The 288358-nt window shown below is 37.1% G+C and overlaps 4 protein-coding genes across 9 annotated transcripts in view; 1 reads left to right on the plus strand and 3 right to left on the minus strand.

Moving 5' to 3' along the window:
* The first annotated feature begins 49885 nt into the window (after positions 1 to 49885).
* Positions 49886 to 139442, plus strand: LOC121313400 (extracellular sulfatase Sulf-1-like). Of its 5 annotated transcripts, none has more exons than XM_041245892.1 (20): positions 74152 to 74397; positions 95772 to 96010; positions 98897 to 99136; positions 99937 to 100088; positions 104310 to 104479; positions 106946 to 107096; positions 113014 to 113189; positions 113638 to 113766; positions 114197 to 114253; positions 115121 to 115253; positions 122503 to 122713; positions 123758 to 123977; positions 124920 to 125016; positions 125107 to 125198; positions 128003 to 128077; positions 128450 to 128622; positions 129096 to 129238; positions 129544 to 129667; positions 130907 to 130940; positions 135001 to 135704. In XM_041245892.1, exons 2-20 carry the CDS (start codon positions 95839 to 95841, stop codon positions 135056 to 135058), a joined length of 2607 nt encoding a protein of 868 aa, XP_041101826.1. In that variant the 5' UTR covers positions 74152 to 74397; positions 95772 to 95838; the 3' UTR covers positions 135059 to 135704. The 5 variants fall into 5 exon arrangements, with proteins under 5 accessions (XP_041101824.1, XP_041101826.1, XP_041101827.1 ...); XM_041245893.1 differs by lacking the exon at positions 135001 to 135704 and adding an exon at positions 137765 to 137891 and having other exon boundaries at positions 74153 to 74397; XM_041245890.1 differs by lacking the exons at positions 74152 to 74397; positions 130907 to 130940; positions 135001 to 135704 and adding exons at positions 49886 to 49970; positions 137765 to 139442.
* A 5408-nt stretch (positions 139443 to 144850) lies between these two features.
* On the minus strand, positions 144851 to 191427 carry LOC121313401 (solute carrier organic anion transporter family member 5A1-like). Of its 2 annotated transcripts, none has more exons than XM_041245895.1 (10): positions 191359 to 191427; positions 189332 to 190869; positions 161839 to 161971; positions 160291 to 160502; positions 155473 to 155637; positions 152320 to 152518; positions 150974 to 151133; positions 147203 to 147444; positions 146383 to 146447; positions 144851 to 145435 (listed from the first exon to the last, which is right to left on the minus strand). In XM_041245895.1, exons 2-10 carry the CDS (start codon positions 190269 to 190271, stop codon positions 144990 to 144992), a joined length of 2562 nt encoding a protein of 853 aa, XP_041101829.1. In that variant the 5' UTR covers positions 190272 to 190869; positions 191359 to 191427; the 3' UTR covers positions 144851 to 144989. The 2 variants fall into 2 exon arrangements, with proteins under 2 accessions (XP_041101829.1, XP_041101828.1); XM_041245894.1 differs by having other exon boundaries at positions 150974 to 151181.
* Positions 191428 to 246486: 55059 nt separating this feature from the next.
* prdm14 (PR domain containing 14) lies at positions 246487 to 252696 on the minus strand. The gene is made up of 8 exons (XM_041242237.1): positions 252135 to 252696; positions 251565 to 251618; positions 251061 to 251221; positions 249861 to 250131; positions 249221 to 249423; positions 247613 to 247714; positions 247147 to 247366; positions 246487 to 246695 (listed from the first exon to the last, which is right to left on the minus strand). Exons 1-8 carry the CDS (start codon positions 252634 to 252636, stop codon positions 246487 to 246489), a joined length of 1722 nt encoding a protein of 573 aa, XP_041098171.1. The 5' UTR covers positions 252637 to 252696.
* A 17011-nt stretch (positions 252697 to 269707) lies between these two features.
* Positions 269708 to 288358, minus strand: part of ncoa2 (nuclear receptor coactivator 2) — a 91784-nt gene continuing 73133 nt past the window's right edge. The window contains exons 11-20 of the mRNA XM_041242249.1: positions 288203 to 288358; positions 284097 to 284297; positions 281896 to 282120; positions 281345 to 281468; positions 280026 to 280191; positions 278949 to 279239; positions 278096 to 278173; positions 277067 to 277553; positions 270727 to 270904; positions 269708 to 269945 (exon numbers count right to left, since the gene is read on the minus strand). The exon at positions 288203 to 288358 is cut by the window's right edge and continues 40 nt beyond it. Coding sequence (XP_041098183.1) covers positions 269708 to 269945; positions 270727 to 270904; positions 277067 to 277553; positions 278096 to 278173; positions 278949 to 279239; positions 280026 to 280191; positions 281345 to 281468; positions 281896 to 282120; positions 284097 to 284297; positions 288203 to 288358 — 2144 coding nt within the window. The remainder of the gene's footprint in view (positions 269946 to 270726; positions 270905 to 277066; positions 277554 to 278095; positions 278174 to 278948; positions 279240 to 280025; positions 280192 to 281344; positions 281469 to 281895; positions 282121 to 284096; positions 284298 to 288202) is intronic.

The raw sequence follows: 288358 nt of genomic DNA on the forward strand, positions 1-288358 counted from the left end.
GTGATGTGCTGTGTTGGGTTTGCGGCAGACATAACGCTTTGCATTTAGGCCAAATAGTTCAATTTTTTTTCACCGGATCACAGAATCGTTTGCCACATCTTTTCAGAGTTTCCCCACATGCCTTTTTGCAAATTCCAGGCAGGATTTTATATGGGCTTTTTTCAGAAATGGCTTCCTTCTTGCCACTCTTCCATACTGGCCAGATTACCTCAACTATTGTTGACATATTGGCAGTTTCTCCCATCTCAGCCATGGAATGCTGTAGGTCTTTCAGAGTTGTCATTGGTCTCTTGGTGGGTTGTCTGACAAATGCTCTTCTTACCCGGCTGCTCAGTTTGGGAGGACGGCCTGCTCGAAGCAGATTCTGGGTGGTGCTGTATACCTTTCACTTGATGATGGAATGATGGACTTGATTATGCTCCAAGGAATATTGCCTTTGAAATCTTTTTATACCTCTCCCCTGATCTGTGACTTTCCACAATTTTATCCCAGGGTTGTATTGAAAACTCCTTGGTCTTCATGGTAGTATCTTTGCTTTGAATGCACTACCCAACTGTGGGATCTTCAACAGACAGGTATAGTTAATCTGAAATCATGTGAACCACTTTTATTGCACACAGATGGACTCCATTTAACTTATTGTGTGAATTCTGAAGGCAACTGGTTGCACCTGAGCTTATTTAGTCATAGCAAAGGGGGTGAATACTTATCTAAATTAAGACTTTTCAGGTTTTTATTTTTAATTGATTTGTTTTTTCACCCCTGCATTATTTCACACATTGAAAGTGTTGAGTAGGTTGTGTAAATCAAAGGAAACCAAAATCCCATTTAAATGCATCAAGATTTTAGGTTGTAATCCAACAAACTGAAAACGTCCAAGGGCGTGAATACTTGATATAGGCACTGTATATTATATGCAGTGTGTAATATACAGTATATACAATATCTAAGCTACAATGAGACCTCAATATGTTGCCTGCGACATATGATCCATTTTAAGTATTTATAGTATCAATAATTGTTGAAAGTCAATTCCTTAAATATATGCTCTTTAAACTTTTACCTTCAAAGCCAAACTAATCATTCAGTGATTCTAACTGAAGGAAGAATTTTGAGGATATTATTTTTAAAATGTTAAGAATTGTCTTATGTCACTGTGCACCGCAAGAGCCATCAAAATCATCATAATCTAGAAAACTACACTTAGCCCATAATTTTTTTTTAATCATCTTACTACTAGTTCCTACAGTAGTGCAGTAAAAATGTGGAGCCAACATTTGCCCCAGTTATGTCTTGTTTAACTTATCTACTTTTACATTGCATTTTTTACATGGCTGATCTCTATATAACTTTTTGTAGGTATCACATATTTATATGTATGCCTTGCCCCTTTGTTCTAACTTCATATAAGTTGTGCTTGTTTATGATGTGGTATAAAATATAATGAGAAAAGTGGGCAGTATTGTTCCTAACAAATCCAGGATTTTGGCAGAATGCTAAGTTATAGGCATGTTTTGCTTAATGGTTACCTCTGTCCGATTAGGACATGTTTTATATCCCCCCCCCCCCCCGAGAGACATGGTTTGGAATATTAAAGCATAGGTACTGTATTTATTAACATGTTTATACTGTTTTCTGTTTTGGTTGCTTAACATGTCTTGCATCTGTGTCAAATAAAAACAGAAACCACTAGAAGAATTAACAAATGTTGCCACATGAGGACAGCATGCAATAAAATAACATGAACTGCCCGTGACATATTGTTACACAACAGTGTTTTTATTGATAAAGCCAGTGTTTTCCATTGTGTCATGGTAGAAACTAATCTGACATATATTTAGAGTAAGTATTATTTATTTATTTTTTAAATAAATTTAGTCGTCACCAATTTTTTACCCTGGTTTTCTCCCCCATTTAGTATGCCCAATTATTATATGTATCCTCGGATCGCCGCTTGCAACTCCCCTGCCAACTCAGGAACGACGGCTGGAGCACATGCTCCTGCCAAGCTGTCATTTTTCGCACTGCGGGTCTAAGGTAATGTGGGGTTGCTGATGTGCGGGGAGTCGTGGATTCCCCTGCCGACCTAGGCCCTACCTACCTAGGTAGCACTCAGCCAATTGTCCGTCGCCCCCTAGGAGCTCCCGGTCACGGTCAGCTGTGACATAGCCTGGATTCAAACTTGCGATCTCCAGGCTATGGGGCACATACTGCACTCTGCACAGGGCGCCTTTGCTGGATGCACCACTCGGTAGCCCCCTTCACAGTAAGTATTTAAGTGCCTTTAAGTGGCTGCTTTATTTAAAATCATTGCTGGTTAACATTACTGAATACTAGGCCAATCCTCTCTCATTATTCTCGCAGAAGGAGTGGAGATGATAATCCATTGCGATGAATTGAGTTGGATAGGTATGAACTGGGTCATTCCAACTCCAGTGGACCTCATTTCTGACAGGTGTTTACTCCACTTGTGTTTGATGAAACATACACAGTAGTGTCGTCAAGGGTATACGCAGGTAAACTTTCAATGGGCAAGATAGCATTCACCCACTTTTAATATAGTATAAGGGATACACAGTTTACTCATGTCTACTTTACTGTGATATGCAAATCCTGGGATATGTTTGGCAAATCATATTTTTAAAATATCGACATTGGTTTATTTCTTTTTTTGGAGAGGGCTTCAACTATTTTATTTTAAACAAGCTTTTCCAGAGTTCTGCCATGGAGACTCTTCTTTAGTTTGTGCACTTACAAAAAACATTCTCAAAACAGTGCTGTCACCGTCCTTGTGGTACCGAGTGCCAGAAATGCATTTTAATGGATTTCATTTTTGCCACTGGTGTTCTCAACCCCCCCCACTACCTGGCCTCGAGCACCAAACAGGGAAGTTTATCTACTTTTTTTATTTATTTGAAATAATTACATATAATAAACACTATAAATTATTTTATATTTTTTACATACAATAGTTTGTTTTTTTACAGTGTATAAAATATTTACTATCACAACAGCTGTAGCCTCAAATTATCAGTCGATGCATATCTTTAAAATATTATACTTACAAAGTTTAAGTCTGCCAAAATACAGTAGTCTACAATTATAACCACATATGTCATAATGGTGGTCAAGTTGTCCAACTATAACAAAGAGACAAGTTAATTTTAAATATTTGCTGGCTAAATGTAATGCTGTTTACCCCGTTCAGCACTTTGAAGTGTGGGTGGAGTCCTTTATTTAAAAGAATAGTATTTTATTATCGACAATAACAATATTACTGTTATCTTTGGTGTTTATTTCCCCCTCTTTTTAACTGGTATATAAATTCAAAAAAAAAAAAAACCTTGAAGACATTGAGACATTTGTCATATAACTGTAGATTTTAGTATTGTTAGTATATACCACCATTAGTTATGCATGAATTAGTCTGAACCAGTTTTTAAATATTTGCTGCTCAAATGCAGTGTTATTCATATTGAATACTGAACTATTATATGGCGATATTCCTGAGAAAGTAAATCAGTTCTCTTGCCAAGGTTGCACTAGAATTGTAACTGCATTCTATACTGAAATGTTTCAGGTCCTTGAAAGACTGCGATGTTTGGCTTTTAGGATTTTCAGGTCAGAAAAGGCCTGTTGATGGTACCAACTATGACTAAAAAAAGCCTTCATCTCTTTTATTCATGTGGAGATAAAAGCTGTTGGCCTTCACCACGCTGCCCAGACACTATGTCTGTCTATCTCAGAAGTTGCTAGGCTGTGAACAAGGATTGTTTGCTTGTGTCTCAGTACTGAGAATGGATGAGGATAGAGAAGAGAAATCTCACACAGATTTACTTTTTCTTTGTGTTTGAAGAGACATGGCAACCTCTTCTGAAATGAACAGGAATTTTATTGAGGACAAACCTTAATTCAGATGTGGCACACAAGAAATGAATAGACTAAATGGGTTGTTTTCACGGTAATCTTAGGTATTAGATCATCTGCCCGCCGTATTATTGAATATCCTGTCAAGAAGCAAGATGAGCATTACAGTAAGGCTTTTGTTTCATACAGATGTTGAACTAAACAATGATTGTGTATGAGCTTAGCAGTGAGTACAACATTTTAAGTGTCTGCACTCTTTAGCCATTGAGTTATAGAATAATAAAACAGTTTTTAAATCTTGATTTCTATTTTTTTTAAATGATATGATGTGCAGACATGGTAAGTTAGTTTCTGAAAGCAGGAATGTGCTAAGGATGTACCTCCATCCATCCATCCATCCATCCATCCATCTATATATCTATATATATATATATATATATATATATATATATATAATATACTATGACCGTAAATTATTGTGATGATCTAATTGTTTTACTATTTATATATTTTTTTCAATAAATGTAGTGACAGAATCATAAGCACATGCTGGAAATAAGGTTGAAGATCTAGTTGACTACCTTGGACAGTTAGCATACCAAAATCAGGTGCACATATGGGCAAACAGGCTTTGCCCTCCTATGTGATTTAGCAACTGTGTTTTAGTGCCCACCTGGAAAGTCAGTGTTAGCACTGGACATGGGCTGAACTTTAGAGGAGTGTCCTCATTTATATTCAAATGTACCAATTTAGCAAACCATCCACAGTGTTAGCGTTTGCATTTCAATTGACATGTGAAAACCAGGTCTAAACTGTGCGCAAACGACATGGTCGACTATAGATACTGCAGAAACCACCAGAGAAGCAGTGGATTTTACATGGCCAGACAAAGAGAGAGGAAGAAGGGGAGACATCCCCAAATATTTAGAAGTCATCTGTCTTTTCTGAGCCTGTCTGACACACAATGTATGCAGCAATTTTGCCTCAACAGACAAACAATCACTGACATCTGCTAACTGCTTCAGACTGACCTGGAAGGAGACATGCGGAGAGCACACTGTTTGTTTAGAGCACTAAGGGTACCTGCACTAACAAAATGCCACTGGCTCATTCCAACATGTTGTGGGTTACTGTAAAGCCATAAATATTTGCAACCAAAATACTTGGTGAATAACACCCATAAAACCTATTTTGCTACCTGTTCCAATAAACGAAGTATGTATTCTTAGTGGAATTGAATTTCGTGCCAAAAGATGTTTATGCAGATAAAATTAATAATAAAAGGCTCACATATTTATGACTTTACAGTAAACTGCAGACATAAGCCAGTTGGCTGTATCATGTGCAGTACAATATGTACCTGTAGATTTAAAGCGTGCAGGAAAATTCATCAATTTCCCTGTTTCTCGTGAGCTGCAACAAAATACAAAGCAGGGTTGCTTGGGAGGTATGAGTTTCCTGGTGTCCTGGGAGCCATTGATTACACACACACGTGCAGCTACACTCACCAACACAGAATAAGCACCTATAATCGTAAGGGGACCTACTCTGTCAATTTGCAAGAAGTGTGTGACGCCAACAACTACATCAAAAATCTCTGCTCATGACTCATTTATCCTCGCTAATTCGCAGGTGACAGCTGCGTTTCAGTGGGATGAAAGTCTGGCTGACAGGGGACAACGGGGATCCACTGAAGCGATGGCTAATGACACCGCCACTCAACCCCACGACCCATGCTGAACAGAAGTATAACTGTACCTTTGGGGGGAACACTACAGTACACTTCTCAGAAGGTTATCTATCATCCTGGCCAGTTGTTTATATCAGGGGTTCCCAAACTTTTTCGGCTCAAGGCCTCTTCAGTGCTGTCAATGTAGAACACCCTGCCTCGCACATATTTTGTAGCAAAAAGCAAAATTGTTCTGAGAATTTTTCACTAACAACAGGGTACACATTCATAACTTGGATCCAGAAATGTAGTAATGGGAGAGCAGAGAATTGAGTCTTTAAATTTCCATTGCTTGCCTACTCAATCAATTCATCTTGGGATTTCAAGTCCAGGCCTGTATCAATTTCAGAATCAAAAGGAGTTTCAGATCCAATTCAGATGTTTGTTTTCCAGCTCTGGAAAATATTTACTCATAGTATATGAGTCAAAGGAGACGTGATGCAAGGCAGGATGCTGGTAGCATTCAAGTTAGAAGATTTAAGTTCTTTGTCTAAAAGGGGAAACATTTCTGTCATTTAGTTACTCTTCACAGAGAGCAATTTTTAGTGACTTTGTCTTGCAAGTTAAATTCAGTTGCATCGCAACCTTGAATCTTTTGATTCAGCATATTTAACTGGCCAAATATATCCGCCAATTATGCCAGTTTCAGTATCCCCGTCAGATTTTCAAAAGAAGTTGCCAGTTGGCTATTCTCTGTTGATAAAGCTCATGTCAAACTTCAAACACATGTGCTACAGCCCCCCTTACACCAGTTTGGGAACCCCTATTTTACATATAGCTCTCCGTAATAGATGTGATGTTAGACTTACAGATGAAAGTTTGCAGGATTTGAAGGAAGCAGATGCTGAACTTGAAGCCCCAGTTGGTGGAAGTTGCAGATGCTGCAAGTGCCAGGCAGGTCAGACTAAACCTTATAGATGACTTTTTATTTCATAAGTATTCACTCTCCACCTCCAGGCTGCTAAAAAAATTGTAGCCTTGCTTGAGGGGCCTGGTCATCCTCCTCACTTGAGCTGCTGGACTTTTTTTTTTGTGCTTTTGTCTTCTTTCTTCTGTTTTGGGGGTTTCAAAATGCCCCCCATTCGCTATCATAGACCCACAGCTGCTCTTAAAGGCAATGCTGTGCTTTGAATGGCTGGGCACATGATTTGCTGTTTGATATGCGTTAGCCCAAGCATGAGACCCGATTTCGAAATCATGTTTTAGCACACTATCGTGGTGGTTCGCTAACGCTGGCATTTTTGCCCTAGCAGAAGCGGTTTGCGAACATATTTGCAAATACTGCACTTAGACTTTAGGTTGAGCTCAGGGAGGGATTGGGGATATGTACTGTAAATAGCATGATTGTGTACTGTGTTGTTCAAGAGTCGCTGTCTTTAGTGTTTTTATGTGATAGTGCATCTGTGCTGTGTGTGACTGGGTGCCTGCAAATCTGTGAATGCTTGGGGTTAGCTGCGATTGGTCCCCCTTATTCCCAGCAGTAGGTATTTGCACACTGCGTCCTGAGTGACGTGACCAATGGTGTGCGAGCGTGGTGTATAAATGTGAGCAGCACGAGTATAGTTGCTGGTGTTGTGTGACAGAGAAACTGATTGCAAGAAGAGAACTTCTGTAAGAGCGTGCTAAACCCAAATAAATAGCAGTTCTCACTGCTCCTTGAATTGATTACTGGCTCTTGTCTCTTCATTCCTCCGCCACTGGGAAACCACAACACGCCACTGCCACAATATCTTTACGTAATCGTTTTGCTGTGTTCCTTTCAAAATAAAGCAATAACATTCCTGAAGAATTAAAGAGAGAAGGGTTCAATGTACCCAGAGGTTAGAAGTACATAGATGATAAGCGTGTTAAGTGCTAGTTGTGCAACACATTGGAGTAAAAACATATCACGTAATATCCAAGAATATGCAGAAGACATGCCACTAACCAGAAGCACTACAGTGGAACCACAGCTTGACTGTTGAGGGGGAAAGAATATTGGAATTAATTAAGACCAAATTTTGGAATACCAAGATTAATTTAAAAGGAAATGCTATTATCTGCTTCACTTGTATAGTAGGTGCAGTTGAAGTGGGACTATGATGTGGTGGGTTTGTGTGAAGTAGGGGACATTCCTAAAAGATAGAATTAAAAACATTAGATGGAAATAGAAATTGGAGAATATAAGGCAGTAGCATTGCTGCAATTTAGAAGATTAAAACATGTTCATTAAAAATTAAAGAATGAAAATGATGTCTATTTAGTTGTATTGCACTATAATTACACTATGTAACACATTTTTGTTCCTGGGTAGTAAGTTATTTCCTAATTGCTTATGCCTCAAAAGTATAGAAAATGAGTAGTTTTGAGATTTGATTATACTGTATTTACAGTATAATCGTAAATCTCGAAAAACTACTCGCTTCTAAATCTTTTGTAGTCATTTTTGTATTACTTTAGTATAAATACATGTTAATTTGGATTCATATGTTGTTTTTTTCTGACTATGTGAACGAAAACACACACATTTGCCCGTTTTCCTATTGGAAATAGTGATATTTTGAAATATCACTATCCTGGTCACAAAAGCAAAGTCTGTGGGGGATAATAGCCATTTTCTATACTTTTGAGGCATAAGCAATTAGGAAATAACACTTACTACCCAGGAACAAAAAAAAATAAGTGTTACATGGTGTAATAAGTCACACTCATTCAATTGATAATCATTTATAAGACGAGCTAATCAGATTTAACATTTTGAAAAATATTTTTAAAAAGTTAAAAAAAGGTATACAAATGTTTTAAATTTGTGATTCTTTAATGTGAAAAAATCCAGACTATCTTTTGGTTTTGAACTCCTGTGACCAGGATAATTTAAAGTAATACAATTTTAAATAATATACTTAGTTGCACGGGACTAAATATTCCCACAAGATTACAATACATGTATCTCCCAGATATCATGTGCCACATGTTGGAAGCAGGTTTATATGTAGCTTTTGGGGTAAATTCTTATAACAAGAACACCACTTATTTAGTTTTGTTTATGACGGTTTGAAAAGTATAGTAAAATGCAAAACGTCCTACAAATATTTGTAGTTGAAAAAAATGCCCTTGATATGTTCCCTTCATAACACTGTAAGCACTTGTTTTTCAGTGTAATGGTCTAAACTAAACTAGCCAGACAGATTGTGATGCAGTACCCAAAGCTCTAAGAAAACTCTACATGCATTCACAGTCAAGAAACTAACCAGCATAATCCAGCCTTAATTTTGACTCTCAATTACCCTTGGAAGCAGGGGATCTGAACACACCATTGAACTCATATCAGGTCTGCGATGCTTTAATAAGCAATTGTGTAACCACAACTATTTCCTTTCCCATCTTATGTCCTAGTAAGGCAACAGAAAAACATTTGGCGTAAAAGCAGTACTGCTAAATAAAATGAATTCCAAGCACATGAATGGTTCAAGATTAATATTAAGCAGTGGTTTTATACTCTACCAAGTTTCTGCAATGCAAGCTCAGTCTGACATAAAATTACTTGTCATGTTAAAGTGTTATATTATCTGAAACAAACACATTGAAAATGTGAAAAAACACTAAGTTATCAAGTGTGCCCAGCCATTTAAAAGTAGAGCTATCAAAAACACAAGCCAAGTTTAAAGAAACCATTGGGGCAGCCTTGCCCAGCACAAAGCAAATAGGCACAACTGTAAAATCAATGGGGGGTCAATGTTACCCCAATTGTTTCTACTAACTTGGCTTGTGTTTTTGATGCGAAAAGTAAATCAGCAAAAGTAAATCAGCAAAAAGCACCATTTCACTTTTAATTTGTATTTCCCAACACTCAAGTGAAATGTAGAAGTAAATACATGTCATACAGTAAGAGAAATAAGTCAAAGCAAGGTAAACATGTACTTATCCTTTTTCTCCCAACATATTTTTGAAGACCCCAGGGAGTTTTAATCCATGTGCATATATATATATATATATATATATATATATATATATATATATAGCGCATTTTCCCTAATGTCGCCGAAAGAGCCCAGATGAAGACAGGAGTGATGAAGAAGGGCAACCAAAACAAAAACAAATCTTATACATATGGCAACGTCATAAGATCTGTCAAATTGACTCCAACACTGATTTTGTTTCTTCTGTTCTGAACATCCTTCAAAGCATTGTTTCAGCAGATCCAAAACATGCATATGCATTTATGGATATATTTGACTATGCAAATGAAACTTTTCATCTACCTAGCAAAACTGGCCATCACATTACCGGATACATGTCTGGGAGCAAGTCACCATTTCATTACCTCCGTACACTTGGTTACCATTTTCCTTCCATAAAACAAATTGTTAAAAACAATTTATATTGTGGTCACAGTAAACTAGAAAATAATTAACTTGCATAAAGCCTTGGGACAAGATGAAGACACTGTGACAGCACTGTGCAAACCTTACTTGACCACGCCACATTTGGATCCCAATAACAGAGGACTGAATGAAGCAACACTTCTCACAAAGTATCACTTACAATTTCTGACCACAGCACTCAGCTGACACACCAAATCACCCTTGTGCTTCTTGTGACAAGTTGTGCTGCAGAAGAGATTATATTGCAATACATCGCATGACCAGACACCCAAAAGTGGATGGATCTAATGATGTATTTAACTAGTCCCAACACACCAGTGTAGTATGTTTGCAAATACTGCCTGCAATGACTTTGCAGCAACAGACTGCCACCCAAATGGCTGTTCTGAGAATTCCTAACGAAATTGTGTGCCCCAATGAAAAGATTTTGATTCAGCGTGCAAAAGCTTTTCAGGTTATCTCAAGAACATCTCCAGTTTCCACTAACAAGAAGTTGCCTCACCAACAGAAGATTCAGAAAGTGCACAGCTGAACCTTTCACCTGCCTTGCCTATACAGGAAATACTACATAAACTGCCATCACTGAACCAAGCCCTACCAGATGACCTGGAACTGCACCAAGTCCAAAATTGTTTGGGAGGACATGGGGATGTCAATCTCTGCAATGCTCTACAGAAGCTAAAGGAAATCAAAAGCCAGCCGACTTGCTTGTCAATCACAACTTGGATACGTTCCAATGCAGTTCTGACAATCATGAAAAAGATGAGGCTGAAGATAACGCTGAACTCTATGTGGAAGAAATGAAATAACAAGAACCTCACACCAAAGACGCTTTGCTGCATAAAGTTGAACCAGAGGAAGACCCTGTTATCTTCTACAATTACGCAATTCATCCGCTACACAGCGAAAGTAAGTATGCTACAGCCAGCGCTCTTTACCAAATGCTTCACATACACAATGACAGTCTGGTAGACTGGGAAAAACAATTGGACTTAATGAGTTTCCCAGACTTGTACACTCCTGGAATACATGCAGAAAGGACAACCCCTTTGTATACTACCGATTTTGTCAAATCTCGCCTTCAGTCACGCCACGCTTAATTTAGGCTCAGTAACATTTTTTACCTGCAGCATCAAGCTAACCTTCAATAGATTAATGGCGGCATTGTCCACAAGTTGAAGGCGCACCGTCCCCAGGAATGTATGACAGCAACAGACTGGTTGCAACAGGTGTCCAATGATGCCATTGAGCCTCATCTTACAACCAATTTCTTCCGTTTAAGGAACACTCTGCAGTATTTGCGTAAACCAAGAAGTGACGTGGATGCTATGACTAAAGCATGCAGACTAGCAATGTGGTTTCTCACACTGAGCCCCAGAGAATGGACCTGGACTGACCTAGGAATATACATAAAAAACCTATCCATCAATCAACTTGTTGCATGAAATCATGTTAGTGCAGCCAGGTTCATGCAATCTTACAATTCATCACATCTTCAAATGGCCCTCTGGGGAAAGTTCGAGCAGTTTGTTAGGCAGCATGTCACTTGCACCACTCCAAGTGACCTGATAGCACCCATAGTCAGAGATCATGTCTTGAAATGGCAGCAACAAATGCAAGAAGTACTGTCTGAGGTCAAAGAAAACCAAGAAGAGCACGGTGTCTGTTTGAAAATGTCCTTTTTCACCTACCTTTGGCGACGTATTTCTCTTATTGTATGAAGGCATTGACTTTGTTTTTCTACATTTCACCTAAGAGTGTTGGTAACTACAAATTAAAAGGTGAAAAAGTGAAATTGTGCTTTTTGCTGCACCAATACCCTGAAAAATATCCTTGCTGTATATAGTCTCTGGCAGTTCTCACTGATAACTTGGCACAAGGAACTATCATTCCTCTCAATACATTATGAACATAATGGGGTCTTGTAATAAGGAAAGCTAATATTTGGTACTCCCACTGGCTTGGTTTTGGTTCAGATCACGAGACCCCCCCTGTGCAAAGCTGCAATAGTAGGCTCTTTATGTATGGTAAGAATAGCAAGATGCCTTGCCAATCCAGTTGTGCAGAAGGGTAGGAAAATGTTAACAAGATAATACTGTATATTGAACTACTACCGGCTTAACTGAAGGACCTGGTAGTGTCTTTGCTTTGGAGCCAATGCTTGTTGCTTCATATAAAGGAAACAAAGTGAAAATTACCTAACTTTTACTAAATAATGGAGTGATCAATCCTTATGTACTCTATGAAAGACCGGAGCAACATAATGCGGCTTACCCCTGCAACTTAAACGGTCTTTGACAAATATTTGATGTCTAACTTTGATCCTACAGTGTAGGAAAAGTACAGTATGAATTTTAAATGTCAGTTTCGTATACTACACACTTCATAAATGTTGGTTTTAGTAGTAGTTTTAACAATGTCTTTAATTCAAGGTATATTTTAAAAGTACGTTAATTGAAGTAAATATTTGATTCAATTCTTGCTGGTTGCAGACATGTTTCAAGTAGTTTGTTACAGTGTGAAGTAAAGACAATTAAACTTCCCCCTTCAAGAAAGCAGCAACCAAAAAATCTGTGCAAGCAATCTACCTTTATTTTTATTAATCCCAAATTGATTTTTTGTTATTTATGTGCATGTCAGGAAAGCAAACCACACTCAATCCGTGATGTATTTTACTTTGTACCAGATACAGTAGTCCTTCACTAAACCAGACATGTCGGTAGACAGACAGGTTGTCAGAAATAACGAGTTGCCTGGTTAAATGAACAAAAACAAACATTTAGTGCACAATTTTTTAAATATGCATAAATCATTATGCTGAAATAACTGTTTTCTGTACACATTACATTAGGTAAACATCCAAAACTGTACTGTTCTTTATTTACTTTATCCTGTAGGCTACCAGTAGCGCCAAATAACTCATGCTGCTGCATTCGCTGTGCACATTACAATAACATTCAGAAATAAAAGGTTATTTTAATTAATACCAAGTTATTTTAAATTGATACTAAATTTTAGCAGTTTTTTTTCTTTACGCTAGCCTACTTAATACACTTAACACATTACAATACTACAGATTACCTTACATATATTTAGCGTACCCTGTTTTCAGTTTATTTTTAAAACAATTCCGGGAATTTTTTGGAATTTATTTTATATTAAGATAGTGATAAAATCTGTAAAAAAAAAGTTGAAACACTAGTAAAAATCAGGGGAAAAAAATCTCAGTATACATACTGTACATGTGGAATATAATGCAGATATATTATCTACAGAAATTATGAACATGACATCAGCACAAAACAAGCCAGGTTTAGTCACTTTAATCATAAAAAAAAGAATTGACTGAATTGGACAGTGTAAGTGACGTGTCAAAAGTCATACAGGACAGTTCTATCAATGCGTTTCATAAGTTTACCAACTAAAGCATCACCATTTTCTGTCAAATATTTACGACTAAGACTGTTGGCGTTAAGCAGGGTTTTAACTGATGGACAGACAGTATTGTTGCACAAAGTCACCAAATACATACCTCTCTGCGATACAGTGGCGGACAAGCTAAGCACAGTGCTCTGACAAACCCATTAACACTAGAACCACCACATGGGTCAGTTTGACCCATACATTTTTAAACTGATTCATTATGAAACAACTGAAGTTTTATTCATGAACATCATATCTAACATTTGCATTGCATAAACACCATATTTAATTGGAAAATTAAACATAAAAGGCTGTTTTTAAAATGAGCGCATATACAGCATGACTACAAACAGTGAAACAATATAATAAAATACACATTTCAAAAGAAACAGGTATGTACTGTGATAGATCCTGCAACTCCCCATGGTTTGTTGCCCCTTTAAAAGCAGACCCAGACACACAGAATTGCAGTTTAAGCACTTGCATGCCCTTTTAATAACACAAAATAAACATCTACCCCCCACTGGTGCTCTAACTAACACACCGGACAGCTAAGCTGTTTACCGGTACAAAAAAAAACATAGAAGCCTACCAGTTGTAACTGCTCAGAAACAGGACACACACCTTACTGCTTCTCTCTCCACAGCAGCCCTGAACACACTGGCTGTCTTTCTTAAATACCCTACAGCTGGCTCTAATTTACAATGATAGCCAGGTGCAGGGGATAATTAACAATAAAACAATTAACACAAATATCATTAATTAAATCCTTAAACAAACCCAAATGTGCACCCGCACATGTTTTTTTTTTTTTTTTTTTCTAGCAGGGAGGAAATTAACCCTCTCCCTGGTCACAGTACATATACCTGTGTATAGGTGCAAACTGGTAAATGTACACACCAAACTATAAAACCAAAATCACTGTTTCTAATACTACAGATAACACTATTGTGTAAACATGTGTAAACTGATACATACAAATCTGTGAAACCGAAATTTGTTTTTGTTTTTTTTAATATAAAAAAGAATATATAAAATACATTTCATATTAGGCACACACATTGTTATCCTACCTGTCATTTCATTTTGCTTTATGCATCTGAGTGCAGCTTGCCGTATTCCAATCAAAATGACTACTTTCAAGATTAAATATTTCCTTCCAATATATTCCCAGTTCCATTTGTGGAACAAAATGAAGGATTGTTGTCTCCCAGGTACATTGAAAAATAAGCAATAGGCTTTCACTGAGTTGGCATCTTGACAAATCCACAATCACAGCAATCTTTGTCTTGTAAAAAAATGTTTGCTGCATTTACAAAAATAATAAAATATCTTACGGTATATTAAAAAAAGACATGTATTGTAATGCATGGGTCACATTGACCCACGTGGTAGCTCTAGGTAGAACTGTTTATAACTTTATAATTTTTGCAATTCTGGCTATCAAATGTCATCAGGATATTTAATTCATATATTTAGGAAAAGTAAAAACTGACATACACATACGATTTACAACGGAAGAGTAATTAACATTTTAAATTCCAAATTTTTGCTTTTTGACATTAATTTTCTTTTGAATATTCATTAAATATTTTATGTTTTCTCTCCATTTCTCATCCACTAAAAATATTATATTTTAGTGTAAGTATTTCAATTTAGTTTTTGATCAAGCCAGTAGTTACTATGCCCAGCAATTGCCACAATAATCAGACTTTGATTGGCCAACATAATCAGGTGATAATGTGTTTGTAAAGTGACAGAGAAAAACATTTGAAAGTTATTTAATCCTCTGACGTGTAAACATCTGGTGTATCATAGAGTACAGTGTAGGGCTGCTTATTACAATGCTGGAATCAAAATAAAGCAGTATTATAATCAAACTATTGTGTATTTCCTAGAAAAAGGTACCAGTAAAATATTACATAATAGAAAGAAATCGGGTATAAATCAGTAAAAACCGATGTCCAGTTAAAAAAAAAAAAGTCCTGTAATCTTTCAGTAAAATTCAGAATAAACCGGAAATGTGGAACTATACATATGCTGCTTACACAAATGTACATAGCTAAAGGAGTGGTTTTAGGGGTTAATTATCTTACTAAACGGACAATTAAAAAAATATCAGCTATGTGCAAAAATCTCAATCCATCACCAGCACTGATAGAATCACATACCTGCCAGCTTTTGAAGATACATAATCGGGAGATTTTGAGGGGGTGGGGGGTGGGGGGGAGGGTGGTACTGCTGGTACTGAAGTAAGATATATACATACCTTTGTTTTTTTACTGTTTCCCCTGTGTAGAGCGAGCAAGCGATTGATCAAGCAGGCAGAGGTGGGTGGGTGCTTGTTAGAGAAAATACTTACTTACAGTAGTAATGCATTGAAATTGGCAATCTAAATTATCAGGAGTTTTTTAAGTCACATCGGGAGACGGGAGAGTCACCCTCTATATCGGGAGTCCCCAAACCAAATCGGGAGACTTGGCAGGTATGGAATCACCTATAGGACAGCATTGAAACGAGACATCAAATCCAGTTCAATTCCTATTCCAAATTGTCTGTAGCATATGTTATAGCATAGCCTTTAAAAAATGGATAGTTCTTAATGCGTATTAAATGATGCCAGTCCGTATGAAATCACATTAGTACAGTCTCCTTTTATTTTACCTTCATAATTGAAGGAGGCACTGAAGTTGAATGATGAGTTCAAAGGCCAGGTGGGGTCAAGACATGATAGCGGAAAGACTCAGGAAATTTTCTCTGGAAAACATGAGGGTACCTTTTTATCGCTTGCAAAATTATACATCCTGTAGGGTTATTCACGGGGGTGTTGTGACCTTGCTTGTCACCAGGGGATTAGCTCTCTTGCTGTGTGATTCACACAATGGGTTATAAACAAAGGCCTGTGAAAAAACATCTTTACTCATCTGTGACACTGACATTTGTTTTGATTCTCTATGTCAAACCGACATTTGGATAGGGCGTATGGAGATGTAATATCTGTACATTCCTTTTTGGATACATTTCCATCACATGATTTGAAAATGAAGACCCCCTTATAAAATGGGTATTTGTATTACCAGGTTTTAAGTCCCAAATTGACACACCAGGGAAAGTTTTCATTTTGCCGGTTATGGTTTTGAACTTTCTGCTACCTGTTTCTGCGGTGCTGCCAAAATACCCACACACCCAATCACATGCATCTTTAGAGTGTGTTTTTATTTTACCCTCACTGGGTTGTTCAAATTAGGAATGTTTTCCCTCATCCCCCAGGAGGTTTATTTAAAAAATCGTTTTTGTTTTGGCAAAAAACAGAAGTTATCTTCAGGTGTTCACATTGTCTGTTACAATACCCTTCCCTCTTGGAAACTGAACTAAAAGATTGTGTCCCTCTTAAACACTGTAGCAGTTAAGGGGGTTGTAGATAGCAAAATAATTCCATAAGTCTCACCTGTAGTTCGCACTTCAGTTCGCTAAATACTGTAGGTCAAGAATGTAAAGTATCGAATGAAACACATGTTGGAGCAGACATTTTTAAAATCAAGAATTGCAAACAGACAGTTTAACCCAGTTAGTCCCAGACATCTAATTTAAAAATAAAAATAAATGCATTTTAGTACAGAATATAGTGTGGAAGTGTCAGAAATGATGGTTAAGGAGACCATTTCTAATCTATAGAGGTGCATGAACTTATCTAGTATATGAAGTAGCTGTGTGGGGTGCTACAGTATGGCAAGCTGCAAAAGAAACATTATATTTACTGTATTCCACACTAAATATCTGAAGAGGAAACTTTGTAAAGTAGACATTTCATTTGAGCCAAGCAGTAAAAATGAGCATGAATAACTTATTATCTATTCATAACATATAAATAAACTCTGTAATCGAGTCCCAGTCATTAAAGTCATAAATAAGCAATTAGGCTTTCTTTTTAATAGCTATCTAATAACATTTATAACTAATTTATAGATGCCTTATTGTTTGTTTAGTATGAATCCTTAAACATTACAACCAAATCATAAATTAGATAGTCACAACACATTCTTTTTAAAATTATTATTTATTTTTTTACTATTCTTTTAAAATTTGCCCCCAAATGCCTAAGTGTGTTATTGCCGAAGTCTGAAATGAAAGTGTTAAAAATCCAGGGAAAGGGTTAGGGTTAGGTAGGAGGAGGGGCATCCTGTACTATACTGTATTATCTATACAGATACAGTGTACCACTTTGGCCATCTGGTTTGAGAGGGGTCTCTAGGGAACTTTCTAAAATAAACTGCTGGTGCTGACGGTGGGCCGTGGGGGAAAATTGATATAAATCCAAATGTCAAATTAAAATTAAATCTTTGTGCTATATATGTGTGTGTTTGTTGGGGTGGGGGGGGTTTGAAGGGGGGTTGGGGTGATGTACAGTAATTTGTTTATACTGTAGCTAACCCTCTTTGCTAGCAGAACCAGCGCGTTCTGGGGACAGGTGATTATTCGAGACCAGGCAATTATCTGAAGTTTTTCCATTTATTAGATGGATCCGGACAGTAGGAGCCTTGTTACATATTTAAAATCACTTTGCTTCCTCACAGAATTTAAAAGCTTGCTTTTACAGTTACAGATGTACAGCTGTAACTAAGAAGCTGTGTGACCAGTTACCTGCAAAAAATCCCAAAGTAGTAAGTAGACATGATGATTTGGATGAAGAACAAATAAATGAACTGGGACATAGCAACAAAAAAAAATACAAAAAAATACAAAACAAATAAAAAATCACTGTCTTCATACTCAGTCATCCCGAATTTGTCAGTTAAAATAATATATTTTTAGGGGTTTGTAAACACTACAGAAAAACACAAGAAGACCCTTCTGCACATTATCCACTCCTCTCAGACACATGCCTTGAAAAATTACTTAAATCCGAGACGTCATATTTATTTTTATTCCTCCTGTCTGTTCTACTGAAACAGGTCTGCACTGTCAGTGACAGGGAGAAAAAATAACTGCCGTCTCCCATGGTGTATCCTTTCAATGGCAATGTCCACAATATCATAAATACAGATGTACTTTCATTTGTATGTTCCAATAAAATTTATTTACTCAGCTTAACTTAGTGTGTAGTTCACTGTTCATATGTTTCCCTGAAACCAGATACCAGCAAGAGCAAATAAAGAGAGATTTCTTTAATATTGCTGGTTTTCCCATGCGTAATGGATGCAATAGATTGTCTCATGTCCAAATACGTACACCTTCTGAAAATGCAGTAATTTACATTCATTGTAAAGGATTTCCTTATTTTAATGTCCAGGTACTATATGATGCTAAAAATATAATAACTAATGTGTTTGCAAATTACCCAGGATCCTGTCACGGCTCTTTCATCCTTTCTCAGTCATCGATCGCACGGTACTTTGAAGGACACGACATGTATGATAGCTTACTGATAGGTGATAATCGATACGGTCTGAAAAAATGGCTGATGACGCCAGTTCTTAGTCCACAAACAGCGAGTGAAAATGCATGTAATGAAGCACACTGAAGAACTCGTAGTGCAATTGAAAGGACATTTGGAATGCTTAAAATGCGCTTTAGGTGTTTGGACAGGAGTGGTGGTGCATTGCAATACAGTGCGAAGAAAGCTGCAGAAGTATTTGTAGCATGTTGTGTACTATACAACATAGCAATGCGTGTTAGACATTAGGGAAACCAGGTTAAATGCTATAAATCAACAGGTGGGTGACTTTGATGAACCAGTAGCAGCTCCGGAAAGTGGCAGAAATGTACGCAACATTATCAATGCCTCCCACACCTGCAATAATCTCCCATGGAATATTGACTGCAGCACATTCTTCTTTTGCTGTTAATTGCAACGATTTTGATGGTCCTCCACCTGTAGCCGTTCTCTCTTTGTTTATGAGAGCTAATTTTGACTTAGTATGACGTTTTAGTTCGTAGTATCTTTTTATACATTCTGACCAAGTACGTTTAACAGTTGAAGTGGAATTTATTATTTTTGCAACCTTGTGCCAAACTTTTTTTGCCTTCTTATAATTTGGACCTTTTTTTACCAGAACCAAATAAATCTGAGCTATGATTCTGCACCTCCTCTAACAAAATTTCTCTCTGAATACCTCTACTTCCTTGTTCTCAATGTTATGTTCGCTGTGCTCTCTAAAGCCATTTTCCCTTTTGCACACGGATGCAGTACTGAATCGACCACAACAACTCAAAAGAGCTTCACAAAATTATTTCTCAAAAACAGCTTTATGTGTTATCTAAATTTGTATCCGATGTGTTCAGCCAAATGTGAGGTATAATAAACTTGATAATCGAAAGTAAAATAAATAAATACATTTTTAAAAAGCAGATCAATAAATAAAAAGAAGTTCAATTTGTGCTTTATCCAGATACTGTATGCAAAGGAAAGAAAAAAAAGAAACAAACTGAGGAAAAAACTTGTAAAAGTATAAAATACAGTATTGATAAATATACAGAAGACATTTTTAAAAGTTAAGCTACAGCAGTCTTAACCATTCCTCCATGTCTCACCACAGAAACTAGAACAACAGAGCGCTCTAGTCACACCTCCCAGACTTTTTTTCCCGTGCTTTCTTATCATGCATTTGGAACCAATAAAATGATCAGAAAATGTTTCAGCCTCCACCCCATGGTTCATTTGTTGCAAGAAAGGGTCCTAATCACGGAAAGTTTTTTAAATGGTGAAGAAAAAAAAAAACAGCTCTCAGGGCACCTGGAAGAGTTGGACATACCAGGAACTTTAGGGACATATTTTTTAGGACTTGCCAGGTACGTCCTACGGTCACTGAAGTGGTTAAATTATGAAATGTAGACATTTTTGGCTGTTTGAAAGTTTGCTCCATTTGCCTTACTAATATTAGAAAACAAGCAAGACTGCAGGTGCATTTCAAAATTAAAATATCTCTATTTCTTGCAGATAAGCAAGGGGGACTTATTTTTCATCCATGTGCTTTTCTCATTTTTACACTCTGAATCTGTATATAATCTGAATCTTTTATATTGGTACAAGTATAGAAACCACAGAAGTAATTGTATGGGGCATTTTGTGGAGCTTTTTTTAAATTTATGAGTCATTTCCTAGGGAAAATATAGAGTTACAGGGAAAGTACACATATCAAGATAGACTGCAGAGTTTTTTCTTTACAAGGGCTTAGTTTGGAGCTAATCTTGAGTTTAGGAAAGGTGACTGACAAGTTGTTTTAAGATTAATGCGCCCCTTGTGACATAAAAGCACATCTGGAGGGTGACGATTTTAAATAAACACCTGAAAAGACCAAGCAAAGGAGTTTGCTCAGCAAATACTAACATGAATGAAGTCATAGGCAAAATATGAATATGATTTATATTTTTTATCTGGAAAGTGCTGAATAGTTTAATTTTGTTTCAGTGGCACAGGATTTTGCCACTTGAAAAAAAAGGCTGATGTAATTTATGGTTTGTGGAAAATCTGGAGATGTGCTTAATGAGTATAGCAAGAAACAGATGATGTGTATACAGGTGTGAACTGAAATAGGCAATAGGATTTAAAGTATCTGGCTTTCCACTATTTTGATGTTCAAACAAGGGTTTTTTAAATGTCCCTTATTTTAGTTTTTAATCGCAGAAGGGATTAAGATGGGTTCATGTTGTTAAAGAAAGACAGGTACATTTGTTCAAATCTAAATAAATAGTCTTAGCCACTCTCATTAATGTGTGTACAGCATGTATCTGAGATGTACCACAGATTGTTGAGTAAACATGACTAATCACCAAACACCTTATAAACCAATGATCTTTTTTCTTTAACCAAACTGGCAATAGTATTTATTTTCCCTAACAGGGAAATGGGGAGGTGCTGTTCTATAGTATGTTTGTATGTATTTATGTATGTGCAGTATGTCAGATTTATATTTTTTCATAGAGTTTGGTATGAGTATTCTGTACTTTTTGATAGTACCATCGTGACATACATTTTTATGATTATTGATTATTAAGTTAAAGAAGCTTTAATTTTCAGAATCACTGAAAATTTAAACTGTATGTGTTGCAATAAGTTATTCCATAGAATTGATATTATGATATTATGATATACTATAGTAGGGCCATTTTTACAAGGGACCTTTACTGCTGTATCACATAAGCCTTGGCATAGATCAATAAGTGTAAGCATGGGTGAACAATTCCTTTTTATTGTTTTTATTGGCCTGCACTGTAATGTGTAACACTTTTGGTTTATGTTTGTTTTTACAAGATTAATTATACATATTCAGTCTCTGTAAGAGACTTGGAAAAATAAATGTGCACCAAAAAAAATCTTTATTCACAGGAAAAATTAATGCCATTCACACATACAGCATTTACTTTGGTTTAGATTCAAATATTTTCTGAAAAGTAATTCTTTTCACCTTTAAAAAAAACAAACATGCAAAGGTCTTCAAGTAAGAACAAGACAGTGAAAGCTGTTGATAGTGATTGACTTCTTAATAACAAAAAAATAAAAATGAACAAGCAGTCAATATAAAATGGGGGGTTGGGGCAATACACCAAAAACAAGACATTCAGTTACCCAGAGGTTTCCTCCTACAGGTTTTTTTTGTACTGGAGCTGAGGGAGTAGTTCTTCTCTGCAGTGCCTTCTGTAAGCAAGACAAGCAACCCCCATCTCCACATCACTGTCAAGAACTGGACTCTTCATCGTAGACCTTTCAGTCAGATACAGAGCAACAGTTTTTTTTTTTTTTTATCAATACCACAAAGCTTTCTCAGCCAAAGCAACGTTTCATCTAGCATTGGATAATGTACTCATAGATTTGTCTCAACTCGTTCCAGATCTGTTCAATAGATTTTTTTGTGGGTTTAGAGTGAATTATTTGTTTTAGAGATATTTCTAGAAATTATATATTTCAACTGGGGTATGTAAACTTTTGACTACAACTGTATATAACTCACCTTGAAACAGAAATTTAACAGACCGCGGCTGTGATGCCAACGATACAGAAAGAGAGAGAGAGAGTGTACAAGAGTTAATTTCTTTCAGACTACTTAGATAATTCAGTATTTGTAGTTATGAAAATATTTTTGCTTTCTCTATGGTTATAAATGATATTTATTCACTTGTTTTAACCATTTGTAACCTTACAGAACATTTGTTCCCCGTTTGTGGGCGGGTGTGCACTGTTTTATTTATTCCCACAGAGGGCACTCTTTTACCGTAGCCCAAATACAGTCAATGGTAATTAAGCAGTTCCCAGGGGTTACCAAGAATGGTAGGAATACACACTGTTCATGTTGCACTTACAGATGCTAAAAATAATATTCCAACACCGAAAAGCGAAAGGAAAATAAAACACAATAACAAAACTATAAACAAAAGGTGCAGTCTCCGCTATTCGGTGTGGCTCAGGTCTCGATTAAACTTTGCTGTTCCCTTGCTCATGGTCTTGCCCAGACTTCCCCAACTAAACTGTTAATATCCCACTCTGGTATGTAATAATTATTCAATAATATGTAGTGACTGTCTGCCCTTTTTCTCGTTCCAGACACCGGCGATCTGTTTTTATGTTGTGTACTTAAGTTTTTTTTTTTATTTTATCCGATTTGTACCCACATGCCAGATAATCGTAAATCGGCATTTTGTATATGAAGTGTTCTAATACATTCTGACAAAAATTACAATTTAAGATTAATTTTACAAATTATACACAAAATAGATTATTTATTTATTTTTTATTTCCATTTGGCTGCTGCTTGCTGGTGGGAGAGCCGTCTCACTGTACGCTAGCAGTTTCCAGAACAATGAATTATGCTTCCATTCATTTTTCTTACCTCATTAACGTGCATTTTGAGTAAGGAGTTCCCCATATCTAATCGTTGAGACAGGAAGTGATGTACATGACCTGCGGCAATTAAGCTTTTTAACAATAAATGCATTCATTAACAACCTCGTTGACTCAATTTCAAAGCATTAACAGATTGATTTTATTACACATTTATTTAGAAAATCACTTGCTACTAAAGCCCCCCCCCGTGTATCTAAAACATACTGGGCTAGATTCTCAAAGCTATTTACTCAAGTTCCAAATCTAAATTCACCTCACAGAGAAGTGTTTAGTCTTAAATTATTGACGTTATGAGGAAAAGGTCAGTCATGTCTGATAAACACAGCTGAAGTTTTGTCTTAAATATCTGAATTATCTGCCAAAAAAAAAAAAAAAGTTAAAAGCATTGAAATACAATTCGAAAAAATATATATTACACATTTAAATGTACGTCTGTTTACACTTAATTGAGATATAAGCATAAACATGCAATGTGTTGGATTGACCTGCTGAAGTGCCAATTTTACATTTAACTATCTCTGGACACAGTAAATATGTCAAATGACTGCAAAATATTGCGGCAGGTTCTTCTAATATGAAAACCTGTTATTGAAACCGGCCATGAGATTCCAGGAATACAATGTGGACTTGCACCACACACAGCTAGGAAATAAAATGTCCACTAACCTACAAGCCACAGTGGAGTGTTTTTGCTATTAACAGGCTGTAGGTTGATTTAAGCTAAGTTAAGTTAATAGTAAAGTATGTCACAGCAGCCACTGTGACATACTTTACTATTACACAATAATAAATCAGCAAGCATCCTGCAGTTGTGGTTTGTGATAAAACAAGGATGATATTTGGTGAGGTTGCTTGGTATAATATTGTTTAACAAACCAAAGTTATGTAGGAAGGGAAAGTAAACAAAAAATCTGTCCTTTTCACTTAATTGAATACTCACACAGCATAAAAGAAACTAAGGGGTAATTTCAAAGATGTGGATACTTAGAAGTAACTAGGAAGCTTCACTGGCTTTAATCTTGTACTCTTTGAACATTTTGGGCTAGGGAGTGTAATAACCTATAATTCACTTGTAACATAATATATGGTGTACTTTTGATCTTGAGTTTCAGAAAGAGAAAAATAAAGGGTAGCAGGGTATACATGTGACAGCACAGCTCTAAGTTGCTCAGAGGCTTTTCAGGTTACATGCAAAATAATATGAGAAATGTTTTTTTTATTTGAATGAAGGGAATGTTAATACATTTTCAAGCCAGCCGTTGGCCTAAAACAGGCCTTATTGACACTCCAAATCCACAACATGTAATACAAAAATAAATTAAATTAACCAAACATATGAACAAAACTGTCTTTTATAGGCACAGTACAGCATGTATACAAAGATTAACTTATTGGGGGACATGTATCAGGATCGACTGACGCAGCACTAAATTGGCAGAGTGTAAAGTAGCTCTCTACCGTTGCACAAATTTTACTTCATCTGGAATGTATTAACTGGCCCAAAATTGACAGTTCAAAATGGACTAACCTGTGTTTTAAATAAAATGTACAGGTTTTAACCTACTAAAGCCCAGGTAGCTCACCTGGAGAGGCAGAAATTACTTAATATAAATGACTATACCTCAAAAAAGGATAACTTAATGAACCAAGTTTATATTATGCCAAATAAAAACAAGTGTACATAATTAAATGTACCAGGGTCGTAGCCACAGGTGGGCCTTGGTGGGCCACAGCGCACAGGCCCACACAAATCTGCGCCTATGTGAATGACAAGTTTAAGTAAAACATTCCTTTTTTTTTGTGCACCCTGAAGACAGGAGCTCTTTTTAGGCTATTTTAAAAAATGTCGCAGGTTTTATACAATCAAATCAAAGTAAACATTGTGATGCAGTGTGTGGGTCTTCCTCTCACACAGTGAATCATGTGCAAGCTGAGTTTGATTGACAGCTTGTGAGGCAGGTGGCACATATCAGTTTAAAGCCGCAGACGTTTCCATATTCCAACTTTATTTTAAATGCGCAGCTTTTTAAGCAAAGTTTCAGTCTAATTAGTAGTAGTGCAGCGGTCAACATGGCAAAATATGATCTATTTAATTTTTTAAAAAGACAATGGGCAGATAATGAAGCTTCAAAACCAACTGACATATCATCCACGTCCTCCAAATGTGCAAATACTTCATTTACATCTACTTCCGCAGTGGAATGGCAAGATGTGAAAACAAATGCAAAACCAGTCCAGTTACAACTACCGCTCCTTCTAAGGGAAGGGAACTCCAAGCTGGCCTTCTGGTTTATCTAACATCAGCCGAAACGTCAGTCTGTGCAGTGTTTTCTAAGATTTGTTAGCATTTTGGCAACTCTTACTCTGAAAAGACACTTTATCAGAGTGACTTTAGTGATTAAAAGCATATGCGCTAAGTCAGATTCAAACATGAGTCGTGCAAAGCACATGCAATCATGGCACTCTTTAAATACGACAATCATAAACAGTGTCAGTTATCAGGTTGTGGACATATTCTGAACCAGTTAATCAAGGATGCACTGAACATTCACTTAATAGTTAAAAACCATGAGCATATTAAAGTTGTGCTTAATATTGTGCTTTTTCTGCGCAAAACAACACATTTCTTTACGTGGACACAGAGAAAGCCAGGAAGCTTTAAACAAAGAGAACTTTTTGGAGCTTTTCTAACTAATCAGTAAATATGAAGAATAAATTGACAGTCTTGAAAAGCTTTCTAAAAATGCCACAATGATGAGCCGAGATATACAAAACAACCTTCTAGAATCTGCAGATTCATTACTTCTGTGCAAGATGAAGCAAGAATTATACGAAACCCCCTACATTTGCTATCCAATACTTGGTCATGAATGTAAAGATGTGTCAAAATGGGAGCTTGTTGCAGTCTGTGTTCGGTATGTGCATAAAGGTGTAATTAAAGAGCGAGTGGTGGGATTTGCGGATACAGCGGACATGACCACAAGTGGAATTTCGGTGAAAATTCTTCAAGATTTGAAAGTACTTGAACTGGATCCTGAATTGTGTGTCGGCTTCAGTTTTAATGGGCATCTGTTATGTCCAAAAATGAGTTCAAGTCACTTTAAAGTGCAAATTTAAGCAAGATATTTAGGTCCATTTGACCTAGTTCTTTCCATAGGATCTAAAATATCTGCAGAGGCTGCTACTTTATTCAAGGTCATAAACTTGTTGCATGCTTTTAGGATGGGGATAGTGCCTTGAACAGGCAATTGAAACATGATGGCGCTCCAAGTCTGGTGTGCTGAGCAAAATATTAATTTAAATCATCACTGCAATGTGATCGATTTCCTATGACGTCACACCTTTGATCATTCATTGCCTGTCCATCCGAAGTTTCCAGATTTCCATGCCTAGCTACGCCACTGCAGTGTACACAATTTTTATAATTATAATGTCTGTGATGTAACAAAGAGTAAAAGCTGAACAATAAGATTTGAAAATTTCCAGTGTTTTCAGCCAGGACCTTAGGGAGGTTTATTATCAGTAAACACACAACGAACTACTTAAATGGTTTCAGTGTCTTGTACTGAAAAATGAAAAATGGGCCTAGATTTCTCTGAATTGCCCTGTTTTCTGTTATGTAGATATTTAATTCATGCCCTCCGTTGATTTCTCTTTGCCCACAAGTTGTAATGTATGGCCACATTTTATAGACATATTTTGATTGTAATTTGAATAGCCTGTAATGTAAATGAGGGTGATTTGGGGATAGGGGTATTTACACATTCTCAAAAAGTCATGCCTTTATTGACCAAACATGTTTATCTATTTTCCCAACACACTTTTTTGAAATGCTACCGCTAATAATGTTAAGTGGAATAAACCTCACTCTGCACATTTAACAGCAGAACCAGGTCTTCAGCATCATTATCTAGATATCTCTTAGACTATTAGAATCTGTTCTAATTAATATCTGTATGACAGGCTCCAATTTTCCAATCAGGGAAGGTTAATCCCCGTATCTTATACCCCTCCTTGTTAAAATTTTGACCTTCTTCCTTCTGGAAAAGAAGGACCATAGTCTTTCGTTTTTCTTTACTTCGAAATTCTAAGATTTAAGACGCAAGGACGTCTAGGAACAAATACACTATCGATGACTTTAATTGTGGAGTAGGTCCATGGTAGGTTATATATATATATATATATATATATATATATATATATATATATATATATATATATATATATATATATATTTTTTTTTCCAATGAAAGGAGGCAGCTCCTATTTGGGGAGAATAGTAGTATTCTAATTGCTAAAGCAATATCAGATTTTTATATTAGTAAGATTTTGATTAATTTCTATAGCGTTGGTTTTTCATTTAAAATCTAATTCTAATAATATCTAACCTGTGCGATTGTGCTGTTTATTCAGATTAGTCTAGTAGTTTTATCATACTGGGTCTGAAAGCAACACAACACAACTTGCTGATGTTGCACGTTTATATATCATATACAGATATAAACTCTGTGTTTGCTGAGGAATGTAAAGAACATAGGCTGGTTTCGAATTGCATAACCCAGATGGTATCTTAATCTGGAAGGCATTTTCAGGTCAAACGGATAACAGAGAGCACAGAAATATGAGCGTTGCATAGATTAATCTTGAAGCTGAGAAAGTTTTTCAGTAAAATGTTTTGAAGGTAATATGTATAGAGACTATCAGCCAATGATTATATATACAGATGGAGTTTGAAAATAATAAGATAAAAGTTCTAGCTGCTTAATAAGAGAGACAGGATCTCCAGCCCTTACTGACGAAATAGAAGAAATGTTTATTTGCTTAACTGCAACAATTTAAAGTACACAATGCTCCATCTAAGGTTTTGGTGGTCTGAATACTGTAACTTTCATTTGCCTCAGTCTGCTTGTCCTTTTTTTGGCAACTAAATCTCATAGCTGTTTTAGCAGCAGGAGCTGTATGCGTAATACATCACACATAATTCATTGTGTGATTACAGGTGTGTTCGAATAATTAGATAGTACGGTTGATCAAAGATTGGATAATTGACTCTCTACTGCGCGTGTGTGTTTGTGTGTGTGTGTGTTTGTGTGTGTGTGTGTGTGTGTATATATATATAAAGTAAAAAAATCTATATTATCTCTCTATCTATAGATAGATAGATAGATAGATAGATAGATAATTTTACTTGTCATGGTTTTAGTTTATCTTCACATTGTCAGTAATTTTAAAACAAGTTAACAGTGTGGTCCATGTAGTGTGAAATTTTGCTTTGTAGAGCAATTCTTAACCTATAGTAGACCAGCAACAGGAATTATATGCAGCTAGGAATTATGTGCTGCCCTATGCTGATTTGCACTAGATGAGAGAGTTGAGTTGACACTGGCAGGCTGATGTGGCAACAGAGGATAACTTTCAGTGGTTTACAAAGCTGAAATTTAAAGTGAAAAAAAAGGTACTTGCGTGGATTATTCTGAATCACTGCTGAACATCACAGGGTGCTTCAACACATATTCATGCAGTTATTCAATAACACACTCCTCCGAATTCTGCAGTGACTGTGGAAAGGTATGACAAGTGAGATTGAATGAACCACAGTAACCAGAAAGCTCTATTTATTTATTTATTTTTGTGTGTGTTTTTATTCAAAAATCTTATACGTTTAACACAGGATTTTGCATAAAAGCAACCTCTGAATTTTGCATTCATGTTATTAAGACCAAGAATAAAATTAAACAATTTGCAAAGGAGACAAAAGAGTGGAGCAGTAAAAACAGCTGTATCATACGCAAAACTGACAATCATGGCACCCAACCAAAATCAGTATGGGCAGGTGTGGCAAAGTGGTTTGTAGTGCACAGATGCAGTAGCAATGCGGTGCTCAGGCATGATAGACACAAGACAGTTCACGGTGAAAAAGCAGCTCTTTATTTGCTGACAAATAATAATACCTGGCTCTACACAACGATGTGTATCGCTCAGGAAAACCACGGGGTTCAGTCCCGAAATAATAATACACTAAACAAGACACACACAAACACAACACGGTCGTAAGTCCAGAGTGAGTGCTCTTAGTGAAAGTGGTGATTTACAGGTTTATTCGTGTACAATGATGAAGTGTATTCTGGGTTTATTTGCTGGCAGTTTAGCTACAGCTCCTGGAGTTTAGCCTTCTATAGTGACAAATAACAGTTTAGATAGACAACACACAAAACTCATTTTCTTTATAACACAGATCGTCCTTATAGTTCTTCCTGTAATCATACCCAAGGAACAGATTGCTTGGCCCCATCCCCTGATATACCTTCAGTAACGCCCTATTCAGTAGCGAGTGCAATCACGTGTCCTCCAAGCTGTGACTGACACATTGCCCTTTCTGGATGGCCGACTTCCGACTGACCCTGGAATAAACTGCCAGGCCATCCAGTCCGAGGCACACTGTTCCTGTTACACAGCACCCTCACAGAACAGGAGGGAGATTCTTAGGACGCTTGATGTCATATCATTCAGTGACAAGATTTGTGACAGGTGCTCCTTATCATACTCACCACTGCCATCTTTGTTCTTTGATTAAATTGCCCTCTTTATAAGGTGTCTGACCCATTGGTATTTATTAATTAACAGATCTCTGCTTGGTATAACCCCTATTTATTTGCATAATTTGTTGCAATTTTCATTGTCATCTTATAATTTAAGATCAGCTGATTTATTAATCTCGTCCTACCTAAGGTTGCCTCAGTCTTTGGCCACAGCTCATTTCAATTTGCTGCAGCTAATGATTGGAATGTGTTACAACTTCGACTAAAGTTAAATAGTTTTCTTACTGTGGATGCCTTTAGCCACAGGGTTAAATCCCTGCTGACTGATATCTGTGCCTGCCAAGACTGATTTTTATTATTTTAAACGTTTTTTTATTTTTCTTCTATGTTTGATTGTATGAACTGTATTGTGTCGTGTATTTTTGCTGCTATGGTGTGAGCCTCTTGGCCAGGTTGTTATTGAAAATGAGAATCTGTTCTCAGTTGACATACCTGGTTAAATAAAGGTAATAATAATAATAATAATAATAATAATAATAATAATAATAATAATAATAATAATAATAATTAATTTGCTCTCTGCCACAGCAGGATTTAAAGTGTGCTTCTGCTTTTAAGTAAATAAAATATTAAAATAAACTATAACATTTTTTAGCATGTTAAGATTGATCAGTTGTTGATGATCTCAGCGGTGGTTGACTAATTTGTAGTTCCTGGTGGTGGTGTGGAAGAAGAGCACAAGGAACTAATAGACTTCACAAGATTGAAATGTGAATTTGCTGCTGACCCTGCTTGAAAGGTGCATGAACCCACTGCAATATTTGGTTCTACAATGTAGTGTTGTCTATTTAACTATTTAATTACATTACATTACTTCTTCTTCATGTTGTGACTGTACCTGGATACTTGAAAATTATATTTTTTTCACGTCTTTAATTGTTGTGTATAAAACTTAATGTTACCATTTTACCATCACCTTTTTTTTAATAAAGACTGATACATTCCCAGGATTTTTTTTTTTTTTTTTTTATCTAACACAATAAATGAGAATAAAGGGCCTTGATTATGAAAAAGCATATTTCATTTTTCAGCTTGTCCCTTGCTTAGGTACATTCTTGATTTTCTGTAAAACACAATCACTGTTTGTTAATCTTTTCATACAGATGTGGAGAGTGCCTCGCAATGACAGGTCGTTGTATGTAGTTTTGAAGTCCTTGGTTCATTGGTGTGGGGCTCCACTCTCTCCTAGAGAATAAAACCCTCATCAAAAGAAAACTAACATGCACTGTTGAGGTTAGAAAACCCACTTTTTATTTGACTGAGGTCAGACCTTAATAGCAATAAGAGCTGGAATCCAATTCTCTAGAGCACATGTTGGACATTCACAATGCTTCTGCTCTTCAACACCTTGGTGTGGAGTTTGCATTGTCTAGGTCTTTCATTTTTTCAATTACGTTTAAAAAAAACAGCACTATAAACTTTTTAGTCCACCGAATGGACTAAATATCCCAAAGCACTTCATTAATATCGCAGATATTGTAGAAGTGCATTTGCAGTATATGTTTCAATCTTTTCTTGTGGACAGAACATTGAAATGTCTAGGATTATTTGGTGATTTGCAGAGCGATCCATTGCTCTGGCAGTTTTTCAAGTTTTTCAAAAGCATTCAAAAAAAAAAGTTTGAAGTTTGCTGTGGCTCTCAGATTACAGAAATTGTGAGAAAGGGATGGTAATTAATTCTATGAAGAGATTTACAAAATGTTTCTCCTTAGCACTGTTAACATTTATGTTTCTAATAGCACCAAATTGTTAACTGTTCTCTCCCTATAGCTAAAATATCCTGCTGTGTGTCACTATCGGAACACATGCTAATACTTGGATATGGCAAAGGCAATTAACAGATTAAATCAATTATCAGCAATTCTAAAATTATAGTAGAAAATAGATAATTGGTTAAATAAAGAAAGTAGCCTTGGCAGAAAACCTGGTTACCATTTTTGTTTAAGATAAGTTGTCAAATTATAGGCACCATCTTTTGATCTACTTAAAAGTTGAGGGGTGTCCTTGGAAAACTTGATATCCCTCAATTTCAAATGCAAGTAATTTTGCTTAATAGTGCTGTACCATTGATATATTTTGTATTCTGGAAAATTTTAAAACATGTGGTAGTTTTCAAAAAATGCATTTGGTTGTTTAAATTAAACAAGTATATAGGTTATCTAAAGAAAATTTAAATGTGGGTTATCAAGTTTTACATTCTTCAGATGATTCTGTTTTAAAATGTCAGAATCACACCAAATCTCCAACAGTTAAAACCTGAAAACAAATAAAAAGGTCTAATCAAGCTGTTGAATTGTTCAATTAGGGGTTCAATTAAGTAATTGAGAGCTCAGCTGGAATGAAAACCAGGAGACACAGGAGTCCCCCAGGACTAGGATTGGGAAACCCTGGTCTAACACATCAGAAAGTAAATGAAATTGTACACATTTACAATGTCTATCAATCTCCTCAGATGTCTTTTCTTTAATATCATGGAATTTCGATTTGCTCAGCTGCAGCCAAAAGTACAGGGACTATTCTGGTTCAATAAAACATCATTTCAAGTTTCAAATATTGCTCTTGTTTTTGTAAAATAATCATTTCAAGCCAATTTCAACCACATTCCACACAGGTTTTCTAATCAGCGTGGTCAATGGCCAATTCGCCAATAAATTATTAGATGCTGACCACGCATTCTCACAGGATATATTTTGGCAGAGACCAGAATTGAACCCCGTCCCTGCAAACCACATTTAACAATAATAATAATGATAATAATACACACACTATGTTTAAATAATAATTTTCTACAAATTTCTAAAATGTTTTTTTCACTTGGAAATTGTGGGGTAGGATGTGTAGATAAAGTAATTATTTTTTAATGCATTTTAATTCCAGGCTATAAGGCGACAAAAGGTGAAAATCTTGAAAGGGCGTGTAGACTTCACTTTCTATAGTCACTGTATATATATATAATATTTCGCAATAAAGAACACCAGCAGTGCTCACCATATGGTACCATATTACATTATTTCTACTTTTTCATGCCTATTTTAGAATACTGGAATGATTCTGGGTAAGTTGAAGAAAAAAATAAATATTTTGAAATGGACTTCTAAACTTGAGTACAAGTACATTTCCAAGTACAGAAAATGGAAGTTGTTGATATTATTTAAATGGAATAAAACGTGTTAATAACTCAACACAAAACAATGTGGTTCCTTGGTTTGCCTTGTTTACACAATTATTGGGTCAATCGATAACAATCTGACAGGGTTATTTAATATAGAACCTGTCTTGATAAGACTAACTCAAACTCATTTATATTTTATAGATATGATTTGTGTGAGAAGTGACAAAAGCCAATATACGGTGTAAAATACAATACCATTTAAATTAGGATGATATTCCAAAAGACATGCATACTACAGCTGTGCAGATACTTGGGAAATCAGAGTAATTCCCTTTAACATGTAATTTGTCAGCAGATATTAACTAAAGGCTGTTCTAACTGTATTAATTTCACAACAAGACTAGCTACAGTACCTTTCCCTTGTTTGTCCTTGCTTGTTTAATTGTGTATAAATCAATGGCAATGAACATCTGCAATTAATTATTTAAAAGATAATTTTTACTGCCATTTTTACTGCTGTACGGCAGGTGGTGCCGTAAACTGAAACGACACACAACACATTCAAATCAGATGTATACTGCACTTTGCTGACAACCACAGATTATATTTTATTTCACAATTTTATTAAACTTTTTGATCATGTAGCCATTTAATGTGGTTTTGATTTATTCTTACATGATGTACAGTGTTCTATATATTGTGACATAATTTTTACTTATATCTTTAAATCTATATATATTAACATTATTTTATATATATATATATATATATATATATATATATATATATATATATATATATATATATATATATATATATATATATATATATATATTTATTTACTCGGGTATCATGCCTTTTCCATAAAGAGCCAGCTGCCCAACGTTTCGATATGTTGTACATATCTTTCTCAAGGGAGTCTGTGTTTGAATCAAAACATTGGAGGTATTTATAGGTGTTTGACGGCATGACAACTACTTGTTATTGTTTATATTATAATCCATGATTTATTCTTACATGATGTAATGGTGTTTTATATGTGACATCACTTTTACTTATATCTTTAAATCTATATTAATTCTAATTAACATTATTTTATATAAACTTATATTTACATTATCATGCAATGCTGGCTCTGAGGATCAGCCTATATATATATATAATGTAATGAATACATATGTCAAGGGCAACCCTTAATCAGTCAGAGAGTTCCCTGGTTGCATTTCATGTTATTAATAATTGATCTGCTTTTGATTTGCCTGGGGCTGGTAACAATAAGCCTTGATTTCCTACTTGCTTGATAAAGTATCACTTACTGTCTCCTCTTCTTGGGGGTTATGATAAAGCAATTAAGTGATCTTTCCAATTTAAGCCACAACTTCACCTGTCAATCTGGGACCCACTATCACCTCTTCTAAAGTTACTCGGGTATCATGCCTTTTCCATATTGACTGATGAAACACTTCCTGTGTGTAGCCGGGTCCCAGGTGACATAATCAACAACATCTCCTGCCTTCTATAATTCATCTCATGTCTTGACTGGAGGCCAGGATAGTCACAGTCCTGCACTCTGCTGTTAGTATCATCTTCAAATGCCTTCTATTAAAACATCCTATTTTTTTATTTGATAAATCTGTTCGGCCCATCTTGCTCGTTTGGTTGTTAGTAGCTTATTGATCCCAAAATCTCATCAAGCAGCTTCTTGAAGGATCCCAGGGTGTCAGCTTCAACAACATTACTGGGGAGTTGATTCCAGACCCTCACAATTCTCTATGTAAAAAAGTGCCTCCTATTTTCTGTTCTGAATGCCCCCTTGTCTAATCTCCATTTGTGACCCCTGGTCCTTGTTTCTTTTTTCAGGCTGAACTCTTTCTAGAGCAGCAATATCGTGTTTTTTTTTATAGCGAGGTGACCAGAACTGAACACAATATTCAAGATGAGGTCTTACTAGTGCATTATACAGTTTTAACATTACTTCCCTTGATTTAAATTCAACTCTTTTCACAATGTATCCGAGCATCTTGTTAGCCTTTTTTATAGCTTCCCCACATTGTCTAGATGAAGACATTTCTGAGTCAACAAAAACTCCTAGGTCTTTTTCATAGATTCCTTCTCCAATTTCAGTATCTCCCATATGATATTTATAATGTACATTTTTATTTCCTGCGTGCAGTACCTTACACGTTTCTCTATTAAATGTCATTTGCCATGTGTCTGCCCAGTTCTGAATCTTGTCTAGATCATTTTGAATGGCCTTTGCTGCTGCAACAGTGTTTGCCACTCCTCCTACTTTTGTGTCGTCTGCAAATTTAACAAGTTTGCTTACTATACCAGAATCTAAATCATTAATGTAGATTAGGAATAGCAGAGGACCTAATACTGATCCCTGTGGTACACCGCTGGTTACCACACTCCATTCTGAGGTTTTTCCTCTAATCAGTACTTTCTGTTTTCTACATGTTAACCACTCCCTAATCCATGTACATGCGTTTCCTTGAATCCCAACTGCGTTCAGTTTGAGAATTAATCTTTTGTGCGGGACTTTGTCAAAAGCTAAATAAACCATGTCATATGCTTTGCAATTATCCATTATCGATGTTGCATCCTCAAAAAAAATCAAGCAAGTTAGTTAGACACGATCTCCCTTTCCTAAAACCATGTTGACTGTCTCCCAGGACCCTGTTACCATATAGGTAATTTTCCATTTTGGATCTTATTATAGTTTCCATAAGTTTGCATATAATAGAAGTCAGGCTTACTGGTCTGTAGTTACCTGGTTCAGTTTTGTTTCCCTTTTTGTGGATCGGTATTACGTTTGCAATTTTCCAGTCTGTCGGTACCACCCCTGTGTCAAGAGACTGCTGCATGATCTTGGTTAGCGGTTTGTAAATTACTTCTTTCATTTCTTTGAGTACTACTGGGGGGATCTCATCCGGCCCAGGGGATTTGTTTATTTTACGAGCTCCTAGTCCCTTTAACACTTCTGCCTCAGTTATGCTAAAGTTATTTAAAACTGGATAGGAACTGGATGACATGTGGGGCATGTTGTCCGTATCTTCCTTTGTAAAAACTTGTGAAAAGTAATCATTTAATACATTTGCAATTTTTTTTTCTTCATCTACGATTTTGCCATTTGTATCTCTTAAACATTTAATCTCCTCTTTGAATGTCCGCTTGCTGTTGTAATATTGGAAAAACATTTTGGAATTGGTTTTAGCTCCCTTAGCAATGTTCATTTCTATTTCTCTCTTGGCCTTTCTAACTTCCTTTTTGACTTGCATTTGCAGTTCTGTGTACTCTTTCTGCATACTTTCTTTTTGGTCCTTTTTTAATGCTATGTAAAGTGTCTTTTTTCACTGAATATTTTTTTTAATTGATCTATTAAACCATTTTGGCACTTTAGTTTTACATTTAGTTGGACTCATTTTGCTTTGATTTCACTAATGGACGAATAACAGCTCATTTCTTTAGCTCACGTAAGGTTTTGCAGCATAGCGCTACCCTGAGGTTATCTGATAAACAGACCTCTGTCAACCTGAAATCTGATTACTCCAACTTTGCCTGACAAAGAGTGGCAGGAACGAACTTTCCAATAACGAATAATGTGTGTTGATATTCTGCTTTATTGCAGATTGTCATTGCAAAATATTATTTTGGAGAATTATAGAATCTACATTTAAGACCATAACCATTTTAGAGATGCTTTCGAGTCTTTCAATTCAATATTAAAATGTCAATGCAGTTTTATTGTTCCAGTCTGGTTTTTTTTTTTTTTAACCCACATAATACTTTTTTTTCTTGCTGTAGAAACTGTGACTATGCATCCATACACTAGCGTGACTTAAAGGACAAATAAAACTGATTAAAGTATTTCAAATCCAATCAAATGTGTATCCTGCAATGATTGGAAATGAAATTGTATACTACCAACATTTCCACAATCCCAAAGCTGCTGTTGTAACATTAACCTTACATTTATTGAAAAGGCTCTTTGTCCAGCTTTGTTCTGGCATTCGGCACATAGAGATTCTCTTGAGATATTTGAAACTGTTGTTACTCAAATATTCAAGTTGAAGTTTGTTGTTCAAATACTCAAGAATAAAGTCAAGAGCAACATAAGAAAGGTGTTTTCCTTGTTTTTCCCATTAAATTCCCCAAGTAGGTGCTCCTGCACCATTGCTGCCAATGACCCTTACCAGAAGGGGCCCAGAATCGTGTTGCTGTAAGCTCCCCTACATCTAATGCTTGTTAATGCCCACTCTTAGGTCAGCAGTGCACTGCTCTGCCTAACACTGCCAAGGCTGTTATTTTGCTTTCCCAGTGGTAAACAATGACTAGTGTCATCTAATCCTGACTGTGTGTGTGTAACCAAGGCTTGCATATATTAGAACCAGCAGTCTTCTAAATTTGCCTTATTTTTTAAATGTGTAGCTAGGTGTCATGCAAAATGAACCAGTCAATAAACATACAGGTATTCAAGGCTTGGATATATTAGATCCAGCAGTCTTCTAAATTTGTCTTCTTTTTTAAATAGTTTTCCTTTAAACAACCTAAATCCTTGCCCCTCAGTGAAGCAATGGGAACCCATGCTTTTTGACGAACTGAGGATGATAAAAGTTACATGTAACAATACAAATGAATCTCTTCCACAATTTAAGTTTCTTTATAGGTTAGTTAAAAATCGCAGCTATATAAAAAGGTTATATGTATTGTCGTCCAGTGCTTAATAAGAAAAAAACGCTAAAGTCCTTTCATCAGCATTTAAAAATATGAAATCGCGTTATGGGTCACAGTTTGCTTTATTATAATTGTTGCCACTGAAAATAAATCTGGAACTTGGAAAGAATATATTTTGATCCAAATTTGTATCAAATACCAGTAAATTAGAAATGATAGGACATTAATATTTAAGGTACGCTTTAAATGGAGCTATTACTGCTAATATCTTATAAACCAGCTTTTCTCAAACTGGGGGTCCCGACCCAAAAGGGAGTCGCAAGGCTATTGTAGGGGGTCTCGTGATCACAACAAAATAGTGACATAACCTTATTATCATTAGCATTACATTACATCACATATACAGTACACTTAATCCTTAATCCTGAACAGTAATATGAAGCCAGACCTCCCATCGTGTTTACTAAGTGTCCAGATGCTTGTTTGTATGAGCATATACATATATATACACACACACACACACAGTGTTTACGTTACTGTTTACATTCCTGACAAACACTTCGCCGCAATTGAGTCTTCCTTTTCAGCCACATATGTGAACGAACTTAGGCCCGCTAATAATAAAACCTCAACTGTGAACGGAAATTTGGAGGCGGCCCAGAGGCAGCCCAAGGCCGGCTCAGTAAGTGTGAACGGGATGTTATTCACATAAGTTTTACTGAGCTTAAAAGTTGGATGGAAAAAAGCCTAATGTTCTGTAAATGTGTTGGCTGCAAAAAAAAACAAAAACGTAACAAGCAGACAAAAATAGATTTTTTAAAACAACCTTGAAGGAAAAATTCTGCAACATTTTCAAGTTTTGTAAACCTTTTAAAATTATGTTGACACACTATTGAAAAGGAACATGTAATTTTCATATTTTGCTGCCTTTAAATCAATAAATACACTGGAGAAATGTTTAACGGCAAACCTTAAATGATAAAACCTGAGTTTTTGTATTTTCTTGTAATAATAATACTACAAAGAAATAATTATGAAGTTTTAAAACCACAGATACCGTCAAATAATAAATTGTAATATCATATATGCCACTGACTCGCTAGGTCAATGTATAGACTAATTTAAGTATAACTCGAACACCATCATGAAGTCAGTTTTGTCTGACCCCATTGATATAGTAAGCAAATGCACGGTGCTGATAAAGTATGACTTTACAGTGTAAAATGCTGCAAGGAAAATAAAACGCATACTTTTCACGGTAAATTGCAAGAAGCTGAAACCAACTTTTTCGTTTTTGCTTACAAAATCAACTCTCGGCACGCCAGCTCCCGCCATTGCTACAGTACACATTCTAAACACAGACTCATTTTTCACAGTTCCCAAAATATTTTTAAAACAGAAAATCGGCTTTAGACAGGAAACTCCCACCCCTGTCTTCAATACACCTGTGTATACTATTATTTACTTTGTACAGTAGTTTTTACTTTGTACAGTCGTATTTGACAGTGGCAAACATTTGTCTTTTTAGTCAGTGCGGTTACCTTACGTAGCATTTGCTCATTGATGTCCAGCTCCTCCCTGATTCAGGCTTTTTTGATTTTTCAATGTGCAGAGATACAAGAGACAATGCCTTTAGGGCTTTTTTCTTAAAACACACATCTTGGTGAATAGATTCAAAACCACAGCTTTTGTTTGTGCATTCCGGGTAATTAAATGCTTTTTAAATTTGGAAGCCTTCATGCTTCCCTTTGCAATCATTTCTAGGGACAACACACACTTTGGAGCTGGATAGTTTTCAGTCCCACACAATGAAGCCAAACTCAATGTAACTGTTATCATATTTCCTTGATACAGGTTTGCTTTTCTTTTCAGGTGGAGGCATGGGACTTGTATGTAGATCGTTAGCACTCCCTCATTTTATAAACTTATCAATTTAAAAAAATTGTTTGCATAAATACAAACTACCAGCCTAACTATCGCGCACTGGTGAGGTGATGATCAGTAGGAGCATGTGCTATCTTTCTGGTCCAGACCATTTTACATGCGGGTGGGGGGGGTTATATTTTTGTAAATTATTTGTGTAGTAGTGATCTTTTGTCTGGATTGTTTTCTCAGATAAAAAATATTTAGGGTAATTATTTTCTGATTCATTTCAAACAAAAAATATGTTTATGTTTTACTTTGTTTTGTTCCGCGACCCACCAGTGGGTCGCAACCCACAGTTCCCTTTCAATGGAATGACAACCATTACCAAATGGGAAAAGAGCCCTCTCTGACCATCAATCACTGAGCATATATAAAAAAGCTGCCCTATCAGGGCCCTGCTGTGAGGGGGAAGTCCTTCCCACCTCCTGCTGAAGAGAGACGTCCTCACAGTAACATATCGCCATTTTCTCTCTCACTTCACTGAGACAGGTCACAGACTGCTTCGTGCTTTCTTGTCCGAATTTGGCTGATTTGTTGGTTTTTACCTACAAATTTATTTACATCAACGGTAAAATCAAGCTTTCGAGCATTATTAAGAGTGCTCTTCCCTTATTCTCCCATCAGTTTACTGACTACAGCTAGTTTCGACCCACCTTTTTACGAGATTGGTGATCGGCCATTACTCTTCTCTACTACACAAGGCCTTGTGTAGTTTCAGAGCTGTTCTCATGCTGTAAGGAGACACCGTCTGCTCGTGGCGTCGTCCTCTACGCCTATTTAATCGACCACATCGACCAAAAAAAAAAAAAAAAAAAAAAACAGCTCGGGCCTAGCGCTCGGGCCTAGCGTTCGGGCCTAGCGCTCCGCTCAAGCCTCGGGCTCAACTAGATCGGCTGCGATTGCCCTCGGCAACCGTCTACAGCTCGGTACCGACTGCGCTACCCATCGGCACCGACCACTCGATCTCGCAGCAGCCCTGCCTATGATGCAATGTCAGTGTAGTCAACTGGGTCCTCCGCTGGTTTCCACCAATGCGACCAGTGCGCGGCGAAGCTGCCCCAGCAGGATGAGCACCTGTCTTGAGCCAGATGCTTAGGGCCAGACCATGCGGCCAAAGCACTGGCGGGTGAATTGGACTGCTTTCCTTGCAGGAAGTTCTCTAAAAGAACAAAGTGCAGGAGAACAGCTCTATCCCCAGCAGAGTCTCTCTCCCCGAGCCATGGGAGAATGAGGTCAGTGTTCCAACGTCCTCCACAGAGGTCCTCTAGGACCCCCCCCCCCCCCCCCCCCCCCTACAGTGACCAGGGAGCTCCCCCGCACACCTGAGTCACCCTCCCCTTCTCCATCACTGGTGCAGAGGCATAGGCCCCTCTCAGGGGAAGCGAGTTGGTCACCACCAAGGCAGTACCACTCGAGGGGGCGTTCACCAGAGGGCAGGCGGTCACTGCGCAGATACCGCTCTCCTTCCCCGCGCAGGCGAAGATGATTGCCATCAGTGTCGCCTTAGAGACGCCCAAGCTCAGCTGAGCGGCATTTTCAGGAGCTGGCAGAGACTGTAAGGGCTCAGCAGATAATGCTGGAGACCCTGCTTAAATCTAAAGGCAGATTGCCACCTACTACCGGGCAGCCCCAGCTTCCCCAGTCTTGCTTCCCATCCCCAGCGCATAGACCTGCTAGCCCAGGCGAGCTGTCCTTCACGGCGTCAAGGTCAGACGTCTTGGACCCAGCCACCTCCATCGGGCAGCCCACAGCGGGGGGCTCCTTACTGCCCCTGCCACATGTGTCACAGAGGGAAGCGTTCTGGGCGCTAATGCAGCTTGCAGCTGCAGCCATGGACATTCCCTGGCCGACAGAACAGGAGGAAAAGGGGAACCGCTTCCTCCAGAAAAAAGGGCACCCACAGCAATACCTCCCCTTGTGCCAGGACTTCCTGGATTTGGTGCACTCCTCCTGAAGCAACCCAGTGTCTGCACTCTAAGCCTCCAGAACAGCAGAGTCTCTACTGCACACTGCAGGAGCCCAAGAAGTGGGCCTAGGCACATTCCCCTCTATCGGGGACACGGTCACAGTATTGGTGCAAGGTTCCACCTTCACCAAGGGGGATAAGGACCCAACCTGCCCGTCTAAGCCTTGCAGGACAACGGATGCTATGCTGAAGAAGGCATATGCATCGGCATGGCTGTCAGTCAGAGCAGCGAACACCATGGTTATATTGGTGCTCTATCAAACCAAGTTAGCAGAGAGACTGCAGGATAGCTCCACAGAGGCAGACATAGGGGAGCTCCAGGCGGTAGCAAGGGTGATGACAGACCTAATGGGGGAGTTAGGCCAGGCATCAGGGAGGTCGCTGGCGATGATGGTAGCCGCACGCCGGCATTTGTGGCTGACGCAAGCCAAGGTCGTGGAGACCGAGAGGGTGGTGTTACTGGATGTCCCCATTACACTGGGGCAATCATTGTGGGGCGACAATTGATGTGAGCCTTGAGAGGTCCCACAAGGCCACGGAGGTCACCTCCAAATTCTCACACCCTCCGGCTTATGGTCAGCGCCAAAGTGGCATTCACAGCCTGCTGGGGCAAAAGGGCCTGAAAACCGCCCTCCACCCCAGAGCAGACAAGCAAGCAGAGACAGAGCCGGCGGCAAGGGACCACCGCTGTCCAGAGGTAACCGGTTCTCTGGCTGGAGAAAGACCCACCCCCTCCCAAACCCAAGGGAGACCACCTCTGAGGAGCCCCGGCTGCCACCAAATCCCCCCACAACCAGACTGACCAATGGCAACAACCCATGGCAAGGCTCCACCCAGGACTCCTGGGTGCTATCGACAATGAGACATGGATATGCTCTATAATTCCACCCTTCAAGGGTGTGCTCCTCACCACTGTCAAACCATCTATTGCAATACTCCTTCAACAGGTGATTGCCAGTTTTTAACAGAAGAACGCTATGCGCTTGGTAAGTCAAAGAGATGACCTCAGCGGCTTTTACTCCAAGTACTTCCTGGTGCCCAAGAGGGATGGCGGTTTCAGACCAATTATGGACCTCGGGGTCCTCAACTTGTTCCTCAAACAGAGGAAGTTCAACATGCTCCGTCCTGGCACTCTGCGCCTTGGATCTCCCCTCGGATCCCGTCACAGAAGGGAAGTGATCACTACAGACGCCTCCAGCCTGGGCTGTGGAGCGGTCTGGAATGGGAGAGGAATAAGAGGTCAGTGGAAGGGACATTGGCTGCAAGCGCACATATATGCCTAAGAGCTGCAAGCAGTGAACCTGGAGTTATCTTTCGCCAGCAATTAGCGCACAAATATTTGCTGGTCTGGACGGACAATACCACAGTAGTAGCCTACATAAACCACCAATATGGCCTGTGCTCGCCGGGCCTTCACCACGCTGCACACAGACTCCTGTCCTGGATGCACAGAAACTTGCGTTCCATCAGGGTGGTTCACCTCCCCGGTGTGGATAACAAGGCAGCAGACTGCCTCTCCAGAAAAGCGCCAGACAGCTCAGAATGGAGATTGAATCCCCAAGTGGTGCAACCGATTTGGGAGAGGTTCCGTACTGCACGGGTCGACCTCTTTGCCACAGCCGAGTCCACTCATTGCCCCCTATGGTTCTCCATGGAGAAAGACGGGGGCCCCCTGGGAGTAGATGCGCTAGCTCACCCCTGGCCACAGGGGCTTTTGTATGCATTCCCTCTGCTACCATTAATACCCCTGACAGTAGAGAGGATCAGGGTTTAGAGAGCACAGGTTTTGCTGGTTGCACCCAGATGGCCGAGATGCCCCTGGTTTGCTCTCCTCACTGACATGTTGTCGGGTCAGCTGTGGCAGCTCCCACTGCACAAGGACCTCCTGAGCCAAGTGGAGGGGCCATTATGGCACCTGAACCCAGCCCAGCTCCAACTCTGGGTCTGGCCATTGAACGGAGCCATCTATTCAGACGAGGTTTGCCAGATGCAGTAGCAGAAACACTACAGTCTGCTAGGGCGCCGAGCACTACAGCCCAGTACTCATACAAATGGAAAGTTTTCCAAGACTGGTACATTGCCAAGTTCCCTGGGGCACATTTCCTGGCAGTGCAATTTCTCAAATGGGCTCGGCTTGGTCCTCCCATGAAAAGTGTCGTTCCCAAGTGGGATCTAGAACTGGTACTGCGGGTCCTTACAGGTCGCCCATTCAAGCTCATGGCGTCAGCGGAACTGCGCCCTGTTTCCTTGAAGGTGACGTTTTTAATAGCCATTACGTCTGCCAGACGAGTAAGTGAGCTTCATGCGCTGTCTATCGATGACACATGTATGGCGTTCACTGGGAATGGCGTTCGCGGGTAACATTAAGAACAAATCCATCCTTTTTGCCAAAGGTGGTATCTCCATTCCCTATTAACCAACCAGTGGTTTTGGAAACTTTCAGACCTCCCCCGCACAAGTCAGAGGAGGACCGTAGTCAGCACGCGCTCTGCCCAGTTCGGGCTCTGCACTGTTACCCTGGATAGGACAGAGTCCTGGAGACAGTCCAACCAGCCGTTTGTCTGCTATGGGTCCCGCTCTAGAGGTCAGGCCCTATCGAAGCAACGTCTAGCGCACTTGGTAGCAGATGCTATACGCTTGGCATATGAACAGACGGACTCCCCCTTGCCAGGGGACATTATGGCCTATTCTACCAGGGGCCAGGCAACTTCATAGGCTCCTCCTTAGATGAGCTATGCAATGATGCTACATGGACAGGTAGTCAGACATTTGCGCGTTTTTACCGCCTTGATGTTGCAAACTGAGCAAGACCCTGTCTGAGCTCTAGGGTGGTGCAGGCGGTATGCTCTTAGGCGTCATGTGGGCTCTGTGGCTATTGCCGTGACACTGTACTGTCGGTAATCTGGAGCCACGACAGCTTTGGTACAGCTTTCCATTCGGTAATGGTTGTCATTCCATTGAAAAGGAACGTTAGGTTATTACCATAACCCTGGTTTAGGAACCACTGGTCTATTGAAGGAGTTACATGAGCCCCCCACTGAGCAGCATGTAGTATATTCCCATTTGGAAGCACCCCAAAACAGCAGTCACTAACAAAAAAAAAAAAAAAAAAAGATTTGTAAACATTTAATTTATATAGAACTTTTATGATGCGTAATATATCAAAAAAGTGACAGCAAAACAATTTTATTATTTCATTGTACAACATTAAAACACTAACAAGTCTTAAAAAAGGTTAACATATTGTGGATGGCATTTAAAAACAATAAATGTGGAAAATCATCCAACCACATATATTTCAAAAAGTGGGCTGAGACATGACAAATTAAATTCATAAGCGTATGTGTTAACTTTCTATTTGAACTTGCGATTATTTATTTATTTATTTATTTATTTATTTTAACTGAGGCTCACTAATAAACTACAATTTATATATTTGCCTGTCAGATGTTTGGTGTCTTTGGTTTTCAGTTTATCTATTTCATCAACACATTGCAAATGTATAACACATAACATGATTTATGATAAAGGAGCAAAGAAAATACTTTTGATCATTAAAAGCATTAGTACATTTAACTGTATATTATACTAAATAATACTGCATTGTTTTCAATGCATTGGTACTTGGATGGAATTAGTTTAATTAAAATATGGGATGTCCTTTTAAATGTTGGTCCTTGAAAATGTATTGCAATCTGCAGTTGTTATTTACACCATTTTCTCCCCGATTTTAAGCCTGGCTCATTGCTGCAACTCATGTTGCCGTACTCTTCTTTTTACTCTGCAGGCCCACCATGCAGCTACCTCAGACCTACAGCAGCTCTGGGTCGCTTGCTGGCAGGCCTGCACATGCCCGGCTGGCCCGCACATGCCCGGCCAGTCTACAGGAGTCTGATGCGTGGTGAGGCGAGGACACCCTGGTCGACCTAAGGCCTCCCTACCTCAAGCAGAGCTCAGCCAATTGTACGCTGCCCCCTGGGAACTCCCGCCCACGGCTGGTAGTGGAATAGCGTGGACCCGAACCAGTGACCTCCAGGCTAGAGGGCGCATCCTGCACTCCATGTGGAGTGCCGTTACTGTATGCGCCACTCGGGAGCCCCATGTATTGTAATTTTATTAATACCAGAACCTTCCACCCCCAGTTTGATTTTTGTGATCATAATCAACGCAATGTAAGAGACCACAACTGCAAACAAAGCGAGTAGAAAAAAAATTAGGTTAGAATTTCATCCCCCCAAGGTTTTCAGACAGATCTATGCCCCTGCAGATGAATAATGATGTACTTACACAAGTACTGAGCAAAGAATAACGTGAGGGGCAGAAGTGTATCCAGCTGCTGCATGAAGAAGATTTTCATGCAATTACAGATCCCAATAGATTCAGGCAAGAGGGGATTGCTTGTAGATTAGTTGCTGCCTTTTCTTGTGTAATTAAATAAATAAATGTTTAGCAGTTGCATGGGGAATGGTCTGTTTTTATTCACATAATTGCAACAAATCCATAGAAGATAATCAATAAAAAACTGTCAAATATAATAAAAACAAATAATCTTCTGATCTGTTAAACGTATGCTATGCTAGATATCTTTTAATGAATAAAGTCGGAATATTCCCACAGCATGAACTACAACGCTGGTAAAGTGAAGTCTGTTTCCCACCTCCAGCGCTTGTTCATCTCCATCTTTTATTGGATACCCTTCTACTTGGAAGTACTCATCCTGGACATTTTAATTGATTCTTACTTTTTAAATGTATATGGTTCACTGTCCTTTTGCTTTTTTTTTTAAAACATGATAGACAGTACATTGTTGTTCATGTTAACTACCATGCCTTTAAGTATTTTAGTATGAATCTGAAGTAAAAACAAATCATTATTGTCAAGAGCATCTGTGACGAATCCATTTGTTAAATGGTTTGAGCACATGGCCCACATTTCATGTTTGGAGTTTTATAAATTTCATGGTGGTATGTAAGAATGTCTTTTAGAAGCTTCCAGATGTGATTCCCAGTCTCCTCAATTCTTTTTTTTATATACTATCCCCAATACATCAGTTAACTATGAAATGGAGAGGTTGGCTAATGCTGATCATAATAAAACTTTATAAGAAATATTTAAATTGAGTCAGAAAATAAATCAGCCCTATTGACTAAGCTTTAACACATCAGTTTATGTATTTTTTAAGACAATATTGCGAAAATATATAAACTGTATTCCTCCAATTTGATGAGTGAAGAAGTTGGAAATCATAAGTTACCAAGTGGAAGAACTTAAGTTTAAAAACTGTTTTCTTAAAGTATGCTTTTTAAATGCAGTGCTTGATGCTTTGCATGGTTGCTGTCGTATTACCACTGCTGAAACTCACCAGCCTCATTTTCAAAACAGTTTTTTGACCTCCACCTGTTGAGTTTAAAAACAGTTTGCCATAGGTGGAAATAACCAGTGAATTTAACAACACAACCAACTCTCGGTTCTATTGTTGCCTAATTAATCCATCAGTATCTAATGAATGAATTGGAATGAGAGAACAATGAGCAGCGGCACATATATTGGACAACCAATTATGTTTAATAAAGGGAGTTTAGAATTAGATAAACATGAACCATCTGCTGAGAGGTTTTGTGTACCCTAATTTTTTAAATATGGAATTCATCCTTTTAGAAAAATTTGAAGCAATGTGTTATATATTGCAGAACTGCCTAAAGCCTAGAGTTCTGAAATTCTTCATCCATATGTGACTTATTCATCTGCCTAAGCTGAGTGCAGGTTTTCCCATGTATAGACTGTCCAGTTATTCAGTACCAGGCCTGAAGGCTGCTAATGCCCATGGCAGCTGCTGCCAAGTACTATTCATTGTTTTTTTGTAAAAGTAAAGGAAAAAAGAAGATGATTAGTGTGTGTTACAGAAATCCTTACATTGAAAAATCCCCAAGCGGAGTTACATTGCTTTAATACAAAAAAAGATACATATGAATGGTGTTTGCCTTGAACGTGTTTGCTAGTTGCCATGTCCTGCAGCATATTGCATTTTTAGATTTGAATCTTAGTATAATAACCTGGTGAAAATGCTAAGAGGAAAAAGCCTTTCGTCCTCAGGATGTGCTTGTCATTGGCGAGTTATTAATATGGTAATGAACCAAGGCATGTATCCGAAACTTATGAAGAACGTATGGCTGTTGTGCTTCCTGAAGACTGAATATTTCATTCATATTCATTTTAATATGTCACGGATGTAAAAAGTATATCTCAGCCATCTGTTTTTTCATCGTAACAGGAAATGAAATACAAGAAATTTCTATGTTTTTTATTTTGGGATATAAAATACATAGAAAACCTGTGTTATTGTTTGAGCAAGCAGAATTGTCCAAGGTAAAGAAAAATAAGCAACAAGCTGAAATGGCTTGCTGTGTTTTACATTGTAATTAATTGTAAAGTAGGTTTTATCCTATCTGGCATCTCCCTAACTCTTGTCTGTTACGGTACCTGCATTGATAGCACCGTGTAACAATTTTTTTTGTTTTGTTTTTTTGTTCCTGGGTAGTAAGCATTATTTCCTAATTGCTTATGCCTCAAAAGTATAGAAAATGGCTATTATTCCCCACAAACTTTGCTTTTGTGACCAGGAGAGTGATATTTCAAAATATCACTATTTCCAATAGGAAAACGGGCAAATGTGTGTCTTTTCGTTCACATAAAGTCAGAAAAAACAACATATGAATCCAAATTAACATGTATTTATACTAAAGTATTACAAAAATGACTACAAAAGATTTAGAAGTGAGTAGTTTTTCGAGATTTACGATTATACTGTAAATACAATAAATTAAATACAGTATAATCGTAAATCTCGAAAAACTACTCACTTCTAAATCTTTTGTAGTCATTTTTGTAATACTTTAGTATAAATACATGTTAATTTGGATTCATATGTTGTTTTTTTCTGACTTTATGTGAACGAAAAGACACACATTTGCCCGTTTTCCTATTGGAAATAGTGATATTTTGAAATATCACTCTCCTGGTCACAAAAGCAAAGTTTGTGGGGAATAATAGCCATTTTCTATACTTTTGAGGCATAAGCAATTAGGAAATAACGCTTACTACCCAGGAACAAAAATTGTGTTACATAGTGTAGTCTAAGGCCTAGCGAGGGTCATACTCAGTATTAAAAGGTAATATGGACGGACAGCTGCTCTGGGATCTGCCTCATGTGTATTCATGCCCTCAGGCTGTGAGCTTGCCCGTGCTTTACTTCACCAATACAGCATGCACTGCAACATGTTATCAGATGAAGTTTCAGTCAACTGAGGGCAGTCAATAGGCACATCTACACAGCAAACAGTAAACCTTTTCACTGCTTCCCTGCCTCTGTGTAATTTAGGGAATTAGGCTGGACTCAGGGGAACAAAGGATGCTCTCTTTACCAGGTGCTGAACTGATAAGAAAAGCCTTTTATTTTGCTATTAGGAACAGACAGAGCTCATAAAAATGTGTTCACTCTGTAAACTATTTAATTGCAATGAAATCCTATTTTCAGAAGATTCATTTTTGCAATGCCCGGTGCAACTAATGTCACAGAGGGCGATACCACGAGAACGAGATAAGATAAAGCCGGGCACATTTTCTGAATTCCATTGCGTATTTTTCTTTCTGCTGTAGTCTTTTTGAAAGAGGAAAGTGTACATATTTAACCAACTTGATATCATTTGGCAAATAAAGTTTAAAATAAAACAACAAAAAAAACAACAAAAAATTGATTACATCTTTAACCCCCTATGTCCCTTCCACACAGACAGCTATCTGCAAGCCCTGCCGTATCTGCACAGCGGAAACGACGGTGTGCCACGACATGCAAGCATTAATCTGAGCCCCCAATCACATCTGGATTATCACCTGGAAAGAAAGTATTTGTGGTGGCTGATATCGTGGAGCGGCGGAAGGATGTGAAAACAGATTATCTGTGGCTTTTGTAAAAAAAAAAATAAATAAAAAAAAAAAAGTCAAGCTGTCTTTTGAAACTAGTAATGTTATTTCACTCCAGTTCAGCACCTCTACCTGGTTTATAGACATGTCCAGTGTTTGGAGATTGATTCAGTTGCAAAGTTGGATTCCTGAGGTGTTTCAGTTTTCAGACTAAGGTCTTTCCCGACTGTCAGACAGTGAACAATAAGTGCTAATTAGGCAACTTAAAAAAGAATAAAGCTTACTTCCTGAGTGTAGTTTACTGCTGGTATAAAAGAACTAGGCAAGTATGGTTGTCTCTCTTCATGCATATGCAAGCATATCCTGAGAAAGAAGATTGGCTGTGTGTCAAGGGAGCACTACAAAAGACTGGTGCTTGAAGAGAGGGCTGAATTTCAAGCCAGCTAAGATAGTTACAAAGTGGATTGAAGGGGCCCAGCCATGTTTGCCAAGATCTGAAACTTGTTTCAAAAGCAGTGTTTGCATTTAAGTCACTGCAGCAGCTGAAAGGTACATAGAAACTTTTTTTTTGCTTTTTCTTCTCTTTTCTCTCTCTCTCTCAAATGTAATCTGACATTTGTTTCAGAATTGTGTAACAGAAGAAATGTAGTTAATTGGATTATTCACAGCTTTGTCAAACTGGTTTCTAAGTAGAACCTCCATGCAAAGTTAAATAAGGGTCTTCACTCTTGTTTTGTCAACTGGAATTGAGTTGGACTGTCAGAGAAGGTCATGAAATGGTTCATTTTCTTTCAGCTGTAATATTGTTTGTCTGACTCTGTACTTTGGGAATAGACTCTTTCTTTGGGGATTAAAGGTTAATGCACTTTTTAGTGCAGTATCTGCACATATGCTATTATGCCTAGAGATTTTAGAGTTTAGTTGTGTCTTGAAAGAACACCTAACACAATCCATAAACCTGAAAAGCACTGTAAATATATTTTTGTGTTTGTCGTATGCTACCCTTTTGAGTTATATTTTCTTTATTTAAAAAATACCATCATACATAAGTGTAATATAAAAATAAGCCAAAATATGGCTTATACTAGATATACACGTCAATTTTCATGATGCTACTTTGTGAACATTTAATATTCTGAATTTTAAATATACTGTGTGTGTGTGTGTGTGTGTGTGTGTGTGTGTGTGTGTGTATATATAAATTGTTTATTGTTTTTATTATTTACTGTTGCAATAGTGTTCTCTATTGAATAACAAAAAAAATGAAAACTGTTCGGTTATATATGTTAAATACACATATGTTTTTTTTATTTTTTTACAAAAAATATGTAATTTACACAGATAAGCTACTATATTAAATCTTTAATTTTCAGGGATGACCTGCTGAAAGCAAAAGCAACAGTCTGAAGATTTTAAAGATTACAAATGATATGTTAGTGTATTTGTTAATCGCTATATTTGTCATGCACAGTACTTGTGCTACTGAACTCTTTTACCTTCATTAGACAAAAACTGTGCCTCACCGCTAAATTGAGGACAAATTCATCAAAAAAAAAATCTGGTGGTTCTGCCTTGTGGTTCTGGGTGGATTTTGTATATTGGCCAAAACTGTAGCCACCGTTACTGTACTGTAGCACTAAAATATCGTTGGAATTTGCACCTGTTAAGACTGAATGCAGGATGCTGCAGAGCATAAATCCTCAATCAAAACACTGAAATGGTATGACTTTGTAGCGCTTTGCAAATTTGTGATGCATGGAAAACCCTTACTGTACTGTACATAGATGCTGTTGTAAAGCATACATTGTAATGCAGTACTCTGCTCCAAAATCTTGTTTTGGGGGATCAAGGTGGAGTGACAACTTTTTGATCGATGATTTAAAAAGTGTGATTTACTCGGTTTGTGACTAAATGTGCACACACAAATACTTCTGATCTTCTGTAGTTTCAGGGAATTAGGTGAACAAAGTAGGCTTTAAATTATTATAACGTGTTAGTGTGGTGCAACGTCTTGTGGGAATCAATCCCTTTTGTACACATGTAGAGCTTTTTGTCATTTTATAGGATGTCTCTATGAATAAAGTGTCTACAGCCAGAGATTGCAATGACCTAGCAACCTTGCGATTCCTAAGGAAGCATCTTAAATTCTTTACAAAAGGACAGATTCCCTGCAGTTGCATTTGCTTTGTTACTGGTTTTTGGAAAAGTCTGTAGGTATTTATTGCAAGACATTCCGCAGCTATTTTTTACATGGAAAAATAAACTGTTATAATTATTTTAGAAATTATGTATTTGCCATAGGTTTTTTTTTTAAGACCACATTTGTTTTAGAGTAGGGCAATGGAGGATCATGTTGAAAAAAACAGAGGTTTGGTGTTAAACAAATAATTGTGCTGATTGATGTGTAGAATGAATGTTAGAAGTATATTGTAACTGATACTTATTTTTATTGAAATGAATTTACTCTTTAATGAAAGGTAACTTAGGTGATAAACTACAATGCTGGCAATTTTCTGCTAAAAGTAAATGCTTTATTGAATCCATCTGATTGCAACCTTCCTTTGTGAAAATGATCAACATTAGAAAGAAAAACAGATGTTCCATAAGTTTTCTTTCTTTTTTCCCCTCAAGGAACTGCTGCTGAGTGTTGTTAAATACATTAACGGTTGTTCTGCCGTTAATCACCAGATCTTAAATAGCTAATTGTTGTTTACAGAATAAAATGGCTACAAATGTATTTGTAATAAAGCAGGTATAGAACATGATTAACATACCAGCACCCCAAATACAACTAAGTGCAGTCTCTGTTAATGATAAGCCAGTCCTTACGTTTACTGCAAACCCACCAACTGCTGATCTTGAAAACAGATTGATTTAAATGTTAGTTTTAAGATGTCTTCTTTTAATCTATATTGTTCATGGGCTATATGTGTTCATAGAAGTTGGGATCAAGGTATTAAAATACGAAATCTGCTATGGAAGCCATACAAACTTAAAGTTCCCAAACTGGAGCGCAAAAAGCTGTCCCTGTAAGAAGATCCCCCAAAATTTATGTATAAAAAGAAAAATATGTAGCGGGGGAGGGGGCCTGCCATTCTTAGATTAGCAGCTGCAGCAACTGATCCAGCCACTAGCAGGCCGAAGTGGGGTTGCAGTCCTTTATGGACGTGTCATAATGTTTTCTTTCAGCTGCTCTGTTAGTTAATTGCCTGGTTCAGTTAAAGTGCCGTGATAGCAGGATGATGTTTCTGGAGACGAAATAGTGTCCTGTCCCCCCACATTATCATATTTTCTGTAAATATGGATGCCTTTTTTTGGTGTTTTTAAAAAATTTTTAAGGTAAATAATATTAAATACAATATGTTCAATTGTATCATTTTATACATTGTTGTGATACAGTAGTTCACTTTAAAGTAATACATACTGCTGCTAAGGCTTTTTTGTTTAATTAGTCCTCTAACACTTGACGTTCATCATATAGCTTTGGTATAAATTAATACTGGTATGTAAGCCTGTTGGCTGAATTTTAATTCCAGAAATGCTACCACAATCCTATTTGTAGCCTATTGACATATGCTGGAACTACATAGACAAGTTTAAGTTGCAAAAAAAGGTAAGGTTTTTATCATATTGAAATTCTAGGAATATTTAGACTATGTAGCCAAAATAGCCTTTTTGGGAGTGCACTATGTCTGCCTACCTGTATAGTGGTGTTGTTTTTTGTTTCATTTTTTTTTTTCTATAATGTGTGATGTGTAGTGTAACGATGTGTAAGCGGGCTGGATTGTCAAAATGACATAGCATTCTTGCCCATCTGACATGCAAGTTCAAAGTGGCTGAGGAACAGAAGTCAAAGAGCTCACTGATTTGTATGAGGACCATGAGGATTTATACTATTGGTTAAATACATACAAGCTACCTGCCTGGCTGTAGCAACTGCCATGGAGGCTTCTTGTGAGTCTGTAGAGAGTTTTATATACTTTTAAGTATCTTTAGCTGCATTATATTAATGTCCATAATATTCCAGTACATTAGAAGTCATTACAGGATCATGTTTTAAAGGGGTTATTTGTAACTCATAAAGCACTCTCTAAAGTAACATATACAACCTAATAATTAAAAACTATGTTTGACCCACACAGTTGCTGAATTCGCCCAAAAGTACAGTACAGAGGTGAAAGTGGTGTGTATAGCTATGGCCAAAAGTTTTGCATCAACCTATATAATTAATTAATTTTGCTTCATAAAGTTGAATGAAACCTGCTGAATAGTACGTTAACATATTGAATTACATACCGCTCTGTAGTTTTCCATAAACCGACAAAAATTAAAAAATATGACATTTCGGAATCTAACATGAAATACTGTAATACCAAAATCATAATCTGTTTGCCTTTTCAGGTCAGTTTGATTTCTAGCTGCATAATGTGCTGTTATTTAGTGATGCACTATCATGCTATAACACACATAAGCAGCTAATCCTAATAAGGGTTTCTAATGTTGGCTTCAGAAATATGATAGTTTTGGTTCCTGTTCCCATGATTCAAAATGCAGATAAATAGCCTTTCTATATAAAACTTTTTCTACCAAGACTTTCCCTGCAAAAAGTTCTCTGTGTAATAAGAACCCACTTGAACTTATCTGAAAAGGAAAGAGAGGAGACAGACAGTGTTATTATACTATCACACAGTAAATGGCTCAATCTTTTTACTTTTTTATATATATATTGTAAGAGGAAATAGTTTTTAAAATGAAGTTATATCTTTAAAACTATTGTAAAAATGGAACCATATCGGCACTACAATAAACAGCAGTTGGGCAATTCCACATGAAATGGAACAATAGTTCCAACCTCACTGTCCCTCACAGATCCTTTTGATATTGCATATGTACCTGAAGAACCCCAACATATTAGCTTTCTTACAATTTTGTCAAACTCTATACAATACTGTAGACACTTTAATAGTTTTGCTGATAATAATTTACATAGTTTGTTACTTGCTATCTAGATGCATGTAGACCTACAGAATTCCAGCAGTGAGCATAGAAAAATTGTGCAATTTTTAAGTATGAAGTGTGCCACATTCAAGATACATTTTACAATGAATATAATGCAGCTAAATGTGACATGGCCCCTTTTCAGTGCTCATTTTCCTCCGTCATGGGCACCCCCAATTATAGGCCCATAGTTGAAATAGAATATTTTGGGATTCTTCCTAAAACACTTACCAAAAGAATCTAAGGCAGTATGGTGGGGCAGGTCCAAAAATGTAGTCCATTTGTTGTGGAAAGACCCAGTTAGGTTTGATTTACATTTTAATTTTACATATATTAAAAACAATTACAAACTAAGGCATTTGTCCTCACTATAACCTTTGTGCATTCTGAGCAGTGGAGATTATCTGTGGATATACCACACCTACATATTAATTCTGCCTTTCAACAGCAGAGTGAAAGGCAGAATTTTGGACCAGATATTGATAAAACAGGCAAGCACAACACAAGCACAACACAAGCACAATGCGCAAAGTCATTGCAGCAGTGATAGTGCTGCAGGGAGTGGGCTGTCCCAAGAGAGTGATTTTGATCAGATTTAGCGCCCTGTGTAAGTGTGATGCAATGCAATGTCTTTGCACTACGCCAATCGCTGCCGAGTGGGAGGTGAAATGGCCAATACTGTCAGTAACATTCCCTTTAAGAAGTTTACTTTGGTGCCAGGATGCTCAGCAATTTTTAACTGAGAAAAAGAATTAGCAGCGCTAGCTCAGTGTTATCTGCATGCAACATGGAAGAGACACCATCGCAGCATGAAGGGGAATTTGGCAGCACACGAGCAACTCGCAGACAATGACAACGAATGCTTCAAGCCACAGGAATAAACAGGAGGTTGCAGCAAGGAGAACAATATTATATCAATCAATCAATCTTTATTTTATATAGCGCCTTTCATAGTGGACCACCATCACAAAATGTTTTACAAGATGCAGTAACAACAAGAAAATCCATAATACTTTAAATGCAGAGAAATGCATAATACATGAAATAGTACATTAAATACAGAGGAAAGTGAATGATACATGAAACAGTAGCAGCAACACAGCAGCTAATAGAAAATATCAGGCTTCAAGCGTATGGAAAGCAAGAAAGAACAGGTGGGTCTTGAGAGTTGATATGGCACAAAATATTGAGTGCCCAGGGCAAATAAGGTGAAAGAGGCATGGGAACATAACCCCTTGAAGAAATATGTTCTCATAATGCACAGCCCATATATTATTCTATATATACTAAACTTGGCATTTGGGATGTTGTACCTAATCTAGTTTCAACATGGTATTTATTTTACAAGATATATTGTGTCAAACAGAGCTGTGTATTTGGTCGTTCCATCTCAAGTGGCCCATAAATTGGGTGGTGGCATGTCATAGACTTTTGTTGAAAAATGATTGCCTACATGTAGTTGTAATAAATAAAAAATCTCGTTTCAAAGCAGCCTAGTCCTGTACAGATAAATAATGGATTAGAAACTGAAAATAGAATCATCCCACCTTTGACATCAGTGAGTTAAATATATGTAGCTTCAGTTGAAATATTGAACAACTCTCTTGCTCAAATTGTTTGACATTAGGCGTAAAGATCTCACAAACTTTTGGGCCGACTGAGCTGAAAACCTTTCCTCATATATTTTTACACAGTGGCCTATCAGGAATATCACATGTATTACTGTAGATACCGTTTTGTGAGCTGAGTATTCACCCCTAATTTAAACTCATTTGCTCTTGCACTTCATCTGCTATCTCCAAAAGAAAGACTTTCCTACTGTGCCAGTCATTTAGCATTGTTGTTATATTAATGAAGACCAAGAATCTTTGATGACAAGTGCTGTTTTTAAAAAACAGATTACCAGAAACCAACATCAGTAAAAACAAAAACTACGTATATTCCTGTCCAAACATGTGGTGATACTGTGCCGTACATACTGTAGTTACATTTCACAAGTTGTTTCAGATGCTTGTTTTTCAAACAGAAATGGTGTTAAATCATTATCTGTTGCCAGCTATTATGTCCAACTCATCCTGGTAGTAAACCATTCTGATGTAACATTCACTCTTCAGACCCTGAAAACATATGTTTTGATAATGGATTAACCCCTTGCAGTCCATTTATTCAGCGCTTGTCAGGTGCATCAGGTCCAATTTATTTTCACACGTGCTGTTTATTTTACACACACTGTTTAAAATATTTTTTCAGAGTAAAACAGGTTTAAAAGGCCATGCATTTTAGTACTGCATTTCCATCCAAGCCCCACCCCTTGTTTTTTGTATTTTTCACATACCTCTTTATAGACATGCATACTGATAAATCCTCTCCCGATCACTCGTTTTATCACCAAACTTCTCAATAATGTGAGCACTGGATGCGGAAGCAGCTATCTCCTTTGTTTGTGTCCGTGTTATCTCTGTGCTGCATGGGCTATCTGTATTGCTCAGATACGCCCTTTTTTCGGCTTCATTCGGCTCCTATCTGTCTTACTCAGCCATTAAAAGGTTTTCTTGGCTTTTTCCAGAGAAAAAAAACAACTAGAGACCTGTGCTTTACGTCTTTTTGATGATTTCGGACAGGGTCCGACATCAGACTGGAAAGGGAAAATTATAATGTCAGACCTGGTCCGATATAGGACCACAAAGGGATAATGATAGGTTACATGTATCTGTATATGTAACCCCGGATCCCTGAAAGAGAAGACAACCAACAACCGTACTTTTGGGATATGCCTGCCACATGTCAGGTATTTACTGAGCATTTTATGTCAAAGCTGCCGTAGGCCCCTCCGGGGAGTGATGTCCTCGGTCCTGCCCTCTGAGGGAATAAGTAGTCACTCTGCTGAGATCACATTAATGTTGGTTGTGTGAGCATGCAACCTCAAGGTCCCTTGTGCCTAGTGATCTACCACATTAAGTCGGTAGAACCTGGTGAATGTATGCGGAGTAGCCCAGCTAGCCACAGTAAAAATATCAGTCAATGAAGCGCCTCTAAAAAGGGCCTATGATGTATCAACTCCTCTGGTAGAGTGCACAGCCAACCTCCAAGGTGGGGGTAGGCTGGCATTAGTATATGCAGTCGAAACTGTGTCCACAATCCAGTGGGACAGTCACAGCTTCAAGAGGGCTTGACCTGGGGTCCTTTCACCATGCCAGATGAAGAGATGGTCAGACTGACGCAGCGTTCTTGTCCTATCCACATAACCTCTCAATGCCCTAACAGGGCAGAGGGAATTTAATCTCCAATCCTCCTCCGAAGTAGAAGAACTTGTAGTTCCACTGACTGATTCAAGTGGAAAGCCATAACCGCCTTAGGGAGGAAAGCGGGGTTTGTGTGCAATGACACCCTCTTTCCATCATTTTAAACAGATTTACAGGAGCTGTGCACTGACAGAGCCTGTAGCTCACTAACCCGCTTTGCAGAGGTGATGACTAATAAAAAGGCTGTCTTCATAGAGAGATGTTTCAACCCTATGGAAAGTGCCCTTGTGGAGGAGGCCCTGGCGTTCTGCAGTGTACTGACGACTGTGTCTGAGAGCCCTAAGGCGGACAGATGGTCCAGTTCAGATGCACAGTGTGCCTGGTTCCGGGTGCCAGAGGGTGTCTCTCGTCTGACTGAGGAGATCCATGCAGGCAAAAGTTTTAAAACCAGCTTCTCCTGGGCCATCTGAGGGCCACCAGGAGAATTGTTGTCTTTTCTCTCTGTGCTTTCTTTAGGAAGGCCAGGAACAATGGTATTATCAGGCATGCATACAAGAGCATCCTGGGCCTACTCGTGGGCTGGGGCATTGACGTCTAGTAGACCACCGCAGTGGTGGAGGGAGAACCATAGGGGTAATGTATCGTCTCTGCCGTGGCAAAAAGATCAACTCGGGCTTCCCAGAAATGTTCCCAAATGCGCTGTACCACCTGAGGGTGGAGTCGCCATTCTGACGGGTGAAGACTTCCCTCGAGAGGAGGTCCGCCGCCCAATTCACCACTCACGGGAGATGAACAGCCTGGAGGGATAACAAGTATTTCTGTGCTCAGATCAGCAGCCATAAGGCTATGCGGTATAACCCCAGGGACCAAAGTCCTCCCTGGTGGTTCACGTACGCTACTACTGACATGTTATCCATGCGGACAAGGACATGTCTGCTCTGTAGCACTGGAATTAAATGCTGAAGGGCGAGATGAACCACTTGCAGTTCCAGCACGTTTATATGCAGGGATGTCCAGCGACCTGACCAGGAGCTGCTGACTCCTCTGTCATCACTACCTGATGGTTGTGGATCACTCTCATGCTTACACCTTTGCGGGCCCATATGGAGTAACCCCAGCTGGTTGGCTGATGAAGCTGCAACCATCAGACCTAGTAACCTCTGAGACACCAATTGTACAAGGTTGGAACAGGGTTAGACATTTCTGAATGGTGGCCAATCTGTCGTCTGACAGGTAGGCTTGCGTGGTAAGGGAATCCAGCTGGAGCCCCAAGTAAACCGTACTCCGGCTTTTGGCAGATGCTTCGTCACAATCGCCGTGTGGGCCACTGCTCCTTCCTGCGACTGGGAACAGATCAATCAGTCATCCAGGTAGTTCAACACCCTGATCCACTGTAGCCACAAGGGGGCTAAGATGGCACCATGCACTTTGAGAACATGCGGGGGGCTAAGGAGAGGCCGAATGGGAGCACGGAAATCTCGAAAACCTTTCCCTGAAAGGCGAAGTGGAGATACTTCCTGTGTGCGGGATGAATAGGGACGTTAAAATACACGTCCTTTAAGTCCACAGTGGTAAAACAGTCTGGAACCTCCTCTTCCTCAAGAACCCATTGAGATGTCTCAGGTCTAGGATGGGGTGAAAGCTACCGTCCTTTTTTGGCACTAGAAAATACCTTGAGTAGAACCCTTCTTGTTGGGAGATTCGAGGCAAATGGCTTGTTTCAGAAGTATTTGCTTCCTGCCTGAGGGCCAAGACCTGGATAGGGTTGCTCATGGATCCCTCGAAAGGGAGGAAGTCCTGAGCGGAACTGTAGTGTATAGCTGGTGTATATGGTGGTGAGCACCCAGGTGTCAGAGGTGCAGGTGCGCCAGTATTGTTGCTGGTATTGTGTGAAGGGGTGGTTCTGAGGCCACAAGCCTACAGGGGCCCTGCTGGGGCTGCTGAGGCTGGGGTGGAGCCTGCTTTGGAGGTTGTTTAGGGCTGCCTGGGGCCCTACATCCGGCGTTCCCTCGTCCTTGCAGATGGCCTCGGTTAAGACAAGTATAACGAGTGAGCATGCCGCGCTAACTCAGAGTAGTTGACCCAACAGCGGGCGCAGCAGAGCCGGGTCTCGCTGGAGGATTACGTCTCTTTTTTTACGTCTTTTTTTTATTGTTTATAGCTGCAAAAAGCAGGGGAAAAAGAAAGGTTAGTTATACCTAACTTACTTGCCTGGTTATAAGAAGAAAAAGAGAATGTAATCTCCACGGAGTGACTACTTATTCCCTTGTGGGCGGGACCGAGAACGTCACTCCCCAGAGGGGCCTATCAGCAGGCTTTGACATAAAATGCATAGTAAATACCTCACCTGTGGCAGGCATATCCCAAAAGTATGGTTGTTGGTCGTCTTCGAATTGAAAGGAAATCAGGCTTTGTTTTTCACTTTGTAGCTCAATCAATTTATGCTTTGCACATTTCCCGGCATACAACTATATTCTGCACATTAAGATTTAAATACAGTTGTTATTTTCAGTCCAATGCTAATTCCCCATGTTTTTTTTCTTCCTTTATTTTTATTCACATATCCTGCCCCAGCTTATAAAGACATTGACACGTATAGCCCTTGAGGAGGCAAAAAAAAAAAAAAGAAAGGCTTAGATAATAAAATTAGCCACCCTCTGGGTTCCATGTTCTTATCTTGAGTCTTCTTCTAAAGCTTGGAGCAGCAGGGGAACACATAGACCTTGAAATTGCTCTAAAATGAAACGTTTCCACAGCATTCAAACACATTTGAATCAGTGTTGAGGTTGAACAAAGCTATTATAAACCCCCTCCTCTTTTTGCTGTAAGGGATTAAAAAATAGTTAAACTGCCAATAGCTTTCGGGTGGATGCAAGAGCATATCCTCTGGGGACTATTGCTGCCTCTGGGCAGCTTCAGCTCTAAGTGAATGAGAAGGAACAAAAGAAAATACCCGCACGGCTTCCAGCTTAATATATTCAGCAGATGGATAACTAGGATAAGCCTGGCTGCAACCATTGTGGCTGCAAGAAAAAAAAAACTAAGTTGAGAATAGTGGTTTGGGGGGGAGGTGGGGTTTAAGTAATGGTGGCACTGGGTTAGTGAGTTGCAGAAGCACTTATTTTGACATGAGGTGATACGTGATGGGTTATAAACAATGAGTGAGATAATGGCCCATGGGCTAGCACAGCTACACATTGTCATTTTCTCTGCTACATTAGCTTTCTATGGGTTGCGTTCAGGCTGAAACAAAACACAGGGGCAGAGGTCATTGAGTCTGTGGCAGTCCATGATGGAAAGGAGGACAGTTATTACAATGACGGGGAAATGTGGGCCACCAACTTTGAATGTGCATTAATGACATGTAAAATGTACCAGTCAAAAATATTACTGCCGTTCAGGACTGAGAGACAGGCTGTAGATGGATATTCTCTGATCAGTTTGTTTTTGTTCTGCAGTGGGGCTTTGTCTTGATTCGCTACACATTTCACAGTTATAGTTGTGAACACAGGTTGAAGTTGTGACCACCGTTTTGACTGGCATGTTTATCTAAGTCTGTATCAATGGTAACAACCAAAATGTACTGTATGGTTACAGTAAGTACCATCAAAGTTAAAGTTATCTGTTGTACAAAATATGCACAATTAAGTTAAACAAATATTTATCAAACCTAACATATTGCACAATACAATATTTAAGATTGTTAATGGTGCTTGTACTGTAAGTAGTCTTAAGGTGATTCTTATAAGTTTTCGAACTGTAATTGGCATATTTTCTTCCATGCTAACTCCTTTTGGAGTAAAAAGCTTTGAGAATTTGGGCTTAATCTTTAGTTGTTAGCAAACACTGTTTGAGTCTTTGGAAGCAACATGTGTGTGTGTGTTTTGTTTGTATACTGTAGTACTGCCTTGGGCTTATTGATGGCTGAAATAAACTAATGAATAAATGACTGATAAAATAATCACAATCACATGTGTCTGAATAAAACTGAACTTAGAAATGGGGAAAAAAAAACATGTTATTAGGCATGTATTGCCTTTTAATTATTCAACCTTGTGCAATAGTAATTTTTAAATAATACAATACAAAATTTTGGGGAAAAATATTGTGCTAATAACAATTTGGTTTAAAATTCCTTGAGAATCTAGCCCTAAGTGATCTAGTCTCAACCTTGTTACATACTACTTGTCTATTGCAACACTGATGCTATTTAATGGACAGGATTCAGAGCAGAGGCCTGTATGGGTGAAAAGAGGCTGTGGTGTAGAAGTTCATCTTGGCGTGCTTAATTTTGCTCAAGGTTTTAACCAGGACTGTATATTATTCCCACACCAGTGCATGTTGGATGGCAGTATTGTTTAATGACTTGCTTCGTAGCGGGAGTATTGGGTTGGATTTTGAAATGCATTCTAATGTGATGATGGAATGGAAGGGCTGTTTTGTGGTTACTTGATTTGCAGATGATCTTCCTTGTAATTAAAACAAGTTGTGTTTAGAAGGCTGGGAAACTGCCACCAGGGACAGTGGTGTCCTCCTCTCAAATTATATTTCTTGTTGTGGTTACAAATTGAAATTGCTCACTGCTTCATCTTTCAAGATTAGAAAATATATGGGGAGGCACAAGGCAGTCTATTTAGCACAAAGCAAAGGTTGTGTAATAAAAGCAAGATAATAAAAGTTTCTTATGACATTTTAAGGAGGAAAAAACTACAATAACATCTTCTATGAGGATGGAAACTAACAAATCTAGATGCATGTACAGAAATAAAAAAAATCACAAGAATGTAAATGATTAACTAAAAATGTAAATGTTATTGAATATATTGGGGCCAGATTAAGTTAGACAGGAGTCCGGGGCTGTTATCATTTTGGGGGGCCCTCTTTGCATATTCAATTCCTTCCCTTTACTGTTTACTACCACCACAGTTGAGTAACATTAATGTCAAATTAGTGGAAGTGCCAAATAAAAAAATGGGAAATACAAACTCCACTCTTTTGTAGTAAAAGCAAGTTATCTGGAAATGCGTCTTCCTTATCTCTTCTGAATTCTCTTAATTAAAAAGTCAGGACTTGCCACCAACTCATATTGACAGGGTTTTGACGCAGCTTAGAAATTCGTCACTCTCTCTACAGTCATTATTTATGTGACGTAGCAAGCACATACCACATGTTACAGGAATTGTGCATCTAAAACTTTGTACACTTCAAAGACAAGTTAAGTCGCTTTTTCATGCTACAAAACCATACAATACTTACAAGACTTAAGCAGTAAAAATCCTGTTTGTAACTTTCTACTATAACTGAAGACTGTACAAAGCAATCATATTGGCAAGCTTCTTTGACCAGATAGGGAAAAAACATATAGTATGAGGAGCTTAGTGATTTTCTTTTTTTTTTTTTTTTTTACATGACACTATTATTCAACGTTTCAGATTATTGCCATTTGCCAAAAATACTGAAGCTACTACAAATAAAAACTACCCTTTGCAATAAATACATCAATAAATAATGAAGCCCTACTTTTGTTATGTTACTTTTGGTCATCGGATAGCTGATTGCTTTAGCCTAGACTTTTCTGTCCCTTAGTAATAAGATGCAATTCATTGTACAGTAATATTAAGCATCATCTATCATGGGTACAGTACCCTACTAAGGTGGGGGGGGGACACATTTTTACCAAAATATGTATTAAATTAGTATAGCTGTGTTATTGCTGCGGCTACCGAGAAAATAAGAATTGAACATAATTTACTGTGCAAAATATGTTTTAAAAGTACAAAAAACATGAAAAAGGCTATGAGAGCTAGGAAGGAGCTTTTAAGGCAAGACCAAAACTGTGGTATTTTCTGGGATATTGCCAGATCCTTGCAAAGGACCATACGGCTGGAAATAAATAATCTAAATGCATGGCTGAAATGCACACAGGAAGGCTTCACCTTCCTTGAACACTGGACCACATTTTAAAACAAGGACTATCTATATAGGCAGGACGGACTCCACGTAAATAAAAAGGGAACCAATCTACTTGAAGAAAGGATGCTCTAGGAGGTTCAGAAGCATTTAAACTAGAAAGGGTGGAGAAATCAACAAAAAAACAGAAGGGAGACCACATCAAAACAAGGCAGCAACTAGGGTAAGACAGCCATTAAATGTATTTATCTAAATGCTAGAAGTCTCAAAAATAAAATGTTAGAACTTGAAGATACTGCACTAACAAGTAACTACTATGTGATAGTTGTTACAGAAACTTGGTTTGAGCGTTAGAGACAAATATAATATTAGTGGGTATACACTGTATAGAAAAGACAAGCAAGACAGAAGAGGCAGAGGGGTAGTGCTATACATCAAAAATTGTCTTGTAGCCCAGGTGATAAATCTGGAAGAAAAAAACACAGAATCAATATGGGTCAGAATAGTGGACAAAAATTCAAAGGGCAGAATAATAGGGGCATACAATATACTGCTAAATTCAGATACTGAGCAAATAGTCTGCTATACAATGGCATTAGAAATGCATGTAGCAAAGGAGAAGCCATACTAATGGGGAATTTCAACTTCCACCATATAAAATGGGAAACAGAGACTAACAGAAGTAGAAAAAGGCACTTACAGAGTGTTTAAAAGGGACCAAGAACAAAGTACACAGAAAGAGTACTTGGAACTGCAAACATAAGTCAAAAAGAAAGTTAGAAAGTCCGAGAGAGATAGAAATGAACATTGCCAAGGGGGCTAAAAACAATTCCAAAAAGTTTTTTTCCAATATTATAACAGCAAAAGAACATAAATGAGGAAGTAAAATGTCTGAGATACAAATGGCAAAATCATAGATGAAGAGAAACAAATAGCAAATATATTAAATTATTACTTTTCACAAGTTTTTACAAAGGAGGATACCTGTTCCTATCCAGTTTTAAATAACTAGCACAACAGAGGCAGAAGTGTTAAAGGGGCTAAGAGATCTTAAAATAAATAAATCCCTTGGCCGGATAAGATCCTCCCAATAGTACTCAAAGAAATGAAAGAAGTTATTTACAAACCGCTAACCAAGATCATGCAACAGTCTCTTGAGACAGGGGTGGTACCGACAGACTGGAGAATTGCAAGCGTAATACCGATCCACAAAAATTGATTCAAAACTGAACCAGGTAACCACACGCCAATAAGCCTGACTTTTATTACTGTATATGGAAACTTATGGAAACAATAATAAGACCCAAAATGGAAGATTACCTATATGGTAACAGTATCCCGGGAGACAGTCAGCATGGTTTTAGGAAAGGGAGATTGTGTCTAACTAACCTGCTTTGATTTTTTTTTGAGGATGAAACATTGACAATGGATAATTGCAAAGTATATGACATGGTTTATTTAGATTTCCAGAAAGCTTTTGACAAAGTTTGGCATAAAAGATTATCTTTCAAACTGAATGCAGTAGGGATTGAAGGAAATGCATGCAAATGGATTTGGGAGTGGTTAACATGTAGAAAACATTAAGCATTGATTGGAGAAGAAACCTTAAAATTGAGCAAGGTAACCAGCGGACTACCATGGGGATCAGTATTAGGTCCTCTGATATTCCTAATATACATTAATGACTTAGATTCTGGTATAGTAATTCTACATTAATGAATTAGATTCTGGTATAAAAATAGGAGGAATGGCAAACACCGTTGCAGCAGCAAAAGTCATTCAAAATGATCTAGACGCATTCAGAACTGGACAGACACATGGCAAATGACATTTAATACACAGAACTCTAAGGTACTGCACGCAGGTAATACAAATGTGCATTATAAATACCATATGGTAGATACTGAAATTGAAGAAGGAATCTATGAAAAAGTTTATGTTGACTCAGAAATGTCATCATCTAGACCATGGGTCTCCAAACCTGCTCCTGGAGAGCCCCTATCCAGCAGGTTTTATAGGTATCTTTATATCATCAGTGGCTAAAGATCTGGAACACCTGTTAATCTTGACTAATTAAGCCAATAATTGGTTCAATTAAGTAACTGAAAGTTTGGTTGAAATGAAAAACAGCAGCCACAGTAGCTCTCCAGGACCAGGACTGGAGACTTCTGATCTAGACAGTGGGTGGAGAAGCTGTAAAAAAAAAGGCCAACAAAATGCTTGGATATATAATAAAAAGTGTTGAATTTAAATCAAGAGAAGTAATGTTAAAACTTAACAATGCATTAGTAAGACCTCATCTAGAATTTTGTGCTCAATTCTAGTCACATATTGCTGCTCTAGAAAGAGTGCAAAGAAGATTGACCAGAATTATTCCGGGTTTAAAATGCTTGTCATATGCAGACAGGCTAAACTTTAATCTATCCAGTCTTGAATAAAGAAGACTACGCTGTGATCTGATTCAAGCATTCAAAATTCTAAAAGGTATTGACAATGTCAACCCAAGGGACTTTTTCGACGTGAAAAAGGAAACAAGAACCAGGGGTCACAAATGGAGATTAGATAAAGGGGCATTCCGAACAGAAAATAGGAGGCACTTTTTTACACAGAGAATTGTGGGAGTCTGGAACCAACTCCCCAGTAATGTTGTTGAAGCTGACACCCTGGGATCCTTCAAGAAGCTTGTTGATGAGATGTTGGGATCAATAAGCTACTAACAACCAAATGAGCAAGATAGGCCAAATGGCCTCCTCTCGTTTGTAAACTTTTTAATGTTCTTATGTTCTTATAAGGCTGTGTTTTAAAACAACCTTCATTAAAACCCAGTTTAAGAAAGATGTATGATATCAGTACACAAGGCCAAATTGGAACTCGGGCACAAACATTTTAATATTCCCTGCTGTATTTTAATGTGAATTAGGTTATTTGCATATGGAACAAAAATTTCTCACTTATTTCTCTTTTCCCATGTACATTACCCCACTGTAATCCATGTCAGCCTAAGTCGTTTCCTCCTGTTGATTTTTCTCCAATATATTTTCCAAAGTACTGGTACCTTCGCATACATTTGTTGATATTTTCATTAAAATAGCATGTCAGCTTTGGTGTTTTGTTTCACATAACTTCCTCATGATGAGATTTTTGTTGTGTGTTTTCTGCTTTTTATCGCAGCTGTCATACTTTCTGGGTGCTGCTGCTGAAGCGTAAAGGAATATTCGCTAGAAAGTGTCCTGAGGGCATCAGATGATTGTAGGCATTTGCCAAACACTCCCACCTTTCACTTCCAGATCTCGGCAACTCTACGAAATCAACCCACCCTGACCCTAACCCAACCCCAACCCTAACTTTAAGCAACCCCAGCCCTAAAACCTAACCTTAACCCTAAAAGGCATCTGATGTCGTCAGGACACTTTCTAGTGGATATTCCTTTGTGCTGTGGGTGCTACTCTCTCAGACATTTTTACCGGCACAATTGATCTCAGGTGAAGTCATATGATCAGGCAGTCGCTGCTCCTCCAACGCAAAACGGCTTGGTAAAACAGCCCTGTTGTTCCGATGCATACAGTCCCACGCTGCTTGTTTATTTTAGAAATTGTATTCTAAATGACATATATTTTTGGGGGCCCCTCAGAATCTAAAAAAAAAAAAAAAAAAAAAAAAAAAAAAATGAATCAGCAGCTGCTAATACTTCTCAAACTTGGTTATAATGTTTTTTTACACTTTTATGCAGGAGCTCTATGTGCGTTTTTATTTTAAAGCCAGGTACATGCAGTATGGAAAATATGCTTTTGTTTTATACACGTGAAGTGTTTAGGCTTTTTGGAGACCTTGTATAACTCTTAAATAGGCAGGAAATACGGTCATGGTAAGTGTGGTTGGTGTTCGGCAACAGGAGCAGAGACCCACAGGCCACTGTTTAGACCACTGACCTGAAGTCCTGTCTGGGCCAAGAGACTGGGAGTGTTTCATTTCTATATGTCTATTATAAAGGTATATAAAGTAATGCTGCATGTTAACAAAGACGTTGCTGTTCTAAGTTAGTTCATTTTCTCAGCTCGCATTGTATTGAAACTAGCCATGTTAGAAGAAGTATCTGTTATGCAATGATGAAAGTACTTGTAAGTTGTACCTCCTGTAAATGTGTTGAGATGAATTCAAATGGAAATTTGACCTTGTTGGGGTTGGGTGACTGCTCAGTCAGGGGCATCTAAACTGCAGAATCCAGTATTTAGAAGTATTTTCCTTTTCCTTATCTTATTTTTAGAAAAAATGTGGTGGTCTAGTTACGTTCTTATAAATAAGTGAGACTTCAAAGTTGGACCTGTTGGATTTTTGACCGATTGTCATATGATATTTGGGGGTAAGCCAACCTACAGAGACGTGTTCCAAACACCATCACAGACTTTTCCTATTTAGAGAAGCTGTACTCTTGCAGACCTTTCATTTTTTTCAGAATGAAAAGTGAAACTTCAAAACTGAGAGATTATGTTTCTATTGCAAAGGTGTAGTGTCAGCTGGTGCATGCAGCTGCTGTCCATCTGCTGCCAGGTCAGAATGAACATATCTTTCTTCTTTTCCATCAGGATTAGATGCTTTTTGAACTTGCTGGTCACGGTTAGTTACAGGGTGTGCATTCAGTATAATGCCTCTTCCCATCTTGTCTTTGTTTTAATCCTGTTTCTGATTGTGGCAGGCTGGCGAGTGGATAGAGGCCCAGAAACAGACTGCCGCTCAAAAAAAATATACTTTTATTATAAATAAACACAAAATAAAAAGGCACAAGGGCAAAAATAATGATGTTTAAACACAAATAACCAAACAAAAAAAGCAAAACTTACAAAAATAAAGATTTCCAGGCTGGGCAATGCCTTCACTGGACTTAGAAAAATTTAGACAACTAAACAAAACCAACCTGCTTCCTCAGCTCCCTCCTCCCAAATGAGAGGCAGAGGCCTCCTTTTATGTCAGGTGGCTGGGCGCTGATTGATCGTTAATTAACCTAATCAACCCCAGCCACTTGAACATAATAAACCCAGGCAGGTAGGGGAAATTAACCCCACCCCTGCCAATTTAAAAAGGGCCGAGCTTTGCTCTGCCACACTGATATACACCTTTTATTAGTATATAAACTGCCACAGTCCATTTCTATTGCAAAGCTATTGTAGGACGGTGGTGGACTTGATTAGATTATTGATGCTGATCAAAATTGCTGGTCACCTTACCTTGTAATTGTACTAGAAAGACATATAATTCCCAGTAAGAAGCATGCATTTTTTATACTGCTCAATAATTTTTATTGATATTTACTGCACATAGCAGGAAGTTGTGTGAGACATTTTTACATGCAACCTGTACAGCTGAGCAAACATAACCTGTACTCTTAAAAGCATGGCATAACATGTTGAATACAGTTTGTAGTAATTAAATAAAACACTTTTCTGCTCAACAATCATTAAAATGATTGCCTTGAGGACTATGCAAGTAGCAGAGGGCACTTTGATTCTAAAACCTTGTTCAGTGTCATGGCCACTCATGAGCTAAGAAAAAAAAGTATTTTGAGGTTAATTTCCAGATGCACAAATGCAGCATAGTCAGCTGTTTCTGCACCCTAGAGTAACAGAAATGTGGGGAACGCTAACCTGGCACAGCAGTATAGACAGTTAGGGGGCTATATATATATATATATATATATATATATATATATATATATATATATATATAGGCAGAGCTCTATGCAAGTAAATACATTCTGGGTGGTGTTTGTGTTTTGGTGGTGGTGGTTGGCATGGACGGGGTTAATTCCTGTCCCTGCCAAAAACATGTGAGAATGTGACTGTTCCCAAACTAGATAATTGGTATCAACTGGGAACAGAGATCATAAGAAACGATAAAAAAAAAGATTAAAAAAGAGATCATCTGGTTTACCAGAGAGGGAGCTGGTTTATGAAGAGAAGTGCTAAGTTCAAGAAAAAGAAAAATATTGTGTAAAGTTACACTTGTGTGTGAAAAGTGTTGATAAAAGTTTGTGACTGGTAAACGGTTTAGCCGTCTGGTCTGACAGTGGGGGATTGTTTAAAGAAGTTATATATATATATATATATATATATATATATATATATATATATATATATATATATATATATATATTACTGTGGGAGAAGAATAGCTGCACTGCCCCTTTCTTTCACTCCCTAACCCTTGGGAACACTTCATTCTCAACTGTGCTTTTCAACGATTTTTAATGAACTTGAAATAACTGTGTTCCAACTTTATTCTTTTTAGAGAGTGAACAATGATTGGGAGAATTATTTAACATTTCTGCATGGTTTTATTGCCTAAACACATAAAACACAATAAAGAGGGGCCACTTTCCTTTGTACAAGCAGATCTTACTGAGCTTCATTGTTTTTTACACTGTTAAATGTATTTGTTTTGTTGACACCATATTGTGAGATCTTGTTTTGCAGCTGAATTTGTTTGCTTTTTATTTAGTTATAAAAATTTCAGAGAAACCAGAGATGTTACTGCTTGATATTTGTACTATCACTTTCTTTCCACATAAAATGAGCACATGTAGTGCCACTTATGGCCAGATGTTGTGACTGTAGTTCATTTGATTTGTTTGGAAGTGAACTTGGCACACCATTTACATTACCATTACTTTATCCTATGTTATATGGGAGCATTGAAGTGGATACAAACACAGGATGTGGTGACTGTTATGTTTGGTTGTTCTGTGTTTGTTACTGTTCATGACGTGTGTGTGGGTGTGGGTGTCGTGCTGTGTGGACTGTTTGTGTTGCCGTAGGTGAGTGTGTGTGCTTGCTATATGTCAGTGAGATGCCATGCTTGAAATGTATAAGACACACAATAAAGCGTCCTGCTTTAAACAAGTTGTTGGAGTCAGTTTTTACACCATAACAGTGACATTGCCCAGCTCCAGTGTATATAAATAAAAATATAGAAACAATTGTGATTATGTTGAAAACTACATAGCCTCTAACTGCAATACTGGACACATCAAACACACAATGCTGGATACATCAAAGGCAAAGTGATGCGTTGTTTGTTAACTCAACCAACTTTTAAAAGGAATCGCCAATTCTTAGTTTATATACACACATTTAGGGCCCTAAAAGGAATACATAATTGAAAAGGGGTATGAGATGGCTGAATCAAATGCTAATGAACAATAGTGTAATTTCTCCTTCCTAGCTGTCAACGTTCCTTCTTTATAGTTTTATACCTTTAGAATGGGTTTATATATATATTGTTATTATTATATATATATATATATATATATATATATATATATATATATATATATATAATTATGGAATTTGGTTTTTAAGAACATCGATATGGCCTTTGCACAAGTTTTTGTTCTGATGGTTATCATATTTGCATAAGAAGACATTAAAAATCTTCTGTATTGTATAGCCTAGTGTTAGTTTGTTCAATCCTCAACAATTCTGACAGTCAACCTTTTTGCATGGCTGCAATTATTTTTGGCATGCCCTTGGCTGTACTTGCTTCATTTTCATTGAAGTCTTTTTAGACAGAGAATACAGAAAACAGAAGGCTCTTGTTTTCATTTGTGTGTCACTGATCATCGACCTCCCATTGGGTGAAGCCTGCTCTGTTTTCACTTTGAGAATGCCCTTATTTGTGACTTAGGAACGTGAAGTAAAAAACTAAAGAGACCAATTATTCACTGTTACTGTTGCACAGCATGTACAATATACACACTGAGTCAAGAGTTCTCAACTTCTTAACACTGTACACAGCACCCCAAAATACATTATATACTCTGTGTGTGTCTATATATATATATATATATATATATATATATATATATATATATATTGAATATTATATATATATATAATATATATATCTAATATTATATAAAATTCATTATGCCAGTAATAGTTTTAAGTAATAGAATTAATGTTCAGCCTATACTACTAAATAGAACCACAATAAAATTTTAGACAAATATTTGACTTGTACTTTTTCTACTAAACCTTAATAATGTATTTGTTAATGATTCCTCTTCAAGTGTACCATTAGTAAAATACTGTACATTGCTATCGCTATCAAACTAAGCTGGTGGTTAGTGATGCACAATGCACCTAATAATGGGAAAACAAAAAGACAATCAAGCAATTGATATACCAACAATGTTCAGGCACTCTTTGATCAAACTACCTTTATTGTATCATTATATAATTTTAATGGCAGTCTATTAAACTCTATTGAGATATATTATATTTTTGTGTATATGTATATAATACATATTATAATATATTAAAATAATAACTTAAACATTTCTAACTTCAAAAGTCTCAATGATTCTGTTGAATATTTTTAAGCTTTTTATATATGGCAAATAACAAAAAAAAAGTGTTTAGTTTTTATCCATGTTAATTTCTTTAACATGTTCGAATATTTCAACCAAATTAAACCTTGATAGATGTGCCCTTATTCCATGTAGGATACAAACCACTAGCTGTTTTGTGTGTCTGGTTCAATTATCAGATGTGAAGTTCCGGACGTCACCCCCCATCCAAGTTGAAGGGGGGGGGGGGGGGGGGGGATGTAGCTGGAACAAGTTTACATTCTGAATAGAGTACAATTCACATTGTTAATTGTTGTGTTAAAGATTACTTTGTCACATATTTATTGTTTTAATGACTATTTTTCAGTGGTTCTGATGTTATTAAATAAATCTCAGTTCTTAGGTACCTCAACTAAGCAGCAGCCCCACATTTTCATTGATTAAACCTCCATCTGCATAGAAATGCCTACAGTCAGCTTTGATTGCAAAACAGTCGCAGAACTGCACCAAACTGGATTTTGTACGTTCAACTTGTGACCACTTTGAAATTGTGTAATTTGTGATTTCTCTTCTGTGAGTCTGGTGGTGGTGGAGTGGGGAATAAGTGAGTCAGTGTTCCTGTAAAAACATTCATGAGTTGTAAAGCTGTTGTAAAGTCATATTTTGCCATCTGGTGGCCCTTATCAGAGTTCCTGTCTTGACCTCCCTAAGCAGAGTGAAGGCATGTTCAATAAATAAAGCCTCAGGGTTGTTAAACCTCCTTGTTTTAGTAATCTTGACTTATTGGGATTGTTTTGATCACCACTAAAGGATGCATGGTGGATAATAATAATAATATAAAAAACCCTTTAGCTGTAATTTCAAGTGAACAAAATACCTGTCAGTATCTAGGGAGCAGCAGTTTTTCCCTGCCATACCACATACAGTTGTTGATAGTCTGTCTGTTCAACATGTTTATTTGTCTTGAACAGATTAATGAATGCAGTTTCAAACAGTTATCAGCATCTGCTTAAGCCATTCCAGCCTAACACACTGAAACAGGTACTGTGTAAGTAGGAAGTGTTAAAAGAATGGAAATGAGGCTCTTGTGGCTTTTGTTTTCTTTTTCACTTTGCTGATTTAACTGTGGGTCTTGTCAGACCAAAATAATACCTGTCTTGACCTCCTCCAGCGTGTGTATTGAACTAGCTCTGCATGAATGTAACGTAAGCTTCACATCTGCACTAAACAATCTGCTGGAAATATTTAGTTTTGCAATACTAACAGTTTAAGCGCAAAGTATAAATATGTTAGGTTTATGACGCCCAAGCACTATATAAACATTTAAATGACGTTGGGTGTCTCCTTATCACTTAGTTGACATTTCTGCAAGTAAAGTTTCATAATAATATATTACTAAATCTATTATTTAAAGTGATCTGAATTAAAAAAAAAAAAAAAAAAAAAAAAAAATGTAATTTAGTGTCTTGGCAATTGTCTTGATTGCAGTGAGTACATTGTGGGGAAGGGCTTTCTATGATTACGCATAACAAATCAGTAAACTGCTGTGCACATTGTCAAATACTCCCTTTGCAGATAAGTGAGGCCCAGATTTAATATAGCACAGCCAAAAAATTCAGTATAGCTTCTGGTTTAATCATTATTAAACACATCGGCTTATTATAAAGCTCAGTCAAATTAAAACAATGTGACCCATAAGCAGTACATAACATAGACCTACTTCTAGAAAGCAAAGAGTGAGGGTGATGTTTTCGTATTGGAGGAGTGTGGGAAAACCAATCCTTAAGATGTATAGATTTATAATATAGGGAGGTAGGAGCAGCTTTTTCTGCTGCTGCAGGTATAACAGCTCAGTGCAATCTGCAGACCACTGCTGTGGCAACACTTGTATTATTTCATTCCAAATAGCCCTGCCACCTACTTTGGAGCAGTGTACTTTTAGGAGAGGGCGGGTGGGGGTAGGGGGGTATTGCTCTCTCTAGAAAGGTTCAAATTAAAGTGTTACTCTTCTGCTTCTGTGTGTCTTGCATTGAGGGTCCCGGGGAGCCTGTGGGATTACAAGGAGTTGTGAGAAGTAACATAACTGGTCAGCACGCATAACCCACTCCCTCTCAACTCTCTCCCCAGCACCTCCTCCCTTTCTTCTTTTTATAGGTTATTTCTCTCTCTCTCTCTATCTCTCTCTCTATCTCAGGTTCCCTATAGTATTTTTTCCTTGTCCCTGCCTCTTGCTTCTTAAGAGCTGCCCAGCAGTCTTCCTGATTGGATTGGGTAGTTTGTCTTGACACACCACTGTGCTGAGTGCTTGAGGACGTGTTTCAACAGATGGTTGGGGTTAGTGTGTGTCATCACATTCGAGAAGGGATTTGAGAAGGAAGGTTGTCTTCCAGGAGCTGTGTGGTCCTTGAGTGTGAACCCTCACAAGAAAGGGGGAAAGGAGACAAGGGGGAATCCTGTTTAAACAAGAGGAACACTTTTTTTTCAGGTAAGGTAAAAGATAAAACTTGCTGCTGCTTTTTGTTCAGTTCTGTGCAGCAGTCCTGCAACAGTTGCTGGCTTCATATCATGGTGCTGTAGACTTGACAGATAACCATAACGTTTGGTTTGATGCTTTTTTTTTTTTAATAAAAATGTGATCAAAATGGATATACATTACTATTATACTATTATTGACTATTAGTCAACAAATAGAGTTTAAAATGTGTTTTTTTTCTATCGCATCTTGTCTGAAAATGTCTTTGAAAGGACAAAACATAAAACTAATTAGTTGTAGTTTGCAGCTGTCAATGTGCTTGGGTGTAGCACTGTTTTGCAGAGAAATGTATTAAAAGACATGCTTTTACAACCTACAGTACTTATAAAAGCATTTTTGCCATATTTTACAAACGTGATCATTATAGAGAAAGCATGTGCAGTAGTACGCTTTACTTCCACGACACATTGTACTGTACATGTTATCATTAATTCTAACCCTACACTCTCCAGAATGAATCTTTTACTAAAACTATTGTGACAGCTTTATTAGAGCTACAGGTATACAGAATGTTTAATCACATTTGGTGTATTTGGTGATTTTTCTACGACACATATTTTATTGTCTTTTCAGTAGATTTAAGGTATATGTAATTCCCCAGACTCTTGAGTACTTTGATTTAATTTGTGACATTCACAATTTATGGCCCCAAACTTTTCTGCAGCAAGCATGTAAAATAAAATGGTTATCCCCAAAATACTGCAGCTAAACTTTGAATGTTGCCAATTACCTTAGGGAAAGGCCAATATTTATGCTTCAATTTAAGTGTTTAACTGCACTAAAATTAACAGTGAAACTTCTTGCCAATAATTTAAGATATATGTTACCTATCATTTTATATATTGCTGAAGGCAGTAAACAACGTGTGAGCTGTTTGCAAAACAATTGCGTGCCTGAAGGAGAAAAATTTAAGTAAAGGAAGTGCAGTCAGAATTACTGTTCTCTGTCCACTGATGAACTTTCAGCTATAAAAATGTGTTCCAAGGAATGACTATACCACTATACAAAATAATACATGAAAAAAAAAAAAATTTAAATAGTCTGTGCTCTGCAGTTCTCAAAAAAAAATTCAATTAAAGTTTTAACAACTTTTAAAAACAAATGTATTATTAATTTTTTAATAGTTTGCTAGTTGTATTGTTTAGAGCTATTCAAAGTATTGATATTTCAAAGCTTTTTACTCCACTGTGTTAAATTACTCATTTTTTTCAAAAGCTTAATTTTAAAAAAAAACTTTGAAGTTACAAAATGATACTTAAAATCCAAATGCTCTAAACTTAACCCTAAGCTTTAGTGAAAAGTGTTGAGAAGAATTTTCATAGTGCATTGATTCCCTAAGTGTTAATGATATCAACATAAAATACAACATTTTTTATTGGTAAGATAGGAGGTAAAATAACAGTATTCAAGCACTCAGAAGTTTCAGTGACACATTGAAGTCCAATAAACTTCCACATTCCCTGATTTCAAGAGCCAGTCACTCAAAATGCGCTTATAAGGAAACACTGACAAGCTTTTAGATACTATTATATTAATTCACATTGTCAAATTACTTGGTTTGTTATAATTGATTGATACGTTTTATTGGTAATAATGTGTAGATTACAAATACTGGAAAGGCTAGTGATGTTTTAACTTACAACAGAGTGTATTGGTATTTTTGTGCTGTACTAACATAACGGTTTCAGGATATAGAACTAGTGGTATCTAAAAGCATATCACAGTGTCATTTGTTTACATTCTTTTTAATTTTACCGTTTCCTCTTTTTAAATTCTTACGATAAAAAAAGGTTTTGCTTAGAAATACCAGCTGCTTGCATCCAGAAAAGAAAGATGATTTGAGGTGTGCTCAGCAGTAAGTTTAGGTTGTGACCTTCGGTGTCAAAAATGATCAGGTCATAGGAATCACTGAAATCCTTATTTGCTTAACAGGAATAAAAACTGTTTGCACTTAACCAGCTCCCTAATGCAAGATCTGGCAATATTTAAGTTGAGACAGCCTCACAACATTACAAAGAATCAGATTGCTTTCTTTGCATTATATCCGGATGCCCAAATACACTAAAAAGAACCCCTTCTGACCTACATTTTTAATAGCAAGCTTATGTTGCGGTCTTAGCTGCAAAAGTTGTCTCTTACTATGAATCTAGTGGGCCAGACAACATGAGTTTAAAATATATGAGCAGGTCTGAAATTACACTGGAAGCACACATGTGTACTCTGGCGTATGCATGTCAGTTGTCATTTAGAAACAAAAGATACATAGACATACGACACTGTAAGTAAACAATAGCAACAACTGTAACAAATATTTTGAAATGCATGGACTTCTGCTGCCAACAAAAATAGTATTACAGTAGCTATTTTGTAGTCTTCTACTTATTTTTCTGAAAGAATCTGAGCTAATCATAGCTCTTGTTAGTGAAGAGAAAATGTTATTCTTGTGAGAGGAACACAATGTGTTTTGGGTTGCCAGTGCAGTAATCCATCAAACGAGGTAATCAGGACACATCAGAGCACCTGGATGGAAATGCATTTTAGTACAGTGCCATCATAAAAGCTGCTCAAGAGGTTGTTGCAGGTACATCACTGGCTCAATCAGAAACTGTCATGTAGGACACAAGCTTACCTGTGAGACTGCTACATCTTTGAAATGTAGGTGTTCAGTCAGCAGGTTTTTTTTTGTATTTCTTATTTGATACATTAACTGTACAGCTCTTATGACTACAATGTAGCCTAACATTTATATCTAACTTATTTGTGTTTAATCAAAATAATTTTTTATAGGATTATGAATGTGGATATAAAGTATGTGACAGTTAAATGTATTCTTTGTGGATAAGTAATTGTGAAGGAAACACATGTACATGGATTAGGGAGTGGTTAACATGTAGAAAACAGAAAGTACTGATTAGAGGAGAAACCTCAGAATGGAGTGAGGTAACCAGTGGAGTACCACAGGGATCAGTATTAGGTCCTCTGCTATTCCTAATCTACATTCATGATTTAGATTCTGGTATAGTAAGCAAACTTGTTAAATTCGCAGACAACATAAAAATAGGAGGAGTGGCAAACACTGTTGCAGCAGCAAAGGCCATTCAAAATGATCTAGACAAGATTCAGAACTGGGCAGACACATGGCAAATTACATTTAATAGAGAAACGTGTAAGCTACTGCACGCAGGAAATAAAAATGTGCATTATAAATATCATATGGGAGATACTGAAATTAAAGAAGGAATCTATGAAAAAGACGTAGGAGCTTTTGTTGACTTAGAAATGTCTTCATCTAGACAATGTGGGGAAGCTATAAAAAAGGCCATCAAGATGCTTGGATACATTATGAAAAATGTTGGATTTAAATCAAGGGAAGTAATGTTAAAACTGTACAATGCATTTGTAAGACCTCATCTTGAATATTGTATGCAGTTCTGGTCACCTAGCTACAAAAGGGATATTGCTGCTCTAGAAAGAGTGCAAAGAAGAGCGACCAGAATTATTCCGGGTTTAAAAGGCATGTCATATGCAGACAGGCTAAAATAATTCAATCTATTCAGTCTTGAACAAAGAAGACTACGTGGCGACCTAATTCAAGCATTCAAAATTCTAAAAGGTATTGACAATGTCGACCCAAGGGACCCTTTCCACCTGAAAAAAGAAACAAGGACCAGGGGTCACAAATGGAAATTAGACAAAGGGGCATTCAGAACATAAAATAGGAGGCACTTTTTTACACAGAGAATCGTGAGGGTCTGGAATCAACTCCCCAGTAATGTTGTTGAAGCTGACACCCTGGGTCCTTCAAAAAGCTGCTTGATGAGATTCTGGGATCAATAAGCTACTAACAACCAAACGAGCAAGATGGGCCGAATGGCCTCCTCTCGTTTGTAAACTTTCTTATGTTCTTAATGATAGATAATGACACTTTCATGTAAAATGCTTCGTAAAACAATTTAATTTCAAAGATGCTACAGTAATTACATAATATATATATATATATATATATATATATATATATATATATATATATATATATATATATATATATATATATTTCTGTCTGTATTTATTTTTTTATTTATTAGCAGATGCCCTTATCCAGGGCAGCTTAAAATTACTATTTGTATTCTCTAAGATTTTTTTATTTTATTTATTCATATGTAGAGCAGTTTTCCAATCTTAATAGATGCTTTCATGCACATTTTATGAGAAAACAATTAAATATACCATTTCGGATATCCAAACAAATTCCTTTTAAATGTATAAAGAGAGGTTGGTAACATTCTTTGGAGTTGAATAAACTTGCACACACTGCATTAAGACAAATGCTGTTAAACAGCCTAAAGCTTGTATCCTCCGGGAACGTTTAGCAGCTAATGGGGGTAAGGAGGGATATGAGCAAGCCACATTGTTAACATTTCTGTGTGTTTGTTTGTTTTGGCTGCTATTGTTTTGTTGACCTGGAAGTCAGTTCACTACCAGTGCAGATATGGTCCCACAATCTGATAAGAGAACAAATTAACACTCTTTGTGTTATATTCAGGAGACAGAGGTGTGGGTCTGTCAGTGAGAGTATATCTCTGGGAAGTCTCTTGGGAGTTTTTCCTCCTCAGGAAAAGTAAGAGTTTAGTACAAGAAAAGAATTTGAGAAAAAAAAGATGGCCAGAACATGCAACCTAAGTTTAGTTTAAAAGTAACTAAATTAAACAAAAAAACAAAACTTGAAAGCGAATTACAAATTGTTAATAATATCCTTACAATTTAATGGGCAAAAGGAACAATGTCTGCTGGACTTTTCAGTGACATTTTGCATATGCCATTATATTTTCCACACTTCTCTAAAACTCAGTGGGACCTATTTTGATGCAAGACCATAGCAACTGATACACTTAATGCCAGTAACAACACTGCATTTCTTCACTGATATGACCCACAAGATGACCTGTCTAGGCTAGAACTGAGCCCTGCTTTCAGGAGTGAAAGGACAGTGGTGATGTCTTGATGAGAGCTTATAAACACACCAGCCTGGTCATTGAGGTGTATCATAAAGACATAAGAACTTGACAATTAGGAAAAAAATAAAAAAATAAAAATAATCAATAACAATCTAATAATTGTTATGATGCTGATGAATGAGAAAGGATGCAGAATTTATAACAGATGTACAAAGAACAGCATTTCCTGTGTTTGCAGTTTTAGTGTGCCTTTAATTTGAAAGGTAGTTTAACATACTGACAACTATGTGGTACTTTATTATAATGACCATCATTTATTTTTTTAGTGCTGTCTGACCTAGAAGTTTAGGGGATTATTGCTGCAATAAAAAGTGTGTACTATAATACAGGCTATATAGTTTCACTAATCTTCCCTTAAGTCTGTCTTTTAAAAAAAAAAGTTTAAAATTCAGCTAAAGAAACAGATGACTGAAAAAGAAACAATGCACCCAAATGTCTCCAGGAAAAGTGAATGAATGTTCCCATTAGTCAGTATTGTGCAGAGTGTCTCCTGTCTTGTTTCTGGTGAATGGAGGTCAGGGAACTGCCTGCCATCAGGCAGGGTCCCCCTCAGCTGTCCCGGAACCAGCAGTGTCCTTGCCCTGTCTGCTCTGTTGTATTATAATCTACTCCCTAGAGGGAAGCAATCTTATATTTGAAAATGAATAGCCTGCCTATATCACATACAATTAAATTATAGTCTGAGTGCATCCGATTGTAATTTGGATTAAAACATTGAACCACTGGGGGTAGAAGCTTTCATCTGGGACCAAAGTTGACAAAACGGATCTCTTAGTTATTGTGGAGAACGACGGCAAGCTTGTGGACACTTTATATTAAACAGAATGTTTGTTGCTGTAGGTTTTTACATAAAAATGATGATTAGCAATCAGAAGACACTGCTCTGCTGCTGGCCTCTCTAGTGGTTACCGCATTAGTGGTGTGCCAATAATAAAATATAAAATGTATATATATATATATATATATATATATATATATATATATATATATATATATATATATATATATGCAGTTGTAGTCAAACGTTTACATACCGCAATGGAAATTTATTATTTCTAGATGCTTCTCAAAAACAAATAATTATAGGAAAAAACCTTTGTAGCAAAAGTTTTGCTTTTGTGAATGAGGGGAAAAAAAGTTGCAAGAAATAGACTACAATTATTTATTTCGGTAATTATTCAACAAAACTCCAAAAATGCTAATTCAGAAGTATTCATATCCTGACAAAGAAAATGAAAGTAATAACTAGTTGAGGCATCTTTAGCAATAATAGCCTCTTTTAAACAATTAGGATATTTGTCAATGAGCTTTTAGCATGATTCTCTCGTGACTTTTTGACCATTTTTCGACGCAGAATTGTTCCAGTTCATTCAAATTCCGAGGAATTCTCTTGTACACTTCTTAATTTGAATTGAATACTTCATAATTAGCATTTTTGGAGTTTTGAAAAAAAAAAAAAAAAAAATGCTGAAATAAATAATATTATAATAAATAAATAAATAAATAATTATCTATTTCTTGTAACTTTTTTTTCCACATCCACAAAAGCAAAACTTTTGTTACAAACCACGCCAAGCTCCAAGATGCAGATATGTCAATATGTAATTTCCAAATAGAACATGTTATTTTCCCATTAACCCACCATGATATAATCACTGTCTAAATCTTAAAAAAAAACAAATAAAAAAAACAAACATGATTTTTCAATTGATTTTGTGTTTCAAACACTCATCAGATGTCAGTTCCAAGGAACAATTATAAACTGTCTTCTAGGTTACATAAAGGTTGAAAATGTCATGTTTTTTCCTAGCTTTCAGATGGTAGAGTTATGAATGCCTGACTTATTGCATGCAGTGAATAACACTATAAATATGCTAAAGAACAATCAGTTTATAATTTTATAATTATGCAACAATTACCCAGGTCATTGCTTGTCTTAAAGGCTTTTTTTTTTGGGGGGGGGGGGGGGGGGGTTGTGTTTATAAATAAGTGCCTCATCTGCTCTGAGAGGCAAGGTGGAGATTTACAGCTCCACTAAAAAAAAAACACTCCCTGCGGAATTAGACAAGTTTTGCACTTAAAGTTTTCTAATGTACCTTTAGGCTGAAAAGGTAGTTTTATGTTTAAAAAGGTCAGATATTTTCTCAAAGGGCAAGTGATAAGGAGCTGCTTTCATTGAGAGGAGCATCGTACTTAAAAACAACTCAACTGTTACCTGACATAAACCCCGTTCACAATACTGCGCTGGCCCAGGGTCGCCTCAGGCCTGCCACATATTTAGGTCTGCAACCCTGGTCACACTCGCGGTTTAAGGCACCTTTGCACATTCAAATATGTGACTTTTAATGGAACGACAGCCTGCACTCAGAATGGACGAGCATACGGGATACACAGTAATCCTTGATTTGTAGCGGATGTTTCTTTATATATTTTTTCAATGCAGCATAGTAGCAATTTTATGGTATATATTTAAAAAAAAAAACCATACATCATTAAGGGGCGGCATAGTGGTGCAGTGGCTATCACTGCTGCCTCACAGCTCCAGGGTCCTGGGTTCAATTCCAGCCTCAGGGATCTGCCTGTGTGGATTTTGCATGTTCTCCATGTACTCCAGTTTCCTCCCACAGTCCAAAAACATACTGGTCATGTTGATTGGTCACTCTAAATTGCCCTCTGTGTGTGGTGCCCTCCAACAGATTGGCATCCTGCCTTGTGCCCTTATGTCTGCCAGGTTAGGCTCTGACTCACCACAACCCTCTACAGGATTAAGTGGTTACAGATAATGGATGGATATATGATTGACTATTTTGACTTAATGTGTAACAGGGTGATAGACCAAGCTTACTCCCACCCACAATCACATTATTCTCGTAAGGATACAGAGGTATTTAGAACGTGGGAAAGAGCAACTTGCTTGTGTTGACAGGTATCACTATTTATTTTCATAATGGATACTTCACTCAGATTGCAAATGATGTTCAGGTTGTACACAATGACTGACATTCACAAGACAAACTCACGCTGACCACCTAATAGTACTTTGTTTACAAACACAATTGTTAAACTAGTCTATCGTTTACTCGTTATTATTATCATTGTCATTATTATTCTCTAATCCCTAACCATTACCAGTGAAGACTGAACATTAGCATTACCTCTTCTCTTGGAAGATTATATGTCTATAACAAAAACCTTGTCCCACATGTAATCGGCAACTTCATTAAGGGAATCGCCCTAATATAAACACAGCAATACACCACCATATATCAAATACACTTTGCTCAACAACATGCATGATACATAATAAACCACTGCTCTAGCGCCAGTAGAATAACATTAACAATAATAATCACAATAACAGGTTGAAATATTACAGTGAGGTTCTCAATATGAGGTTCTTAATATTTGTGGATGACAACAATATTTTATGTGTGTGTAACAATAAGCAATTAAAAGAAATGATCGGCCTGAATATGCCAAGTTGCCAGCACCATTATTGATCATTACTGAGATCCATAATCCTGCAGATTTTATATTCATCTTTTAGTTACGAAATAACAGGAAGAGAATATAATTGTGACAAATTAAGCATAATTATGAATGCACTGCAGCTCATATATTATGTGACAGAAACAACCTGAATTTTAACTCGCTAGATTTTTTAAAATGTAATATTTTTGTAATTCAAGCTGTATGATGTAGAAATAATTACCATTCAATATTGATCCACTGCCGTCTTGGCTAGCAGAGCATTCAGCTTTCTATTTACCTTTTGCGTGCGTGGGAGTATGAGAGTGTATACTGAGCTACGTAACCACATTGGTCATGTGATACAAAAAGTCGGCCGTAAATCTGCTTTGCGTTCATGTATATGTAAAGGCTGGCTCTGGTCTCGGATTGCAGGCCCTGGGCTACATCGAAACGGCGGCCTAAATCTGGGCCGGCCCTGGGCCACCTCAAATTGTAAGTGTGAACAGGGTCCTATTTACCTTAAGTGATGGCCACCAGCAGTGTCTGCTAACTGTTCATTAGAGTAAATACATATGCTTAGCAGTGGTGTGGATACACACTACTGGTTTATTCTGCCATGCTTTTCAATAACTTTCACACAACAAACAATTCAAGAGGATAAACTATATATAGTTATTTGCTTGCTTTTTTGTTTATTTAGTTTGCATTTGACTTGGATGCTCAGAAAAGGGTAAATATTTATGTAAGAGATAATAATTAATAATTAGCCAGATTTTAAGATAATTGCAACCATATTTGTTTGTATTCCAATTTGTATTATACCTCCTAGAAATCTGTTTCTCACAATTATGATGCATTGCACAAAAGGGATCATACTACTGTTGTTCACTCAACAAGATCTCTGGGCTTCTTTCTAAGGAGAGCATACTAAATATTTGTGACAATAGGATTAGTAGGTCATATTTCCAATTACTGTTTGCTTCAAATTGGCTGTTTAAGTACATTTTCTCATGTTCAGATAGAAAATATAGTTTCCACACAGAAATGTAAACTAAAAAATAACCAAATAGAAGATCCTTTATGAAAAATCAGTGACCAACCTTTTGTCTGAGTTCCGCTGTAAACAGTCTGCACAAGAAACGATTACGGTAACAATAGAAGTGGAAATCTTTTGAAGTAGAAATCAACATTTGTATAAACATAAACATCTATAGACGGAACATTCCATAGAAAGGAACATTCTGTAAGATAAAGGTTTACTTGAATTAACCAGAGCAGACATGACCTCTGTCAATAAACACTACATTGGCAATAGTTGATATTGGCAGAAAGGGGAGAAAAAAACTATTTTATTGTACTTGGAAACTCCTTTGAAACTCTACTGAATCAAAATCTCTCTTGGTAGATTATGTTCTGTTAAATAAGCAAATTGTTCTTTCTGATTCGTTGTTATTAAGCAAACTATTAACTATTAAGCAAAATATTTTTCCTTTTTAGTCTATTTTAAATTATTTTTCCTTACCTTTTCTTTATCAATTTATTATGTTAAAGTATGTTACAGCATGAGGTTGTGACAGTGTTGTACTTTAACTGAGTACCAGTTTTTTTGCTTTAGGCATTGGGCACTTGCTCCCCCAGTTCATTACTGCTCTTTGCTCAATAGCTATTGGTTTTCTTGCACAATAGCAGGAATGAAATAAGTACTTAAAAAAATGAGAAGCCTCTGAGAATCAGATAAAAACACCAAACTCAGGAAGACCTCAAAAATAATCAGGATCAAAACTGAAGATGTTTATTACCATTCACAGACCCTGGAGTGGAATTGGCCTTAAAAAGGTCAAGACACCTGATAGCTATAATTACAACATTTTGGTATGATGCTGGCTGGCCCTAATTAGAATATGTTGGACAAATCAACAATGTGTACCTCTGCTTTGATAACCCAGTAAACACATCATTAAAGTCTGGAGAAATCTGATGACAGTTACATTCATGTTTTTTGTAATTGCTCTTATTTGAAATTGTTCTTATGCATGTATTGTACTGATTATGTGCTCTTACTGGAATTTACTCATATAAGCAAATATCTTTGCTGTAAGTTTACTGCACTTAGTAAAACTGGCTCTTAAATGTAATTTATTGTATTCTTTATTTTGCTCTTATTTGTATTACTATCTACTGATTTTACTGTACTCTAACTGCTTTTATCTGTAATGTGATATTTTACAATGTGATACTGTATATTGTGATGTTTTGTAACAACTGTAAGTCACCCTGGATAAGGGCGTCTGCTAAGAAATAAATAATAATAATAATAATAATAATAATAATAATAATAATAATAATAATAATAATAATAATAATAATAATAATTACCAACAACCTTGCAGGCTACTTGTGGTTTAAGGGTTAGGATAAATATTCACATTGCTGGAGCCAGAAGAGAACTGAAATGGATTGAACTCCTCTTCCTCTATCTGTCCTGCTTTCCTCTCATTGTGAAAGATGTTAACTGCTGTTAAGGAGTGTTATGCTGAGGGCAGATTACCAGTAATATTTGCAACCTGGAAAGAACAGGTTGTGAAGCAGATTCTTTGCGCATGTCACTACGTGTAACCAGGGAAGGCTGCAGGTTGGTTAACTGTAGTAATGATGCAAACAATCCTAAATCATTTAAAAGAATAGAACAATGTAAATCTGGTAAGAGTTTTAGGACACGGGCAATTTCAATTTTTATCTTAAAACTCTTGCCATGCAATGGTAGACTAAACACCAGACTGTAAAATGACACCTTGAATGTTTTATTAATATTTACTTATGTTTTGTGTCACAATTCACATTTTCGATTAACCAGTCTTAATTAAACAGTTAAAGTCTAAAGCTCCTTTCTGCAACTTGTTTCTTTCACTCTAGATATGAACAGTAGTGATGTGGGCAGTTAACACTCAACCACATTCTAAATTATTACAGCGTTCACAGCAGACTTGTCTGGCAGCAGGCTTCCAGAAGGTAACTGGGCCAGGGTTTTAATTCATGACCTTTCACACTGCAGACACTCACTCTAAAGTTCTCAGCTCCTGTGGCGCCCAAGCAGGGAATACTTGCTAGAATGTATGAAATCCCTACCTGCTTATGGGTTTTAATCATTTCCCTCTTAACATTCTAGAACTCCCTTCAGCTTTCCTATTGGACCACCTTGTGGCATGAAGAAAATATATTTTGAAGTCTCTTGAGCGAGATAGATTTAATTATGTATTTACATGCATTCATAATTAAGGACAGCGCTCTGCTAGATTAGAGACTACAAAGGTTTCCTCTCAATTTATCTGGCTCCATTTTAATTTAATCACAATGTAAGTTTTTTGCACTAAAGCATGGCCATTCTTCTGAAAATATAGAAAATAGATATTTATTTTCCATCTTCTGAAAATATAGAAAATAGATATTTATTTTCCATTTTAATAATTGCAACTGCCATCTGCAGCAACCTGCTTATCTACTATTCCGTTTATCTTTATCTTTATTGTTATATATATATATATATATAAACAGACCTATGCTTTTTTGTCTGATGCAAATTATTTAAGATGTGTCAGATGGCCAGAAATTGTGGTTTTATACCATCTAATATATAACAAAGAACAACTGCTTGACTTTTATCACCATAACCAGGATGTGCCGAATGAATGAAGAAGCCCTTTAGTAATAAGTTATTTTGAGTGAGATAATTTAATAAGCTGCTAAAGGGTTTTTGAAGGAGCAAGGATCTCGTATCAGCTCAGACAATGTGTTAATGAAGTTCCAAGATTCTGAAATTCACAGCCAATATTTTATAGATGAATGACTAGTTGAGCTAGAATATCTGGTATGGTTGATAGCACCCAAAATATCCACTACAGAGTCCCTCGGAAGTCAGGAACAATGGCCAAAATTGAAAACTATTATTGTCATAAATAATGTTAAACATATAAAGATGGTCTTTTAATAAACATTTATAGCCACAGGTTCCAGGCTTGTGAAACATTGACTAAACAGGAAAACATACATAGTTGTATACTCAGATAATGGCATATATATGAGTTAATGCATAGTTTAGACTAGTTTCCTATAATGTTGATCTCTCAATTTACTGGTCTTTCATTTTTACTTGTTGGGAGTGTCAGGTGATAGAACATATGGGCTGTTGAACCTTTTATGACATGTCCCAATTCACCATTGAGGCTGAGTTGTTTTATGTAAGTGTAAAATCCCAAGTGTGTTTTTCTGTGGAAAGACTACAATGTTTCTTTACCTTTACCACAATGAAATGAATATGCTCAGCTTATTTGTGGTGCAAATGAAATTAAATATTTCTAATGTAGCGAATTATAGACAAATATATATATATATATATATATATATATATATATATATATATATATATATATATATATATATATATATACTGCATACAGTTATTATATTTTAGCATTTAAAATCGTAAATCTGTATATGTTTGTTTTTTTTCGTAACAAAGGTTGTAAATAATAATTTAGAAGCAATTTAGAAAGAATGCTGCAAGACAAGCTTTGATCACCTAAGATAAACATTTTCTAAAATATGTTTAGGGTTTCGCTTCTTTTTTTTTAATAGAGATCTGAGGTTGTTTAAATATTTTTTTTTTACAAGAGTGACAATACCATGCAGTATAATGCGGTTACAGTGAAATCTTGCTATATATTTTAAAGACACGTTAAGCCATGTTTACTTATGTGTGTGCTTGTGCAAGTCATTAAAACAATGCATTTTCTTGCAAAGTGAGAAAATTGTGCAAGTCATCAAACTGAAGGAAGAGGCTGGTCCCATGCCATTTATAATATAAATATTTTTAAGATGTTTTCTCAAAAACCCAAGGAAAAATGTAGCTTGGTATAACAAAACACAATTTTTTTTTTTTTTTAAATATACATTTCATTGATCAGTTTATAAATTTGCATTACCCAAATATTCCTCTAACATTTCAATGTTGTCGGTATTATAAGAAACACTTACAAAACATACTCTACTTTTGTTGGAAATGCTTTATTATTGAATTAAAAGGCTACTCTAGTGTATTGCACAGAATGCTAACTATGCCATAAGGCTTTAATAACCCTCCTGTTCATTGTTCTTGTGTGCCTAAGACTGCACGGATATTAAATTGTCCGAGAGAGAAGGGATTTAGATGCATTGTATGAAATGGTCTCTGGTGACCAGCCTTTATGAATGGGCGATTTAATTTTGGGCCATGTCATCTGGTTTAATTATACCAGGATTCTTCGTATGACAAGTGTACTTGTGTGCTAAAACAGTCTTAAAAAAAACCGAATTGAGTAATGGGGAATTGAATATTGAAGGTTGTGACTTATGAGTCATTTTCTTTTTTTTTTTTTGTTCTTCAAAGACTTGACAGTACTTTTCAGGTATCTTACTGGTGCTCATTAAATAGTTAAATACCATTTTACACAGAAAGTACTATAAAAGTACTATCCATGTAGTTTAACTTCGTACAGGACAATCAGTGTTGCTGTACAACAACTCAGTCCATTGACAACATATTTTATGGATGATCAAATACCTATAATATAATAAATAAGGCTTTTTTTGATAAACTTCGAAGTAATTCATTAACCTACCTAATTAGTAAATCAACAACGTGCAAAATGAACGACGTCACACAATTATCTTCACAGAAGTATTAACTTTATAGATCATAAATATATTATATATATATAACTGATATATATATATATATATATATATAGATATATATATATTTATATATTACTTATATTATATAAATATATGATTAAATGGTATTACAGTAGTAAATTATCAAAGTGAAATTTGATTAAATGGTAAAAAAAAACCTAAACCTGACGGCTAATACCAATAAATCCAAGTTTTATAATTGCACAGTACTTGAAAATGCTCATCTTTTCTGCGCATGAGCCATCGCTGGTATTGCTTTCAGAAAAGTACAATTTACGTATCAATTGCTGTATTGCCATGGGTTAACTTACATTCAGAACACACTAAGTGTTTTACACTGTGTAGCGTTTTGGGCGTCTTGCACTGGTGTCATGAAAAATAGTGTCCCTGTGAAATAGTGTCCTAAGTTCACCCTGATTGGTCTAAGTGTTTAGTGACGTCATGCCACCAGCTTATTCGCCACACCCATTACACTAACCCTAGGATGCTAGAGGGGCACAGTCCATTGAATAGAAGCCAAGGTCTTCCACTTCACTATAGAAACACCTCAAAACTCCCCCTGTCCATTTCCCACATGTCCTGGGTGTAGTCTTTGTGCTGGGACCCACAATGTCCGCACTTCGTAACGTGGAACTCGGCGCGGTACTCCTGAATGTACTCCCTCGTGCGTGAACATACTTAGAATGTCAGAAAAAGCTTTATTTTTCCAATAAAAAATTTAAACATTGTATCCGTACAAACAATGTGCATAATATATAAGCACTTTAACCACACAGTAAATATATATTTAATACTACTTATGTGCATAATTAAACTAAACGTTATTGCTATTAGTGGATTTAAATACATTTTTTAAAAGTGATGTTTTGTATTTTAATCCAAGTCATACCGAGTACAGTTCACACATAGCATTTCTTTCTTTCTTTATTTCTTTCTTTCTAGCCATCGGGCACCCACGGATGAATCCTCCGGCCAAATTTATCTTTCACTCTGGCCCTGAGTGTCCAACACAGTCATCGAGCCCTGAGCGCCCGTCACAATTCATAAATCATCTGCAATTGCAATCATCATCAGTCATTGATTGCCATTCATTCATTGCAGATTCTCCGTGCTGAAAGTACAAGGTTGTACCTGCAGCAAAAGCAGGAAAGAAGAGTGTATGTAGTATGCAGACGAAGTGCGTTTTAGAGACAGACGTTTTGTATTTGTGCTGGTAGCTTTTCTGTTTTACTTGAGAAAGGTACTAGAGTTACTATTATGATAATTATTTCATTTTGTGTAAATAAGTGATTTTGAAACCTTTGTTCTTACTTTATATTGCTGCACTTTTTTGGTTGGTACTGTATGTATATGCTTTGTCACACTATCTCACTGGGCATGGGTCCCAGAAAACTGGCTACTCAGATGGGTCGTGAGTTGGGAAAGTTTGGAAACCCCTGCTCTAGTGGTCCGGATATATTTTAACATTGTAACATATTAACTGTCTCTACTTCCTTTACTATAAAATACCTGCATTTTCCTTTCATGCCATCAGTTGAAGTTGCTACACCTGTGCTTTCACAGAGATGTACCAGTTTTGTGGGTGTTGTTCACAAAAAACATTATGACAGGTTTTACAAGAATCTAGTCAAATGTTCATTATTTTCATTTGCTATGATTCCAAAAGAATTCCACACTTATGATTTACCTCGCAAACTATTACCCACCTCGTCCACAGGCATTTTTAATATCACCAAGCAGATGTGATAAAAGAATCATGCGATGTATCAAACCAGCAGAAATGCAAACCGAGAACACTGCTTGGTCGGCTGACTTCTCCTTAATCGCCTCCTGTTTTAGTGCGGGAAATATTGATACATTTACCTCCTAATACATTATTTGGGAAAGGGTTACAGGTGACTACAGTGAAAGGACAAGGGCGTTGGAACTAGGGATGCCCTGGCTTTGCATGGTTTCCATCGTATACAGCGGTTACAGTTTTGTTCAATGGCTTTCAGCACCCTCACTTTAAAAATGGTTTCAGTGCCACTGTGAAAGGACAGAAAATGTTTTTGGTGATTCAAATTTTTTTGACCCGCACCCGAACCACAAAAGTTTACATTCTGACCTGAACCTGACCCGCTTTTGTGGGACATCTGCGGGTACCCAAAAAGATGCAGGACTCTACTACAGTAGCTTTGTGTATTTTCAATATGTCATGGTTACATATACTGGGGGGTTAATATTGCTGTGGGAGGTTTAAAAGATGGTGAATTAATGAATGATTTTTTTTAGTTGTTGTGCTTTCATATTGAAATCGGTTTTGATGCCTTTTGGGACACCACTAAATTCCCTCACAGCATCCTATATAAACACCACATTCTTCTCTCCCCCGACAATGCTTTGTTCACTTCATTTCCTACTGCAGCTGGAGACCCGGGTGTGCGGGGAGGGCAGATTTTAGTAGGAAATAGGACTTCAGAAGTAGTGAATGAACAATTGAAGTTCAAGGATGTTAATCAAACCTTTGCTGGCAGGTTTGATTTAATTATTTTCCTAACCTGTTATGTATTATTGCATTTGTATTATAATATAAAGTTTGCTGTTCATCAAACCTTTTGACACTGCAGATTGTTGTAGCACACCACGGTTGACTGGTATTTAAACTTGTGTATATAATATATAAGTGCTACCTAGTTATAACGTAACCCGTTATAGTGTGGAATCGGTTGTAACACGGTAAGGTTCTAGCTCCCATTTCCCCGTAATGCGACTTGACTCACAAAGGTTGGGTTTTATTGTTTTATATTATCGTATTTAAACCCATTTAAGTTGAAACTGGGACATACAGTACTTATAAAGCAATCAAAGTGTCCATTAATGTTACAAAACAAGTACAAAACAATACAAGTGTGTACAAACGTCCTTGGATTCTGTGTTATTTATTTACAGTTTCCAACATTTATTATAAAAAAGATACAATTTAAATAAGAGTGGTGTAAAGTTTAAACTGGTGGAATAGCAGTTTCTATTATACTGTATATATTGGAAAAACCAGGGATTTATACTGTTACACTACTGGTCTACAGAACGTGTGTCCGTGCATGTGCGTGTGCGTGCGTATAAGCAGGGAAGCGGTAAGCTTGCCTCAGCCGTGATTGATTGACGTCCGAGTAGGTGGGGACAGAGCTGACAGCTGAGTCAGACAAGGTGCTGTGTGAATTTGCAAGACTGTTTGTTGTTTTTGGTGTGGCCCAGGCTGACAGGGGCCAGAAATAATCATCCCAATAAACTGTTGATTTGAGTACCTGCAAATTATATGTGCCTTATATTATACCTTCATTTTCAATGGTACACTATAATATTAATTTGGCCATTGAAATAATTTCGGGAACAAAACTGCCAATATCCTTTATAAGGCCAAAGACAAATAACATGGTCATATGGACCCTGACAGCCACATTATAACGGGGTAGCACTGTATATATATATATATATATATATATATATATATATATATATATATATATATATATAAAAAGCTTGGGGGTCCAGACTGAGCTGAGTATGTCTGCAACTGGCCATTTTATAATGCAGGGATTTATTCTAACAGTGCCAGTGTTTGCTCAGTGTAGTCAGGTTGACTGAACAGGAAGATCTGACGTTGTCTGGTTTTCAGTCCACAGGAACTTAAAAATGTTCATACAGGAGAAATACAGAAACCCAACATCTTGCTTCAGGACTGTAATTGCTGCTGATTTCCATAGCTTATTTCTGTAATTGATTTTTTAAAAACTAAAATCCAGTGGCATACTGTAACAAGAGCTATTGCTTGAGCCAGCTTTAAGCACCCTTCCTTGTGTTAAGGACACCTGCAGTGGGATGTCTATCAAGGTCAGATTGACTATCAGATCAGTAACAATGCAGCAGTGATCTGCATAATGAAGAGGTAGCTTTGTACTGCGAAAGAGTCCACGGCTGTGCAGTTTGTGCTGCGAATCAGATCCTGGCATTACTAGGTATATGCAGCAACCTGGCGAGACACACAGTGTTCTTTCAGCTATGTATCATTTCTTTAAAATATGCATTGCAGCTGCTAAGCTTGTTGAGTTTTTTCTCCCGATGATGACCTTTTTATATTCCAATTAGTCATGCTCGCTCATCTGGTACTCAGTATAAATGGCTAAATAGTAAGAACATAAGAACATAAGAACATAAGAAAGTTTACAAACGAGAGGAGGCCATTCGGCCCATCTTGCTCGTTTGGTTGTTAGTAGCTTATTGATCCCAAAATCTCATCAAGCAGCTTCTTGAAGGATCCCAGGGTGTCAGCTTCAACAACATTACTGGGGAGTTGATTCCAGACCCTCACAATTCTCTGTGTAAAAAAGTGTCTCCTATTTTCTGTTCTGAATGCCCCTTTTTCTAATCTCCATTTGTGACCCCTGGTCCTTGTTTCTTTTTTCAGGCTGAAAAAGTCCCTTGGGTCGACACTGTCAATACCTTTTAGAATTTTGAATGCTTGAATTAGGTCGCCACGTAGTCTTCTTTGTTCAAGACTGAACAGATTCAATTCTTTTAGCCTGTCTGCATATGACATGCCTTTTAAGCCCGGAATAATTCTGGTCGCTCTTCTTTGCACTCTTTCTAGAGCAGCAATATCTTTTTTATAGCGAGGTGACCAGAACTGCACACAATATTCAAGATGAGGTCTTACAAGTGCATTGTACAGTTTTAACATTACTTCCCTTGATTTAAATTCAACACTTTTCACAATGTATCCGTAATCTTGTTAGCCTTTTTTATAGCTTCCCCACATTGTCTAGATGAAGACATTTCTGAGTCAACAAAAACTCCTAGGTCTTTTTCAGAGATTCCTTCTCCAATTTCAATATCTCCCATATGATATTTATAATGTACATTTTTATTTCCTGCGTGCAGTACCTTACACTTTTCTCTATTAAATGTCATTTGCCATGTGTCTGCCCAGTTCTGAATCTTGTCTAGATCATTTTGAATGACCTTTGCTGCTGCAACAGTGTTTGCCACTCCTCCTACTTTTGTGTCGTCTGCAAATTTAACAAGTTTGCTTACTATACCAGAATCTAAATCATTAATGTAGATTAGGAATAGCAGAGGACCTAATACTGATCCCTGTGGTACACCGCTGGTTACCACACTCCATTCTGAGGTTTTTCCTCTAATCAGTACTTTCTGTTTTCTACATGTTAACCACTCCCTAATCCATGTACATGTGTTTCCTTGAATCCCAACTGCGTTCAGTTTGAGAATTAATCTTTTGTGCGGGACTTTGTCAAAAGCTTTCTGGAAATCTAAATAAACCATGTCATATGCTTTGCAATTATCCATTATCGATGTTGCAGCCTCAAAAAAATCAAGCAAGTTAGTTAGGCACGATCTCCCTTTCCTAAAACCATGTTGATCCCAGTACCCTGTTACCATATAGGTAATTTTCCAATCTTATTATAGTTTCCATAAGTTTGCATATAATAGAAGTCAGGCTTACTGGTCTGTAGTTACCTGGTTCAGTTTTGTTTCCCTTTTTGTGGATCGGTATTACGTTTGCAATTTTCCAGTCTGTCGGTACCACCCCTGTGTCAAGAGACTGCTGCATGATCTTGGTTAGCGGTTTGTAAATTACTTCTTTCATTTCTTTGAGTACTACTGGGAGGATCTCATCCGGCCCAGGGGATTTGTTTATTTTAAGAGCTCCTAGTCCCTTTAACACTTCTGCCTCAGTTATGCTAAAGTTATTTAAAACTGGATAGGAACTGGATGACATGTGGGGCATGTTGTCAGTATCTTCCTTTGTAAAAACTTGTGAAAAGTAATCATTTAACATATTTGCTATTTTTTTTTCTTCCTCTATGATTTTGCCATTTGTATCTCTTAAATAATCTCCTCTTTGAATGTTCTCTTGCTGTTGAAATATTGGAAAAACATTTTGGAATTGGTTTTAGCTCCCTTAGCAATGTTCATTTCTATTTCTCTCTTGGCCTTTCTAAGAAAAAGTCTCAGGTGTGGGAGGCCTGTCTTTTTGATGAATCTCATTAAATTATAATAAAGAGCAGTGGGATGCAATCCCCATGCTCATTTTCCATAATTAGTAATGTAAGGATGATGACGAATTGATTATACAGCCTTTACTTTGTTTAAAATATTTTATTGCAACTGGATATCACCATATGTATTTAATTCTAAAGAGGAGGGGAGACAAGTTATATAGCTATAGTTAGTTTGTATGCCTGTGGTTGGAATATTGCTGAAAATGTCAAGGAATGCAGGCTAAGTTTAAGTTTCATGACAAATCCATCATTAGCAATTACAGGGTTGGATTTATGCAACATAACCCCCCACCCCCTAGACCCTGTGGTGTTTCCACCAGGGTTCACGGCCATGAGGCATTTACTGACAGGGCTCTAATAGGCTTTCTGTGGTGTCTGGGGAGAGCAGAGCTTCTGGGAGTAAGATAGCCAGCTAGGGGTTATCTGCATTACACTAGCTGATACTTACAGGGCTGTTGATAGACAAGTCACAGTAAAGAGCTTTCACTAATCTTTCAGTTTGTCAAAATGTCACTTTTTAAAGTGAGTGCTGAGGAAGCTGGAGCATTTGAGTAGAGACTATTTGATGTAACCTAGGCGGTGAGTGACTGACCTGCAGGACTCCATGTCTTAGTTTCTCTCTTGAAAATGTTTGTGTTTTTTGATTAAGGTGAGCTGGCGTTGCTTTTTTTCATTTTTTTTTAAAGTGTGGCAGCAGTATGTTTTTTCTGAGATCTGTGTGAAGACAGTTTTAATAGTAATTAATAATATAAATCTGATTAAAAGCCAGTTTTAAGAAACAATTTCTACATTTAGATTTGACTTCTAACATCCTTTAGACAGCAGATGTTACTGATTTTATGGAAGAGTGTGGTTAATAGGTTTCAGCAGGAGTCTGCGTTTTGGTCCACTTAAACCAAAAATAAGGAACACACTGTTATATACACATTTACCTCCGCATCTTAACTGCAGCCTCACAATTCAAATGAAAATGCTTTTGTTATAGTTATATTTATTGGCTTTTTATTTCTCTATTTTTTTCTCTATTGTTTTTCTCGTTCTCCAGACTAACATCAAAACTCCAGTTACCGATTACATCCGAGGGATAGTTGGGTGGCATCAGACCTGCCACAATGAAGTATCTCTGTTTTGCCTTTTTTCTGGTTCTGTTCATTATTGAATTGCAAAGATGTGATGGATCAACAACAAGAGGACAGGGGCTGAAAGGGCGCATGCAGCGGGACAGACGCAACATCAGACCCAACATTATCCTGATCCTCACTGACGACCAGGATGTCGAGCTTGGTAAGTCAATTTGTCATTTCCTTTTTTTGTTTTTTTCAGGCTGACAAACGTTTGTGGCATGCATATGTTACGTATTCAAGCTAAAACCCAACAGTCTGTATTGATTCCTCTACCACAACACGTTGAAGGGGCAGTCTTACACAAGTACATTTTTCAAAGCCTTCGGCACCATGGCGAACTTGGTGATAATTTCGCTTGTGGTGACATGGCAAGCGGCTTGCGGGAATGTGTGTATATATATATATATATATATAGATGCGTTCTGGTCATCAGGGCAATAATGAGATTGGGACCACATTACTTTTAATTTAGTAACTCTTTTATTCCCTCAATTAGTGTACAGCAGAGTGACCTCCTCTAATAGCATATACTGTGACTCTCCAAACCCTGTCTCTAAGAACTCTGGCCCTAACTCTCTGCGCCTTAGGAGTTATTCTCCTAATCGCCACCCAGAATCAGCCACGGGAAACACTCATTGGACCCCTGGGCTGGCAATCATCTTCATAGTGTGCAAGTCATTATTGTCCAGTACTGCAGGGGGTGCTAGATGCTACAATATATATATATATATATATATATATATATATATATATATATATATATATATATATATATATATATATATATATCTCAGTGGAGCAAAGCAAAACACTTTGATGCAAATATTAGAAATAAATATTCGCAAGTAAGCCCCAGTTATAGACAGTTGTTTTTTTTTTTTTTAGTATTGCCACGTTGTAGTTCACATTGCTGGCATTCCTTTTGAAGGCTTACCATCTCTGCCTGCAACCAAATAAAAAAGTGTGACATCAAATGTGTTATGAAAATGTTATAGCCTTGACACCTAATTGCAGGAACATGTGCATGCCAGATGTTTACATAAATATATAAAGGGTTATATGATAAAATAATTTGATTTTTCTCGTGACAATGTGCAGAATGACAGTCGGAACTTTATATTTTTTTATGCTTCTTGAATGAACACAAGCTGTTATTGTAGTCTGTGGAAACATTACAGACTTTTGACAATGTTGCCGTGTCAGGCTTCATTCGTGTTTCAGCCCCACCAGGGTTTTGGGGAAGAACACAGAATGTCAAGGTTAAAGTATCAGTTACTGTGAGTTGTACATATGCATTATGGAAAGATGATTAGTGATCATATTTACCAATCAAATTTACTGTAAATAGACATCCTTTTTTGGCAGTCTTGAGCTATTTTAGGAGGAATAAAATGCATTTATTTATTTATTTTATTGTACTTTGGGCTGTCTGATGTTATTTTAAACAACACATATTTAGTGAGATTGCCTTTTTGTATTGTATGATAGATTTGTCCAAACTGTCATTTAAAATAGTAGTAAAGTGTATCATGAAAAAAGTCCAAAACAAATATTAAGACGACATTTAGAAGTGAATTGTATTGCCAGTATATTGCTGTTTTATTTAGGGATTTTAAGACATGCAAAACGTGTATAATAATAAAATATGGAAGACATTTGAAATTGGTCACCTTGTGGTGTACCATCTAACTGTTCATTTTACAGTACAATAACAATTAGTGCATATGAATACATGGAACATTATACAGTGCATGTGATTATGGGCTGGTTTCTTTGTTTTCTATTGCAACCTCCATTGTTTTCACTCTGAATTTGTCAAATATATTGGCTAATATAAAATCACAGAATTGTGTTAGAATTTAATAGGCATTGCTGGGGTTAAGATCTCAGTCATTTTCTAGAATGGGCCACTGTATTTGGTTTATTATTTATAATGCAGGTTTTGCTGGCAGAGTATGAAATACTTTGTGAGGTCATGTTCTGTAAGAAATACCCATACTGAAAGGTCTACAGTGATCTTCAAAGGGCCATTTGCCTTTGAAAAACTAAAGACCTAATAATGGTGTAACCTTCATTATGAGATTAGCATACATTTCTCCCTATTTGATGGGAGCTTTCTCATTGTAAAGTAGCTTTGGGGGAGGCTATTGGCATACAAAAATATGTTTTATTAAGTAAATTACCTGTTGTCAGCAAACTCACAATGATTGACCTAAAATGAGAACCGTAGAAAAAGCCATAATAGCATGTCTTTTTTATCCTGGAATACTTTAATTTCATCAAAACACACATTCCTCTTTAAGAAACCAGCCCAGAGTGCACTGTAGACCCATAAAGACCTTACACTTTTGTAGGGTTGAATGTGTATGACTTACTGTAAAAGTTACTGAATGTGTATGACTTACTGTAAAAGTCTGCTATGCTTGTTTCTCTAGTCCAGGGTTTCCCAGTCCTGGTCCTGGGGGACCCCTGTGTCTGCTGGTTTTCATTTCAACTGAATTCCCAATTACTTAATCAAATCCTTAATTGAACTAATAATGTGCTTAATTAAACCATTTTACTTGTTCTCAGGTCCTAAAAAGTTACTGATTTCAAGTTACTTGAAGTTAGCTTGTGTAGTTAACCTGAAATCTCCAACTGTTAAAAAGCTGAAAACAATTAAAATGGTCTAATTAAGCTAACAAACAGTTCATTTAAGGGTTCAGTTAAGTAATTGAGAACTCAGTTGGAATGAAAACAAGCAGACACAGGGGTCGCCCAGGACCAAGACTTCAAAACTCTGCATCTAGTCAACACACGATTGAACATAAAATTACATAAAACAAGGTAGTCAACTCACCTTGCTTGCTGCATCTGAGATTACAAATGTGTGCCCCTGCGACAACAATAAGAGAGCCACCATAGATCCTCTGAATTTAGTTATTCTCTTCTCCCAGGCCACAACGGGGGAGAAAGCCATATAGAAAACAAATCACAGCTTGTTAAGCTCTTGCACAAACAGTATTTTGCAACGTAGATCTATAAAATCTACTTTTTGTTTTTTAAGGCTCTATGCAGGTGATGAACAAAACTAGGAAAATAATGGAACAGGGAGGTGCGTCTTTCACAAACGCCTTCGTAAGCACACCAATGTGTTGTCCTTCACGGTCCTCCATTTTGACAGGGAAGTATGTCCACAATCACAACACGTACACCAACAACGAGAACTGCTCTTCTCCTTCATGGCAGGCCCAGCACGAGCCCCGGTCCTTCGCTGTGTACCTCAACAACACAGGCTACAGAACAGGTAAGCATTGATAACACCTTGATGGGTTCTGACGAGGATACATTTTTTGTTTTACCGCTTATAATTTTTGAAGAATTTGTGTTATTCCCTCTACTAAGGTGTGATTGTTCTTTTGTTTTTTAATTCACTTGGAAACATTAAACATCTTACTTTTTAATTCATTTTGTTGTGGACTTTATTGTATTATAAGTGTGCAGTTAATGATTAAAAGTTTAAAGGTATAGTACCTGGGCCTTGCCTGGATTAATTACATAACCAGTTAAAGTAACTTTCCCCATTTACTCTTAAGTGGCCCACAGGGGAACCTGTACTCTACCTGTTTCTATCTCTACAAATGTGAAGTAAGAAATCAGACCCATTTGTTTGCAATTATACTTTATGAAGAAAGATGTTCCCATTCTCCTGACCTTCTGTCAATCTGATAAACCAATCTCCCTTCTGGTTTCTTTAGGAGGTTGTGGGTTTGAACCCTGGCTGTGGCTTTGTAGCTGATAGCTATGTCTACATTTAGTTCTTGGGGTGGGTTGGCAGCCAGCCGAAGTGGTGGGGAACAAGAAAAAATATAATTGGCATAGGGTCCAGAGGTTTCTGTCTTTAGAGAGGGTAAAGGAGCTGCTTGTAATAACAGACTGCAGTAAGGCAGGCTGGGGGCAAGAAACAAAGCCGGGTGTCATTGGAAAAAATATAAACAGGGTTTGTGGTATCTAGAAGACAGGATAAGGCTCAGCTGTGTATCTAACATGAGGTATAGTGGGTACTATAGTTCAAGACAATCTTATACCTCCACCTTGATTTTTCAGCTTTCTTTGGAAAATACCTCAATGAATACAATGGTAGCTACATTCCACCAGGGTGGCGGGAATGGGTTGGGCTGATAAAAAATTCCCGCTTTTATAATTACACCGTCTGTCGGAACGGCTACAAGGAAAAGCATGGATCCGATTACGCCAAGGTAATTGTGTTTTTAAAATATATACAGCATGTACTGTGTTCGTGGTTTGTGTGTAATACAATGAATTATGAACATGACAGCTGCAATGAATGTGTGTGTTTATGCAGTAAGTAATATTCAATTAAACTTCTTTGTTTCAGTATTTTCCCATTTTTATGAATTTGAGAGAAAGCCAGTTTAGGAAATGAGTATCTTTTTTTTAATCTTTTTTTCCTATTCGGTTAAAATCCCAAGCTTCCCCAGTGACAGCATTGTAAATTGAGCATAAAGAAACACACCCATATGGGAGAGATTTCTATAAGACAGTGTCAGTGTTACTGACTGTTTCCATGTACTGGAAGAGTTTCGAAAGTACTGTTTTCCATTAAACAGGAAAAAAATGTTTTGAACTGTTTTGTCAAACTCAGGATCTGAGGCTGGCGAGAGATCCTTGTTAATGAAATGTTGAATAGCAGCACGTCATGCTCGCTCTGTTGTTCCGGGACACCTGCCAAGGTGATCTGCTTCACTGCAGCTCTGGTTCACAGAATTACTTACAGTATTGCAGCATATATCTGAGTACAGTAGTTCTGTCAGGACAGGGGATTGGAACTTTAGGTAAAATAATTTATAATATTTGCACACAGAAAAAAAAACTAATTTGCACACCTCTGTTTTCTACACACTTTCTAATATTCTGTGTTTAATAGTATTGATAAAAAAAAAAAAAAAACACCTGAAGATCAGTTACTTCAATCTGCAGTGTCCCACAGTTAGGTGGCTCCTGAAAGAAAATAAGAACAGCATTTCACATTTTTCAAAAATATTAATTTGTATTGCTATTATTATTAGAGCTACAGCATTATAAACACTGTCGCTTTGACTGGTGCATGTGTTGACTAGACAATGTCTTATGTTTTATTTTGCCTATATACTTTTATTCTGTGCTGTGGTCTTGAAAATGCACCGCTTAATAAATTATTTGCAAATGTTTATAACAAGCATGAAAGGCAGTATTTGAATGACCAGTTACTTCTATTGCGATGAGCAGATAAATCTTGATTCCTGCAGTGTTTTTTTTTTTTAAAAAAGGTCATTGTTATTTGTAATTAACACTGAAAATGTATAAAGAATTCACTCATTTAAACCAACAAGGAGACAGGTCTCTCCGAAATGGGAAAACTGCAGAATGGCAAAACACAGCAGGAAAGCGTTTTTGTGTAAGGTAAAATGGTTTATTATTTAAACAGAATGTATGTCCAACACTGTGAAGTTTAAACTATGATACTGGGTGTTTAAATGTTCCAGAAAGTTGGAATAGGACACATGAGTTGATTTTTAGTATTTCATATTTAGGGAACATTGAAATATAAATCCTTAAATTACTAGCTAGCTGATGCTTTAGGTTTTTATTTGGGGCTGTTTTACTGTACAGCAAGACGGGATTTTCTTTGTATTTGCTGAAAGAAATGAGTGTCAAACATGTTGATTTCTGCAATTCTGTCAGCAGAAGTTGTTTGCAAATTCTTCTAGGATGTTTCCTGTTATAACCTTAAGTTAACAAATTCCAGCCAACCAGCTGAAGAAGAGTTGAAGTAATTGCTTTAAATGCCCAGAAAGAAATTCCAGCCAAGCTTTGAAGATGCAGAGAGATACAGATGTACACACATCTGTACTGTCTGTACAGGATCTACAGTGTTTGTATGTAAACAGGAGGTCAGCCTACACCTGGAATTTTCAAGGACCAATGTTTTTAGACACTCTCATAATGTCATATATATATATATATATATATATATATATTATATATATATATATATAATATATATATATAATATTGTGTAATGCCCTATATTCAGATGCTCAGATGCTTTATTTCATAAAACCATGAATGAGGGTTTTTTTGATTATTTTTTTTTATTATTCACAATTGCTCCTTGTGCTTCCAACACATAAAAGCTCACCTTTAGCTCTAGTGAATATCATCATTTATTTTCAGCACTTTAGGAGCTAAACATTTTTAGAAAGTGAAGCCCTGGGGTGCCAAGGTCATTACCAATCCTATAAACAATTGCCCAAGCACCTAATTACAGTATTAATTTCTGAGAATGATATGCCTGCAGGGGTATGGTTTAGAGTGAGAAAGGCCACATCTGGTTGACATGCGACGTGAAGTCTGGGCCTTAGGTGTTGCCTTTGTAGCTGTGCTGGAGCACTGGATCCTCAACATGGAATTAGTCATGCCTACGAGTGCTTGAAATTGCTTACACCACCAGCACTTTCTTATAGGCTGACTCGCTCTAAAACCCTTTTAAGTGCAGATTTGGAGAGATAGCAAGGAATCGCAGATGTTTCTGTTTGAAATCTTGCCCAAGTTTCCTTTTCTGTTGTCATTCATTTTTGCAACGTTAGCTGCCTCTGAGTACTGGCTCATGAACTAGTTCTTAAATGATACACCATCAATGTGAATGTTTTTGTTTTTTTCGTTTAATGTTTGGTCATGATTTTGTGAAAATAAGATGTATTATTCAGTTTAAACCTGTTTGGGACTGAGGGACAGGAAGATTAAGGCTGTGGATTAATGTGCTCGATCCCTGGACTAGCTCCCACTCCCTAGCTCTGTCCACAGGGGCTAGACTTCCTTCAACTGTAATACACTTGTTTTTCTCAAAATATGTAGCACGTACTTTCTGGAAAAAATATAATGATACTTATTATCTTCTACAGCAGCGGTACTCAACTCTGGCCCTTGAGATCCATTCCAGTCCTGCTGTTTATTCCAAGCAGGTTCTAAATTAGATAATTGCCTCTTAGCAGCTTCAATTAACTACATTAGAACCTGTGTGGAGTAAAAACCTGGACTGGATTGGATCTCAAGGGCCAAAGTTGAGTACCACTGTTCTACAGCAACCCCATTTTTACATCAGGAGCCCCAATTGCAGGATGATATGTCCAGTGGTCTGTCACTGGATGAGTTAATACTTGGAGGGTCACTAATTTACAGAACTTGCATTTGATTCATCATATACAGTGCCGAGAAAAAAGTTTGTGAACCCCAATGATAATTATGGAAATTCCATAGTTTTTCCATGATAGACTTCTTGAATAAAAACCAGTCTTTTATTAAATATCCAGTAGGGTTTATATTAACCAATTCCATGTCTTTTGAAACAAAATGATATATGAATTAGACAAACAATGAGTAATTAAGATTCAGGGTATGTGAAAAAGGAAGTGAACCCCTGGTTTTATCTGCTCAATTAAGGGGATAATTAAAATCAGGTGTTTAAATAATTAGGTACATCTTCAGGGGTGAGTTTGGGAAGCCCCACCCTATATAAAGATCAGAAACTTTGTGAGTTTGGTCTTCACCATGCAGGTGTGTGGAAACACGTCATGCCACGATCAAAATATATCTCTCAGGACCTCAGAAAAGCAGTTATTGATGCTCATCAGTCTAGAAAGGGTTACAAAGCCATTTCTAAGGATTTGCGGATCCACCAATCCACTGTTAGACAGTCAGTCTACAGGAGCGGTCGTCCTACCAAAATCTCTCCAAGAACAAACCAGAAAATCAGAAGAATGTCAGGCCATCCACCCGTGAGCTGAAACTGAACTGAAAGTGGGTCATGCAGCAAGACAATGATCCTAAACATACAAGCAGATGTACAAATGAATGGCTGCAGAAGAAGAAATTCCGCGTTTTAAAATGGCCTAGTTATAAACACTATCAAAATGTTGTGGCATGACCTTAAGCGAGCTGTCCATGCAAGGAAGCTCTCAAATGTCATCGAGTTGAAGCAGTTCTGTAAGGAGGAATGGACCAAAATTCATCAAAACTGTTGTGAGAGACTGACCAACAGTTACAGGAATTGCTTAGTTGAAGTCAATGCTGCTTGAATGTTGAATCATTTGTGGATAAATAAATGTTGAAAAAGTATCATGTTTTGTGTCATTTGTTTAATCAGGTTATCTTTATCTATTATTAGGACTTAGATTAAGATCTAATAACATTTTAGGTTTGAAATATGTGAAAATCCTAAGGGGTTCACAAACTTTTTCTTGGCACTGTATCTTATAAGTGTACACTGATTGATTTTAAACATTGCCTTTATGCACCTAATAGTATACAGTATATGCTAGTCATTTAGCAGCTGGATAGGACAGCAGTACATTTAATTGATCTTGTTTTATTAAGGGGAATGTTGATTTTTTTTTTTTTTTTTTTTGTCTTCAATATAGGATTATTTCACAGATTTAATTACCAACGACAGCATTAATTACTTCAGAATCTCCAAACGGATCTACCCTCACAGACCGGTAATGATGGTCATCAGCCATGCCGCCCCACACGGACCAGAGGACTCGGCTCCACAGTTCTCAGAGCACTTCCCCAATGCCTCCCAGCACATGTGAGTACAAACAGCTCCTTTCAGAACTCCGTAGCATTAACTGCTGCTACAGTTCCAGGCAGGAAGGTGGATGGATTGCTTTCTCTTGAAGCTCACTTCATTGCCTCTTTCTGCTGCTGCCAGCGTATGACATTTACTTTGTTTCTGTATAGGAAAACTGAAAATACATGGAAGCATAAAGGAAGTATGCCAGAAATACCCAGAACAAACCCAGGGAAAATAATATGACAAGAGTTACAAAGCCACCCAAAAAAAAAAAAAAAAAAAAAAAAAAGCTTTTTGCTGTTTCATTTCAACTAGATAATAACCTGTAATTAGCTGTATTTAAGTCATGCAACATTTCTCGACTTATCAAGCAACACCAATACAATGGTTTTTGTTTATTATGTGGATAAGTCTATTTTTTGATGTGGGTTTACTTTTTGTTATTCATTGACTTGGTAAGGAATGCACAGAATAAAACACTGCTTCATGCTCCTGCTATTACCTGCAGCAGCAAGAGGTTAGGGCCCCCCATACCGTTTATTTTTATTTATTTTTAATCGTTTTTACATTTGGTATTTAAGCATTAAACTGATTTAAAAATAGTTTACTTCAAAATAAAACACTTACCTCACACACTTATTCAATTAGGAGTTGCCTTGCTGTGGTCAGTGTTAATTCTGTGCCTTTATGATAAAAAGCTGTCAATTACAGTATGAACATTTGGACCCTTTGTGAAACCATGTACAAGATACCCCCTCAATTCTAACTCTGGAACTTTAATTAGCACTTATTCATCTCAGTTTCCCCAGCTACAGCTCTCTTTCATATCCATGAAAAGGGTTTGAGAGAGCTAGTAGTGTTGCTTGTTGTTTAACCTCAGGAGATGTGAGGCATTTAATAACCCCGGCAGTCTCCACTGAAACAGAGGTATAAAAAATACCAATAGACTTGTTTGTTATAAATCTTTTAAAATATCGATGTTAAAGAAAAACACAAACTAAAAACAAAGAAGCATTTTATTTTTGACTCCTGCACCTTTAAACATGTTTTCATAGCTCATCACATAATACAAGCACCTCTTAATCATATGGTATGAGTTTCAACACAGTTGAATAGTTCTTCCTTGTGAGTTAGTGCACAAGTGAATGGGATTAGATTAGGCCAACAGGTTGTTCTGAGATGTTTGTTCAGCAAGGTTTTTGAAGGTGCCAGTTGTGGCTCTTCCTTGTTTGTTTCTATGGCCTTAAATCCCTGGGGATTTTGTTGTCTGTAGCTGCCAAAATACAGCCTGGAAGGTTTCTTTTGTGACTGTTATTAGACTACATGTCTGGTTAGGTTAAAAGTTTAGAAAACAGTCAAAGAGAACAAGATTAATTGCGGGCAAAAGCCAGCTAATTTTCACATGGATGCTGAATAGCTGGTTTCTATAGCAAAAATAATTCATGAGTTGATGGGTTTAGGTATAGGGGGGTGAATTGACTTGAATAAAATGTTTGGGGCTCCATGTGAACAGTGCTGTGATCAGATTTCCTACCCCCCCCACGGGTGGATGTAATTGCGGATTGTTTCAACATTTGGCTCCTTAAATTCTCTACATTGGTGGTCATAAATACAAGCCTCCCCACTGGCCTCTTAACACAGGACCCAATTTATCAAGCTTTAGTGCAATTAGTGGTTTGCATTTTTTTATTTCGTTTTTTAAAGGGATTGGGTCAAAGAAAGTCGCAGTTGTCACAGCAAAGACTGCATAAATAGCAAACAGCAGCTTGTAGTTCTAATGACCTTTTCTAATGTATTGCTGTGCAAATTATCTCTTAATCAATGGGATTTAACTTAACTGGTTTATGAGTTTGTTTTTAGTTTGATTTTGTTAATGTTACACATTAGCTCTTTATTTGTGTTTAAAGCTATAAAACATCAAACATAAACCAATACCTTTATTTCCTTCAGCTTTTCCATTTTTTTTTTTTTTTTTTATGAAACATGTTACTTATTTAAAATTAACCGGATTAACTGACCACCAGTGCAGCACTATGTTCACCATTGACAGCCATGGTGGTTACAGCACTCAATTAATTCCAAATTCTTTGTATTGCTCTTCAATTATTTGCAGCAGTGAGTAATATCATTTGCAATGCATTTTACAAGAAAGGCCACTACACTATATCAAAACTAAATTCATGCCAAACTAATGACATAAGCTGAACACAGTCTTAAGAACTATATGTAGCACCTTTGTGTAATGATTGTGTATTTGAAGTATTCTCATGTGGTGTTTTTTTATTTATTTGCTTTTACTTTATTTCATAGCTCAGATAAATGAATTCAGAAGGTACCCACCACCTGTGTCCAAGAATCAAGCAAATTACCACATAATACAATTTTATTAAACACATGTTTTCAGAAATGCATTGCATTTTTGTAATGACTGCAATTTTAATAAGATGGTATTATAATACAATTGTTCTTCTTTTTTTTTAGTACACCCAGTTACAACTATGCACCCAACATGGATAAGCATTGGATTATGCAATACACTGGCCCGATGAGGCCCATAAACATGGAATTTACCAATTTTCTGCATCGGAAAAGATTGCAGACGCTTCTGTCTGTGGATGATTCTGTTGAAAAGGTAAGTGGATAATAGTCTTAGGTCTTTCATACACATGTACTGCAATACACCTGAAAACTATTCAAAATCTAGTCTTTTTTATTCACAATTGGAATAGTTTTGGGAAGCAACTACCATTTCTGTTTGAACATAAAATAATGTAGCATCAATTCTTTAACATGAAAAACAAAACGTGTAACAAATATGTATTTGAGGGGGGATTAGACTTAATTTTACAATGTTAAACTTATCTCTACCACAATACCACTTGTTCATTACTGTTATTGGTTTGGTTATTCATGGAAACACAGATAGGAAACATTTGCATTTCAAATTGCATAATGTTCAAAAGTCTGGGGAAAACTAATCATGTGCTAATGCTTTTAAATTATTTTGTTGGACTGAAAATTGGGGGAGTGGAACAAAATTGTAACATTTCCAAGTCATTTAGACTGAACCCTTTTCATGACAATATACCTTTTCACCTACATTTTTGTTACCAAGTAATCCCCAATAGCTTAAACTTTGGAAGATTGTTTTGAATTGTTTTTCTTTTAGAATGAGAACATACACACACTCTATATCACACCCACACACTCGATCTCACACACACACACACACACAGACTGTATATATTGTGAAGGATTGCACTCACTCAAGTTCGTTTTGCCCCGTCTAGAACACAGACCCAACACAAGATTTACATTTTTTCAGCGAGTTTGCACCCTTTTATTATTTATAATAAAAATAAAACTGAAACTTAAATCTAACTTCCACACGGTGTACTAACTAAACTGTTTCAGGAACATAACTAAAATTGGACAGCTAGCAATTTACAGATTAACCAAAACAGTTTTTTAAACACACACAAAACACAAAAAGGGTCAAACAGTACCTTTTTAAAACCACCACGACAGTCTCTCTTCACATAGACTGGAGACTGTCCCCAAGAAACATTTTGTTTCTATTATATACCTGCATGCTAATTGCAGGAAGGTGGCACTCATTCATAATTAGAGCCAGGTGAACTTCATCCTGGTTTCCTCCCGTGATATTCTGGGGGATTTATTTTTTTGGCCCCTCTTGGACTACATCTTCCGCTCATCCTCCCCTTAGTTTGTCACATATCCTCTCCCTTATGCGGAGCACACTGGCCATTCCAAGGCCACGCCCCCCTCCACCTTTATAATTTAATCACCCTCCCTCAAGTTCAACATTATTCATTTTCAACCTCTGTGGGTAGGCTTGAGGGCGGGTTTATCCTCAGTAAGGGACCACAAACCTGTGACAGGGGACTCAAACAGGGTGACCAGTGTCACAGATGGTTCTGGCACGTCCCTTTTGTGCTATAATTGTGCTATCATTAGATCCTTTTGCATGGAAGGTCTCGGTTGCAAGGATGTGCTGGTGCTGAAGCTCAAAAAAGAATGTAAAAAAGTAGAAAGAAGTTAGCACTCCTTATAGAATAACTTTTTTTATTTAAAGAAAAATAATAATGGCAGAAACATAGCAAACACGTTGTGGCGAACAAGCCTTCATCAGTGCATACATATAATGAGCATAGACTCACTTTTAAGCTTAACGACAAAAAGGTATACAGAACAGATGGACCCAGATTGAGTTAAAATGTGTTTGCCCACTGACAATGGGAAAGAGAATGTAGTGATGAGAGCCCAGCTAACAAAATTTAAGTTATTATTCTTTTAAAGACTGTCACTGCTACTCGAAGCAGGACGATCTTTAGGATACAAATTGAACATCTGTGAAACTGCAACAAATATTGTAATGACTGTAATGTGTTTTAAATATCATTAGCAGATATGTGTAAGGCCTGTTGTAGTGTTCGCAGAGCCACTTTGAGCTGAGCCAAGAGGAGAATTTGAATCTTGCTGGGAACAAGCTCTTATTAGATATGGATTCAATGCTATAGAATGAAATACATTGCTAATAGTAATGTAGTAGGATTCTGTATTTTGTATCCTTTTGAGTAAGTCTGTGTAAGGTCTGAAAAAGAAAGCTCCTGGTATCAAAAGGTCAGGCTGACCTGCTAAAAGTTCCAAACCTCCATTAAAGCATCTTTTTTAATTAGACAAGAGCAGAATGGCAAACTCTATGGAACAGAGGTAATATGCCAGAAGCAATCAAACTAGGTTCAATTATAGTAAGAAAAAACAAAAGTCTTTAAATAAATAAGAAACTTAATATACAGTAATAACCTTAGTAAATACATGAGGATGTTAGTGTATATCAAAGTAAAGGTTGTAGATGACTCATTGGTTTTTGGCCGATGAAGCTGGGATATTTTGCTGGTCAGCAAATTAAAAGCCAAGATCCTCTCTATAATGAGTGATCTTGTTAATATTAATGAACAAAATACCTTTTGGATAATAGAAGGTAGGCGTTTATATGAAAATAAACATTTTCTATATATCACGGAAATTAATTAGAACCTGTCAAGAAGAAATGGGAACGAAAAATGCAGTTTACTGCGTTAAGTTAAAATTTGGTCTAAAATAATGAGTATTAGAAAATGCTTATGGTAATTTCATACTAAGCAACACTAAAATTGGCAAGAGGCTAGGATGCCTTAAAATTTGCTTCAACTTTTTTTATGAACAGAGAAAAAGGTCAGACTTAATTCAGTCACTACAGAACTATTACATTCTAATATGTTAACAATAGATGAAAATAACTGGACCTTCCATTGAAAGCTTAAATTACTTCATAACAGATCAATGAAGTAAAATAAAATGCTTGAAGTATCTGAATTGGAAATATATGTTATAGAGTCATTTAAAGTTAAACTGTTGAAAGAACATATTAAAAGTTTATTATAACAGATGCCTGACATTTATGATGGTGTAGACATTTTGTTAAGACACATTTGAGATAATATTCATTTAATTTAATCAATTTAAGAATTAGTTCAGTTTCAACTAAATAAAAAGCACTTTAGACATTACAATGTCAATTAAACTAAAGAATATAAATGTTTGGTTTATATAAAGGTTTTACTGCAATAAAAAACAGGAACTGATAGGTTTGAATATAAGGAAATAAAGTGTAAGCTGTATTTAATAATTTCAGTACACAGTAGACTTACTAAAAATAATTAAATTGATAGCCTCACCTTTACCTGCTTGCAGCAGAACAGTGCTAGACCTGGAAAGTTATTTTTGGCAGTCAAAGCAAGGTTTACTTGTCATCATAGAAATTAATGAAAACTTGGCAACAAAGCGTGCATTTTATTTAAATTAGAAAAGTTGTCTACAGTATCAGTTCTTATCAGACAGGTAGTGACTTTAATTGGGATGATGTTTGTAAGCCAAAAAATTACTTCATGCAGTGAATTTGGAAAAGCGCTTATAGTGGAGTTTCATATTAATTAAACACTAGTCTTGGCAAGTAAACAGGGTGTCTGGACCTTGCTTGTGCAGGTAGATTTTTTTTAAACAGAGGTCAGGCTTAGTCCAAGAATGGCACAGTTAAATATTTAACAATATAGTTTTAATTTGAATGGAAATAACTGAACTGACAACTGTATACTTACTGGTTTTTATACAAAGGCTTGTGATAAACCCATACAGTCTGTGTCCAAGTTGATGAGATATTCTGCTCAGATGGAATATATTGTAGACCCTGGTTAATATAATCACACAAAAAGTTGATGTTATATATAACAGCATTTCTTTTAATACACATATAAACTTGTATTGTACTTGGTAGAAAAGGATCATGTGAACTTTGGTTCACCTGACTTTTTAGAGAAAGGAGAGGTTGAAAATTGAAAATGAGAACCATGAGATCATGTTCCAATATTTTGGAAAGGAGTTATATCAAACTGATTTTGAATGTTTGTTATATAACTCCAATTTGTTTTAAAAAGAGCTGACCAGATCCTTCTGGAAAATATTATTATCTCAAAGATAAGAACTGTCAAGGCAGATTGATGATCAGATTTAATTGGGACCCCAGATGTATTCAATGTAGGGAAAATCCTATATAAGCCCAGAGCAAGACCCCATTCACCACCATTAAACTTGATCTTGCAAGCTGACGTGGTCCATGCTCTGTGGTTCTCTGAAAAACTGATTGCAGTTTGGTCATATTTAGAAGTCTCTGCATTTTGAAGACAGTTCTTATTTTTCAATATATCCTGCACTACACTTCCATATACTGGCAGATAAGCATATATTTGAATTTTTATCTTGTTTATATTGGATGCATTGCTATGAGGTATATCAATTCTGTTTTAGTCTGAAGAGAGTGATATATTGTATGTTGTAGGATTTAGCAGTGAGTGCTTTAGCTTTTTGCATTTTATAGCCTGAAGGCTAAACATATGATAACCATATTTACATATTACTGTTTTAATGCTGTTAAACCTGTAAAAGCACGGAATCGCCTAGATTACTTATTACTTGGGATTTATGGCGGTTTGCGAATCCAACCAATCCACTTTTTAAAGCTTTTAATAAACTGAAAAGAGCGCTACTACTGCTTGGATTGGTTAAAACTTCAAATTAAATGAGTGTGTGATTTTCTTGATTATTAAAAAGTTCTCTGGACATATAGCACGCCCGGTGCACGAACAAAACTACTTATAGGAGTTTAAAACATCTCTGTCCTCCTTAAACATCTTCCCTGGGTTTAGGAGTGTGCTCAGAGCAGATATATATAAATAAAAAGAGTACGTGAAATTCTGACACGGGGGTGATTGACGTGCAGGCTGGTAACTAGGCCAGACTGCGCTATGACGTCTGGAGCTTTAGGGGGAGTGGAGTGGGAGACCAGGGGATCGACTGTGCATGGTGGTGCACTGATCTGGGAACTAGGTCCAGCACAGGGAGGGCCAGGCATTCCGACAGTGTGTCCAGGAGTTTGGGGCAAGGGACCGCACCCAGCAGCACCAGACTGGATCGCAGGGGTGGTGGTTGGGGCTGTGGTGGAGGCAGGCTCCTCACCGCCTGCCCCTTGTCAGTAGCCGATGGTAGCATCTCTAGCTCCACTGTAGGCGATTCTTGCTCCGCCCCCAGTGACTGTTGGCCCACTGCAGGTGATTTTTGTGGTGCAGGCCACACCACTCTTGCCAGCAGCTGCTGCAGCTCCCACACCTCCGGTTCCCATGTGGGCAACCCCAGCTCTTGCCTCCAATGCTGGTTGCTTTCTCGCTGAAGGCGTTTGCCTTCCTTTTGGGCAGCAGTCAACTGCACCAATTTCTTTTTCTCTTCTATTTCCATTTTATTTTTTATTTTTTTATTTATTTAAATCTGTGCTGGGTCCATAGGGCTTGGTACCTCTGCCACCATATGCAAAAGATTTTACTTATGTTTAAGGTTTGTAGCCCCTTTGAAACAGACCCAGACACAAGAGTTGACGTTTTTAAAGCACTTTCGTGCAATTTATATTAATTACAGGAAGAAAAAAAAACTAATTCCAACACAGAGTACTAACTGAACTGTTTCTGGAACTAAAATCAGACAGCTAAGCCATTTACCAATTAAACAAAACAGTTTTAACATACACACAACCAAACAGGTTTCTTCATCGTGACAGCCTCTCTTCACACAGGCGAGACTGCCTCAAACAAACATTTTTTAAAAATTTGCTTAAAAACCAATTTATTTTACAAAACAACCATGCACATTTATCTGACTGGGACATAATTTAACTCTATCCCTGCTAATCCCCAACACATTGCTTCCAGGCAGAGATCTGCTCTGCCACAATATACATATACTGTGTGTGTGTGTGTGTGTGTGTGTGTGTGTGTGTGTGTGTGTGTGTGTGTGTATGTCTGTCTGTCTGTCCCTCTCTCTCTCTCTCGAGTATATATATATATATATATATATATATATATATATATATATATTATATCTAATATATACTTACTCTCTATATATATTGCTATGACTTGTAACTCTATTTGCTTTACTAGGTATATGAAATGCTTGTGGAGACTGGAGAGCTGGACAACACCTATGTCATATACACAGCTGATCATGGCTATCATATCGGGCAGTTTGGTCTAGTGAAAGGAAAATCCATGCCTTATGATTTTGACATCAGAGTCCCTTTCTTTGTCCGTGGTCCCAACATTGAGCCAGGATCAATGTAAGAAATTCTATCTACTGCATCATGGCATGGTAGTAGTCCAGACTGAAATAATTACATCCACTTTTTAACTAGATAGCCTCTGCTTTATATCTTACAGATTGTGTGCAATTTTTGTAATCATAGGTCAAAATGTTTCCCTTCCACTTTCAGGTAAAATGTCAGTCCAGACACAGTTATTAGGCATGTTGATCTTCCAGATCTGAGTTTGGAGCGTATGATTCCAGAATTCTGAAAGCTGCAGTTATTATTTTTATTTGATTAAACTAAATTTTTGAAATCTGTTCAATACATTCAGAAGCTTAGCCTTTCATAAAATTTACTTTAAAAGCAGGTATTTTGTAAAAGGCCACTTTGAGTAAAATAGGTATTTTATTTTAGGAGGTTATGCATAGTGGGAAACGTATTTATTGATACAATGTATTTGCATCAACATTTTGTTCTGCAGCAATCCTCATATGATTTTAAATATTGACCTTGCTCCAACAATTCTGGACATCGCAGGACTCGATACGCCTCCAGATATGGATGGAAAATCTATCTTAAAACTATTGGAACCAGAAAAAACTGGAAACAGGTTTGTTATTCAGTGTCAGTTTTAGGTAAATATGGTCATGCCAAAGGTGGACCAATACTCACACATTTCAGCTTCTGAGACCTAGATTTTAATTCAACTGAAGTCACAAATGAATAAAAATCCAGCAGTCCACAGAACAATAGCACATTATAACTGAGCATGAGTTGGTACAGTTGTCAGTTGCAGGGGTAAATGAGGACAGAATTGAGGTGCATTGTTTGTTTTTTGGGGGTTTTATAGGGCCTACAGACACTGTCTGCATACCCTTGCTTTTTATAAACAATAGTGCATGTTCAGTTCATTACATTTTGTTAGTGTAATTGATTTTGACACATTCAGCAGATTTGGAATATTTCACTGTAAATGTACTTCTTTCCATTATTCTTGATATGTTGCATACAGCAATGTGTTATGTGTTTTTATACTTCAGGTTCAGATCAAATCGAAAACCCAAAGTTTGGCGGGATACAATCCTTGTGGAGAGAGGGTAACGTCATGTAGTGTTTTAATTATTTTATTTGTATTAACTGTATTAACAATGTCCCTCATTTGTCAGATATGTTTTACTCAGCAGGCATTTGTTTTTATTGTTTCGCCTGTGTTACCCTACCACACTAGCACTTTGTGAAAAAAAAAGGTCCTGCTTCGAGCCAAGTAATTCCATCAATCTTAGTTGAAGGCAGGACTCCCTGGACGACAGCTTGAACAATGAAGTTGACATTCTTCATGTCTCTTGGTTTGTCACTGCATGAAATCGCATACTGTGTAACAAGAAGGTTTATTTTGTCAGCTTCTTCTTAAACCAATTTCGTATTAGTGGCTACTGCAGAGAGCAAGATCCATTAGCTGTTAAGCGCAGTGCTTTCCAATGAGAAAGCCAGCAATGAAGATAACTGTGAAAAGAACTTTGAAAAAGTCTGTGTGGAAAATTATCAGCAGCAATGTATTTCCATCAATTTATTTATTTTAAAGGAAAAAATATATGTCAATAGGAAGATATAATTTAAGACATACTGATACAAGAAATATTTTAGTCCTTAGAATAGAATAAGGTTAAGACATACTGATACAAACATTGGTTTATAACAGTAATACTGCGTAGTGTGTGGTTTTACATAAGTGTAAATAGTGTGTTTTTGAACACATGTACCATACTGTAGTACATACTTTATTGTATTTCCAATGGGTTCCTTTGCTGCAGAGGAGATGCACTAGCAGGTCAAGTGGCCATAATAAACCCCCTCAGTGATTTTGTGGCTGACCTGGGATTGGGGCCCAGGTCTCCTGGCTCATAGAACATTACTCTTAACCACAAGACCACATAGGTCTTAATACCAACTCCATTATGTTGCAGCAAGTTTCTTCGTAAGAAGGAGGAGAGCAGCAACAATAACATGCAGCAGTCTAATAACCTGCCCAAGTACGAGAGGGTGAAGGAGCTGTGCCAGCAAGCAAAATACCAGAGCGCCTGTGAGCAGCCCGGCCAGGTAAGAAGCAAGACGGTTACTTACTGTTTTATAACTTTAACATAGAGAGACTATAATGGTTTTATTATAAATATGATAAACGCAGGGTCATATTCATATAACTCACAGTAGCGTATCCAGAATTTGCTACTCTGGAGTAGTTACATAGAAAACTTATAATTTGTGTTTTCATTACAAAGTTATTTTCAAACAATTGCTGGCAGTGCGTGTCCACTGCCCACAGTCTCCAAAAAAAAAAGTATAAAAAATTTACTTGGATCATCACCCTTATTCTTGAGTAGCCAATTACAGTACAGTACATATGGGCTACTGGCTTTATTGTGTAATTAGTTTACTTACAAGTCCAATTACAAGACACATTAATCAAGCATACCCTATGTGCCTTGTTGATTAATTGGGAAAAATCTTTCACAAGACAGTAGCGTTTGGGTGTTTCTTTATATCCTGATGTGTGAAGGAACAGCACTTACATTCCCACAGTGTTTCAAGTGATTTTATTTGAACTTCTTAAGTGCTACCTTCTTCCTTAGTTTGTGGCATGGTCTTTAGAAATAGGGTGGTCCATCTGTTGTGTTCAAGTCAGTATACATTTTATGATACCAAAACTGGTTTGAGACTTGAAAATACAAAATGGTTTTGTAATAATAAAATTATACTTATAAGTGTTTTTGGTGATTCTCACTAATGCAGACTCCAAAACATATAACACATTTTGTCCTCCTAAACTTTCAAGTACGAAATGTAACCATTACCGAAAAGGTAATTCCCTCCTAAAGACCCGCAACCTGAATAGATATAACAAAGCTGCTCAGCCGAGCCTGTGAAGCAGCCATGCCCACCCCTGTGGGTATAAAGGACTGCACACACAGATATCAGCACCTTTTTCCTTTCAAGAACTGACCAGACAAGAGAGCCTATTCATATAAGTACTTCTTACTTTTTCTGCTATAGATGTGATATTAAAAATAATGGCTGTATGTTTTACTAATATTGCATATTTCTGCACGTCCCGCTGCATATCTTTGTTACATCACGCTGCACCTCATGTGAAGTCCGAGGCTTGAGTCGCCCCTTCCCAGCGATCAAGTGATGAAAGTTAGCTGACTTTGTGCTCAGACGTGTCTTTTAAGCAGACTGAGGTAGCACCTGTACATTGTTACAGTTCACTACATTGCTACTTGCATAATGCCTGGGTTTTATCCCTGCGACACATGCAAGGCCAATCTGCCTGTTGAGGACAAACCTCAAAATGTCTCTCCTGCAGCCCTACAGAACGTTCTGCATCCGTCACTCCTGCACAGTGTTCTTTCCCATCATCCTCTGGTAGAGAGGTGGTTGCATCCTCACCCCATGTGCCAAGGGAGAGCAGACGACACACTCAGGATAGTAGTCCATGCAGGAAGCTGTCTTCACTGTCTTCCTCATCCTCCTCTGCCTCTCCTTCCCCTCCCCTGAGGAAGAAGAAGAGTCACCGTTCCAAGCGATCGTCAGGCTCGAAGCAGATGGAGAAGCTCTGGGCAGCAGTTTCCCAGCAAGGAACGGTGCTCGCAGTTACTGTGAAAATGTTCGGCGCCACCTGCCCCACCTGTCCCCTTGAGTCCCAGGGGGCTACGAGCGCAGATTGGCATCAGGATGACATGCTTTCCATATTAGCCTCTGAGGAGGTGGGTGCACAGGAGCTGGCATTCCCATCTGAGGATGGGTCAGACAGCACATCCTATCAGCAGAGCTTTTACCACTGATCAAGAGGGCCACTGCAGTCTTGCAAGTGTCCTGGCCTACACAAGGTGAGACAAATCAGTAGTGCTGGGCAGTGTCACCGGAAGGGAGGTCATCACCACGGACGTGTCCAGCCTGGGCTGGGGCACTGTGTGGAATGGCATGGGTGCACAAGGTGTGTGGGAACCCCCCTTGGCAGGGTTTCCACATAAATGTTTTGGAATTGCAGGCAGTTTACCTGGCCTTGCAGAATTTTCAGGATGTTAGAGGGTGACGTGCTGGTGGCACACATAAACCACAAGGGTGGCCTCAGGTCTCCCAGTCTCCATTGCATGGCCCGCAAGCTTTTGCATATGAGAACCTCCTGTCACTGATAAAAAGTGCACCTGCCAAGGTGATAAACTAGGTGACAGACCTCTCAAGGGGAGTTCTCAGCGCTTCTGAATGGAGGCTGCACCCCAAGGTGGTGAGCCTCATTTGGGAGAGCAGAGATAGGTCCTCTGTCCCCTCTGGTTATCCATAAAAGGAGGACTGGACCCACTGGCAATAGATGCCTTGGCACACCAATGGCCACTGTTATATACCTTTCCAACGCTCACCATGCTTTCGCTGTGTCTAGAGAAAATCAGGCAGGACCATGCCAAGGTGCACTTAATAGTCTCTTATTGGCCAAAGAGACTCTGGTTTTCTGCCCGAGTGCAGCTTCTGAGCGGCCAGCGATGGAGACTACCCCAGCGCCGCAATCTACTCAGTCAGGCACGGGGAACATTATGGTATCCCGACCTATTGAGTCTGCAACTCTGGGTCTGGCCCCTGAACAGCTGCATTTGAGCCATCTAGGTCTGTCCATTAGGGTTATTGACACCCTACAATATGCCAGAGCAGTGTTCATGTGTTCCCAGTACATTTTTTGGAAGACCTGTTTGACAGGGGGGCAATCACCCTTTACATTAATGGTCTATCTGGCAGCTATTTCAGCTAGTCATGACAAAATTGTCTGGGTCTCCCCAGGAGTTCAATTCCTGGCAGGGCAATTTTTTAGAGGAGCTCAGCATCAGGAGCTTGATGCATCATGAAGTTTCCATTTAAGCCCTTGCATTCAGCTGAGCTGAAATCTCTGTCACTCAAAGCAGCTTTCTTGCTTACAATCACCTCTGCAAAGCAGGCGAGTGAGATGCAGGCATTTTCAATTGGGAAAGCCTGCTTAATTTTTGCAGAAGCCAGGACAAAGGTCACGCTCTGTACCAATCCTGCTTTTTTGCCAAAGACTATCTCAGCATTTCATGTTAACCAGTCTGTGGAATTGGAGGCTTTCCATCCACCTCCTTTCCAGTCTCAGAAAGAGTGACAGCTTCAGGGGTGAAATTCCCAACAAATAAGTGCAGGTACTCATACGCACAAACGGGTGTAAACATTTTTAAAATGGAGACAATTTGAGCGCCAATGAATAAATACTTTTAAAATGTATCAGTAAATTATACATTTAATAAGCCTACAAAATAAGCCTTAAAAAAGAACTGATCAATTATAACCAATTCACCATAAACAAGGAAGCTTGCTATTTCAGGTTTTTCCCTCCATCTTATTCGTACGATTCTGCATGACACACATATCCACAATATTTAGAATTCACATCCTAGCCTTTTAATGTATTATTCCTGTATGTAATGTATTTGCATTGTTTTTTACTATTTGTATTGTATGTACGATGCCCTGTATTTCAATGCATTTTTGTATTTTAATGTATTATGCATTGCTCCTCACTATCTTGTAAAGTGCTTTGTGATGGTGGTCCACTTATTTAAGCTGTAGAGAGGGAGTTATGTTTCAAGATGTCCTAAAAAAGGGACAAGGTTATAAAAACTGGTATAAAAAAAACTGTGCTATGAAAAAATGATATAGAAAGGTCTAAGTAAAACAATGCACAGTAGCTAAGATACCCCTCAAACTATTTATGTAACAGACACGAATAATGATGTACTTGGCCATTTTTATCTCCATAGTATTCTCTGAAATTATCCCCCTACTTTCCAAACCCTGGGTACTCATCTACAACAGTACCTGGCCATGCTACAATTAAATATTTTCTTTTATGTATTTTTTACTTATTAATTATCCTACAATAATATATTATGTGTGTTTCTCTGTTGTGTTTCTGCTTAGATTAATTACCATGATCTATTCCATAAAAAAGATTTTCCAGGAAGAAACAGTAAAAAATGTATCCCTGGTGTTATGGGTTCTGCACAATAAACAAAGTGGCAAGATACATTTTCATAAAGTAATATCATTACTGTGGTTTACTTGTCCCTTTTTTTTAGATGTACACACAAGTGAAAACTCATGTTTAAGTCTTTAGAATGTTTTAGAAAAGGGGGCATTTTACAAAGAAAAAGCACCTCACCGTTTTGGTTTTTGTTTATTACAGTCCTCAAAACAGAAAATACTAGGATCAAAACAAAACGTTGATCACTATACTTAACATGTGCCTTGCAAATTGGGCCTGTGTTTGAAAAGCGTGAAGCAAACCTACATGTTAATGTTAATCCCTTCTGTCCCACACACCACTTGCCATTTTAGAAACTTTCATGCATATTTTGGCAGTGTTGTAAATCAGTGCAAGGCAAAACGTATTATGATAATTATTTCTAATAGTTATCAACTGTGAAATTAATGGCAAACACTGATGTGGCTTTTTTGCTTTCAAAATCATATGCAGAAATGTTTGTTTAGAATATTTCAGATAGTTTCTCCACTGCACAAAATAAAATAATTATTACTTCATAATAATCTAAATTACTCCATACCGCTGTTTTCACGTTGCACTACTAAGGTCTTCTCTTGTTGATCAACGAATGAGCACTGACACAGGGAAATGGGTGGAGATTTGTGACTCATGCCAAAATGAAATGTGATCAGAACGAAAGGTCGGCCAATCAACATGCAGTGATTACACTGACGTTAATGGTGGCCAATAGCAGTTAACAGAAACAGAAGCAGTATGAGGAAACAGAATGCAAGCAGCACGAACTGTGCTGAATGAAAGATCATTTGAGAAATGTTTCGCTAGTGGAATGTGTGAGTGGATGAAATGCAGCTGCAGCTGAATGAAAAGCAGATTAAATAAGTCCTAGTACCCAGTACCGGCATCAAAATAAGTCCCGGTACACAGTACTGGTGAGTACCGGCACAGAGAGAGACAACAGAGGTGTTATTAAACCTTTTTCAAAACAATAGGAGCAAATGTAAATCCAGTTTTTGATGTTAACAGTCGGGAAAGAAAAAGAAGCAACGTGGAATCTAAAAACCTGCCCAGCATTTCCACTGTATTATGGGAAATAATACTGAAATTACAGTTTTGTAATGTAAGATCGATATAATGTGTTTCTTTATTGTCCATAATTATCACAGCTTAAATCCTTTAACAAAATTATAGGGTCACTATGAAAGGTGTTTAAGGACCATAAACTGAAATTTGAAAAGGATGGACTTAAAAATAATTTGTCTACACTTCTGAGAACAATGAAGGTGGTCTTGCCATCTCAAACAGTGCAGCGGGCGCAGAGTTGGCTATGTGGCAGTTTTATCAGAAAACCCATTTTCTTTTTTTTTTTTTTTAAAGTGACATCATATTAATAAGCACTTTATTTAAACATAATATGTTTAGCAGACACACTAGTGATTGCTGAAGTAGTTTATATACTTTAAACCACTTTAAAAGTATGGTATTTAAATAAAAAATATATGCCTAGACATTATGCTAGGCAACTTGTCGCCCCAGGCAAAGCCTAGCACGTACCCTTATATCAGTCAGGTAATTATTTTATTTATTTTTAAATTCAGTAGGTCTTTGATTCAGCTTGTATTGTACAATTGCTCTGTGTGCTTTTATATAACCTTGTTTCTGTTTTTATTGTACAGGCCACAGCGTACAGATTTTAAACTGGGTTTTCCCACGATATATGGGATTTTGAAATGACTGTTTCATTAATTCAATAACGTCATCATTTTAAACTGTAATATGAAACAAAATGTACTTGTTGAAAACCAAGGTTCCTTTTGATATTGCTAATAGATTTTACTTGCTTAACAACTATTCTACTTAAGAACACAACACTATAGGGAAATATCCAATCATTTCAAAAGGTAGGTTGTGGAGCAGAGACTAATGTTAGAATAAACTAAGCAAACTGAAAAGATACAGCTTTTTAACTGGCGCAGCACACATTATGTCTCACAATGTAACATTAATCTGTGTCGACAAATGATCTAATGTGTTGGGAAGCAAAAGTGTATCTAAGGTAGAAGCAGAACTATTTACAGTCCCAATGTACCGCACACTTTGAAAATACAAACTTGCACAAAAACCTAGTAGAGAGGGCACCACAGACATCAACTACTACCTTTCCCGATACTGTCAGTCTAATTACACACAGCACTGTAATTAAAGTAACTGCTAGAATACTTCAATACACAATTCTCAATGCATACCTTTTTTCTAAAGGGTAAGCACATATTATGAAACACGAAAGCAGCTAACGCCATATGCGGATCCCATAACATGTTTAGACTGCAGGAAAGGGATTCAAAAGGTCTGTCCTTAAAGCTAAATGAGGAAGAGTAGCACAGCAGTACAGCACCAAGTGACATATTGTAAATAATACTGCATGAATGAAATTCTGAAAGCCAGCTTTGCTCTGCTTAACACGAGCCACTTATGTCTACCGTGCAAAGAGACAGCCCAACTGCCAGTCACCACTGTCTTTGTCTGTGTCTCAGATTCTAAATGCAAGTAAAACATTACCGTCAGACATACAATCTGGCTGTCAAGATGTAATTCCTTCACAGGAAATTCAATTAATACAGCATGGAGATGGTTTGGACACAGTTCCCCGCAGTTCTGAGCAAATGTCTGATCTAAAAAAATAAATAAATAAATAAAAGGCCTCTCACCACAAATGTGGTGTCAGATTAAGAGATTAAGTTACATACTTTTGTTGTGGCTGTGTGTTAACAGTAGCGGAAGCTAGGTGTGTAAATGGTAACTAAGACTGGTGTCTGTATTTACTTAGTTTAAACTTTAAAAAAAAAAAAACACTCATCAGTCTTTTGAATCTTTGTGTTAATTTTCTCTGAATAACATAAACAGGATTTTCTGGTTATGGGGATCTCAGGGAATTTAACATGACTGTGACATGTACAGGAATTTTAATACTGTTCGTGGCGATGGAGGTTTTAATTGCTTTTATCTAATTTCCTAGATCGACCTGTGATCTTGATCACCAATTTTGAGAAAGACTTTCTTTGCAGATAAAGTACATAACATTTACAAAGTGCTTGGATCCTAAATGGAAAATTAGCTACTGTACCGATTTTAGGTGCATGGAGGACTTTTCTCTTTGGTTTGTCTTGTAAATACAAGATAATACTATATATGTAAAATACCAGTACTATTTAGGCAGTTGCAACAAGGTAAATTATGCCTCTGTGTAGATAGTGTTTTTATTTTTTTTTATCTTTCGTTTAACAGAAATGGCAGTGTATTGAGGACACGTCAGGCAAGCTGCGAATTCACAAATGCAAAGGGTCTCTGAAAGTTTCAGCAAAAAGAAAGCGGACAAGGAGCCTGCGATCCAGAGGGTACAGTTCCAAGGAGAAGGAGTGTGACTGCGGGAAGATCGACTACAAGCCAGCCAGAGGGGAACGACGGAATCAAAGACAGCTTTCTCAGACTAACCAAAGTAAGTTGGCAAAAAGGCTGAGTTAGGGCCACGTGCTTTTAAAAGCTTAGGTGGAGCTCTCTTCATTTGGCAAAACCAGTAATAAATAACTTCTGTAATCTCAAGAGTTTGTATATGGGAGTTTTATTAGTCCTTCAAACAAATAGCACACATTTTCCACTGGATCATAAGCTCTGAAACTGAAAGCCTTTATGCTGAGTTTGTTGGAACGTTGTTGGAAAGCACAGAAAAAGTTCTCAAATATATATCAAAATGTATCTAAAAAGAAAATACTTAAGAAGAAGAAGATTGAGTTAGAATATACTCCACTGTAGATGATACACTAAATTATTTTAGAAAATGTCCCAACAATGGTCAAATATATACTGTACATAATCAGTGTTGTTCAGAGGTAGAAAGAGCTGGATTAAAAAAGTAACTGATCTTTAATTGTTGTAACTGCTCTTCATATTCAGACTGCCAGGTTAAGAGAGTCTTAAGTCAGCTTTCTGCTCGCTTATCGCTGGTTTAAGTAACTACAACACAGAACAGGCTTGCACTGTACTGTACTCAACTGAATTAAATCCACTTCCTCACAGATACACTGATTTCCGCACTAATAAAGCGTGAATGCCCGCTTCCGCATAGATCCAATGATTTCTGCACTAATACATTTTGATAACGTACTGTATTAAACCGAACAGATTATTGAAACAGGAGTTATTGAAAAACAAATTAATGGGAGTCTACTGTACATCACAGTACCCATCTGTTACATGTAAACAGTAATATCCATGTTAAAAAATGTAGCTATGTGCTGGTGCCCTCTAGTGGCCATTTGACTAAACAGACTCAAGCTGTATAGGTAATTCTCTGCTATTGGGGTACAAAAAAGCCTGTCCAGTGTAACACACAAACATAGTCTAAACATCAAGTTCAGAGAAGTAAGATTACCCCAACAAAGTGTACATTCTGGAGTTCTGTGTAACAAGAGGTTCCTTTTAAGAAAAAAAGATCTCTTTTCTTACGCTAAAAAAAACAAACACATTTATGTACATTTTGCAGGGTACAAGCCACGCTTTGTTCACACTCGGCCAACAAGGTCCCTGTCGGTAGAATTTGAGGGGCAAATTTACGATATTGACCTTGAGGAAGAGGCACAGCCAGTCTACGAGCCAAGGAACATCAGCAAGCGCCACTTTGACTTGGAGCAGGAGGATTTTGAAGAAATGCTGGCTGATGATAATGCAGTGGGTCAGCCCAACTCTATAAAAGTCACTCACAAGTAAGCTCAGCACCACAGGCACCTTGGCATTTTGTCTGTCGCCATAGCAATAGATATAATACTGAGATTCTTTTTTAAGTAGCAGACAGAGCCAGGAAAATGTACTAGACTGTTTGTCCATCCCAAGTATAAACTGAAAATGGTTGTTTTATGACATTGAATAGGAACATGCCCATATTATTTCTTAATAATGCTTCCTTATTTGTTTGGTTAGTCACTAGCTTGCTAAACTAGGGGATTTCTTTATTTATTTGTCAGACTTCTTTATCCAAGGCGACTTGCAGGTGTTACAGGGTAGTACAGGGTTACAATGCTGCTTAACAATGATTAATATCTAAATACAGCATAGTTTACAGTAAGTGCTAATAATACTACTAAAATACAAAATGAATTAGGATGCAACAAGTAAGGGTTACAACAAGTTATATCTACAATGGCATATTAGTAGTGCATTAGCTGAGGATCCAGTAACATGGTGATTAGGTCAGGCAAAGCCCAGTGAATAGTAGGAGGGGCAGATTAAGAGATCTACAAGTGCAGTCTAAACAGTGGGTCTTGAGGAGATGGCAGGAGGCGGTGAGAGATGGAGCAGTCCTGAAGTTCTCCAGTAGCTGGTTCCACCACAGAGGTGCCAGGGAAGAGAAGGAGCGGGCATGGGAGGATGGAGAGTGGAGAGAAGACATGACCAGTGTAAACTTTTGTTAATCAGATTATTGCCTGCCTGAGTGAATTTTAACATACAAAACACTTACTAGAAGTCAGCACCTTCACGAAATACCTTAAGTCTGTTTAAAAACTATGAATGCATTGAAACAGGGCTTCGCCAAAAAATAACAGTGGGGAGTGTATAATATGTACAGATGAACACAACACAGCTCAACACTAAAACAAAGATTTTCTTTAGCTCTGTTGACCACTTCACTGTTGTTGCTTGTTTTGTAGATGTTACATTCTGGCCAATGACACAGTGCATTGTGAGAGAGAAATCTACCAGTCATCCAGGGCCTGGAGGAATCACAAGAGCTACATCGCCCTAGAGGTTTCAATACATTTGGCTATTTCGTGGTGTTTTAAACTGTTGCTTTGTGAGACACCAACATTGAATGTTACCCTTACATTTCAAACATAGATTGAAGCTCTTCAAGACAAAATTAAGAATTTGAGAGAAGTAAGGGGACATCTAAAGCGAAGACGACCAGATGAATGTGACTGTAGTAAGAGGTTTGTTATGTTGTATTTAAAGAATAATAGGACCTCCTTTTGTGTTATTCCTTAAAAATTATATATATAGTGGTAATGTGACTGGCAGTCATGGCTGGCCTGGGGCAGAATTAGCAAACCCAGACACAGAAACTGTAGTTCAGAGCTTTCTGCACACTTTTAATAAACAGAGAACACAGGAACAAAATAATAGTTTGAACAAAAACACCCCTAAACACACACACAGCACTTACTCACGTTTTACTCACAGCACACTTCTTCTCAGCTCCTAACTTTCCTACACAACCCATCCCAAACATTCATTCCTTTGTTCTTTTATAGCGTGTGACCAGGGGTCAACCAATCATTCCATTACCACCTGGCCACATTCCACACTTTTCCAATCACACCTCAATCCCCCAATTAAACACAATTTATATCACCAGACAATCACACATGCGTGCACCCATGTGCACAGCCTCTGCTCTGCACACCCATCCCACCCCACTCTGTCACTATAGCAAAAAGCCTAAAACATTCTGGCATTTCAAATTTTAGGCGCATCCCATTACACAATTTGCCTGTTTTACTCAGACATTTTGCAAAATGACTGCAGTTATAGGCCTTCTATTACACTATTTGATCGAAGGTTAATTAAAAGTGAGAAGAATCTGTGTTTTTGTTAGCATTGATTACATTCTTTTTTAAAATGTCAACTTTTCAGATTATTTACTGCATTTCTTGTGGTTTATAAGAAATGATTATAATGAGATATTATAATCTGGGGTTCACATAACTTTTATCACATGAGTACCAGCAGAAATGGTTTGGTACTCACCAGAATTAAGGGTCATTCATCCAAGTCACTGTCTAGCTCCACCTTCTCCTCCGACAGTTCAAACAATTGGAATATCAAGGATCAGAGGTGCAAATTTTGAACTAGATTCCTAGTGCCAGGGTACTTCATATAGTGTAATCGACATTAAATTATGGCACCATTAAATTAGGATGCTGGGTTCAGGATCAAAGGTTTCAGTGTCATCTTACACATATGAATATGCATCAGGGCAGAAAGGCGTGAGCCTTATTAATGCTGACCCACGCTCACAAACAGCACTGCTTACTGGCAGTGTCAGAGACAACAACAATAGTTTATGAATGTTGAAGAATGAGTCTGGATTGCTGGTTATTACAGTGTTTAACAAATCATCACACATTCTCTGTGTATTTCAATAGCCTACCACCAAATTCTAGCCCTGGGGATTCAAAAACAAAAAACAAAACACTGCTTCACTTTAATAGTGTTGTTGAACACGTTAGCTTGATGGCACAATGGTATTTATAGAAGGATATAAGTGAGGGCAAAAAATATATTATTCAGTAAAATGCTTAAGTAAATGTATTTTTTTTAAACTCACGTTTAAATGTAATGGCTCTCAAACATCGACACCTTCTCTCATCCGTGCTTGGGAAGCAAAGCATCAGCAAGCTTCCACAACACCACTCCAGCTACATCCCTCTTCTCTGAATGGACAGCTAAGTCGAGAACTCTGCTGTCATTGGTTGTTTCAAGCGTCCATTAAAAGAAAATGATTGATGTTATGATTATGAACTGGAGTGATTCCACCTATCACTCTCTCCATTTTTTTAAAATATAAAACCTAAAAGCAGCCACTGATAGTGCTAGTAGGGATGAACTTTTTATTGAATTGGAACCCTCCGGCCTGAAGTGAAATATAGAGACTGGTATTTAATTATGGTCAGAGATAATTATAGTCAGAAACCTTGAGACTCAATAGACAATCAGAAGGTTAGGCAGGTATGAGTCACAGACAGATGCTTGACCTTGAATGCATGAGCTCCCTTGCTGCATACATGAAAAATGCTTTCCTGTTAAAAATGTACTGATGGTACACATTTGCGTATTTAAAAACAATATGGAAGTCTGCATTTGTTTTTTATTGGTCCACATGCATACTTGCATACCAGTTTTGAGTACCCCTGATTACAGTGGTTATAATGATGCTTCTGTCATGGTGTAAGGATCAGTTTGAGCAGCCAGAACTGTATCTCTCACAGTAAATACATATTTTATAAAGTTATGAATGTTTTTTTTTTTTTTAAATGAAAATGCATGTATAGCATTAATTGCTCTTAAAACCAATGGACAGCACAGGAACTTACATAGAGTCAATGCAGTACACTTCAACAAAAGAACATTCTAATAATTCAAATATTTTAGCACAGAATATACTGCATTAATAAGTCATTTTATGCATTACTGTAGCACTAGTTATAACTTAAATTCACTTGAAATGGTGAGACAACCTCTCCTGAAAGGTTTTTGTTCCCAAGACAAAGCATTTTTGTGATTTTTAAACATTTTTTAATTTTAGGAAATACAATTCATGGATGTATAGCACAATTTTTAAATTAAATTTGGGATTAGGAAGATGTGGGAACAGTTTTAACACCATACTGGATACAACTAAATGCAGCAAAAATGTTTGAGTTAATAATACCAAATGACCAGGGATTAGGCATTTCATGTAATGTCTAACCAATATTTTCAGGCATTTCACGAAATGTCTGATTTCACAATATGCCTGTAACTTATATCATCTCATAGAAGTACATCTAATTCCCCAAAACTTAATTGAACACCCTAGCCCAATTAAAACACTTGCAGCCTGACTTGGTTGCTGTTGAGTCCATAGTTAACGTATACAGGACTGCGTTTTAATAAAGGAAAAACGTGAAGTACCCTGAGTTCAAATTGGAATAATAACCTGGGCTTTTTGTTTTATTTTACAAACAAACAACAGTTACTTTAACAAAGAAAAGTTGCAGAGAAACAAAGAAAAACTGAAAAATAGCAACCACCATCTCCATCCCTTTAAGTGAGTACAATATCTTCCTATTGGACTGATTTTAATTACTGTGTGGTAACCATTTTCAATGCATTTGTTCTACTGTTGGCTCTCCATCGGTACCTCAATGACAATACTACCCTGCTGGAGTACAGATTCATTCCATTAACATTTGTATCCCTAAACAAAAACTGTACAGGATGTGGCAAAGACAGAAACATCATCAGCTTATCATTGCCCCCTTCTCATGATATTATCATGCTGCTAATTGTATGTAGCAAGCTGACTTCATATTCCACAGGTGGATCTCATTTGATAACTCATCACAGTATATAAATTAGGCTTTCACTGACAATCAAAAGAGCTTAATCAAAACTAAAGCTGTCACTTTTGTTTTTTCAGGGAAGCATTACAAGAGGTTGATGGTAAAGTACAGAACTTTAATGAAAGTCGGAGAAAAAAAAAGGAGAGAAAGCAAAAGAAGCGCTTGAAGAAAGGGGATGACTGCAGTCTGCCAGGCCTCACCTGTTTTACACACGACAACGACCACTGGCAGACCGCACCCTTCTGGAACTGTAAGTGAAGTCCGGTAATCATCTGTGCACTGTACTGGACAACAGTTTTACAGATTTGTTCTTCTTTGCTAAAACATATGGCATCAAATTTGAGTTTGTTGAAAATGACTAAAAATAGAGGCCATGGCCATGGCCGTTGGCTTTATATGTTTGACTGAAATGAATGTACAACTGTTGACAGGACAACAGGGAAAAAAACAAAAAAAACAAAAAACAGATCTCAGTGGAAGTAATCAGTCTGCTATTTTTTCTTTTACCTGTTTGCCAATACCTACGTGCATGCAAGTGGAAAATGATATTTGCAGTGCAGTTTTATTCTTCTAAAAGATGATGTTCTAATAATGTTTGTCCTTTTTTTTCCATCAGAACTTGATCAACTGTTCAATTAAATATATGTTTGTGCTGTTTTAGGCACCATAAATCATCTGTCAAATACAATGAATTCACTGCCTCTTTTTAAACTCTAATTACAGTGGGGTCGTTCTGTGCCTGTACTAGTGCCAATAACAACACTTACTGGTGTTTACGAACAATTAACGACACACATAATATCCTCTTTTGTGAGTTTGCTACTGGCTTCTTGGAATATTTTGACATGAACAGTGATCCTTATCAGGTAAGAAGTATTCTGCTGAAGAGGGTAGGAGGGATTAAATAAGGGAATTCAGGCTTAACTAGTTTACACAAACAATAAACAGCACAAGGAATGCAGTAGTTTGCAATAGAAGGCTAATTAAGCAAGTAGTACAAATGATTTGATGAATAAGCTACAATCAAGGTCCAGCCTGAGAAAAAGACACACACCAGGTTTAAGGGACTCTGCTTAAGGAGTATCTACTGTACTGTATGTTGCTGCAAAAAAAGTTGCATTGCTCAAACTCACATCGCATAATACAGTTTTCATTTTTCTGATGCATCCAGCTGACAAATGCAGTGCACACTGTTGACAGAGAAGTCCTGAACGAGCTTCATCTACAGTTAATGGAGCTGAGAAGCTGCCAGGGTCATAGACAGTGTAACCCTAGGTCTAGGGGACTTGAAACAGGTAAATAACTGATACTTTCTGATTTATACTTCTGTTAAAGATCTATTGTTAACACAATAGGTACTGTAGACACATTGTTGGAAACTGGAGAATATATATAATATATATATATATATATATATATATATATATATATATATATATATATATATATATATATATATATATATATTATATATTTTTTTTTCTAATTATCCAATTAGAATGCTAAAGAAATCATATTTTTGGCTGAGAGTGGCTCACCTGGTAAAGGCACAGTCATGTTGTGTGCAGGTGAGTCATACAGCCAGGGGAGTGCAGGTTTGTCCTGGCTGTACGAATTATCTGGCCTTTGTTAGGGATTCCACATGGAGCGTTGCATTGGCGCTCCCGTGGGTTGAGGAGGTACAATCTCATCATCTCATCATCATGTTACAGCAGGCCCTACTGGCCAGGCACCTGCTGAGCTCAAGTGGACACTTGCAGGGCTGGCCGTTGACCTCCAGAGGCCAGTAGTTTGCCGACATTGGCTTTCAAGCTCCTTGCTCGTGGGTTAGGAACACCCACTGGCTTTTAGTTTTCCTGTGCTGTTGTGGAAATGGCTGCATTGAGGGAGTCTAATTGGACATTCCAAATTATGTTTTTGTTTGTCAACTTTTCAGCATTCTGATAGCAAGCCTAAGACAGAAACTTGTACATTCTGTGTGTAATTCTCTGTGGTCTTGCTTGCACGTGTGAATGGTATGCTGCTGGGCAGCATTTTCCCCAGGTAGCACAGTGCTGGGATTTGAAGCTTGGATCTCCTGGCTTCCAGTCCATGGCTCACTGCAATGCTTCATAGCTTAGCCATGATACATAGTATTGCAGTGTGCATTGTCTCATACCTGTTTACACATCTTCAAAGATTTAGGAATCTACACATTCCCTTTATCCTCAAAACAGTTTGTTTTAATGCCATTAACAGCTGCAATTTATAGCACAGCCTTGTGCCAAATCTTTAACATTTTACTCTAACTTACCTGGTGGTTAGTTAATATAAGTTTTATGTTTACTCATAGCGTTCTTGTTTGAGCTCTTTAAAATAATTCTTGATGGGACTGTGTCCCGCCCCTTCCCACTGCTCCCTAAAACCCCCTTTTATATTTTAACAAAAGTCTTTCTCTTTAGGAACTAGAAGCTGTGCATGAAGAACTACATTGTGAATGTTTTTATTTACTGATCTAAGCATTAACAAAAAATTACTCTTATTTTCCTAATCAGGAAATAAAGATGGAGGAAGCTATGACCCACACAGGTATCCGTACTTTTTGATTTCTTCAGTGGCTTCTTTCCAATAACTGCATGAGCCAGTCCATTCCAACTAATATTTCATGATGCATTCAGCTAAACTTTTGGTGCATGCCAATTTGTCCTGACTATATTTACTGCGAAGGTGAACAACTCTTCATTGATCATATTCCCCCTCCCACCCAATACATCACTTCATTCACCAGGCCAGTTATACAAAAAGTATTTCATAGAGGATAGACTATCAGTTTTGGTTTGCAATACTTCATAATTCATAATACTGTAGTAACCTCTGAAAAGAGAGATAATTTTCACAGTGCCTGTATTTTCTCTGTAGCAAGATAAAGTGTTGAAATTCACACTTAAAAATCTTATAATTAATAAAACTGCAATTACACTGACCAGTAAATGTAATACACCATGTAATTGTAATCTTTATAACACGAAAGGAAGAATCAATTAAAAGATTAAATAAAATAAAAGATGAAGAATAACATATTTTTAAAGGTCAGTATCAAGTGTCTCAGTGATGTTCCAGTAGGAAGTTCAGTGTGTGGATGGGTACTGTAATGGTAGGTACTAGGTAGGAGGGCTTCTTCAGCATACTTAATGTTTTGTTGTTGCGATTTATTCCAAATTTTACAGAAAAATTTAAGGATTTTTTTTTTTAACTGGATGTAGTTTTTTACTGATTTATACAGGATTTTTGTCTATTATTCAATATTTTCCCAGTACTATTTTCTAGGAAATACACAACATTTTGATTAAAATACTGTTTTATATTGACTCTGACATTGTAATTAGCAGCCCTACACTGTATCCTAGGATACTGCAGACATTTAGATGTCAGAGGATCAAATAACATTCAAACCTGGTTCTCTGTCACTTCACAAATGCATATGGCTCTAGTGCTTTCGTCTCAAACACTTACTTCCTTGGATATTGTTTCTACGCAGTTCTAAAAAATATGGCGCTCATTGTTTTCTGCATAGACTTTAAAAAAAAAAAACAATTAAAAATGTCTGACATCATCAAGACGTCAAGCACAGGTCTCTAGTCGTTTTTTTCTCCGGAAAAAGCAGAGAAAACCTTTCAATGGCTAAGAGAAGCCGAAAAAAAAGGGGGTGAGGGGAGGGGGGCGGTAGATCTGAACAATTCACAGAGGCCCTGCACCACAGACCTAACATAACACAGACATAAAAAAACAAGATAGCTGCTTCCACATCCAGCGCTCAAAGAATATCACAGACATTTGCATAGCTTTTTGAGATGAAATAATGACTTGGACAGCACTATTGAGGAGTTTGGTGATAAAACGAGTGATCAGGAGGGGATTTACCAGTATGCACTACTATGTAGAGATATGTGATAAATACAGCAAACAAGGGGTGGGGCAGGGCTGGAGATGCAGTACTGAGAGTCATGTTGAAATGCAGTGCCTTTTAAACCTGTTTTACTGTGGGGGAACAAAAAACACTTAAACAGCGAGTGTAAAATAAACAACACGTGTGAAAATAAATTGGACCTGACGCGCCTGACAAGCGCTGAATAAATGGACGGCTAAAAAGAGCATAGAATGAATTGAGTTTGTCAGAGCGCTGTGTTTTGCTGGGCAGCCACTGTTTATTGCAGAGGTATATACTGGTGACTGTGAGACAGTACTGTCATTCAGCTAAAACACTGCCAAAAGTCTGCAATCTAAATCATAAATATTTGACAGAAAATGGCGATGCTTTACTTGGTATGCTTATGGAGCGCATTGATGGAAATGCCCAGTGTGATTTTTGACGCTCGGGAGGCCACTTTAAGACAGAACCATAATTTTTTGACTTCCGTTGGCTTGTCCGTTTTTTTGTCAATTTTCTTTTTTTGGAGACACTTTGCTATCTGGCTGATGTCATGTTCTACCTTCTGTGAATACTATCTCCGACAGCACATCGATTCCCCAAACATTCGCAAAGTACCAGCTAGCTTGGAAAGATGTGGCTTTGTCTTGCACAGATTCTGCTTCATCATAAATGGGACATTAAACTTAATCAGAAACCAGAACTGCTACTCATCATATTCCACATGTAAAGTGTCACGGATTTTTCAGTAAAAATATATATATATATATATATATATATATATATATATATATATATATATATATATATATATATATATAAACCGATTTTATCCCTGTTTTAATATATGTAAAATAAACTCCGAAAAATTCCCAGAAATTGTTTTTTTAAAGATAAAAACCAAAAATGCAGAACACTATGCACACTGCATCTGCCTTTAGGGACCCATGAATCCCTGCAAATAGTTGCAGTGGTGGTACTGTATCTTATTTCTCCCACTACTATTAAACTGCAGTAGTCACCTGGACGATTTGCTGTAAGAGCTGTAGAGTTTTTCTGTAGTTAAATCACTTAGCTGCTCAGCAACCTTTCATCATTCCAATTGCCAAATCCTAATAATTTGAACATTGCTCTAGACATGACATGGACTTTTATTTTAAAGCACACATGTGATTCTGATTAAAAAAAAAAAAAGTCTATTTACTGGTCAATGTATAACAATATTAAAGCCATATATGGAGTTTTTCACACTCCCAAAACAGCGATAAAAAACTAACCAAAAAAAACAAAAAAAACAAAAAAACCATTTAGTTCCTAACTGTTTCTGACGACTGTATATATATATATATATATATATAGTATATAATATATATATATATATATAGTATATATATATATATATATCAGTAATGTTGTATGAAGGAAACTGTTGATTATTTTAAAAAATGGCAAACTTCCAATAAATTCTGAGGTAAAGCTATAGAAGTCAAGTAGACATATGTTTTAGCTGAAAGTTTTGCATACAGTCAAACCTGCGCTAAGAGACAACGCAAGGACAGTCTAATAGGGGCCTTTTAACACAGGCGGTCTCTTAAAAGAGGGCCCATAACTTATGCATTTTCTATTTGTCTCTGACATGCTTTCCTGTAATTATGTATGTCTTTCATACACTGTAAAAGCCAGAAGATTGCATTTAAAAACAAATTATTTTGTGAAAATAGATCTAGTGAATGCTTTACTGTCTCAGGTCATACAATGTTTTAAATCCTTTGCAAATTTCAATGCGTGTCTGCCTTTCAGGTGCGTGTTGATTCACTGCATCCTGAAACCAACACCAACACAAGCATAAGATCTTTTTCGATTACGGCTCACAGTGTTTTTATACTCTTACAAGTATGGCTTGAATTTGTCGGTGTTTATTTTCCTTTTAAGGTTTGCCTTTATGTCTTAAGACGCTACATCCTTTCTAATTATGAGAACATTCTGTTAAATTAGCGGGAAAGAACAACACAACACGAAACTGACACACTGGAAGCTGCCTAGTTCCCAGCCAAGTGTGAGAACGAAACGCAAGTTAAAGAAGCATCTGGGGGAAGTGATTAATGGCATTGTTTGCTCTTGTGTTTTGAATAATAAAGAAGGTGAAACAGAATTAGCAAGTCAATCAGGACATCAAGGTAAAAAGAAACGACTTTGTTTAGTAATTAACAGTTTAATTACGATATTGATTTAGCTCAAAACGCGGCCACGTTAACATAAATTAAAACCTAAAACTTCAAACCCTAGTTCCACGTTTTCTCTCTTCCTTTACAAGAGAGCGCTGTTGTTTTATTGATTACGGATAAAAGACAGGTAATATGGTTACCTTTTGAATTTAGGACGTACTATTTAAAACCATATTTTTCTTATAACAATAGCCCCGTGTAAGGGTGCTTAATACAGGTTCGAGTCTGTTGCTGGGTAAGAGAATTGTGGTCGCCGGTCACATTAATACAGTTAAATAAAAGCACAAATATCATTGTGAAGAATTGAAAGTGGTCACTTAGAGCAGATGGTCGCTAAATATGGTCTCATGAGCAGGTTTGACTGTACATTGTTTCGTACTTCTTAACCAAGAGCTTCAAATGAAGAGGATGTTTGGTTTCAGGCTGGTTGCAGGTTTCAGGCTGCTTAACTTTTTGTCTTTTTTGACCTTTTCTTTTTCTGACATCTGGTATCCAGGCTGCAGCACCATCGAAAGTGGGGAAAATTGTGGATACCAAGCTTTTCATCCTCCTGAGCTGCTTAGCCAACCCCCCCCCCCCCCCCTTCACAATAGCGTCTCAGTTGTGTTTCCTTACATGTACTTTTGTATGCTTACATGCCTCATTTTCATTTTTTGTCAGTTATACAGTCGTAAACAAATAAGACAAAAGTATTTGGGCAGATTAAAAAAAAAAAAAAGGAAAACCACATGATTTCTAATTCTTTAAATTAAAGCAGTGATTCAGCTTTATAATAAAAACGATTATCATACATAAAAATAACACGCAAAAAATAATTTCATACTTTGACAAAAGTATTTGGGCACCCTTGCATTAGTACTTTTCTGTGCCCACCCTTTGCTTCCTTTACAGCTTGCAGTCTTTTTTATATTTTGAAACCAGTTCCTGGCGTATACAGCTTTGAGTTTCCTATTTGCAATAGCAGCCTTCAAGTGAATCCCATAGATATTGTGGATTGAAGTCTGGGGACTGTGATGGCCAATCCATAATTGTAAACTTCCTTTTTTTCAGAAATTCCTTTGTAGACTTCATAGAATGCTTAGGGTCATTATCCTGTGCTAGAATACAAATTTCCATCCAAATATCCTTCTAACACTGGGTAACAAATGACAGTGCAAAATGTCTTGATATTTTGCAGCATTCCTTGATTCAAAGGTTGGCAGTGCCTGAGGAAGAAAAACAAGCCCATGCCATCATACAACCTCCACCATGTTTAACTCTGGGCATGAGGAACTTTTCTACATTTTTCTCCTCTCTTACTCCAAACATATTGTTGCTTTCTCAGTGAAAAAAGTTTTATTTTGGATTCGTCTGACCATAAAATTTGGTTGAAGAAATCATCAGGCGCCTTCAAGTATTCAATGGAAAATTCTAATTGTTTACTTTTGTGTATTGTGTTTAACAAAGATTTCAATCTTGGTTTTCGCCCATGGACATTTATCTTGTTAAGGTATTGGTGAATTGTTTGCTCGTGAATTTCTTGACCAATTCTTGTCAAATCTTTTGCAGTAATCTGAGGATTTTGCTGGGCTGCTCGAAAAATTCTTCTTCCAGATTTTGCAGAAATCTTTCTTGGTCTTCCATACCTGGAGCTAGCTGCAGTAGTTTCTGTTCTCCTGTGTTTGTCAATAATAGCCCACAAGTCTTTCTGCTGTTTCTCTGGTAGTTTCTCCTTTTTTGTTTAGTTGTATCACTGCCATTTTGAGATTGTTGCTCTACTCTTTAGTTTTCACAATTTTTTTTGCTTTTTTCAATCACAAATTTCCAATTTATTTTTCAGCACTTGATGATTTATTGATTATGTAATTATCATCAGGTGTTGGTTTTCAATCATGATAATTGTCAATAATTAGCAATGAATTGGTTTCATTTGAAATATGTTGGTTGCCCAAACACTTTTGTCAAAGTATGAAATTAGTTTTTGCATTTTATTTTTCATTTTGTGCATGTTATGTAGTAATTTGTTCTATTATTATAAAGATGAATCTTTAATTTATAGAACAATTATAAATTATAGAAATCACTTTTTGTGGGTTTTCTCTTTTTTTTTTTAACTGCTCAAATACTTTTTTTCTGCTACTGTAAATAGCAACTGCTGCAGATGGAAATGAGCCATAATAAAATATACATCTATTCCATTCAACACCATGGCAATCATTTCTCTTTTGTTAGGTGGATCATTTGGTATAATTAGTTTTAAATGATGAAAAGCACTAACCATTACCAGCAATAAAGGTGTTGTTTAACACAGGTTTGCTTTTATGCTATGGTAATGATTAGGCTTCCACACTTTATCACGTTGTATAGATTGTCGCATTCAGGATATCCTTATTCAGTACGTGTATACACAGTATATATATCTGAAGCAGTAACTGCAGTCTAGCTTTGTATTTTTATTTATTATTATTATTATTTTTGTTGTTGTCTTAGCTTACGTTATAATACATTAGTATATTCTTTTGGTCAACAGCCACTCTTCCTTACAGTATTTGAAGAAACTGATTTGTTGACAGTCCTTTTAAAAGCCCTGTCTTCTCATCTATGATATAAATTTATGAGCTGTGCAATTTCTCTAATTTAATTTTGCTTTTCAGATACACATTATATCTTGTTTGTTCATTTCCTATTTAAACATCATACACTTTCATACATCCCATCTGAATGGAAATGTATCTGAAGTAATTTAAGGTATACTGTAGATGTGGGAGTTTATTGAGAATTATTTTACTTTAGAAGAAAACAGACACGTTAATGATTTTATACTGGTTATAGCCTTACAACATAGAAAGATATATATTTTTAGAAAAAATAGATTCATTATTATATATATATATGATATATATATATATATATATTATATATATATATATATATATATTTTTATATATTATATAATTATTATATTATTATATATATATAATTCATATATATTATAAATTTCATATATATTACAAATTCATTCAGATGTGCATAATTGTTTTCTTTGTAATTTATGTAAGTTATGTATTGTTTTATTATTATTATTATTATTATTATTATTATTATTATTATTGAAGTGTGGGTCTGATGCCTAACAGATTGTGCTGCACTGGGATGTGGGAAGTCTAATCAAGTCAGCATATGCATGATTGCATGTTGTGTGATGTGTGATCAATGAAAGCCCAACGTGCAGTTCTAGGTATACATGTATACACCCACTTTTATTTGTGTTTTATCTGCAGAGAAGAGCAACTATGGAATGGATGGGAAGGCTAAACTGCCAAACTTTACTGAGGACATCAACTGGCAAGGACTGGAAGATTTGTACAGTGTGAATGAGACGTTGTTTGGGAACAGATACAATTATAGTCTTAGCCTGGATGACTGGACTAATTATTGGAAGGCTGTAGATAGTATGTTTGCACTGCTAAGAATATTTTATGAACAAAATGAAACAAATGAGTCTGATGCCCTTAATGAGGATGGGGCTTCATCTGACTTCTTCACAGGGTCCGGGTCGGGGGAAATGTCCCCTGTGGAAGACCAATCAAGCAGTACAGGGTCCGGGTCGGGGGAAATGCCCCCTACGGAAGACGAATCAAGCAGTGCAGTGACGTCCACGGGTAACATGCAGCCTGCTGTGCCCACACCGGACTCTGAAACTGTAAGATTCAGTACAGATTTTAAAACTGAATCCCATAATGACATACCTGAGAGAGTCCGTCCGGACTTGGAATACTGGAGGAGAGCTCAAAAGGATACGTGGGCCAGACAGATGGAAGAGGACTTGGACAATGACGGGTTCGTTTTCAGTGGAAACGATTTGACCGAGATGGAGACCAGACATGGCTTTGTCCTCCAGTCAGTCTCCCATCTTCAGCAGGAAGTTACCCGAAATGACGTTGAGGAGGAGGACATATTCAAAGGCCACGGTTACCTTCCAGTAGATCCAGACAGCCCCTTCTTTCACCAAACTGCGAATCTGACAACACAGATAGGAGCTACTGCTCCACATAAAGAAGCAACCACACAGAACGGGAGCAAAAATGATCCAACCGAACAACAAACCTCTGAAAACTTCAGCACAGAAGGCAGTGGCTTGTCTTCCCATACCTTCAAATAAATAAGTTTTAAAGTAGCACATTAAGACGACAGACTCCAGAAGGCATGAAGAGACAATGGGACATATGTCATTGCCAAATGGGTCTGATTATCTCAGAATCAAAAGTAGAGATTTCCAGGTTTAGAAATGGTGCATTGTATTTGTAATATTTTTATTTGTTCAATTTTTTATTTTAATTTTTTTTTTTTTTTTTTTTTTTACAGGTGCTAAAATATTTAGACCACAGTGCTAACTAACACGTATAGCCCAAACCAAATGTAGCTTTTCTTCAAATTTAAATTCCAAGCTGATTTACTGGATTAAGCAATTATTTGCAAGCACAGGTCTGTCATTAATGTCTGTTTCACCAACTTGATTTGTTTGATTCATTCAGTTAGTGAATCAATTCAACAAATTTGTTTGTTTGATTCACTGATTCACTAACGTGAAATAAATACATCTTGCTGAATTACTTGGTTATGAAAATGTGTTTGAACGGAAAAATTCCTGAAATGATAATTGATTGTCTAGGAAGGGTGTCAAACTCATCTGGCAGCAAGGGCCATTTAAGTGAATACTTGTTCACTTGATGGACCGCACCGTAAAAAAAAAAAAAAAAAAAAAAAAAAAAAAAGTTATGCATCGTAATGTACCTGAAAATGTCTATAGAAATTGTATGGAGGCCAATATACTCAAATATACTACTTTACAAAAAACACATTACCCCCACTGCACGATTCCGTGTCATCAATAAGTATGCAGGCACGGTTTCAATCACTTATTCAACATATTACTTAATGTATTTTATAGTACAAAAATAGGCAGATGTAACTAGAAGCAGCTTTCCTAGAACACTGACAACAAAACTCAATATCACAAATGTAATATAATGGAGGAAATAAGAGTTTGTCAGTATATAACACTGAGTCTTAATATTATTCCATAATATAACATTTTGAACAGCACTGAAGAAGAAAAAAAAAAAAAAAAGTTGTTGGCAAGCTGTGAAAATGCAATTTCGTAAACAGTACCTCTATTAAATGTACCTTTTTATGACTTCTGTCCAGACACTTAGCCCTTCTTTTCTGACACACTTAATAACAATGCTTATTAAGTGTTCTAATTCTGCAACTTTTCCACATAATGCCTGTTGATCCAGAATCCAGTGTAGAAAATGGATACTTCTGCATTTCTTTAATTTTTTTTTTTCAGCACTGCTAACCAGTCCACTGTTTTGCCCAGTCATATATGGTGCACCATCTGTTGTAATCCCAGTTAGTTTATTCCAAGGTAATTCTGCATTTAGGCTGCTTTACCCCTTTTTAATTAATAACTGTGGCCTTTTATTGCTGTTTGTGTAAAAAAAAAAACCTCCCAATTAATGACACACATATATTGCTTGAAAAGACATTTTAAAAAGGCAACATATTGATGTACTTCAAGGTGATCTGTGTAAATAACATGTTATCAAATAGAAATTGAATTGTTATCCTCCTAAATATTGCAGATTTTTGTGAACTACATAAAAGTTATGTAACAATTCTGGCTTCAGGAAAGTCAAGAAGCATTGTTTTTAGAAATAAAATAAACATTTTTATGTTTAACAAATTGGGATGCTGTGACCAACTTCAAGCCTCATTTCAATAACAGAAAGTAAATGTTTGCATCACATTTCATAAATGCATTGATTTTTTTTGGTTTGTTTATCATGCAATCTGCAAAATGTACCTTGGACTGAAAATAACAGCCAGCGGTCACCATGCTTTTCAGTCTTCGAGGTTGAGACATACAGTGTCTAATGACTTACAGCAGTTATGTGAGCTCTCATTTTCATAGACAATTGTTTTAAGAAGTAGTTTCACATGCTGTAAATATAAGTCAAAGTGGCCAACTGGAGCTTCACTTGCAGAACTACTGTTGGTTATAACAATGGAGTTGACAAAGCAAGTGCTAGGCAGTCCAGAGGGTAAGCTTTGTTTTTATTCATTAAACCACAAATTAACACACAAGGTACTGCAAAATATAATAAAAATGGTTAATCCATAATGTAAAAACGCAACATTGAAAACAGAACAATTGTGTATGACCTTTTACAGTAGTTTATGGAGAATTGTAAAAAGATTATTGCAGTTTTACTAGATTCAACTACAGTTTAGTGCACCATTTGGAACACTGAAACTTTCTGATGCAGTCCTTTCCTCTTGTGACACATTATCCGTTGAGTCTATTTGATGTGAGCGGTGTATTTTAGAGACGAGTCCAGGGTTCGGAACCTGCCTGCCAGTAGAATTTGATGGATGAGATATACAGTACAGCAGAACCCTGACCACCTGGATACATTTAATATGTAAGGCATGAGTATATGGTGTTTTTCTGTGATTTAGAAACTTGATTTAAATAACTAATATATGGATTGTTCAGCAACTGACCTCAAGGAACAGAAATGTGCATTTTTTTTTGGTTTGGTTTGTTTATTAAGATGGGAGGTTAAATTCATCCACACTTCATTTAGTATTAGAATATATTCATAGTAAATAAGGACTGGAGAGGAGGGCTATAGTGGAAAATTAGTGACTCGAGGGAAGACTATTGTTGCTGACGGGGCTATAATTGAGGTAAGAATTTAATTTTCCGCTATGAGATGAGTCTGCAGTATATATTTAATATATGAAATCAAAATAATAGGCAAAGTTGGCTAGTAAATATGACTTTATATACTGTAAAACATGCATAAGTAACAGAACTCACACATTTACAGTATTTATAAGTGTATTTTTAGCTGAATGTCCTTGTTAAAACGGTTGAAAGAACAGCAGTGATGAATCGACTACAGTATACAGTACTGTACAAATGACTTTTTAATAGTTTTTATCCCTTCGGTAACAGTAATAATTGTTGAGTTACGAGTAAAGCGTGGTGCCAAATAAAAAATTTAAAAGAGGCAGGCATCTCTATTTATCTATATCTATATATATATATTATACACATATATATATATATATATATATATATATATATATATATATGTCTCTTTACAAGTGAACATATCTTTTTGTATATAAAACTTGTTCCTTTATTTTCAAACTACATAACCGAAATGGGCAGTCTTACTCATTTTTTTTATTTGTTTGTTTGTTTTTTTTTTTTTTTCGGGGGGGGGGGGGGGGTTCCAAGGAAGAGAAAATACAACATTGCTTTTCCATTTTTTTTTTTTATTGACAAATAATCGTCAAAGTATTTGTATACAGTTGCTCACAAAACAATCATAATTACTTTGTTCCTGTTGAGCAAAAAGGGCTCAGCAGCCTTTAAAAGTTCAAATACAATATTGATAATAATAATAATAATAATAATAATAATAATAATAATAATAATAATAATAAATTAACCTAGAATACTTGAAAGAATTAACACTAAAAACATCAAGGCAATTTCCCTTTCTTTTGCATCACAAATACACCACATACACATACAATACTAATGATGAAATCACAATTTAAGAGACAGGGACACTCACAGGTTGTTGTTGCTCACTGCATGCTCTGGGAAGGAGCTGCTTTCACTTACATGGTAGAGGTATATGGTTGTTTAACTATACACACACACACACACACACACACACACACACACACACACACACTGTACTACTTCAATTTGGCGCTGCAGCGTTTATTTTAAATTGATCAAAATGGCTGTATATAGCAGCCTGTGTGGCTAACCTACTTTTTCTACAGTACATGTATCAGTGACAGTTACCAAGTGCCTATTAGGTGGGAGTTGGAAGGTCAGGGGAGTAATGTACCAACGAATCGAGTGTGTATTGGATGTTAAGAGGCGGGACAATGCTGGCGTGGCAGTTAAATCCAAAAGTGTGACGTAGATGTTTTTCTACACCGAGTGACCTCAGAAAATCAGCTTGATTTCTGTAAAAACTACATTATATCCTACAAGGTTTATTTTTATTTTTTTCTCCCTGTAACTTGCTTGTTTGTAATTTCTCTGCATGAGAAACCAAAACTAAATCTTCTCATAGATAGTAAGCACATTGTTTTTATTTGTACAGGAATTACAATTGAACTAGAAACAAAACAACAAAATCACCTGTAAGAACTTCAGAAGGACTGCTGTACAGTACATGTTTTCTTTCAGAACTGTACTACCACAAAATAATGTGTATGTGTACATTAGTTTGTAATTTACATGCTAGATTGAGGCTTCCATCTCTTCGGGGGCGTTACATGTACATAGCCAGTGGCCAGTCTTGTGCATTTATTTGTTTACCGTGTGTTTTTTTTCAGTAGGGGCAGAAATAACTACCTTAATGTTTCTTTATTGATAGCGGCGTTTATTCCACGGCGGCATCTATTATGAAGTTGATATATGACTGCAGCGTCAATACGAAGGCGGCGCCATATTGAAGTAATACAGTATTTTATAAAATATGTAACTTTTTAAATTTGTTCCAAATCCTCACTATACATGGATATCAAAGTTAAAAAAAAAGCAAAAATGTTTTCAGAACCTTTTCTATTCTGTAAAAGGAGTTTTTCTTCACTTACTAATATTTGTTTAAAAATATGAGGGGTCCCTGCTAGAATTTAATTACCCTTTAAGATAAAATAGTTATTTCAGTGGGATGTTTAATTTGATCACAGACCCTCCCAGCTCCCCAAATTACTTTCTATATTACATTTTTAATAGTTTCTCTGTTAAACTTGCAAGGATTTGTTGTTGTTGTTTTTCTGCTGAGCTTCCAATCTTTAAAATAATATGAATACTAATGATCACTATTTACTGCACATGCACAGTAATGGACATACTACACCCTACCATGAAGTGAATTAATTAGCTAGATCTTTTGACAATGGAAACACTGTAATAATCTGAAAAGTCTAAAGACTGCTAAATAGTCTAGTACTGTTAACTACTCATGCTCTGCATTTTGGAGACTACTGCCTGAAATAGCAAGAGCATGTTATGTTGACTGTATTTGCTGGAGATGCTGCTGCTTATAGTTTTAATTACTGTTTTTTTTTTTTTTTTTTTAAATAAATACTGCTTTAAGATAACAGTGTGAAAACAATATACAAGAGCAATCTTAAAAATATATTGTTGATGCTTTGTTTGTTTTTGGAACAGTTCGGGCTTCACAATGCACTTTGAAGGGATCACCTGCGTAGGTAGAACCGAACCTAGTCGTACAGTAAAAAGCAGCAATTTATAAAGGACTGCATTCCTCCTGATTTACTCCCATATCACTGCAGCCACTGTACAACACACCATTACCATACTGTTCTCTTATCCACAGCAGTGTAAAGTGGAGAAAAATGTAGACACGAAGGAAAGAAAACAGAGCTTCTGACTATTTACCTTTCTTTGTTTTGGAACAAGCAACTTCAACCTTCCTTCATGTTTTCTGGATACAGTACTGTACATTTGAGTTGGATACAGAGGAAGTATACTTTTAAGATCCCTGGCCCTGTTGTACCTCTGACTAGTGTTGCATTTCATGTAGTACAGAGGTTGAGGCACTATTAGAATGCATGTCCACATTGAGTTGGCATATTTTAGTTCCCTGAATGAAAGTGCTAGTCTTGCCAAATTACTGAAACACTCCAGATGTTGTGAAAGTAAAAATGGATGTTGCACTGGAGGACTAGCAAAATGTTTTTAAAATATATAAAGCTACATATATTAACTAGAAATGAAAAAGCACTTGACATTGTGTTTTTAAAATGTGTATGTTACAGATACAAGCTTATTCTATTAACTGTGACGCACTGTACTACTACTTGCTAATATATTTTTTTCTACTTGTGTTTGATATATACTAGTTTTCATAAAATGCAAGAGCTTGCATAGTATATTATACCATGTGTGCTTGTTTATAATAGCCCAGTATATTGGATAACTTCTGATATGTGCCAAAACTATGGCTGGAAAAAAAAAACTAAACTGTAATCTGTATAATTTCATCCACATAGCACCACATGTTGTTAACACTAAATACATTTGAATTAAACATGTATTCTTCTGCTATAGATGGTTATTTGATATAAATACAGTTAGCTTAGCTTAGCTTTTTTATCTTCTTACTTAACCTAATTTTTCATTTTAGAGCAAAAAAAGCTACACATTTCTTAAGGAAACATCCTCTGTTGTCACTTTGAGGTAACCAGCCCTCAATCTGTGCTGAGTGTCAGTGTGTGGCTGCTAGTCTTAAAAAAAGACTGGTGGTCAGCATACAACTTGTTTAAATGAAAGAAAAAAGGAAGGCACAGGTTTTCAAACTGGAAATATTTTGTGGGAGCCATAGTAAACTTAAAACACAAACTGAATTGTCGGTGAAGCAGAAGAGATTTGCGCTAGATCTTAGCAGTGTCTTCTTCCAGTGCCCTTTCAGATCTGTTTATTGCTTCCAGTGAATGGCCAGGGTGGCTCTGGCTGCCGCCCCCTCTCTTCAGTGTCATTTCTTCAGTATGTTCAGCCCTGCTGAAGGTAGGGCAGGATCGAGCCCGTGCACAGCTTTGCTGGGCCCCTGCTTTTCCCACTATCTCGCTGACTGTGCTTACCGGCGAGGCTCTCTGTATCCATCTCTGGAGTCTATCTTCTTTGTATTTAATGGAGTACCACGTCAAGAAGATGAAGATGAAGGCCACACACTTGAGGCTGGCTGCTAGCCCGAAGTAGACAAAACGCAAGGAAGTGACGTCATATTCCCAGCAGGAGCCGTGGACGCCACAGTCTTGTTGCCAGAGCATGCAGGTGGTGTCAATGACCGCGCCGAAATAGATCGGTGTGGGAATGTAGGCTGCACACAATGAACAGGGCCATATTTCAGTATGTAAGACTTAAATACAACCACAAGATTTTCAAAGAGTTCAGTATATCAGTATATTATATATATATATATATATATAATATATTTATATATATTATGTATATATTAGTATATGATAATTTAAATACATAGCATTTTGATCCATTCCTGGTTTCACAATGCCTGTAATAAGACAGACCTGAGCTTGATACCTACACACTGTGCTAATCAAGCTTGTATTAAAATGTGGAATCAGTCAAACTGCTCTGCAATACGTCTTATTTCTTTCCCTGCACACATTTAATTTTGTATTTTTCTATATATCAAATTTATGTTCTAACTATACCCATCATCCCAGTCTGTTCAGTTGACTGTGTAATACAACAGCCAACCACTAGATGGAGTAAGTTAATAAAATATTTGGTACAAATTACTGTATGTGATAAAGATGTGTATTAAGTTCACAATAAAAGATTTGGTAAAAAATACTGTATGTGATAAATGATTATACCTGGACTAATTTCTGTTGAAATATTAGCTGAATCCAACAGACAATAACTAGTAATTGTTAAAAACAAATTCACTGGATCAAACAGAAATAAAACACAGGCTTTGCTGTAAAAAAAAAAAGTATAACAATTCGTGTTCTGTATATATAGTGCTGTATACAGAGTACTGTATTGTGCATTATATTTTATCCCTTTGCAGGGGTACCACTCCACTCAGACTACAAAATACATGACTTCAAAGGGCTATACTAATAAAGCAATGGCTTGAAGTGCACTGCAGGAAGTAGGCATTTACGCAGCTACTCAGATGCTCAGTTAGTCCTAACAGTTAGATTAACAGACACTGCTTAAAAAATGCATTTTAATAAGTGTCATTTACAATCATATATAAAATACGATATTAACCATTGTGGGCTACATTTAACTTACCAAGAGTTCGCAGAAGAACAAACTGCATTCCTAGTGCAAACGGTCTCTCTTGTTCATCCACTGACCTGCACAGAAAAGAAGAAAGAAACTGCTGTTTAGTAATGCCTCCTTGTGCAACCTAACAGCATCATATTACAAGCAAGATTTTGTATAGGTAGATTACAAACAACAAGCTAGAAATATATATTTTCAACAAAATGTGTTTTCCATATTTGCATTATTTTAAACCGCAATATGAAGAATGCTGCTTTTGCTCCTTTATTTTTGACAAAAGGTTTTGTATATGATGTTGAAAATGGCAGTGTCAGCAGTAATGGATGTTCCATGGGGAATTCCTTTTCATCTATCAACAAGAACAATATTCAGTTTGAATATTTCCTGCACGGACACATCTGACTCAACACGCAAGCAGCACCCGTAATAAACTTTCAAGTATTAACAATACCAGCAATGTACATATTTTTATGGGGCTTGGGGAAATAAACTGCAGCATAATGTTTACAACACACGATCGTACTTATCTCAAAGAGTTCTAATTTATTACAAAAGGTGCAGTCTTTTCCAAATAACAGAAAGAGAAAGGCTAAACATGTGCAGAACACTATTTCTGCAGGAACTAGGAATCATTTAAAAGTACTCAGAGCCACTGATCAGTTGACAGACATGCTCCTAATTGCGATTCCTACATCAAAACTTTTTCATGCTTCTTTTTGTCGTCAAAAATAGAAATAGTGACATTAATCTGCTTAAATGATACACACGTCATTATCTAAGCACCTCTAAAAGCCAGCAATTTTTAAAGCAGGAGTTAGACACGTACCTGAGTGTTACAATTAGTGCTGATGGCTGTGCACAGGCGGTAATGAGGGTGACGATGAACAGAAATATGAGGAAAGGTATGAGGGTATTGCAGGTGCGGTTGCACTTGCCAGATACAGCATAGCCATTCTCATTCAGATAGGTTTTCACTATAACCAATCTCAATTGGCTCCTCTGCCCATCTGTAGGAGGTGTAATCACCTGCCTACTCTGCACACAAGCGCAGTCTGTGTAGTTCCTTATCTGGAAAACAAGAGTCAAAAACAACATTAGGACTTCTGTACTTGAACACGCTACTATTTAAAAACAATACCCACAGGTAATTTTTCCATTGTCTGCTTCTACATCACAATTTTTAAATTAGCTTTTATTGCGCATATACACTACCGGTCAAAAGCTATAAAACACCTCCATTTTTCCAGTTTTTACTGAAATTTACGCAGTTTAATGTCTCAATGTACTCTGAAATTAATGCATAGAACAAATAAACAATTGGAGATAAAAAAAAGAAATCATGGAATCGTTTTGTTTAACAAAATTTAATCTAAATTTTTGACTCAAAGTAGCCACCTTTTGCAGATATAACAGCCGAATACACTCATTCTTTCTACAATGGAAATCAAATATTGTTCAGAAAGTTCTTTCCAACACCGTTGCAGAAGTTCCCACAAATGTGTTGCACTTGTAGGTTGCTTTGCTTTCATCGTTCTGTCCAGTTCATCCCAAACCAGCTTGATGGGGTTTAAGTCTGGAGACTGTGCTGGCCATTCCATGATTTGAAGCCTACCGTCTTGTTCTTTTCTTCTAAGGTAGTTCTGACATAGCCTGGAGGTATGTTTTGGGTCATTATCTTGCTGTAGGATGAACCCCTGGCCAACTAGGCATATACCAGAGGGTATTGCATGGCACTGCAAAATGCTGTGGTAGCCGTTTTGGTTCACGGTGCCACTCACTCTGTGCAAGTTGCCGACTCTGGATCCAGCAAGAGCCCCAGACCATCACGCTTCTTCCTCCATGTTTGACAGTTGGTATCACACACAGAGGAATCATCCTTTTGCCTGCTCGACGGCGTACAAAAACCCTGTGTGATGAACCAAAGATTTCAAATTTTGATTCATCGGTCCATAAGACCGTCTTCCAGTCTTCAGTAGTCAACTGGTGGTGCTTCATGGCCCAGGCAAGCCTCTTTTTCTTATTTTGCCATCTTAGCAATGGCTTTCTTACTGCCACTCGACCTGTCAGACCTGCAGCTCGAAGTCTTCTCTTCACAGTTGAAACTGAGACTTGCTTACTTCGACCAGTGTTAAGCTGTGCTTGAAGCTGTTGTCCTGTGAGCCACCTATCACGTAAGCTGTTGACTCTCAGAAACTTGTCTTCTGATTCTGTTGTGGCTTTGGTCTGCCAGACCTCTTCCTGTCAAGAGTTTCCTCCAGTTTCCAAGTGCCTTTTGATGGTGTAGGAAACTCTACTCACTGACACCTTGGCTTTCTTTGCAATTTCTCTAAAGGAAAGACCTACACTTTTAAGGGTTATAACGGTCTGTCTGTCTTCCTTTGTTAATTGCCTTTTTCTCGCCATTATGATAGCAATATACTACTTCCTGCAGTACAATACTGTCCAAATAATGCTTAAGAGGGTGTAGTAACACAGTCTGTTCCAACACTGCTTTTATACAGACAGAGGGTTTGTAAGTAATCAGCAAAAGTTGGGACACCTGTAGGAATTGTTAGCATCAACTTTCATATTACTTCCTTTGCTGCAGAAAAGCTGTAAGTTGTTAACCCATTACTTGTTCCCTGAAAAAGGCCTTTTTGTATAACTCTGAAATGTACATTATTTTTCAGTTTTTGGTAACCTAAACTTTTTTTTTTAACCTCTGCCAGTTTACCGCTTACCTTTGTACCATTTCAGGTTATTCACTGGACTTGAACTGCTTAAATTTCAATAAAAACTGGAAAAATGGGGGTGTTCTAAAACTTCTGAACGGTAGTGTGTGTGTGTGTGTGTGTGTGTGTGTGTGTGTGTGTGTGTGTGTGTGTGTGTGTGTGTGTGTGTGTGTGTGTGTGTGTGTGTGTGTGTGTGTGTGTGTGTGTGTGTGTGTGTGTGTGTGTGTGTGTGTGTGTGTGTGTGTGTGTGTGTGTGTGTGTGTGTGTGTGTGTGTGTGTGTGTGTGTGTGTATATATATATATATATATATACACACAATAGATCATGGTGCCGCAGTGACACATTATACTATACTGTGCCTTACATATTACTACAGACACTTAACAGAAATATTTTAACTGTTTTTTACAGAAAACATTTTGCAGTGTAAACATGGCTGCAAGTAAACCATATAGCCTACCTTCTCGTTTTATTTTCTGTTGGTATGAGTCAGACTTTTTGCAAAAGCAATTAGAGACTTCAGAATTTGAATTATTGTAGTCTACAGCACTGGATTCACCATCACCATCAGTATTTTTGAAAGCTTCTGGCCCTTATCCAACCGATCACAGTGTTTAAACTCTGTAGAGTACCAGTTTATATGCCCACTTAATCATTCTACTTAATTTTAGTGATTTAGTAGGCTACTTTTATCTAATCTTCTGTTTATTTTTGTCCTTTCTTTGAGGTCAGTACAGCATCCATTTTTATGCAGTGTATATCTTTGGAACATGCAATTCACAGTGACTAGCGTCACAATGAATTTGATATTGCTGGGAGACACATGTTGTGTCCAACATGTCCATATATATGGCACAATGGTGTCTGTATTAGTGAGGGACTACTGTAATCAAATTGGCTGTTTGCATTCATAATCTGTTTAGAACTGCTGTATCAGGCACACAATGTAAGGATTAGGATAGCTATAGTTCCCCATGCACTGTCCAATTTTCACTGTCCTTTGTTTCAACTCCAAGCACGTTATCAGTGTCAGAAAAGGGATGGCTGCTAGAACGTGCCCACGGTCCAGAATAAATGTTCTATAAGGAAGCAGCAAGCTCATCTATTATTGACATTTCAAAATTGCCACTCAGTTACAATCTTTTACTAGGCAAAGCACCAACAATGTCATTACAACAGAAATGCAACCCTGTGGGACACGAGCCTTATTTGGTTTCGCTACCTCAGCATATTAAAGCAAGGAATAAGAACTGGGCTGTTTAGACTGAGCACTGAGGTCATCTTCTCAAATGGGAACTGATTTAAGATGCAAATCATCTTAAACCAGCATTTTTTGGTTTGTGCAGTTTAATAAACGTTTTTTTTTTTTTTTTTTTTTTTTTTAAAACAGAGAGTGAATAACCACTACTGAAACTGAGTTAAATTGATTATTTATAACACCTACATTTCATAATATTTCAGTTCTTACCTGCAGCTATAGCAACTGCGTCCATGTAAATGGAAAATATCTGTATCAAATTAGCAGTTGCAGAGGGGGCGAAATTACAGCTACACACCCAAAGCAGTCACTTTTCAAACCACCTCACTTCAGAAATGTATTAGTCCTATGCCATCCTATAGAAAAAAAAAAAAAAAACCTCTCTTATTGAATTATGAATTTACGGCCATTAGTTTAAAGTGTTACCACATGGATGTGTCTGAAAATGGGGTGTTTATTCGTTCGGAGATACTAAAATATTTAGTTAATAATATTTAGTGAATGTGGTAAAATGGGCATTACATTATCCAGCGCCCAGCACTGTGCCTTCCTAGACATTACTCTCAGGAGCATAAAGAATACCTTTTAGACAATGTTCATGAACACAAATACAGAGCTGATACTCACTCCCGTGCTATCGTTTCCCACACTGGTGCAGCCGGCCAGACAAGGGTTGAAGTAGGTGATGCCGTCTGATCCACAGACAGGTGCATACTCGTGTATTTTGCATCCGCAGTTCACATTGCAGCTGCCCGTCAGATTCCTGTGTGCCATGGTTAGAGTGGGACTGGAAACAAACACAAAGAGGGTGGCTAAATAAACAGCCTCTTCGTTTCTGTGGGAAATTAGATGACACATTAGACAAGCCTCTGCTCTTTCAAACAATCACTACATTAACTGCTTGAACTAGTCGCAGTCATATTTCTGGACAGAAAGTTATAAAATCGACACAATCTTACTCCTCTGGTCTTGTGACTGTATGTGGCTCATTCTCAGTGAAAAAGACAGTAGGACAGCCTGTCACACCTAGAGCTAATGAACAATAAAGGTTATATTCTTTTTTTTTTCTGTTAGACACATAACTATGACTACCTAAAAACAACATCATAAATGTCATTCTTTGCTGCTATCTGACAGAAAAATGACCCCATGTTTATGTTAAAATAGCCTTGTGAAACATACATGGAAGGCTACATAAAGTCTGATGCCAAACTTCACACAAATAGATCTTCATGATCCCAATACCCACAAGCACTAGTGCTAAGGAATGTCTGTACCAAACTATCAACCGAATTAGCAGTTTTCAAGATATAGATCAAAATTGGTCACATATCACTTAATTAATTAATTAACGTGACAAATTAGTTCAATTGGGAGAGGGTTATAGAATAAATCCCACAGGGTTGACTGTTGGAGTTTAAAAGCATGTCTATGTAGTTGCACACTGCAAATCACTTGTGAAGCAGTGGCCCTTCATATATATATCTATCTATCTCTTGGAAAGTCAGGCAAGATCAGGCTGATCCATATCCGCTTTGCTAATAATTATAATTATTTGAAATAAAAGCACCCCTTAAGTGTGTATATCTAATATGGTAGGACTAGCACCCGACAATCAAGTTCTACTTTCATTTCTCTATAAAAATGTCAGATCTGTTGTCAGCGCATTGTGAGTGAAACCGAATTGCAACAAAGAAAAGCAAACTTTTAGATATTACAGAATACATTCAACTAGGAATTAAAATGTGAGTGACAGCCTATGATTTATACATACGTGCTACATATCACAGGTGATCTTTTTATTCAACACCTAAATAAACCATAGGCTGTATCTGATCCTGTGCAACTAAAGTGTAATAGCTTGTTTATTCTCCATGTAAAATGTACAGACATCCTACCATGTAAACATGGATGAGAGATCTTAAGTCCAATTATGAATGATGTAAGAAGTACTGAGGAGAGAGAAGCATTACCCTGTGGTATATGGTATATTGATGCCTCCGAGGTTAATGCTTTCACAACCAACGATGAAGAGTGTGGAGAAACACAGCAAAGACACGCCACTGCAGATCATGGCCAGCTTAGCAGACTCTCTAGCACCCAGTTTCAGCTTTTTGATAATGTAGCCTCCAAGGACAATGCCTACACCAGCACTGGGCACTATAACCACCCCTATAAAACAGAAACACAGTAAGAATCACGTAGTTCTCTGTGTTTAGTGTAACAGGTATAATTATTTACCAAAATAACATGAGCTATAAATCAGCAATTTTACAAAACCATGACATTAGCTTGATTGTCCAGCAGTCACTAGGGAAAAAAGCAAACATATTGTCTTCACTTTAGTGTTAATGGATACCTGTTTCCCCAGTAATAAAACACAGAATAAACCTATTCAAACAGTTATCTTCTAGTAATCCCTATGGCTAGAATGTAATCTTTTTTAGTTAAATTTCCCTCTCTAATGTATATTGTGCTAGAATTTGTGCTGTATTATTTATTAGTTTTTATTAGGAAAAAAATAACTATAAATAAGAATGTTAATGTTAATGTTAGGTCACTGTCTAAATCTGTACCTTGCAGATAGGGGACCAGAGCACAGCAAGTAAAACATGAAAACAAGCTTGTATGTCAATTAAATGTCATTTACTACAGTGCCCAGCAGTGTCCAATAGGGAGGAAGAGAAAATGATACATCAATGTTTATTAATCCTTGATTTACACCCAAGTACAGTAACATAGAATTTCCTTTAGCCTGGAGTGCTGGAACACTGTAACTAATTCTGCATGGGCACAATTAAGAATGTTTCTGAAGGAATTATTTCTATATAGCATGTTCGCATTTTGAACAATTACGGCAACATTCTTTATGCCAAAAGAAGTTGCAGTACTTCTAATGTGGTACAGGCTGTTATAGAAATAGGTCAAATTAAATACTACGTTTTTAACTAACAGAATTGGTATAGGGGCCGATTCATATGAACAACCAACTAATATTGTCACTAATCATTATTTTTCATTATTATAGTATTTACTGTTTTTTTATTTACAATAATCTTTGTATTTAATAATGAAAAGTTATAGCGCAAATATTATTTGAATAACTTTCTACACTATGATTAACAACAGTATGCTGCTAGAATCCATATGCCCATGTGTTTATGTTATAGATAAATAGAAACTGCTGTCATGTACAGGTACCTTTCGCTTATCATTTTCAGCTTTGAAAATGGTCAAAAACAGACACTTCCATTTAAGTGCAGTAAGATAATTCCTCAGGAAAAGGATAATTAGCAAGCACTCCCTCAATTTTAATATCGAAAGATCTCATTATTATTATTAAGCTAAAATATCGCAATTAATTTCTCGAGCCAATCTCATAAAACTTAAAAGGATCCGTTAGTTACCTAAAAAGTTTGGAACTATAACAATTTATTTATTTATTTATTTAACATACTATTAACATACTTAATTTGTATGATGTTTGCAAATATTTTAACACTAAATTCTGTTTTCCTTCCACAGACATCTATAACATAGATTAGTGCCTTTAAAGAAGTAAGAGCCAGAGCCATTTAGTGATCAGTTACTTTGAATCAAGTTTGTTTTTGTATTGCTGGCAATACACAGCTGTTCACTAGAAGATGCTTTGGCTGACCTTGCCTATGTAGTACATGTTGTTGGCAGGCAACTGCAACAGAACTTATAATAAAGACTTGCCCATAAAAAATTGAAATAAACATTGAAGTATTTGAGTAATTGCTACAGGGACTTCTTGGAATGATTGCAAACATCATGCAAATGTAAGTGGCCAGTAAAAAGAAACATAAAATATACAGCATTCTTTGGTTAAGAAAGGTTTTCAGACAGCCACACTGCTGAAATCACCAGTTTTCGCAACTTCCCCATCGAGAGCACAGTAGATCTGTCCTGCTTACAACCAGCAATGCTTTCTTCTGCACAATTCCAAAGGAAGTGGAGTGGAAAGCACTTCACTATAATGTTCACAGTAAGAATTCTGTCACGTTAAAAACAAGTGCCTTTTCATTGTGCATTACTATAAATAATATAGTTATTGAATATGGCAAAAATAAAATATGGTTTCTTATTTTTACTCAATGTAATACTATAATCATCAGTCTTTGGGCTGAAGGAAAGAAAGGGAATTAAGCAAGATGGAATATGTACTAAAAAGAAAAATAAATAAAATAAAAATGCATACCATAACAATTTTCTTTAAAGTCTCTGCAATGCCAGATTAATGACTTCCTGATGTAAGTGTAGTTCCCGGAGGAAAGTGGTCTATACTTAGTCCAGAGCAAAAAACATTTTATTCATTGATTCACTATTGTTTTTTTTAAAAAAGCTTTAAAAATCCCAAACCATGCACTTTGTATTTAGGGACTCTACAGCTCTAATAGGATGCTACTTCTGTACAGTTTCTGGTATTTTACCAGCTCCCATTTCCCCCTTTATTTTAAGCACAATGTTTGCATTATTTAATAGTGCTGCACTTTTAATACATCAAGTATAGAATGTTATCCCCCCTTCTTTTGCTTCATACTACAAACATTCCATATTGCCTTTCTGTTCTGGTTGTAAACATAAGTCCAAAGGCTACTGAACAGACTATTCAGTATGTAGAGAATATGAACTCTGTTGGTGTCTATTAGAGTCACACAAGATCAGTGTTCTAGATATAAATATATATATATATATATATATATATATTATATATATAATATATATATTATATATATATATATATATATTTAGAACACATTTTACTTCTGTATCCTAGAAACCACAACCAGAAGCAGATTTGGCTGGTTTGGAGTTCAGGGTTAAGGAGAATTAGGAGCACCTCAGTTTAAACTTACTAGGTGTGGTATTCATATGTAGTGGCACTACTTTCCGAAAATAAAAAATCTGCTATCAAAAAAAAATCTGACATTTTAATTACTATATAAGATATACTTATAGATACTTAAACATGGCACGAATGGGGGCTACAAAAAGAAAATCTGGTATTTACACATTAGTTTTTAATTTGTATTGATATATCGGTTTTGTTTATGTGTTTGTTTTAGTTTTTTGGGCTTTTTTTTGTAATGGTGATGTCTTACCAGTGTATATGCTTGCATTGGATGCTGGGATGCCAAACTGAGACTCGATGAACTTGGGGATGAAGGTAATAAAGGCAGTGACAATGGCACTCTCAGCTGTGTATGACAAGCTCACAAACAGGAATGTCATATTGCTTAAGATCCTGACAGCTGCTCTGGGTATGTCTACAAAATGAGAAGAAAAAAATAACAGAAACACTGAGCATGGGCCAAGCATTTACAGAACAGTACAAAGAAAATTGTGCAATGATAGACAAAGGCTTGGCATGTGCTTTACAACAAAACATAACATTTTTTTTTCACTTGCGTTTGGTAGTAAAGATTTGCAAACTTAAGTAACAAGAAAATGCTGAGCTTTGGTTATTCAGATCTTGTTTACACTGGACATTTATTAAACCACTTTATTCGCTAGAACTCCTTTACGAGGCAATAACCAAACATTTGAAATCAATTTTCTTACTTCCTAAAATTAGCAATATTTTCAAGAGCCCCCTTTTTTTAATCTTTTATTCTGGGTATGCATCTCAAGCTAATACAAAGCATTCAAACACATTTTAAAAGCCTTGGTTTTTGTCTCCTTGGTGCAGAGATGTACAGTACCTGGCATCCTGGAAATCAATAGGATCACTTTTTAAAAATGTGGCTTTGGCAACGGACACAAATTCATAGCAAAAGTCTTCAACTTTACTTCTGTGGTATTCCTTGCCTCCTACAACCACTGTTCTTCAATGCTTAAAAACGCTGTAGCTATAAAAAAATAAATCAATAAAATGTACCCTTTACACGTTATTATCTATTGATTTGTGTCATATTTCATTTTGGAAGAACAGGGAAATGACACAAGCAGCCTATATTTAGATCATGAAAGATACATTTTGTACTTATTGATAAACCAAAAAAAAACATGAGAAGCAGATCCATTAAGTACATCCTGAAGGTCAAAGTACCCTAAAAAAGTCTTGTGATGTACAGTTTATTAAATGACTAAGGAAATGTTGGTTAATTTAGAAAGTCACTGGTAAATGTATAAGGAACATTAAACGTCAGGTGGGTTGGGTTAGATTAATGTGTCAAATCATGTTTCTGCTTGTATTAAAGCTGGATTATTCTCAAATCGGTAATACAATTCTATAATGTGTATGGGTCCAAACTTTGCATGAGATATTTAGTTTAGTCTTTCTAAAAATAAACATTTCATAATTATTTTTGTAACATTTTATTCCCACATAAATACACAAGCTGCCAGTATTATTATAGAGAGATGCAGATAAATTATTGTTATTATTTGTATTGTTATAGCAGAGGTCGTACTAACGCTGCAACAAGCTAGCAGTCTACTGTAGCATATATCTTTTGGCTTTTTTGTGTTCTAAATAAAGAAAACAAATCTTTGCAAGTGAACTGGAATAAAAACTAGCTTTGGGCATTCATTTACACACTACCAGCCAACATTATTCAGATGCCTGTATACCAGAAAAACGTTTTGGGATACTTTCACCTTCAGGAAGCACTTTATGGATTTATTAAGAATAATATTTAACTTTCATGACCTAAATATACTGTAGACTTCTTGTATCATTTCACCATTCTTCTAGACTGGAATATGGATAGTAACATAGAGGGTATGTTTTATTGAATTATTTTACTAGCTTTAATATCATTAAAAGCACAGTCAGATGAGACATTAATGAGCATATTGCACTACTTAGTTATTTCTTTACACTCATTTTGAATCAGGATTTAATTTAATCCAAACAGAACCCCTGTGGTGCAAAATAAAATTGACACAAATGGATTAAACCCTAATTTGGGCACTAATTAGAGGACCTTAATCTGTCCATGGATTCCATACTGCTATGTGCAACTTAAACTCATTATAACACTTTGCCTATTTTAATGAACTTTAGCTTTCCATCAAGTTATGTACTAATCTACTTTTGGAGTAACAAAATCCAATCGGTTTGACCTGTTGGCAAAAACCTGTATCTGCCTGTGTGTACGTTGAGGGATTTCTCCACATAAAGCAATGTATGTGTCCACATTAAGCAGCTAAAGAACAATATAAAAATACAAAACAGTCATTTTATATCTGCCCCTAAGTTACTGTCCACATTCAGCTTAGTGCTTCATTTTGTTGATATAGAGTATAGGTATAAAATGTAGATTTGTATACTGTTTACAGGTAAATAAGCATGGGACATACAGTATGCTGGAGATTTGCCAGTCAACAGTTAATATCACAAGAAGTATAATCAGCCACCATCTCTATGATGGTGCAAACTTTACCTTAAAGAGTTTGATTTTTAGTTGGTTTCTTTTTTTCCCAGAACTTAAAAAGATCAAATAGGATAAAGTTGTTGTACATGTATGTAAATAACTTCTGCTTATAAAAAGGGGCACCAGCATCTAATAGGTATTTTGTTTTTAAGTAAAATGATATAATAACCATTTCTGAATAACTTTTCTTAGCAAGAGCTATAAATACATCTTTTGTCTAAGCTAATAATTTCATGGCAGAGGATTGTGAAGTACACAGAATGAGTTCCTTTAAGCTTTTTTTTTTTATTAGTTTGAGAACATTTGGTTATTACCATAACTCTGTTTCCCTGAAAAAGAAATGTAACCACTACCGAATGGGATCTATCTCTTATAGCCCGAATTACCAGAGCACTAAAATCAAAACTGCTACTTTAAACAGCCATGTGTGCGTCAGACATCGTCTCTGCCCCCAAGAGGTAAATCCGAGTGAGGCAAAAAAGCAAAAAGACTTTTGCAGTTGAGAATGCTTGCATTTCACCTACCTGCTTGGTGTAAGGGAGCAAGATTGGTGAGGTAACAGCAAGCAAAAAAAACTGTTTTTAAATAAAGAAATTTCAGCTCGGCTGAACGTAGGGGCTTAAATAGTGGTTTTGTAAGCACATACAGAACTGCACTGAGTCCCCAGTGAGGGACAAGGTCCTTTCTAGGGGGTCTTAACCTCCGAGCACCCTTCAAAAACCGTCCTGCCAGTAGGTGGTTATTGACCAAACTCAGCTCCTACAACTGGAGGGGCAAGGCCTTACGGTTAGAGGACAGATTGTAGCAACATGGATTAATAAGCCACCAGTATGCTACTGTAGCTACCAAGATGTGTGCAAAATGCTGAGGCGGCACAGGCCTTCTTCAGCATTATCTTAGCAACACGGCATTGCTTGCTCCCCTTTGCAGCAAAGCTAGATTGGGCATCTGCACCAGAGGCAATGGAAGCCTCAACAGGTGGAAACTGGGCAAAGCCTAGTTTATCTGCGTCATATGCACCTTATACAAACTGTCCAATGACTTGAGACAACCGGGGCAGCTGCTGTATGCTCCCAGGACGACTGCATCTTGTGCAAAAAAATCCAAAAATACAAGTAGTGGGCAGCCTATAAAATATAGAGTTTGAGCTCCTCTTCTGGCCCAGCACCTGCAGGGCCATGGAAACATGCTTGATAAGGGAGGTGAGCTTACCGCGGGAGCCAAGATATTTAAATCCGCGTCCTCGGACAGGAAGATTGGGATGCAGAAAGGGATAAGATGTCCTGCACTGGTTGTGGGTCATGCAATGGTGCCTGAACCATGGAGACTGAGACAACAGGAGGGCCTCGCAGCAGCTTAGTCAAAAGGGACTGCTGCTGGTTCATAGCTTCAAAAGGTTTTTCCATTTGCCCCACAACCCAGTCAGTATTACCTGAATGCCTGCTACGGTGGCTTCTGTCCCTCTTTCTTGGTGGGGGAGAGGGGGAGCTCGACCCAGAGGACGAAGAGGAAGATTTAGAGGAGTGCAGGGTCTTAGTCCTAACCCTAGAGAATTGCTTCCTAGCTCCCAGTGTAATAGGAAGTGTGGACTCTGTTGACCAAACTGCAGCGGGTCAGCCTGGTTTCCAATGTCCTCTTCACAAAATTAGCACAAGACACACAACAACTGCCTTCTTTAACTGCTCCCTCTGAATGCTTCCCTTCCAGGCAGTGGATGCACCCGTCGTGCTTATCCTTTGTTGGAATGTTTCTCTTGCAGCCAGCACAAAGGTAAAACCTAGCCATGGTGCAAGGTTGAATAAACAGTTCAGCCGTGCAATCACACAATAACAGGCAGCAAGCTGACTGTGTACACAACAGTTTTCAGCACCAGAGTGCACAAAATGAAGCACTGGTAACTGGTCTTGGTGTCGAAACAGACCTAACCAGGTCACTGGTTCTGATTCTGGTATGAACCAGATTACTGGTACTAACCTTGGTACCAATAAAGATGACTTGTACCTACTTTGGCACCAACCAATTCACTGGAACCGGCTCTGGTACCAAGTAACAACTCTGGTACTGAATAGGTCACAGGTACAGGCTCTGGTACTGGCCAGGTGACTGGTACAGGCTGGTACCAGCTCTTGTACTGACCAGGTGACTTTTACAGGCTCTGGTACCGACCAACTCACAGGTATAGGCTCTGGTACCGGCTCAGTAAGTTAAATGTACAGTAGTGTGTACCTTTACAGGCCATTTGATGTCCTTTTCATACATTTAATATATTTCTGAAACGTTCACCTGAAATTGCTTAAATTATGTTACTCTATTTTAATTCAACCTAAATATAAAGATCCCTATGTATTTAGTTCCAGGGGAGCTCATTAGGAGTTGTATGGTGCTACAGAAGTAAAAAAGGTCTTATCTGAAATGGATGCAGACTCGACAAACTACTTTATTTCTGTTGTTTAAATAAGGCTGCAGCTGTGCTGACAAATCGCTCTTTAATCAAATGACATCCTCTTGAAAATAAAATAAATGATGCCTAGTGGAAAGTACCTTTAATTTCCTTTCCGAATCCCAAGGAAGAGGTGACCACTTGCCCCTTGCTGTTGGATTTCTTCTTCATGACGTCATCGTCGCTACAGATATCGTTCAGGCTCATTTTCTTTTTCTTCTTCTTTTGACGGGGTGGGAGCTTCTTGGGGAATGTGAACATGGGGAATATCACCAGCAGCATGGCTATAGAACAAAGGAGAAAGCCACTCCACCTATAGATAAAGGAAGAGGACCACCACCCCCATATTAAACAAGACTGTTTGATCATGACAGTTGTGAGAATGCAGTCAAAGAATGTGGCAAACTAGGGACTACAGTTTTCAACAGTTACAGTATCAGCTGTAAACTCTGACTGTCCACCACATTGTCTGAGCCATCCTGAGCTCTAGTTTTTACTGTAATGGGATTCCTATAGATAGTATGAAGTTTATTAACTTGACACATTCCAAAATAAAAAAAAAGCTTTATCAAAAGACTGATATTGCCATTTTAACAACAGAAGACACTCTGAAGCTTTGACCATGATTTAGAAAAGCATTGTTTATTTTAGATTGTTACATTTTTTGTTAAAAAATAAATAAATAAAAACCACACAATGATTTGTATGTGGAAATACCTCTCACACATATGTATACTGCCAAGAAACATAATTTAAAGTACTGCAATACAAATTTTCTTCACAGAAACATTTAGCAGGCCTTTTGTTAAAACAGCAGTTAGTCTGTTAAGTGGCTTTTTTCAATATCTCTTGTGGTTAGTTGTTAGAACTAGGTCTTAAGACACAGAAGGTTCTGGGTCTTAATTCGAACTCAGCTACAGATACCTGTGTGAACACAGCAAGTCACAACCTTCATTGCTCACTGGGGCTCCGTTTGACAACATGTGCAAGGACAAGGGCAAATGTTTTGCTTACAGGGACAGTGTTTTTTTTCATCCCTTTTTGATCATCGCTATAAATTCCCCAATGATGAAAATAATACATGTGTGGGCGGCACAGGAAAGAAGCAAACAGAAGGTCAATGTGTGGGTGTGTGTATATGCGTAGACTTTTTTTTTTTTTTATTCTACATTATCAAAGAAATCCAGCGGGGCTTTAACTAAATCATAAATCATGCAGTAATGGATAATCAGCTGCTCTTCAAAAAAACAGTATGCAAATGATTGTAATCAGCAAGCCACTTTACAAGGGCAGTGATACACCACTTCTAAGGATGGTGGTGGTCCATTTATTACCCATTTAATCCCAATTAAGTCCTAACTCATTATATTTATCTGCCTGTCACTAGTAATTCTTAAGTTAATTAATTAATTTCAAGTCTCACAAGTGGTGTCTCTACCAAGGAAGTTGGAGTGATTACCAGAGCTGTAGCTGTTTATGTCACATGGCTGTCTCCCACTAGTCTGAAGACTTAAGTAAAAACCAGCCTTTAGTAACACTAAAAGAAACCTGTAAAATAATATGACAAACATTTTGACTAGAAGTGTTTCTCAATGGCTTCACTTTATGCCAAGTAAAATCTTTGTATAAAACATATGTTGGTTCCTTACCAGTTGCCAACAAAGCGGGGATCACTCTGGTCAATGTTCACAATGGTTTTGGGATCTACGTAGAACCCGATCAGAACCCCACCGAGCAGGTAACCCGCGGCAGGACCCAGAGCCCCCATCACATACATGATGGCTGCAAAACAAGAAGATGGCAATGAAAACACTGGGACGTATTCAAAAACACATAGACATAACACACCCCCACACACAACAGCCACTGACTTAAGTTTAACTCAGCTAATTTTAATTCAGAAAGCTACCATGATAAAGATAATTTTCTCCTTAGGAAATACTTTTTCTTTTACTTTCTTGTTTTTCTTTCCTCTAAATTAATACTAAGATATCTGTTGCTAAAATAATATTCATACCACAAAGCACTACTGACATATACTGTTCAGTACACTCACACTTTAACATAGAAAATATAAAATAAGAATTCAGGATTTCTTGTGTGTGTTGCCAAAGCTGTCAAAAAGACATTGTTATTGTGTTATTATGTTGACATGCCCTTGACCTTGCTTCTTTGTGATAATGTAATGAGCAAGCTGGTAGTTAATCAGGCTAGTGTCTGAGATGTTATTGCTGCACTGATAAACAGGCCATGTCTCCACTGGGCACACTTCTTAAACCACAGGCTGCAATAGCTCTGATTGGTCATGGCTCTACAAATTCTGCTAATGGGTTTTCAAATCTAACATGTAGCGGCTATAAAGCAGCTGAACTTGTGTGTTCAACAGCACCATGATCAATTTGTTTATTACTTCAATTAGGCTTAAATTCAGCTCTGAAGTACAATACTGTAACACCCTACAACTGCACCAGCATTTTCACTTACTGTACAAATCTTTTCAATTATACCCCCAGGTTTGTAATGTTAGGGCTAAGGAAAACTTCAGTGAGTGCTTTAAGATACTAATACTGTACATTTCACCAGACCAAAATTAGAAAGCCAGTGGTGAAGAGAATGTGTCAGAGATGCTGGATGCAACAGGATCAAGTTTAAAACAACAGACTATTTAAGACTTACAATACACAGTTTAACGTACGTTCATGCAATCAGTTTCCAAGTGTGTGGCTTTTATCTTTTTTCTGTCGAGACCAAGTTAAGTGAAAATCCATATACAGTACAGCAGTGTGCTGCATGGTAGAGATGGAAATTTTAAACATTTAAACATATAAACTCCAAAGAAGTGGTTAAATGTTGAACAGTAGCGTTAACATAACAATGTATTAGAATCTGTGCATTTTGACAGATTCTGTAACAGATGTAAGCTGTTTATTATTATTATTATTATTATTAGTCGTAAACAGTAGTCTTAGTAGTAGTTTTGTTCTTTGAATATAATATAATGTAAAAATAAAAGTTTAGTTTTGATGGTTTCAAATGTCATCATAACAACATTGTCCCAAGTCCAATATGCAAGTTCATAACCCCTCGGCTCCAAGCTAGTGCCATTAAAAGCCCCCATTGTTACTTTTTCCTCTAGATCAATGCTCAGAAAATGACACATGCAACTTCAAAAATCTGCCAAAAATCCAAAATCCGTGGATACCAACATATTTTGTTAGATGCTTGTAGATTAACAGCTATCCAAAAAAAATTTTTGGAGTGCCCCCATACGTTTTTGCAGCCTAAACTTGGTACAAATAGCAAAAATTTCAATTTCAAGAGGCTTAATGTCCAGTAGTAGGACTTGAAACCAAAAGTTTTTCACAGAATTTGGAAGACTGGTTCCTAAGATTAAATTGTATTTATTTATTTTTTTATTTTATATAGTGCCTTTCATAGAGTACCACCATCACAAAGCGCTTTACAAGATACGAGACTAGGGTGTGTGAACTATACATTAGCTGCTCACTTACAACGTCTCACCCGAAGCTTCTTCTAGCAATACTTACATTCTAGGACCCACATCCCCTACAGGGTAAAGGGTTAGGATAAAGTTCAAATAAAACTCATCAGTTACCCCAGGAGTGAGTAGACTGCGCCTATTATTTTTTTTTCTGAAAAGCCCTATTCAATATGAGTAGAACAATGATGGTAGCATCTAAATTGAGTCCAGGATGATTTTTCTGGCCAAGGTCCCTTTCTCATTTTAGGTTGACCTTTGCAAGGTCACAGGTCGAACGGGACATTTAAAAATAAAAAATGGCTATCACTTCTGAACTCAGCATGTCAGAAAACCCCCAGATGAATTTTTTTAGGAAAATCTGAGACGGACGGGCAACGGCACTGGTTGAGTTGGCATGGAATGACCCCAATGCAGGGACCTCCTCTCCCTGAAGTAAACTTACTGTATCTGCCAAGTCAGACAGTTCATTAGCACAAAGACTCGGTTCAGACGTGGCTCGCTATACATTACTGAACTGTTGTTTTAATGTAATACCGTTACATACACAGTACAGAAACATGAAGCTTAGGGGAGAACAAAATGTTAGTAAATGGACAGATGTCCCTGTGACAAAGGGTAGGAGATTCTTTGTGTTTTTGCCTGGGTATTACAAATGTCAAAAGATACTGCACAGTATAATCAAAACTTTTAAACTAATATTGTATTTTAAAATGTGTAGTGAAACACACTGGTTGACTTGACAATAGAATTACTAATAATTACTAATGCATTTTAAAGTGGTGAAAACTGAATAGTTATTATGGGTATACAGTACCTTGCTTTTAAAACAGTGTAATGCAGTACAATATAGCAAAAAAAAATAAACAGTATATTCAGAAATTAACACCTCATATTTGAGAAATACAGAAAAAAACAATACCAATAAATTCTTAAGAAGGAGTTGAACATAGTATTGTACTGCCAAACCTCATACTGCAATGCCCAAGGTACCCTGTGCTTGCCATGGGTGACAAATGATATTTGTGTGCTCTGCTCATCTGACCTTGTGGGATGCAGATAGAGAGGGAGACAATAAAATGTGGAATGGCTGTACTGTCATGGCAACTTGCTGACACAGCAGTGTGTTCTTACAAATTATACCATTACAGCTCTGCAGAGCATCACAACCTTTTCATAACGTTTTTTTATTTTATTTATTTTTTGCCAGGGTAAATGTAAGCACAGAGAACTGAACAGCAGACAAATAACGTTTACATTTTTCTCTTACGGTAAAAGATATCTAGGGAAGTGAACTAGTTATCAGTTTTCCCAACTTCAAAGCTGTAGTGTACTTTCAGAATAGTATTTAAGACTAGTTTACAGTACAATATTTTCAGTTTTTAAAAGTTCTGATTCTAAGCAGTGAGCAAACTATGACGGCAGTCATACATGTTGCTGTGTTATAAACATGGCTGAATGATCATTTGAGGGGCTTCTAATGATTTATTTTTTTAATTTAGGACATCTGCCATTTGGGACTAGTGATTCACTGCAAGACAGGGTTTCTCAGTGACACAGCCCCAACATTTTAGACAGCCCCTAAAAACTGAAAATAGTTGCCTCCATCTTCTAATTTTGGACTGCAGTCTTGATCTTTTTTTGTTCTCAAATAAGTATTATTACACATTATGTTTTTTAAAATATTTTCAGGAACATAGTAAATGTGTTAGTATACAGCATGTGGCCACTTTATTAACTCAATTATGAAAGGTTATGTGAAGAACCTGAACCTTGTGATGTGTCATGTGATCAACTGTGCAGTGTGGCAGAACAGTACAGGGGCTGTTAGTTAAATCCAAAATGAATCTGGGTTTGTAAAAGTTATGATAGCAGGGGCCTGACCCGTCAAAGGATCTGTAGGACAAACTGAACCTGCAACCAAGAAATAAATGATCACTATGTCAGTTCTAATGGAAAGTCAAACATCCCAGAAAACAGTTACTAACCATTCAAGAGGATTGTTGCAGGTATTGAAGAAAGCTGTATCAACAAGAGAAGATGGAGTAAGACAGGATGGATTAAGAGGAGACATACGGTGCAGTCCAGTAATTATAACGTTGCAGTACAAGGAACTAACTGATGACACTAAGTAATGTGATACTGTACTGTACCATACAGCCTAATCTGTCTTCATGAAAGTTAAGCTTTTTAAAGAAATACTGTAGAGGTTGGCCTACTTACTAAACAACTTGACAAAGAATGTGCAAGCTGCAAAGACACATAATTGTTTTGGACATTAACTTAGCTGCATTGGATATACCAAGTCAGGGTTTGAAACTCACGCTCGCACGTGGTGAATTAAATCTGATGAGGACTAGTAGATGTCTGTGTCTCAGTAGTCTTCTGGGCTAGTACTTAAAACAAATGTACACATATACTCTCACGTTCAGCCTTGCGTTAAAAAAAATGCAGGGCAGTAAATTTTCTTACCGGGTGCAGCAGTGGTGAATAAGCATTCACAAATAATGCATAGAAAACTGTCACTCAGAACTGAAACCTCCCCTCATCTCCCCTGCAATGCATTAATCTCACTTAATGTTTTACGGTTGTGTTCTCCCTCTGTGCCGGATGCGAAGTTTATCGTTTGAATTTACTGAAACACGTTGCATCTTTTGAAGTGTAGTCATGTCACAAAAAATGTGGAGACTGAAGATGTAATTAGCAAAGAAGGCCGGTTGTACTAACGAGATCAAACAATAGGTCACGTTTTACTAAACATGTTAAAACTAATACACAAGCAATTATCATAATGAACATTATCGAAGTATGTTGGTTAAAATATAATAACACAATATATTCATAATAAAAGTTGAGTTCTTATCTATAAACAGTTACACGTTTAATCCTCTCAATTGTTTCTTTCCTAATTCTGCAGTGTTATTTGCAAGATTTAAAGAGGCGTGTCTCCAGACAGAATGTCTTTATGAAACCAACGGTGTGTAGTGTAGTGACTACATCCTTTACATGGTAAAGTGATCAATTTTAGGATTGTATAGCTAGAAAAATAGTTTTGAGCTCATTTCTTCGTCTTCAGAAAATATAATTCAATTAAGGCACGGCCATGGTTTAAAATTGCTAATTATAGCTTAATTAACAGGTAGCGTGAAAGCTCCATCTTCAGCGCAGTACCTAGGTCTTAGATTTCCAGCATAGAGGAACGCAGTGCTTTGCCATTATTGCCATCTTATTTGCTTTCTTATTCTCTACGTGTTTACGACTGACATGATATTTAATGGTATTGACTCGTACATTATCACGCGAATTACAGCAAAACTTTAAGAATACTGTCACACCATCCTCATATAGATAATCAGGTTTATTTTAGCTCTGTCTTACTGAAACATTACTTTTTTTAATCTTCGTTGGTGCAGCCGCCATGTTGAGTTTCAGCAGAGATATGGAGTGAAGTCACATGATGAATAAACTCAAAATGCAAAAAAATGGACATGGCATTCAATTACCATAAACTTAAATGTTTATTTTCAATTAATGTGCCGATTACATTTTTACCAGTTTCGAAGCGCTTGAGACGATTTCTGAAATGGTCGTTTTTTAAAAGGGAAATAAAACAAAAACCGTCAAGTGTGAGTATTGTGATTTTTATTTATTTATTACCAGAGTATTTATACTTCTAGAAATATAGTCAATTGTACGACGAGTTAAAAACTATAAAGTCCATGAGCAGCACCGAGCAGCTCAATCTAGAAGCAGAATCGCCAGACGCCTGCTTCGCCCACCCTGTACCGTAGATTCACTGATGCCCATGTGAGCTGTGCACTATGTGATGTGCATTTTTACAGCGGGAAATCAGAATCAGCTGCAATACAGACACAAATATGCTTAAGTTAATGCTTTGTAAGAATGGTCTCAAAATAATAGATTTACTTTGACAGGCTGGAGTCTCGATTGAAGTTGATATTTATGATAATAACTTGCGAAAGTTAGTAAACTGGATGCAAAGGTTGTTGCCATTTACTGCAAAAAATGCACGTATTTTAGCCTTAGAGGGAACGCTGTTTGTGGCATTTTAAAGGCATTTGCTTTTTAAAAAAAAACAAATACAATATTTTTAAAACATGCTTAGCATTTCAAAATAATGTTTATTCACTACAGAACTGTTTAAATAATAATACAAACAAGTTTTGTGTCGTTCTATTGATTATAAGTTAACCATATTTATGTATGTGCGCTCAGTGATTGCTACTGACGATGGGCTAACGCAAAGGATGATAAAAGTACTGCAGTGTGATCTGGATAATTGACACCTTCTATCTATCACACATGCATACATTCTGTACACGTATACATAATTTTAAATCCAACAAGCCTAAACATGAATGTCAATTAAGATTTACATGCAGTTATTTTAATACAATAATATGCAAGCAAAGACAATTTCCCTGCCCCAAGGGGCTTGTATACATGAAAACTGTCTTCCAATGTTATCCTGTGTACATTTGTGGCAAAGTGGGTAGTAGTGCGCAGGTGTAAAGTTGATGCAGTGCTCCAAACAACAACAAACACAGTTCTGATGAAGTGATGGGTTTTTTAATTGTAATCTAAGGGTCGAAACTGACCAACAGAAAGTATATATGAAACACGGGCAATACACAACAATGTGTACTACTCTGTATAATTAATGCACGGGGCAGTCCCAAATAAACGACAAGGTAACCAAAAGACACACACAAACAATACACATAGACGATCACCAGTCCTCAGTGAGTGCAGTAGTGCTCGTGGTGAATAAAAAATGTATCGTGCTCTGGTGCAGTGCTGTTCCGGGTAAGTGCTGGCCTCTGGCGACAGCTCCGGAACGTGTAAGCCGTCTAATAACAACAAGTAACAATTAGACAAACAAACAAAACACTCACAATACAATAATACGGGTCCTTCCGGATTCAATGCGTTAACCAAAATGAAGGAACAGATTACATCGCTTCGTCCCTTATTTGTACTGTCGCTTGGTAAATGATTGCAGCTGCTCCTCCAATCCGCGGCTGCCAAATCATTTCCCTTCCGGGTCACTAAGTTAGTGCACTGAAGCTCCGCCATCTTTCTAGATGACAGACTTCCTTTTAACCCTGGGAATGAAGTGTCAGACCAACCAGTCCAGGGTATTCTGTTCCCGTTACTTAGCATTCTCGCAGGTCAGGAGGGAGATTTACCACCAAAGATCATTATATTTCTGTCACAGCATTGCAGTGTTAATTATGAGTAGACAAAAATCATCAAGCATGACGATGACTAGGACTACCTGTCAAATTACCATGCATGACTGATGAAATTAACTAAAGGATGAAGACGCAGAGTAAGGGTGAATGCACATAGAAAGCAAACGGAGCTAGAGAAAAAACAACTATCGATTTGATTAACTAATACACACAGCAGGCAAGCTACACTGCCCGTGTGCAGACTGGCTGTGTGACCCACAAAGTGGTGCATTGAGGAAGGCCAAAAATGGTAATTGGTTTATAAAATATTTACAGAGTTCACCGATTGGCTGAACTGATTTAATATTGGGGGGGATGGGACAGGACTGCGTGCCCCTCGCTCTCAAGCTTACTGACTGATCATCAAGTAATGAAAGTATTGATCTCGATATCTTGCTTTATATAAAGTTGAGGGATTTGTGTTTTTAAATGATATCAATTTTTACAAATTTTGACAGACATACACAGGAAAAAAGACAGTGCACAACTAGTTCGTCCCTTAACAAGTTCATTGCTCCTTATTACCAGATTTATATAGCACCCTTTTTAATACAAACACGTAATTAATCCCTGTTATTGTTTATTTGCTAATTATGCATTTGTGTTATTTACTAATCTTAAAAACAGTGCGTCTCTAGATACAATGTATTCTTATTCTTGGCCACAGACTAAAACTGACTAAAACCAACATCTAATGACTAAGAGTGGACTACATTTTTGGCAGCTTTAGTTGACTAGACTAAGAGAGTGACTAAATTAAATCTTTAGACTAAGACTAGACTAACAGTCCATACTAACTAAAATAAAAACACTGACTAAATTAACACTGGTACATTGATGGCATGTTGACAACCTGGATTTTTGCACTCTATCCTATTACACTAACACAGATTTATTATTATTTTTTTTTTAATTCTTAAGTCTTCACTATTTGAGTAACCTAGAAGGGAAATTAAATATTTGTATCAGTTTTCCTTGTGCATATGTCTGCTTCCAAATGATACTGCTTGAATAAATTTAGAAAACTACATGTTATTAAAAGCTAGTCTCACCATTTGAGCAGATTCTCACTGAAGACTACTTTTTATGTTATCATATACATATGGACAGTATGATATATAAGCTGTTAGCTTTTTTTCAGAAACATAAAAAAAATAACATAAATACAAGTGCCACATTTTAAGTAGCATGACATAGTGACATTCAGATACTTCAAGTCTACAGTACTGATCCCTGCTTTGGTTATTTTCAGCTGAACATACACTTAAAACAGCTGAACACCACATTTTGTGATCCTGTCAGAAACCTGGCTATGGCCTAAAAGGCTGAAAGTAAATACAATTAAGATTCAGTGCAGTAGTTCCAATATACAAACAAAAAATGTACTAAACAGAAATGGCCGTTTGGTCCAAAATCATATACAACAATTTCAAGTGAAAAAGCCATCCACCTATGAGAAGATTGGGAAACGGGGTCCAGAAGTCTGTAGTAATCACAACTTTTTCTCTCTGTGAAAGTTTTGCATGAACAGCTGCAGCACACAGCCTCGCTGTTAGTGTTTTACGAGTCGACACAGTATGGGTCAACAAATTTCATCACATCTCAAAATCTAATTCGACAAAGCTAAGTCTGGAAACGCAATGGCCGCTTGTCTTAAAAGCAAACTTATACAATAAAATCCACTTAAATAAATATTTTGTTGTGCCAAATGTAATTTTGGTGAATTGTACAATCCAAACAATGATACTTTGTGGATTAATATATTATTTTTGAGATATTATTATGATGATTAATACAGGTTTCATTGCCTTTTGTGATACAGCATTACATTTAGTGTGAAAATCCCCCCCCCCCCCATTGCTCTTGCCTAATATACAAAGACAATATGGCTGTGTTTTGGGAAGACATGGAAAGTGTGACAACAAAAGAAGAGATTTGTACTCTACATAAGTTTGAACATAAATTTCCATTTGACTTGCACTTCTTAAAGGGAATTTAGACAGTATGTGTTTAGGTATTTGTACGTGCGTGTTTGTGTATCTGCATTTTGTGTGTAAATGTCAATATTACTTAACCACAGTTTTAAAACTTTTATGCAGCAAAAGACCTGACTGGTACATCAGTCAGGTTGTTTAATAAAGACTGAATCAACAAAACAAAGCACATAAAAATAAAATAATCAGTCATATTCATTAACTGCGCAATGTGAATATCGTTTCCTGAATTAATTGCATGCTCGGTTTCAGATCGATCTTCTAAGTCAATGCATAAGACATTTTACAATGCTATAACATATACTCACTGTATTTCATACACTTCGAGTAAAAAAGACATTCTTACATAGAAAACGTAGGTTGTTTGTTTTAAAAAAAATAAATGTTATGCAATGTCATAGCTCTGCTGTACAGTTACTGACTCAGGTATATGATTGCACAGTTTGGCCTGCATCACTTAGTGGTCAAATTACCTTCTTACCTTAAGGACACTGGAGATTTTATTGATCAATTGCCTAAGTACAACTAGAAGGAGATAATATGCTCCTAGCTACGTTAGATGTCGTTATCCTATATACAAATATCCCTCACAATGAAGGCTTGGCATCTTTATGTTTTTTTTTTTCTAAATCAACAAGACGGCCCACAAAACCTCAACCATTGTTTTGTTGAAATGGCACAGGTGGTACTTACTAAGAATTATTTTTTATTTGAAAAATATTTTTATTTACAGATACAGGCACTGCTATGGGGGCAACTTTTGCTCCTGATTATGCTAATTTGTTTATGGGTTTTCTGGAAAACAATTATATTTACTCTCATAACGATACATTGATGACATCTTTATGATCTGGCAGAGGACACGTTTAGAATTGGGAGGTTTTTTGGGTTATATTAATGGTCTTGTTAATTCTATTACGTTTAGTTTGGAAAGTGACTCTAGAAAAATTCATTTTTTAGACACTAGAGTTAAGTATTCTCAGGGTATAATTTTAATTACCCTTTACACTAAACCAACTGACAAAAGTCAGCCTCTAACCATCATACTGCGCCTCTGAAAAGAGGCCTTCCATATAGTCAGTTTAAGGGTGAAATGTATTTGTACAAAAGATGAAGATTTTGAATTTGAAGTCCAGAGGCTGTATGAACTATTTCTTGTGAGAGGATATTCAACATATTGGTTGAAAGAGGCACTAAAAAAGGTACCTTTTCAAGACAGAGCTCATCTTCTTAGTGGTACAAAGACCAATAAGGACCATTTCTCCTCTGTTTGCTGTACCATATACTCCACGTAGCTTGGAGATATATATATATATATATATATATATAGATATAGATATAGATATAGATATAGATATAGATATAGATATTTTTTGAAAAAACATTGGCGTATCTTATCTACAGACAATACTGGTAAAAAGATATTGAATACCTTTCCGCTGTTTGCATATTCTAGGGGAAGGAACTTGAGAGATACTTTGGTGCATGCCAATACATATGCTAGTAAGAACAGATCTGGGACTTTGGATGGGTCAATTATTATTTTTCCCCTGCCGCAACTGTGCGGCTTGTGAAAATGCCAAAAAGACTGACATGTAGGCCTATATTAGTTCAGTAACACATAAACAATACCACCTTAAGCAATGTATTACTTCCAATGTTTTACTTTCGGTGGTTGGGTTAATGTAATTTATCTTCTCTCGTGCCCGTGTAATTTGCAATACGTCGGAAAGACCAATCGACAGCTTGGGATATGTATTAACGAACATGAGAGTGCTATGTGTAGACGTGATCTAAAATCACTCTATTTCAAACAAACTTTTATGCTATTGTGAAATGATCTATCAGTCTCATAGAGCTGGTAAGTTAGAACATAATCTGCTACAATGTGAATCTAAATAGATTTTTTACCTTAAAACAATGCAACCTGCAGGGCTGAACGAAGGCTTTCTTTGATAGTCCAGCATTTGTTATTTGCATGGATGGAGGTGTGTGTGTGTGTGTACATGTACATATGTATATATGCTTGTGTGTGTATACATGTGTTCACATACTAATATTGGCACATATGTACCAGTATAATTTGTTTGTTCTGTGTTATCTGCCATTTATGTATTTTTGGATGAATATTCTAATTGTTTATTGAATGCGCTTTTCTTCCCTGAACTTTGTTTGTTGTTATCTTGTTTCTAGTTTGTTCTTTTCTGTTTTTCCTCATTGCTTTATTGTTAAAATTCAATCATATACAGTATTTGTATTTTATGTCTAATATTGTAAGACAGAATTACGGTTCATTGCTAATTGCTAATTGTTTTACCTTAATGGGCGGCCGCACGTGTGCGGTATTTGCCACCTCGATGTTAGGTATTTAGCACTATGATTTGTTCGACTCAGAAGCACCGAGGACAGTCTAAAGGACTGCAACGTTTGCATTTTGTTATTTAATAAAAAAAAATGTTTTTAACCTTATAATTTCTAATGTTGGACTTGTTTCCTATTGTGGAGAAGTGCAGAGAGCGAGTCCACATGTTGCTACTAATGGCCTGCATCACCAACATCGCTTGTAAGCTCGAAACTGATTGGTCCATTCACGTTGACCATGGAAACATAAGCTCAGAAACAAAATGCCCTCATAGAAAGAATGTTTTAATCAATTTACATACGCAATGAATTGTGAAAACTGCTGCTATTTTACTGGAACAAAATAAACACTTTGAATATTATTCAGTGGAACATATGAGCACTGTAAAAACTTTTTATTTTTTTTAAATAACTATTTTTAAGCGGCTCATCTGGGATTGTTGACGCCAATTTAACCAGCCGCCGGCTGGAAATGAGAATGCTGAAAACTTTAATAATTAACTTTTAGTACATTACCATAGCTTGTCTCGTTCGCTTTGTTTTAGTTACATTTTCGTCAGGTGAAACTGAATTAAGTTCTGTAACTGCACAATGAAGACTGATTTGCATGCGAGAGAAACAAAAAAAAAAAAAAAAAAAACCTGACTCTAAAGAGATGGGCTTTCTATCAGAAAACTGCTGACAGAGGCGGAAATCGCGTGTGGCGGGCAAGGGCATTAATTTGTTACATACACAGATAATGGTGACTGATTTTATTCTTAATACAAGGGTGGTAAAACGCAACTGATGTCTATCTGGGTAACACATATCCGAGTGCTGACTGTACATAGATGGAGTATACTTTGTATGACTGTATGTCCAGAAACGTCCTTGCATTTAACTCTACTACCTGAGACCAGTTTAGTGGGTTGTCCTGTAAGTGGTGTTACTTTTTCTGCACTTTAAAAATGTATTGCTGTTTTCAGGGGAGTTACTTTTTTTCTCAATTTCCTTAAAAATAACAAATTACTGTGCCTGCAAGAGAAGCTCAGAATCTGTACAAACTCTAAGAATAAATGTTAATATGTGCACTAAGTGACACGACTAACTGCTGTTTTCAAAGACGGTTGGAGACTAGAATTTGGAAACATCAAATTTCCAAATTTCTGTAACAACAAAATTCCTTGAATTCTTTAGACTAATCTCTTTTTAATTGTGTCCCAGTAAATAGCAACTACAACTCTGTAGGTATTACAGTACACGCAGCACTTTCCTGCCAGCCTTACGTTCTACATTGTAAAGAGAACTGCTATTTCTGCAGTTTACTATTGTAAAGTGTTTTTAAACATAGTTCAGCATGATCTTTTCAGAAGAAATGGCGGCTTTGAAATGTCATGCATTTTAGAACTTTATTCTGTTATACATTTGCATGCCATAAAGAGTGCACAGACGTAAATTCTGTACTTCAGATGAAATAAATAACATATATACGGTGGTGCAGGTCAGAGAAGTCTCCTGACCGAAGGTTTTCCTTGATCAAGGTAATTTATAAGCCTTAGCACCTTCACTTCAAAGGAAGTGTGAACATTGATACAGGCTAGCCAATCAGAATGAAAGGACAGACTCTTCCTTGTATAGGAAAATAATTTATCTATATTATATAAGTTGCAATAGAAATCTTTTCTTCAAAAACGGATGCAAAGCATGTTCTTGTAGCACTATGTCTTTGAAAACAGTGCCACGCTTTAGTTGCACCATGTCTTCAAGCTCTCAGTACCAGGAGTAACCCAGTCTTATTGCATTAACAAGTCTTTACTGCTTTTACATAAGAGGATTCGAACTACACCACGGAAACTTCACGCAAGTATTACATAAGGTTAATTCTCATTAAGCCTAACTAAAAGGAGAGATAAGCCACAATAGAGTTGAAATCCATGCGGTAAGATAAGTCCCTTACTGTGTGGATGTTAGGTGAAAAGCTGTTCTAAAAATAATTAAAAAGGCACATTTTAAAAAAAAATTAGTACAATTTGATTTGTTCTCATGGAAACTAATAATGAGTTCCAATTGTACTTTCATGTAACTTACGGTATTCGTTCCCAAGTAATTTTCATGTAACACTACAGAAGTTGCTTGCTTACATATTAGTTAGATGCAGAATCAGATATTTCAGGAATTAAACATTGGACTTCAAAGAATCACTACTTAATGTTTGTTTATCGGAGATTAGTAAAGAGTTATTTGGCCGAGCTGAGGTCTGCCCCTGTAAATAATGTGTATTGGTAGTGGTTTGTAAAGAAATATTGATTAGATATGGCAGGGCTGGGAGGTTAGACTCCTCTCCCTGTCTAATTGAAAAGAATGTGCAGCAGGTGGCCAAGTGTCAGTTGAATAATTGATAATCAATTAACTCTGGTCACCTGCTTTTAAAAAGAGTCTGGAAAGCCAGGTTCTTTGTTCTTCTTTAGTTTGTTCCTGTCTTTGTGTACTAGCGGTGTGCAGACTCATCGATTCACACGGTGAACCGAGATATTTTTCTTGACGATACAATTGCCGATACAGTGATCCTATGCTATTTCACATGTTTCATCTGTACCCAATCAGGAGGTGCAGTCAATAATTCCACACATAACTAGTGGTGCAATCGGCACCCTAATTTCATATTCAATTATTGTACGGGCATTTATCAATGATAATCGATGCATTAACATTTTATTTTTCAAAATAAAGAACAAACATTAGTTTTTTCAACAAAAGATCCAATAATTAAAAACACCTTTGTGCATAATAGTTAAACAAAAAGGCACAATTCAAATAAGAACACCTCTGATTATAAATAAAAAAAAAAGAAATAGAAAGGACTTGAGTTTTTAACAACTTAAAAGAATATGCATGCATCCGCATCAGACGTCCCTTTAACATTGTAGTAATAATAAAAAATACTATATATTAACAGAAGTCATTTCTATCTGAACTGTGGTTGTTCATTGCTGTTAACATTATGTCCAAACGCAAAGCAAAAAGTGCTTTACCAGTGTTAGTGCAAACACTGAGATGAGCATTAGCAAATGAGACGATTGTCTGATTTTATTGTTTCATGCTCATTTACTGTATTGTGATACGGATCGTAGTGCATGCATCTGTGCTGTTTTTAATTTTGGGGAATCACATCTGCAGCTTTTCCACCTCTCACAATGAAACATTCCACCTGTCACAGCTACAGTAAAGAATACAATTAGCAATCTGACCTGCGTTGCTATGAAAGCCAACAACAAACTACAAAAATCAGTATTAAATGTTAGAGGTCTATACTGTATTTACCTTTAAAAAGCTGCCTTAATTGCAGATTAGAATCAAATGTAATAGCTGTAGTCTGTATATTCTCTTATGGCCTCATTACAGCAAAAATACTGCAACAGATTAATGGCACTGGTTTATGGCAACTTTCCTTTGACAATATTGATGATGTGAAATTGACTTGGCATAAATAATATATAAATCTTCCACTACAAACCATAGAGAGTACAAGATGAGTAATACACTGGGGACCTGGCTGAACAGTACTCCGAAAGTGTATCCTTGGTGTACTCAGAGTTGCAGTGACGCCCATATCCTTGCCAACTTTTATTTGAAAAGGAATACTGGAGGATACACATTATGGATATGTTAGAGCCTAGTACATTCCCTTTATCCAGTATATGGATCAACCCTACTTTGCTGGTTTCCAATAGGAGAGTTGTTTCAATGCCTATAATGCTGTAATATTATACTTGTTTCACTAAGGCTACACAACCTGCAGCAGAATTACGTGAAGTTCCTAGACAACTACATTTTTGTGATGAGAAGTTAGGCCTACAGTAGTATGTATGCAATACAGTTTTTTCTTTTAAAAAAGGGGGGGGGGGGGGGGGGGGGGGGGGACGACTATAGAAAACAAAATCCAGAATACTGCAAACTTTAAAAGACCTTGATCAAGTATTACATTAAATCAGTTAAGTTAGTTGAGAGCTTAAGAAAGAAGGAAAACCAGAAGACCCTGCGGCCCTCAGGAACTGGAGTTTGACACCCCTGCTGTAGACAGTCGATAATGTTTATTATAGTTAAACAGGACTTGCTACAACCAGACAGGATTTACTGCATGGTAAATGTAGAGATGATCATAACGCAGGGCTCTAACCCCAGAACCAGGCTACTTAGAAATTCACCAACTGATTCATAATCCTGCTGATTATCTAGACCAGGAAAACAATCCAGGAAGCTCCTAATGCATGTCTTGGAAAACAGCCAATAAGGAGAGCAAGGTTTTTGCCAAAAACACTGGCCTTTCATTAACCTTCGGTGGCATTCGTCTAGGACTTTGCTTGGTACTACATTGTGTATGATTGTTACAAATATAATATTGGACATACAATAAAGGAATACTGTCCCTTGAGAAAAATAAGCTTTTTTTAAGGAGTGGAACTGCAATTAATATTCCTTCTAATTTGGTAATAATTGCCAAGTAATTATGGTGGGACTTGGACTTTACTATTTTTTTTTTTTTTTAATGGACAACGCCTCAAACTGCTTTGAGAGATTATTTCCTGAGCAAACAGAGCTTTGATTTTAGGTTCAGAAGCAAGCTATGTGAGCTTTCTACTGTACTCTAACTACAATACTGAGGGTCCAGCAGCCCCAGTGCTTTACTATTCACAGAAAGGCATTTCCCACTACAGAAATTGCTAAGGTTAGTGTACTGTAAAACAACCATTTATACAAGTTATTTTCTCAGGATATCTTATGCAAGGTTATCAAAATAAGCTGGTGAACGGCACAATCCATCGCCTAATAATATATTTGCGCCGGCTACTTTATTAGAAAATATTATGATTACTTTAAGTAAAAAAAAAAAAAAAAAAAAAAAAAAAAAGTCATATTATCATATTGTAAGGTGATATATACCATAGTACATAATAACGTTAGGTTATTACCATAACCCTGGTTCCCTGAAAGAGAATGACAACCATTACCAAATGAGAAGAGCCTCTCTGATCAATCACTGAGCATATATAAAAAATCTGCCCTATCAGGGCCCTGCTGTGAGGGGGAAGACCTGCTTTGTGTGTGCCTCTGCGCGTGTTTTTGAATGCGCGCAAACTAGCCAATCGTCCAAATGGTTCAGGATCCGAATACCCCGCAGCCCTTGCTTTGAAAAAGTGCTGGGCACCAGCAAGAGGCCAAAAGGCAACACGCAGAATTCGTACATGTTGCCTTGAAAGGCGATGCCCAGATAGTTTCTGTGTGCAGGACGGACGTGAAAGTAGGCGTCCTGCAGGTCGATCGATGTGAACCAGTTGCCCGGCTGGACGGACTGGATGATACGCTGTGCTGTTAACATGTTGAACTTCCTCTGTTTGAGGAACAAGTTGAGGACCCCGAGGTCCATAATTGGTCTGAAACCGCCGTCCCTTTTGGGCACCAGGAAGTACCTGGAGTAAAAGCCGCTGAGGGCATCGCTTGGGCTTACCAAGCGTACAGCGTTCTTCCTTTGAAGACTGGCGATCTCCTGTTGAAGGAGTATTGCCCTCGCTGGTTCGACTGTGGTGAGGAGCACACCCTTGAAGGGTGGCGGACCTATGCGGAATTGCAGAGCGTATCCGTGTCTCATAGTCTCATTGTCTTGCCATGGGTCATTGCCGTTAGTCAGTCCAGTTGTGGGGGGGTTTGGTGGCAGCCGGGGCCCCTCAGGGGCGGTCTCCCTTGGGCTTTGGAGGGAGCGGGTCTTTCTTAGGCCCTGGCCTCGGTCTCCATCACACCAAAAATACAGAGCTTACCTTTTAACTAGAGCACTTCGTTTTCATTTTTTATTTTCGATCACATGATGTTTTTTACCCCTGGCCTGTGGTGGTCCCCTGTCGCTGGCCCTGCCTCTGCCTCTGCCTGCTTGTCTACTCTGGGGTGGAGGGCGATGTTTGGATCCTTTCACCCCGGCAGGCTCCCCATGTCGCACTGGTGAAACCCAGCAGAGGACCCAACTGATTGGACCGACATGGTTTAGCAGATTAACTGCTGCACTCTGTGCCAATAGCAGCACGGTGAGCGATTCACCGGTGCCAAATTAATTGGTGCCAGGATCGGCGTCGAGGTGAGCGCTGTTGGTGCCGAGTCAATTGGCGCTGAGGATGGCGTTGAAAATAGCGCGGTCGGTGCCAAGAGATCGGGCTGAGGTTGGTGCCAAGGTGTAGCGTTGTCGGTGCCAGACTGTAGACGGCCTCGAAGCTATTCCCCGGTGCCGAATCAATCGGTACTAGGATCGGTGTCGAAAAAGAGCGCGGTTGGCGCCGAGAGGTCAGTGCCGAGTCAATCGGTGCCGAGGTCGATGCCGACGTGTAGCGTGGTCGGTCCCGGGCTGCAGCCGGCCTCGAAGAGGTTCACCTGTGACGAATCAATCGGTGCCGAGAATGGCACAGAGAAAAGCGCTGTCAATGCCGAGACAGTCTGTGCCGAGTGGACCTTTTCCAAGGTCGGTGCCGATGGTAGGCATGGTCGGGGCTGAGCTGTAGGCGGTGCCGAGTCAATCGGGACCGGGTAGGTGCTGTTTTCTCAACCTCGCGATTGGTGGGAAAAACTGCGGTCAGTGCCGGGGTATGCAGTCGATTCAGTCGGCGTGGTTGCCGAGGGCAAGCGCAGCCGCGCTAGGAAAGCCCGAGGATTGAGAGGGGCGCTAGGCCCGAGATGTTTTTTTTTTTTTTTTTTTTATTGGTCACTATGACTGATTAAATTGGCGTAGAGGACGACGCCGTGAGCCCGCAGGGTCTCCTTACAGCACCACAACAGCTCTCCACACGGTGTATCAACTGCATAAGGCCTTGTGTAGTGAAAACAGCAATGGCCGCTCGCTAATCCCTTAAGAGGGGTCGAAACCAGCTCTAGTCAGAAAACTGACACGAGAATAAAGCAAGAGCACTCTTAGACACGCTCAAAGATCGACTTTACCTTGGATTTTATTTTAATTTGCGGATAAAACCAACAAATCTGCCAATTTCGGTTCAAGAAAGCAAAATACCATCTGACCTGTCTCAGTGAGATGAGAGAGAAAATGGCGATGTGCTACTGTGAGGACGTCCCTCTTCAACAAGAGGTGGGAGGGACTTCCCCCTCACAGCAGGGCCCTGATAGGGCAGCTTTTTTTATATATGCTCAGTGAAACTCTTCCCATTCAGTAATGGTTGTATTACTGCACACAAAAAAAGTTTATTCCTTTTGTTGTGATATCATAAAAATATGTATGCATGTCAGATATAATGGGGGTTCATGTACAGAGGCTGCAAGTTTTGTAAAAAATAGAAGTGGAATTATTAATTTAAAAAAAAAAATTACAGCAAAACCAACTGTGATGCTAATGAATTAATGAATTAGACAATTTGAGTTATCCTAGCATCTACAGTGCAGTGGTGAAATGCATGTTCTTTGGTATCAAGTGAACAAGTGAAAATTAGAATATATTAGCTTCAATATCACAGTGCACTACAATGATCTTATGAATACTGTACAGTAGTGTATATGCCACCAAAAGCTGTATCTTACAAAACCCTGATCCGTGATGGTGGCTGTGCTGTGGATAAACTCCTACATACAGTACTACTACACTATGTACAGTTCAAATTCTGCAGATAACACCACTCAACATTAACAGGTAGTACTAAAAACCAGTGAGATAATATAGGGAGTAAGATATTACCTGTTCATCTCAAATCACAAGTAACCCAAATATTGCCATATTGTCAGTGGATTACCTATTCATAAGAACATAAGAAAGGTTACAAACGAGAGGAGGCCATTTGGCCCATCTTGCTCGTTTGATCGTTAGTAGTTTATTGATCCCAGAATCTCATCAAGCAGCTTCATCCCAGGGTGTCAGCTGCAACAACCTTACTGGGGAGTTGGTTCCAGACTCCCACAATTCTCTGTGTAAAAAAGTGTCTCCTATTTTCTGTTCTGAATGACCCTTTATCTAATCTCCATTTGTGACCCCTGGTCAACATTGTCAATACCTTTTAGATGTTTGAATGCTTGAATCAGATCACAGCGTAGTCTTCTTTGTTCAAGACTGAATAGATTAAATTATTTTAGCCTGTCTGCATACGGCATACCTTTTACACCCAGAATAATTCTGGTCGCTCTTCTCTACACTCTTTCTACAGCAAGAATATCCTTTATGTAGCAAAGTGACCAGAACTAAATATAATATTCTAGATCAGTATTTTTTTAGGTTTTTTCAGGGTTTTTTTTTTTTTTTTAGTTAGTTATGATTTTTATAGTTATAGTTATTAGTTTCATTTTAGTTATAGTTATTATTACAGTTAACTAAATATAATTGTAGTTATTATTACAGTTAACAGAGTGGTGATGACCTTGAAATCTGTCGAGGTAAAAATAACTTGGGTAATGCCAGGCTCTACACCTCTTCACAGTACACTCCTTAGGATAGCTAACCACAAACATGTTTTGATCAGAGGTTACCATTTACTAGCCAAGTCTTGCTGTACAGCCCTTCACACTCGTTAATACCAGTCAAATAGAGTATGTGTGCTGGAAACAAGTAGTAAAAAGCAGGGGGGTTAAATATATAAGCAACTTGTCTGAATCAATGGTACCTATGAAAAAAGTGAATAAAAAATAAAAACATTAGCCTTTTTCTGTACAATACAAAATGTCCCTTGCTCACAGGCTTTCCAAGAGATCTGGAGAAAACATACTGTACGGCCATATTTATAAATATTTACCTTTTTTTTTCCTTATTGGAAAACAACACAAAGAAGTTGTAGTGTCAGATAAATCTTTCAAGTGCTAATTTAACAGTCCCTATAGGGAATTCAAATGCTTATTTTTTAATTTGGTTTAAAATGCTTTATGAATATGGACCGTATTGAAACAAAAAGTCACATTAAAATGTACATTTTCAATAGGCATACATTTCCATTCCATATTCTGATAACAGCTTTCTCGCAAGATACATTTTCATTTCACACATGTAATATAGCACTAATTTTATTTGATTAACTTTGATTACAGAATTTACCAGTTTTTTTTTTTTTTTTATCTCTATGCTTTAAAAAAACAGACTTTTTATGTCATTGAGAAATGTCTCACTTAGCGAAACCACTTTATCTTATTCAACATGCAGTAACGTTTGGTCACAGTGGAGATATATACGTATAGACAAAGATCCTACACACATTTAAAAATGATCTCAAATAAACCGCAGAAACCGCAGCACATAAAAGTGTATTACACGGACTTTATAGCATAATTTACAGGTAAGAATAATATGCACAGAACAAAACTATAGTTGAACAGGCGCACCCCTCTCTTGCTTCAGCACTGCTGGACTAGGAGTCACTGGAAGGTAATGCAGACAGGCCCGCTTTATCCTGCCACGGAGACTTCAGCCGTCGGTCAGGGTATTGTGCGCAATATTCATTAAGCAGGGGCGTAGGTAGGAATAGATTTTTACCGAGGCAAAAATCAGCTGTTGACTAACCCCACCTACATATTCTGTTCACGAAGCCTGGAGACTATTAATGCAAATAAGTCGCTAACTCTTTTTACCCAGTGACCTAACTTGGATGACGTTTGACATTTCATGACACATTTTTTTTAAACAAATCTCCCAGCAAAAACAACACTAACCTAAAATTACTCTATTCACTGTTAGAAATATGTGATATTAAAAGGACAAGAAGACTAGAACTGGGATGTGTTTGTACCTTCACTGAGACAAGCGTTTGGTTCACTGCTACTATCTATGAAATCATTTTGGCCATTCTGTTTTAGAATTTGACTGGTCTACTTTTGGGGTGTAATTATTTTGCACCTCTAGTACTACATTTCTGAAAAATAGCCACCCTTTCTCTGTGGATTTTTTCTCTATTTTACTTCAATCTACTTCTGTTAGTCTCTGTTTCATTCTTTCATAAAATTTGCCTTTTTAAAATTGTAAACCTTGGCTTTAGCCATTACTTCTGGGGTTTTAAAAAGACCATGTTGTGATCCGAGTTTGCCAGTGTGTCTTTGTTATTTGAAAAGATGGTATGCCTCCCGTCTAGGCCGTGCATTGACAAATTGTGTTAGGAAGCAGACATTTGTCATTTGACAACACTGTTGAACTTCTTTGCATCACTTTTATACTAATTGTAAAAGACTGATCACAGGTTCTCTCTCTTGCTCATATTATACAAGTAAAAGAGAGAGCAGCTAAGTGAACATAATGAAGCCCTCTCCCTGCTTCATCAGCAAAAAGCAAAAGGAAGATTTAAGTTACAGTGTAATGCTTGGCACACTGCAATTCTGCAGGGAGTAAAGAGACATAAACGCTTCAACTGCACAATGATCAGATGAGGAATGAAAATAGAGATCTGTACAGTACACAATTATGACAAAAAAAAAAAAACTTCCACACACACACACACACACACACAACCAAAACTGGCACTTGATGCAAATGTATAATGACTTTGAACAATCTACTGTACATCAATTAACCTCTTCAAAGCTGACAGCAATTGTGGTCACTATTAAATACTGTCAATGAAGCTGGCAGAGGGTATTTTCACTGCAGCAGTGGAAAAGATAAGACTCAGAAACAAAGGCAGTTTTCTGGGGATAACTTCAGTAAAGAATACGGAAAGAAAAGCAGACAACCACGTGCCTGGATTACGAAGCATGCCAACAAAACACTAAACCGAACTGCCAGAAGTTAGCGGCATTGGGTAGATCCATCAGTTTGTTCTCCTGCTGTCACAGAGGCAGGGTCAAAAGAATTTCACATTTATCGTATTTAAATCTATTTAAACACGAACCCAGTACAAGGCTGTGACATTTTAGCCCAGATTATTAAAATGCATGCAGGGTAAACAACATGGGTTTCTAACAGCTGCTCTTTCTATAATTACCAACAGCAAACTGAAATGACCCCCCTCACACAGCTGTGTTTGCAATGCCATGGCTGCTTACAGTGTTTGCAAGTATTGCCACACATTACACTGCAATATATGGCTTATCTGCGTGGCCAACTCTTTCATGTAGCTTCTTTCCTGTCAGCAACCAATCAGCTGCTTCCCTGACTGACTAACATACTCTGACCGAGAAGACCTTTTGAGGTGAAATTACTCTAGGAGTACAAGTGCAAAAAATTAGGTTAAGAAAAGGCAAAGAAACAGTTTCCTTTAATCTAAAACAGCACCAGATGTCATGTTTAAAAATGTAAATACATGTGTGCTATAACATGTTTTAAAACTACATTTGAAAAATATTGTATAGAAGTGCAAAATGGCTTTATGGATTTAAGATTTATGGAATTATCGTGTTAGCTACAATTACTTTAATAAGAATAAGCACATTCCTCACATTAGTCAGTCTACTCAGTCCACAGCACCCAGTTATCTTACCAGTAACTACTCTTTCAAAAATGACTCCAGCTTGCATTTTGATATTTCAGAGACAAATAAAAAAAAAAAACAAGTTCAAATTAAAAGGCTAAACCTAAAACTAAGACCCCATGCGACTATGCAATGTTTTGCACCTATCTGTATCTCGACTCCAAATTAATAAGCTATATAAAATAGTATAAAACAAAACCATTATTAATAATAAGAAGTTATTATTCAGTAAAAATGGACAGGGGTTAGGTACCTGATACAAACAGGCAATCCAGGCCATCTTTTTTGTGCATGTGTTTATTTGCTATTTTGTGCTTTTCTGGCAAGTTTAATAGCTGGACTCAGCAGCAAACTTCACCCAACAATTTACAAAACAGAGTCCTGTATTAATCAAATTAGAAGCTCACCAAAGAAGCTTGACGTCCTAGTGAGCCAGTCCACATCATTCCTGTAAATTCAACCCCCCTCCCTGGGGTCTTAACTCGTAACGAGAATATGGTCAGTTTCCAAATCCTATTTTCACACGATACCCTGCATTGGCTGAGCCATTGTTGTTATACTCCTCCCCCCCATTTACAAGTAGACACATATTTTTGTCCTTTTAAAGGACTCAGGTTTGAGGTTTGTTGGGACTGGAAGCCTGGACATCCTGTCTCCCAGTGCAGTCCCCAGTTTTAACCACTACAGTGGGTCACTCTGCCTTTTGGACAGACAGTGGCTGATGAACTGGCTGCATCACTAGGTACCCCTTACTCAACAAGATATCAACACGACAGACCCCACTGGATTCCCATGACATGGTTTATGTATCACCAACCATAATGGAGACCATAAGGAGGCCATTTGGCTCATCTAAGCTTGCCCGTTGGGTCTTAAAGGATCCAACTGTTTCTTTCTCAACAGCATGATTAGGCAGCCTATTTCATACACTTACCACGTTGTGTGAAGAAGTGTTTCCTTCCCTCTGTCATAAGTCTATCCCCACTTAATTCACAACTGTGTCCCCTGGTCCTGTACTGCACTTAAAGTAATGCTTTAGGTTACTATGTCAACTCCTTTTAAGATATTAAAGACTTCAAATGATGTCCCCCCCGGTTACACTTTTATTTACATCAAAGAAATCTCCTTTATTTATATAGAAGTGCAAAGCACATTTCAAAGTCATATTAGAGATGTTTGTCAAAGACAGTTTAATGAAACTACACTGAATTAGCACATGGAGAAAAATATCAAAACAACGACAACTGTGTTAAAAAAAAAAAAAAAAAAAAAAAAACCCAGAGGCAACAAGAGCAAGATGTGAGAATGTACTGTAATGAAAGTCACAGGCTGTTCTCTATCATTTTAAATTGGGGTTCTAGAATAGATTGCCAGTTCCCATTGATTAGCTTTCTTTGTTACCCCAAAACAAGACGCACAGAACAGAATTCATAAACAGATGTAAGCATATAAGCCTATGCTGAGAAACACACTGGATATGCCTACATGCATCTCTTTGAGAACCAAGTCTATTGCTGAAGCAACTGTATGAACAGGGCACGTTTTGGGTTTAGTGCTTTTATTTTCAGTTTGAGATAGTCTCGGTTTCTCTTACTGTCATATATATATATATATATATATATATATATATATATATATATATATATATATATATATATATATATATATATATATATCCCCACTTAATTCACAACTGTGTCCCCTGGTCCTGTACTGCACTCTCCGCCCCCACAAGCCTATTTGCAGCAGGGTGGAATAGCAGTGCCAAAGAACAAATTCTATCTGCTGGGTGCAGCAAATGAGCAGCACCTACACAGTGCAGCATTTTACAATAAGAAAAGGAAAATGGGAGTTCCTATGAATTCAAACATATTGTTATTTCTACAGTTGTTTGCAAAGTTGTTATTAGGTTTAAAAGCTGGCTTGGGAAGCCAATTGTTATTGTAAATATTTTGTATTTACTTATTTATTTTCATTTATTTATTTGTTATCATTGTCGTTTTTCCTCCCAAAACTTTAAACTGCTTCTTTTTGCACGCGGTGTAACCAATCAACATGAAGCTTGGCAGGTGTCATCACATGTAGATTATAGTTCAGACGCAAAAAAGATTGAGCTCCTGTGTCAACCAAAATGGCAGCCTGACGCATTTTCTTAACCACCATTCAAAACCTTCTTCTTAGGAACCTGTGAATCGATTGATCTGATACTTCGCAAGTCATCAGTAACCAAACCCGCTTCAAGTTTGCGAAGCAGAAGTTGCTGCGATAAATTTTACTATCAAAATGGCTGCCTCCAAATTCACCAAAACATCAAACTGCTTCTGTTTATAAACCGTTTAACCAACTAACTCCTAACTTGGTATGCATCATCCTGGGGACAATGGAATTCAAATATGGCAAAATGATGTTCTTTCGTACAACAAGATGACCGCCAGAACTATGTTTCTTTCTTAAATTTACAACCGCTTCAGTTGAACACGGTTTAGTTGATTAACTCCAAAGTTGACAAGCATCAGCCCTGTGTCAATACAATTGACATTTCAAAAATGTTTTTTGTGCGTAAACCAGGGTGGCCATCTGACACATTTCTTTACAAACATTTTCAAAATCTTCTTGGGAACCGGTGAACCGACTGATCTGAAAAATTGCATATGTCATCAACAACCAAACCCGCTTCAAGTTGCAGCGATAAATTTGAATAACAAAATGGCTGTCAGTAAATTCACTGAAACGCACCCCAAACATAAACCTGCTTCTGTTTGAAAACAGTTTAACCAACTAACTCTGAACTTGGTAGGCATGGGGATTGGTAGGCATTGGTAGTACTGGGGACAATGGAATTCAAACAGGAAAAAATGGTGTTCTTTTGTAAAACAAGATGGCCACCAGACCTACATTTTCTTCTTAAAATTAAAACTTTTTCAGTTGAAAAATGGTTTATTTGATTAACTCCAAAGCTGACAAGCATCATCCCTGTGTCAATACACGACAATTGACTTTTTCAAAAATGGTGTTTGTGCGTACACCAATATGACCACCTGACACATTTCTTTAAAAACCTTTCAAAATCTTCAGTCAAATGTAAAACTAGCTTATAACTCCTTACCGTACACATAGGGTTATGGTTGCTATACAACACATTTAGGAACCCATATATGCTTTATTAAAAAATTACCTTGACTGTGACCTTTGACCTCTCCTAAAGATTAAATGTAAAATTAGCTTTAACTCCTACAGTGTGTAGATAGGGTCATCGTTACTATGGTGTTTAAAGTTATAAAGCGTCATGAAATAATGAACTAATGCAGTATTTTGAATTGAAACTGCTCCATAAAACTGATCTGTTGCTGACACTTGTGCTGCAATGCTACAGCTTGCCAAAATATCCAACTGGTACTGAGCTTGGAAGCTGTAAAAGTGCCTGGCAGTTCTAGTTTTTATTGTTATTTCTACAGTTGTTTAAAGCTATGTCATATTATACATATAATAATTAACTTACTGGACAAATTTAGACCTTTTTTAGAGATCACGTCTTGGAGATGAATACATAAGGTGCTGTTAACATTGGACAGCAGGCTCCTGATACCAGCTGTTATATTATTAGGACATCTATTGTTCAACAGTTGAACAGCAGGAGCAGATTATTAAGATGCTAATCTTTTGACACCATTCTTAGTGGAAGCCTTGTAAGAAAATATTACAGAACCAGAATCACTGCACTATATAATAAAATAATAATAATAATAATAATAATAATAATAGCAGTCAGGATCTTTGATACACACTTTTGTTGCTGCATGAAAAGGTCTGCAGTCTGCAAAGTTTTGAATCACCCAGAATCACCTAGGATTTAGACCATTTTAAAAAAAGAAACTATATGAACATAATTTAGATATTTTATTTAACATCATGTAATCAGATACTCAAAATGAGATCACAAGCCATAATAATAGTACAGCATTTCATGTTGTATTTCAAAATGTCACATTTTTAAATGTCAGTTTTATATTAAATAGATATGGAAAACTACAAAGCGGTATGCAATTCAATACATTAACTTAACATTATTCAGCAGGTTTCATTCAACTTAATGAAGCAAAATTAGTTGATTCTATTGGGTGATGCAAAACTTTTGGCCATAGTACATGAGAATTTACTCTGGCGTAGAAAAAAGAAATATGTACATATCTGTATATATGCTACTGGTGCCAGGAACCTTAATCAACAGAAGAAAGAGTAATGCATGAATAACTAAGAGACAAACGCACCCAATATTTTGGGCAAAGGTGGTCTCAAAATGAACATATTAGAAACACAGTGTGAAATATGTAACACGGGTAGTTTTTCAGTGAAGCCCACGCAATATTTCTTTATTAATGCCCCCTCCACATCATACAACCAGAGACTTACTCCTCAGGGTTGACAGATTCATCAGTTTATGGCGCCAGAGGACACACTGTTTGTTGTAAAGCATTCCATCTTTTCTCTGGCATGAAGTGTCCTTTGTCACTATGGTGGGTAAGTTAAAGGGCTCCTTTATAATCATACTTAAATACATAAACAAAATAATTACATAAATAAAATGAAAAACATACTGCACAAACCCATAGTGTGCCCATGAATCTTGCTCTTACCTAAATACAACGATGCATTTTCTTTCTTGACGTTGTCATCAAGGTAGGTTGGGCCGAGGGTGTAGATGGGGGTTGATCCCATTCCGATAAGGATCTGGGCACAGACGAAGAGAGCCACATACAGAGAGTGGTCATTTCCAGCCTGCTCCCTGGGACAGGCTGACGTCTCCAGCAGGTCTTTACCAGTCCCATTAAAATTCAGGCACAAGCCCTCATTGTTAGTGGAGGAGTTAATCTCCTGAATTTGATAGGGTGGGGAGATGAAATGAGGTAAGGAGAACATGGCAGCTCCAATGGCGATAAAAACTCCCCCCACAGCCAGCCAGCGTGGCCTTCGTCCTCTGCCTCCAAAATAACTGATGAAGACTACCACCAACAGACTGCCAATGTCAAAGCAGCTTACCAAGAGCCCCGATTCGGAGCTCCTTAAACTGTACCTCTTCTCGATGGTGGTAATCACACTGCTTAGGAAGCCAGACACCATCAGCGACTGGATAAATGTCAAAAAGCTCATACAAATCAAGAAACAACGGGAATCTGATAGAAACACACTGATATACTTTTTACCTGGAAAACTGATCATTTTCAAAGGTGAAAACCCATTACTTTTGCTTTTCACATTGTTACAGTCAGTCCTTGCAGCATTGCTTATCCCTAAATTACTGGATTTGGAGGGCGAGAACCCAGTCTGTATGGAATCAGCTTTCCCTTGCATTTCACTGAACAAAGTGCTCTGGTCTAGGTTTAGGGATGTCCATGTAGTGTTTATTACTTTTGATACTGAGTCCCCACAGTCTTGCCTCCAGCATCCATTTAGAACAGGTAAACTTTTGGACTTGAGGTTACTACATGGTTCTTGGAGGTGATGTTCCTCCAAGCTTTGCTCCCGAGGATCTTTTGGTAAGTCAATGCTAGAGCCTTTGATTTCTACTGCAGCCATTATGAATGCATAGATATTTCAGAACAGTAATAAAATAAATAAAGTTTGTTTTAAGAAATCAGTGTGGGGGAAATCACCAAATGAATGGATGGTTTAAAAGGACTCTTACAACTGTCAATTATCACAGATAAATGTGACTCAGTATTGACATGCTTTTGCTACATTTGGGTCAGGAACAGAAGCCCCGTGTTCATCTTTCAAATATTTACTGTTTCCAATAAGCTTTTTCTGTTATTTTAATCGGCGTTGACAGTTATACAGAATTGTGCCCCCACCCCCATACAGGTAAGTAAAAGGATTTCATCGTGTCCTCTTTCTTCTTACTGGCTGATAATATTTAACAATTCGCTCCATGTCCCTCCAAACGTACAGTTGGTTCCCCAGAAAATAAAATAAATAAATGCTTGTAGGTGGCTTCCAAATAAAACGTTCGCTAGCACAGTCCTTAAATTCAGTAACTCGGACAACGAATAAGCGTGGTATTTGTTTTTAGCTGTGTTATCAGACCAATGGACAGCTCTTTGTTACTTCCCAGTGCATGTCCTGCTCAGAATGATTATTGCTTCTGTGTCCCTGACGCTGCGTCAGTGATGGATCCCTGGAGCAAAAACATAAAGCAACCCATACTTAGTTCATTTTTATTTTTTAAATCAGGTTGGCTCTTTAATTTAATTTTTTAAAATATATTAGGGTTTAAAAATAAAAGTGCGGCACATTCCACGACAGTCTACTTTTTTAATATTAAAAAGTTAAGTGTAATGCTAAAATTCTCCTGATGCCTCATAGTACCATATGTGTGGACATCTGATTTGGGAAAACAAATAAAGCCTGTACCGAATAGCCTAGCCAACCATGACTGCAGTCAAATTAGTCTACACTTACAGAAAGTAACGGAATCGACCTGACTGCCGTGTATATGAACAGTCATTCAGTTGTGGAATATAGAATAAAGACTTTAAAAAAAAAATCTTGACAGCCGATATAAAAATAACTGTAGCACAACAACAACACATAATACAACTAATTAAAAAATAATAATAACAAAAGTAATAATAAGCCGATCTTAATTTCAGACGTCAATACTCACACAGCACAGAAAGCAATTCACTGTTGTTCTCGAGCCGGTAACTCAGTGAAAGAGATTGCGGATTGCAAATGATGGAGTAGAAAGAAATCCTGGTGCAGTATGGGGTTTGTAGTGTAGTAGTGTGCCATCAATTGCCAACTATCTCCCTGCGTTCTCTGAGATTGGAAAGAAAACACTCCTCATAAAACATATATATTAAATAATATGCAGTCACAGTAAGGCATATGTATATCACAATTACATTTTTTGTTAAGAAGTTCTGTTCTTCCCAAATAGACTACAACTTCCAAGAGGCTTTGTGTGTGTCAATGGTCGCCCCCCCTCTCCCCGTCACGTGTGGTTATTGCAGCTGAGACCACCGCTGACCCTGGGACCTGATTGACTGTACGAACTAGCCATTTAAAAAGTTGTTGCTAAGGAAGGTTCTGTACAATGTGGAATTCGAAAAATTAAACGTGGTTGAAATAGTAGTATTTCTATTCATATTTTAGAAAAAATAGGACAAAACGTGGAATATATCTGAGCCAAACCCAGCAACACAAATAGTTGGTGTCTTCTTAGCGGCAGAATGACAACCTTGTCGGACAAAGCACTGTTTTTAGAGCTGTCTGTTTTTTGTTTGTTTGTTTGTTTGTTTTTTTTCTGTTGAATAATTAGGAATTAGGAATAAACGCTAAGAATAAAATATAAGAAAAGATGCTACTAATAATTGTAATATGCTGCTCTTAATTAGAACTACTTCCTGTATCTGGTACTTGATTTTTACTCTTTGTATCTGTATTCACGTTTTTTTTGTAATTGCTTTTATTTGAAGTCTCATCCACTTGCCGTACTTAAATGCTGTTCTTAATGGACTGTCGTGGAGACCGGGGACAGTTGTAACAATTTTAACATTTCGCGTCATTACTAAGAAACAATTTGAGCTGGTTTTGCCATTCTTTGATACAAACAACTCACATTCGTCTATTACAAATTTCCAACGTTTTAATGTTTGTAGAGCTAATATAAAGAGCGCAATAGTGCTTCAAATGCGAGGAATCCGGTATTACAATTGACCCCATGACCGGGGGCAGTTGTAACAGTGGTTGGGGTCAAATGTAACACTTTGTGAAAAATAATAAGTAAATAACAACACGTTTTATTTAACTACAACATTGATATATTTATTCAATAAGATATATATTTATTAAACTCAATGTCAGACAATGTTTTAATTCGGAGGCTATATACACACACGCAATTATTATCATTCTTATTTAAGACATCTCTTTTAAAATAGTTTCAAATCACTTCCCACTATTTAATAGGAATAAATGAAAAGGGCCATGAACACAGAGGATAGGCCAGTTTTTCTCAACACTTGTGTTGTCGATATCAGCTATTAAATAAGTTCAACATTGTCTTACACAATGTTCAGTTTATGATCCTGCTTACTTTACTCAGTCCATAATACAAATCTGCAGCCAGATATTGTCTAGGCTTCATTTTTGCAAAGATAGCAACCAGGACATCTAAATCAAGTTTTTTTTTTTTACCAATGATTTTTCGGTTGCCATTACAAGCAGATCACTCAGCGAGGATTGCTCGTGGAAGTTCGTAAATAGGTTTTAACCAAACAGAAAACAGACGCTCATTGCTTGCAGTGGTTATTGCAACAGTGATGACTACCTTGATGATTTTTAGTAATATATAAGTGGGAGTTCATTGGCGCCCCCCCCCCCCCCCCCCCCAAATAAAATGTTTTTATAATCATGAGCAGTCCATCGTTAAACCGGACATGTTTGGAGACATGAGTAATAATATGTAACCAGTAACACACAATAAATCATGCTGTTGAATTTTACACATTACTGTGCGAAGTGAAAGTAGTAAAACAAATATATATATATATATATATATATATATATATATATATATATATATATATATATATATATATATATATATATGACTGTGTACTGACTGTTGTTTTTTTTTTGTAGTCTTTTCCTTCCGTTTTTGACATCCAAATTTTCTTTTTATTTGGAGGTTCAAGAGGTTCAACAGGTTTCATTTTTGATGCTTTCAAATTGTGTATTTATAATGGGTGTTTAGGCGTTATGATAATAATAGACATTATGACAATGAGGCTCGACAAAACACTTGTCAAATTAAAGTTTTTATTGTTGGAAAATAAATGTGCCATGTCTTTAATTGCCACATTTGCTTTTGGCTTTACAAAGCCCTGGGGAGGACAAAAGCCAATAGCGAGTGATAAGAGGTGGGACTAAGGGAACAGGAGGCAAGCAGGAAAAGAGGAAAGATCTAAAAAGTTTCACTGCACTGCACGCATACAGTTTAGTTGAGTGAAAATGAAACGTTTCTAGTCCTAAAGGCTGCTTGATTAGTATAGTGCACAGAAATAGTATATTTACTCATGTTTCCAATTTTATTTCTGTATGTGTGCACCCGGGTTGTCTGGGTGCTGATGTTGGACCTGGCTAGTATTATTTTGCTATTTGCTTAGTTGCTGTGATGTGATATATCTTATAAGCTAAACATTTTTACTGACAAGTTCCAAGAACACATCATAAACACTTGAACAGAATTATTAGTAAAACTTACCTTTCTCTTTTGCTTTTTGTAACACAACGTACACAATGTCTGTTCTCATTAATTTTTAATTTCAACAAGTGCAAATTATTATTATAACTTGGGAGAGGCTGTTGCTATGATATTTATTTAGGCAGAACAATTTTAAAACATAGTAGCATTGCAACTTTTGGCAAGGAAAAAATAATTTCATTCAATAATGTTACATTGTCAGGCTAGTCGCTGCTCTTTCGATCTCCCGAAGCATAAGCACTTTCCTTTAAGCCTTTTAACTTCTCACAGAAACTGTCATTTTGGGATCCCCCTGGCACGCTTGGCAGGGGCCGGGTTGGGATGGTGGACTATGAGATCTGCCAGCCAGGGTGGTGGAGAGAAAAGCACATTTATCATTTAAACCTCATGAAGCCCTGCTTCCAACACGAAGCATTGGTAGTGGCGCAAGCAGATGATGTCATAGACCTGGGACCTGATCTTTCTGTTTGATGAAAATCTGACAATCTGACACTAAAGCAGAAATGTCAGGCTCAGGGACTGGTGGCGACGTTTCCTGATGTGTCTTTCCAGTCCTGGGGCAGACCCAAGTAGCCCATCATCACATTGAAGTTGAGCTGGAGGCACGAGTTTGCCAGAGACCGTACCGTATACCTGAACAAAAACAACAGGCAGTAAAAATGGAGACTGTTGAAATGCTCAAGCTATGGGTAATAGAGTGACTTTAATAGTCCGATTGTGTTAGTGGATAAGCCTGATGGGTCGACTCGGTTTTGCATTGACTTTAGGCGGGTCAATGAAAAATCGAAGTTTGATGCTTATCCCCGGGTAGATGCACTGCTGGAGTGTCTAGGCAAGGCTCAGTGTTTTTGACTCCTTTCAGGTTATACCAATTTAAGACCATGCCCTTTGTGTTGCATGGAGCGCCAGCCACTTTCCAACAGATGATGGATCACATTTTGCGACCCCATCAGCAGTACACCACTGATGACGTGGTTATCCACAGTGAGGATTGGTGTAGTCATCTGTGTAAGGTAGTGGCATTACTGAAATCCTTGCGGGAGGCTGGGCTCACTGCTAACCCAAAGAAGTGCGTAATTGGGAAGAGTGAGTTGGAGTATTTGGGGTATTGAGTAGGGAGTGGGCAGATCAGACCACTGATTTTAAAGGTGAAAGCCTTGGCTGACTGGCCAATTGCTATGACTGAAACCTAGGTATTATCCTTCTTGGGATTGGCGAGCTACTATCGAAAGTTCATCCCAAGCTTCTCCACGCTCGTTGCTCCCTAGACGGATCTCACCCAGAAGGCTGTCCCAAATACTGTCCGGTAGACGGAGTTGTTGCAGAGAGCCTTTCTTGCTCTGTAGAGACAGTGCAGCAAGCCAGTGCTGTGCAATCCCAATTTCAGGAGGAGGTTCACCCTGCAGATGGATGCATCAAAGACAGCTCACGGGGCAGTGTTGTCTCAGGAGGTTCGGGGTAGCGAGTACCCTGTCTTGTATATCAGCAGGATGCTTCTTTCCCCGAGAAAAATTATAGTACCATCGAGATGGAGTGCCTGGCAGTAAAGTGGACAATCGAGGCCCCCCGGTACTATCTCTTGGGGCGACACTTCACCCTGGTCACAGATCATGCCCCCTTAGCATGGCTTCTCCGTATGAAGGACAAAAACACCAGGAGTACAGGGTAGTTCAACCAGAAAAACTGCATCAAAATGCAGATTATTTCTATCTGGAAGGCATGGAGGTATAGGATTTTTGAATGGACCGATGGAGGTAATGTAACAGGAGATGTGTGCTGTCTATCAGGCTGATGCGTGATCCTGCAGGGGGTCGGAATCCCTGTAGGAGTCGCCTGTCAATCATGGCAATCACATAGAGGTTGGGTGAGGATCTAGATCTCTCTGAGTGGTCGGGAGGCAGGTTTTTTGGGCACAATTGATCAATAAAAATGACGTTCTGTTATTCTTTCGCTCGCCCTTATAGGTTACAGCACATCAGGAGCTCTGCTCAGACAACTTGAGTAAATACAAAATGACAGTGGCTGGAGAGAGTAAAAGGCAAGGAGGCTAGTTTTCTGACTATAGCAAACAGCAGCAGGGGCAAGCAAGCATGGCTAAGGAAGACAGCCGCAACAATTTTAATTCCACATACTCATACTGGATAAGTACAGTCCCTGGGACATAATTGATTTACTTAAGGAGGAAACTGGGCAACCTTGTTAAAGTATACTGAGGGTATAACAGAGCGTCATTCAGTCTTGCGCCTCACAGAATAACAGAGGCTGCGAGACTGCTGGTAGCAGAACCTTTCTTTGTAGCTTTATTACAGTGTTTGTTTTCTCTCTTTATTTTCAACTTTTGATTATGGATTATTATGTATATACATAAATGTGTATAAGCAACTCAGGGGGGATACCATTGCTGGTAGCAACCCTGAGTATATCCCTGGTACCACCCTACCAGGGTATAAATACACTGCCTGCACAGTGTTTCAAAGACACTTTCTAACTCCTGTGTGTTCAATGAATCACCCATACCCTCCCACATATGCATACTCCACAGTGCCCCACATCACCATAAGAATTTTAATAAAATTTGCCTTTGGGTAAGAGGATAAAATGGTGAATACATTGATTGTACTGGTAGTAACCAAATGCACAGTGGAGCCCATGAAGCACATACAATGTGCCTGAGGACCTTGAGAACCAGTGTAGTGAGGGATAACACATAGTGATTTGTTTCTCATGAAGGTGCTGGTATTATTGGCAGAGCATAGACAGCACATTCAGTTGTATTGTGAACTACTTACCCTCTTTGGGTGAGTGAGGAAGCAGGTCGGTTTTGTAATAGAACATAAGAACATAAGAAAAGTTACAAGTGAGAGGAGGCCATTCAGCCCATCTTGCTTGTTTGGTTGTTAGTAGCTTATTGATCCCAGAATCTCATCAAGCAGCTTCTTGAAGGATCCTAGGGCGTCAGCTTCAATAATATTACTGGGGGGCTGGTTCCAGACTCCCACAATTCTCTGTGTAAAAAATATGTATCCTATTTTCTATTCTGAATGCCCCTTTATCTAATCTCCATTTGTGACCCCTGGTCCTTTTTTCTTTTTTCAGGACGAAAAAGTCCCTTGGGTCGACATTGTCAATACCTTTTAGAATTTTGAATGCTTGAATCAGATTGCAGAGTAGTCTTCTTTGTTCAAGATTGAGTAGATTCAATTCTTTTAGCCTGTCTGCATATGACATGCCTTTAAACAAGGAATAATTATTGTCTCTCTTCTTTGCACTCTAGAGCAGCAATATCCTTTTTGTAGCGAGGTGACCAGAACTGAACAGAATATTCAAGATGAGGTCTTATTAATGCAAAGTAAAGTTTCAACATTACTTCCCTTGATTTAAATTCAACATTTTTCACTATGTATCCAAGCATTTTGTTGGCCTTTTTCTATAGCTTCCCACATCTTCTAAATGAAGACATTTCTCAGTCAAAATAAACTCCTAAATCTTTTTCATAGATTCTTTCTTCAATTTCAGTGTCTCCCATATGGTATTTATAATGGACATCGTTATTGTCTGCATGCAGTACCTTAGACTTATATGTATTAAATGTCATTTCTGTCAGTTCTGAATGCAGTCTATATCATTTTGAATGACCTTTGCTACTGCAACGGTGTTTGCCACTCTTATTTTTGTGTTGTCTGGAAATTTAACAAGTTTGCTTACCATACCATCTAAGTCATTAATGTAGATTAGGAAGAGAAGAGGACCTAATACTGATCCTTGATTCTCCTCTAATCAGTACTTTTTATTTTCTACATGTTAACCACTCCCTAATCCAAATGCATGCCCCTAGCTCGAGGCTACTGCATGGCCATGGCCATACAGATGGGTGCTGAGTGAAAGTCAGTTTAGTGGATTTGATCCCAAACTAATTACAGAGAGGGTTTCGTAGTGTAATAGGTTCCTGCAGCGGATCTTCTCTTTTAGTGAGGCTAGTGCAAAACTTGTGCAGCAAACTTTTATTTTTCGCTTTGTTTTGTTTTGTTTTGTTTTGATTTGATTATTAAATCCGGCGCTAGGGTTACCATTGTTGGTACCCTCGCGTTGGGGCCTGTGTTGCCTGTGCAGCGTGCCAACACGCACTGCTCTGTGTCTGATTCAGTATTATTCAGTGACGATCCAAGTGTGTGACAATGCCCTATTACAGACCATTTAATTTGTAACTGAACCCAGGCCTTGAGAGGTGTACTTTATCACATGGGTTAAATGTATTTATTAACCAATTTATAGGCTATACTTTACATTTGGCGCAGGTTGTCTAATTATATAATGGGAAAACATTTGCAAAACATGTTTGGTTATAAAATTAAGAGAATGATTGCATAATTGCAAGGTATAATAATCAGGTAAATGAGGCATGACATTATAAATGTGATCTTTGTAAAATCTAGCTTTTTGTTATGAGTGCAAATGATTAATTAAAAAAAACCCTCTTTTTGCATTGCAATCCTTGCATCAGGCAGAGGCTCTGCAGAGGAAGAATGATTTCCACAAGGGAACGACCTCTTTCTGAATGTCAGGCGCAGCTTTTAACAAAATGCCAGATTCACAGCCATGATTTGCAAGCAGTGCTAATTATAATTATAGCTGGTGCAGATCCACTTTAGGGCCAGGCAGTCTGGAGCCCATGTTTTCAAGAATAGCTTGCCATCTAGGGCTGCTACCATTTTCATAGACCAAACCTGGACATATTTCGCAGTCAGCCACAGTATTGTGAATTTGATATTTCTAGCAATCAAACTTGTAGTCAAACTCAATAACGATATCTGTTCAGTTTTCAAACAGCCTAAAATTACATTTAGATGAATACAGTTTTCATTATTGTACATTTAAATATGTTAGAAACGGATGATTTCGTGATTTCATATAAATATTTCAGAAAAATTGGTTATACAACGAAGCGTGTTAAACTTAATAATAATAATAATAATAATAATAATAATAATAATAATAATAATAATAATAACCGATTTTTCAGAATTATTTAAACACTTAAGCAGGTTGGTGATTCCCAGTCCTTACATAAAATATGACTTTACTGTTAACAGAATGCATTATGATACATTTATTATTTTACTGAACTTCAATATGAAATCATGGAACCATCATCATTTATAACATACTAAAATGCACAATAATGCAAACTACATTCATCTACCTGTCATTTTAGGCTGCTTGAAAGCTCTAGCTCTGTGCCACTCACTCTCCAACTCACTTCGCCCGCTCAGGCATACACTCCTATTTCTTGTTGCCTAACCACGCCATCAGTCTTCACCAATCTCGGGCATGCCGTTTGGATCCCATTCTCCTGCCAGCATTCTGAGGGTGCCAGTGCATGTCCAGGATTGGTGAACCCAGACAGACTGTCAACCAACACCCCTGGGTCGTTATACAGCTCCCCTCTTAGTTCTTCATCCTCGAGGGACCGACAAAGTCTAGAAAACGACTCGGGAGCCTGCTCTGTTGTCTGGGCCACTGTTTCCATGATGGCCCGGGGCTCTAGCTGCTACAGGCGGTGGACTGCCAGCAGGGGCAAGTGGTGGGGAACTCCTGGGCAAGGGGGATTCAGGAACAAGTGGCTGAATTGAGTTGTCAGGGGCAGGGGATGGTGGAAGGGGGCTGTCAAGTAAGGTGGGCTCAGGTACCGCTGGGTCAGGCCGTGCCGGATCCTGTTCTCTGTAGGGAGCAAGTTGATCCCTGTGGAGAACCACCCGGTGTCCTCCTAGTGGTAGCTGGACCTGGTACACCACCTCTCCGATGTATTCCAGGACTTGGAATGGACCAGTGGCTGTCGAGCTTCGAGCAAAGGCCTTGCTTCCTCTTGGGGCTGTAGACCCAGACCAGCGGACATCATAATTGCCACAAGCCTGCCATCCCCAACTTATTCTGGGCAAAGCAGAGGACCTCCTCCATGTAATCCTGGAGACTCCGAGCATACTCAGAGCCAGGGGGAACAGTAAGTGTGTCTGGTGGCCAGCCGAACACCATCACTGCTGGGGTGCACATTTAGCAACTCTGTCCTCAAGATGTGTGGGACCACCACCTGTCACCTCACTTCCTCCGTTGCTGGCTCTCTCCACTGCCTTTGTAGGATCCTTTCCCTCAGGGGCAGCTCTACGCTTGGGCCTGATGGGCCTGGGCCCACCCATTTTGCTCATGGGCCCACCCAGTTATGGAGCTGTTGGTGGTAAATCGGATGTCCAACTGTCAAAATGTTGACAGTCTGAGAACATAGTGCTATTTCTGACAGTATAGACTGAGTGTCCTCAGGACGTATATTGGTCATTAAGTCATAAATGGCCCGTCCATGAAAATTTGGAGCCCAGCCAGGAATTAAATCCTGCCGCCGCCACTGCTGTCCCTCACACTCAGGCTGGTCCATTGTGCCCACAGCCCTCTTGTGGCATCCAACTCCCGGGCCACCTCTTCCCAAACGGTCCCCCACTGTTCTGCTAGCCACTGGAGAAACTGGTGTCATTTCGCAGTCCTTCTACTGGCTCCACCTCTAGCTGGCTGCATCCACTAGCACCAGCTCCCTGCACTGTACCTTGCCGATCTGTGTCACCTCTGGATCCCGTTCCTGTGTTTCAGCCATCGACAACTTCCCCCTTTGCTCAGTGTGTGCAGCCCTCTCCAGCACAAGGTTGGCAGGACAGGGCATCCACGTTTGCGTGACGGGCTCCAGGCTGATGCTGGATCTTGTAATTGAAGGACTGGAGCTGCTTGATCCAGCGGGTGAACTGTCCCTCCGCTTCCTGGAATGACAGGAACCACTGCAGGGCTGCGTGGTCCATCCTAATCATAAAAGGGAGCCCACTGAGGTAGTGGCGGAAATGGTGAACTGCTGCAACCACCGGCAGTAGCTCCCATCGGGTTACACAGTATAGTCGCTCGGTTTTGCTGAGTGACCATCTGTGTTATGCCCAAGACATTCTCCCCCCCTGGCCCAGGCTGGAACAGTACGGCTCCAATTACGCCGTTACTGATGTCAGTGTCAAGCAAGAATGGCAGGCGGGAATCTGGAGGAGAGAGCACCGCTGACTGGGTCAGGGCCTCATGGACAGCGTCGGGGAGGGGCGTGGCAATCGTAGCAAAGTCCAGAATGAAGCGCTGGTAATAAGATGTGAGGAACAGGAACTGCCAAACCTGCCATTGGTCAGCTGCTTGGGGCCTGTCCCAGACAGTAGTCACTTTATTCGATTCTGTGCTGATGCCGTCAACCCCGACCCGGTGTCCCTACCTGCCAGTAGCCTCTCTAAAGGTCCAGCGATGACAACCATTTCGAGTCAGCCACCAGGTCAAACGACTCGTCGATACGGGGGAGGAGGTACGGGTCCTTCTGCATCGCTTCATTTAGCCATTTGTAATCAAAGCAAAACTGCCACTCTGTTCTTTTTCGGCACCATAGCCACCAGCAATGTCTAAGGGCTGTCTGACATTTCTAACAGGCCTGCCTCTCGCATCTCTCTCAACACCTTCTCCTCAGCTGCTTGACGGGCCAGTGGGAGCCGCCATGGCCTCTTCTTGATGGGCCTGGCATCCTCCGTATCAATCTCATGCTGCACTAGATGTGTCCTGCTGGCATCTTCAGAGCTGCAGTTACATTACAATAACATTACAGTAACATTAAAATTAGCAAAAGCTCCTCCTCGCATCACCAGTTTAAATACAGTATACAAATGTCAGTGGTGCTCAATCATTGAAGACAATACACCAAAACAATCAAAACAAGTCCTTGTGGGTAAGCAATTTATTATATGATCACGATTATGTTTACTCAAGGCTGCAGAATCCTATTTTATTACAGTATACTTGAGAAGCGATCATCTCGTGAAGGTGCCTAGTTTAACTGCCCTGTGGTGTTATTACAGTACAGTATTTTATTTATATACAGAGATGATACAATCATGCAATTAACTGCACTTATCTTGATATCAATTAATTAGCACTAGACATGAATCACTATTACTATTGATTAACTTTTTAAATGATCACACTTAAATTGGAGATCCAATGTTTAAGTTCACTATCAAGCTACGTGATAACAATTACATGCACAAGAATACTAAACAGATCATAATTAATTTTCAATTTATCACATTAGCTTCTAATTTTAATTAATCTCACAAAACAATTCAATCAACATATCCATTAAGCTTCTCTTCAATTAGATTGAACTTAATAATAGTAATTAATAATTAATTTTATATATATATATATATATATATATATATATATATATATATATATATATATATATATATATATATATTCAAAAAAAAATAGTAGACTGGTGGTGCACTGTAAAAAATTTAGAATTAAACATAAAATGAAATGCCTACAGGCGACAGATAATAAACACATCATAATAGGGCTGATATTTAAACGACAAAAGTAGGGAAATACAATGTTAGGGTTTTTAACCCTAACTCTGCAATCCCTCCCACCCCCCTTACAAGCAGTGGAAGGGGACAAGGCAACAAATGCAACCACAGACAGCCATCATCTGTTAAGACGAACAGCATACAGCTCTCTGCAGATAACACAAGAGACATCCATCAACATGGTCCACTAGGTGTGTGAGGTCTACTGCTATACCAGTGTGTTGGGGGTCGTGTATATCTGGGCACTCCTTATGCAGGTCTAATATGGGACAAATGCATAATAGTGGCACCAACATCACACTACCTCTACGAATTCCACTGCCATGTTCAATCTCTAGTGTGGCATCCACATGTTTGATGTGTGTCAGTTTGTTTGGTGAGGGGTGGGGAACTGCATGCAGGGCAACATGAGGGGAGGTGACATGTGTGGTAAATCGTGACACACAGGTGCATGACAGAAGGACTACCAATAGTGTTGTAATATGAATCTATGTCCTAGCATAACTTTCAGTTGTATGGAATTGCAGATGTATGTATGACACAATGATACTGTCACCTGAAAAAATGGAAGTGTGTGAAGGGTACACTGTTATGAAACTGCGTTTACATGAGTGAGTGGAATGTGCTGTGTCATGTCAGTTTGAGAGGACAGCACCAACATGGATCAACCAAGAGTTTTTCCGTGTCATCCTGCATGAGCAACATAATACAGTTTAATGGGAGGGATGGCCTCATTGTCACAGTTGGGATGTATATGTTGTTGCTGTAATAACAGTATGTTCTTTATTCTCCAGAGTTATAGGACTATGTTTGCAGATAGCACACACATGCTTTCTGTAAATATCCATCCTTATGCAGTGCACCTTCCCAGACAACCTTGGCAGCCTCCTAGCAGGTCTCTAGGCAGCACTTAGAGATCATACACCTAGTGGACCATGATGATGGATTTCTCTTCAGTTATCTGCAGAGAGCTGTATGTTGTTCATTTTAACTGATGATGACTGTTTGTGGTTGCTTGTGTTGCCTTGCCCCTTCAGCTGCTTGTAAGGGGGTGGGAGGGAATGCAGTTCAGGTTAAAATCCCTAATATCTCATTTCCGTCCTTTTGTCGTTTTAATATCAACCTTAACTGATGCATTAACAAAGTTTTTTGCAAAATATATATATATATATATATATATATATATATATATATATATATATATATATATATATATATATATATATATTCTGCTGAAAACAAGTTCCAGTGTATTCAAAGCTCATTGCAACCGATTATAAAATTATAATAAAACTGTAAGAAAGCACATCTAATGAATCGTATTGCATATCTCTGGAGAATCGCTTATTAAATTGTGATGAATCATTTCATTGCTCTTTATTATTTTGGGTCTAAATTTTGAATGTGCAGCCTTGGCTCGGGAGGTGTGTTACTGACATACCGAACCTATTCCTGTAGCCTGGATTACTTGAAGCCTAGTACTGTCAAGAGAGCATGGCATAGCATACACATTGCACATCCTTTTTCCTACCGCACTTTAGTGTATACTGCCATTAAGATTTATATAAGCTGGTTAAATATATGCTTTATACTGTAAAACTCACTCTTCAGATTAATTTATTAAAACATTTACCTAAACATATTTTCAAAGCCAGTGAATATCAAATGCACTCACCAATTCATAATGAAAGCAGTATCCATAAACAGCCATTTGATTAAAAATGTTGCTGCTTATAAAGTGGTTCCCCTTTTGACAAATTGTTGAATTGCTTCACAATCTGGAATGGTTTGTTGTTTTGGTGACACAAAAAACAACAAAAACAGTATTTAGCACCACCTGGTGGTATAAACCATGAATATGTGCAGATCCTGCTTATACACTGTTTAGATGACTGCAGAGCAACTGCTTTTTGGTTTTATTTTTTGTAAACAGACCACTTACTACATTCTGTAAAGGTTCAGGGATGGAAATAATGAACAAAGTTGATTCTATGAAAGTAATAGAGACTGAATTGCTAAATTACAAATACATATGAAAAAGTACAAACTAATAACATTAATAACATAATAAAAGTGACATTTGTAACAGATAGATTGTATAAAAATGAATTAATATCAAAATAATGTAAGTATTACACACTCCCACAAAATCCAAGAAGAGGTTTGGTAGGAGGTAAATCAGAAATGCACAAAGAAAACACCCAACAAACATTATTGCAGAAATAACTGAAAAGCAGCTGCAGCCCCTTGTTGAAAATGTACCTAGTTATGTTAAAGATACAACAGTTTCTAAAAAGGATTAATAGATTAAACGTTCAGAGAATACTATTTTATTTTGCATGGAATTATATTACAGAAGCATGTAAAAAGGCACTGGATAACAGAAAAGATAAGAACATGCAGTGCCTATATCCTAACACTTATCCAACCAAGCTATTTCAGTTTTTATTTAATTAATTTTCTAGAATATTTTTTTTCACTTGGAAGTGGTGTAGGATGTGTAGCTAAATGAAAAAAAAAAAACTATTTTAATGCATTTTAATTCCAGGCTATAAGGCAACAAAAGGTGAATATTTTGAAAGGGGGTCTAGACTTTTTATAGGCACTGTAATACCTACGGATGCATGTATATGGGTAAATGGAAGGAAATGTAACTTGAGTAAACTAGACAATAAATCTTTAGAATACAGGACATATTTGGAATATGGACACATCTCTTTTCCAGTTTCAAAAATTGCCAAATAATATCCACCCTAACATTTCAGTGGGTCTACTGTGGACAAAATCCGAAATTTAATTCTTAGATACCTTGATCAAGGATCTACTAAAACAGATCTTTACTCGAAACCTAATGATATGCATCAGTACCGACATGTCATCTGCACATCCTATTTATACAAAAAGAGTCGTTCTTAAAGGACTGGATAGAAGTGTTAAAATCATTTATTCTGATAAAAAAAGACAGTAACAATCAGAAAATAATTGAAAATAAATTTTTAAAAAAGAGGATATGTATGACCCACAGTAGTATTATTGTCTATCCATATGATAGATAGATAGATAGATAGATAGATAGATAGATAGATATTCTTGTTTTTCACTTAAGAGGATATATTAACCATTAGATTTAAAGATTGACGAGGCATTATTGCAAATATTAATTATCATAAAAAAATTGCACTGTATGCAGAACATTCATTTCATATGTTCTAAGAGCCCCCTGTAAACAAGCATATTGTAATTATTCTATTAATCTCTACACAATTTCTATGTAAAACATTTTTTACATCGTTGGGGGTGGTGTAAGTATAAGCACCGTGCAAATAATTGCAGATGAAAAATTCAAATTACATTGCGGCCAGGCAATTATTTGCATAGTGCACTATGTAATCTTAAGAGCAATGCAAATTACTCAACATGCACAAGTAATGATCCGCAATTATGATAGGAGTACAGAGCGCAGTAGGCGCTGTATGGCATTTGTGGAGCACGAAAATACAAACCAAACTAAATATGTCAGAGCAAGGGCAACAAAGTCCTCTTGGCACACAGAAAAAAAAGAAACATTTTCTGAGAAGGTGCTGAGAGTCCTTACGGCTGAGGTCACTCAGCATGAAACAGAACTGTTTGGAAAAACCTCAGGAAACATCACTTATGCGAGTATACTTAGAAAATTATATGTATTGGTCTGCCCTTTTCAGCATGACATCCAGAAATGTGCCTAGCACTCTGGAAAAGATGAATTGGGCTATCCCTCTAGGCATTCCAACTGTGGTCTCAAAGGAACTAGAGGCTAAGCCCTTTTCACATTGGCATGCTCTACCTGGGTCGGAACCTACCCGGTGTCAGCAATTTCACACTGCTTTTGATAAACAGGGTTGACCTGGGTGAAAGACGCAAATACACAAGAAATATGGCTAAACAGAATAAGCAGAAATATTCCTTGCGGAAATTAAACCTTCACTCAGGTGTGGCTGTTTGTTATTATGTCGGTTTAAGAACGGCCATCACGCATTTTGTCTCGCTAAACCCTGGTCAAAGCGTGTTGACTCACATCCTGAGGTGAGTCGCTGGGACCTTGGTCAACCTGGGTACAACCCAGGTATGTGGTTTTACACTACATGGGATTGTGACTCGGGTAGCCAGAACCGAGGGCTGGGACCCGGGTGGAGTGCCAGTGGAAACGGGCTTAAGTAGTGCAGAGAACACAGCACTTTCACATGTGCAGGGATAGCGGTGCCTAGGTTGAGGCTGGGGTATAGCTCATTCCTCAATTTAGCTATTAGGTCTTGGATGACCTGCGGAGTGAGACAGTAACGCTTTAGCACTGCATCCTCCGGCATCCCAAACAAAGTGACCCTAGGATTGAATATGCAGGGTCTTCTTTGTCTTCCCCTTCTCCTCCGAACGTGTTCCTGCTTCTCCTCAACAAGAGCCAAGTGTCGCCGCATCAGGAAGTGAACCACAGCAGCCATCCTGAAGCCAATGACAGGTCTTTGCAGGTGGGTGCTTTTATACAGCTCTTAGTCACTCGTTTCTATAATGGTTTGCACCTTATACAAAGAGGTATAAAGTTTTTGGGGGGCCAGCAATTGCCTCAGTGCAAGGCAAAATCCTTACATCGCATTATAATGTTTGCGCCCGCTTAGTATCCAGATCCCGCCTAATTCCATGCTCTTTTCTTCATTTGAATGATTTAAATATATTGCAATTGTAATAAAGTAATGATGGCAAAGTGCAAATTTGACTGGTAAAATCAGGCTTTACGGCTGTTAAACATGATTTACGGCAGCATTATGGGGGTTTTGCACCAACAAATCACTTTGCGCGTTTCCTTACACCCCCACATCTATCGCTTCTATGTCAACCGATACATTTTTTTTTTTTTTTTTTTCATTTAAGCTTGATGATAGGGAGGCTTACAAAATGGACATCAATTTAAGACCAGGCTCAAATTAAGACTTTTTGTTCAACAGGCCTTATTTATCTTAAGCTTTAATGTCAAGACTAAGACCATTAATGATGTTTAAAAAAAAAAAAAAAAAAAAGTTAAATAATTTCTACAACTGGCAGCTATGCACTTGATGGTGACAACATTGACCTTTTGGATGGACTTTCCAGTGGTTCAAAACCACCCTGTATTTCACACAATGGTACATTCCACAACTTTGAATACTCATAGAATTAATAACATATCCTGAAGAAGATGATAATTTGTTGCTTCCTTCATTTTTATCCTTTCATACAAACCAACATTTTCCATTTTTAAATTTTCACAAAACTTTTTTTTCTTTTTTATAGAGTGGATCATTTTGTATGACCAGTTTTTAAAACCCACAAGGGGGCACTCCTGCACAGCAAAAAACTAAAATAGAAAACCAATGTAGGGGAAGGTGCTCTAATTAATACATCACCTCTGCCTTGTATATTTTGACACATAACAGTTGAATTAAATTGAATAACGCTGATTTTACCCCACTTGATATCATTCAGAGAAATAAAGCATAGGGTTAGAAGGGTTACACATAAGTAAGTTCCAATATACTTAGTAGAATAAATATTCCCTGCAGAACAGCTTATTTCATCTTGTGCGTTTAAAATAAATAAAACTGTATAGTAGACTGTACATTTAACTTATTTTTTTTTAATAATGAACACTATTTTAAGCAATGCATAAAAAACAAAGGAAAGATTGGAATTAGTGATTATTGTTTTGCACATTTCTTGTTATTGAACAGTGGTTGTTCGACTTTTGGATAACTTTTTTAGCTGTAGTTACATTTTTATTTTAACTTATTCAATTTATATACTGCAGTTATACTGGGGGGGGGGTGTGTATGTGGGGATTATAGTGGATTGTTTATCAGACAAGTATAAACTGTGTGATGTTCACTCAGAGATATGAAGATGTCAACTGATAACCAATGTGATGTTTTTGCATTTGCACTGTACCACAAACAGAATATTCACTTGTCTTTTTTTCCCTTGATACTAAAGTAAACTTTTTTAAAGTAAAATTTGGACGAATGCTCCAGTGAACATGCACCCTACATTGTATATAAGTATTATACTATTTATAGTATGACAGTACTATTTGACAGATGAGAACCAATATGGAGAGATATTATATCAGAATCCCTTCCAGGACCTCATTGTGCCTTGTAAGCTGAAATCTCTACCTGTTTTTCTAGTATTCAGGAATCGGCTAATTGTTCACATTCCACTGAATTTTGTGTGTGCTTTGAGATGGTGAGCCACAGTTTAAAAGAAGCCTGTTGCATCACCATTCTGTATTTAGGTAAAATATTTGTAATGTTATAAATGACTTCATATTTCAAAAAGGTCAGTTTATCAACATGTTAAGTACTATTCAGTCTTTGTGTCACAGAGATAATAGCTGACTCAGCCAAGTTTATGAGGCAGTAAAGCTCTTGCAGAGATATACTTAAGCACCAGGTCATTATTAGCACAATCAACAGAGTGGAATATTATTGACATACCCTCAGATTTTGTTTCACTGTGAGCCTTCTGTTAAATAGAACCTGTATTTAAGGCAGAAATGTGTTCAACCTGTGTCATGTTACACGTTATTTTATTAATCAATGAAACATGAAACAATATAGTTGTATACTGTATAATACATTCAGTATTTGAGTTTTGTTTAAGTTTGTATGATTGTTTGACATACCCATTACTGTATTAATAGATACAGGTGCACTACTGTAACTACACTGTATCTAGACTGTGCTTACACTTTTAATACCTGTACATGCATCAGAGTGATATGATCAGGAAAAATACATTATTAAATCCATGTTGTTTATGTGGAGTTACATCCTATGTGCATGCATTATTAGTTAATGGTAACTGCAGTTACTATAAGTGCATGCAATATTCAAAAATGATAACTACAATAATGATAATTACACTTCCCTGTATTTAAAGAAGTGTATCCATATTATTGCTTGTGTTTATGTGTTTATCTTTGTTCGTTTAGTTTACTTTGGAAATAAAATAAGAATATTTAGTATGATATTCAAGAAATCTGTTCCACATTTTTATTATGAGAAAGGCTTAAAAATCTTTTTAAACGTTTATTTTGACGTGTGTAACAGATCTCATCTCCACCAGTTCTGCAGCCATACCTTGTTCAGAACTCAAACCTGGGATCAATAGGCCAGACAGCACAGTTTTTAATTTGCCAAGCCCCTGCACTGTTCATAATTCATTCTTAACTATTAAATATGCCACTGAAACTGAAATCAGAATGGTAGGTGTACTGCTGTAGACCATCTCTAAGCACTCAATGACATTGGCTAGTCAGGAGGACTCAAAGAAATAGTATGCATACCTCTGAGGAGTCACTATTACTGTTAAATGAATTAAAACACTATATTACAGGAACCAGTAATTGAGATGTATATGTGTGTGTGTGTGCATGTGTGTGTATTGAGACTCGTCCTATAAAACCAAATGCATACAAAAGCTGAATCTAATCCATGGAGGTGCAAAACATGAATACTGTGCTGGAGATATGTTTCCCATCTCCATTCCCATCTCCATGGGATTGACACTGCTCCATTCCCATCCCATTCACTTCTTCTAATTGCCTAGCACTTGCATCAGTGATAAAAGGCGTCAGAAAGTTTAAATTCCAAAAATGCTTCATTAGCCAATGGATTTATGACCCTACTGATGCATACCACATATATACCAATAGCAGTGTCAACCCCATGCAGGTTATATTGCTTCTAAATAATGACAATTACAGCACAGATGACAGATGGGATACAGCTTGTACTGAAGAACATTTTTACAAAATGGATGCCTGTAGCATTGTTTTCTACATATTCTAAACAGTTGTTAAGGCTAGAAGATAATCTTCTAAAAAAAAAAAAAAAAAACATACCGTATAAAAACAGCTTTAAAGGTAAATTTAAAAAGGATCCATTTATGGCATACATTCCTCTAACAACTATTAAGTACTGTATATAGATTGCCTTTTCCATCTAGCTGAAGAAGCACGTCATCCAAAATGTCCTGATATAATTGATTTTTTTCATTAGTAACTTGCTTGAAATATTATATTTCAGTTAAGAAGAATTTGTTCCTACAGATTTCTTCAGTCAATTAGCAGTTGCCAGAGGGATGGAATATTTGGAAAATGGAATGGTGCCTCTGGTAAGAAATCTGTCATCAATTCCAGTATGGTCTGAATGTAAATAAAAAAAATTAAATAATATTAGCTATATTCACTTACAATGGTGGCAATAAATATGTACAATTTTATTCCAATCTGTTTTTAAAGGGGAAAAAAAAGAAATACGTTTTTAAGAGTCCTTAATTATATGAATTGTTATTTGATGTTAATTAAAGCCTGTATGAAGTATACTCAAACATTTAATAATGATTGCATAGATACCGATATACCTGATCCTGGCACAATTTACTGGCCATAAACATTTCTAAGCTCACCATGGCGGACTTAACCAATGTTGCTGTCCATTGAAAAAGCAGTCTCTGACAAAACTGTGACAACAAATCCGCTCCATTCTATTTTATTAAATGGTTACCTCACAGATTAAAACATCTTGGAAAGTAAATAATGGAACAACTACATTTTTTGTTTTGTTAATTGTCTATTTACTGTAAACTCTAAACACCTCTGATCCTGATCTTTCAAAAAAGGGTACTGAAGGTGTTCAGCAGGAACTCTCCACTAACTCAGTAACACAATAGCTCAGCGGGTTCAAGGCTTGACAGTGTAGTTACAGTATTTTGTTGAAAAGATCTCCTAAGTGCTTAGGCTATTTGCCAAAATAAAGACCCCCACAACACTGACCACTGAGCAGGGTAATCACAGTAAATACTGTCTGCTTAAAGCAATAAAAGTTGAATGGCTATTGCTGTTGTATGCAAAGACAGGAACAGAAAACAAAAGTGCCTAATGTTAATGTCATGCAACCTTGTGTAGTCAGCTTTGGTATTCACCTTCCAAACAATAGAATATGGAAGGTGCCTTCTCAGCCAATAGCTGTACTGATGGTGTGCCAGTGGTGGTCTTAAAGTTATTTACTTGCAATGGACAACACCCACTACTTGTTGGCTATTTCCATGCCATTAAACAAAAGACACATGTAAATGCAAGTATGCATTATGCCAGTGCCATTTCTTAAACTTGTTATTGTATTGTTTACATCTACTGCAAACCTTAACTAAACAAAGACCTAAACAAAGGACATCGATATCTATTTTTGTATCAGCTAGGTAGGCTTATGTATTGTATTCAGTACAGATTATACGTTCATTTAAGTTCTACAGTGCTTAGATAATACAACTACATCAGAGTATATAGAAATGATTGACAATATCCATAAATACATTAAAGGAGAATAAATAGCAAACACTTTTGTTTTAATGAATTAGCTATGCAAATGGTATTCTTGGCATGTATTGAGATAAACACTGAAAGCTGCTTATCCAGGTTACTGATGCTTTGCAAGAAACAATTAAAGACATTGAGAAAGACTTCTAATCAAAACATTTGTGTCATGATTTTATTACATTTATTTTAGTATTTCTACATTTTGCAAGGAACAGCCTCACAGACTCTTATTGAGAGTATCCTTGCAGGTGGTTCTATGTTTTTGTCAGACTACAGGGTTCAGCTAAATACCACTGCAGATTAATTCTAGACATATCTCAGCTCAGAAACTATTAATACTCAAAAACAAGATGGTTTGACCAATCAGTATACTTACTGACCAATAGGGGGGATTGTGGGTCCATACATTCATTGTCATTAACCGCTTAATCCTTTACAGGGTTGCAATTAGCCGGAGCCTAACCCAGCAGACACAGGGCACAAGATGGGATGCCATTGCAGGGTACCACATGCACTTGGCAATTTAGAGTGACCAATCAACCTGAACAGCATGTCTTTTGGAGGAAACTGGAGTACCGGATAAAAACCCACGCAAACACGGGAAGAACATGCAAACTCCACACAGACAGACCCCGAGGCCGGAATTGAACCCGAGACCCTGCCGCTGTGAGGCAGCAGCGCTAATCATTTTTTTTCATGAATAAAACAGAAACAACAATGTATCAAATATGGGGGTCTATTAAAATGATCAAAACTGAACTCCAGAGATCCTGCTGGTATTGTCCACCAGGGGTAATTTATTGACTGAACTCTATATATTAATATTAAAAAAACACAAAAGAAAATAGCAATAGAAAGCGAGTTCACAAGTTTTAGCATGGTGATATTAAGAGTTGCCAATTTAGATAAATAAATTGACCCCGATGTAGCAAATCGTAACAGATTACACCCTTTTACAAAACGGGAGTCCAAGTGTCAAACTTTTATATGTCTTGTTAAATGTAAAAAACTGACCTATGTGTAGAGTACATGCTCAGGTGCTTTAACAGGGCCCTGGAGCATCACTTTGTCATGCAGCATTTACTCTGAATTACTGAGAGGTAAGTGTTGTTGTGTGGAAACAGACTCTCCTTTTGTCCCTGCATACATTGTAAGTACAAACACAATTTTGTTAGGTAAATGCATGCATCAAGTGTTTCTTTATCCTCAGACAGACTATCAAGGTATTCATGTATTAATCCCTTTAGAGTTTAGCAAAGAATGTACAGACATTACCCTACCGACAAACACCAGCACACAAGGATATATATATATATATATATATATATATATATATATATAGAGAGAGAGAGAGAGAGAGAGAGAGAGAGAGAGAGAGAGAGAGAGGAGAGAGAGAGAGAGAGGGGGGGGGGGGGGGGGAGGGGAGGGAGGGAGAGAGGAGAGGGAGAGAGAGAATTGTAGTTTATCAGTGATATAACCGTTCAGTATGATATCTTTGTTTCTAAAATGTTGTTAAATTTGATTTCATTATACAAATGATCCTATAAAAGGTGTATTAAGAACATGATGGTACCACAGTATGAAATAAAGACTAAAATGATCAGTGCTCTAGTTCTGTCAACAGCAGTGAGCCAGTAACTTGTGGATCCTGATTAAGCCAATATGGTCCAGAAGACCCAGGACAAGATAAGCAGTGTCCTTTCACCTTTTATTGTTTTGCAAGGGCTTTATTACTATGTTGGCCCTGCAGGACAATACTTGGCTTCCCTCCAGGCACAAGAGCAATATAATCAAATGAATCCTTCAAGAAGATGAAGGATTATCGCTTTGCTGTAGATTTCTTTGGAATTTCAACAAGTGAATCGTAAATTATAGTTTTTTGTGGAATAAACTATACTGCATTTGATATTTCTCATTGCTTGCTGTAAGTGTTTAGCAGTGCCCTAATTACTACATGGTGAGTCTTTATGGACTTATGGATCTCTTACAGGAGCTTGTAAAGTGGCTAATTTTAATTATTTTCTCTACCCATATTTACCTCATTTCATATTTAGCTCTGGACTGATTATATTCTTGATATCTGGATCACTGGTTTCTATGTTAATTCAGTATGCACATTAATTATAATATTTGTGTTTTACTTGTAAACCATAAAAGCTGTAATTATTTATTTATGTTTGTTTTTATTTTATTTTTAAGGTCCACTAATCATAGTATTTTATATAGTGATATAAATATTTCTTGCTTTCAGAAAGATTATGTTCAGATAACTGTAAATTATTAAGATTCTAAACAATTCAAAACCTGTGTATTTTTCACAGGCCTCTTGAGTGTACTCCTGTTTTCAGACATCTGGTAAGATGGACGCTTACCATCCAGGGTTGGAATCCACACACAGTAATTCAGTGGTTCATGTACACTGCTGTACTATACTCTACATAAAATAGTTCCACCACCAGAGAGAAATGTGCAGTATATCAATAACACAACATTCATCTTCTAAAAGATGTGTAGAAGCTTACAGAAAATGTGTTAATTTCATGAATTACACAATACATGTCATTGCTTAATTTTGGTACTGTGGCATTGTGTTCTAAAATATAACTGAGTTGTTGGAGCAAATTAGCACCAGTCTCCAGCCAGATGACAGCTGAAAGGCTAAAAGATAATGAGTTTTATTAACTCTCATAATGTCTGCAAACTAGCGCTGCATCAAAGTATTGAACTCTCAGTGTAGTCACTCCCAAAAGACCCACTTACAGGAGCAAATGGATCAATGAATAATTGACCAATGAAAGGTCCCCCGCTCCAAGTCTGGCTCTGCTCTGTGAAAAATAGCTACAAGGCAGGCAACACCAGTACAAGCAGCTATAATCAGAGTGAAGAAAGGTAAGGAAAAGCTGCATTAAAAAAAGATGGCAATAGAGTATAGATTTGATGTGGCTAAATTGTCCATTTTTAAAAACCACCTAAAGGTCTACACATTTTGACATTATATATATATATATATTATATATATATATATATATATATATATATATATATATATATAAGGATATATATATCTATATAAACATAATCTCCAAATATAGTATAGAGGTTTATATTCATGAATATCGCACGTTATTGTATTTAATCCATCCACTGTGAATGTAATATTAACCTTTTTTTTTTTTTTTTAACCTGGAAAGTGCCCATTGATATCACAAACTAAGTCTTCAGGCGCTGATCCTGCACTGACCCATCAGAAGTCAATGGGAAGTAAAACATTTTAAATAACAAAAATAATCTGTTTTATGTTTAATGAGAATTTCTGTGTAGGATATTCTTTTTTTGTTAATCATAATAAGCTATTGCATTGTGTGTGGGATGCCTCTTATTGCAGTGTAGGTAGCCAGCACCACTCACCATAAATTCGTGTTTTTCTCACCCAAACTGCACAATATGAAACTCTTACACAATAAGAGACAACCGACATATCACATTAACTTATGAAGTTATACTTTTAACCTTACCTGTAACAATTTCAGAAAATGTTACTGTTGTTTTTAAATAAAGAAAAAACAAAGCACGGTAAAGCTGTTTGAATAATACAGCAAAGGAAGTTTCTGTGTTTTTAAGTCCTAAAGGGGCCCAATTCTAACCACAGTATGGAAAGTGTGGGTTCATCATGTCCTATTTATATTCAGAAATTCTATCAAGCCCTACCAAGTTATAAAATACTTAACCTAACAATTAAATAACAACCATAGGAAATGATAATGGCAATAAAACAATATAACACTTCAAATACAGCTTGCTACCATCCATTTTTGGATTCAGCCACCTCAAATCATGTTCAAAAGACGTGTTACCAACTATTAACAAAAACTGCCTCATTACGTTCAACTGACTAGTCTTTTGAGACCAAATCCTAGGAGACAAAACACAAACACAGCAAGAGTCACAAGCGAAAATAACTATGATGTGCTACAAATTATAGTGGAAAAATATTTACAGACAAACTGAACACACAAAAACAAAATAGTCACAGACCAATTAAGTGGCATGTTTATACTGTTGTAAGCTAGGCAATCCACGTTTTAACTGAATTAAAATGCATTTATCTTATCACTTTAGTTTAAGCATCCATCTATATAACATCCATATATACATTTGTCTTATATAAATGGCTTAATTATATTTTTATCACTATTGAAATAGCATATTATTACTTGTAATAACTACTATTGTATTGTACCATCCTTTATAACATATTTATAGTTGCATTATTCGTTAATTATAGTGTATGCTTAAAAGGGTTGTCAAAAAACAGAATAATAAATTAGGAGGGGAAAATGATTAAGAAAGTAGACAGGGCCTCAGTTTGACATTTCAATCCAGGAGTCAGACCTTGTCCTTCAGACATAGTACTCTGGTTTAACCTATGCCCCGGTCAGAGGTCAGATTAGTGTCCTACTTACTGAACCTCCTAAAGCAAAGTCATTTAACAACAAGGTTTACATTTCATTAACAATATGTCCATATGATATATGATCTGATACTGTACAAACCTATAGTTAATTTTAAGAAATACACGATCTATTGTGAGACATAATCTACCCAGTGTCCTTGGACCACATAACGGTATGTAACACAATTTTTGTTCCTGGGTAGTAAATGTTATTTCCTAATTGCTTATGCCTCAAAAGTATAGAAAATGGCTATTATTCCCCACAAACTTTGCTTTTGTGACCAGGACAGTGATATTTCAAAATATCACTATTTCCAATGGGAAAACGGGCAAATGTGTGTCTTTTCGTTCACATAAAGTCAGAAAAAAACAACATATGAATCCAAATTAACATGTATTTATACTAAAGTAATACAAAAATGACTACAAAAGTAAATACAGTATCATTGTAAATCTCGAAAAACTAGTCACTTCTAAATCTTTTGCAGTCATTTTAGTATGACTTTAGTATAAATACTAAATGTCCCTGCTTAGAAGTAATCGATTGTCCGTTACTGTTTATGAAATTGCATTTTCATGTTGTCATTGCTTGATCAGAATTAAGATGGAAGGGACTAGTATAGTGTTAAATTATAAAATCAATTGCCACAAACCGCAAATGTGATGGTTTTGAATGATGATGCGGAAGCAACAATGTCATTTTGGGCAAAGCAAAGTGATTTTATAACGAGCCTGCTATTAAATAAGCTCCAGAAAGGACAAGAGGAAACCCACAATCCTTTTGTTATACAGTTTGAATACTTTAGCTGAACCATTTGATATGACACATGATAGACTAAGCAACCTGAGCTAACTTGAGGGTCACAAGTGTGTCTCTCAAACACCTTTGAAGACCACGTGACCCGCTTACAACATGGTTCAACATGGTTCATCATAAATGTTCTCTTTCAGAATAAGACTGGCTTTATTAACTGTATTGAGACCAAAAAAAGTGTAATCCTCTCAATTCTGTTCATTGGCAGTTGTTCGTACCTGGCTTGCAATACTTAATTAATCATTACAAATCAACATTTGTAAAGACTACATTTAAAAAAAAAAAACAGAAAAGGTTTGTACAAAAATATGTTAGCGTATTATTTCTAAATAAACTTTCAGTTAGTTTACACATTTTGCTTTACGGCAATATTATAGCCTGTGTGTTGATATGGGATTGTATTTAGTCATAGATGGGGGGGGGGGGTGGTGGTTAAAGGTTATGTATATGAACAATACATATGTTAAAACTCAATGTTAAAAACATATGTAAATTAGTAGTAATTGAAAAGGTTGCTAAAACCCAGATAGAAACCCAGAGAGGGAGACAGGGGCAATCCTCACGAAGGTCTTTTTCCTTTTAGGAAATCCTCCTTTTCTCCCCTCATCACGTCCTTCACTAAGAGCTCAGGCAGGCTTCTATGCCACCTGTGTCTACTTCAGTCTGATCTTCAAGTCATGGGTAGACAGACAGCAAGGACTTACACACAAGGAAGAGTTATATATGAAACAAAAATATCAAAATATATCAGAAAAATATTTTGAAATATAGTCTGTAAAAGAATGCATTTCAAAAATTAAACATACCAAATTTGTAAATTTTAATTTGTTTTAAAATATATTATGTAAGCAATTGTAAAGTGATATATTATAGTGACAAAATAATATTTTGAACATATTTTGAGTTTTGACATTTAAACATATAATAAAAATCTATTTATATTTATGTAAGTGTAATCTTTTCCACACAGGAACATTTGATCAAATGTATTGTTTTTTTGTTTTTTTTTTTAATTAAGAATTCCTGAAGTGGCTGTTTGTGCCATGACAACAATATGTTTTTACTTTTTTATTATTAATTAATAAATTGAGTCTTTTTTACTCCCAATATGTTGTTTAATTAAAAAAAAAAGTGTTTCAAAATCAGTCTGCGTTATATTGGGGTGTAAAAGGTGATTAAATCTTGCCTGCCATGCGTTTAATTGGTCATTGGAAACTGTATCAGTGAGCAACAGCTGCAATGAATCATGCAAATGATGTCTATCCACCGTGATACGACTGTATTCACTGAAGACAGTTCAGCAATAGGTTAGCGATTCATTTTGTAATTTTACAACATCCTTTCAGATTTACAGTACATGCATGTATTGTGCTCTAGGAGTGTGATGTTATACAGTATGGCAGTTTTCAGTTTGCAAGAGCTGACATTGAAAATAATAATCACTGTACATTGTTATTTTAGAACTTTCCAAAAACAACCCGTGTGATATAAAGCAGGTAAGATTATAATAACTGAACAAAATCAAAACCTAATTACATGAAACCATTTGATGGCTGTGATCACTCCATTGTATTGAACATTGAACTGACAAAAAGGATGGACAGGTCTTGTGGTCGACACAGATTTTAATAAGTTCAGTAGACAACCTGCCAGTAGAATGTACAATCTGGTAGCCAGATCAGTTTGTCATGAACACGTATGGAATAATAATGAAAGCATGTAGACTTAAATATGTTTTTCAAAAGTGCACTATTCAAATATATTCTGTATACTGTGTTGCTAAGCACTGAAGAGTGGCCTTACAATCTCATTAGCTACATCATGGTACCATCCCATTCTCTTCATGCAGCTGACCCTGCTCTGTTTCATGCCTCTGTTGTGTCCATCTGTCTGGATAACAGCCTGAAGAGTGAAAGGCTGCTCTCCCCTGGTCCATCATGGGCCCTTTTTAATTTGTGTTCTCCCTTATGGCAAATCTACACCATAGCAAAGACCCCCCCCCCCCACCTTCTGTGAATAATCACCACAGTAAACTAGTGCAGCCACAAACTGGTTTGAGCCCACTATTGTGCAAATGTGTCTCTGTTCTAAGCAGCTTGATGGTGTGTGCACATGTACTATCTGACTTTCCCTCAATAGAGCCCACTACTGCAGTCAAAGCACTGCCTGTTGCAAGGCTTTAACTATCTTCTGTATCGTACTTTGTATAGAGCTCAGCCTTATTTACCATCTGTCCATTTCGTCACTTGCCCAAAAAGTATTAGTTTATAGCTTTAAAGTTTGGACAAGTTGTCAAACTGAAAATAAATATTCAAAATGACACAATTTGAAATTCGCAGAAATGTTCCATCTTTATGTAGTACATAGAGTTTTGCATAGTAAAATGTTGCTGTCATTTCTTAAAATGAATAATACAATTTTATGAACAGAAATTATTATAGCTAACAGGTTGGTTTGTACAGCTTAAGGATGTCACTGTGTGTATGATATACTTTATTGAAACTCAAAATAAACAGCTAAATGTTCATTTAAGGACACCTAATAACAGTGCTTGGTTAATTTATGTCCATGTGTAGCGATAAACATCATTCTAGGAGTTTTGTTTGATTGAAGTGTAACCGCTAGTTAGATTTTCTAGTTTAAATGTTTGTAACTCATTTAAAATAAGTTGAAAAACAGTTATCAGAAGAAAAATGTCAGCACCTTAGCAGTAAACAGCTGTTTTGATTTTAAGAGTAATGTTACATTTTCCTGAATGTTTTTATTTTATTATTTTTTTCAGTAGACTACTACTAAATGATACATGTGGTTAATGGGTTAATCTGTTGTCTGTTGAAAAGTGATACAGCTTCCAAAACACCCTATGAGGTTTAAAATAATACATACACATTGTAAATTTAAAAATGTATTGTTAGTTCCCTGCCCCCCTCTGTTGGAGTGGGAAAGAGATGATTCTTGTGGGAATTTGGCCAGAGCATTGCTATGTTTTTCTCAGTATCTCTTAGACCTTTCTGTTAAAAAAAAAAATAATAATAAAATTAAAAAACAGTATCTTGGTGAAGTGTTTCCTGTGTGTTATCTACAGAGACCTCCAAAAGAAGGGTGAATAAAAAGATGTGAGACAAAAAACAAATCTCTTAACCACCTGTTATACATTACACTTTTGAGGCCACAATACTATATGTCCTGGATAGTAGTTCACACTGATCCATTTTTATTATCAATAACATGTGCAAACCTTTGTGCAAAATAATTGATGATATAACCACTTTTGTAGCTTGGTTCAAAAGAGATTTAAAAACAAAAAAAAAGGTTTTCTTTTAAATTAAAATCTGTATGATTCTGCTTGACACACATCCACAATGTTTACAATTCACATCCTAGCCTTTCAGTTAATGTATTACAGGTATGCCTATATTTAATGTGTTTGCATTGTTTTTTGATGTTGTATTTAATGTACTATGCCCTGTATTTCACTGTATTTAATGCATTATGCATTGTTCCTCACTATCTTGTAAAGCGCTTTGTAATGGTAGTCCACTATGAAAGGTGCTATATAAAATAAATATTGATTGATTCAAATAGCAAAAGGCAGCTGTGTTTAAAAATTCACGGTTTTCTCTCTGCTTTGTGTAAGTGTACTCCTTTGTTACACACTTCCTGCACACTTCCATTCATCGTTAATAAACTTACAGCCACCTTTGTAGCCATTGTTGCCCGGCACACTTGCTAGGCACACTTGAGGGGGGACTTGAATGGGGGGAGTGATCTCAATGGAGGGGGAGGGTTTTTTTTACCAGCACAATTAGGGGGAGGTGCAGGGGGTGACGGGTGCCTGACACATGCTGACCACAATGAGAATTTCACATTAGGGAGCACAGAGTGTGTGCTCTGTAATTACACTTCACAGGCCTCAGGCTGGGTGATGTATTATTATTGTTTTGTTTGTTGTCGAGCTCCAAACAACAGATTAATTCAAGGGGTGGGCTGGTGAGTTTTGGGGGACATTTTCTGTTGTATTTTATTCCTAATATTCTTTGGGGTTTTACAGCAAACTCTAATGTCTTAACCCTCACAGGAAAGGTATACTTAAACTGTGTCAATCAAAAGAGGAAGGACACTAAGATGAGGATTTGGGGGCTCTACTGTTGAGATCTCTGAGCACAAAAAACACTTGGTTAGATTACTTTTATTTATTATTATTATTATTATATTATTATTATTATTATTATTATTATTATTATTATTTAATGCATGTATCACTTCACACATTTTGCCTTTTTTAAGAAAAATAGGGACTCCATGTCCTAATTCATTGAGTGACTTTGCTGGGTGTCTTTCTTCTGGCAGCTGAAATTGTAACGGAGGGGCGAAGGTAACCGAGCCAACCCAACATAGGACTGTGGGCAGCTACCTCGAGGGCAACTATGCTCAGGGTAAGCCACCACCGTGCAGTGCAATAATACGACTATGCAAGCTCTATAAAGAAAGAGCAACTAAAATTTAATGTTTACCAATTTTGCCCTAGTTTAACAATTATTGGGAAAGAGCAATGCATGAAACACAAGTAAAGAGCAAGCAAAAGTTCAATGTTTTTATTAAGATAAAATATGCCTTTCACATTTACAAAAATAAAATATTTCAAATAGATGCCTTTTTTTCCAGAGCGTCATAAAACCAGGCATATTAATTACCAGCTACACCAATTAGACACCATCATTCACAAATCAGCATCACAATTTCTAAAGCACTGAAAGGCATCTAAACTTGATGCCCCAACTAAACAAACCAAACCTAGTGAGTGCTCAATCTCGCCTCATTGCTCCGACGTGTTACCAGTGCCATGAGTTCAGCTTCACCGTTCGGAACTTCCCAGCAGCTATGGAGTGTTGTGCGGCCACACTTCTATTCACCTGCACCAGTTAAGTCCAGGGGTAATGAGATAAATGGGAAGATAAATGGGAAGGAAAATCAATAAAACAAGGTTGGGGGTTGGTAGGGGAATCTTCAAAATCTACCAAATGCAAGTGTAAAGGGATTGGGACCCAGTGTGACCTGAGGGGGCAGGTTACTGAGCCCCATAGTGCTAAAGCTACAATAGGCCTGCTCGATATCCCAAGATTCTGGGACAGAGATGTGGATCTAGCATGGGTCAAAAAAATGACCCCACGCTGGCCCATATCTGGGAGCAAGTTTGGTCTATCGAGGGGAAGGAGATAGAAGGCAACTGGCCGCTCACACATCCTATTCACATTGTTGTCATGCATCTACTATATAGAGTATCCAAAGCCACAAGCACAAGCCAGATTGTAACACAATTATTCATTCCCAAGTCTTTTCAAGGTGAGATCATGCGGTTGGCTCACAAGGTCCCTTGTTTGGGCCATTTAGGTAGTGATAAGACTTGGGAACAAATATTGGCTCGATTTTATTGGACGGGAGTTTAATGAGGTGACACGATATGTGGCGGGCTGCCTGGAATGCCAACAACTAGTGCTGGTCCCACTGCCCCTGGTTAATATCCCTTTTGAACAAATTGCTATGGACATAGTGAGTGCTGTTGCTACTTCCTACATCGGAATCTAAGTTGTATGCTAAGTGGCAGGGACCATATGAGGTGATATGGAGATTGGGAATGTAAATTATGAAATTAGATAACTCGATCGCTGAAACAAAACTCAAATTTATCACATTAATTTACTAAAACCCTGAAAAGAAAGGGAGGCCTTGTTTATAGCGAATAGTAGTATAGAAGAGGACTAGGGACCCACTGTCAATTCACTAGTTATAACTAACATTCCGATGTGGGAACAGTTACTTCCGGATCAGAAATGTAAGCTCTATAAGTTAGTGGAAAAAGTAATGATATTTTTTCTAACTTGCCTGGTAGAACTAATGTCATTAACAATGCTATTATCAGTCCAGCAGATGTTATGGTGCAAGAGCGTCCATACCAGATCCCAAAAAGTCGCAGGGGCCCTGTCAGCAAGGAAGTGGGGATATGCTTGAACTTGGAGTCATTGAGCCTTTCCGGAGCAAGTGGTGCAGTCCTATTGTGATGATGCCCAAGAAGGACAGCTCCACTTGGTTCTGTGTGGACTTTCGAAATGTCAGTGTCATCTCCGAGTTTGATGCATATCCCATGCCCTGAGTGGATGAGCTCCTCGACCAACTAGGAAAGGTGCAGTTAATCTCAACTTTGGACCTGACGAAGGGACATTGGCAAATTCAACTCACTCAGAGTTTGCAAGAGAAAACTGCTTTCTCTACCCAAGGTGGCTTGTTCCATTTCCTGACCATGCCCTTTGGGTTGCATGGAGCCCCGGCCGCCTTTCAGAGACTGATTCAACAGGTCCTTTCTCCCCATCATCAGTATACTGCTGCATACATTGATTACATGGAGATTTTTAGATTGGTTTGGGGGCTGTTCTGTCTCAACAATTGTACGAAGTAGAACACCCTATCATTTATATGAGCAAAAAATGGTTCCTAGGGAGATTAACTACTCAGTCGTTGAGAAGGTGTGTTTAGCCATAAAATGGGCTACTCATACTCTTCGATATCACTTATTGAGACATTTTTTTTCTCCTGTCACTAATCATGCTCCTTTAAGGTGGTTGCACACAATGAAGGACAACAATGCCAGGATAACTCATGGTCCCTGGCGTTGCAGCCCTTCCACTACACAGTGAAACATTATGCAGTTAAGAGCATCAAAATGCAATTTTTTTTTCTCAGGAGGGATGACCATTGGGGAACTTAGGGTTGGCTGAGTGTTCCTTCGGCATCACTCTGATATTTATATTTTGTATTTGTTTTTGTTTGTTGTGTTGCAGAGGAGTAGTAGAGATCAAGAGCTGCAGCCATGGAGCCAGCTCACTCACCTGATTCACTGCTCACTGGACAGCACAACGACTGATGGGCACTCTCATCACAATTACAGAGCACAGTTTTGTGAATGGAAGATAGTGGTCATTGGAGTGTCCACTTTGTCTGGGACTGCAACCCATCATTTTTTTTCCTAGTTTTCCCTATACTGTTGCTGGTATAGGGGTGACTTGCTTTTGTTTTATTATTGTTTTGAATGAATAAACACAGATATTTTTGGGAGCAAACGTCATTGTTGAGTGACTCATTTACACCCACCACTCACCACTCAGTCAAACATTCATATAGTTTTTTTTTCTTGTTTTAATTATGTCATAGTCCTAAAACCTTTGGCCATAGCTGTACACAGATTATTTTGCATGCTACCAGAATTTCTTAACAGAAATTTCTGAATCTGGCATACAGCCTATAAATAATGGATCTGAAAGCTGACAAATGCATACGACTGTAATGCATATATTGGTGTAGTAGCACTTTAGAAATGCTGCCATGTATCTATAAATTAACTCTGGTTGTGGCGTTATATTACTGTCTGACTTACAACATCACTAATTAGTTTCCTTTATTTTCCTGTTTTTTAAGAATGTGTATAAGTTAGCTCTGATGAAAGATTCTACTTGTCTATTAACTTAGGTAATTCACAGCGGTAAAATGGGAATCTAATTTTTCATAGTTGACTTTAGGTTGACACTGGCAGTGTTTATTGTATGTGCATGGAGATGCAGGCTGGTATAGGACTGACAGGTGCTTGTCATCTCTGTTGTCTCTATTAACCAGGGCAGCTGGCAGGAACTGCTTCAGTCTGCTCCTCTGAGACTCATTGTTTTCACTTACTGCTTGTACTGTATAATTACACTTGCATGCTCAACACAGTAAGCAGTAAGGCTTGCTTATAGCCCTTAAGCTAATACAACTATGCTTTTGTAAAGAAAAGAAATGAGTCTTTTTATGTTGTATCTTTCATTTATAATAAATGGAAAATACTCTTTTCCCTAACTCTCAATTTTAGGCTATTACACTACTCTTTTCTAAGATCAAACTCAAGACTATTATTATTTACTTTTGGCACACTGTGCACCTGGACACTTTGAATGTAAAAAATACAGAACTAAATTTGTAAGACAAAAAACAAACAAACAAACAAACAAACAAACAAACAAACAAACAACAAAAAACATTAATGATGTTAAACTTTACAATGGCTGACCTTTTAAACTCATTTTAAAACAATGCACTCAGAATTCCATGATGTTATCATAATTTGAAATGTTCTGCACAATTAACAGCTTGTGGTGTTTCAATTAAGAACCCACCTAGGCTAAAAAAAAAAAAAAGAAAAAAAAAATCATCTGAATGTTTTTACTGGTACTTTGGACACACAGAAATATTAAAACTTCAACTATAACTAACCCAATCAGAAATCCACTTTGCTGGATTTTACCTTTTCATGAAAATTGTCATTATGGTTTGGATCAATGGCATGCAGGGCTGTTTTAGTTGTACAGTATTATGTCAGTTGTACAGTATTATGTTACTTTACAGGCACTTCAGTCTGTCCCTTGCATGCAATTTGTTTCTTTTTTATCCCAGCGCTGCAATACCTGCAGTACCTGCAGGCTTCATCCTGAAGACGGTGCTGTGCTGCAGATGCTAGTTGCTGGTTTCCACACACACACATGGTCAATGAACATCAGAGACCATCAGAGGGCTGCCTCACTAGGGCGGTAGCATGATAAAACACCCCAGCCATCCTGTTTTTGTACATGATTATTAATATCAGGTTCTCCTCTCATCTCTGCAACACTTTATTAAGAGCTACTGATGGTAATTCTTTCTGACAGTGAGTAAGTGTAGGCAGCAGCCTCTGGAGGCAAGATTTCACACTAACTGGATGTCCAAGGGAGACCATGTCGTGTGCTTTTAAAAGTATTGTGCCTTGAAGAAATGACCTCACCGCCACTGTCTCAGGGAACAGGAAAGGAGAAAGAGCTATAACAGTAATTAACTGCACTTCTGATGCATTCAGGCAAAAAATAAACCTTCATTAGATCTTTTTTTCCTCCATATTTTAAAACTACTTTCTGAGACAGTTACCTACCTAATAAGCCACTGGAGGTGTTACCTGAGCATGTGCCCCACTCAAATTATTGGTCTAGAAAATCAGGCAGTCGGCTGTAAGAAGCATAGAACAGCTGAACACGCAAGTGATAACCACTGGCCACAGAGCTAGACTAAGACAAAATAACAGCATGACACTACCTTGTAATTGAGCTGAGTTTACCAGGAGACCTCATTAACTGCCTGGGTAAGAGTAATTGTAGCTAACACAAGAAAACATTCCTAGAAGACGTATGTGTCTAAAAACCAAATTATTTAAAATTGTTATAAGGGTTGGAATTTTCAGTTATCATTATTTTGTATTTTATTTTCAGAAATAAACAACCTGCAAAGAAAATTAAGGGACTGTGATAACATATCAGTGTTTTTATATCAGAGTATCATGTTTTCCAGCACACTTTTCATTTATGTGGACTAGTTTTTTCTTTTTAATAGTATGTACCAATGCTATGCTGTATGTTAACCTGGCTATAATTACCAATAGTATCCATTATAAATAATTATAAACAATATATAAACATGTTATTAATTATGCTATTAACAAGTAGAGAATATGATTAAAAATAATAAGACTATTGTACACTTTTGCCTTTTTTTGTGCTGGTGTTTATAATCACTTATAACGAATAAGATAGTTTGTCTGCCTGTCTTTTCAGGTCTGATTGTCTTTATATGTCTGTCTCACCAATTCTATAGGGCTGCTTTGCTATTGCAATACAGTTATTATACACTTTTGCCATAGATTTTTTGTTACTGTTCATAATCACTTATATCGGATACCTAAAATGTTACCATTATGTCTATCCTGACATAATCCTGATTACGAGTTATTAATGGGAAACCTGAATAATGGTCATTTTTTAATTTCATTATCCTGTAATCATTTTTATAATTGCCAACTTAATATACAGCTAGACCTAACATGCCAATTTGATGTATCTTTGAATAACTTGCTAAGAAGCTCCAATAAAATATACACTATGTTTTGTTTCTCAAATATTATGTTGCATCTGCACTCCAGATGCAACTATAAAAGTACACAATATATTTCTATGGTGTAACTGACCATTCTATAGAAAGTAAAAAAAACAAGACAAATCACAGTGAACTAACACTAATCTTAGAGTTAATTCAAGATTAGTGCTAACTGGGGTCTGTGAAATCAGCCATACATTTTATAAGTGTTGTTGTATTCTTTAGTTTTTACTGTGAATGATATATTACTGTAATTAACGTTAGTATTAGTAGTATTATATACTTACTGCAATGGAAATGTTTAAAGCAGAGATTCTGCAAGAGAATTAGAAGCACATATAGGTTATTATTAATCTTATTTAAATTAATATTCCTGTATAAAGCTAACTGTTTATTACTATTTAACTTATTGTTTCTTCTGGTTGTATTGCAATAAATAAATACAGAGGTTAATTACCGTGCCTTCTGAACAAAATCTAGTTTACTTACATCCATACATATAAATCCACACAGCATGTAAGAGCTTCGATGGGCCAAATTCGATAATCTTTCTCCTTGAAACACAGTTCTCAATAAGAGTTCTCTTGTGGGAGTGACTTATTGAGAAAGATTATTACAGTGATTATTGACGAATTCCCTGATAACTGTATCATTAACAAGAGATGTCAGCTTTTACCTAAAGGTAATGTATCACCTACCTAAAGATGTGAACACTGGTTATTACCCGTCTGGTGCTTTGTGTTCAGGCTTGTATGCTGTACTGATTAACCCCTTTGCCCTCACCGTTCATACCCATTAAGTGTAACGGAAATCCTAAAAAATCTCCTCATAAATTAAAAATAAATAAATACTGTAGTATTTTACAGTGCTGTCAAAAGTGCTGTAGTTTCCTTATTTTCAAATACAGGGGTTGGACACCAAATTGGAAGCACATGTGATATATAAGCAACTTGCCATTCACTGTAATTCAGAACCTCTTTCAAGGAGACGCTTCTTTTCAGTTCTTGGGTGAATGTAGTTCTGAGAGCCCACCAAACTCAAAGTACTTCTATAGTGTACCAGAATGAAACCTTGGAGAAGAAAGCAATAGTGCATTGCATCTTCCAGAACAATGCTTTTCAGTTATAGTGCAACACTGATGAAGAATACAACCTTTCATAATCTTGGACATTTCTTACAGGTTCTGTGATTTCAGGCAGCTGCTGCCTGAGCACGTGCTTAAACCATTTAGTGCTCATGCAGTATGTTACTGCTGCACTGCTAGATTGTGGACTTCATTAATTAAATAATAAGCATTCAGACCCACAAGCCACGGTGGATGCTGTACAAACAACTGCAAAGTTGTTGTTTAAAATAATGGATTAGCTATATTGGTGGAACGTTTAAAATGTACATTTTCTATAGTAATTCAATGGACGTGCTGTTACACAATGTGTGCTTTATTGCTATAACGTAATGAATAATTAGGGAGGTAATTACTGCCGGTTGATGAACTCAGGTTAATTCATTAGTGCAATGCTGTTTTCTGGTCTTTCCATCCAATATATATATATTAGGCATTTGAGAGGAAATGTTCTTTATCTTTGTCTTGTCCTCTCCTGGACCCCTGTTACTATCTAACATGCAGCCTTTTTCTTTAATTACCTTTTTCATGGCTTGAGAGCTTTGATGGCTTGATTAAGCCTTACACTGCAGTTCCAGTCTCTACCCATGTGATTAATTAGCCTAAACCTTATTAACTTCCTAATTCCAATCAATAGAGCATCCATGGCGAACACTGCAAGGACAAAAAAAAAAGCAATTTCATATAAGTAAACGGTCAAGGCAAAAACAAGTGATTAGCAAAGCATGATCTATAAACACACGCATTTTAATTGGAATTAGTTACCCTGGGCAACTTGATAAATATGTAACATCTCCTTTACTGTGGGGTCCCCTTTGACAGCTCTGTGGGACTGAGTAATAAGGTCAGGTAACTGATCCGAGCATCATAGCGTTCGTCAGTACTGGGGCTTAAACCCAAAATCTCATTGCTCCTAGTCCCCAGCGCCGCTGGCTCATTTTTTGTTAAGCCACTAATAGAAGTTATTAATGTGAATATTAATCCGTACTAATACAAGTTACAATTTTGAGATATGTAAAGTTTTAATATCAAAACATACATCAGCAGTGGGCAAAAATATGTTTATTTTTTTTATTTATTTATTTTTTTAAAATTTTGTTTAAATTTGGTTTACAATAGTAAGAATCTGTTTTGTAAAACATTTTTCTTTTCTTGTTTTAAAACATTAATAATCCCTAATGCTCCAAAAATATTTCTGCAGTGTGTGTCTACGAACAAGCCTAAAAGTTATTGCATGAATATATTTCAGGCAATTTCAGTCAGTGAATCCTGCCATCCACACATATCTCCTGTGCCGTGCCTTTTTTCCTTTGTGTCTAAAACAATGAAGATACTAGTATCTATATCCATATTTAAATGAATAGCATGTTTTGTAATGTCGGGAACAGCTTCAGTAAGTTGCAAATAGTGAAAATATTCTAAAGTGGGGGCCTATAGGGGTGGGGCATTTTATAAAGTGTTTCACTAAATGTCAACTTCATTGAGATAAAGAATATTAGAAAAATGTTCAATACCGTCAGCCAATCAGCTTCCAGTTCTAGCAGCTCTAATATACAGTAGATGCCCACTGGAACATCCAGCACCAACTGTGAATCAATTTGAAAATCAATCCGCGCAAGTGCTGGCTTCTTCTTTTTGACTTGCAGTATTTTTAAGTGTAGTTCTATTGGACAGTAAATACAAAACAAAAACACAGTTGGTCCAGATTAGTTTAGAAACCAGCCAATCAATACTTTACATCAACGAAAGCAACCAATCATGTACCTGCAAATGCCGAGAGCCAATCACAGATGGTCAGCTCGACTGGAGCACAGACTCAGCATCTTCCAACAACAACAAAGAGAGACACGGACAGTTCAGTAATATTGCTCCATTCATACATAGATTTAGGACAGATAGGCTTTAGCTGAAGTAGAAACATGGTGAGCTAGGAGACCTTTTAGAGTGGTATTTAATGAGAGGTTATATTGGTAGTTCAGACTATTCAACGAGAGATTATATTGGTAGTTCAGACTATTCAACGAGAGATTGCATTGGTAGTTCAGACTCTATTCAACGAGAGATTGCATTGGTAGTTCAGACTCTATTCAACGAGAGATTGCGTTGGTAGTTCAGACTCTATTCAACGAGAGATTGCGTTGGTAGTTCAGACTCTATTCAACGAGAGATTGCGTTGGTAGTTCAGACTCTATTCAACGAGAGATTGCGTTGGTAGTTCAGACTCTATTCAACGAGAGATTGCGTTGGTAGTTCAGACTCTATTCAACGAGAGATTGCGTTGGTAGTTCAGACTCTGTTCAACGAGAGATTGCGTTGGTAGTTCAGACTCTGTTCAACGAGAGATTGCGTTGGTAGTTCAGACTCTGTTCAACGAGAGATTGCGTTGGTAGTTCAGACTCTGTTCAACGAGAGATTGCGTTGGTAGTTCAGACTCTATTCAACGAGAGATTGCATTGGTAGTTCAGACTCTATTCAACGAGAGATTGCATTGGTAGTTCAGACTCTTCAACGAGAGATTGCATTGGTAGTTCAGACTCTTCAACGAGAGATTGCATTGGTAGTTCAGACTCTGTTCAACGAGAGATTGCATTGGTAGTTCAGACTCTGTTCAACGAGAGATTGCATTGGTAGTTCAGACTCTGTTCAACGAGAGATTGCATTGGTAGTTCAGACTCTGTTCAACGAGAGATTGCATTGGTAGTTCAGACTCTGTTCAACGAGAGATTGCATTGGTAGTTCAGACTCTGTTCAACGAGAGATTGCATTGGTAGTTCAGACTCTATTCAACGAGAGATTGCATTGGTAGTTCAGACTCTATTCAACGAGAGATTGCATTGGTAGTTCAGACTCTGTTCAACGAGAGATTGCATTGGTAGTTCAGACTCTGTTCAACGAGAGATTGCATTGGTAGTTCAGACTCTGTTCAACGAGAGATTGCATTGGTAGTTCAGACTCTATTCAACGAGAGATTGCATTGGTAGTTCAGACTCTATTCAACGAGAGATTGCATTGGTAGTTCAGACTCTATTCAACGAGAGATTGCATTGGTAGTTCAGACTCTGTTCAACGAGAGATTGCATTGGTAGTTCAGACTCTGTTCAACGAGAGATTGCATTGGTAGTTCAGACTCTGTTCAACGAGAGATTGCATTGGTAGTTCAGACTCTGTTCAACGAGAGATTGCATTGGTAGTTCAGACTCTATTCAACGAGAGATTGCATTGGTAGTTCAGACTCTATTCAATGAGAGATTGCATTGGTAGTTCAGACTCTGTTCAACGAGAGATTGCATTGGTAGTTCAGACTCTGTTCAACGAGAGATTGCGTTGGTAGTTCAGACTCTGTTCAACGAGAGATTGCATTGGTAGTTCAGACTCTATTCAATGAGAGATTGCATTGGTAGTTCAGACTCTATTCAATGAGAGATTGTATTGGTAGTTCAGACTCTATTCAATTCGAACGGTTCAGTAAGTTCTCCGTTCATTTCTCAGGCAATGTCCTGATTATAAAAAAAAGTTAATACAAAACACAGATTGATTTACTAAATAAAAACTCATTGTTTTTCTCTTTATATATATGTCATCCGTATTTTTTATTTCAAAAAATGTTTGGGACTATTTTCTTAGAGCGTCTTTATTCAGCAGAAAGGTACCCGATGAATCAGTACAAGTTCAAGGTAAATCTAGGTTGTAAGGTATTTAAAAAAAAAAAAAACAATGGTAAAAAGTTTTTTTTTTTTCTTATAACGATAGTGCCCTCTCGACCTTGACTTTCATTAGTGCCCTCGTCTACGACTCAGGACACATAACTCCTGTCACAGTCATCTATCACAAAGTAGAGCCATCATCGACAGGTATGCTTACTTAAGTATTACATGTATCTAATTGAATACTAGACACAGTATTATTTTCCCCTTATATACACTTTATGAAAAGGTGTCATATTTTGCCATTGTGTGCCTGGAATGGACTGCATATGTACCCCAACTCAGTACATGATTTTATTGCAGTCAAACTGTATCTGATATAAATTGGGTTAACTACTTGGACCTGATCCAGACCTAAATCCAAACAGAATTTAGTGTTTCTCTATATTGGGGTTCTATATAAAACAGAAACTAATAAGTGCAAGACATCCTTGGCAAATGCTCTGAAATTTGAACTGTAACACAAACCTACTCAGCATATGCCAATTTTACCAAACGAATCTAACCGTAGGGAACAGTAAAACTCACTCCTTCCTGTATTCCCCAGGGGGGTATGCTTTAACATTAATTCTAGGACATTAATGGAAGCTTCCTAATGCCAACTGAGTTTTCTAAAGCACAATGACAACTCGAGGTCACGCTCTTCCAAAGGATAGTTATTCAATATACTGACTGACGTGTTGCACATGTCCTACATACACTGTGTTTAAAAATGTCAGGGATGTTGAGATAAACCATCAAATAAGAAATAAAGGAACACTTTTGCACTAAATACATTAAGAGGTCAATTTCTTCTAAGGAACTGAGCCACATAAATGTTCTCAATCCATTTAAACTTGCTTACAGTTATTGTATTGTAAACTTTATATTTTATAAAATGGAAGTGATAGAAAGTAGCTGGCTATTTTTTTTTTTCAAAATATGCTTTTATCTCTTTTTATAAGGTAAATTAAAATCATGAGCAGGCCTTTAAATTGTCACCAAATGTAAATGACTAACATGTTTATTGAACTAATTTGCTGGTATACATATGGTTGTCTATACATTGATTTTTTTTTCAGGTATTCTCTTTTTCCACAAGATTTTTTTTTTTTTTTTTACAGAGGTTTAAAAACAGTCAAGGCACAAAACAAAGGTCCTGGGGTGTAAGCTAGTTAGAGGCTACAGGAACAGCAATGGTTAGGGCACTTTAAAGGGAACTCAGTGTCATAAGTACAAATGGAACATTCTAATTGTAGTTCCTTAATAAAAACTGATCCAATATGCATAAGAAGGTTAGAGTCTGCTTAGAAGGAGCTCTAATCACCCTGTTTAGTCTGGACATTATTCTGTATGTAATGAGTATTGCATTACTGTGCTGTATCCTGGTATTATTAGTCAGATTGAGGGTGTAGATAGCAGTTATACACATTTATTAAAACCATTGAAAACTCATTTTCAGAGTTATGGGCATTTCAGACTTATGAGCAACCTCCATTTCCAAGGGGTTCGTAACTCTGAGGTTGTACTACATTTCTAATAGGTGGCATCATATAGCAAAATGCAGTTTATATATAGAGTGCCTATAGGAAGTATTCACCCCCCTTGGACGTTTTCACAGTTTGTTGTGTTACAATTTGAAATCTTGATGCATTTAAATGGGATTTATTTTTCCTTTGATTTACACAACCTACTCAACACTTTCAATGTGTGAAAAAATGGGGGAGTGGGGGAAAAAACAAATTAATTAAAAATAAAAACCTAAAAAGTCTTCATTAGATAAGCATTCACCCCCTTTGCTATGACACTACTAAATAAGCTCAGATGCAACCAATTGCCTTCAGAATTCACACAATAAGTTCAGTGTAGTCCATCTGTGTGCAATAAAAGTGGTTCACATGATTTCAGATTAAATACACCTGTCTTTGTAAGGTCCCACAGTTGGGTAGTGCATTCAAAACAAAGATATCTCCATGAAGACCAAAGAGCTTTCAAAACAACTCTGGGATAAAGTTGTGGAAAGGCACAGATCAGGAAAGGAGTACAAAATGATTTCAAAGGCATTGAATATCCCTTGGAGCACAGTAAAGTCAATCATTAAGAAGTGGAAGGTATATGGCACCAAACAGAATCTGCTTAGAGCAGGCCGTCCTCCCAAACTGAGCAGCCGGGTAAGAAGGGCATTGGTCAGTGAAGCTACCAAGAGACCAATGACAACCTGAAAGACCTACAGCGTTCCATGGCTGAGATGGGAGAAACTGTCCATGTGTCAACAATAGCTGAGGTACTCCACAAATCTGGCCTATGAGGAAGAGTGGCAAGAAGGAAGCCATTTCTGAAATAAAGCCTATGTAAAATCCTGCTTGGAATTTGCAAAACGGCATGTGGGAGACTGAAAAGATGTGGCAAAACTATTTGCCCTAAATGCAAAGCGTTATGTCTGGCGCAAACCCAACATAGTGCATCACCCAGGTAACACCATCCCTACTGTGAAACATGGTGGTGGCAGCATCATGCTATGGGGATGCTTTTCATCAGCAGGGAATGGGAAGCTTGTCAGGGTAGAAAAAATGGATGGAGTTAAATACAGATCCTTGAGGAAAACCTGCTTCAGTCTGCAAAAGACCTAAGACTGGGATGCTGATTCACCTTTCAGCAGGACAATGACCCCAAGCACACAGCCAAAGCGACACTGGAGTGGCTTGAAAACAAGAAATTGAAAGTACTAGAGTGGCCCAGTCAAAGCCTGGACTTGAGTCCGATTGAAAATCTGTGGCAAGACTTGAAGACTGCTGTCCATCAATGATCCCAATCCAACTTGACAGAGCTTGAACTATTTTGCCAAGAAGAATGGACGAATATTGCACGATCCAGATGTGCAAACCTGGTAGAGACTTACCCCAAAAGACTCACAGCTGTAATTGCTGCCAAAGGTGGTTCTACCAAGTATTGACACAGGGAGGGTGAATGCTTATCTAACCAAGACATTTCAGTTTTCTATTTTTCAACTGTTGTTTCACAATAAAAAATGTATTGTCTCGTCAAAGTGTTGAGTAGGTTGTATAAATCAAAGGATAAAAATCCCATTTAAATGCATCAAGATTTCAGATTGTATCTCAGCATGGAAGTGTGGGGACAGAAAACAAAAATAGTGCAAGCAATGTGAACTCCTTCCCTTAATTCATCAGATGTATTGTATTTAAGAAACAAAGAAAACAACCCTTAAACTGCAGCAGGACCTCGATAGGTAGCTAGAAGAAGAAAAGGGCAAATACTAGTCCAATATTTTACGAGCTTTAAAATGTACGCAATACATGACCTGAGATTGAAGTTTAAGTTCTACGTGAACTGCAGCAGGACGCCTTGATAAGTAGCTAGGAGTGGAAATGGCAATTAATACAATCAATACAATATTTTAAATGTACAAAATACATGTACATATACATGTACATTATTGTACCAAAATTTGTTTTGGGCCGGGATAAATTCACATGGGTAAAGTAGAGAGGTTCCCCCTGTGTGAGAATCAATTTTGAAATAAATGGCCCAAAGCTATTTAAACCTTGAAATACCCCAGTTACTTATTCAATTAGTGTTATTAGCCAATTTGCAATCTGTGCCATCTTTGCCTGCTGTTTTGTATCAAAATTTGTTTTGGGCCAGAATAAATACGTATGACCAACATAAAGGGTTTCCCTTGTGTGAGAATCAACTTTGAAATAAGTGGCCTAAAGTGATTTAACCCCTGAAATACCCAAGTTACTTATTCAATTTGCATTAATTGGCTAACATGCCAACTTGCTATATGTTCCATGTTTACCAGCTATTTTTGTATCAAAATCCATTTTGGGCCATGATAAATACATATGGTGGACGTAGAGGGGTTCCCTCTCTGTGAGAATCAACTTTGAAATTAGTGGGCCAAAGCAATTTTAACCCTGAAATACCCCAGTTACTTATTCAATTTGTATAACATTTACGGGGTGCGAATAAGAAGCTGGAATGCAAATAAGAAGCTGGCCGAATAAGAAGCTGGCCAAATAAGAAGCTCGTTTCAGCATCATAGATTACACTGACCTTCACAGCAAGGTATGGAGCACAAAGTCAGTCTTGTGGCAGGACTTATTAGGAAGCATTTAATACTAGGAAGGTTGGTTTTGCACATTATGCCATCAACCCCCGGGGCTGCCCTCGGTCATTATCATAGCCATTGTCATGATCACTTGTAAATCTACTCTTGCCTCTATTTCCAGGCATCTATCACAAAAAGACCTGGAGGCCTGATTAGAAGAGAGAATGTGCTAAAAGTAGGAGGAGGGGGAGGGGACTAATAAATAGATAAACTCGCCAGCCTTCTGATTGCATTTGAGTAAGCATTGTGAAACCTGAGCGACAGTTACTGATGAGCTCATTGCTGACCAACCCCTTTTCCATCCATCAGCTGGACTACACTACTGTGGTCAGTGCTAGTGGTAATAAGCTGCAGTATAATACCTGATCATATGCAAGCTCTTGTCAGGGCACTGGGCCTTGGGGAATTCATTATTAGCCTTCTGCTCTTGCAGTAATGCTATCAGAGGTGGAGAGACCTAAGTGCTTATTAGCTAATCCAGTTCAGTCCTCTGGACTGCTAACCCTCAAGACGGGCCTTGCTAAATCAACCACTTTTATAAAATATTCTGGTAAGTGTTTGTATGAGAGTTAAGAGAAAGGAAGGGCAATCAGGTCCTTTGCCCGGGGTTTTGAAGATTCCAATTGCTATGTATTTAAATGTAAAGCTTGAGGGATTATGAAGGATCATGTGGGTTAGTCTTCTAGACCCTGAAATGTCATGTCATTGGAGCATGGGGATGCATGTTACTCTTTACTGTAAATGCTTTGGACCATAAGGATTTCTTTACTTAGGGCTTATTGTGAAACATTCACTACAACACCCTGGTTTATGTTTAATGCCGTGGTCTGTATCAAGAATTTCTTTCCAGTAGAATTATGGAAATTACATTACCAAAAGGTGAAAATACTGTAACCAATGCAAAAAACAGGGTATTAAACTAAAGAACACAAATACAAAAATACAAACAAAAACAAAAAATAACTTAAAATGAATTGTACTTCTTGCTTCACCTACAGCAATGGCCAAAAGTGTTACATCACCCTATCGAATTAACAGATTTAGCTTCATAAATTTATGTGAAACCTGCTGACTTACACACCGCTTTCTAGTTTTCCATATACTTAACAAAAAACTGGCAAATATGACATTTCAAAATCTAACATGAAATACTGCACTACTATTACGGCTTCTGGAAGACTTTTGCGATATCCTTTTGCAGTTTCTTTGATTACATGATGTTAAATAAAAGATCTAAATTATGCTCATATAGTTTGTTTGGTTTTTTTTTTTGTTTCAATCCTAAAGTTCTAGGTGATACAGAACTTTTGTATATAGTTGTATATATTAGGACAAACAAATTCAAACAAAATAATCTAAGATAGAACAAAAAATACAGACTTATTTAAAGTGAATTAATGTAAAAAACATAAATACCAAAAAAATAAACATTAAACATCTAAATTATTTATTCTAGTTACTGATTCTATTTTTGTTTACTTGCACGTACTGTATGTTACAGGGGTTTCCTGATGTGCGCATAAGTAAATATGATGTATCGTTAACAATGCACAAAAACAGATGAGGTGAATGAAAATAAACTTGCCATCTTTTGATAACTGTCACTTACATTAAAAAGGGGTAGCTTGGACTAGTAAAAGAATGTTTGGAAACATTTAGTTTCAATTCATATGTAAAACCATCTTAGCTGCATTGGGAGTGGAGCTACTCGGTGGTGTTGTCTATTGTTTTAACCAGGTGATCTTCCATTCCCTTTAAGCCAGCAATATGTGGGCTGGATAACCTAATGCACTGTCTTAGCTATTGCTTTGCTCACTGTCATAGTGAAAGATCTGACATCAGTCGAATTCACATGAAAATAGAAAGCATTTACGGCAGCAGATTTAACACGGCGAGAGGACTGACACAGCCATTGATATGTACATTCAAAACCACAGTAGTGATTCATGAACCTAAGTGATGATCTCTTTATGGGGATCTCCAAATCAGCTAGAGAAAGGAGCTGGTTCCTTAAAAAAAAAGGCTATTGTGTAGACAGTCACAGTGGGGATATGTATTGTCTCTAACTCTAAAAATGCTGTGTGCTTCACTTAATGCCCCTGTGGCTTCTTTCCACACAGTTGAAATAGCCATGGAAGAGAAACAAAAGAGTGTTGTGCATAAAATGTACAAATGCGCTTGCAAAGGTTTTTATACACAAATCTAAACAAACGTTGTCCTTTTGAGATTAGACAAAAAAAAAAGTAGAATTCCGAAGCCAAGAAATGCCATAAGTAACAACTGATTAGGTTCATTCCAATGATAAACCACGAATGAAGATTAAATAAACATTATGCTCACAGTTAAACATTCAGTTTTTTTTTAGGAGCCAAAACGATAGTTAGTAGCCAAATTGAGGTAGTCTAGGTTGGTTCCAGACCTAAATCTACCTTGCAGGATCTAGCACTTGGAAATAATTGGAGACCCTGTTGTGATCCCACCAGCAACCAGAAAATCTTCTGCATTGCTTTTCAATCTTCTAGCTGGTTTACATTGGTTTCTGCTTTAGGGACCAAAGCTGACAGAAGTGCTTACCTCATACAATAGCCATAGATTTAAGAGAGCCTATCAACCAAACAATGTACACAGGTTTTGGGGCCACGTTGGTAGGCCTATCACTAAGCAATCTGTGAAATTAATAAGGTGGGTAAATCCTCCACAATAACACTTGAGGGCAAAATAATAAAAAGCACTTAGTTATCATTAAAAACTGATAAAAAGTACTTCCTTTTTTAAGTAGAGTCCCCAAAAGTAAAATCTAGAAGACCAATTTGAAATTTGATAGCCTCTGGTACCTATTATAAATGATGCACCTCACATTCACTTAGCCTGTGGTTTTAATGCTCTAGTTCTACCGTGACTGTTAGTTATTATAACACAGAAGACAGTGTGTGCTCTTATTTATTTTATATATTTCTTTTCTGCCCAGTTACATCATTCTATAAGTCGCATGCCACTGGATCCCAGTATGATAAATGTTATTTGTATATTATAAATAATAGTGTACATTGTTTACTGGAATAGATAATTGCACAAATAAACAAATACATACTTGCACCTGCCAACATACTAGTCTGAAAATATATATATTTGTTTTTTTATCTCCAACACTTTTTTTGTGGTATTGATTTAATTTTCTAATAGTTTATTTTATTAATTGTATTTTTAATTATCAGGTTACTATATCCATACAACATGCCCTTCCCATGTTCATAAAATAGTATATAAAATGTATATAGAAAAAAGTAAGGGTTTATTATATTTCTGTAATGTACATGAAGTATATATTTAATTTTGTAATTTGTATTTGTTGTGAGAACATAGCATAAACGTCAACAACCGATCTACAGTATTGGTAAAGGAAGGGTTATAGGTATGCAAAAGTAGAACAATAACCAAGATGCACAAATGAAACAAAAGAAAACAGAATCAGTGTTTGGTTTTGCTGTAATTGGTTTACAGGACGGATTAGCAAAAGCATCCTCCGAAATCCTTACCTTGCTCTGTGCTCAAGATGTGTAGAGGTAAGTTGCCCCTCTGGGATGTAATTCCAGCATTTAATCAGGGAATCCAGTGCCCAGCCACTCACCATCTGCCCTCGGACTCCATTCATCTGGCCCTCTTTCCTGTAAACAATATGCATAAGATTTTGTTTGATCTTCTGTTTATCCAGTAAACAACCTCTTTCAGTGTGTAATGTGGATCTCCTAAGGGTGCGTAATATTATTTCTGTATCAATGCTGCTGTGCTGTTTCAAAAACAAACAAGCTGAAGATTCCAACTTTATTTAGTCAGCCTGTTTAACATGTTCTGTCTAGTAATTGCTTGTGTGAGATAAGTTGGGTTCATATAAGATTTGTGAATTTTTAAATTAAGCCATGTTTGGGGACTTAAATTATTGTGGTTACATACAGTACTGTAAAGACAAGGTGCAGAATGTGTACTATAAACATTTCACGTGTTTGATTGTTGTAGAAAGAAAAACAAAAATGTATTATTGAATGCAGGCCCTTTAATGGGGGAATTTATGATCCTACTCAGCTAAGAGCCTAAAGGCTGTCTTAGAATAGTCTCTTTCTCCATGTTTGCACAAATTAGGGGATCAATACAGGTAATATATCAGGCAGTGGTCAGCACTCCAGTACATACAGAGGTATGGCTGAAATAAGAACTGACAGGTAGCCACTTAGAAAGTCTGTGGGTCAAACACACTGAAAAGCAAAGCTTCTCCTAGGAGGATCAGCATACACATGTCAGCACTGCTATTGAATACTGATACAGTAAGTGCAGACAGGAAGTCCAAAACTCCACACAAGAGAAATTCTCATTTAGAAAAATCTGCATTGTGCCTTTGAGAGAAACAGTTAGAGAGAGCAACAAGAGCGAGAGACAGAGAGAGAGAGAGAGAGAGAGAGAGAGAGAGAGAGAGAGAGAGAGATTGTGTTATCTGTGTTATTCTGTTATCAATGCAATTTAAATACTTTACAAAGTACAATAAAATAATGTTTAACATTTGCTTTTTTTTAATGCAATAAGTAAATGTATTTAGAAAAAAAATGGTTATAGAAAAAAAAAAAACACAACCCCCCCCAAAAAAAAATATTCACACAGCTGATATAAATTGGACTACTAGCTTGGTAAATTAATTACAATAAATACTATTATTTTTAAAGTAGTTATTGAACCTTATTACCTCAATGCATTGTATGAATTGCACACGTTCTGCATTATATAAGAGGAAAACTCCTCTGAACTGCATAATATATACCAGACAATAAGCTCTCTCTCTGGGTCTGTAAGGTGTATTTTTTTATCATAACGCAGTATTTTTTATATTTTGTACCATTTCATTTTCATAATCACATTGTATTTATCCCTTTCTATACTATATTAATTCATGCATGATTTTTGGTACACTTAATGGTTTCAAAGCATGCAGCAATGATACAAATCAGTGTAAAATTATAATTTTAGTTAGTTATCATTCATAAAATAAACAAAAAAAAAAAAAAAACATTGATCGCCTGAGCGCAGCTACGATTGAAACTTGACACCTCGCGCTATTGGGATTATAACTGAGACATCAGCGTCTATAAACTCAAGTATAAAAATTCAGATCGAGCCATCAAAGCTGGGGTCTAAATCAAGTAATCACACAGCGTGCTGGTAGAACTGGTTTTACCACGCCACTGTGTTTAGTATATTTATTTCTTATTAACGATCGTGATTTTTTTTTTTTTTTTAAACTAAAGCTAAACAGTTATCTTTATAAAACCATTATATAGCGATACCTCCTTCAGTGATTTTTTTGTGTGCATTAAATGGCAGTATATTTGGGAGGGACAACCATTTATTACTGATTTAGGCGCACAGTTTAAGATCATATATTTCTTGCATTTGGACTGCAGGGTGCAATAAATAGTCAATGAATAGCAACCTATGACCCATTCATTACTTCCCCCTTGACTATCTTCCATTGCTATTGTGTTAAAGCAGTCATTGTGAATATTAAGTTTGCATGGCGTGAGCCCATTGCATTGCAACCCTTTCCGCTCTTCTCAGAAAAGCTGTCATGTACTGGTTTAGCACATTATAGTGTCTCCTTTGATCTTCAAGATCTTTTTTTTTTTTTTTTTTTTTTTTTTTTTTTTTTTTAATTTTTAAATTTCCCTTTGCATCCCTAGGAGGTTTGTGATTTATGGATTACACTTCATAATAAGTATTAGTAATTCAATAGTAGTTTTTGTACACGTTATTGATGTTCATGTACACATGTTGAGTTTCTATGAATCCAAGACACATTCCATAGGAATCATATTACTACTCTGATCAATATATATATATATATATATATATATATATATATATATATATATATATATATATATATATATATATACATTTTGACCATTTTATGGTATCTATATCAAGTTCATTACAACTCTACCTTTATGGTAAACCTTTATAACTAGGGCCATCAATTTCACTGTAATTATGTAATTTTTTTTTTTTTTTTTCTTTTTTTTCTTTCTTTTTTTTTGTATCCCTATACCCGTTTAATTCATTTAGGTAAAGTAAACTTACTGACCCTGCCCTCATTGGTTGTTACTGCATATAAAAAATCATGACTGAAGTTTTAAGTGGCAAATAACGGAGTCCACACAGATTCATCAAAATGCCTTCATCAAGAATAAGCTCTTTTTCAGTGGTTAAAGAAACATTTAAACGTGTGCAGCTTTCAGCATCTTTTGCATAAGGTATTGTTTCATATTTAGGGAAATTCTTGAATTTCACATTCCTAAGATACGTGTGAATAAACATATGGATTTAAGCTCTTTGCTTTTGAGCCACTTGCCAAAGTTATATATATATATATTATTTAAATGATTTTTAGGGTTCTTTATTATAGTTAAAATGTTTCTATGGGCTTTGGAGATTATTAAAAACATATTCTAACCTTACAGAACATTGACAAACATGCTTATAAATGCCTTGAATAAAGTGTGGGTTTAAGTTTTATAAATAGAGGCTTCAAAAAATTGAATGATTTGGTTTTTGCCATATAGTCACCTGTCATTCATAACACTGCTGAGGACGTAGACTAGGTCAGATGCTTTAACTTGTTTATGAGTCAGGTAAGCCCAGATGATTTTTTTAGCTGCCTCGTCTGTCACTACTTTTGCCATGCAGGGCTACGAAGGGCTGCCCAGGACCTCTGAAAAACAAATTCAGACATTTGGTAACATGATGGAACAATCAAAGGGCAGCAGATGTCACCGGGACAGCCTTTGTTTTCAGCACTCACCAGCCTTTGCTGCAGGACCAGCTTATTGTCCTCAATCTATTGTCATTAATTTGGTGCTGTGCATTGTTCATTTCCACTCTTCCTCATGTTGGCTTTTCCCCTCTGTTGAAGACATGGCAACATTTGCAGTGCTGTTGCTGATCCCCATTGTTTGTTTAATGTTAATGGTTAAGTGCTGACTATCAAGACCGTCTCTTTAAATGTATAATTTACAATGTGGCTTGGGAATGTTTTTTTTTTTTTTTTTAACATGGTCCAAAGAACCCACATAAAAAGATTGGATCTAGACATGTCCATATACACAAATCATTTCCATTGTGCTTAGTTTTCACCATTTTTTTTGTTTGTTTGTTTTGTTTTGTTTTTTTTACTTCAAGTGTTATAGAACTCGCAAGAAAACATATTTTATAAAACACATATCAGAATTTATTTTATGAAGTTTTTAACATCAACATTTTGTTTCCTGTTTTTTAAAGGCACTGGTGTTATATTAGCAATGTGGTTAAGGATTTGTGAATATGACCTATTACATTTTGAGTCATTTTTTGTAAATATGTGACAATAGTGTATAATGTTTTCTAGATAATGTGATCAATTCCCAAACTACTACTGTTTTAAGTCTTGGTGGATGAAATAAGGTTCTGTATGCATTTTGTTCTGTTTTGACTTGTTAAAGATACACAATCTATAATATATTAAGCTTTTCGGCAGTAGCAATGCAATGCTTAGTATAGGCTATACACCATATAACAGTTTTTTTTTTTTTTTTAGTATGCTCTGTGTGTATACACAGACATTGTGAAATTAGATAAAAGTAATGACAAATGAATACAAGGGGGTAAACAGTGTAAACACACCAATATTAATTAATGTTTTATTGGACTGTTCTAAAAAGCTAATTGGTCTGCATAAAAAAAAGGCAGCCTGTCAAATGTCCTCTTTGATTGGTTCTTAGTGGCGTTCTTGAGTGTTAATTTATTGGTGTTTAAACCAGTAAAACTTTATTCAATAAAGATAATCCTTATTCAGCAAACTCTAAACTCATTTTCCAGTTATGTGCTGAATGACCATCTGTAAAGAATAAGGCAGCCCTGAACAAACAATAATTTTACTGTTGTGTTTTGCAAAATAACTTTTTGTCACAGGGGTGTGTGGCCCCTACAGAGCTCAGGCAAGGAATATCCGGAGATAGTATCACATTCTATACCGTACAAGATATATATATATATATATATATATATATATATATATATATATATATATATATAAAAATGTAACATAATGGGCATAGTATGTTGGGAAGACCTGGCCTAAACAGCTGAGGCAATCCCTATGGAAATATACCCCCTTCTTTACAGTACGCATTTTCATGAATATTCCTGCTTTAACTGACATCTTGCATCTCCTGACAGTTACTTTTCACATCTACAGTAATCCTTTAAATACAGCAGCTCTCTAGCCCTCTTCTCATCTGATTTTGGCCTCTCTTTGCCCTGGAGCAGCATGACCACAGAGTGTTTAAAGACACTGAGCAAACGTGATCACCCGTCAAGTGAGAGGAAACAGAACAAGCCTTCACCACTGCTCTACACTTGCTGCTACATTGCTCAATACAAACTTATTGTGAGGAGTTTCAAATTAACAGAATAAATGACAAGGTGTTTTTTTTTTTTGTATTGCATCGGTTCAAGTTCTATATTCTATATTTCTGTGTTTTTATTTAGCCTACTTATGTAAAATATTCCTAAAATCTATCCATCTATCTAGTGTAACTATGTATCAAGCTGAAGACTAGACTAAAAATTGCAAACAAGCTGTGTCTTGATATTGAGAAAATGCAGGGCTGAAAGATGTTGATTTGCTCGCAGTGCTATTAAAAAATGTGTATGCATAAAGGGAATGCACAAACTAAATGTTGTATTTGCATTTGAGATTGTAAGGTGTTTTGTTATTATTATTTATCACACCAGTATGAAAATTATTTTTTTTGTCATGTAATAAAAAAAGTGCAACAGTAATAAGTGTTCTAATATAATTGATCATAAAACAGTGCAACACAGCAGTTGGACATGTTACTGCTCTGCTAATTCAAAGAAGCTAATATTGTTGGTAATACATAGTTGAGTTTAGTGCTGGTAAAAAACCTTGCATACTGTATTGGATTTCCTAAGCCATTTCTGTTAGCAGCATTGTTTTACGCAGAAACATTGTTTCTTGCTGTCAGTGTGGTGTCCTAAGAGCAACTGGCAAATGAGCTGATTTATGAAACCTTCAGAGATGGTAATGGTTCTGGCTGGCTAACCCCTGAGGCAGAAAAACAGATAAACAGTGGGTTGCAACTCAAGTCTCAAGTCTCAAGTCTTTACACAATGATTTTTAAAAGGATACAAAAAATAATTAGCTTTCTTTTCAAAAGGGGAACAGAAAACTGTTCTTTGACATCCATTCAAAATACACACCCATTCATGCACGCACACACAAACGCACACACAGATTTAGGGACATTAATCAGGGTGCAGAACAATTTTTTGACCTCTTCTTATTTAGACTCTTTTGTAAGCTATACCACACCGTTGCCAAATAGGTAGCTTTGCTCAGATTTTTTCACATGATGTAGTTTATTATTAAACATTTCAAAAATACATACAGACACAGTCATGTGTCCCTTGGCACATGCAAAAGCATTAATGCACCTTTAAATTAAACAAGTAGTACTCAGGCTGCACTTAAATAAGCATTATTATTGAGAATTGTTCAAAGCATATTTCTACCATCAGTATTGAACAAATAAAATGTGCTTTTACAAGCTAAAATGTTGCCATTTTTTCAAATGTACAGTAAACCATAAATTGAATACATTTATTATATATTGTAATTAGTGTTACCTGCTTTTTACAATAAAAAAACAGCATTGCAGATATAATTGTTTAGTCATGCCTAATGGTTTGAGTTAATAAATATCTACAAAATTAATATTTACATCACCTTACAATATATCAAACTGCCCATTTTTAAGTGACTGCTGTAGTTTCTTCTTTTAAGCAGTTTGTAATGGACATATGAACTTTACATTTACACACAAAGAACAAGAAAACAATGATCAAAATATGTTTAAAGATGTGTACATGGAGCACACAATTTAATTAAGGTAGTGAATGATTACACAATGTCCTGAGTGTATGTTACTTTTCACTAGCCATGTGCTATGAGCATTATGCGACTATTGTTCTATGCTAATGCATAACATACACAAGATACAAGAGACATATTTGTTTTACAAATTATTAAATATTCACAACACAGTAGTCCATTTGTTCATGTGCATTAAGAAATTCAATTAAAACCTTATTTGTGCAAATACATTTTGTAGTTTTACAAAATCTGATATCAAAACAAGTAAAACTATGTGCAAAATGAACACAGTTCCAGCTAAGAGCTAAACTATAAAAAAGACATGCAGGCCACTGCTTCTGGAAACACGTCTAATATTTACAATATTAAATAAATGGTTTTTGACAACAACAACAAACAAAAAAATAAATTAATTAAAAACAGACAAGAAATAAAATACAAAACATAATAAATCCAGGCTTATTTTAACATTCACATTTAATACGAAATGTTATTCTTTGTAAAAGCATATATTGATAGAAACATCTGAAAAGGATCAATAGAGTTGGTACTTAATTCCAGGGCCTGTAGCCCTCTGGGTGAAGTACTGTGATGCCAGCATTTGATCTGCTGGTGTAGCGATCCTCTTTTAAACATGCATTTTGTTCATTCCTGCTGTCTTGCTTTACAGTGTAAAGATCATCTCCATCCATAGATTTGTTTGTAGATGCTGATGTGTTGTGCAAGTCTGGTGTGATGGATGAATCTACCAGTGGTCTATCTGCACATTATTCAAGTAAAAAATCAATAATTAAATATGAATATCTACCGTAATAATATTCAGAAGTGTTAGTATGTATTTTATACCATCCAACCAGTGTAACCAACATTATTTAAAATACTTATACATTAGTTAAGTAACTCAAATTGTTGGTTGCTCCATGCGAAAAAAGATACTTTCAAATTAAATGTTGTGTCCACCACATGCAAATGGTAAAACAATGAATAAGAAATTAATTCACGTGTGATCCAATCTGAAAAATTCCCAACAGGCAATAGATAAATATGTACTTTATTATGTATTTCTAAAAACAAAAACTAAAAAAAAAAAAAAAAAACTATTGCTCCTTCAAAATATGTCAGCAGAATATTCTTATTACACTTTCATGAACTGTAATGACCTGTAATTAATTCCTGAATTCATATTTTGTTCAAAACAATTGGACCCTCACCTGTATGCAGCTTCATGTGGTATTTGAGCTCCTGCAGTTCCAGAAAGTTTTTCCCACACACACCACATGTGCAGGGCTTGTCTTTAGCATGGGTGCGCCTCACGTGACTGTCGTGTGCAGCGTGTGAGGCGAAGGCTTTGCCACAATGCTTGCATTTAAACGGCTTCTCTCCCGAGTGCTGTCGAATATGAGTGCGCAGGATACTCGAAGCTGTGAAAGCCTTCAAAATGTGAAACAAGAGAATGCTCAAATTAACTTTATTCAGTTGGAGGATTGACATAAAAAAAAAAATGATTAAAATAAACTCAGCTTTGTATTTAAATACCTGTAGGCTATATGTTGCCAACATGTGGGCATTAGGATATGGCACATAGAAGCTACTTTCTTTGGAATATAAGTGCATTGCTAAACAATATGCATTCTTCTAATGAAGACACCTGGAATTGCTGGATATTGCAAGACTTACCTTGTTACAATAAACACATTTGTAAGGCCGTTCCCCAGAGTGTACACGCATATGTTTGTTCAGGCTTGAGGACTGAGAGAAACTCTTCTCGCACACAGAGCACTGCAGGAAGAAATACAGTATTGGTACTGTTAGAAGTTGTATTAAAAAAATATTAACTTAAAAACACCAACATATCAAAAGACTATCAGTTCGATACTTGGATCATTACATAACCAAACTAATAAATACACAGGTCTGTGGCTGGTGTCAGAATTCATCCTGATTGGTCGGAGCGTATAGTGACGTCACGTCATCAGCCTATTTGCCACGGCCCTGTTTTTCATAAAATACTGTAAAGTCATTAATATTTGTGAGCCTTTTATTATGCGTTTTTTGTGTATGAAACAAATAATGCAAACATTTTTTTGGCACAAATATCAAATTCCACTAACAATACATACTTTGTAGATTGCAACAGGTCCCCATTTCTGGAGCAAAATAGGTTTTATGGGTGTGACTCGCCAAATATTTCTGTCTCAAATATTTATGGCTTTACTGTACACATGATAATATTACTGTTACACAAGGAAAAAAACTTCTATTACAAACAAGTTACCTTCTCTGTTTTTGTTGGTTTGTTTTGTTGTAGTTATAATTTAGCCGAGCCGGAGAAGTAACAGGTTGTCGGTTTGGTTAGGATATTAATTGTTCTAGTTATCCTGGAAAGGTGTTTCATAAATACATTCTAACATGTTTCCAAATTACAGGTGATTTTTTAAAAGGTTTTTTTTTCATAGAATTTTTTTTTTTCTTACAAACAAATAAAACAGATGATAATCCTATCAGATCTGTCAGAATGTATAAAACAATCTGCACTGCACTGAATACAGATTCAATTGCTGTTTCCTCTGGTCACTATTTCACTACAAGCAGTACTTTATGTAGCTAGAGCTGATTTAACACTGGCATTCTCTATCCGAGTCCGAACCTACCCTGGTCAGGACCCAGTGTCATGCGTGTTGGCGATGCGATTTTTGATAAAGCAGGTTTGACCTCTGGAAGCAGCTTGTTATGGACGCTTCCACCCGAGCTTCTCTGGATTGAACCATCAGCCCAAATGTCGATTAGAAAATATTTTGTCATCCTTGCTGCAATCTGGCTCATGGCGTGTCTCAAACAACAAAAATTTGGCTAAACAGAATAAACAGAAACGTTCCTTGCGGAAGTGAAACCTTCACGCAGACGTGGCTGTTTGTCGATCGTAGGTTTAAAAATGGCCATCATGCATTTTTTCTCGCTCAACCCAGGTCAAAGTGTGTCGACCCACATCATGAACTTGGTCGCTAGGACCCAGGTCAACCCGGGTACGATCCAGGTAAGTGGTTTCACACTACACAGGGTTGTGACCCAAGTAGACAGAACCCAGGTCGGGACCTGGATAGGAGTTTCAGTGTGAAAGGGGCTTTCATGGGGACATTATTTCACATGACACTGGGAGCCTCGACTAGATTGGTACCCCGATTTTATTTGGTTCCATGGTAACCCTGTTTCGTAATGTGAGCTATGCAACAGCATGTTGCACATGGTATTTTCAACACACTGTAATTGCATAATACAGTAACTTACTTTGTGTGGCCTATGTTTCTCGTGTACATGCAGAATGTGAATTCTGAGTCGGTCTCTCTTTTCAAAGGATCTGTTACAGAGATTGCAAGGGAATTTTCTGTCTCCTTGGTCCACACAGCGGGTGTATTTCAAATGCTTATCTCTGTAATACCTGTAGGCAAACACCTTGCCACAGCGCTCACACTTAAAACCTTCCCCAGAATCTACAAAACATAAATAGATACAATAAATTAAAAAGAAACCCATCCATGTCCTGCAATGAATGATATTTTTAGGTGTGTAGTAGGTACAAGTAACGCTGCAACAACAATGTGTATTAATGCTTAAATAAGAACATGTTTCATCACATGTAAGAAACAGGAAAAACAGCTATATGAACTTATAACATTCAAATATCAATCTTACGTGATTTTACAATTCTAATACATCCATTTTTTTGAAGAAGAAGAAGAAGAAAAAAAAAGCCTTTGCTGTCTATTTCTATTAAATCTCTTCACGTTACATGAGTCGCTTAGGCTAGAGACCTTTTTAGCAACCCCTCAGCCAGGTACTGGCATTCTGACACAACAAATTCCTAGATAAAACCCAACTAGTTTAGTTATTTACATATATATATTTTTTTAATCGTTTAAGTGGTAACCTTCAGTTGAGTGCTGTGTGCTCTTTCCGTCAGCCATTTCCTTTAGTGTTAGCGGGATTCCCAGAAACTGTAGGTAACAATCGTCGTACCAGACCAGCAGCTCCTGTTTTGGGTGAATTTCTTTGCATGTCTCATAAAAAATCTGACTCTGGCTTTGGACCGCTACAAGGTTCTGTTCTCCTGGAAATCTGGCACACTTTACCAAAGACATCCAATTCCCCACCGAGCCTCTGCCATCTATGAAATGGCTCAGTAGACCATTCTCAAAAATCTAAAAAAAAAATAATAATAATTTTTAAATCAAATATGCAATACAAAATAGGGTTATTACACAGTATCTGAAGCACTTTGAATTGTACACAGATCTGCGTTATGGAACTGGGCTATCAGCTTGACCTTCCGAGATCCATTGCAAACTCAGCATGCTGGTGGCAATAATATTATCAGCTGGTGTGAGAGGACATGTTTGTGTACCCTGACAATGAAGATACAGTATTTGATGCAGGGCTAAATTATTGTTTTTCCAGTTCTGCCAACAATTCACATTAGTTGACAAAGATGTGACAAGAAACGACTATGTTTGAACCCAAACAAAATAAGAAAGGGAAATATATGCTTGTATAATCATGGGGACACAGTCTATAGGTTTGCATCGACTATAACATTAAGCAAACTGGATCCTACATATCATGCAGCCTTGAGATATATTACAAATTCAAGTTACAGTACTCATCACTGTGTGTTATACAGTTTGGTTGGCTGGACCTCCTTGAAGCACTGCTATATTCTGTTACATAAGGCTATTCTTTGTAAATTACCTCCATATATAAATGAACAGTTTATAGTCGCTTTTTTGTAACTACAGTATTAGATGGCATACATTTTTTAAAGAGCGTACAGAGGCTGCTAAAAGATCATTTGCTTATTCTGCTCCATGGTCCTGGAATGACTTGCAATCTAAACTTAACTTGCAGTCCCAAATAACTTTAGTACAATTCAAGAGTAAACTTCATGATTATCTAATTGAGAGTTGTCTTTACCATTATGCAAAAGCAATCACTCGATTCAAGAAACATTACAGCACTCCAACCCTAATTAAAATATAGATTTATTTAGGTGTACAGGTTTTATTTACATCTTGCCTATAGTGGTACAAGCAACTGGTGATCCTGTCTTATTTTGTGAATTATTTCAACTTACTTCCCACATGAGAGTATTGTCATCATATGTTTTGATTTCACTGGTGTTGACCACCTTGCCCTGGAACGGTCCGAACCGGAACCCTTTTGGAATTACTTTTGTAGTGGAGAAAACACTGTACTGTTGGACTCCTCCATATGCCGTCTGAAGAACTGACAAACCTGCCAGAGAAACAATGTGAATTAACATAAACATAATTTAAACAAGGGTACTGGTAGCCAATAACGCTGTGTAAAATAGCCGGCTCCTGTGCAAGGAGCGTATACGAACGATTACGTCACCTACCAGCCCTGCTGCTGCCTACCCCCATGCACGCTACACTCTCCCCTGCCAGCTTCAAGTCTGCCCCGGACTTGCTCACCAGGCTACAGTCCAACGAGTGCATGCCGGGGTACCTGCTTCCACTTCTGACACCAATTGGCAATGTAACAATATGTGTCTGTGTGTGTGTGTGTGTGTGTGTGTGTGTGTGTGTTTACGTTTAAATTATGTTTATCTACTCACCCTCTGGAAGCTTGAGAGATTCTCTATCCAGCAGGTGACACTGGGAGTCCAAAACTAGAATAAATAGGACATGTTTTGTTTAATGAAACTATCTAGAATGTCAGTATCAAACTTATCCAGCATAGATATTTAATAACTTAAGTCTTATAATATTCACGGTGGGAAAAATCTGTGCTTCAAAATTACTATCATACTATATATATATATATATATATATATATAGAGAGAGAGAGAGAGAGAGAGAGAGAGAGAGAGAGAGAGAGAGAGAGGGAGAGAGAGAGAGAGAAAGAGAGAAAGATAATAGCACGATAGTAATTTTGAAGCACATATTTTTCCCACTGTGAATATTATAAGACTCGAAAGTTATTAAATATCTATTCTCTATTGTATCTATTCACTACCATAGACAACACGTATCAGTACTTAATACCTGTATATCTAATGGCACAACTTATATTTTATATTTTCAGAACAGACAGATATAGATCTATATTTCATCCAATTAATTGGCACCAATAATCAAGTTTAAACGTGCAATAGGCCTACTGTATTTAGATGAAGTAGTTGCACCTGTGTTTTCGGGAAACCTGAGCCCGGAGATGGCATGACCAGTGGACTGTTCTCTGTCCGCTTTGGAATAACCATACAAAACAGTGAAGAGGTCTTCCTCGCTGAAATTGAAAGTGTGCGCTTTCTCGACTCTCGGGCTCTGGTCGTGCAGATGGAAAACCGTTTCTTTGCCTGAGGGCGACGAAGAGTATGCCAAAGACTTAATACTTAGATGACTACTGAATTCAGGTGACGATCCAGCCGGATGCGCCGTGACCCTCAGGGAGTCTTCATTCTTTGCATAGATGTGGTTGTAGAGACCCGACTGTAGCTTGTTATGGACTGGCAGCCTTGATGGTAACATGCTGTAGATCTGCTCTTGCAGAGTTGGGGTCTGTTGGTGGTTGAGGGAGGATGGGAGTCCGTTGAAATGAAAAGGCATAACTGAACTGGGGTCAGTAACGAGCTGTCCTAACGATTTTAGAGGGCGGAAGATGTTCTGAGTGCTCCTGAAGACATCCATGTATTGCGAGCTGGGCAACACTGTGGAATAGTAACCCGGTATTCTGCCTGGGCTGCTTTGAAGAGTTTCTAAATGGTAACTGTTACCCTTCAATGTAGGATTGCTTGAAATTGACAAAGACATCCCTAACAGAGCAACAGGATGGGTATCCAGGAGAAACAATGGGCTGTGTGCAACTTGCAGTCACCTGAGATAGCTGTAAAAAAAAGAAAATCCACTGTATTATTATTATTATTATTATTATTATTATTATTATTATTATTATTATTATTAAAGCAATAGAGTTATCAAAATATTTTGAACGGTCACAATTGGACGTTGTGATAATAATAACTTTCTGAGATAAAGATTTTAATATCCTATATAACGAACAGAAAAGATCTACACAAATAATACAAATGTTTTCATAATTGTATTCCCCTTTTAAAATATCTGTATACTTGGTGCACCAAACATCTCAATTCATCTATTGCATTGAGAGGATGCAATAGGGCCTATATATAAAAATGTATAGTTCAATACTTTAATTGCGCTAATTTTGTGTTTAGACTTAATTTAATGTGACCAATTACATGAAGATTAGATGGATAGTTTAATTATTAGGGGTTTGACTTCTCAACAATAACCATAGCGGACCAACATAACTCGAATATGCTGAATGCATTTCAAACTAAAAAGGTTCGGAATCTTGAAAGATATATATATATATATATATATATATATATATATATATATATATATATATATATATATATATAGAGAGAGAGAGAGAGAGAGAGAGAGAGAGAGAGAGAGAGAGAGAGAGAGAGAGAGAGAGAGAGAGAGAGAGTGTGTAAGGAAATAAGGTAAACTTCATTGTGAAATCAACAATAGCCACAAACAATATGTTCCTGTTGTGGCATCTCAAAAGAAGAAACAATTAACAAGCTTGATAAAATAACAGTCAGCAGCTATTTTACTGAAACAGTCATGGGCACAAACAAAAGAACACATCCACCTCAATTTACTGTGGAATCTGCACTCAATGACCAGGGTAACCACACCAGGAAACCAGTACAACTAGAATCCATCCCAATTGGGTGCTAAAGTGCTTCAGGTTGCAGAAGACACTGGAACACTTAAACAGTCAGGGACTTTAACATCTCTGGCAAAACAGTACTTTGTAAAAACAGTAGCATTTAGCAAGATGGTCTTTATTGTTTAGATTTGATGATCAGAAGCATTACTCAGAAGTTAACACACCCAATTTTTTTACATTAGAAAATGCATTTTAATGTGTCAGTCTTTTTAAATGACGTATAATTGAGTGTGTTTAAATTAATTTTCAGTAGCTCGACTTCAGTATCAAAGTTATTAAAATTATTTTTTTCTTAATAAATTATTACTTTCTTAAATTGTTTATTTTCTGTAGGCTCATATACGCTGTTTATTATTCTAACTGTTATAAATACTGACGTGTGTCTTGTATAAATCTTTGCCGTTTAATCTATACTTATTGTTTTTTAAAAAAAAATACAATTGGCTATTTTCACGAAGACACCTTTTCCATTTCATTGCTATGGGCTAGCAACGTTCCAGGATATCACAATACTTGAAATGTAATTTGAGGGTGAAAATAAACAAGCATACTAAATTCACTTTAATTGCTAATAATTGTGATATTATCGCCCAGATCAATAGCCGCCAATAATATAAACAAAGCAGGGTCGTGACTCTTAAATTAAAGAACATGGGGTCAATCGGAAAGGTCACGAATAATGAAGACATCTGAACTCCTTCAGTAAGCATTGGGTAAACAGTGGGACCTCGTCGAGTTAAATACCTTCCGACACACACGCATTGATTTTATAGGCTACAAAAATTAGAAGCTTACACATTTTTAAATGGTTTACTTCATCTAAAATAACATCATCAAACTTTGTAAAACTTGTTTTCATTTATTTTATTTATATATATATATATATATATATATATATATATATATATATATATATATATAAACAAAAACAAGTTTAAAAAAAACATATTAGAGCATAATTTAAGCTATTGTTCTGTTACGTAATGAAAATAGTAGGGAAAACTCATTTAGGGGGTAGTCCATGCAATATACCTAGATAAATAATATAACAATTTAGCGCATCACTTACCTTTTCTTCAAGCTCTCCGAAAAATATGTTTGTAAAACACTTCAGATTAAGCTGCCCTTCGCTGAGTTCGTTTCCATTCGCACTGGCCTTTCTATAATGTTTTCTCTGCAAGATTGTAAGTAGCCTATATCCCTAAACTCTGCCTCGGTGCTGGTGCCACTGCAGGGCGCTGTCTTTAGGAGTTGCTGCGTGTGTCCTGTTCCATGCAGAAGGCAGGTGGTGGTAAAGAAGAGCGTGTTGAGAGAGACAGGGAGCAGGGAAGATGCATCCCCTCCCTCCTTGCACCTATTGGTCAGAAATCAACTCATCCAGCTCGTCTCAGTGTGTCCCCGGGGGCAGCGCTTTAACCCTATTACTAACGTGCTTTCCACTGACCCCGTGCAGGCTTTATGTATTATTGTAAGTCATCCTATATCACATATCGCAACATCGCATTTCCGATACCGACCTCTTTCAATCTCGATTAATCACAGGGATACTCGATTTGTGTTACAAAGGGGCTGCTCGTGTCAAGAGGAGTAACAACACAAAACAATGTATTGAGCAATTCTATTGTTGTCTTAGTCTTTTTGGGCAACAAATATATTAATTTACAACTGCTATATACTATACACAATTAACTGAGAAATTTATGAATTTCAAAACCATTTTTCAACGTTTTAATTTATTATTATTATTATTATTATTATTATTAAATAAAATAATAATAATAATTATCGATATCATGATCTGTAGGCAGTACTAGACACATATATAAATATATAAATAAATAAATAAAAATAAAATAAAAAAAAAAAAAAATAAATTAAAATAAAAAATAAAAAAAAAAATATAAAAAACAACTATTGGAATTACGATTAACTTTATAACTGTTTACTATATCTGAATAGTAAAATATTTACATTAATTTGAAATTAAACAAAATAGAATGTATTATCTTACATAATAAATATATAGTTACATAAATAAATCTACGCATTTTTTTTTTATTATTATTATTATTATTATTATTATTATTATTATTATTATTATTATTAATAATGTTTAAATACATGTTTGAATTCGGACAGGATTTTGTATTACATTAATGCATACTAACTGATGGATTGTTAACTGTTAAAGGAATTCTCACAAATTAAAAGGGGAATAATTTAAAAGGCGTTGATTTATCCCTGTCTAATTATGAGCATTGTTCTATTCAATGTTCTACTATAATGGTAAAAGAAAGTTGTAATTATAATCTAATTATCCCCTCGTAATTATTTTCCCCATCAAAATATCACATTTTACTACCATGAATCCATATTGCAACCAATAGTCCAATCTTTTCTTCTTATCAAGTCCAATCACTTCTTACCAAGTCCAATCTTTTCTTCTTACAGCCCCTATATATTGGGACACTTTTGAAGCTTTTTGTTTGCTACTTTCATTAGCTTTTTCACATACCTTTCATACTAAATGTGTGTATCTATTTATAAATACAGTGTGTCTTGAAACCAATTAGTGTGCCTTAATTTTGATACAATCTAAACCAGGGTGTTATTAGTCATAGGCATACTGTTAATTTGTGCGGTCATAGATCGTTCTCATACAACAGATCTGGTTTTGGGAGAGATTTGAATGACAATAACAACTCTTTAAAAAAAAAAAATCTCTGTTGCATCCTGATTATAATTGTAGTGGTAAAAAGACACCCTAAATGCCAGTAGCCTATTTGAATTACACTGAACTTTAACATACATGTGAAGCAGAGTAACATGTGTTAGTTATGCAGCAACAGTGAACGCGTTTTTATTTGTATGTAAACAATCAATTTAAAAGCAGTTCAGAGCATCAATATTCTGGCTATATATACATAATACTGTTAGTATTTTTTTTTTAAATATATATATATATATATATATATATATATATATATATATATATATATATATATATATATATATATATATATATATATATATATATTAACGATAACGTCTGTGTAAGCCATAGTTTGGGTTTACTCTATTTTCGTTAGTGCAAAGCTTGATATAAGTATATCACAAACGATATATCAATTTCTTAACCTCTAAAGCTAGATATAGCCAAAGGAAAGCGCCTCGTATTAAGCTAGTTTTATATAATTAAACCAGCATGGGAGGCTTGTTTTGACAGTGCTGTCGTTATTTCAGATTCTGGTACACAAAGGAAACCGTTCAGTAACTTCCCAACATGATTACACTGCAGCATACGGCAATAGTCTTGAAACATTTAGAAGCAGGAGTTTTCCTTAAGTTAGGCATGTATACTTTACCTTCGGACTGTGAGCACCGTCGCTGCCTTTATTATAAATGCTTCAATATGCTGACACTGCGTACGTTATGTGAACCCCTGTCTATAAGGCTTTGTCTGACCTGCCTGGCACTTGCGGCATCCGCAACCTCCAACACTGGGGCTTCAACTTCAGCATCTGCTTCCCTCAAACTGTAATCTTACCTCTGTAAATTCAACATCCATTACGGATAGTTATGTTGTGTAAAACACAACCAGCCAGGATGATATTGCTGATCTTCTGAGGAGTGTAGTGTTCCCCCAGAGACATTCAATCATCGGAATCACATTTTGAGGATTCCAAATGTTCCACATATTTGTGATGTAGTTGTTGGCAACAGAGATCACACCTTACTTGCATGTTGACAGAATATATGGAAAGGCCATCCGTGTCAAAAAACGCGTTGTTTAGTACGCGTTTCAAATATTTACTACACCTTCTCACTTGAATGTAGTACTTGTTGTAATTCTATATGTGCACTAATTGGCCAATCAGATCGCTGAAAATGAAATGAGAACCAATGTGTGCATGTTCCCTTCATTTTAAATAAAAACCAAACATGTTCCCTTCATTTTAAATAAAAACGTGATTTAGTATCATTTAATTAAAACACCATTCATAATACATTAATTGTGATTCTAGCAGCAGTTTTTAAGTATTGTGTAAATATTTCGTCTAAAGGGCTGAACACACTATTGCGATATTTGTATTCACACAGGAGCGTTTTTCTCTTCTCCAAACGTCTATTGGAACGTCTGGTTCTAAGTTCTGTTGTTCTGAGCAACACAATACATATCTCGATATGCAATACAAACAGAAAATAAGGGAATTATGTGAGGAAATCGAAATTACAGTTAACACTTCGTTGAATTTTAAGATAAATAAATGTTTTTACTACATGTGAAAACGCGTTGTATTATTAAATACAAACTGGTTAAAGAGGGGCGGTTTGCGTCGCGGTGAAAACAAACAGCAGGTATGACATACCATCAATAAAAAATACATACATATATAATATTTTACTGTTGAAGCAAAACACCTGCTTGTATATTGTGTTTTCTATCCGCAGAATTACCACCAATGTGTTGAACTGAAGCAAATCCATCCGCTTTCAGTAAACACAACAGTTCAGAAACGACATATGTGAAGTGTTGTGGTGTAATGAAATTAGATCAAATTGGCTATCTCTGCTTTAATTTTATTATTTATTATTTTACATGCCGGTCATTTTTACGCAGGGCAGTGGTATTTTATTACAGTGAACCCGCATTCATTCCCCGTTTCTCTCCTTCATCGGAACAACAGTGCGGCAGCCTGCACCCGATTCATATTGTCTCCAAATGTAGGAGGACTATGGAAATAGTAGCGTTTTCCCTCCAGTGTTTGACCAGTACTGTTAATGTTATGCTGTAACTACTGCTTGGAACTTTCTGTCTGAAAAGAACCATCACAATGCACAAACAGCGTGTCCAAATCACCACATGAACTAAACGATTTATCGAAAAGGTTAAAACGTATTCCTTTTCCACATTGAACAAGCTGAATGTGTCCGCCTCACGAAATTCTGCCTTAACTAAACGATGGTAAAAATTCAGTTTAAAAAAAAAAAAAAAAAACGACATGCTTCTGGGATATTAATTTGTTAAGTATGCTAATAGAATGATGTTTTCGCTTATGAGTTGCAATGAATGCATCTGTAATGTGGGTTACGTTTTGAGATGCAGACATTTTTTTTTAACGTGTTCATGCTAACTTTTGTTTTGTACTTGATAAGATTAATTTAAAAATTCAATTGATGCCTATAATGAATGCGTTTTGTGACTAATTTGAAGATATTAATGTGTTTCACTATTAAATAAATTGAGTCATTAATTGATTAATCTTTTTACACAATTGATTTATTAAAATGTTTGGATACTGATTGATCATCATAAAACAACGTTAGAATATGTTTGTTGGGAAAAAAAAAACAAACGTTTTTGACCGATTCTGATTTTGCTTTGCTGCCGATTATATATATATATATATATATATATATATATATATATATATATATATATATATATATATATATATATATATATATATATATAATTTTCACCAGGGTCCAGTAAATCCGAGCGCCGGCACTGCATCGCGTACAAGTTCAAGTGTTCACCATCGAGTTTCGTTTCGTTTTATTTAATTTCATAGGCCTATAGGCTACCGAAAGGTGTAATGCCAATAAAGAAACTAGGCCCCTACTTCCTTTTTGAGGACATCACTGATTGAAAGTGTTCTGTTTAATTTACATCTGTGATAATGTCTGAAACAGCAACATTTGAGTAAAAACTAAATAGGTCTACAATAACCACAATAGAAAATACAGTCAGCTTAGTGCAACATAGAAATCACAAATAAAAGTCAGATCTATAGCTACAATTTAGTTGAATACATTTCATTTATCCATTGGGTAATTCTTTCAGTAAGGCCTTTTCTGTATCCATTATGTGTTTAAGACTTGTGCTGATATTCAATCCCATGCTACCACGATTCAAATATGTAATTGTAAACAATTGCATGTGTTCTGTCATTATTAATAGTAGTAGCAGTACACATAACAATGCATATAGAAATCTTCAATATTTGTCAATAGTTCCTAATAATACGAGTATAAATAATTAAACAGACTCGAATAAATCGCAGCAGCATACGCGAACCAGTGACTTGTAAATAAAAGCACAGCCCGTTCTTTGTCAGTGCTTAATTATTGATTGCGCCTTTATTGGGCAATATGAGCATGTGTTCCTACAGCTGACGAATGTTCCAGGAGTGTTCTGAGTTGAGCTGAGAAGCTGCAGGGGTCATAGACAGTGTAACCTTAGGTCTAGGGGACTTTAAACAGGTAAATAACTGATACTTTCTGATTTATGCTTCTGTTAAAGAGCCATTGTTATTACAATAGTAAATACATTGTTGGAAACCGAAGAAAGTAATGATATATACCCTTCCCTATACCTAATTAAAAAAAAAAAAAAACATATTATTATTAAAATAACTAAACTACGAATGGTGTTAAAATGGCCTTATTCAAAAGATATTTAAAAATTAATAAATAAAGCAAGTTGTAAGTCTGCAATTCATGTCTTCCAGCAGAGGTGTGCAATTCCATTTTGAGGATTTTGAGCCATATTCAAATAGCTACAGTGCTAAATTTGTAAAACGAAAAACAAACTGGTTTAACCAGGAATTTTGCGACCACGTGCACGTGGAAGCGCTTTTTTTGTTTTTTTATAGCCTTTTAACATCCACAGGTTTACTTTTTATAAAAAAAAAAAAAAACAAACAAAAAAAAACAACTGATGCTAACCTAACACGGTGGTAATGTTTTGAGAATATATGCTCATTTAATTTAAGAAGGGCCCATGCTTGTACCCAGTCTTGTATTCATTTTAGATACCGAATTGTGTATTTATATTATGTAAACATGAATTGCAATCATTGATGCCTAAATGTAAATTTAATTATGTGAAAGAAATAAACAAACAAACAAAACACAACAAAAAACAAGGCGCCAACATAAATAAAACAAACAAACAAATAAATACTATATTTAAAAGGGCCGACTAAAACATTTATCAGACTGGATGTGTTGTTACAGAAGGAGAGTCAGTGTTTCAGTATTTCAATTAGACGCACTAAAGGGTTCTCGCTCTCTCTCTCTCTCTAGAGAATGGGATCGAAAGTCACTTATAGTTTTTGTGTTAAATGCCTACGAGAGAAATAAGTGATTTAAAAGATCATAAATCGGCGATGTAATTTTGTTAAAATGGGCACAGAAATCACACCGGGCTCATAAAAATAATTTTGAGAGTGTAAACTATTAAGTTGACCGCCATCTCAGCACTTAGTCCTGATAAATTGAACAGTTACACCAATCGGGAATTAATGGGGGCGATTCTGCTTCATTAAATAAACATAATAACTTGCAAAAGTAATGTTTTCTTATTGTTGTAATGCGTGTGTCGAGTTAGTTAAGTTAAAATATTTGAAACATTTTCAATGAAGTTTGTGTTGATAATTTCATTAGGAATGTTCCTTGTTGTTGTTGTATAATTAAGCAAAAACGTATCTGTTAATCCAAAAGCAAATATTAATTTGCCTTTTTATGTATTGAGGTCTGGCAGTTCTGAGTTTACAGTGTAGTGTGCAAGACAACTGTCACAGTTATGTTTATTTAAACATGGCATTAGAAAGTCTGTAACTGCATCCGCTTTTATCAAGCACGATTACAAATAATTGACTACCTCTTGGACAGCAATTTTTTAAACGGTATTGCTATTGAGGCATTTCATTTTGTGAACAGTTTGTTTTCTTAGTGTTTGTGTGTTTTGACTATATATTACTCGTTTACAGTAGACCTGCAAGCTGCGAATTGGCTCCGTGCTGTGTGCGTTTTAAAAAAGATACACACTAATATGAACACCCTATAGGAGCCTCAAAGATGACGAGTATAATTTGTTGGTGCTAAAACGTTGTTCCAGTATGGTCAAATTCCTTTCAGAAACTACACTGCCTGATTTACACGTTTTCATAATTTTAAAAACACTTAAAATGAGCTAAAGGTTCGGATTTGAATGAGTTCAACTGGTACTAGATCGAAGAGCTCATAAAAGAAAGATTGAACATAACTGCATTCTTTAAATGCGATTTGAATGAATGGACTGAGACCAGAACTTGTTTTTAGCATTTCATGTGTTTCACATTAGAAACATTGAAGTAGTAACACATGTTAAACAATAATGTGTTTTTTTTTTTTGTTACTTTTATTTTTAAAACATGATCTGGGAGACTGGTTTACCCTGCTGGATGTATAGATCAGCAATTAACATTTTGCAACTTTAGTTATTATTAGTAGTTTGAATAGAAAAAAAAAGTTCCAGTTTTCTCAAAGAAAACTGCATAATGACCATGTGGTGCTTCCTCCTGGCAGCAGATGGAATTGCCACCATAAGAGGAATGTCAAACATTGGACAATAGTGAAGGATACATGAATGTTGATATAAGATGGATGATCCTCTTGGAAAGTCTCAAGTCAACAACCACAAATCTAGAAAAAAGCACTCAAAGCAGGAGAAGATCAGCAGAAAAAAATAGATGAGGGATGGATTTCCATTCCCACAATAATACAAATTACAGATAACCCAGCTTTTTAAAGCAGATTAGTTGTAAGTCTGTTGCCAAATTACTAGGGTCTACTATAAAATAAAATTAGTGTTAAGATTCTCAGGATCAGTGTTTTAAGTAAACTGATGATTAACCATTCTTCATGGGATTTCTGTACTGGAGCATAATGTGGGAAAGTACCCCCAGAAGCTGGTGCTCTGATTTTACTCAGATTCAAATATAGATGACATGTTTTAATCTATCTCAAATCTATTGAAGGAGGTAGTACTAACAAAAAGATCCAAGATTAGAAGCAGGTTTAAAAAATGCATCATTTGGGGGAATACTGCAAGAGCATTTGATGCAGAAAAGGGAACGCTAACGTGGATATATTATATACATTTTTATTGGAAAAAGACCATGAGCTATAATTAGCTTGTTTACAATGGTTAATTACAAGATAACTAGTCACTGTAACCCATATCAGAATTCGAAAGCTCAAAAAATATACATTTCATAAAAAGGAAGGTAGGGGAATGTTGTTTTTTTTTTTTTTTTTTAAATATATAAAAAAAAAAAAAAAATACGAGTCAATGTAGAATAAAGGGTGGAGAAAAGATATTGAAACTCAATATACAGGACAACATTAATGGAAAATGTAGGGTTGTACCACAGCTACTCTAAATGATGGAATGCCACATTTTTCCTGTTTCTTACCAGTAAGAGAAATAAGCAGAAAGGGTTAGTTTCAAATAATAAAAAAATACACAGATAATAGGGGATAGTACACAGATATATACTGTACATTAGAACACTGTTTATTCACCACTGACCCAACACATTACAGTACTGCAGAGTCATTTATATACTGTATTCACGTGTAAATGTAATGCTCACTAGAAGAAGAAAAAAAAGTCACTAAAAAGTGTCAATAAAGTTAGAGGAACTATTTATTAAAATATAAAACCCAACCAATTAAATTACAGACTGGTTTGGTAAGCATTGGGCAAATTAAAGGCCTATTCATTTTAACTGAATTATTTTAGAATTTGAGACTTTGTATTCATTCATGAAAAAAATAGGTATTTTTCCCTCTTCGGATTTACTTTAATTTTGTATCTGGATATTACTTTCAGCTTTCAATGATTAAGTCATACCCATTACCTGGGAAAAGGGAACATCAAGCAAATGAGTTGATGGACCATTGCCATATAACTAGCATCTACTATAAAACAGAATTACTGTTCTGATTCCCTGAAGCAGTGCTTTAAGTATACTGATGTCCTGGGGCTGGTTTTTCAAAACTTGTAATCTGGATAAAAGTGATTCGGAGTTTGTAATCGAGATTACGTTAAGTAAAATAATAAAAATAAATTAAAAAAAAAAACATTTCGTAATCATAATTATTTGTAAACTGTATAAATGTAATTAGCAGTGGCATTTTCTGAAAAATAAAACGCATCAAAACGATCCACTTGAAAGTAATCTTAAAATCACAAAATTCTGATCACTTTTATCCAGATTACAAATTTTGAAAAAACGGCCCCTGATGATTCTTCATTAAATTTGTGTCGTGTAGGAAAATGTGGAGAAATACCCCCAAACCCAGGCAAAACCCAAAGTCGAAACATTTTATTAAATGTTGCAATAACAGAATTCTTTATTTACAATGGCATTATTTAACATCAAATAGCATCAGCAAAGCATTAGTCAACAACTTGCATAAATGTGTTTAAATTTCTCTCAATATCTAACTTTGCATAAAATGCTCACACTAGGATTACAAACATCAATGCAGGTGAACAAGGTGATGTTTAGTGTGAACCAAACTGGAAAAATACATCTCTGAGCCTGCAACACTAAGCTTTCTCCAGAAAATCCATATATTTTACATATTGCTTAGATTTAACCTTGCCTCATCTTTTCATACAGACATTAAATGAGAAACAATTGTACAAATAATATAACCCACAACTGATCGCAGACAAAACATGGAAAATTAACAGCAAAAATGGTCTGAATATGCAAAGAGGGCTGTAGTCTGTATCCAGCAACAAAGACATATCAATTGATGATGCATTCATTCAATATTGTACACAATTCACTATACAAATATAATACAACAGACAGCTTTGTAGGAATATACAAGACATAAAACCAGATCTAAGGCATTATGCTAGGTTTAGCATTTTGAGGTTCTTACATTGAGCTTTTACCTGTTCTATGAAATTGTCAGACTATATAAAACAATTTCCCAAAATCCAAAAGAAAACTAGAGACAAAAGTTTGTCAATTTAATCAATCAGAGCCTGTTTGATGAAAAAAAAAAAGAAAAAGAAAAGAAAATTGAGTTTTTCAGTGTGCAAAGAAGGTACTTGCTCCCAGTCAAAACTGTCCCTGTATAAATACTATAAAAAGGTTTTTAAACCACAACACTTCATGGCTTATGGTTTTAAAACTGACAGTGTCATCTTTGGATTCGGCAGAGCTGTAAAACTCAGTTTATATGCTAAAATGGACTATTCTAAAATAGTTTTTTTCTTTCATATTTAATTTTTTTAATTCATGTTTTACACTGTTAATTTAGTAAAGATGGATGTCTGCAAATATTACAAATCAACAAAAAACAATAGTTGTTTTGTTAATATATTGAACAACACACAGCTGGAGTCTACGTATATACCAATTTTGTGTTCACAATGCACTGTACAGCGTGAGGATCGACAGTATAAACTACAGTATTGTTAATTGTTTTGTTTTTTTCCCTTCTTCCAGATCTTACAGGAGGGACAGCAAGCTCCTCCCACACTGGGACTTCAAAATTGAAAAGGAAAACATAATAAAGCCACATACCACTAATGGTAGGTATATTAATTATAAGAAATATAAAATTACGGTTTTACAATGGAATGGCTAAGCTTATACCACCAACATACTGGTATATATGGAAACGAAACCACCAAAAGAAGAGCAGCTAATGAAGGGGGAGTCGCTGACGGAATCATGGTTGTGTATATGGATTAGTTGCCCTGGCAACTAAAATATATACTGCCTTTTATAAAGTTAGTTCATATTTATGTGTAAAACTATGACACCATACAAATCGCCAGATAAAATTGTCAGTGACACACTATTTTTTACTCTCTTATGAAAAGCTATGGGCCAAATATCACAACTATAATGGCCTAGCTAAAAATATGGATTAACCAACTCATAGGTGTCTTTAAATTCAAACAAGCACCCTTTTCATTTAAAATAAAACAAAATACAATATATATTGTTTAGGATTAGGGAAATAAATGGGCTTAGTGAGCAATCAGCTGAAGTTTATTTCTCAAAAGTCTTTATCACTTTAAAATCAGATCATTCTGGCTTATACATTCACTTGAGCAGCCACTAAAAAAATAAAGAAAAAAAAACAAACCTTTAAATAAATTACAAAATCTATACAGCTTGAGAACACATTTCAAACAATACTGGTTTGTAGGATACTACCTCCTACACTATTCACATAGTATCTTCACACTAAAAGGGCATGTATACTTCTGACCTCAGGACTGGCACTAAATTAAACAAAGAACAGGAAAGAGGGGAAGTCATTTATTCATGGCTTGTTAAAAAAAGCAGGGAATGCGAATTTCTAGAAAATAATCTAAAATTACCAGAGTTGTACTGCAGACAATGATTATTCAAGAACTCCATTAATCTGACTTTCGCTTTGATGCATTGAGATAAATGGTAGCTACAATTAATACTGAAGTATCTTGTTTTCTCAGTGAACTGCAGAACAAAATTTTACCTAATGCAAAATGTACAAAATTGTAAAATAAAGATTCTCAAGTAATAGTTATTGCTTGGTTACATACACCAGAACAGTAAAAGTTGTGTACCTAATAGTTTCTTTCTAAATACCCCACTCCAAATGACAGTTGCGGGGGAGAAGAAAAACAAACAAACAAACAAAAAAAAAAACACCCTTTTGTAGATTGTGTGTGTGTGTGTTTATCTAAATACCGACAGTAAAAGGGCCCACTTATGGGAGGGAGAGGGTGAATACAATCAGTGTCCTTGATGTCGTTCACCCCCCCCCCCAGTGAGTAACCTATACACTGTATAGCCCCCCCCCCCCCCCCCCCCCCCAACAAAATAGATGTGCCAATAGAAAAACAGCTTCTGATGTATATAATGGCCCTCCACGGCACAATCTGAAACATAATCTCTATGTGCTGGATGCCTTTCCCAACAAATGTACACAAAATTACAATTGTAAGACCAGGTATTAGGAGAGGATTAAAACTGTAAATGTATGTGTAGATAAATATATTGTACATATATACACACACACACACACACACACACACACACACAACAAACTGTATAAATATCCTCACTTGAAAAAAAAAAAAAAAAAGCAGGATCTTAAAGGTTTGAATAACATTCATAACTACTCTAAGCAGGACTGAATTTCTGCCAATCTATAAGGGCAATTTTAGCAAAACTAAATCTGTTGGTCTAAGAAAATGATAATGACCAACATTTATGGGAGCATATTTCAGACAGGACCATTCTGGTGTCTTACTACAAAACAAACCAAAAAAACCCCCAAAAAAGCAAGTGCCCCTTTCAGGCATTTAATGTAGATACAAACTTGACCAGCTGTTTTTTTTGTTTGTTTGTTTTTTTAAATCTAGTACTGGTTTGCAAAAAAACAAAACAAAAGAAAAAAACAGAAATTAATATTTTATATATATATATATATCAGCTTTTCTGTTGACAACACAAGTCTGGCTTTATAATAAACAAAATTGTATATATTCTTCAAACCATTCATTTATTTTTATAATCTCTCAAATTAATTCATTAACCCCTACAGCTTATATAGTTTCTTACTTTTCAAACAACAAAACCTATCAAGCAAAAGGCTTAAGTCTCAAATACGGTAAAGAATTCTGACAAGAAGCCTTCTTATCCAATTAGAACAAGAGAAATATGAGATAAGGGAGAGTTAAAGAAAGTGAGAGATGAGAGAGAGAAGCAAACCGTGTACATCATAAAATAGAACAAGAGAATGGTCACCTTCCCCAGCAAGGAATACATTCATCTGACAAGGATTCTGTTGCCACTATCAGTTTGTTGTTCAGGGGAGACCTAAGTCACACTATGGTGAATGCGATGAACAGACTGACTGGCTTTCAGTCCGCTTACTTGAGACCGAGCAAGCGGAGGTTGCTACTTTCAGAAGTGTTGTAACAAGGTGTTTTTTTTGTTCTTGTTTTATCCCATTAATCCTCAGATCCTTTTGATTGCTGAGCACGGCAAAGCTATTCAGCAGCCACTTGGTTGGTTTTCATAAATGTCAACTTGTTAAATACTGAACTGAATTGTCAGGAAATGTTTTGAGGGCCCAGCAGTGGTGTTGGTCAACAGTATTTCTGTAGATGAAATATAGAATATAATTTAGTTAAGTTATAACAAATTGATTTAAACTAAGCATTTCACACATAACAGATATTTAGATGCAGGACAATTTGATATTGCAATAATATTGTTCATTTTATAACAATAATATTCCAAAACATTACTACTAAACGCTTTTCAATTGAAAGATTCAGATTTGTACAACATTAAATGCATAGAAGAGGTGTCAACAGTATAGTGGTATGAACTTTTGTCACCAGGATTACAGTTCATCCAGTTTAATATACCACTCCCTGTTCTGATTGTTAATATAAATGAAGCTTCACTAATGGCCAGACACTCGATTATTTAGTTCAGTTAGTTACAATAGCACTCTCGGCATATAAATCTGGTAAAGTCATTATATAACCCTTCATCCACTATTAGATTGGTTCACATTACAAAGGGTTGTTCTACTGGTAAATATTCATCCACTTTAGCTTTAATAGCAGTGCTCTTCAGAGCTAAATCTCTGTATGAACCAAGTTTAAAAAAAGGGACATTTGCCCAGGGCCCTGGAGCTTTAGGGGACACACAAAACTCTGCCCTCTTCCCCAGAAATTGCCTTACACAGGCGTGGTAGTGTAGAGTTACGTGCAGCAAAACCAATATTATGACTGAAATAGATTAAATCAATTTTGTATTTTATTCTAGAAGTGAATTTCTTTCAACTAGTGGCCCTGGACCTGGTCACAAACATAGTTATAGACCTGCAGGTATGAAGTCACTAGCTCAAAAGGTCTCACGACTGCGTGGCAGTGGCAGCTTTGACGAATACGAAACTGCTACAAAAGGGTTTATTTTTCTTGTATGGCATAGATGATTAAATTAGACCTACAGCTTTGGACAAAAGTTTTGGTAGTATTTTTAGGATTTAATAGATATATATTTGGGATTTTTATATATAATATATATATATAAATATATATGCATATATATATATATATATTATATATATATATAATATATATATTATATATTTATATATTATATACCTAATGTAATATACAAAAATTGATGTCGTAAAATACATATAGTAGTAATTGATCTTAATATAATAAACTATATGAGCATAATTTTGATCTTATTTAACTTCATGTAATCAATACAACTACAAAATGATGTCGTAAAAGTCTACTGGAAGCCATAGTAGTAGTACAGCATAATATTTTAGATTTCGAAATGTAAAATTTTTCAATTGTTATCAGTTTTTCATTAAGTATATGGCATTGCAAAGCATACTTTAGGTCCCAAAGAGTTCACTTCAACACATAAGTATCAAATTTGTCTCCATTTCTGTCTGGTTTATATACAGGTATACAGTCTTGAAGTCTGAAAGCATTTGTCCTTTACAAAATTGCCTCAAAGTGCAAAACCAGACTTGCACTAAGTGTACACTACTAATTACAGCACCATTTTAAGATTTATGCTAAGCCAGCCTAGAATCATTACTCTCGAATTACAAAAAGTTATGTTAAATTATTCACAACCTTGTCCTAAGTACAGCACAATAAAGTGTAGGCAAACACTTAAAGACTTCAACATGTAATGGGTTAAGCAAAGAATTGTAGTACATAAAATCACAAGACAATAGGGGATGGTCAAGATGGAATGGAGCAACCTATACATTAACTCCTTTTTTCCCCTTAGTTAATGTCAGGGCATTATCTCACCCCCGAGACCAGTGTCACCCTCCCCTGAATCATATCCATCCAGGCAAGGTCCGTGGACCAAACCTTTCTCCCAAGGAGAGGGGAGTATCCGCCGAGCCTCGGTGGACATTATTTACGTCACAAAACCATCATTTAAAAAAAAAAAAAAAAAAAAAAAAAAAAAAAAAAGACGATGCAGGACAATCTACAGATAACACAGTCTATGTCTAATTGACTGGTTAGTATTTACTTATCCAATTTGTCTCCTTTTATACAGATATAAGAGATTGCATACAATATACTAATAAGTTAGTCCCAACATATGCACTGTAACAGAGAGAGCCAGACAGTCGTTTTCAGAGGTGGACCATGTTATTCAAGGCTGCATCACTTACCTGCTCAGGACCCATGGATGACAACCCTGATGTAGGCACCGAGGTCATTGAGGACATGTTAATCTGCCCCGACATCTGGTTCATGTTGTTCATGTTGCTGGAGTTTGTGGCCAAGGACACACTGATGTTCATATTATTGTTGTACATGCTGGCATTTGACTGTTGTCCAAACTGAGGTGACGACTGTTGTGAAAACATGCTTACAAAATAAGAAAGAAAACATAAGTGAACTAGAACAGAAAAGAACAATTAACTGATTACACCCCTTATACTGAAGCCTCACTTTTCCCCTTATTTAAAACTATAAAATGTGTGTTCCAGTTGAGGCTCCTTAGAGGAGGCAAGGGACACAATGCCTCCCCCAAAAAATCACAATCTTCATCATCATTATACCTATAACAATAATAAATAAATAAATAAATAAATATATAAATAAATATTATAGTAGTAGGATGATGATTACGATTACTACACCAACACCTTAAGTTAGGTGGAGGCACGGCTCTGTTAGTTTTCCCTATCTCCAATATACTGTAATGCAAGTTGCCAACAGTCACCTGACCCTAGGAACAGGTTTTTATTGTATGACTCGCATTCTCCCCTACCCCCACGGTGTCTCCAGTGTACTACTGTCATGTAATGATGATTGTGCTGAGCATGTGCAAAATGGGACAGCTAGTAGTGCCTCAGACAACATCCCGCCCAACTGCAGAACTTTTGTAAGACTTCAATAGTGAAATACAGTATTTAGATACCACACAGTGTTATTGAAAACTGTTATTTAAAGCGAAATGGAGAATGTGGCAGACTGACTGTTAGAGAATCCATTTAGAATGCTGGAGTACACTAACGGTTCCATAAAAGGTGCAGGTAGGCCTCAGCCTAAACTGAAAATGCAGTACAAGATGATTCTGGAAAGAGTAGGTTATTTCACTTATCTGCTCCCTATTTTACTGTATGTAATCCCAAGAGGGATTTACCTGTTTCCACTCATATTCCCCTGTGGCCAGCCATTCATCTCAGACGATGACTGGAAGGTTGCGTTAGCCTGGGGCTGTTGCATCATGGGACTCTGAGTGTGACTCATCCTGGGCGACATCATGGGGCTCTGGGGTGCAGCAGCTCCACCAAATCCTGCATCAGGTTGCTGATTCATTCCTGAAAACAAACAAGGAGCCTGTGAGCCCTCTGCAAGGCTCGGATAAACCAACCTCCACAGCAGCTCATGCTCTACAACCCACATGTTTTTCACATTTAGAGACTGAACTTTACACTAGTTCAAATTCAGCACAGTGTTACAGTGGATTTAGCTAATCCCATCAATTGTACATTTACATTTACTTTATCATTAAGGCAGTCTACTGGGGACCCAGCGTTAATCTCTCTGGTGTTAAGGGCTGTTTATCATATACAGGTGTACCACATTTGTGTGTGAGTTTGTGAACAGGTGTGCATTTGTGTGTGAGTTTGGTGGCTGGTAGCCATCTTGGTGAAGGGAGTTGGAACCAAAATGTCCACCTTTGCACTGCCACATGGCATTGTTTGATTGATTGATTGTTTAATTGTTTGAATGGAAAAGTGGGGAATGTGACCAGGTGGTGATTAGATTAATCATTAGATTAAATTAGATGAATCAATCAAGGCCCTTTGCCACATGGTATACAAGGGAACAAAAGAGCGTTTGTTTGGAGAGTGTGTGTTGCCCAGCCTGAACAGAGAGAAAGAAAGAAAGAAAGAACACCGGGACAGCCGATGCTTGGGTGTTATATTTTGTTTGTTTTGAAGCGTTTGCAGGTTTTTTGTTTAAACCTTTAGTTTGTTCCTGCTTTGACTTATTTTGCTGAATAAACATCCGCTGCAAGCTCTGTGTCTAGGTTTGCTTTTTCTGCCAATGACTAGCCTTGCCCTCCCACCACTACGCCACAAAATTATAGATGTATTACAGGAAACACCTATAGAGCTGATATTTTCAATATGGGCTTAAAGAAAAATTTAAAAATAAATCTGCTGTGTGGTAGGCTGTTATGTACTTCATACTTGAAATAACACATTTTTGGCAGCTAAGGGGACCTACATAAGATAAAAGTAAAAATGTTAGGTTTCACCATAACCTTGGTTCTCTGAAATAGAAATGTAACCATTACCATATAGTTGTTTACCTACTAAAGACTCAGATCTTGAATAGACCATACCAAAGATGCACGCCAGCGCACGTGACGCAGTCATGCCTGCCCCCCAAGGGCAAAAGAAGACTGCATGCAGATGCCAGCATAATTTTTCCTTCAAGCATGCTGCAATCATTGACGCAGAGACGGTTGACAGTTACATTTCTATTTCAGGGAACCAGGGTTACCATAATAACCTAACGTTCCCTTTCAAATACGAAATGTAACCATTATTGTATGGGTGAGTGTACCAAAGCCGTCAAGGGCAATATTGCATAATGACTAGAATGCTACAAGGCTACCTTGAGTGTCACCGTACGGAACCCAAGTAACAAATAGGTAGAGCTAAAAACTTGTGGGAGAAACGCACCCCTAAGTTATGTCGTAAGGGTCAACCCTGAAGCCGCCCTCAACACCACAACATTCAGTCTATAGAACCTTGTAAAAGGTATGGAGAGTAGCCCACATCACTGCCTTGCAACTGTCCTTGACAGGTGCACTCTGGAATAAAGCCCACGAAGTTGCCATGCCCCTGGTGGAATAGGCAGTGAGCTTTTCTGGAGGGGTTGGCTCACTCACAGGCAATCCTGACTGTCTGTTATCAATTTAGATAGCGTTTGCTTATACACGGCTTGACCATGGGACTTTGCCTCATAACATACAAAAAACTGTTCAGACTGCCTCCAACTCTGTGTTCTCTCAACATAATACACTAGTGCCCGCACAGGGCAAAGCGTATGGAGATGTCGCTCCTTGTCAGACTTGAAAGGAGGTGGATGGAAAGCCTCCAATTCTACACTGGTTGAAATTAAATGCTGATAGTTTTCGGCAAAAAAGTAGGATTGGTACAAAGCGTAATCTTTTTCCTGGCTTCTGCGAAAATTAAGCAGACTTTCTCAAGTCAAAAATGCTTGCATCTCACTCACCCGCTTAGCAGATGTTACTGCTAGCAAGAAAGCCGTTTTGAGTGATAACAGTTTCAGCTCAGCTGAATGCAAGGGCTCAAAAGGAGCCTTCATGAGCACTTCAAGAACCATGTTAAGCCTCCAGCGAGGAACACTATCCTTCACAGGCGGCTGAAGAAAAAAAATGCCAGGAAGCGAGCTCCTGGGGACGCTGAATCAGTTTTGACACGGCAAGCTGAAAAAGCTGCCAGATACGCCTTTCTGCCTTGACTGGGAGACCTGATGGTTTACATAAGCCACCACAATAGTGTTGTCCTTCCAGACAAGCATGTGTCTCCACTGAACTTCCTGCAAAATATTCTGCAAGGCCAGATAAACTGCCTGCAGTTCCAAAATATTTATGTGAAGACTCTGCCAAGGGGGTTCCATACCCACCTTGCCCACCTGCCATTCCACACAGCGCCCCAGCTGCCACTTCGAAAAGGCACTGGGAGCTAGAGAGAGGCCAAATGGCAGTATACAGAACTTGTACGCTGTTCGGAAATGCAGGTATTCCTGTGCCCTGGTCTTATGGGAGTGTGAAAATACATGTCCTTTATGTCCACTATGGAGAACTAGTCGTCTGGCCTGACTGATGGAACAGCTGTTGCGTGGTCAACATTTTTACCTCCATCGACTCAGAAACAGGTTAACCTGTTCGAGGTCGAGGATTGGCCCGAGGCCACCATCCTGCTTGGTCACCAGGAAGTATCTGGAGTAGAACCCTTCCATCAAGTGGAGAGGGTGTACCGTGCAAATAGCCTGCTTTTGCAGCAGAGCTGCCACCTCCTGAGACAGTAGCGCAGCATCTCGCAGGTCCATGACTAACGTTGTAGTCACGTCCAGAAAGGGAGGGGGACCATGCTTGAATGGCAGAGAATAGCCGGCCTGTACAGTAGTAAGCATCCAGATGTACGTGGTGCACGGACGTCAATAAGCTATGTGGCTCCCGGAAAAGGAGCCCTGGGCTTGTGACAAACTGCCTCTGCGCCTGGCGGAGGAACTTGTTAAATCTGCCACAGTGCACAGCCGCGCGCCAGTTATGAAAACCCTTTCTGGCTGTAGTTGCAGCCGGCTGTGCCAGTCTCTGAGGCTGCTGGGGCCTTGGACGCCAGTTTGCAGCTGGTTTGTGCACTAGTTGTGGCTGCTTAGAAAGCAGATGCACTAGCTCTTTTGTGGACTCCCGTGCGGTGTGAGAGTGCTGCAGCATCTCATCCACTTCAGGTGTAATTCCCAGGTGTAATGGGGGCATCAAACAGCGGTGCTTTATCACAATCAGACACTCGCGCCTGGGAAAGCCAAAGCTGCCATCTTGCCGCTATCAAAGCAGCAAGATTCCTGCCCGCAGCCTGCTCGTTCAGATTTGTGATACGGAGCAGGTTTTTATTCACCAACCGCAGCTCCTCCAGCTGCTGTGGTGCGGGTCTATGATTCTGACAAAGAGCCTTCAACAAACAGGTCTGGTAGGCTTACTGTTGTAGTTACCCAGCATTGCAGCGAATGCAATGGCTGAGTAAGCCTTCTTCAAAATGACCTCCGAGACCCTGAACTGTTTTTGTTAGGGCAGGTAGCATCTTTGGTCAGAAACGCGCCTGCATTAGACAGGTAATAGCGGCATCAACAGGAGGAAATTGGGTCAAACCCAGCTTCTCTGCATCATGCACACTGTACGATGCCCCCATTGACCGGGCAACAGCCAAGTGGACTGCTTATGTGTGCGAGTGCCCGTTTTGCATGCTCTGGTCCCAGACAGGAAGAGCACCTGCAGTCAACAGGGAGACTGGCCTTGCACACGTCACAGGGATAAAACCCTGGCATGATGGACACAGCAGTGCAGTGTAAAAAAAACCTGTTACCTCAGTCTACTCAAGGAGCAATGCCGCTGCACAGTAATCATCGAAACATCTCCAAAGTGCGTCCCTACCTTTCCTTCCCAGATGTGGAGATACTTTGTCATGCATTTGTTTCCTCTCAACTCGACTACTGAAACTCTCTATATGGTGGTCACCCGGCACGCACCATAAACCGACTACAGTTAGTTCAGAATGCTGCTGTCACTTTAAATCAACTCTCACAACCTGTTCTCTCTTGCTTTCCATGCTCCTTAAGCCTGATACCTGCTATTAGCTGCTGCTACTATTTCACGTATTATGTTACTATCATGTATTCTGCACTTTCCACTGTATTTAAGGTATTATGCTTCCTTTTTTTACTGTATATCATGTATTATGCGTTTCTCTGTATTTTAAGTATTACTGACTTTCTTGTATTTACTACATCTTATAAAGCGCTTTGTGGTGGTGTTCCACTATTAAAGGTGCTACATAAAATACACATTGATTGATTATGTAACAAAATGTACAGTACTATATGTAACAGCGCAGTGCACAGTACTATAAAAAAAACTAACAGGCAGTTCAAAACTCAAACAAAGGTGGGAACTGGGTCGGCGACTTTGCAATGGTATGTAACCGAGAACCGAGCAGAAACGAGACAGTACCGGTTCGGTGCCTTCGTGCCGACCGATACAGTACCCTTGGTATGGTACACGTGCAGTGACTTACACCAGGTTGGTACGACACCGGTGTGGTTAGCTTGTTCCTTGATCAGTGGGAGCTGGCTCAGGAAAAGAGCGTGTCGGTGACCTACAGGTCTACACGAATCCTGTTACCACAAGAAGCAGTACATAAGGATGCCCACCTATATAGCTTCTGGCAAACTCAAACAGTATGAACGCATACTACACTGAGGGAAGCCTGCTGTCAGAGCCTCAACAGCCTTCGTAATGGTGCTGCAAGCAGACACCAAGACGGCAGCGAGATACTGTGGTAGAGACTGCAAGCAGTCTAAGCTGCAGCACATATCTCGTATCAATGAGACATGCACAAGAGATAAACTAACAGGAAACAGTAATAACATTATTACAATTCAAATAATAATAAAATATCTATGGATCTCCTTGCCTAGATTCAGTCCTGTGAAAGGAAAAATTATGCTGGCACTGTGTGGGCAGTCTTCTTATGCCCTCGGGGAAAGGCATGACCGTGCTAGCACGCAGCTTTGGTATAATCTATTCAGGTTCGGGGTCTTTAGGAGGTAAAACACCCATACGGTAACTGTTACATTTCGTACTTAATAGGGAACCTGCCATTTGTTAAAACTACTCTAAAGCTTGAAAAAGTTTTTACTTTCAGCAACTAGTTGTTACAGTGTTACAGAACTGGAGTTGCAGCAGCTTTAACGAAACCAGAAAGCTTCTAACTGATTTAACAAGAGATGTTTGGTTTGCCCTTAGCACTCATTTCAGCCTGGAGTCTAGACACATTCTAGAGTCTAAAAAGGTAACATACACACTAGGGTTGGTTAGGCTCCTTTGCAAGCAAGATGCATTCTTTGTTAAAAGCAAACACGTTACATGCAAGTTTTAGTAGCATCACATGGATAAAAAGAAAGTGGGACAGGTCAGGTAAAATGTGATAAGATAGGTTAATTTAAAAATTAACAGCTGTGCACCCAAAGTAAAAACAACAGCCAATTAGTTTAGTTACACCAATAAACGTCTACATGCATTATATATTTTAATACAAGATGATCTATTTTGAAATAGCTTTTGTTCCCCAAAATAATGCCAATATATTATGGCATGGTCATTCCTATCTACATACAGTCAATTCTCGTTAAAACTCAGCTTAGATGCTTTTCCTGGTTGTATGAATTTTAGTTCCGATTTAAATTTAGCAGTCGCTTATTGAAAATTATTTTTTATAATATGAATTCACTTAATACAAATTCCCTACAAACTGTGGATGCAAGTCGTCAATGTTTCTGATTTGCTCAATACCCTGATGTTGAGGACGCCTTGCTTTTGTTGTTTCAAAATGTGATCAGAATGGGACACGCAGGTTTCAAATGCAGTTCATTTGTAATGAATGTATACTTTTTAAAAGTTCACTTCCATCTGTACTGTCAATAAACGCATCGTAGTTTTAAATACTTTTCATTGTTCTATAATCGAAATTTGATTTCAGTGTTAGTATAACTTTAATAAAAGCTGACAGAATGCATTTGGCTTTAGATTCCATGCTGGTCCTTTAAAATTCAATAATTAATCAGATAATAACTATATATATATATATATATATATATATATATATATATATATATATATATATATATATATAAATAAAAAAAGCACTCAGAAGAGGTAGTACCTGAGCTGGGAAACTGGAAGGCATTGTGCTGCATTTGGGGACTCATTACAGGCCCAAACTGTCCTCCCATGTTTCCCATCATTCCCTGGTTAGCCAGACTCATCTGGGAGCCATGCAAGGAGCTGTGAGAGAGGAGCTGTGACCCAGGGTGGCTGGGGGACACTGGGGAGAAAGGGCTGGTGGAGGGTGGTGGGGATTTAAGTCCAGTACCGTAGTTTGGAGGGAATGGGAATTGCTGTGGGTTTGCCTGAGGGAGCCGCGGGTTGCTCATGGTACCCGGCATACCACCAGAGGCTGCTGCTGCTGCCATGCTGGGCGGGACGTTGAGGCCCTGTGCCCGCATCATCATGGCTCTCTGCTGCTGCTGCTGCTGCTGCTGCTGCTGCTGCTGCTGCTGCTGCCGCTGCTGCTCGAGTTGACGCTGGCGCAGGTGTTGGCTCAAGAGCTCCCTCTGTCTCTGAGCCAACATCTGAGCATTGATGGTTCCCTGAGAGTGGGTAAATAAATAAGAAAGAGGTAAATCACAAACAAAGAATCCACTTTCGTCACTTTATTCATTTACTAAAATAATATTACACACTAGGATGCACAAGACACCTATTTTTTAAATTCCACGCTAGTTACAAAAAATGGACATAAACCTGAGTACTAGTTTTGTACAACAAACAGGCTTTTTCTCCTTTCAAAATTATTTAAAAAAAAAAAAAACTGATTTAAACAGTAAACACTTTGACAATATGCCCACTTATTTCTTTTGGTCCCAGGCACTGTCACTTTCCACTAGTCACAAATGTTTGGTTCTTCAAATTGCCTGTGAGAAATGTATTGTCATGCTGTTAGGCTGGTTCCTTGAGGACATGCATCCATGAGAAACTGGAATCACACCTGGTGCTTAAAATCGCCTCTACAGGTCACATACAGATTGAGGTACTCCCTCAACTGACACATGTTTAATTGATTAAACTTGAATTGCTTTCTACAGCTGTACAGAATACTGCAAAACAGTTCTAAACAGGGAGTCATACTAACCTGGGGTGGCACGTTCTGTCTTAGAGGTAGGTTCATGTTGGAGACATTGTTGATCTGACCCATTATTGGTTGACGGTTCTTAAAATAATAACACAAAATATTTTTTAAAATCTAGACACGTTCACATCATTTGTAATTGTAATTGGATGTTACCGGGTCTACCGGGTTTGAATAAACAGAATTAAGAAAAAAAAACAAACAAACCAAAAAAAAAATCTCATACTGCTTATTATCATACTTAAGACATGCCTTAAATATATTTAAACAAACCATAAAAATCTAATTATTTTAATATAATTGAATAGTATCTCTGACAAACTTTTTTTTTTTTGACCAGTTGCTTGAATAAAATAATTTGAATTTGATTGGCCTGTATAATTTATGAAAAGTAGATATCTTAATTTGTAATCAGTATGATATACAGAACGATGTCCCATCTAATGTATTTCCACAAAACATACATTATTTTATTTCCCTTAGAATTTAAATGTGGAATGATCTGCCCCTAAACTCCTGGTTATACTTCCTTGCACCAGCAGATGGTGCTCATGACTAATGTTCCCACAGTGCTGCTACACACTAAATCTGTCAATCCTGCTCAGGGGACTTCAGGTGTACAAGTTTTTTTTTAAATTATTATTCTTAACACTGTGTCAGTTTATTCATGCATTACTTGCCATGTTAGAATAGTTTCTAGGTTGTTGGAGCTTAGTGTCCTGTGTTGTCAGGTAAACGATAAATTAAACAATACGACTGCCTGAACTATCTGCTTGCAGAAGACCTATATCACTGCAGGTTCAGGAGGACACAGTAAGACGCAATAAAGAGATCCAGAATCAGAGCTGTCCACTACCTGCTGTGCTTGCAGTCTGTGTTGAAGCTGAAGCCTCAGCTGGCTGGGTTGGTTAGGCACCATGCCAGTCGGCCGCAGCCCAGGCCGGGTCTGGATGCGCAACATTGAGTAGCCTGGTCTCTGGCCCATCTGATTGGCCAGGGGGTGAAAACTGGCATCCTGCATGGGAGGATAATTTCCCTGGGGCATGGTAGCTGGAGCAGAATACTGTTGGCTGTAAACAGAAGGCTTCTGTTCCAGCATCACACTGGGGTCCTGGCTTAGAAACTGCTCAGTGTCCACTGCCTGGCTCTGTGGAGTGACATCAACAAACACTGTTTCAGGCCAAGCTTTCACATCAAACCAAGCAAATAAAGAAATAAAGAAATAAATTCAAATCAACATACACAGTCTGGAATTAAAAGCCAATTAAAATAACATATTGTGCTTATTATGCTATTTAAATAACGTCAACAGATATTTGTTAAATTGGCTCCGTAAATTAACTTAAAATCATCCGGACCCGTCAATCACACAGTCGGTACTGCAGGTGATCAGTTTAAACCCAATTCAAGCATCGGAGTGGTTGTCCTCTATGTAAAATCACACATCTAACTTCTGCAAAACATTTTACATATTAAATAGAGATGAAAGGTTGTAGTTGAAAATTGACAGATTTAATTTTTAAATGGTTTTGAAGATGACCCCTTTCTTAACAACAGCTGTGTCTTGTAATGACATTTAGTGCCATAAAATTTTTTTTTTTTTTTAAAAATACCAATTATTTTTGCAGCAGCCAACATTTATTCTAGTAAAGTGACAAAGAGCTGACAAGATTTAATATCTGAAATCCACCAATTACCGTTAATAAACAAGCTGATTAAACATGCACAACCGCATAACAAGCATTCAAATGTAATACCTGCACGTTTGGACATAACAACCTAAATTACCACTGCTGCTATTTAAGCTGCGAAAAAGAAAGGGACCCAATGAATTATGAATCGCCAAACGTTTCCCCTCCAGTGCTCTAATGCAGGGACATACCTCATTGCTGCAGATTTCATGTGAACATACAAGCCCAGGTTTAAAGATTACCTGGCTGGCCAACGCAGGTATCCCCAAAGCCCGGTCTATTTCCTCCAGGCCATCAAAGTCCTTCAGTACCGAGTAGAGCTGATTGAGCAGACTGCTTTCATCTGTCAGGGCTTCTGCAGTAGTAGGCGTGCACAGCAAATCATCTTGGGAGCTGTTATAGGCTTGTCTGGGGGAACAAACAAGACATGGGGGTGGGAGTGTTAGACTGAGCTACCTACACAACTTTCCTCCAGCGAGACTAATAACATCATGTTCTGAGAATGAAAGCAGAATCAATGTGCGTTAAAAAAAATAAAAAAAAATAAATAAATTATATATATATATATATATATACACACACACACACACACACATTTATACATTTGCCCGGCGCGAGTTCCTCCCTTTGAACTTGTAAAAGTCTCTTGAAGAGAACAGGTTCACAGGCTTTGCAAAGCATTTGACATAGACATTTTTTTAAATGGAAACACGTCAAAAGTTTCTGGTCTGTGACATATAGAGCTCGGTTTAGTAAGCTTGTAAGTGAGGTTTATTTTGAATTCATTTAAAAAAAGAAAAAAATAGTAATTAACAGGAACAAGAAGTCAGGGGGAGGGGCCAAGCAGCTGGTGAAACCATTGTTTATCTTTACACGCTTTCAAAGTAATTCAAAGATCCCAAGTGGTATCTGTTTTCTATAAAATGTGTTTTACATTCAAACACACCGTGACACTTATCAGAATCTTAGCACTGTTTCAAAAAAAAAAAAATTCTATATATTTACTATACCAGAGGGCTCAGCAACGGTTATAGCCCTGTATAAATAATATCTGAATACTCTACATTATAAGATGTCTTCACCACGTGGCTGCAATGCAATTACATTTCTGCATGGCTGTCAACAACATGACTAAGCTCATTTAATTGCTAAAACATTTCAGATTATGAGTATGCCAACTGCCTGTGTTAGATGCGAACCCAATGTTGCAACACTGTGTAGCCTGCCATTTATAACAATGTGACCTCTTTAATGTGGTAAAACTGGGATAAAAGTCAAGTCTTTTAGCACAATCAATATAGAAAAGCAATGGCAAAATAACATTTTAATTGTTTTTATTTTCTTACTGAAAAATACATTACCATATATATATATATATATATATATATATATATATATATATATATATATATATATATATAATATAAAACAAAATACAGAAGAGAAACATATATTCATTCCTTCTCAGATTTGCATGCTTTCACACTGTCAGGCACTTGGATCACCCTGGTTCTTGGGTATCCTAATTGCCTTTTGATCCATTCCTTATGTTATACATTACCTGTTTTGATTGATGAAGGGCCCCTGCTCAATGGGCAGCATGCTGTCTGGCCAAGGTGCTGTCTGATTGGGCGGTACCTGCTGCTGGGTAAACTGGGGACCTGTCATTCCGAGATCAGACTGGGCTAGTTTTAGAGGATAATAAAAGACTGGTATCAGATTCCAAAATACACTATTATTCAAAAAGTGAACTTAGAGGCAACACTTACAGGATGTTAAAATGAATAGCACTGTAAATAATATGTGTATATTACGCTGGGTTATGTTTTAAATGTGTGTATTAATGTATATATCAAATTAACTGAAAAAGCTATAGTTTGGCATTATTGTGTTTCAGTGCCTTATAACCTACTATAAGAAAAAACACTGCCAGAACACGTTTCAGTGTTCTAACCAGCACTGTAGTGTACCCAATGTATTCACAGATGCATGTGCCAAGCTATATGAATGCTGCCTGTAATGCCTTTTCAAAACCTTGTACAGTATGTCAATTCATACAGTAAGTGAAAAAAAAAAAAAAAAAAAAGCAGTTCATAAGTGGTTTCAGCTTACCCATATCCATTATCTGAGACGGCAGCATCTGTCTTAAGCCAGGCTGGCTGTTGGGTCTCATCGAAACCCCTGGCGCTGTGTTTCGGACCATGCCTCCAGCTCCCGGCTGCATTGGTCTGTTGATGGTGGCAGACACTGCTGAGTTGGTACTGTTGACGGCAGCGCCCTGGGGGCCCCACTCTCCCGACGGCATGTTGGCTCTCAGAGGGTTACCACCAAACATCCCTGTACAAGAAGCAACACAACTGTGATCCAGCCCACAGCAGCCAAACCATCCTCTAAAATGGGTTTGAGATGAACTGATACAATTCAGTTGTTTTTTTGACTTGGCCCCATTTCTGTTAATCCATGTAGATGTGCATGTACAGCAAGGTGGGAAGAGTCCGTGCAAGCATCGCAGTGGTGCAGCTTCAACGCACTGCAACCTTGCTGACAGAGAGGTGTATGTTATGTGGTTCCTGTGAAAGGGGAGGGTCAGGTCGTGTGCTGGTAACCCTTTGCTTCCTTCCTCAGGAAGTGAATCACTTTTGCTGTATTGTACGTCAATATCTTTACTTTCCAAACAAGGTAAGAAACCCTCAGAATATAACAGCAATCCATGAACTTTTTTTAAAACTTTAAACAAAACGCCTGTATAACCCTACAGACCCCGATTTGAAACCCTCTTTGTAGTGTTCTATCAATGAACTAAAGATGCAAAAGCTGACTAAAGGATGTTTTTTTTTTGTTCTTTCTGAAATGCACGGAACCAGGGTGACTATCGAGCCATTACATTAACAACAGAGGGAAATTACAGACAGGAAGTTTCCAATGCTGGTTTATTTCAGGTGAGCCTCAGCCTGGGGAAATCCTTTCTCCTTCCACTGAAGGAGAAAAGTCTCCGCTAAGAAATTACAGTTAACAAGAACTGTTAAAAAAATTATACTAATAATCTGTTTTTGTAATACATGCTATGTCAAGTATTTTTCTTTATATAGCACGCATGAATAAATGCAAAAAATAACACAAAATAATAATAACAAAAATGCTGGCAAAGATAGTATTTACTGCATGCATGATGAATGTGCATCTACTATTCTTTACTGCATTCTCTTCAGTCTACAAAATGTACCATCCCTCAACCCTGACATGAATGTAATATTTTATCATTTCAGTGTTTTGTAGAAACCTAAATCAAATGGGGATGCCATATAAGGTTAATATTCAAATCTACAGCATTATACAAAATATAGAACAGAGAAAACTCAACTTCTTGCCAATTCATTTAAATTATCCATTTGGCTGCTTTGGTAAAGAAGTTCCTGAAATGATGAGGCAGCTTTGTATTGAAATAACAGATAGTGCAAATAAAAAGCCCTGCTTTAGGTATCAGACTACATTAACTTCCCTATGGTCTTGCTATCTCAAAGACTCCTTCTAAATGGATAACACTATGTAACACAATTTTTGTTCCTGGGTAGTAAGTGTTATTTCCTAATTGCTTATGCCTCAAAAGTATAGAAAATGGCTATTATTCCCCAAAAACTTTGCTTTTGTGACCAGGACAGGTAAATTTCAAAATATCACTATTTCCAATAGGAAAACGGGCGCTTTTGTGTCTTTTCGTTCACATAAAGTCAGAAAAAACAACATATGAATCCAAATTAACATGTATTTATACTAAAGTAATACAAAAATGACTACAAAAGATTTAGAAGCGAGTAGTTTTTCGAGATTTACGATTATACTGTAAATTTAATTTGGATTCATATGTTGTTTTTTTCTGACTTTATGTGAACAAAAAGACACAAATTTTTCGTTTTCCGTTTTCCCATTGGAAATAGTGATATTTTGAAATTTACCTGTCCTGGTCACAAAAGCAAAGTTTTTGGGGAATAATAGCCATTTTCTATACTTTTGAGGCATAAGCAATTAGGAAATAACACTTACTATCCAGGAACCAAAAAAATAAATAAATAAATAAATTGTTACACGGTGTAATCTATACTAATCAAATGTCAGTTTGCATTTTTTATTCATTAAAACGGGTCTCTAATACAACACGTTTCATGTTAAATATAAAGTCATTTTATAAGCTTAATGACCTAAGGCATGTGGTTACATTTATAATATTTACAACAATTCATTGTACACTAGGTAGGGAGTCTCATTAAAAATGAATGCATCTGGGTTTACTAAAAAAGCAATATGACAATACCAACCTGTGTTTACTAAATTTGCCTGGCCTGACATAATCCCCTGATTTCCCATTATTCCCTGCTGGGCCATGACCGAATAAGGACTGTTGTTTCTCATGCTCTGAAAAGGTCCTGAAGAGGCTCGAGTTTGCACATTCATGTCCACAGACACAACGCGGACAGGTGGGCCTCTGCCAGGCTGACCTGCCCTGGGGTTACTGAAGGCTGCAATAGAAAGGACACACAATTTTTTGGTTCAGACCAATAGCAGTGACAGACACTGTTACTAGAAACCCAACTGTACCAGAATGTAGCCCTTGAAACAAAGTACAGTTTATTAAAAGGAAGAAATACTTTGGGTCTGAGATGAAAGCGCTTTGGTGATTCATGAGTTTTTACTGTACCAAGCACACACATCTATTTTCAAAGCCTCTGCTGCAGGGGCGTCATTTCAGAAAAAAAAATGTGTGTGAACATTCTCTGTCAAAAATAGCATCATGAATCAGAAAAAAACAGGCAGTAATTGTGCCAGTTTACAACGAGACAGAGGGCTGCCCTTTGTCAACATCGTTCTTATTAAAACAAATTATACAAAATGTGCAATACAAGTATTTTTAAAGCACAGCACTGGTATAGAACAAACTAAAAAATGCCGTTCCACTATTAAGGCTACGTACACACACACTGCAGTTGGCTCGACAACCGTATTTACAAACGGCACTCGCTGTGGTTGTTTGTTGTACACACGCGCACACCTCTCATTACTGAAGTGAGTGCACTCCCTGTTTAAACAAACCACTGAACTCGGGCCAGCATTACATGCCGATTGTGAGGTTTTGTGTGAGAGCATGGAGGCTGTGTTTTTGTTTATGCTTTTGGAAGAAAGTGCAGTATGTAATCGATCGAGAGCTCGTCAAGCACAGCTATGCTCTTTTCTGCAGAACCAGCGGAGACGCCGTTTTGCTTTCCCTGCACTAAATACAGTGGTGACGATCTGCAGTGCCATGACGGTGGATCGAAACATTTGGCCGATCTTCCGACCAGAACGCTGGTGGGAACAGCAAAAATGTGCGCACGTCTAAGGAGTCGTATATACGTCTTTGTCATTTACTGAGACCTTTCCTGGAGTGCCAAAACACACAGACAGATGAGACATTCGGTATCAGTGGAAAAACGAGTTGCAGTCGCACTGCGTCATTTAGGGATACGAATTGTCCCATACTGTTTTATTTAAGTTTCAAAACCAAAAATATATCATTTTTTTGTTACAACAAAATATCACACAACTGTACTTTGATTAAATAAAAAAAAAGTATATTATATTGTAGTGTGCACAGGGGAAGGCAGCAGCAGGGCTGGCAGGTGATGCAATCACACAGAAGACAATAGCGCGATATACGCTCCTTGCAAAGGAGCCGGCTCTTTTGTACAGCGGTATCGGCACTATGCTTTAGTGCAAGAGGTCCTGGGTTCGCGCCGGCCCTCCGCCCTGGGTGATGCGCCTGCATGCATTAACCGAGATCGCTACAATATGTATGCACTATTTACCATTGTTATGAATTTACTATTCAGCAATATCAACTTGGCTCATCAGGCATAAATACAGTGCCTTGCAAAAGTATTCAGACCCCTGACCAATTCTCTCATATTACCGAATTACAAATGGTACATTGAAATTTCGTTCTGTTTGATATTTTATTTTTAAACACTGAAACTCAATCAATTATTGAATGAATAATGAAACTGAATCAATTATTGTAAGGTGGCATTGGTTTTATGTTGGGAAATATTTTTAAGAAAAATAAAATATTGCTTGCATAAGTATTCAACCCCTGTGCTGTGGAAGCTCCCAGTTTGCACAGATGAAAGAAACTGCCCTAAAGAGGACACAATTACCTTACCATTGGCCTCCACCTATGAACCATTAAAGCTGCTGTCACATTTTCTGGATAAAAACCCCACTGTTGAAGGATCATTGGTAAGGCTGTGAATCTGAAGGAAAATGAAGACCAAAGAGCATTCTACAAAAGTCACAGATAAAGTAATATAAATACATAGATTAGGGAAAGGGTATAAAATAATATCCAAAGGTTTGGATATCCCAGTGAGCACAGTTGGATCAATAATCTGGAAGTGGAAGCTGCATCACACCACCCAGGCACTGCCAAAAAAAGGCCGTCCCTCAAAACTCAGCGCTCAAACAAGAAGGAGACTTGTGAGAGAAGCCACAGAGAGGCCAACAATCACTTTGAAGGAGCTACAGAGTTCAGTGGCTGGGAGTGGAGTAATGGTGCACCAGTCAACCATATCAAGAGCTCTGCATAACACTGGCCTGTATGGGAGGGTGGCAAGAAAGAAGCCGTTACTCAAAAAGTACCATCTGAAAGCACATCTGGAGTTTGCCAGAAAGCATGAGAGTTACCCAGCTCAAAACTCAAAGCGCTAAGTGTGGCGCAAACCTAACGCTGCCCATGCCTCAAGACACACCATCCCTACAGTGAAGTATGGTGGTGGCAGCATCATGCTGTGGGGATGCTTCTCATCAGCAGGGACTGGGCATCTTGTTACAATTGAAGGAAGAATGGATGGAGCAAAATACAGGAGAATACTGGAAGAGAATCTGCTTCAGTCCGCTAAAAAACTGAAGCTTGGGAGGAAATTCACCTTTCAGCGGGACAATGATCCCAAGCACAAGGCCAAAGCAACATTGGAGTGGCTCAAGAACAAAAAGGTGAATGTCCTGCAGTGGTCCAGTCAAAGTCCTGATCTCAATCCCATTGAGAATCTGTGGCACTATTTGAAAATTGCGGTCCACAAGCGTCGTCCAACCAACCTGAACAACCTGGAGCAAATCTGCCAAGAAGAATAGGCCAAAATCACTCCAACACTGTGTGCAAAGCTGGTACATACTTACTCCAAAAGACTTAAAGCTGTTATTGCAGCGAAAGGTGGCTCTACCAAATATTAATGTGTGGGGGATAAATACTTATGCAAGCAAGATATTTCAGTTTTTTTATTTTTCTTAAAAATATTTCCCAACATAAAACCAATGTTACCTTACAATAATTGATTTTGAGTTTAAGTGTTTTAAAATAAAATATCGAACAGAACGAAATTTCAATGTATCATTTGAAATTCAGTAATATGAGAGAATTGGTCAGGGGTCTGAATACTTTTATATATATATATATATATATATATATATATATATATATATATTAGCCATGTTTATCACAAGGACATGTCTGATAAACAATGACATTATTGCGCAGAAAGCCACTGAGCACCAACTGCAGTTGTATTAGTGCGGTTGTATTACACACACACCGTTAGTGCGCATTAACTAACTAAACTGAATTACTTACCACACTCAATACTTGTTCCAAACAGGATTAACTAGTGCGGCTATCACTGCCCTTTGTAACCGAGCTGTGTGTGTACACAAACCGTATTAAGAGCAAAAGGTGAACTCACAACCACATCTGTGTAAGCAAGTCTCATTTTATAGCACTGTAACTTGTGCTACATTAAATAAATAGCGGTACAATGTATTTAATTTTTTTTTTTTTTTTAAAGTCATGTACTGCATGGGTGTAACAAAAAGAGCCATTAAAGTTGCATCAACCCATCTGGCAATGAGTAGACTGGCCTGAAAAGAATTACCACTGTATGGAAAATTCTAGGTCAAAACTACATTCACTCAGCATCACAGAAAACCACAATCCCACATATATTACAAATTGAACCAAAACAACTGTAAAAGCAAGAAAAAATGTGATGTATCATTGTGCTTGTGTCTGCAGTTGCACTACAGAATCTGTTTATCAAGAAACACTGAGATGTCATGATAGCTGTTTTTACTCCGTGTGAGAAAATAAAATAGGTCACAGTAAACCAGTGCATTTAATTAATGAAAATGATAGGAAAGAACATCAAGATCACTGAAATTAAGTGCATCAGCATTTAAAGCACAGCTACACTGAAAAAAAAATAAATAGAAGATTTTAAATACAGTATCACTGGTCAAAAAGAAATCCTGCATGGACGGCAGTCTTGCCCTGCACAAAAATGTTTTAAATCATGCAACCATATGATCTTTTTAATACCGAAATACATGAAATGACACTTACTGCCTTGAGGCATGCCTGGAAACGGTTTCTGTGGACCCAGGGATGTAGCGGGGCTGTTCTCCCCAGTGATCTGAAGGATGTCATTGATGATGGCTTGTTTGTCCACTGGCGCCGACACAGAAACAGGCCGGGTGTCAGAGAACAGCTGGGGCTGGC

This window comes from Polyodon spathula, chromosome 3, assembly GCF_017654505.1.
Source record: "Polyodon spathula isolate WHYD16114869_AA chromosome 3, ASM1765450v1, whole genome shotgun sequence".
Taxonomy (NCBI): domain Eukaryota; kingdom Metazoa; phylum Chordata; class Actinopteri; order Acipenseriformes; family Polyodontidae; genus Polyodon; species Polyodon spathula.

Excerpts from the sequence above, each read along its gene's own strand:
- LOC121313400 (XM_041245890.1), top strand. The coding sequence starts at position 95,839 with ATGAAGTATCTCTGTTTTGCCTTTTTTCTGGTTCTGTTCATTATTGAA. Across the intron at positions 125,199-128,002 it reads GAATGTGACTGTAGTAAGAG|TTACTTTAACAAAGAAAAGT; the intron begins GTTTGTTATGTT and ends AACAAACAACAG. Across the intron at positions 128,078-128,449 it reads CACCATCTCCATCCCTTTAA|GGAAGCATTACAAGAGGTTG; the intron begins GTGAGTACAATA and ends TTGTTTTTTCAG.
- LOC121313401 (XM_041245894.1), bottom strand. The coding sequence starts at position 190,271 with ATGGCTGCAGTAGAAATCAAAGGCTCTAGCATTGACTTACCAAAAGAT. Across the intron at positions 161,972-189,331 it reads AAATGCATCGTTGTATTTAG|CCATCATGTATGTGATGGGG; the intron begins GTAAGAGCAAGA and ends CTTGTTTTGCAG. Across the intron at positions 151,182-152,319 it reads AATATACCATATACCACAGG|AAACGAAGAGGCTGTTTATT; the intron begins GTAATGCTTCTC and ends AATTTCCCACAG.
- prdm14 (XM_041242237.1), bottom strand. The coding sequence starts at position 252,636 with ATGGATGTCTTCAGGAGCACTCAGAACATCTTCCGCCCTCTAAAATCG. Across the intron at positions 251,619-252,134 it reads CAGGTTTCCCGAAAACACAG|TTTTGGACTCCCAGTGTCAC; the intron begins GTGCAACTACTT and ends TATTTATTCTAG. Across the intron at positions 250,132-251,060 it reads ACAATACTCTCATGTGGGAA|ATTTTTGAGAATGGTCTACT; the intron begins GTAAGTTGAAAT and ends TTTTTTTTTTAG.